Below are 288,358 nucleotides of genomic sequence, written 5' to 3' on the forward strand. Positions count from 1 at the left end.
TTTTTCTCCAGAAGACCAAGAACCAGAGACCAGAGCTGCTGCAGAACTTATGTGGAGTAAGACTGAGACCACAGTGGATGTTCTTGGGGTTCATCTTGAAACCAAGATAAGAAGCAGATTTGCGGTGTGCAGGTGGGGGGGACAGAGGTTATCTCCAGATGTAGGAGATCTGCCAATCCTGATATGTCTTATGATAGAAAAGAAACTTTGTGCAATGTCGACTTTTCAATTTCAAATGGAGATCAAAAAAGCAACTGAAGCTGGATACTCCACAAGTTGTACCTACCAAGTGCATCTGTGGTTTGACTTTATTTACCCTAAAATAAGAAATCTAAGTTTTATAAAACCATTACACTTTTAATTTTAGCTTTGAGAAGAGGAAACTTGAAGATATAGGGATTTTGGGGGGGAAGAAAAGTAAGCTTTATTTTGTGAGACCCCAGGATGTAAGACAAAAACTAAAAATAAGAAATTACGGGGCTTCCCTGGTGGCGCAGTGGTTGAGAATCTGCCTGCCAATGCAGGGGACACGGGTTCGAGCCCTGGTCTGGGAAGATCCCACATGCTGCAGAGCAACTAGGCCCGTGAGCCACAATTGCTGAGCCTGCGCGTCTGGAGCCTGTGCTCCGCAACAAGAGAGGCCGCGATAGTGAGTGGCCCGCGCACCGCGATGAAGAGTGGCCCCCGCTTGCCGCAACTGGAGAAAGCCCTCGTACAGAAACGAAGACCCAACACAGCCAAAAAATAAATAAATAAAAATTTAAAAAAAAAACAAAAGGAGCAGCCATTTGGGGACTCTGAAAAGCAAATAGATGCAGGCAGTTTGGGGAAGAAGACCAGAATTAAGTACTACTCAACTGGTGGCTGGTTTACCCCATTTTGTTCCCTCTCCAGTATTCCTTGGCCTGGACTCAAGGCAGCCTGAAACCCAGAAGTGGGTTTTGACAAGGATAGACAGGGCTCCAAGAGAAACCATCTGGTGCAGACTTGAGGAGTGAGAAGGGAGCTGCTGGTGGTGACAATGGCAGCAGTGGGAACCAAAGGCACCTAAAACTCCGAGGGAGGGTACTTCCTTCTCCAATCAAAGGACCTGTTGTCCTAGAAGGTAGGTGAACCCCTGTCGATTTCTCCTCTCCCATCTTCCTGCTGCTTGGACTCAGACTTGGGTGCTGTCAAGGGAAACTCCCTTCAGCGTAGGGTAAATAAAGCCTCAGCTTTCTGACCAAATAGGAGAAACTTAGGGAACTGGAAAGTACCAGGGAGATTTTGGAGAGGGAGGAACTTAGGAAAATGACCTGATAAGGTTGTTGATGAACTCCTGGGCTCGCCCCTGAGCCACATACTAGTGGAAATGATTCCAAAGAGCATACTAAAGACTTTGAGAACTGAACTAACAGATAAATCGCTTTTCAGGTGCCAGATTGGCCACTGGGTGGAACACATGTGGAGCGTATCTGAATATCACATTTTCGTTTTGAAATATCACTTATTGCTGAAAATGGAACTGACGTTGAAACCACAATGTAGAGGGGTAGTGGTGGAAAGAGAATTTCCCACGCTTTGACTCTAATAACCAGAGAAATTACTGAGACTTGTGGTGATAGTAACCATGCCAACCCTAGTCTCCCGGAAGAGAATGAGGATGGGGAACAGATGGTAAAAATTTGGGGATAGCTGTGAATGTTGATCATGTCCCAGCTGGGCCACTTTCTAGAGCAGTGGATCTTAAACTTTATTATGTATCAGAATCACATGGAAATCTTGTTAAAACTCAGGTTGCTGGACCCCGCCTTCTCCAGTTTCTGATTAAGTAGGTCTGAGGGAGGGCCTGAGAATTTGCATTTGTAACAGGTTCCCAGGTGATGTGGAAGCTCCTGGCCTTGGGAACTGCACTTTGAGGATCGCTGTTGTAAAGTAGCGTTGCAGAGGAACCAGCTTGGTTCCAGGTGCATATTATTAATTGGAATAAGTGAGAAGCCAGAAAGACTCCTCTGTGATTTAACATTTTTTGTCTAGCAATTATGTGTTTGATTATTACACACACGCACACGCACAGTTTGACCCCTAACCCTAACTCTAACCTCCAGGAACAGCTCCTTCTTCTACTTTGCCTTTTTTTCCTTCATCTCCTCCTCCTCCCCGCCCCCCCATCTTCACTCCTCATTCTCTTCCTTCTTCTTCTCTAGCAACTATTGTATTCAGTAGTGAAAGAATATGTATAATTTCCCTGACCTCCAGGAACAACTCCTCTTTATCTCCTTCCCCTCCCTCTTCCTCTTTCCCTTCTCTCTTCTCCTTCCCCTCTCCCGACTCTACTCCCTCCTTATTTTAGATACAGTAACAAAACATAGTTGGAATTTTCATGAGAACAATTAGAATTCTCAGCAGAGTGATGACTCAGAGGAGGTCACAGAGTTTCTCTCCAAAGAATTATTCACAAGTTGTTGCAACATTGGACACTGGGTTCCATTGCCCATAGATACTATAATACCTTTTGGCCCCTTTAGCAGTTAGCCACATATTCCTGAATTTTCCAGGTGAAAAATGGATCTAGGTGGGATTCACTGATTCAGCTCCAGTTTTTGTAAACTGAACTTATGACATATATCCATTAAGATCGATCAATCTCTAGAAAATCAAACTAAAGGGCCCTTTTATTTGCAATGAAGCCCACCCACATCAACATTGGATGCTACTACTACACAATCAGGCCTCTGTACTTTTTTTGTTCTTGGAATTTGGAAAGAAAGAGACAGAACTTGAGAAAGATTACAGATGAGCTAGTTTTAGCAAGTTCCATGAGAAAGAGGAAAGAATCTTTTTGAATGTCAAGAAAGAAAACAAAATTATATTTACAATCTTTCTGACATCAAGAAACAAAGTATGAGTTTGTTCTAATTCTTTTCATAATTGTCCTTTTTAGAAAAATATCCACAAATAAAACTTTCTCAACCTACCCACATAAACAGCATCATAACAGCATATCTGAACTTAATGATCAGAAAAAGTGGAGCAGTTTTATATACAAAAACATGTCCACTATTTGTATTATTAAAAAACTGGAAATACCTAAAATGTTTAGTTTGGGGAGAATGGTTTGACTCTGTGTTAATCAGCTATTGCTACAAAGATGTTGTATAGCAAACCAATCCCAAACCTAGTGACTTATAAGCATGAATTTATTTATCTACTTAAAAAAATTGTGCAGGTGATTGTGTGCCAGCTTGGGCAGCTCTGCTTCAGGATGAAGGTTGGATAGACTTGGCTTCAGGCTTCAGATTGTGTTTAGGTCTTCTGCACATGTCTTGTTTTGGGACCAAACTGAAGGGTCATGCTTCCTGGGGCATGGTTTTCTCATTGTGATACAGGAAGTTAAGGGGATTAGTCAAATCAAGCAAGCATGTCTGAAATCTGTGCTCCATCATGTGTGCTAACATTTCATTGGTCAGAGAGAGTCACAGGACCAAGACCGACGTCAGTGGAGCCCGCCAATTTACTCTGCCTCCTTTAGGGTACAGCCAGGTTACGTGGCAGAGGGAGAGAGTAATGAATTGAGAACAACAATCTAAATCTACAACACACTTTTACAATCACATGCTTGAGACAGAAAGGGGGCAGGGCACAGTCCTTAAAAGGATGACATGGCCATTGAGGACAAAACATAAACTGGTTAGAACCAACTAGGTCCAAGATGGCAGACAAGTCGACTTCCACTAGACCTTGAGCCTCATTATACACTCATTGTAATACATAAGCATATGCTAAATGACACACCCACAGGCGTCATGACAGTTCCGAGGCCGACCATAAAAGGCCAAAAAGTGGGTGGTGACTCAGTTCCTGGAAATCTCCACCCCTTCCCCAAAATAGTTGGAATAATCTCCTTCCACTCATTAGCCTATGAAATTACCTAGCCCATAAAAACTAACTACGCCATATTTCGGGGCCTCTCGCCTTCTGAAATGGCCCACACTCTGTCTGGGGAATGTGTTTCTCCCAGGGCCGCTCTCACATTCTGAGATGGACCACATTCTGTCTATGGAATCTATATCTCTCTAAATAAATGGGCTTTCACTTTACTATGGCTCACTCTTGAATTCTTTCCTGTGCAAAGCCAAGAATCCACACTAGGCGGCCGTCCCAGGACTCGCCTGAGACCTGGGACATTACCATCCTCTGATACCCCCACTTTTCCCTGCAACATGGTGAGATGTTTTCTTTAAAAAAAACTTTTTATTGTGGGTAATGTCAAAATACCCAAGTGGCAAGAGGAGTTCAATGAATCCCTGGGTGCCCATCACTCAGCTTCAGCAGTCATCAACTCCTGGCTTCCCTTCTTTCATCTATATTTCCATTCACTCCCCTAGTTGGGCTATTTTAACTCCTAGATACCACATACTTTAGGATCTACCTCTAAGAGGTAATTTTTTTAAAAAAGCATTAGCCATAATCCCTTGAACAAATAATTTCTTAAGAACATGATAGAATCTTAGTTATCAAAAACTATGTCTACAATAGGTCTGTAATGACATAGGAAATGAATATAACTGTAAGTGAAAGAGGATAATGTATGACTACAGGTACATTAAAAACATGCTAAACAAGAGATCAAATGGAAATTTAACAAAATGTTAATAACAGTTTTTCTTTAGTAGTGGGAATAAATGTGATTTTTAAGAACTTTTAATTTTTATCCCCTTAAACACTTTCTTTAATAATTATGGATTATATTTATAATGAAAATAATGATGCCAAATTCAAATTTAGACAAAACTTAAATTCCTGGGCAAGGCATCTTACCTATTTGGATATGCAATCTTCCCTAAGATTCTTATTACTAGTTTACTGAAAAGGAAGCATAAAAAACTAGAAAGAGCATATACTTGCTATCAGAAGACCTTGGGCAAATCACTCAAACTCACAGAACCTAGGTGTACTCCCCATTTGCCAAATGAGGATAATATAATAGCAAACTAGGAACATTTTGGTCTTGAGGATCAAGTGCACGTGAAAACATTTTGTAAATGGAAACTTGCCATACAATGGTAAGATATTATTATTATTTCTGAGACCAATTTCTGAGCTAGAATCTGAAGGTTGATAATCATCATAGCATGTTTTAGACAGCAGGCTGTGGGAAATTGTCTTGTTCTTTCGTTTCATGTGGTCAGTTGGAAAGAGTACTTGGCTGATGACCGGGATGGCTTGGGTTCTAGGTCTGTTGTTGTCATTAACTAGACTTGTAACATTCTGAGAGTCCTTTCCACTTTTTTTTTTTTTTTTTGTAAAAATTAGGAAGTTGGGTTAGATGATCTTAAAGGGTCCTCTATCTATGACAGACAACTGATGGCAAAATGCCAGCATTTGCTTACAGTAATTAGGTTGATTTTTTTTACTGTCTGCTGGGTTGATATTCATGCAAATCTGTGCAGTTCTGGTGAGAGGAAATGGACCAATTAAAATGTGGAATCCAAGTTTTCATAATGTAGATAACAGAGTAGATCATGGAGTTTCATATTTAGAACCACACAGTATACTGAAACATCATTTTGGGAACTTGTATGCTGCCTTCAATGGGAGCTGGACTTAATCAGAACATTTAAGTTGGTATTCTACTCCTGTCTCTTACTAGCTGGGTGACCTTGGGCTAATCCCTTAAGTGTCTTGAAGCTCCATTTCTCAATTTGACAAATGTGTATTATAATGTCCGTTTCACAGTGATTCTTTTAAGAGGATAAAAATGATAATATTCTTGGAAGAACCTTTCTTATGGAAAAGTACTGTACACATGCAAAGTGTCTACTTTAACGATCAGGGGTGAGTCATCTGAAAGTATAGCATTGCCTGTTTTCACTCATTTTAATGAATGAAGCTGGTAAAGGGAATAACCAAAGGCCATTGGTGTTTAAAAAAAAAAGTAAATAAAAGAAATAATTAGTTTCAAAACTTGGAGAAGAACCAGAAATGGAAGCTGGAGTTTTGAAGGTTGACATTGGAGCAAGAGATTTGTCAGGAGACCAGGGCTTCAGCTCAGTGTTTATCCACTCCCTGGATTCATTACCCTGAGGCTTATTAAATGGAGTTAGAACCTTTAGGGATATATATGTGGGCATGTTATAATAATTCTCTGATGGCACTGTGTCACCTTAAGGCGTAATTATCTGACTCAAGAATAAAGTTGAATTTGTATTAAATTAACAAAGAGAACTCTGATAACAACTGGAAACAAAGATTTAGCACACATCTAAATAAAGTATGCCAGTTCTCAAATACTGGGGGCAATAGTTCAGAGATATTTTCTTGTTTCATGCACTGACACAACTCATTTATAAGACTGCACAGTTTATATTCTTTTCCCTCTTTCTCATGTCTTACAAAGCCCTAGTATCCTGATTATTTCATTCCTTGTAATCTTGATGCCTTGGGAAAATAAATGTACTTTTTCCCCTAATGGTAAATTAAGCAATTCTATTAGTTCCTCGCAGCAGTCCAAATGTCAGTCTCTCTCTCTGGAGTGCGCTTCTCCAAATATTTTCCTAGAAAACTCCAGCTCATCCTTCCTCAGGTGCTCCAATGCCACATCTTCTGTGAAGGCTTGCTTGGTTACCCCAGACTGTAATTCACTCCCCACCATGCCTCTCATAGTACTTCATGCATGTTTCAGTTTAGCCTTTGTTGCATCAAATCATGGTGGTTTGTTATCATGTTTGTTACCCCCTCTGGACTATAAGATCCTTAAAGAGAGGAGCATGTCTTTTTCCACAGTTAGGTCTCAAGATCTCATACTATATCTGATGTTGGATATGGGATGAAATCAGAAGAGAGGGGGAGGAACTCAGTGCCTGAACACTTAGTCTAATTTTTGACCTGCATCTCTTCTCTGAAATTGATGTATGCTCAAAAGACAGAGCCAAGAAGTCTCTTCATTATTATTCATCTCTTTTCTTGCTTCCTACCATTCCCCATTTCTCCCTTCCTTCCTTTCTTTTATCTTCCCCCTATTCTTACCTGTAATAAATAAAAATATTCACAGTGTAAAAATATAAAGCAGTACATGGATTATGACCTAAAGGACAAAATAAGTATTCATGATTAGTTGCTGATACAAATACATAATTGAATAAAATTAAAGGGGGAGAATAGACAAATCTCCCATACAGTAGAGTTCCAAGTAGTAGATACTTCCCTCTCAGTTTGGGGGAGAATAACTCCCTATTCCTTAAGTGTGAACTTAAGTGGTGACTTCCTTCCAAAAAATACAATTTGGAAAGGGAGAAAAAGGGTAAGTTTACACTGGAGAACCTGACAAACACTACCTCTGTCAGGTGATCAAAGTCAACGTCAATAGTGAAGTCATGTTTTCAGTATGTACCCTTGATATGATGTGATGAGAATGATGCTTTACCTCCGTGTCTTTCTACCCAAAACTCATAACCCCTTGTCTAACTGTCAGACAAATTCAATTTGAAGGACATTCTACAAAATACCTGACCAGAACTTCTCAAAACTGTCAAGGTTATTAAAACCAAGGAAAGTCTAAGAAACTCACAGCCAAGAAGAACCTAAAGAGACATGACAGCTGAATGTTATGTGGTATCCTGGATGGGATCCTTGAACGGAAAAAGGATATTAGGTTAAAAATAAAGTAATCTGAATAAAGTAAGAACTTTAGTTCATAAGAATGTGTCAATATTGGTTAATTAGTTATGACAAATGTACTTTAGTCATGTTAACAATAGGGGAAACTGAGTACAGTGTGTACATACTCATTCTTATCTAAAATAGATATTCCTCACTCATTTATTTCCTATTGTGTTACCATGTTGATTGCCTTTATGGCAATTATCACAGTCTATAATTATCTTTTCTGTTGTTTTAACACCAGAATTTAATTTATTAGCAAATTGACACCAAAATGTACAGTAGGCAAAGACTGTTTTCATTGCATCTTTCATTTCCTTACTTCTCTATATACCAGGGGATCCTGGTTAAAATTTAGAGCCACTGCTTCTTCCCAGAACTCACAATGAAGCATCACATATAGGCCTGTTTCTTAATAGCATCTTTTCTTTTTCTTTATTTTTTTGAGCAGAGAAAGGTTTATTGCAGGGCCAAGCAAGGAGAAGAGGTGGCTTGTACTCAAAAACCCAACTCCCTTTAATAGCATCTTATGTAATCCTTCACCTTAATTCAACTGAGCAACCCTTTACAGAGATTCCATCTTGAAATGTAATTACTTTGTTTACTCTATGTCTGTCCCATTAGACTGTAAACTCCATGAGAGCAAAGATCTTCTCTGTTCATTCACGGCTGCATTCCCAGTATGTTCCAGGATGCCACACATAGTAGATACTCAGTAAATACCCATTGAATGAATGAAGGAAGGAATTATTGATTGTTGTAACCAAGACTCAGAGGATCATTGCACCTGGAGCAGAACTAACTCATTACATTACATTATAAATAGAATATACTTTATGCTTTCTCTAAAGAGAGGTAGTAGAGAAAGTGTCTTTGACCTGGGCTCTATTTCATCTTCCCTCCCTCCCTCTCTCCCACCTTTCTTTCTCTCTTTCTTTTCTTCCTCCCTCCCTCCCTTCCTTCATTACTTCCTTCCTTCCTTAGTTCCATTCTTTCAATAATAAAAACAATAATATCCCCAAGCATCCCGTGAAGTGTGAATAACATGATATTGCCTGGAGTTTCACCTTGGAAGATGTGTAAATAGGTTGATAATGTACATTGCTAGGAAGTTACTTCTAGGAGACTCAGACTTTCTCTATCGAAAGGTTGTCACTGAACCACAAGCACCTAGCTACTAAGGATAAAGAAAGTCTCTTTCTGTGCACAGCTGAGGGCTTTCCCCATCCTGGGATCACTGAAAGCAAGGATGACAAAGAGGCTGGGAATCTTGAAAGACAGTCACAAAAGAAGAGTTGGATGTTAGACCCTGAGCATAGTGCATCTTCCTACATGTTTAATAAAGAGCAGTGGTGGATAACTAAGAAAGACAGTATTTTATATAGTCTGTGTGTTAGTCTTTGGAGTATTTCTGTGCTTTGATTGGTGTGTTCAGTTTCTTCCATTAGGTTATTTAACCTGTACTTCTCCAGATGATTTTTTTTTTGAGTGTCACCCATTCATTGTGGCAAATTTATGAGATATTTGAAGATATATTAGGCAGGGTCTCTGGAATCAGTGAGGTCAGCATCTGACTTGGGAGATAAAACACACAGGCCAGGAATGTTTCCCTAATAATGAAGTCCAATGTGAGACTGTCCCTTGAAAGTGATGTTATCATAGTTGAGGACAGAGGGACAATAAGAGTCAGGTAAGGCTTTACGGTGGAGGTGAGCTGGCCCTGAAAGAATGACTGTGAATTAATGATGAATGGATTAATTTGATGTTTTTGAAATCTCTAGACACCAAGCTAACAGAAATAGTTACTTCCTCCAAAGAGGTCAGAGTGTACATGAGCACTACAATGTTACAGATGCTGTGATGGAGTTATACTCAAGGTACAGAGGGAGCATGGGGGAGAGTGTGGTCACTTGTTCTGGCATGGGAAGCGTGGTCAGGAAAGCCTTTTTAGATGACATGTTGCTGGGCTAAATAGCTCAATAAAAAATACATATCCTTACAAGATATCTAATAGGAAAGCGTGGAGGTATATTGTTTAGATTTTAACAGTCCTCTGTATTTTAAACAGAAAAGATTGGATGTAGTGAGATGTGTGCTTACCAAATCATTGAAAGGGATGGAGAAGCAGGCTCTAGGCTGGGACTCTAGGAAAGACTTTATAGCACAGAACTGGACACCCAGAGGAAACATGACATTTATCTGAAAGAGTCTGGGTGATCAAGGAGTCCCCATTGATGGAATTTTTGGCTCCAGAGCCACACCTCATCTACTAGACTCCCAGCAGCAAAAATGGAAGCCTCATGCTCAGGGCACTTCTTTCTCCCGGTTACTCAGTTATAATTCATGTCTTGAGGGATTGCATCTGACTGGTGGAAATTAAATAACATCCTAAGTTGTTAGGGTGTCTGGGAAGTCTAAATCCTTTTAGGTTCTGAAGTTTGTGAACACTCAGCAGATGGTGGTTGGAACAGATTATGTACAGGCCAAGTTGCCTCCACAAGTTGTACATCGACTGCAAAAGTCAAAGACCATCTAGTACCGTACCCCTGGGTAGGTAGGCTGTCTAATTGGACTGGCAAAATACAGATCAGAAAATTGTCCCAAACAAGTCAAACACATGGAGAATATTCAAGTTTGTAATTTATAACTAACACACACACATGCACACACACAGCCTAGCTGGTTATCTGCTGTCCACATTGCTATCATGCACATTTCTTTTATTTTTAATTTTCTTTATTTTTTATAGAGATATAATCGACATATAACATTATACTAGTTTCAGGTATGAGACATAATGATTCAATATTTGTATATATTGCAAAATGATCATCACAACAAGTCTAGTTAATATCTGTCACCACACATAGTTACAAATTTCTTTTTCTCATGATGAGAACTTTTAAGTTCTACTCTCTTAGTAACTTGTAAATGTACAGTTCAGTATTATTAACTATACTCACCATGCTGTACATTACATCCCTAGGACTTATTTATTTTTGTAACTGGAATTTTGTAGCTTTTGACCCCTCCCTTCACCCATTTTGCCTCCTCTCCCCCCGCCCCACCCACCTCTGACAACCACCCATGTGTTCTCTGTATCTATGAGTTGGCTTTTTTGTTTTTAAAAATATAGAACACTTCACAAATTTGCATGGGATCCTTGCACAAGGACCATGCTAATCTTCTCAGTATCATTCCAATTTTAGTATATGTGCTGCAAAAGGAGCGCTCATTTCTCTTTTTTCCTTTAATTAAAAAAAATTGAGATATAGTTGATTTACAATATTATTTAAGTTTCAGGTGTACAACATTGTGAGTCACAATTTTTATAGATTATACTCGTTATTATAAGATATTGGCTATATTCCCTGTGCTGCACAATATATCCTTGTAGCTTATTTATTTTATACATAGTAGTCTGTACCTCCTAATCCCCTACTCCTATCTTGCCCCTCCTTCTTCCCTCTCCCCACTGGTAACCACTAGTTTGTTCTCTATATCTGTGAGTCTGTTTCTTTTCTGATATATTCACTAGTTTGTTTTATTTTTTATATTCCATGTGTAAGTGATAACATATAATATTTGTCTTTCTCTTTCTGACGTATTTTACTAGTGGGTTTCCAAACAATAAAATAGCTATCTCAATGCCAATCTCTAGTAAAATTCTGGAAGTGCATGATTGGGCAGATAACTTGTAAGCATTTGAAAAACCTGGTGACGACTAAGAGCCCATAGGAAGTTACTGAAGACAAATTATGACAAATGCACCTCACTTTAAAAATAAGGCTTCTAAATGGTTAAGTTTATACAAGTGCTGCAGTGTATTTTGATTGTATGAAAGGATTTGATATGCTTCCTATGATGTCCTTCTTGGAGAGATGGTTTATTATAGATTGGATGGCGAATTGGTTATTTTTTGCTGCAAAAGAAACCACTCCAAACTTAAGGGCTTAAAATATCAATCATTTTATTTGCCCAGGTTTCTGTGGGTCAGCATTTTGGCCTAGCTCAACTGGGCAGTTCTTCTGCTGGTCTTACTGGGGTCACTAATGTAGCTGCAGTCATTGGTGGATTGACTGGAATTGGTCTAGGGAGCCTCAACTTGACATCCAATTTGTGTTCTACAAGGTGTCATTCTAGTCCTGGTTTCTTCACATGTCAGTCTCAGGGCAGCAAGAGAGGACAGGCACCAAAGGGTAAGGGTAAAGCCTCTGCCTGCAACAAAGCAAGTCACATATCCGTGGGTGACAGGGGTCACCTAAAAACATGGATACAGGATGATGGGGTCGACAGGGGGTGGGGCTCATAATTGTGACAGTGTACCGCAAATGGTGTTAGCTGAGCAGGTTTCTATCTAGTTGGACAACAGTTCTCAAAAAGGAGGACTACCATAGATGCTGCATTCATCCTGTCCTATTTTAGATATTTGTTAATGACTTAGACAAAGGAAATGAAATATGATCGCAATTTTGACCATGACACAAAATTATGATGAATAAAATAAATCCTGAAGATGACTTGTCAGTTTAGTCACTTGGCCAAAACTAATAAAAACACAATATATCAGTGTTAAATGAAAAGTCCTCCATGTATGTTAGTAAAATAAATTATGGTCAGGCAGCATTGAAAGCCATATGAAAACTATATTTGATACCATATTTATGAGACTAAAATGATCAAGATGAATTAATAGAAATACAGTTCACAGGTAAAAGTAGCAGTTTTCCAGAACAAAATATTCCCAGTGTATTTTGTTTATTTCTGAAAATTTGTAGAAGAATATGGAGCTAGAGAAAATCTAGAAGGTGACTTGTATGATGAGAGAGTTCAAATATAATCTCCTGGAAAATGGTACAGATGAACCGGTTTGCAGGGCAGAAATAGAATCACAGATGTAGAGAACAAATGTATGGACACCAAGGGGGGAAAGTGGTGGGAGTGGTGGGAGTGGGGGGATGAACTGGGAGATTGGGACTGACATGTATACACTAATATGTATAAAATAGATAACTAATAAGAACCTGCTGTATAAAAAAATAGATAAAATAAAATTCAAAAATTCAAAAAAATAATGTAATCTCCTGGAGGAAAAGTTGATGGAGTACTTGCTCTAGAGAAAAGAGGACTGAAAACTTATAGAAGATGCACAATCGGTCCTAATACATGTGAAGAGCTGTCATGTAGAAGAGAGCTCTTAGAGGGGAAAGACAGGATCAGTGGGAGGAAGTTGTTTGTAGATAGACTTTAGGTCAAGATAAGGTACAGTACTTTAATAACTGGAATTGTCCAGCGAGGAATGGAGTGTCTTACAAGTTAATGACCTCTCTCCTTGGAAGCTCAAGCGGAGTCTGGAACACTCTCTGAGATAGAAGAGATCCTCAAGGAATCCAAATTCAATGATGCCCACTTTCTTCCTCTCCTATATTTTCACTTATTAAATTAAATAACATTTCCTCCATTATTACTATGCTTTTTATTACTGGGGTGCTCTTTAAACGTTATGAACAGAATCATGAGTTTTCATTTTGGTTAACAAAACAGGAAATGTAAAAAAAAATTCCTCCTTCCTTTGGCTAACTGCAAAGCCTCTTTTTTTTTTTTTTTTTTTTTCCCATTCAGGGTCTGCTGGGCCAATATTTAGAACATAATGTTATGACCTTGGAAGGAACACATCTCTGCCACTTCAGAAATAAGGAAACTGAAACCTAGAGAGATGGAGAAACTTGCATGAGGTAACGTATATTCCTACTGGCAGAGCGAGCTTAGAACAAGGGGAGCGTCATTGTGTGAAGACAGCTTAGTCTTTAGATTTCCCAATACTTGTGTTCTCATCCTGGATATGTCTTTTGTTAGCTACTTTAGTTTTCTTTTCTAAAAATGAAGACAATGATACTTATTATAGGCTGAGTGAGATAACCCACATAAAGTACCTAGTACGCAGTAGAGGTCCAATAAATAAATGCTGAAGCTCCTTCATCCATGCCCAGGATGTCATGTTGCCCTATGTGATAAAGCTTTATTTCAATTAGTAGCATTCATTTCCTCCAGTGCATTCATTATTCTTCTAGAATACTATGTCTCAGTTTGTTGAGGACAGTCCTGGCTCACGTGTATCATCCCAGCATACTTATTAATCGCATCCCATTTCATTCTCAGAAGTGTCCTGATTTAAATAAGTCATAGAACCATCCTACCTAGAACTTGCTTAGTGCCCTCCTTAGGGCATCTTTCAATTCCTTGTTCCTCATACTATAGATCAAGGGGTTTAAAATGGGAGTGATAAAAGTGTAGACCACAGACACCACCCGGTCCATCTCAGGAGAGTAGCTGGAACTGGGGGACAAGTATATAAAGCTGGTGCAGCCATACTGCAGGAAGACCACTAAGATGTGAGAGGAGCAGGTGGAGAAGGCTCGGTGGTGCCCTTCTGCTGACTGGATCTGTAAAATGGCTACCACGATGAAGACGTAGGAGATGGAGATCACTGAGAGGGGGATGCTTAGGACGATGAAGCTGATGATATACAGAGCAGTTTGGTGAACGTGCGTGTCTGCACAAGCCAGGCGCATGACGGCAGGCATGTCACAGTAGAAGTGGTAGATTTCACTGTTGTTGCAGAATGGGAGATGGAAGATTAAAATAGTCAGTGGTAGTGACAGCAGGAACCCCAGTACCAGGGATCCTACCATCAACTCCACGCACAAGGGCCAGCTCATGATGAGGGTGTATCGTAGAGGGTAGCAGATTGCTATAAACCGGTCATAAGCCATGACTGCAAGCAGGACACAATCAACCCCACCCAAGAAGACAAAGAAAAACATTTGGGTGCCACATCCAGTGATAGAAACAGGAGTTTTGCTCATTGAAAGAAGGTTTGCCAAGGCCAGTGGGGCGATGGAAGATGTATAGAAGATTTCCAGAACTGCCAAGTTGGCCAGGAAAAAGTACATGGGGGTGTGGAGAGAGTGGTTGATCTTGACAATAACTGCAATGATGGCATTTCCACCGAGGCTGGTCAGGTACATCACCAGGAAGGCCACAAAAATCACCACCTGTACCTTTGGGTCAGCTGAAAATGGATGAAAGAAGAATTGTATCTTTGCAGTTTTATTTATTTCTTCCATGGGTACGGCATTGGACCTACGAAAAGGGAAGATGGCACAGTCTCTAGGTACCTCTCATTTAATACGATGCTTTCCCAACGTTTCCATTCACGGAAGTACTTTGGCAATTATGTGCACACTTTCATTTTAAAGCAGATCATGGAACATTATAATTTGTACATTTGCCACCTTTACCCTCAAGTACTGAAGACTGAGAAATCCTCAGTGGTGGGGATTTTGATGATCTTTGCTTTAATTCCAGTGCCTAGCATAGTACCTGATAGAGAAAGTTTTCCAGGAAGTATTTGCTGAATGAATTAATGAATAAAGTCAATTTAAAGTTCAAAGTTACAAAATAGATTAAATAGGGTATCAATTCATTATGGGAAACTTGAAATGTGAAATTTTAGGAATGTATAAATAGCTGTGTGTCATAGTTTAAAGAAAATTGTGCTAGAGGTACATTGTGATATTGCGTCACAAGCTCTGTAATTTAGCTCAAAACCTAGAGACTTTATTGATTCATTTTGCTTCCTCTCCTTTATCCAATAAATACCAGTATTTATTTGTCCCTAAATACTGATAGTTGGTCCTTCAAAGTTTTCTCATATCAAAAAACAAACATTATATGATATTATTTATATGTGGAATCTAAAACAAATAATAATACAAATGAACCTGTTTACAAAACAGAAACAGACTCACAGACTTAGAGAATGAACTTATGGTTACCGGGGGGAAGAGTGGGGAAGAAGAGATAAATTAGGAGTTTGGGATTGACATGTACAGACTGCTATATTTAAAATAGATAACCAACAAGGACCTACTGTATAACACAGGGAACGCTGCTCAATATTCTGTAATAATCTAAATGGGAAAAGAATTTGAAAAAGAATAGATAGATGTATATGTATAACTGAATCACTTTGCTGTACACCTGAAACTAACACAACATTGTTAATCAACTATGCTTCAATATAAAATAAAAAATTTTTAAAGTTCTCATATCTATTACTTTGGTCCCTTCTCACTGCCCTATCAGTTCTATCCATTGTTACCTTACATTTGGATTCTTGTGATCACCTCCCATCTAATCTTCCATTTCCCTTCTTTTTTCTCTATAATACATCCTGCTCTCCATTATCATATTATTCATCTGCTTAAAAATTTTCAATGCCTTCCTGTTTATTAAATGACAGCTTTCTCACTCCTCTGCTGATTATTCCAGTCTCTCCTGGATCAGACTTTTTTTAGGCTAATCCCACTATGGCCCTCATTTATCCCTGTTATATACCATATGGTCTACTCATTGGCTTCTTATCCATCATTCTCCTTTCTGCTTCATATAATTCTATTTTCCTTCTAGCTAGAAGTCTTCTCTCTTTTGTCTGATTCAAATCCTGCCCACTTTTAAAATTCTAGGTTATGTTCTTCTTTTGCAAAGTCTTTCTAGGCCACTCCAGTTTAAATCTCTCTCTCCTTTCTCTGAAATTCTATGTCACTCATAATGTTATGATTTTAGAGCTAACATACTGTCTTTACTGTATCTGTATGTTCTGTCCCAAATTATATTCTAGGTTCCTGGAGGACGAGGGCTCTGTCTTATGACAAATTATCATTTATTCCATGTTAAGTGTTAGGCAAAGTGAAAGTACTTAAATGGGTTAGCTTACTTCATCCATTAAACCACTTTAGTAGGCATGTACTATTATCATCCCCATTCTACAGATGAAGACATACAAGATTAAAAAAAGTTAAAAAGTGCTTTGAAGTCACATAAGTTGGAAATGGGAGAGCTGGGATTTGAAAGTTTGTCTATACAACTTTTGTCCTTAATCTTTGTTTATACTACACTGCCTCCCCCTATACTTTATATCTCCTAAGTGGCTTTGTTATTTGATAGGTTATAGTTCAGCCATAGGTAGAACTCTGGATGGTCTATTGGAAAAAGAGCACCTAAGATCTGAGACCAAAAATGTTTGATTACAGTATTTCCAGACAAGAGAAGCATAATTATAATTTAGACTGTGGTTTATCTAGTAAATACTGCCCTTGCCAGTGCAACAAAAAAAATCTCCCTTCTTTCTCTCATAAGGAGCAGAGGGGAAGTGTTTGGTTAAAAACGATGGGGACTTCCCTGGTGGCGCAGTGGTTAAGAATCCGCCTGCCAATGCAGGGGACACTGGTTCAAGCCTTGGTCCAGGAAGATCCCACATGCTGAGGAGCAACTAAGCCCATGTGCCACAACTACTGAGCCTGCGCTCTAGAGCGCGAGAGCCACAACTACTGTAGCTGGTGCCCTAGAGTCCCATGCTCCGCAACAAGAGAAGCGACCGCAGTGAGAAGCCCGTGCACCGCAACGAAGTGTAGCCCCCGCTCGCTGCAACTAGAGAAAGCCTGTGCACAGCAACGAAGACCCAACACAGCCAAAAATAAATAAATGGATAAATTTACTTAAAAAGAAAGTTTCTCACTCATTGTGGTCTCTTCATTGTGACAAGATAAAGCTGTAAGTTATGTTTTACCTGGAAGCTATCTCAACTTTAGATTATATGAAGTGCTTTTGTTATTGCAAAGAAGAAACCAACTAGACACATGTTTCAAAAGATGGTCTGGAACATATTTGTTTTAAATGATGCCAAAATATTGAACCAAATGTCGGGCATCATGCAAACAAATAACTGAGTGCTTTGCTTACTTCATTCTTTATGTAAATCTGGAGGGATGGTAGGGGTTATTTGAATCCATGTTGTGCTTCCTAGACTAGAATGTATATATTCTAGAATCTAGAAGGTACAGAGCTGTGTCCAGAACAAAGTGAAGTCCTAGGATCAACATAGCACTGCTTTTTTAAAAAGTCAATTTTAATGTGAAAATTTTTGGATATAAAAAAATAAAAACGTGGAAATAGTATGCATAGAAAAAAGATCTGCATGAATTTTGGGAGATGAAAACATAAGATTTCCGAGAGATTTCTTGGTGGCTGATCACCAAGTCCTTAGGAATGTAAATTGTCTCTCGTGCTAATTAGATTACCTAAGTAGAAAAGATCTAAAAGTACAGATTTAGACCCTAGATTGGCTATTACTCAGTGGAAAATATAATTCCCCAAACTTCCCAAATATAAAATCTTGACTTGGAACACTCCCTCCTTTATTATTCCAAAGAACACAACTAAAGTAGTAGTCAACACTTTCTAAGATCAGTATGCCTAGAGAAAACTCCCAGGGGATAACTAGTCTTTGGAAAGATGGTTTATCATCTCTTGAGACTGTTTACAATCATGCGATCAAGAACAAAGCTTCATGAGTTCTTCGTCCTTCACGTAAACCCTGTACAAGTTGACTAGTGGCCATGAAAGATCACACATACCCACAGAATCGGAGCTCTGCCAGGTTATATGATCCATCTCTTCCAAAGAGAGTGCCTGACTTGTTCAAGGTTGCCCCAGTATTTTTTAATTCATCATTTAAATATACACGGTACTGTAGAGGATGCAAAGATGACTGAGATGCCGTCTATTTCATGGAGTCATAGAGACAAGACTGTCAGCCAGATTTTCCCTTATTCTTGTTCTGTTTGCAACACCTTCCACCCTCTCTTGTCAGTTTCTCTCAATTTAAATTGTAGACAACATTTAATAACAAGGGGAAAAAGGTAGTGAAAAGGTGATCTTTTAACTAAGTCAGTAAACTGTCTCTTTGATTATACAACCAGATTTTAGGAGAATGCATTCATTAAAAAAAAGCATACAAATTTGGGGGAGATGATGATTCCAACCAAGATGGTAGAAGGTAGGCTATGTTGGAATTGAATGATGTGTATTAGGATCCCAACTTTGCTACTTATTAATTTTGTGATCTTGCTAGCTCATTTGCTCTAAGACCCCATTTGCTCAGAATAACACCTCACTACTTTACAAGATTGTCATGATGTGCAAATGAAACAATGTCCATAAAAGAACCTACAGGAATGTCTGGCACATATTAACTGTTCAATAGAGTATATTGATTCATTGATTCCTTCATGATCTATCCTGAGACTGAAAAAGATTTACATGGCTGAGTAGACAGAATGCCTGGCCGGTCTATGTAACATTTTCTGGGAGAAATTTTGTATTACATCTGGTTCTACTACTAGTTTCCTGTGTCACCTTATATTTAAGAATCCCTCTTTAAGTAGAGTGAAGGATGAGCACTGTTTCATCTACTTATAAATTAGTTGTTACAGTTAAAAGATAGTTTATATAAAATGTCCTGACTTTAGGTTTATCTACATGGCCTAATTGAAATTTATGTTATACCTGTTAGCACAAATTTGGACTCACCTGAAGAGGAAAATGAAATCTTAATTTGGGAGTTTTGACTGTGGGATAAACAGGGAAGGAAGAATAATGTTCCAACCATCATTCAGGGGACAAAAGCCCTGCTTGGAGCATAGGTATTTGTTTCTCCTGAAGTTACTCATAGCAGCTGGAAGATTCCAACATCAGATGGATATATTTATTTTTACAAGACATCTTTGAATAACATTTTCTATATGTCAATATAAATGAATTTGATATGTGAATTTATGAATTCATAAATATTCATAAAATTAATTCATAAAATAAAATACGGATTTTACGTATGTCGGTAAATCTGAAGAAATTATGTCTGAAGAGCATATTTTTACTTTCTGGAAGAGACTCTAAGAGTATTTTCTGGCAGCAGCATCTGGAAAGAAGAGCCAAAGTCGTGTCCCTTTACAATTTTTTTTTAAAATTTATTTTACTTCATTTTTATTTTTTCCTTTTCTTTTTATTGAAGTATAGTTGATTTACCATGCTGTGCCAATCTCTGCTGTACAGCAAAGTGACTCAGTTATACACACACACACACATATATATATATATATATATATATATATATATATATATATATATATATATATATATATATATATATATATATATATATATACAGTCTTTTAAAATATTCTTTTCCATTATGGTTTATCCCAGGAGATTGGATATAGTTCCCTGTGCTATACAGTAGGACCTTGTTGTTTATCCATTCTATATATAATAGTTTGCATCTGCTAATTCCAGACTCCCAGTTCCTCCCTTCCCCCCATCCCCCTTGGCAACCACAAGTCTGATCGCTATGTCTGTGAGTCTGTTTCTGTTTCATAAATATGTTCATTTGTGCCATATTTTAGATTCCACATATAAGTGATATCATATGGTATTTAAATGGCATTATTTTGTTCTTTTTAATGGCTGAGTAGTGTTCCATTGTATATATGTACCACATCTTTTTTATCCATTCATCTATTGATGGACACCTAGGTTGTTTCCGTGTCTTGGCTATTGTGAATAGTGCTGCTACGAACATGGGGGTGCATGTATCTTTTTGAATTATAGTTTTGTCCAGGTATATGCCCAGGAGTGGGGTTGCTGGATCGTTCCCTTTACTGTTAATAGGTTGAGTCATATAGAATTTGCTTCTGAAAGTCAATAATGGTAGCATATAGGCAATCGCACATAATACTTTCCAACATAATACTTCTACAAGCATAGTTTGAGTATATCAAATGACATATTCAGACGCTCAACAAAAAGTTATTATTCGGGGCTTCCCTGGTGGCGCAGTGGTTGAGAATCTGCCTGCCAATGCAGGGGACACGGGTTCAAGCCCTGGTCTGGGAAGATCCCATATGCCGCGGAGCAACTGGGCCCGTGAGCCACAACTACTGAGCCTGCGTGTCTGGAGCCTGTGCTCCGCAACAAGAGAGGCCGCGACAGTGAGAGGCCCGCACACCGCGATGAAGAGTGGCCCCCACTTGCCACAACTAGAGAAAGCCCACACACAGAAACGAAGACCCAACACAGCCAAAAATAAATAAATAAATAATTTTTTAAAAAAAAAGTTATTATTCTCCTACTGCATAATAATAGGTAACATTTATTGGGTACTGTGCACCATGCTAATCATTTTACAGGCATCCTTTCACTTAAGGGGTCCTTCAGTCCTATGCAACATGTACCTTTATTGTCCATATTTTTTTCAGATGAAGAAACTCAGGCTTAAATGTTTAACCAACTTGCCCAGCTAGTAAATGGCAAAGTAACACAATTCCTAGGTCAGTCAGAAGCAAGTCTAAGCTTCTATCACAAAAATAAATTGTACCTCACTGAACAATGCACTGCGTGTAAGGCTGACTGATAGGTGTCCTAGAAAGACAAATCCTTTCATTCTAATTGTCCTTTATCTACAAACTATTTCACTGTAAAGTGACATGCCACAAGCCTTTCTCAGATCCTTACAAAGTCAGTGCTCAGTGCCCTGATTTGTAATCTCTCTCTCTTTCCTTTTTGCTCCTTCTTTTCATCCTCTCTCACCAACTACTCATTTAATCAATATTTATTTTAATAAATCTTTAAAAAATATTTATTAAGACCCCTCTCTATGTAAGGTATAGCTCTAGAGAAGAGGGAAAAGTGTAGAGAATGAGAGGGGGTGTCAATACACAAAGAGGCCAAAACTGAATGAGAGATATAGTAATAAAAAGAATACAAGTCAAATTCAGCTAAGGGCTGTTGTAAAAGGACAATGTGTTAGGAAAGTGCAGGCGTATCTCTCTTTTCCAAAAATGCTTTTTGAAAAATTGCATGTAATTAGAATTATTTTTTAATGCATACAGCGGATTCTTTTTTTTTTTTTTTAACAGGAGAAAATCAAATTTCATTTTGTATGTACCGGAACATATGGGGGATTCTTAATGAGAAGAAACCTTCTAGCCATTCCTTTTATAACAGAAGTAGATATTTTCTAATTCTTCAGCTTCTATTGACATTTGGGATGACAGATATATTTTTAAACTGGAGAAACCTTGAAAGTACTGACATTATATTTCAAGGCCAGTTAATTTCGGACTCAATCTGATCTAGAGCATGATTCCTTGACTATTTTGGACAGAGCCTCCTTCTTGCCGTTAATCATTTTGAAGAACATGGATTTCACAGTATGCATTCTTGAATTCTCCTTAAACTGTCTAGTAAAGGACGCTGGTTCTGAGTCAAAACTGAACTTTGACTCTTTCTGGGAAAAGCTCCACTCCATATTTAGTTTCTGTTCCTTGGCCAATGTCCACAGCAAGCCTTGTCCTGGTTACAAGCTAGGGATTTTCCTAATCTTCTAAAATCTGGAGTCTGGAAGGAGATTCTTACCTTTTAATGTACTCCTGTGGACTGTAAGCCATTGCAGATTTACATGAATCCTTTGCTAAATGCTGAGGGCCCCAGTGGTCTGTCCTCAGAAGATCTATGGGCTGGCATGCTTACCACTTCTAGATTCATGTATCTCACTGATTCAGGGCACTATGTTAAAGCTCTTCTCAAACTAGATCTGATTCCTATCTGATCAATTCTGGGACTGAGAGTATGGTCCATCCTGCCTCTTCTTTGTATAAGGTAACATCTGTCTATACTTATATCTCTGTAGCCTGGAACTTACCTTTGAAGTTCCCTTGATATTTGGACTTGAAATTATCATCAAATAATGACATTCATAATAACTAAGCTGCCTAAAGTGACGCTCTTGGTCCCCTGAGATGACTTGGGAAGGTCTGCTTGGGAAGCATAAAACAACAAGATTAAATTCAGTGTTCCTAAGAGTTAAAATTGCATCAGGATTATTCCATTGGTACAGCTTCCCTAAGGATTATTTTTTAGTCACTTGTTGATGAACTCAGTGATGAGGTCAGTTGGGGAAAAGAAAAATTACTATTTTCACTTGATTTACCTTGAAATAATATTCAAAAAAGAAAATTTCCACATGTGGCATTATTCATTGTTTTTTTTTCTTTTCCATATTCTGCAATATCCCCTTTTCTCTTTGCTTCTGGGAAATTAATTCCTCTCGACTTTACTCTCATATCTCTGATATTCCTTCTTAGTCTACATTATTCATTGTTTTTTTGTTCTTTTCCATATTCTGCAATATCCCCTTTTCTCTTTGCTTCTGGGAAATTAATTCCTCTTGACTTTACTCTCATATCTCTGATATTCCTTCTTAGTCTACTTTGCTAGCTTCTATACTTGCCCTAACTCCCACTCAGGCTGGATCTTGGCCCCAGGCCCTCTTTTCTATTTACATTTTTTTGGTAGGTAATCCAGTTTAGTTGTTTGTCTTTAAATACAAAAACAGGCTGATAACTCTCAGATATGTTATTTGCAGCCTAACTTTGTCCCTGAACTCCAGACTAGTATATCCACTGTCTAGCTGACATCACTATTTGGATCCTAGTAAGTATCTCACATTTAACATATCAAAACCAGAACTTTTCACCCACCATCTACTTGGGTGTTCTGTATTGAACCATTCAAATCCTGACGGTAGTCTCTCAATTTACTTGACATTTGGGACTTTCTTGGTGGTGCAGTGGTTAAAAATCTGCCTGCCAATGCAGGGACACAGGTTTGATCCCTGCTCGGGGAAGATCCCCCATGCTGCAGAGCAACTAAGCCCGTGTGCCACAACTACTGAAGCCCACGTGCCCTAGAGCTCGTGCTCTGCAACAAGAGAAGCCATTGCAATGAGAAGCCTGTGCACCACAACGAAGAGTAGCCCCTGCTCGCTGCAACAACGAAGACCCAATGCAGCCAAAAAAAAATTTTACTTGACATTGATGAAACTAATGCTTCGTTCAATTTCATGTAAAGCACCTGAAGAGATGGTTTTCTTTCAGTGTCTCTTGGAGAAATGGGGACCATCTAGAGCGTCTTTTTTTATTAAAAAAAAAATTTTTTTTTAAGGTTTTTCATGAAATCATAGAACTAGAAGGGATTTTAGAGGTCATGTAGTGGGTGACCATATCTTGGATCTCCATATCTCAAAGGGCCTTCAAGATTATTAATGGAGTTTTCAAGATAATTTTAATATTTCAAAAGCCCTAGCATATGTCATACATTTTCTTGGGATACATCTATACATGTATTGTTATTATTATCACTACTACTCTTTGTTTTTTGTTTGTTTAAAAGATAGAGTTAGGCAGATAGTAATTTTCAAAACTTGGGGGTTGGAGGCAATACATAAGAACGGTTAAAAGAGTAGGTCTAATTCAGACAGACTTGGATGCAAACCTTGGCTCAGCCACTGACTATATGTGTGCCCTTGGGTACATTAATTACATTTTCTAAGCCTTGGTTACCTTATCTGTAAAGTGGCAATGATAGTACTGTTCCCCTCTCATAGAGAAGTTGTGGAGATTGAATGAGATAATGCACATGCAGTGTTCATTATGTTACATAACACTTCATTAGCTTTAAAAGGATTATTGTGGGGTTTATGGAGAAAACACTGTAAAATTAATATGGTGCAGAGAATGTTAAGAGCTACCGATTATTCAGCCTTCCTTCCAATACAGATACTTATGCTCAATATTTTATTTTTCAGCTTTGTTGAGGCATAATTGACAAATAAAATTTGTACGTATTTAAGGTGTACAATGTGACATTTTGTTATACATTGTGAAATGATTACCATGATCAAGCTAATTAGTATAACTTTCATCTCATATAGTTGTTTTTTTGTGTGTGTTGAGAACACAATATCTACTCGCTTAGAAAATTTCAAGTATACAATGCATTATTGTTAAATTTAGTCACCATGTTGTACATTAGGTCTCTGGAATTTATTCATCTTATAACTGAAAGCTTATACCCTTTGGCCAACATCTCCCTATTCCCCCTACTCCCTGACCCTTGGTAGCCACACTTCTACTCTCTGTTTCTATGAGTTCAACTATTTTTTAGATTCCACGTATAAGTGATACCACCACTTGTTTTTCTGTGTCTAGCTTATTTCACTTAGCATAATCTCCTCCAGGTTCATGCTTGCTGTCACAAATGGCAGGATTTCATTCTTTATTAGGGTGACTAATGTATATATGTTCCATTGGTCAATGTGTCTGTTTTTGTGCCAGTACCATACTATTTTAATTTCTACACCTTTGTATTATAATTAAAAATCAGGAAGATTAACCAAGATGGCGGAGTAGAAGGACATGCTCTCACTCCTTCTTGCGAGAGCACCAGAATCACAACTGGCTGCTGGACAATCATCGACAGGAAGACACTGGACTTCACCAAGGAGGATACCCCACGTCCGAGGACAGAGGAGAAGCCACAGTGAGACAGTAGGAGGGGCACTATCAGAGTAAAATCAAATCCCATAACTGCTGGGTGGGTGACTCACAGACTGGCGAACACTTATACTACAGAAGTCCACCCACTGGAGTGAAGGTTCTGAGCCCCACGTCAGGCTTCCCAACCTGGGGGTCCAGCAACGGGAGGAGGAATTCATAGAGAATCAGACTTTGAAGCCTAGTGGGAATTGATTGCAGGAATTCGACAGGGCTGGGTGAAACAGAGACTCCACTCTTGGAGGGCGCACATGGAATAGTGTGCGCATCAGGACCCGGGGGAAGGGGCAGTGACCCCAGGGGAGACTGAACCAGACCTACCTGCTAGTGTTGGAGGGTCTTCTGCAGAGGCGGGGGCTGGCTCTGTTTCACCATGGGGACAAGGACACTGGCAGCGGAGGTTCTGGGAAGTACTCCTTGGCGTGAGCCCTCCCAGAGTCTGCCATTAGCCCCACCAAAGAGCCCAGGTAGGCTCCAGTGTTGGGTTGCCTCAGGCAAAACAACCAACAGGGAGGGAACCCAGCCCCACCCATCAACAGTCAATTGGATTAAAGTTTTACGGAGCTCTGACCACCACAGCAACAGTCAGCTCCAGAACCTCCCATCAAGCCTCTTAGATAGCCTCAACCACCAGAGGGCAGACAGCAGAAGCAAGAAAAACTACAATCCTTCGGCCTGTGGAACAAAAACCACATTTACAGAAAGATAGACAAGATGAAAAGGCAGAAGGCTATATACCAGATGAAGGAATAAGAAAAAAACCCAGAAAAACAACTAAAGGAAGTGGAGATAGGCAACCTTCCAAAAAAAGAATTCAGAATAGTGATAGTGAAGACGATCCAGGACCTCGGAATAAGAATGGAGGCAAAGATTGAGAAGATGCAAGAAATGATTAACAAAGACCTAGAAGAATTAAAGAACAAACAAACAGAGATGACCAATACAATAAATGAAATGAAAACTACACTAGAAGGAATCAATAGCAGAATAACTGAGGCAGAAGAACGGATAAGTGACCTGGAAGACAGAATGGTGGAATTCACTGCTGCAGAACAGACTAAAGAAAAAAGAATGAAAAGAAATGAAGACAGCCTAAGAGACCTCTGGGACAACATAAAACGCAACAACATTTGCATTATAGGGGTCCCAGAAGGAGAAGAGAGAGAGAAAGGACCAGAGAAGATATTTGAAGAGATTATAGTCGAAAACTTCCCTAACATGGGAAAGGAAATAGCCACCCAAGTCCAGGAAGCGCAGAGAGTCCCATACAGGATAAACCCAAGGAGAAACACGCCGAGACACATAGTAATCAAATTGGCAAAAGTTAAAGACAAAGAAAAATTATTGAAAGCAGCAAGGGAAAAATGACAAATAACATACAAGGGAACTCCCATAAGGTTAACAGCTGACTTCTCAGCAGAAACTCTACAAGCCAGAAGGGAGTGGCATGATATACTTAAAGTGATGAAAGGGAAGAACCTACCCGGCAAGGATCTCATTCACATTCGATGGAGAAATCAAAAGCTTTACAGACAAGCAAAAGCTAAGAGAATTCAGCACCACCAAACCAGCTCTACAACAAATGCTAAAGGAACTCCTCTAAGTGGGAAGCACAAGAGAAGAAAAGGACCTACAAAAACAAAGCCAAAACAATTAAGAAAATGGTCATAGGAACATACATATCGATAATTACCTTAAACATGAATGGATTAAATGCTCCAACCAAAAGACACAGGCTTGCTGAATGGATACAAAAACAAGACCCATATATATGCTATCTACAAGAGACCCACTTCAGACCTAGGGACACATACAGACTGAAAGTCAGGGGATGGAAAAAGATATTCCATGCAAATGGAAATCAAAAGAAAGCTGGAGTAGCTATACTCATATCAGATAAAATAGACTTTAAAATAAAGAATGTTACAAGAGACAAGGAAGGACACTACATAATGATCAAGGGATCAATCCAAGAAGAAGATATAACAATTATAAATATATATGCACCCAACATAGGAGCACCTCAATACATAAGGCAAACGCTAACAGCTCTAAAAGAGGAAATCGACAGTAACACAGTTATAGTGGGGGACTTTAACACCTCACTTTCACCAATGGACAGATCATCCAAAATGAAAATAAATAAGGAAACAGAAGCTTTAAATGACACAATAGACCAGATAGATTTAATTGATATTTATAGGACATTCCATCCAAAAACAGCAGATTACACATTCTTCTCAACTGCGCAGGGAACATTCTCCAGGATAGATCACACCTTGGGTCACAAATCAAGCCTCAGTAAATTTAAGAAAATTGAAATCATATCAAGCATCTTTTCTGACCACAACACTATGAGATTAGAAATGAATTACAGGGAAAAAAACGTAAAAAACACAAACACATGGAGGCTAAACAATACGTTACTAAATAACCAAGAGATCACTGAAGAAATCAAAGAGGAAATCAAAAAATACCTAGAGACAAATGACAATGAAAACACGACGATCCAAAACCTATGGGATGCAGCAAAAGCAGTTCTAAGAGGGAAGTTTATAGCTATACAAGCCTACCTAAAGAAACAAGAAAAATCTCAAGTAAACAATCTAACCTTACACCTAAAGAAACTAGAGAAAGAAGAACAAACAAAACCCAAAGCTAGCAGAAGGAAAGAAATCAAAGATCAGAGCAGAAATAAATGAAATAGAAACAAAGAAAACAATAGCAAAGATCAATAAAACTAAAAGCTGGTTCTTTGAGAAGATAAACAAAATTGATAAGTCATTAGCCAGACTCATCAAGAAAAAGAGGGAGAGGACTCAAATCAATAAAATCAGAAATGAAAAAGGAGAAGTTACAACAGACACCGCAGAAATACAAACCATCCTAAGAGACTACTACAAGCAACTCTATGCCAATAAAATGGACAATCTGGAAGAAATGGACAAATTCTTAGAAAGGTATAACCCTCCAAGACTGAACCAGGAAGAAATAGAAAATATGAACAGACCAATCACAAGTAATGAAATTGAAACTGTGATTAAAAATCTTCCAACAAACAAAAGTCCAGGACCAGATGGCTTCACAGGTGAATTCTATCAAACATTTAGAGAAGAGCTAACACCTATCCTTCTCAAACTCTTCCAAAAAATTGCAGAGGAAGGAACACTCCCAAACTCATTCTATGAGGCCACCATCACCCTGATACCAAAACCAGACAAAGATATTACAAAAAAAGAAAATTACAGACCAATATCACTGATGAATATAGATGCAAAAATCCTCAACAAAATACTAGCAAACAGAATCCAACAACACATTAAAAGGATCATACACCACGATCAAGTGGGATTTATCCCAGGGATGCAAGGATTCTTCAGTATATGCAAATCAATCAGTGTGATACACCATATTAACAAATTGAAGAATAAAAACCATATGATCATCTCAATAGATGCAGAAAAAGCTTTTGACAAAATTCAACACCCATTTATGATAAAAACTCTCCAGAAAGTGGGAATAGAGGGAACCTACCTCAACATAATAAAGGCCATATATGACAAACCCACAGCCAACATCATTCTCAAAGGTGAGAAACTGAAAGCATTTCCTCTAAGATCAGGAACGAGACAAGGATGTCCACTCTCACCATTATTATTCAACATAGTTCTGGAAGTCCTAGCCACGGCAATCAGAGAAGAAAAAGAAATAAAAGGAATACAAACTGAAAAGAAGAAGTAAAACTGTCACTGTTTGCATGACATGATACTATACATAGAGAATCCTAAAACTGCCACCAGAAAACTGCTAAAGCTAATTAATGAATTTGGTAAAGTTGCAGGATACAAAATTAAAGCACAGAAATGTCTTGCATTCCTATACACTAATGATGAAAAATCTGAAAGAGAAATTATGGAAACACTCCCATTTACCATTGCAACAAAAAGAATAAAATACCTAGGAATAAACCTACCTAGGGAGACAAAAGACCTGTATGCAGAAAACTCTAAGACACTGATGAAAGAAATTAAAGATGATACCTACAGATGGAGAGATATACCACGTTCTTGGATTGGAAGAATCAACATTGTGCAAATGACTATACTACCCAAAGCAATCTACAGATTCAATGCAATCCCTATCAAATTACCAATGTCATTTTTTATGGAACTAGAACAAATCATCTTAAAATTTGTATGGAGACACAAAAGACCCCGAATAGCCAAAGCAGTCTTGAGGGAAAAAAACAGAGCTGGAGGAATCAGACTCCCTGACTTCAGACTATACTACAAAGCTACAGTAATCAAGACAATATGGTACTGGCACAAAAACAGAAACATAGATCAATGGAACAAGATAGAAAGCCCAGAGATAAACCCACACACCTATGGTCAACTAATCTATGACAAAGGAGGCAAAGATATACAATGGAGAAAAGACAGTGTCTTCAATAAGTGGTGCTGGGAAAACTGGACAGCTACATGTAAAAGAATGAAATTAGAATACTCCCTAACACCATACACAAAAATAAACTCAAAATGGATTAGACACCTAAATGTAAGACCAGACGCTATAAAACTCTTAGAGGAAAACATAGGAAGAACACTTTTTGACATCAATCACAGTAAGATCTTTTTTGATCCACCTCCTGGAGTAATGGAAATAAAAACAAAAATAAACAAATGGGACCTAATGAAACTTCAAAGCTTTTGCACAGCAAAGGAAACCATAAGACGAAAAGACAACCCTCAGAATGGGAGAAAATATTTGCAAATGAATCAATGGACAAAGGATTAATCTCCAAAATATATAAACAGCTCATTCAGCTCAATATTAAAGAAACAAACACCCCAATCAAAAAATGGGCAGAAGACCTAAATAGACATTTCTCCAAAGAAGACATACAGACGGCCACGAAGCACATGAAAAGCTGCTCAACATCACTAATTATTAGAGAAATGCAAATCAAAACTACAATGTGGTATCACCTCACACCAGTTAGAATGGGCATCATCAGAAAATCTACAAACAACAAATGCTGGAGAGGGTGTGGAGAAAAGGGAACCCTCTTGCACTGTTGGTGGGAATGTAAATTGATACAGCCACTATGGAGAACAATATGGAGGTTCCTTAAAAAACTAAAAATAGAATTACCATATGACCCAGCAATCCCACTACTGGGCATATACCCAGAGAAAATCGTAATTCAAAAAGACACATGCACCCAAATGTTCATTGCAGCACTATTTACAATAGCCAGGTCATGGAAGCAACCTAAATGCCCATGGACAGACGAATGGATAAAGAAGATGTGGTACCTATATAGAATGGAATATTACTCAGCCATAAAAAGGAACGAAATTGAGTTATTTGTTGAGACGTGGATGGATCTAGAGACTGTCATACAGAGTGAAGTAAGTCAGAAAGAGAAAAACAAATATCGTATATTAACGCATGTATGTGGAACCTAGAAAAATGGTACAGATGAACCGGGTTGCAGGGCAGAAGTTGAGACACAGATGTAGAGAACAAACGTATGGACACCAAGGGGGGAAAGCTGCGGTGGGGTGGGGATGGTGGTGTGCTGAATTGGGCGATTGGGATTAACATGTATAAAGTGATGTGTATAAAATTGATGACTGATTAAAAAAAAAATCAGGAAGTGTGATATCTCCAGCTTTGTTCTTATTTTTTTTTTTACAAGATATGACCATTTAAATTTATTAAAGTTAATTTATATGGAAGGGTTGTCCAGACTTTGGAAAGTATATTAATTGAGAATTAAATTAAGATGTTCTTGTTAGTTTATCTTAGTTATCTTTTCTTCAAATCTAGTATTTTTTTTTCACACACACACACTGTATTTTATTTTTACAAGAGATAAATAGACTGACACCAAGCATTGTACGTGGATGACCACAAAAAAAGCAACAATGATTGCAATTACCAAACATGAAACACACTCATACTATGTCATAATATTGACATTCAGTCCAGTAATCCTCCACTGTAACAGCTCCTTTACTTTGCAGTGAAAATTGATTTGTATATTCTTTGCCTCTGAGTCCTTGTGGCATTTTTTTTTTTAATTCAAACAGAAAGTCACAAAAATTATACTCATCCTCATCAGTTCACTCAGTCCCATGTAATTAATTTTTTTTTTCATCTTGATCTTTTGTTAGCACTTTTATGAGTTCATCAGTTTTTCATTAGAGTTCTGAAAATGCTTATTCATTCAGTTCAGCAGTACAGTCAGTTACTAGCTTTGTTCTTATTGTTCAAGATTGCTTTTGCTCTGGGATCTTTTGTGGTTCCTTCTATTTGAGTTCTAGGATTGTTTTTTCTACTTCTGTGAAAAATGCCATTGGAATCTTGATAGGAATTGCATGCATCTGTAGATAATTTTGAGTAGCACAGACATTTTGAAAATATTAATTCTTCCAATTTATGAACATGGGTTATCATTTCATTTATTTGTGTCATAGTTAATTTCTTTCATCAATGTTTTATTGTTTTCAGTGTATGGGTCTTTTACCTCCTCATTAAGGTTTTCATCACTACTTCTGGATTCTTTTCTTAGTGAAGGCCTTTTAATGCACTGAATTCATACACTGTATTATTTAATGACTATAGAACAGTTAGATATTTTTATTCCCTATATGTTGTGTGATCTCCTTCTTTCTTTTAGATACAGAAACAATACTACTAGAAATAGCTTTATATGAATACCTTTTTCATCCCTTTGACTTGCTTCTTTAGAATTAATTCCCTGCAGTAGGAATATTGTGTCTAATTTTTTAAAAAAGATTCCCAACTAGGAGATGATGTACTGTCTCCTATAGATAGAATATAGCAAATCTTTATTCTTCCCCAAGTCCATATACACAAAGCTGAAACCTGCAAAGGAGACAAATATGAGGACATGTTCATGGCAAGCCAACACGGAGTAGTGGTTGTGTACAATATGCAGTATTTGGCCAGGGTTGGAGTCTATGCTTTGGTTTTTCTCATCTGTAAAATAAGGACAATAATGGCTCCTACCTCATAAGTTTATTTTGAGGAACAAATGAGTTAATTGGCATAAAGTGCTTGGAATAGTCCCTGACACCCAATAAATGTCAGTCATTATTATTTGTAATGCAGTGGACATTAAGAGGCACTCAATACCTGTTAGCTGGCATTTTAGTTTTATTTTGTTTTACAGTTTTCCCTGCTGTGACTCAGGATACTTGGCTTTGTCAAGTTGGCTTCATTATTTTAAAAAAATTGAGTGGCATTTACTATATGCAAATTATGTGTGAGTATGTGTGTTAAGGCAAACGAAATATAGAAGCTGCCCTCAAAGATGCTAATAGTGTATTGTGCAGCCAGGGAGACAGGCATATACACAGATAACTCAAGAGTGAACAGGGTAGAGTGAAAGGAATGTGTTGACCATGTACCAAGTGTGAAAGAGCCAGTTTCAAGCTTCCAAATCAGCACTTTCCTTTGAGGTGCTTGGTGCTTCTGGCCATGATGGCTTTGGTTCAGATGTTTCCACAGAATAGCTGATGCACAGGGATTGTTCTGCAGTAAGCATTCCGGGAAAGCAGCCTGGCTAGAAAAACAAACTTCCTCCAATTCCGTTCCAGGGGTGATTGATGATAAGTTACCTGAATGAAGGATGAACTGTGCATTCATGGAATGACACTTTTCTTATCGAAAATATAGTGATCAGTTGTGGTTAGACAAACTCTTTTCTTAATTTCTGTATAAATTGTTTACTTTGCTTTAAAAATTTGCAAAATATTGTACTCCACAGTTTGAGGACAACACTGCTTGTTTCTCCTTTTATCGTGTTATAAGTTTGCAATTAATTAAAATGATAACAGTATTGATGTTTATTAAAGAATATTAGAAAATATAGAACAGGAAAAACACTTTTCAGCCTCATCACTCAGAGTACATTCTTTCTACAGCGTGGAGATCCTAATTTTTTAAATCTCATTTTCTGTTTAGTATTATATCACAGATATCTTCATGTTATTACATTGTCTTCATAAATATAACTTTAAACAATTGCATAGTATTTCATCAACTGAATCTAGCATTCCGTATTAAGTTGTCTTCATTATTCCCTATTAAAATTATGCTATGATTTTTACCTTGTATATAAAGGTTTTTGTTGCTGTCATTGTCATTCTAATTTCAGATTAATTTCTAATTTTAGACTCCCAAAGTGTGATAACTAAACTCAAATGCTAATTTTTTATTTGGCAAATTTCAAATCTACACAAATTAAGAGGATAGTACTATGAATACTTAGGTATGCATTACTCACCTTGGAAAACTGTCAATATTTTGACAAAATATAAGCATTTAAAAATATTATTATTTTCCTAAAGTGTTGAACCTCTCACCTCTCCACCAGTGAGCTTGGTAATGCTCACTTGTCCACAACTTTGCCAGTGCTGGGGATCATTGTTAACAACTAAACCAAAAGAAAACACAATGGTAAAACTTGGTTCACTTGTTACACCAAAAAAACAGTGGTGGTTGAACGTTGTAATTTGCATATGTTTTTGGCCCTACCCCTCTCTTTTAGCAGGAAAGTGTTTTTGGCATGGCCCAGCCTCTCTGAGAATCCCCCTGAGAAGATCAATGCAAAGACCCTTCTGTAGGCTGCTACCTTCGGCTGTTTGAATATCATTGCAAAGGTAATGCATAAACACAATAAAGTATTTTTGCGTATGTGCAAGTCTACCTTGCAGCAAATTAAAACAAAATTTAAGAGTCGTGCATAAGGACTGGGCGATTTAGAGCAAAGGTGTGGTGGGTGAGATGGGACAGTGGATTTTGGTCACTGAGGGATTTCCTGAAGTTATACCCCAGGTAAGTTATGCTAGTTTCACTTATAAAATTATTTTGTGATAATTGTATGTGATATCACAAGAATAAGAGATTCCTGTATTATTTTTTCTTCAGTTTTATCAGGGTATAATTGACTAATACATTTGAGGTTCCTTTGCTTTTTAAGTTTAGGGTCAGAGTAGAGTAATATATTTTAAAAGTGTTTAAGAGAGGTTAATCTAAAAGTATGATAAGTTGAGTTGGTGGGCAGTGAGCTAAACATGAGGGGATGAAAGCCTTATTTAGGGTGGACACCGTAATGATGCAAATGAAGGCAGATATGAGAAAGAAGGTAAAACAAGAGTAGGGTTAGTATTTGGTAAAACAAAACAGAACAAAATTGGATTGTTCAAAGTTTAAGAAAAAACAAAAAAACAAAAAATACGATACCAAAATTGCCAGTTTGGGAATGGGGAGGAGAGCAGTGTATGCTGTCTAACTTATCTGGGCTTCTGGTTTCCACCTTTGTAAAACAGGTAAAGGAAACACCTGTGTTGCCAGCCTTTTAGGTTTGATATGAGAATCATATGCTCTTTGTACAAATATGTACTTTTAAGGTGTCCTGGGGGTGATTGGACAATCATAGTAATGAAGAGGCATGAGAATGTTCAGGAAGGTTTGCTTTAAAAAAAAAAAGAGGGGGGCTTCCCTGGTGGAGCAGTGGTTGAGAATCTGCCTGCCAATGCAGGGGACACGGGTTCGAGCCCTGGTCTGGGAAGATCCCACATGCCGCAGAGCGACTAGGCCCGTGAGCCACAACTACTGAGCCTGCGTGTCTGGAGCCTGTGCTCCGCAACAAGAGAGGCCGCGATAGTGAGAGGCCCGCGTACCGCGATGAAGAGTGGCCCCCACTTGCCACAACTAGAGGAAGCCCTTGCACAGAAACGAAGACCCAACACAGCCATAAATAAATAAATAAATAAATAAAAATTAAAAAAAAAAAAGAGGAATGGAGATCAAGGAAAAAATGCAATTGGAAGGAGACCCTGTTGAGAACCGTTCTATTGCATGGCTGGCATGGGGCATGGCACTCTCAGACACCGCCTCTCCGAGGTGTGTGTCACACCCTTCCCATGTTTAAAAGGAGAACGCTGATGTCCATAACTTCTCCAAGGTCACACAGCTAGTAGATTAAGCAGTGCAGGAGGCAAGATCACCTGAACTGAACTCCAAAGGAAGCAATGAAGGTAAGGAATCAATGATTGCAAGCTGTGTTTCTAACACAGGCAAGCTCAAGGACACAGGAGGAACACTTTGCCCATGATGTCCTTCCTGGTACCAGGGCTAATGGAAGAACACAACCAGATGGGAGCGGTCCGTTTCCACTTCGACCCCTTCTCAACAGACCAGGCAGTGGTGTCCCTCATATTCATGGCCTTCTTGCTGTTGTACCCAGGAAGCCTCATTGGAAATGTCACCACTGGGCTCACAGTCTGGTGAGACCACTCCTTCCATACCCCAGTGTACTTCTTCCTTTTTGCACTGGCCATGCTGGAGATTGGCTACTCCGCCAACCTTGCTCCCTTGACTCTGGCTGGCATCCTTTCCATGGGGAGGATGCTTATCTCTCGCCCTGGCTGTGGAGCCCAGATGTTCTTCTCCATCCTTCTTGGGGAATCTGACTGTGTCTTTCTTGCTGTCATGGCCTATGACAGGTACATGGAAGTCTGTCATCCATTGCATTACAACCTCATCATGAGTTGGCAGCTCTGTGGGCAGATGACTTTAGGTTCTTTAGGTCTGGGATTCCTGTTGGTGCTGCCTTTGACCATTCTGATCTGCCACCTTTCATTCTGTGGCCACAATGAAATCTATCACTTCTTCTGTGACACGCCTGCCGTTATGCACCTGGCCTGTGCAGACATCCACAGGCACGAGGCAGCTCTCTATGCCATCAGTGTGGCCGCTGTGGCCATTCCCTTGCTCCTTATCTGCCTCTCCTATGGCTGCATTGTGGCCACCGTTGTGAGGATGGATTCAGCCCAGGGAAAGCGCAGGGCCTTCTCCACTTGTTCCTCCCACCTCATGGTGGTTCTCCTGCAGTATGGGTGTTGTACCCTTATCTACCTTTTCCCCAACTCCAGCTACTCCCCAGAAGAGGGCCAGGCAGTGTCTGTTGTCTACAACTTTTTCTCACCAGTGCTGAACCCTGTGGTCTATAGCATAAGGAATCAAGAAGTGACTAATGCAGTGAGGAGACTATGGCAAGAATGTACTTGATCAGGGAGCCAGAAATAATCCTTCTTAGAAAAAATATTCCTCAAATCAGAAGTAGGGACATGATCTTAAGGACAGGAAGCTCAAAAGGAAAAAGGAGGGAGTGGAGAGATGACTGTCCCATGGCTGTCTCGCCTGTGAAATGCTAATCAGTACTAATTCATCCACTTTGTATTAGATTCAGATGATGAAACCCTGGATTGCTTACAAAACCAGCCTCCTCTCTCACCATAGTGCTTAGCATAAGGACTAGCACAGGAATGTCAGTGAAGAAGAGAATGATTGAATGGATGGATAAGATGATGACAGCAGTTGATAAAGTAGATGTTTTGAGAATGGGCCATCATGTATATTTCAGGCTATAGGTAACATTCTCTTACAAAGGTGCAGAGCCAGCATGACTAAGCACAGGCAACAGAGCACAAAGTTTAGAGCTAAAGGAATAGATTCAATATGGAGTCAGGTTTGTTCTTCTTTGTAACAGTAGTGTTACTGACCCAGGCCCTTGTACTCTTTAATCAATAGAAATTGATAAGAGGCCAGACGAGAATTTCAGGCAAGTCTGTATTGGGGCTTGTGCTGCAGCATGAGGGAGAGAAAATAACAGGTGCCCTTGCTTGCTCCAGAAAGGAGCTGCTTGGGTCCTTAAATGCGGTAACAAGGGGGGGCAGGTCCGTGGGTTGGGCAGGAGGTGTAGCTTAGGTGGTCTGCCCACCCACTTGGCAGTGCCATGCCCATGGATCATGCATAATACCCTGCTTTTGCTCCCAGCACCTCAGAAGTGGCCTCAGATTTGTGGCCTTTTTGTATCCTATTGTTCATAATTGCCCCAACTGTGCATGCTTGCAGTTATTTTTAGTCCCTTATAGTTTCTTTGTATTCTGTTGCTCAAGGAGATGTTTGTCCAGGTGCAAGCACTCTGGTAAAGGGTCCCAGGTCCCAGCCTACCTCAGTAGAGTCATCTGCTTCTCATGGCAGGAGATTGGCTCCTGTGATCCTTGCAGGAGAATCCCAAAACAGCAGTAGCCAATGAGCAGGGCTGTCGTGGAGATTGGTGGAGAGGACCAGAAGGAGGACTAAGAGCAGGGAAAGATATTTCCAAGATACCATCCTTAAAGAGAAAAAGAAAAGAATCCCATTCTTTTATTGATGTTGCAAATGCAATAGATGATAAAAGCTACTCTATTCCATATCTGATTGTGCTACACACAAGAAAGGGGAAAAAGGGGAAAAACAGTATGAAAACCTGATGACAAGAATTCTTGGGACCCTTGGCCAGGCAGCAACATTAAGAAGTACAGGAGCATGCAGAATTTTGAATAGTGCTAGTGTGGAGAGTCAATAAATATTTTATTGATAACAATGGTATTTGTTGAAATTAATAGGTTATTTCTCTAATTATTTTTAATTTATTCTATTCCCAATATCCTTATACAAAAGATGTGAAGTGGCTTAGAAATACATTGAATACAAAAGTTAAAAACACATTGTCAGGACTTCCCTGGTGGTCCAGTGGTTAAGAATCCGCCTGCCAATGCAGGGGACACAGGTTTGATCCCTGGTCTGGGAAGATCCCACATGCGGCGGAGCAACTAAGCCAGTGCGCCACAACTATTGAGCCGACATGCTGCAACTACTGAAGCCGGAGCACCTAGAGCCCGTGCTCCGCAACAAGAGAAGCCACCGCAATGAGAAGCCCGTGCACCGCAACGAAGAGTAGCTCCCGCTTGTCTCAACTAGAGAAAGCCCACGTGCAGTTACAAAGACCCAGTGCAGCCAAAAATAAAAAAAACAAAACCAAAACAAAACAAAAACCCCCCACATAGTCAAGAAGATCAGGGTGAAGGCAAAATTCAGGAAGAATATAGTAGTAAGATTTCTATGCAGAAATGTAAACCATGGGCTTCCCTGGTGGTGCAGTGGTTGGGAGTCAGCCTGCCAATGCAGGGGACACGGGTTCGAGCCCTGGCCCGGGAGGATCCTGCATACTGCGGAGCAGCTAAGCCCGTGCGCCACAACTACTGAGCCCGTGTGCCACAACTACTGAAGCCTGCGCACCACAACTACTGAAGCCTACGTGCCTAGAAGCCACGACAATGAAAAGTCCGCGCACTGCAACGAAGAGTAGCCCTTGCTAGTCGCAACTAGAGAAAGCCCACACACAGCAACGAAGACCCAACGCAGCCAAAAATAAAAACAAAAAACAAACAAGCAAAAAAAGAAATGTAAACCATGTGCTTCTCTGCAGTTTATAATAGTGGTCACCTACAGGTATCTGAGCTTCCTAGTAGCCAAAGTAAAAAATAAAATACAATCAAATTTGAGAGTTTGAAAGGTCATATAATTTCTAGACATAGGGAGAAATTTAACACTGTTTTGGGGTTAAATCTCAGATGTAAAAGAATCTTTTCTTACTGCTTTTCAAAAGCGAATACAGCACATTTAACAACATACCAACAATTATAATAATAACACTAGCTATCATTTATTGAGCCCTGAAGTATGAGCTAGATATTGTTTTAGGTGCTTAGTACACATTAACTTACTTGAATTCCACAAAGTCTTAGGAGATAGGTACCATTATTATCCCCATTTTACACATAAAAAACTGAAGTTCTGAGAGGTTAAGTCATCTTCCCAAGATCACACAGGCAGTTAAGTGCTGGCACAGTTTCATTCCAGAGCCTGTGACCTTAACCAGTATAACATATAGTAAATTTGAAATTAATTTTCTAGGGCTAATTCTCAATGTAAATGGATGGAGTGACACTGACGTTCAAGTCACTTAACACAGTTCTGGAAGGAATGATCACAGTCAACTAAAGAATACAGCTCTCTGATGTTTTAACTTGATTTTAGTTTAGGGAATAAATCTAAAACTATGAGAACCTGATTGGCAAGCATGTCTTTCCGGAAGCGCTTTCGCAAACACGATTTTACTCAAGCAGTGTCTTGATGAAATGAGTCTGTTGTAACAGACACCAGGCTGTGAGGAAGTAAAACAGGTGAGCAAATTGAATGAGGGAGGGCAGCGTGTTCATACTGCCAAGTCAGCTGGGTCAGGAAGGGTTCACCAGTGAGCTACCATGTCTTACTGACCTCAGGTCCTATTGCTGAATTTGCCTTCTAATGGTAAGTTTGAGAAATTTCTTCTTTAATTTTTGATACGTTACCTTTCATTGGTCCCTTATTCCTTCTTTAAACATTTTCTTTTACATTTTAAAAATAATACGTGTTCATGAAAAGAAATTCAAAGCAGTAGAGAAAAATGCAAAATAAAAAATAAAGCTTCCCCCAGTGGTAACCACCATTCACAGTTTCTTGTTGTGTATATCTTTCCAGAGATTTTCTATTACAGTACAGATATAGGTATAGTCAATTTCCTTCAAAAATCCACAAATGGGATAGTGTTACAAGGCTCTTCTGCCCTTTTCCTCATTTAATGTATCTTGTACATCTTTTTATATCAGCACGTATAGATCTACCTCATTCTTTTTAATAGATGCAGAGTATTGATTTTACTCAATTGGTCCCCCTGTTGATGGGCATTTTTTTTAAAACATCTTTATTGGAGTATAGTTGCTTTGCAATGGTGTGTTGGTTTCTGCTGTATAACAGGGTGAATCAGCTATACATGTACATGTGTTCCCGTTTCTCCTCCCTCTTGCGTCTCCCTCCCACCCTCCCTATCCCACCCCGTGGGCATTTGTTTTACTGTGATAAATAATGCTGCAATGAGTGTCCCTGTCCACAAATCTTTGCATACTTGTAAATCTGTAGAATAAATTCCTGGCAGTGAAATTGCTGAGTCAAAAAAAAAAAAAAAAAAGAAAATGCAGCCAGTTAGACCCATACCCTCTTCACATTACCAAACACAAATCCTTTCAGATATATTTTAAGATTTGATTGTTACCCAGATAAGTTTGACCTGGGAACTAAAAAAACTTCAAGAACAAATAGAAGAAACGATTTTTTTGTAGTGACATTCAGACCTCGCCACTATTGATCTTTCCTCTTAGGAAAAAAAAAAGATCTTTGGGGCCACACAGCCTTTGCTGGAGCATGTCTCCGCTTCCTCTTCCTGGAGAGGTGAGATGTGGGTCAGGATAAAGGTCAAGGCCTCACTGAGAAACAGCAGGATTCACTAGCCCCCTTCAGCCCACAGAGACACTGCACGTACCTGTCAGCTATGCCCACTGTGGTTTTCAATTGCATTTGGGAGAACCAGGTTGAATGTTGGGGTCAGCTGTGTACCTGAGCAGGACCCTAGGGGGCCTTCCCAGGGCAGACCTCTCCCCCATATCCTCTGCTTTAGCTCCTTTCTGAAGTACCTAGATAATAGTATCTGATGCACATTTCCTGAGTTTTTTACAGGTGCTAAACCCACCACCAAATGGAAGAAATTAACTACTTGATGACCATGAGCACGTAGCCTCATGTCTTCGTGGATTGATAATGTTTAACCCCTGTGACACTGCCTTGTTACCTCACCTCAACCAATCAGAGAATTGTGCACGAGCTGATCACATACCCTGGGACTCCCCTCCCTCACCTTGCCTTTAAAATGGCTTTGCTGAAATCCATCGGGGAGTTTGGCTTTTTGAGCATTAGCTGTCCTGGACTCCTTGTATGGCACCTTACAATAAGCGTTGCACTTTCCTTCACCACAACCTGGTGTCAGTAGATTGGCTTTACTGTGTGTGGGCGAGCGGACCCAAATTTTGGTTTGGTAACAGCTGGAAAGACTCAGTGAACCAGTGGGGAATGTGGAGAGAGCATCCTGGGAGAAAATGATGCATTGGTCATAGAAATAGCTTTGTGGCCTCACTGGGTACAGTCATTTTCTCATCTAAACTCCGTGGAGTCCGATTCTAGAAGAAGTATCAGAAGATGACTAAAAGCTAGTGTCACTAAGGAGTTGTTACCGAACCAGGTTGTTTGCTTGACATGCAGCAAGTCAAAACACTGAGATGCCAAGATTTGCAGCAAAGAAAAGGTTTATTCACAAGACAGCCAAGAAAGGAGATGAGACAGGAAAACCAGTCTCAGCTCCATCTCCCTGAAGCCCAGGGGCCTGACATATTTATGGGATAAAGAACCAAGGCAGACTTCCCTGGTAGTGCAGTAGTTAGGAATCTGCCTGCCAATGCAGGGAACATGGGTTCGAGCCCTGATCCGGGAAGATCCCACATGCCGCGGAGCAACTAATCCCGTGTGCCACAACTACTGAGCCTGCGCTCTAGAGCCCGTGTGCCACAACTACTGAAGCCCAAGCACCTAGAGCCCATGCTCCACAACAAGAGAAGCCACCGCAATGAGAAGCCCGCGCACCGCATCGAAGAGTAGCCCCCGCTCGCCGCAACTTGAGAAAGCCCGCGTGCAGCAATGAAGACCCAACACAGCCAAAAAAAAAAAAAGAAAAAAGAAAAGAACCAAGGTGGTCTAAGACATGGGGAAAGGTGATTTGAGGTAGGGAAAAGGTGAAGTAATTGGTGTTCTGCGCAGGCATATCTGAGTTACATGCTTCTTCATGGGATGTGTGTTCAAAATGGTGGTGTTAAGCATGATCTGAGGGTGGAGTTTTTGGCCTTCTGATGTTAAAAGGTCATTAGACACCTGCACAGGCCCAGTTTTAGGGTCAGTGGTCCCAACCAGTCTTAGCCAGCTAGAAGTAGAACTACACACAGCTGACTCCAAGTTCCTAGGGCAAACATCTTACTGTTTAGGCTATGTGAAGCTTGGAGGGTACGCAATTTGCAACAAAATAATTAAGGTGAACTTGCTCAGTGAAGGCAGGCACCAGGCAGAGGGGTTTTTAGAAAGCTTTAAGACAGGTTCAAGAATTTCTGTTAGTCACCAATTTCTGTTAACCCTATGGGGCATGGTTTCAGAGTCAGTAGATTTTTCTCCTTGCAGCCTTTTAAACATGAATAATTACTTAGCACCTGTAAGGTATAGGCACATTAAACTCAGCAAATAGAAAATCAAAGGGACTAGGAAAAAAAGAAGAGAAAGAAAGGCAAAAGAAATGGAGAGAGGGAGAAATGGAACTGGGAGGCAAAAATGGAGAACTTAAAGAAGAAAGGTTAAAAAATTTTGTGTGGCTGGAATTAAAAAGTAGACTGCCAGATATGGCCTGCGGTGTCAGAGATGACTGTGGCTCTGGCTGCAGTGGAAAGGGTCTAGACTCCAAATAAAGTGAGTTCCAGCCCCAGCACGGCAGCCGTTCTGTTATATAGCATTCTGAAGTGTTGAGCAGTGTAACAAAACTGCTGAACACAGAGCGTCTGAAAAGCCATCCACCGCCTATGTGTAGCGTGTGGGTCAGCAGCTGGCAGCCTCTGCTCCAGAGCAACAGAGTGGCTTTGTTTGTTCTTCTCTGAGTGGACCACTGATACTTGCTAAAATACATCCCAGCTCAGTACACATACAATTAGACTTTCAAGTGGCTGGTGATTGTTTCTTCTGGAATTGTTTTGCATTTTTCTTTCAAGATTGCTTTGACAAACTCCTGCCAAGTTCTCTCTCTCTCTCTCTCCTCTCCTCTCTCTCAATCTCTCTCTCTCTCACACACATACACCTGTAGGCCTTCATTTCAACAATATTTCCAGAGTTTTCAGAGCTACTTGTCCTTGAGATGAAAGTTTTTGGTAATACATACATGAGCATTTAAACCTTTTTTTTGTATTTATTTAAAAGTGAGGGATAAAAAATATAGCCAGTACAATGATGCTGTTACATTAAAAAAAAAAAGTGAGTGAAGGACTTCCCTGGTGGCGCAGTGGTTAAGAATCCGCCTGCCAATGCAGGGGACACGGGTTCGAGCCCTGGTCCGGGAAGATCCCACATGCCGCGGAGCAGCTAAGCCCGTGTGCCACAACTACTGAGCCCGTGAGCCACAACTACTGAGCCCTCGTGCCACAACTACTGAAGCCCGCGTGCCTAGAGCCCGTGCTCCACAACAAGAGAAGCCACTGCAGTGATAAGCCTGCGCACCGCAATGAAGACCCAACGCAGCCAAAAATAAATAAATTTTTTAAATTAATTAATTAATTTTATTTATTTATTTATTTATTTTGGCTGTGTTGGGTCTTCGTTTCTGTGCGAGAGCTTTCTCTAGTTGCGGCAAGCAGGAGCCACTCTTCATCACGGTGCGCGGGCCTCTCACTATCGTGGCCTCTCTTGTTGCGGAGCACAGGCTCTAGACGCTCAGGCTCAGTAGTTGTGGCTCACAGGCCCAGTTGCTCCGCGGCATGTGGGATCTTCCCAGACCAGGGCTCGAACCCGTGTCCCCTGCATTAGCAGGCAGATTCTCAACCACTGCACCACCAGGGAAGCCCTAATAAATTTTTTTTAAAAAGTGAGTGAGCTGAATTTAAGTAAAGAAAAACATTAAGTAAATTATACTGATAAGTTAGATAAAACATAAATCATGAAGGTTGTTCATGAATGGCCAAACTTTGAAAAAATTTTGTTTCTACATTTTATAATGGCCTTGACCAAAAGCACTAGTGGCCGCTGGTATAAAACACATAATTTATAGGGAGTGTGATAGGGTCTTGGATGATATTGGTGAATAAATAAAGGAATGCTCAGTGCTATAACATTCTGCAATCAGTGAATACCAGACATCCATTAGGTGCTTAGCTCCATACTAGGTGATGAGATGCAATTGAACTGAGTTGAACTAGTCACTCCCATTGAGGACCTATCCTAGTAGAGGTTGAAAAATGAGTGTATAAACACAATGCAGAGTGATAAATGCCATAATTGGGGTGGGCCCAAAGCCACCATGGAGCATGGAGCAGGGAGTAATTCTTCGTTTTTGGAGGAGTGTGGGGGAAGGTGTGTGTATCACAGTAAAGCTTCATGTAACAGGTGACACTTGGCTGAGTTTTGAAGGATCCGTAGAATTTGTCTAGGTACACAAAATTAACCTCTAATTGAATAAATTAAAACTGTATGTCTTGGACTTCCCTGGTGGCGCAGTGGTTAAGAATTCGCCTGCCAATCAATGCAGAGGATGCGGGTTTGAGCCCTGGTCCGGGAAGATCCCACATGCCATGGAGCAACTAATCCCGTGTGCCACAACTACTGAGCCTGCGCTCTAGAGCACGCAAGCCACAACTACTGAGCCTGCGTGCCACAACTACTGAAGCCCGCGCGCCTAGAGCCCATGCTCCACAACAAGAGAGGCCACCGCAATAAGACCACACACCGCATGAAGATTAGCCCTCACTCGCGGCAACTAGAGAAAGCCCACGTGCAGCAACGAAGACCCAATGCAGCCAAAAATGAATAAATAAAATAAATAAATTAAAAAAAAAAACTGTATGTCTTTCTAAACTACCTCAAACTTGGAGAGTAAAAATTTAGGCAATAATTAAAATATAGCTAAGTCTAGCAGCAATTAGACCAGTTTAGAATATCATGTCCCTAAACAATTCCTGTTTGTGTTCAAATATTGACCTACAGAGGATGGTCAAGTTAAAAGCCAAGATAGCCTCTTGGGGCTTGGTTGAACCAAAGTAGGCAGGGAATTCTCCAGAAATGAGATGAGAAGGGGTGAGAGTTGAGAAAGAACCCAGAATTCCTACTCTGCAAATCCCAAAGTCCCATGTTCTTCCCTTGAGATGTAGCAGCAGGGAAGGATTAACAGTATCTAGATGTGTGCTTTCCTCAGTTCTCTGGGTAGTTTCTCAGAGATTCAGTCTCAATGGTTCCCAAGGTATTAAGAAGAGGATTCCACCTTGGGCTTCACTCAGCCTCAGGGAAGGATGTGGCTGCCAGCCTCTCTAGGCAGAAGGTAAGGAGGGTAAGGGAAGACCAGGCTGATTGAGTTGTTGTGTGGTCTAGACCCTGGGGAATGAACCAATGAACCCTACTGACCTTGGGCTTTCCTGATCCTGTGAGGGGCTTCCTCATGTGGAGATAGATACAAATGAATTGGAACATTAGTTTAACCTCCTGGAGCTAATGATGTGACACTGTTGATGTCAAATATACTAACAACAAGCAGATCTTCAAAAGACACTCCACTGCTGAGGGTGAGAGAAGGAACTCTGTCTCTCCCTAGAGAGACAGAAATGTGTCCCATTTCCTAGGTTGTCTGAGACGGGTATGAGAGAGTTGTTCAAAGAGGACTACATGCTTTGTTGGGACACCCAGAAAACATAGTGTAATCTGCTGAGTTTTCAAGTTACACACCCAATGCCTAGTTGATAGTAGCTGCTAGATAAATTCTTGTCAAATAAGTGAATGCATGAACAGTCCTATTAATTACACTCAGTGAGCGGAGAAAGTAGATGAGTATGCAAAGGTCTTTGCGGAAAAGGAAGGGCTCTCTGTGTGAAGAATGCCATGTCTTTGGAGGCAGTGCTGGTGCCACAAAAGAGACTCATCAAAGAGCATGCAGTGTTACTGAGGGTTTATAGTTCCTGGGTAAGAAGAGGTCTGGCATTTCCTGATTCACGTAGCAAGGAACTGTGCAATAGCAAAGGCAGGATAAAGCAGACAGTGGAAGAGAACGTTTAACCACAACCAAAGCTCACAGTATTGTTATTTTTATCCCATTGAGAAGACCCCAGAGGAGGAGTAAACTTGGGAGTGAAGAGGGGAGAGATTTCTCACTCACTCATCAATGCCTTGGATGAAGACACAAAAGGCAAGAATAATTTTTTATTTGTATAATATATTTATTATTCTTTGCTCCTAAAAATAGAGTGCCTTACAGTAAAACCCTAGCTACAATGAGATCAAGATCAACTTATAAAAGGCTGTATAAAAGACAAAAGTTAAATAGAAATGAAGATATTGGGGCTGAGAAATGCTAAGCAATTAAATATAAAACTTAGTTTTGGGCTTCCTAGCAGCTAAGGCAAAAAGGGAAACGAATTATGTAGCTCTCACAGACAAGTAGGATGACTTATGTGTGTTCATTAAGAGAGAAATGTATGTGTCTGGGTGAGGGTGTGGGGAATGCATTGAGAAGTCAGGTGAGTCTTTATCCCAGGTATGTTGAACATCCATTGTATAAACAATGTGATTGTTTGTTGCAGTGGAATTCACTGTAGTTTTTAAGTGTTCCAGAGATATTCCACACAGAGAGCCTTGTATTTTTAAACTGATTTGAAAACTGACTGATATTCTGAAGAAAATTTTGAGGGATATTAAGGGCAGTATGCTTGAAGGATGTGGCTTCCTTGAGCTATGGTCTAATGCACAGTTATAGCTTTGGGAAGCCTGTTCATTAGATTCGTAGATGACAATGGGGAGAAATTGATTATTTGTTGGAGTAAAGAATTGTCATCCTCCATAAGATCTCAATGGGCTAGAATGATGAGCTAAGTCTGAAAGGTTGACTTTAAAAAGAGATGAAGGTAAAAAAAAGAGAGAGGGAAAGGAAAATAGGAAGAAAGAAAAGGGAAGGGGTGGAAAAGAAAGGGAAGGAAGAAGAAAGGAAGGTAGGAAGGAAGGAAGGTAGGAAAGAAGGAAGGTTAACTACTTAACAACAAACTCAGCCCAAGTCAAGGTTGTGGTATGTCTGGAAATGAACAAGCACATAAATAAATAACTAGATTTAGCACAATCTTGGACAACATTATTGGCAAGTGTGCAGATTTTGTGGCTATATTTAGGTGTTAATCCTCGTTCTGACAATTCCTGGTTGTATAACTAGGGGTATGTTATGTACTTCAGTGTCCTTGCCTTTCAAATGGGCATTTAAAAAAGCAATAACATTTGTAATGTTAAAAATAAACACATATTCTTCACAGAAAGTTTGAAAAATGGAGAAAAGCATGAAGAAAATAGTCATCTCCCATTTTTCTCTAAAACACCATTGAGAGTTTATTGTTTCCTTTTAGACTGGTAGCAGAATTGGTGTCATGTTCCGCATGCAATGTTGCCTTTTCGTTTTCTTCATTTAACATTATATTGTAAGCACTTTCTCACTGTATTAAACCTTATAACAATTTTAATGTCAATACAACAGTTCATCATATTAATACACCTCAAGTGACTAGAATGTCACCTCTTGTTAAGCATTTGTTTTGTTTCCTTATAAAAATTATTATCAAAGCACACTGCACATATCTTTGTGTATTTGGCTCTATATTCCAGATTATTACCTCAGGACAGATCCTTCAGTGTGAGGGTAGTGATTCAATACATATAATTTCTTGAAAATTGCTGATTTTCTTTCTAGAAGGGATATGCTCTTTTAGCATCAGAGTACTAAACTGAAGATTATTACTTCTACTTCAAAAGTACTGGGGAGCAGTCGTTGACATTGATAGAACCTCAGTAACTCTCCAATGTTCATGTCAATACAGAGTTACATGGTACCCAGTATTGTGCTAGGTCCTGGGTATTAGTGAAGAACAGAATCCAGTCAGTCCCTGCCCTCATGGAGATGAGGAGGGGACAGAGATACACAAGTGATCACAGCGGCAAACACATCATTAAAGGAGTGGTGAGATCCCTGGTTATAGATAATAGTTCTCTTTCTTGTGCCCGGCTTGTCCCCTTAATGTCTAATTCACGAAGATTATTTGGGGTAGAGTGTGTGTTGGTCGCCTTTACCCAAAGTAGGAAGAGAGGCAGGCAGGTGTGTGCTCCAATGCTGCTCCTAGAAAAGGAATTAAAATTCTCAAGGAATAATAGTCTTAGAAACTTCCAAGTGAAAAATTTCCCACTATGATTCCACCCATCTTCCAACCCTCTTACCCACACAAGGCTGTGCCCAACAGATGACAGTACAGAGGCAGAAGCATTTAGAAAAGGAAAGAAAAACTTGCAAAACATGCAGGGAGCCAGACTTTAAAAGTACCGGCCTGCCAGAATAAAAAACACAACAAACATTCAAAGGAAAAAATTGCAAATCAGCAAGAATACTAAGGTTGAATTATTCTGTTTGTGGTGGAAAACAACGTCCTTACATGATTATCATATTCATAAAGGTTGTGATATATCTTCAGACATCAGCACAGCAAAAGTAAGCAAAAATACATTCTTTTGGTGGGGGGGACAAAACCAGTCAGGTGATCCTGTTAGTTTTGGTTTAACTCAGGGTGCAAAGTGTCCCCCCCCCCCCACTTACTGTGGCATGTGAAGTATTGACACTTAATCATTGGACACAAGGCCAAGTATCAGTTTTTGTTTCTACAGTAGATATGATGTGTTGGTGTGTGTGTGTAGTCAGGGTATGTTGTTTTGGATACCATGTACGCTTGCCCTGAAATTCTTTCCTACCGATCATGGGCAGCAGAAAGAAAACTGGATAAAGAGATTCTAAACTAAATTAAAATAATAAGATTCTTTTCCTTTATGCATTCAACAATCATCTGTTAAAACGTTCTCTATGCTAGTCATATGGACAGGACTTGGCATTTAATTTGGGGACCATTTATAGAAGTGAGGGCAGAATTAAGGGCACTTACGGTTACCAAGTCCAAGCTTGGACTGTTCACCGCAAGACAGGACAATAAATCGAGAGACGAGTTGTTGGGGCAAGGAACAGTGACTTTATTCAGAAAGCCAGCAGACTGAGAAGATGGTGGACTCGTGTCCCAAAGAACCATCTTGCTAGGGTTTGGATGCTAGTTTCTTCTATAGAACAAAGAGGGGGAGATGAGGAGATAAAGTAAAAAAGGCAATAAATTGTTGCAAATATTTCCTGGTTCCAGCCAGGTTCCCAGGAAGGTGTTAATTTCTTCTTTCCTGCAGTCATTCACGGGTGGGCCTGGTCAGGATGTTTCCTGTGAGCTAAACAAAGGTATTTTAGCTTAAGCTCAGGCATGGGAGGCAGGGTTCCCAGAGATGGGCCATTATGTATACTTTAAGCATATAGGCAACACTTTAGTGATTAACTTGTAGCAAAAACAATAGAAAACAAAGGTTAAACGAAAAGAAAAAGATCCAATATGGACTCAGATTTATTTTTCCTTGTTACACTGTAAGGGATGGTGAGGCACTCAGGGCTAGCAATGGTAGGAAACTGTTTGCATCCTGGGGCCTGAAGTGACAAGGTGAGAGAACACTGTTACTGGAGCCCAGCAAAAACTGGAGCCATGGAAGATGGGCCACCCAACAAGAGCTGTGGTCATAGAACCATCATGGTAGAGGGAGAAGGGGGTAGTGGTGTGTGTATGGGGAGAGGGATAAATACCCTACAGACCTTTGTGCTACTCTTTATTTTCCTTCAAGTACCTTCATTGGCCACATCCAACCAGAAGCCACAGGGTGAGTGAGCTCACATGATTCAGGCCTTAGTGACCAGCCTCCCAGGCGGCAGAGCAGGGTGGAGAGTGGATCTGGGGGGGTAGACCTAGATTAACCAACAAAACGTTCCCTTTGCGTATCACTAAGAGGAAGAGCAGTCTCCAAAAGTGATGGAAACATAGTGTCCAGAGAGGTGGGAAAAAATTTGGCTAGAATAGCATCACAGAGTCCTTGGGTGAGGAATTTCAAGGAAAAGGGAGACTCCAGTGCAACAGAGGTCAAGTCAAAAAGTAGCCATTGGATTCAGCAATTTGGAAGTCATTGGTGACCTTCATTAGAGTGGTCTCTGGGTGTAAGACCAGAACCAGACTGTGCTAAAGAAAGAATAGGAAATGGTTGAAATGCAAAGGAGACAGGGAGCCTTTAGAGGATGATATAAGATTAAGGGAAGTTGCTTTTTGCTATGAGGTGTAGAGGCGGAGCAGAGGCAGATACTGGAGACAGACTGAATGATTGTGAAGCAAGATCACAGAGGAAGCAGGAGGGGCTGAGACCACTAGCTTTGCAGAGGAGAGGGGACACTTCTAGAGAGGCATATGGGGATTTGCTATGGGTATATGGAGGGAGAATGTTGTGGGTCTAGAGCTGGTGAGCATGATGATGAGTTGCCTCCAGGTAGCTTCTGTTATTTTTTTCAGTGAAGTTGGAGGCTGGGTCATTACTGTTGGTGAGAGAGGAGGTAGCAGAAGAGAGGTCTTAAAGACACCAGGGAAATTTGCCCTGGTCTTGGTGGGGACCCAAAGGAGCAGCTGACTCAGAGCCTTGGGGACAGCACTGGGGTTGATAATACCTCTGTATCCCTACCGTGGCACCAGTCAGCAGAAATTTGTGATCTTCTTTAGTCATGTTCAGCCTGGAATGAAGATGCTGGATATTACCGAAGGTAACAGAGTTGGCAGAAGATCAAGGAGCCAAAGACAGTGATAGTATTGGTAAAAGACTGATGGAAGAGATGGACCATAGATCTTGGTTGGATGGGGCAGGGCGGAAAGCCCAAAGGAGGCTTATTTGGGGGAACTGGAGGCATCAAAGGTGGTCTTGAAAAGGTGGAAGAAGAATAGTATTAATGATGATTGCTAACATTTATGGAGAGTTTCCTAGGGGCCAGACACATTTAGTTCTCACAGCAATCCTACCTGCTGTGTCCTACTGTTGTCTTCACAGATGAAGAAATTGAAGCAGAAAGCTTCAGCAAGTTGTTCAAGGTCATACTGTTGGTCAATGATAACCAGACAAGAGATTGAGGGCGTAGAGATTTGTGGTCTAGGAATAGTATACTGTGGGTTAACATTTCATCGCTGACTTGAACAGATATTCATAAACCAATTTTCATAGCAGCGTTATTCACAATAGCCAAAAGGTGGAAACAATCCAAGTGTCCATGAACAGATGAATGGATAGCAAAATGTGGCATACACACATACAATGGGATATTATTCAGCCATGAAAAGGAACATAATTTTGATATAAGCTACCACATGGATGGACCTTGAAAACATCATGCTTAGTGAAATAAGCCAGACACCGAAGGACAAATACTATATGATTCCACTTACATGAGGTATGTAGAATAGGCAAATTCACTGAGACAAAGTAGGATTGAGGTTGCTAGGAGCTGGGAGGAGGAGATCGTGGAGATCATTAGTTTATTGGGTAGAGTTTTTGCTGGGGATGATAAAAAAGTTTCGGGTATAGATAGGGGTGATGGTTATACAACATTGTGAATGTATTTAATGTCACTGAATTGTACACTTACACATGGTTAAAATGATAAATATTATGTAATGTATATTTTACCACAATTAAAAAGAAAAGATTTCAGTGGGGAGCTACTTCTGTGTGATTACAACAACAAAAAAGCTGTTGTAGAAGTAAGTTGCTGAATTTGGAGGTAAAGATGGTTTTCGTTGAGGAAGGAAGGGAGAGGCCAGGAGCTGAACAGGTCATCCAGCAGGAGCCCTGTGTCCTGACATTTATCTATCCTCAGGGGGCAGCGCCTGTGCCATCAGCAGGCCCGATGCATTGAATCCATGCAGGATGCAAACCAGACCGGAATGATTCACCTCCACTTCCACCCCTTCTCCAAATTCCCCGAGGTACAGATGCTGATTTTCGTGACCTTCCTGATTATGTACCTGGTCAGCATCAGCGGCAACCTCTCCATTTCTCTCATCCTCTGGATTGACCGTTCTCTCCACGCCTCCATGTACTTCTTCCTGGCCAAACTTGGCAGCTCTGGAGATCTGCTGCTCTTCCACCATTGCCCCTCTGACTCTGGCAAGCACCCTGTCCATGGAGAAAACCCTCATCTCCCTGCCTGGCTGTGGTGCCCAGATGTTCTTCATATTCCTGGGCAGCGCTGACTGCATTCTGCTGGCCGTCATGGCCTATGACAGGTTCATGGCCATCTGCCACCCTTTGCGTTACACCCTCGCGATGAACTGGTGGTTTTGTGCCCGACAGGCCCTGGGCTCTCTGGTGTTGGGGTTCATCTTGGCCATGCAGCCGACTGTGCTCATCTTCCAACTCCCCTTCTGTAGGAGAAAAGAAATCGGTGTGTTCTATTGTGATGTCCTTCCTGTTATGAGACTGGCCTGTGCAGATACCCGGGTCCACGAGGCCACTCTGTTTGTGGTCGGTGGCACTGTCTTCACCATCCCCTTCCTGCTTATCACCCTGTCCTGTGTGTCCATCATCCTGCCATCCTGAAGATCCGCTCTGTGGAGGGGAAGCACAAGGCCTTCCCCACCTGCTCCTCCCACCTGGCCATGGTTCTCCTCCAGGATGGAGGTGCGAGCCTCATCTACCTGTGCCCCGGCTCCAGCTACTCTCCACGGAGGGGCCAGGTAGTGTCTGTGGTTTACACATTCATCGCCCCTATGCTGAACCCCTTGACCTACAGCATGAGGAACAGAGAGCTTAAGGATGCTTTGAAGAGAGAATTGATGAAGGTCCTGTCATCCTAAACGCAACAAACACCCTGGATGTTCCTGTGTAACATTGCTGAGTAGAGACGAATGGGTATGCTCTCTGAAAGACGGGAGACAGGGGCTAAGAGGTCATTGGTTTTACACTGTTACTTCTTCGTGGTTATATTATTTTTGAAAAGTCATTGTCCTTTTCTCATTCTTAGATTCCTCATCTCTAAAATAGGGATTAAAATGCCCACAAGACCTAAATTCTGGGATAGTTATCATGATCAAAAGATATATTAAGTGGAAATACTTTGTGACTTCCATTTATTATTATTATTATTTTGCTGCAGGGCATGTGGGGTCTTATTTCCCCAACCAAGGATTGAACCTGCGCCCCCTGCAGTGGAAGCATGGAGTCTTAATCGCTGGACCACCAGGGAAGTCCCTACTTTGTGACTTTTAGAGGGAGATGTAGCACTGTACATCATTATCACTAACCTCAGCATCAAGTGAAAAGTCTGTGTTCTGCTTTGGACTTCTCTCCAGATGTAGGTCTCAGGTTCTTAGCATTGCACATATGGGCAGGGGCAGAGCCAAGAATAAGAGGCAGATCAAACCAGGACCATCCCAGTCATGATTCCCATTATGTAAATGCTGAGTTTGTGCCGCTTTGAATTATTTGTCTTTCATCCTAAATTATCTTCCAGGGAAATGTGATAGGGAAAGCACTAGAGTTTTAAAGTTTTGTTAGGTTCTCTTTATTTAACTTTATACCTGGAGCTAATCTGTCTCCATCTCAATCTCTGATTCTATTAGTCTGCTTCCAAATCCCTCTCCCTTTATCCATTTGTTCTCTTCCCCATTCTCTGTCCCTTTCTTCTCGTTCTCGTTCTCTTGCACACACACACACACACACACACACGCATACACATTTATCTCATAGTCTCCCTTTCTGCCTACCCCTAGTTGATATGGTCTGAATATTTGTGTTCCTTCCAAATTCACATGTTGAACTACTAATGCCCAGTGTGATGACATTAAAAGACGGGGCCTTTGGGAGGTGCTTAGGTCATGAGGGTAGGTCATCTCACGAATGGGATTAGTGCTCTTATAAAAGAGACCCCTCAGAGCTCCCTAGCTCCTTCCGCCATGTGAGGATACAATGAGAAGTCTGTGACCTGGAAAAGGGCCTTACCCAACCATGCTGGTACCCTAATCTTAGACTCCTAGCATCCAGAATTGTGAGAAATAAATTTCTGTTGTTTATAAAGCCACCCAGGCTGTGGTATTGTGTTACAGCAGCCCAAATGGACTAAGCCTAGTGTATGTATTATGCTAAGCATGCATAATATGGAAAAATTGCTTTGTTCACTAAGCCCCTTGGTGGAGAAAAGAGGTAGTGTTGGTTCAAATCTGGATTCAGGTAAAACAGAGCTAATTCTGTGAAGACAAACACTGGATACATTGAGGAGGTGAAAGAACTCATTCATACGGTTCCGAGCGGTCTCCGTAGGATGATAATCGTTCTGATGATGATCATTTGTCTCAAGACAACGGCAGCAGAACATAGATGCTTTACTATCTTTCTGTAAGGTAGAGGAAGCTCATTCATTCTTCTACCTGTTGATTACTGAGGGATTTATTTATTCACCAACATTGAGAGAGACAGTAAGCAATGACTTATTGAACTCTACTGTGTACTACGCTCCCACCTGTGGTAGGTGGAACAGGAAATGGAAAGGTAAGTAAGAGGCAGCTCCTGCCTGGAAGGAAGTTAAAAGTCTAGCAGTATATGAGAACATACACCACGATTACACCAAGTGTCAAGTGATACAATGCTATGAGCCACCAAAGGACAGTCAGTGAAGGGAATCCAGGTTAGTTTGCTGGGGAAGGTGGCACATGAGCTGCACCATGCCAGGTCTTCAGGTCTGCGTGTATGCAGAGGGGCAGGAAGGGCATTTCTGGAGGAGGGAACTGTGAGGGCACAAAAACAAGGGAATCAGCTACGTAGGGAAACAACCTCTGTTTCCCTACCTGGAAAAGCATAACACGTGTGCCATGACATTTTTATTTTTTCTGACGTGTGTCACAGGCCTATAGGGTAGAAACAATGACCAGAAGTCATATTACATGAAGCTGAAATGTCACCTTACTCTTTTAAAAGACGAGAACCCAAAAGGATCTTCTTTGGTTCACTTACAGAGGCTTGCTTCTCCTCCTATGTTCTACTGCAGTATTCTACTGGGTCAGTGTTATTACCTGTAGGACACCAATCCTGTTGAATAATAGGTGTTTGGGGGAAATAAACATTATACGGTCAAACAAATGTGAAGAACACTGTGCTGATCAAAATAAAACTAGTGGTTTACTGCAGGTTTATTCAGTGCCTGTACTGTGCAAACGTGCAGTCATGACTCTTCAAGATGAGGGATTCACGTTGCATGTTTTCTAAATTGTCACCACCAAACTCTTTTATTCCTTGGAATCTCTTAGGAAATATTTTATCGTGTTGAATCTACTTTGGAAAATGCTGCCGTGGCTAAGGCTGACTGGATAAAAAGAGGGCGATTTCACTAGTGATTGATTGAAATATTCCAGGCACTTTTCAATTCCCCACGCTCTTTGAGAAAACAGTGTAGTTATGAGTTAGCAGGCTTCTTTTCCAGTGATTGAATAAGGGAATTAATGATTGCCATATACCAACCCATTTATCATCATAGTAACCCATGAAATGCGTGTTAGTATTATCTCTGCTTACATATAAGGAAACTGAGACACAGGGAGGCTAAGTAACTTGTTCAAGGTCACACAGCCAGTAAACATAAAACTGAGATTTGACCTGGGCAGCGTGGTCACCAAAGCCTGGGCAAAAAACCACTCTCCCAACATGCTATGACTGTCCAATTAGAGCTTGGGAAAATCGCTTCATTTTTCTGACAATTCAGTTGCATAATAAAATGGGGACAATACTATCTACTCTGTCTCCCCGAGTTATTGTGAGATCTCCAAGGAAAAAAACCCCAAACTGTAAAAGGATAATAAAAGATGCAGCACGGTTATTCAAACATCGACATGGAGAAATACACTAGATGGCTCATTTTTTTAAATACCAAAAGTTTAAAGACATAAGTGTTCAATTCCTTTCACCTAAGGTTTCCCTATGTTTATCCTGTTACCCTTGATAGGTGTTTCACAGGTGTTGTGAGAAACAAGCATGTCTTCTACAGCTCAGAAGTAACAGCAGGCTTCTCTGCATGAGGCTTCCTAACTGAGTCTTCCCACTTACCTTACCAGGCTCCTTGGAGAACTATATGCTTAAGGGTTCCAGGGATTGAGGAGTTTGTATAAACACAAAAACAAATGAATATGGTGCAAATTATTTATATTGTTAAATCATAGGCATAGGTGTGTGGTATAGGGAGATTCGTGTTAGGAAAAACATCTGAACAACATGATATAAAACATCTTTATAAACAGAGCACATTATTTTTTAAAAATTTATTTTATTGAAGTGTAGTTGATTTACAATGTGGTATTAATTTCTAATGTATAGCAAAGTGATTCAGTTATATATATATATATATATACATCCTTCATATTCTTTTCCATTATGGTTTATTACAGGATATTGAATAGAGTTCCCTGTGCTATACAGTAGGACCTTGTTGTTTATCCATTCTATATACAATATTTTGCATCTGCTAATTCCGAACTCCCACTTCATCCCTTCCCCACCCACACCCCCTCGCCCTTGGCAACCATAAGTCTGTCCTCTATGTCTTTAAAATACATCATTTTAAACACACCGTTCAGTGACACAGGGAGCTGCAATTGCATTTAGTTTTAAGATCCAGGAAGGATCTTCTTTCCTCCTTAGGCAGAGGAGAGGAGAATCCCTAGGGAGTGTGTGTGTGTGTGTGTGTGTGTGTGTGTGTGTGTGTGTGAGTGTGTGTGTGAGTGTGTGTGTATGTGTAGTCACACACTACATAAGAATAGTAGTCAACTATTCTTTGATTTATCCTCCAAATAATTGCAGTGCACCTACCTCACAGTACCCCTGGAAGGTGAATAATATAATACCTGGTCGTTGCTCTCAACAGATATGTAAGCAACGAGGTATAAGACAACCCAGGGTTTGCTTTTAAAATAGATCTGAACAAGTACCGTTTGGGGCGGGAGGGCAGAGGGCCAAGGAGACCACCTGAGTGAATTGGAGAAGGCCTCGGTCTTAAAGGAGGAGTAGGGATTTGTCAGATATGAAAGGGAAAAAGGACGAATCAGGCAGAGCTGGGTGGGAAATCCTGGGCATAGTAGATGCAGAGAAGAGGTGAGTGTTTGAGGAGGCTGAAGGTGGGGCTGTGTGTGTCAGGGAGTGACAGAACCTGGGGCTGTGGCCAGACTGTGCAAGGGCTTGAATGACATCCTAAGAAGAGTCTGGACTCCCTAATCTTGTAATAAGGAGCCACTGATGAATTTTAATCAGAAGAAAGACATAATGGAGCCCTAGGACAAGAAGATTCATTTAATTAATTTGGTAAACCCTAACTGAGTGCCTACAACGACGTTTTGGGGCCGAGGCTGGGGTCTGGGTTCACATTAGTGAAAAGGAGAGACCAGGCTGCTGACCTCGCGGAGCTCACGGAAGGTACAGGAGGTAGACCGGGTTACACAGTGTGGTAGGGCTATAATGAAGTCCAGGCTGTCAGGGAAGCATGTCTGAGGGACACTTAATCCTAGAATGGGTGAGGGTTGTCCAGTTCAGATACGGGGGAGAAGAGAGCTCTAAGTAGGTGAAAGAGCGTAACTCTGGCATGAATTTGGGATTTGAATTGTGTTCTAGGCAGCTGCTGAGATGGCTCTCGGTCTCCATCCCCTTGTGTTATCTCCTGGCCTTGAGTGTGGGCTGAACCTAGCGCTTCTCTTTTAATCGATACAGTACGGCAAAAGTGATGTCACAGGCGAGATTAGGTTACAAAAACACTTTGGCTTTTCTCTCTCTTTCTCTATCCCTCTCACCTGCTTGGGCTGATGGAATTCAGCTGCCATGTTGTGAGCTGCGCTATGAAGAGGCCCACGGGGTGAAGTACAGCCCTTGAAGAACTGAATCCTGCTGGCAACCATGTGAGTGACTTTGGAAGCAGATCCTTTCCCAGTCAAGCCATGAGATGAGATGCAGACTCCAGCCAACACCTTAATTGCAGTCTTGAGGCAGAGGCACCCAGCTAAACTGCACCTGGAGTCCTGAATCACAGAAACCAGAGGGTAATGTTGTTTCAAGCCGTTTTGGGGCAATTTGTTATGTGGCAATAGATAACTAATACAAACTGTAAAGGGGTGAAAACTACAAGTCAGGAAGTGTATTCTCCATCCTCCCTGCAGTGGGGAAGAATTGCTGTGGGGAACAGAAAGGACCTTCCCCTTCCATTTTCTAGCTCCTTTATCTCTTTCTACTGAACACCGCACCCTGGGGACACTGCCTCCAGGTACAATAGCCAGAAAGTGGTCTCACCTGTTCCTCAGCAGGCCCTGAGGGTCAAGGTGGGGTAAGGCTCAGTGCTTTTCTCCAGTGAGAAAGATACAGGCTTAGAGGAAAGAGAGAGAGAGGGAAGCGGAGCCCCAAACCCCAGGATCCTCTTTTTGGTTTGTTTGTAAAGGTGAAATGAAGTGTTGGCTGACTTATCTATAGGCAAAATGCAAACACTTGATTTAATCTTGCTATATTTGTTTAGTGGGGAAACAGCTACACACTAGACATGGTGGGAAACCAAGTACCCTGGTAGAGCAGAAAAATAAAAATACATCAGAGAGGAGGGGATCCTACTACGCCTGGAACCTTAAGTCACTGTCGGTCTACGTGGAGACCCTACAGTCCACTTGGGCACAAGGTCGGAGTCTTCCTCACCAGCCCATGGCCTCTCCTCACCCAGGTCCCTTGTCCCTCAGTAACTTGACTTTCTTCAGTTTATTTTACACAACTAGCTGCTGCCATCCAGACTTCTGCCTGTCATGGAAGAGCAAATATTCATAGAAAATGAACAAAATAGGGTTCATACCTAATAGGAGTTTTTAAAAAAAAGGCTGGAAGTCTGTGACAACTCCCTTCGAATAGAACGTCATAAGAAGAGAGCTCTGCTGATGCTTCCCTTCCTGGCTTCCTGGACTCCACGTGCAGTTAAGAGCGCTCTTTATGCTGTTTTCAATGTGTAAAAAAGTTAAGGAAAATCAAATGGTCACTTCTGTTATGGCCACACAGGCTAACCAAAAGGTCATTTTTTTTTTTTTCCCTTCATGGAAACATCCTCTCATAGGAAACCAAATTTCTTTTTTGTTTCCTAGTTTTATTGAGATATAAATTGATATATAACATTGCATTAGTTTAAGGTGTGCAACATAATGATTTTTTAAAAGATTTTATAGTTGTATAGTTGATTTATAATGTGTTAGTTTCAGGTGTACAGCAAAGTAATTCAGTTATACATATACATATGCCCATTCCTTTTCAGATTCTTTTCCCATATAGGTTACCACTGAATATAGGGTTCCCTGTGCTATACAGTAGGTTCTTGTTGGTTATCTATCGTCTATATAGTAGTGTGTATATGTTAATCCCAAAATGATGACCACAATATATCCATCGCCTCACATAGTTACAACTTTGTTTTTGTTTTGATAAGAACTTCTTTTTTTTTCCAGCATCATGGTTTAATTAAGGGAGCATATTCATTGTAGAGAACTGTAGTGAATATATTGATGATTGTAAATGTGACTCCTCATTACAGCCTTAAAATTTTTGAAAGACCAAAGCACAAAGATGTCAATTATATATCCAAACTACAGGTACAGAACAAGTACATGTATTTTCCATGCTCCAAAATTGAGTACACACTGTACTGTCATAGGGAAGGGGTTTACCAATGAAGACCTGACAATAAAGTACTCAAGATTGATATACCAAAATAAAATATAAAATAGGAGTTTATAAAAACAAGTTTGACAATAGCAGAGAGGACCCTTGATAAGAACTTTTAGGATCTATTCTGTTAGCAACTCCAAATATACAATACAGTATTATTAACTATAGTCACCATGCTGTACATTACATCCCCGGGACTTACTTTTTTTATAATTTGAAGTTTGTACCTTTCGACTCCCTTCACCCATTTTGCTCCCAGCCCCCCATCTCTGGCAATCATCTGTTCTCTGTATCTATGAGTTTGAGGAAACCAAATTCTACCTAGTAAATGTATTTTCTAAGGGATATGGAATCATTCAAAACAAGATATCCACAAATGAAAATAAAGAATGTATGATGTTCTTGACCTTGAAAAGTTCGAGAATCACTAGTTTTGATCAGCCTCCTTACCTCACAGATGAGAAAATAGATTGTGCGATGTCAAGTGACAGCTGTTTTGTGGCAGAAACTGTGTCTAGAACTCAGTCCTCCTGGCTATGTGTCAGCAATTGTTCCGTGGCTCCATAGCTACTGTCCCTTCATGGAGAGCCCGTCTTGTGAAGGACAGATTAAATTTCTTAATTGTTTGGACAAAGGCAAAAAGCAAGAAACAGTGGTGGAAGTTACAGGAAGGAAAATTTTTGTTTCATATAACAAAACACTTTTAAACAACAGTTGGAACTGTTCAACCAGAGAAGATGCTTGAGAGTGTTTGAAAAAAACGGAAAAAATTAAAATGCATTCAGGCAGAGGCTGAATGGCCATCCTTGGTCATTTCCTGTGGTCCTTTTCAGACGTCTAATGTGAAGAGTTGTTCACATATCTGTCTCCTCAGAAGACTGTCTTTTCCTGAAGCGCGGGAACTTAGCTATCCCCAGTAACAAAAGTTTGTTGGGACTTCCCTGGTGACTCAGTGGTTAAGAATGTGCCTACCAATGCAGGGGACACGGGTTCGAGCCCTGGTCTGGGAAGATCCCACATGCCGCGGAGCAACTGAGCCCGTGCGCCACAACTACTGAGCCTGTGCTCTAGAGCCCGTGAGCCACAACTACTGAGCCCACGTGCCACAACTACTGAAGCCCGCCCGCCTAGAGCCCATGCTCCATAACAACAGAAGCCACCGCAATGAGAAGCCCGCGCACCGCAACGAAGAGTAGCCCCCGCTCGCCGCAACTAGAGAAAGCCCACATGCAGCAACGAAGACCCAACACAGCCAAAAATAAATAAATTAATTAATTAAATAAAAAACCCAAAAACAAAAAACCTCACATTGTTGTGCAACCATCCCCATCATCCATCTATAGAACTTTAAAAAAAAAATTTTTTTTTTGTTAAGGAAAGGAGGTGGAATGCGATTTCTGATTAGCTTACCGTTTCCATTTCTGACCACCAGGGGGCGCAGGAGCCTTCCCTTTACCAAAGACTGGAAATTAATTCACCTAGCGAACGCCTGGGGTAGAAGGAAGTGTGCAGGACTACAGCGAGGATTACAGACCATATCTTCATGGGAGGCGATGAAGTCAGCACGGAGCAAGCGCTAAGATTGCAGAACAGGGCAAAGTTCTGTTAGAATTATGAAAATATTTACAGCCCTTTAAAAAATATATTTATTTATTTAATTAATTTTGGCTGTATTGGGTCTTCGTTGCTGCACGCGGGGCTACTTTTCGTTGTGTAGCACGGGCTTCTCATTGCGGTGGCTGCTTCCCTTGCTGCGGGCTTAAGTAGTTGTAGCGCGAGGGCTCTAGAGTGCAGGCTCAGTAGTTGTGGCGCACGGGCTTAGCTGCTCCGTGGCATGTGGGATCTTCCCGCACCAGGGCTCGAACCCGTGTCCCCTGCACTGGCAGGCAGATTCTTAACCACTGCACCACCAGGGAAGTCCTACAGCCCTTTAATCTGGATGCATAGCTCAGATTCTTTCCCTGATTTGAGGATTGAATCTGCTGGATATGTCATTTGTTCCCAAGAAGGAAGATAAATAGGGAAGACGGAAGAGAGGGTGGAGGTGTGGGGCAGGGGAGGGGAGAAAGACGGAGGGGCAGTGCGAAGAAACCGCCCACTTTTCAGAAAGTGGGATCAGGTACTACTCACCTAGGGGATCAGGTCGGAAAGCTAAAGCTTTCCAATACACACATCCTTCTCTTACAGCTCTGCTCCACAGGTGACGAATCAGTCATTCCTCCTCTGTCAACAAGGCCTCACAGCAAACTGGGAAGTGGGTAATATCTCTGATTTACAGATACAGAAACGGAGTCGCCTAGAGAAACAATAACTTTCCAAAGGTATACACTTTGTTAGTGGCAGGTGTTCTGACTTCATCACTGAACTGCTTGCATTTCTCTTAAGGATCCCCATTGCCAACATCATAAAATCCAAATTCTTCGTCCCGGCCTTCCCCACCCCGCCTCACCTCCAGTTATTTCCACGAGGAGCACACTCTTTCAGCTCCAGCACGCAGTCCGCCGGACCGTGCGCATTCCTTTACTTGGAATACGCTTCCTCCAGGCAGAATTAATTGCTCTCTCTCCCCCACCTGTTATAGCACAAATCACTTTGTCTTAGAGTTCCCCCACCTGTTATAGCACAAATCACTTAGAGTTCCTCGTTTACGGGATGTTGGCGCCGCCTAGCAATGAATCAGTCTGTTGAGGGCTGGATCCTAGCACAGAGCCCGGCACAGGTAGTGAATGGCTGTTGAATGGAAAGGCTGGAATTGAGGTCAGACAGACCCACTCGCGGCGAGATCTCCCAGTGCTGGTCCATCGGGGGACCTGGAGCTAGGGGAGGTGGAGTGAGAGGCGCGGAGGGTGGCCGGGCGGCGGCGGGGGCACTGGCCCTTTAAGGAGGAGCGCGAGGCGCGGCCCAGGTAAGGGGCGGGTCCGCCGGGCGGATCAGCGCTGCGCGCCGGCGCCGGCCGGAGAGCCGGATTTGGAGCGCGCGGCGCCGTCTGGGCCGGAGGGGGCGGCGCGGCGGAGCCTCCAGTGGCCTCGGACGCTCCTTCTCGCCCGCGGCCGCCGCCCGCCTCCTGCTCCTTCGTCCTGGCCGGGCCCGGACGCCACTTCCAGCCGCTCACCTGGGACGTGCTCACCTGCCTCCGGGCGCCTGGGCACCAGGATGAAGGACCGGCTGGAGCAGCTGAAGGCCGTGAGTCTCGCCGCACCCGGGAAGCGGGCGGGCTGGGGGCTGCGGGGGTGGAGCTGCGCGGGAGAGGGGCTTCCCTCGCTCCCCCAAATCGAGGCGGGCGGGGGGGAGTGTGGGGCGGGCGCAAGGCCTGTCCTCCCCAAGCTCCAGACGCACCCACCCCTCCTCTCTGGGGTCATGTGCCGGGTGATTCATCGCTAGGCTGCAATTTCCCTGGATGCCTCTAGTCTCCTCCCACCCCCGCCCCCCAAGCTGGACAGCATCAGTCTAGAGATGGGATCCTCGGGAGGTGGTGGGTGCTTGGGCCCAGCGGGGCTCTCTGTGAGGTCAGGGGTCACTCACCACCTGCCCAGTGCTGCCTGGCACTGTGCCCAGGACCCGCCTCCTCCCACGCTCCTCCTAGTTTCTCTCCTGGGGGACGCTGAGACGACTGCCCTCGCCCCCGGAGAGCAGCTCTAGTGGGTGACCTCCCGAGCTGTGAGCTGGTCACGTGCCTGGATGGGTCCAGCTCCTCACTACCCAGCTGTCTGTAATTATTAATTCCCCCCTCCCACGCCCACCCCCATCCTTGGGACAGCTGTGGTCAGGGCCAAGGATCTGAAGGTAGATCGTTTCCAGCTCTGCTGCACAAAAGCTGTAAAACCTTAGGCTACGTACTCTTTTGAGCCTGTTTCCTTATCTGTCAAAGGGAGAGTGATATGCCTTAGAGATTTGTTATGAGATCAAATGATATAATGGGGCTTAGTATAGAGAAATGTTAAAGCATGGGTTAAGTCCAACATTCATTGAACAAATAATTATTGAGTGTATTCTATGGGGCAGGCCCAGTGCTAAGCCCCGGGGATTGGGTGACTCAGGCTCTGTCTTAACGGAATTTAAAATCTAGCCCGAGATACAAGGTAGTCCATCTACTTGGGAGCTTGTCAGAAGCGCAGAAGCTTAGGCCTCAGTCTGGACCTATGGAATCAGAATCTGATTATTCATAAATCTCCCCGGGTGATCATGAGCACATTGAAGGTTGGGGAACAGGGGACTGGATAGAACTGGGTTTGCCTCCTGGCTCCACTACTTACCAGCCATCCCTTACTTAACCTTGGAGCCGAAGTTTTGTCATCTGTCAAATGGGTAGTTGTGAGGACTGAACCCAAGAGAGTATGCAGAGCCCTTGGTATGGTGCCTGGCACATACAGGACTAAGCAACGGTAAATCTTATGCTCGTCCCTGCGAAAGCTCTTCGGAAAAATAAAGCCTTGTGCAAGTGTGAGGGACTTCTGGGCTGATGTCACAGTTATTTTTCTTTCTCCTCCGTTGTCTTGGCTGAGACCTTCTTGACCCTCTCACCTGCTCTAGGTAGTAGGGCTGCGGAGGAGGCGGGGGTGATGGGGAAGTGACGGAGGCCAAGGGGCAGCCGCCGATGGTGGGAGTGAGCCTCCCAGCCTCCTACTTGCTCTTTGTCATTTGAGCCTCATATCATCCCGTTTACTGTCAGGGCAGAATTGATTGCCTCTGTTTTTAAAGATGAGGAAGGTAGAGCTCAGACTGGGAGGGAGGGACGCCCCAGGTCACAGAGCTGGTGAGGGCTCAGCCGGGGGAGGAACCCAGGCCGCTGACCTCTCTTGACCCGGAGCACACTGGCTGGGGCGGCAGAAAGGGAAGAAGAGCGTGGTTTTGAAGATCTTCCTAGAGCGCGCAGCCGGCAGTCCCGAAACAATGCAGAACTGGACAGCAGGCGGAGGTGGCGCCCTTCCTTGCGTTGGAAGTCCATTCCATGTCCGGCTTGCGGGGTCTTAGTTTCCCGACCAGGGATGGAACCTGTGCTCTCGGCAGTGAGAGCGTGGAGTCCTAACCACTGGGCCAACAGGGAAGTCCCTCCCACGGCCCTTTCAACGGCCATTGCCAACAAACAGCACAGAGCCTTCACTGAGCTTTGAGTTCCAAGTATACTTTCACTTTGCCGGGGAACCCAAGCAAGTCCCTTTGCTTCTCCGAGCCTCACTGTTACCTTCTGTAAAATGGAGCTAATGCTGTGTTTCTCCCTTTCCCTCTTGGGGATGTGGTGGAAGTGAGATTGTAGACGGCGCCGTTATGATGGCAGTGCTGTTCTGACATCACAGGTGCTGTTCCAGCCTTGTGGAGCAGGGAGACGGGTGGTAACACGGTGCAAGAGGCCCCGGCTGTGGGTTCAAAGGATTCCAGTTGTGGCTGTGCCCTTTAAGAGCTGTGTTCCTTGGTGTCACTTTACCTCTCTGCTCCTCCAATCCCCCTTTGGAACGCTAGGAGTTTGGTTAATCTCCGAAGCCCCTTCCCGCAATATTAACGTTTTTCTTGAAGACTGTTTGTTGTTAAGGTTTAGATGGCTTTTGGCTTCTGGCCCACCTCCCCTAACCAGCCCCTCCTTCCTCTGGGAGAGAGACACCCCCGCCCCCGCCGCAACAAAATAACCATCTTCTCTCTCTGATTCCTTTTATCAACGTTTGCTAACCTGCATGAAACCAATTTTACCCTGAGCGCTGGTGCAATCTCCGTCTGTGGGGCTCTTTCTAAACTCTGGGGGAGGCGAGGCGCTAACTGCCTCCGGATAGCTGGAGAGCTGTCACGTGCAGGGGATTAGCTCTGCTCCGTGCAGATAGGAGGAGAAGACGTGAAGAAGCGAGGCTGATGGGCAGACGTGAGGTCTCTGTAGAAAGCGTTTTTGGTCGTCAGAGCTGCCCGAGGATGGGCTGGGCTGGGCTGGCAGGACATGGGAGGGAGGCAAGAAGCTTGTTGGGATGTTGAATGTTGTAGGAATCTGAGTGTTCTTGGAGGGAGGGGAAGCACATGAGGAGATTCAAGGCCTCCATCAACTCCGAGGATGTGTGTTTCTAGAAATGCTTCATTGTGAGCCTGTCCCAAGCACTGGGAAGCTCTGAAGTCCATAGGACTGAGGTCTCAGAGTTGCTCCTGTAAAGTGGATCATCGTACCCTCCCTATAGGGTCACTGAGGGTGAAACGAGATAATCCGTGATAATCACCCACCACAGAAAATTCGAGTTCCCCAAACTTGACCTGCTGGAAGCAGCATCCACACTGAAGGGCGCACCTTCCGGAGGCTACAGTCACAAGCCCGGACTCATCTCTTGCATGGCTCCTCCTGGCTGGCCATCCCAGCGGCCTGCCCTTTCAGTGACATCAGACAGGCTTGCCAGGAATGTGCGGTGCCTACACCCAGCCTGTCTCACAAGGCGGTTCCTCCTGATTTCTCACCAGCTGAACTTTGGATCCGCTGAGTCCAGACAATTCCCATCCAGGAACCTCTTGCCTGGCCCTCTTTTCATCCAGCAAATGTTTATGGAGGGACTTCTCTGGTGGCGCAGTGATTAAGAATCCGCCCGCCAGTGCAGGGGACACGGGTTTGAGCCCTGGTCCGGGAAGATCCCACATGTTGCGGAGCAACTGAGCCCCTGCGCCACAACTACTGAGCCTGTGCTCTAGAGCCTGTGAGCCACAACTACTGAGCCCACGTGCCGCAACTACTGAAGCCCGCGTGCCTAGAGCCTGTGCTCCGCAACAAGGAGTGGCCCCTGCTCCCTGCGACTGGAGAAAGCCGGTGCGCAGCAATGAAGACCCAACGCAGCCAAAAAAAAAAAAAAAACCCAAAACAAAAAAACCGAGCGCCTACTATGTCCTAAGCCCTCTGATAGGTGCTGGGGATGGGGATGGTAATGCTGATGAACACATACTCCTGGGCCTTAGGGAGGTCACAGTCAGCTAGGGAGACACACAAGAAACAGACACAGTGTCCCATCCTTGGGACAGAAGCAACCGCAGGAAGATCCTGCTGGCCAGCCCCTGGGGACAGGGCATTAGGGCCTGGGGGCTCTTCCCAGAAGAAGTGATGCTTCTGCTCAAGTCCGTGTTGAGGCTGAAATTCAATTCCTTCAGAGGCATGGGGAGTCTCCTATGAAGAAAGGCAAGGATCCTGGGTTTTCTCAGCCATTCTCCCGTTGGCGAGTGCTTCACACAGACAGCACGATCGGTGCTTTTTGACCTCTACGTGCCTAGCATCCTGCTGGGCATCCTGTTAGGCAGAGTTATTTATTTTTTTTTGGCCACGACGCATGGCTGTGGGATCTTAGCTCCCCGACCAGGGATCGAACCCGGGCCACGGCAGTGAAAGCACCGAGTCCTAACCACTGGACCGCCAGGGAATTCTAGGCAGAGTTCTTATACAGAGTCCTGGTCTGAAAGAATACATGGTCATATAGGGAAAACAAAGGAGTATATTCCATGAAAAGAGAACCCCCAACATCAAAGGTAGATAATGCTCATAGAGAAGCAGTGATGTATGGAATGGAGGGCCAGGACTTTGGATCCCTGTGGAGATTGATTTGTAGAGAACTGGAAACATCTGGGGGTTTACTGGTTCCTCCACAGCCGGCGCCATTAAGGACACGCTAATGAAATCAACCACCTGAGGCCCTAAAGACCAGACGGACGTTTTCACTCTTTCTGTTCTGCCTTGTGTCTTGCTGCATCTTAAATGGCTTGTCCTTGGCCTCCTTCCCCATTTGAAGTTCCCCCATTTGAGTTCCTCAGGAGCACGGTTATAGTATAACCATCAGAAACATGGAGCTGTACGTCCCCTTTAGAGCTTAATTCCTTCCAAGACTATTTAATGAGCCCCTACTGCGTGCCAGGTGCTTTGGATCACGGCCAGGTTGTAACACCCTGCCTGGAGACTCTCTGCATTGGGATTCCATCCTTTGGTGATAAGATTGCTAACTGGTCGGTGGTTCCTTCCTCACCTCCTCCCTCTCTCTGGCAGGATTCATCCCCTGGGAGAGCTGTTCTGCCATGAGCTGGGCTGAGATGAGAGTTATAGGGATTGAGTAGGGATTACAGACCCATCAGCCAGAGGCCAGAGAGAAAATGCTTGGCTGAGAGCAGGGGATTAGTGTTATTTTTATTCCTGGGAGGGGGTGGGGGGAGGCCGGGGGTGGGGGGCTGGCAGGAGCCCGGGGAGAAACGATTGTTCATGTTGTTTTCTCTCCCTTCAGGGCTCCTTTCCCCTTTTGTCAAAATTCCTGCCCATCTTCCAAAACTCACTTTACAGGTAACGCTCCCTAAACGCAGCCTAGAATATGCCCCCTCCATGCCGGCAGCCCTCATGGGCTGCATGTTGCTTTGCAGTGAAATATTGATACTTCTGTTAAGTCAGCGGGGTTTTTTCTTACCATGGAGTGGGCTTGAAACCACCTTCCATCTGTTTTTTATGGGTTGGACTCTTTTGCCTCCTAGGTCCCGTTGTCTTTAAGATCGATGGCTCTATTACTTGTTGGTGTCACCGTATCAACTGCAGTAACAATGATCATTTATTGAGCTGCTACTTACTGTCGGAAAGGACTTGTGTTCGGTGCCTTACACACCTTGTCTCTAATCGTCTGAACCCCCACAAGGCACGATGGTGTTATATATTATTGCCATTTTACAACTAAGGGAATTGAGGCTCAGATTGGATTGAGATTCCCCAGCTGGGAAGTGGTGAGATCAAGAATTGAACAAGTCTGTCTTGCTTATTTATATCACCCTACACTGTATATAATCATCTCCCCAACTACACTGTATGCCCTTGATGCGGTGGCTGATGGGACGTTCTTCTGGGGTCCCAGGGCCAGCACTCTGCATGGTAGTTCCCTAGTAAACACTTGTCCATTGACTGAGCAACGGCACCTTGGCCCTTACACACCCCTGATTCATCACTAGGACTTGCTCTTCTCACTCCGTCCCCTGTGGGTTGGTGAAACTTTACCTGCTTGAAGTGCAGCGTTTACTCAGGGAACCCATGAATTTGCTGACGAAGCCAGAGGTCACTGTTCCGTCCTCCAGGATGAGGATGGATGAGTTCCAAGGCTCCTAGCTGTACCCCAGCCCAACACCTCACGGAGGGCTGCCCCTTTTCAGAAAGACCGTGAAGGAGAAGATGTGGATACCACGGTGAAAATCTAGCAGCCTCGTTCTTCCCCTGGAAAATCTTATATGTCCCTCAAGGCTCAGTCCCAGTGTCATCGCTGCAGGGAAGCTTCCAGATCTGGCATTCACCAGGCCTTCCCTGGGCTTCCACAAATCTTTATTTTTGTCGATATGTAAAAGCAGCCACGTGATGTTATGTTAAATCCTCCTCTCTCAGGGCCCAGACCACACACGCCTCATTCCCCTTGTGTTTTCACTTCCCAGCCCACAGCTCAGAAAGCTGTAAACCTTGCTGTCCAGTGGATGAACGGGGATGTTCTACAAATGAACTTGCTGGGAGATTCTGTAGTCCCGAGGGGCCTTACCTCCAGCCTTTTGTATAGGCCCCTTTGTAGCTTCCTCCCCTCATTACTGTTTCCGCTGTTAGGTCAGCCTGTTTTCTGGCATTGGGCCGTGTCCATGGCAACGTTCTCCTGTCTCCATCTGGAGACGTGAGTAAGGTTCAGCCCCCACCCAAAGAGATTAGTGGCGCGTATACTATCTGGGTATGTTTAGCTGCCTGGGTCAGGGCAACGCGGTACGTCGGCAAGATTGCTTTTTTTAGGAATAAACGTTTTACTCTGGACTAATTTTAGATTTACAGAAAGGTTACAAGGATAGTACAGAGAGTTCCTGTCTACTGGGTTTCCTCCATTGTTAATATCTCAAGTTAAGATGGTACATTTGTCGAAACTGAGAGACTGACCTTGGTACATTGCTATTCACTAAACTCTAGACTTTATTTAGATTCCACTTGTTTTCCCATGGATGTCCCTTTTTCTGATCTAGGATCCCACCCAAGATAATGCATTTCATTGAGCTGTCATGTTGCTTCAGCGTCCTCTGAGCTGTGACAGTTTCTCAGGCTTTCCTTGTTTTTCACGACCTCTTTGGTACAGCATCTGTGTCTTAGTGCTTTGGATGTTTGCGGGGGGGGGGGGGCGGGGGTGGAGGGGGGCGGGCTGCAGGCTACAGCTGGGGGTGGGGTTTGCTGTTACGAGGCATCACTCCATGGTGGTGGAGAACAAGGGCTCTGCAGCAAACTGCCTGGGCTCTCCTCCCGGCTCTGGCACTCACTGTCTGCATGGTCTTGGGGAGGTTGCTTGCATCTTTATGCTTTAGTTTTCTCAGCTGTAAGGCGGGGAGGGTCCCCAGAAGATTCTCGTAGAGATTAAGTGCCTTGGGAAATAACTATAAGGCACATATCTTAGAATCCTCATCCCAGGGTGCTGCTTAGTAACTGTTAGGTATTGTAACTATTAGTGAAGTGCTCTGGGAGGATCCTGAGGGCGAGGGGCTTGTGGGACAGAGGCTGAAAGGAAGTTGAGGAGGAGGCTGAGGACGGACTAGAGAAGACACTCTGAGCTCCTTCCTCCTTTTGGTATCCTTGGCAACTGGATACTGTGGGGTGCTGAGGGGGCAGTGAGGGGTGGGAGGAGGGGGAGGAAGTCAGGGAAAAGTGGAGAAGGCTGTGGTAGGGGAGGAAGAAGAAGAGGGTCATCTTTGAATCTCCTTGAATGCTCCTGGGGTGAGAGGGAAAGCAGGAAAAGGTGTGGTCTTCTCACCCCAAATGGCCTTCCTGTAGGTATCCTTTGGGTAAATTCATGCAACCTTCAAAATTTCCCCGAGGAGTCACCTTTGCATCCATTTTCTAATACCTCCCCCTTCCCTGGGCTCTGCCTTGAATTCAGGTGACGTTGGGTGCCCCATCTTCTCCTGGGTGTACAATTCCTGTGCTAAGTGCTGTCATCACTTACCGTGTGGCATTGCAATGACCTGTGTGCCTGTCTGCCTCCCATTTGAGACCATGAGGTCCCGAAGGGCAGGGGGTGCTGAGTTTGGTCTGTGTTTCTCCAGCATTCTGTACTATTGCTTGGGAAATTATAGATGTTCAATAAATACTGTTGGCTGAGTAAATGGACAGATGGATCTGTTATTGTGGATGGGACCTTGTAGTGAGTGAGAAGGAGAATGTAGTAGGCGAGGTGGCTGGTTATGAGACCCCAAGATCCTTCTTCAAAATAATCCACTGTGAACACTGGGTTGGACCAAGCAGGGTTCCAGCCCTGGCTTTGTTCCTTACTAGCCGTGTGATTCTGGATGAATTAACCTCCCTAACCACAGATTACTCATCAGTATAGATAACACCTGCCCACAGGGCATTTTTGTTTTGTTTTTCCTCCTTCCTCTCTCTAGATGAACTTCCATCCCTTGTCACTGCTCCTTCTCTAGACCTAGCTCAGGTCCTGAGAAACAAAAGCAGAGGAATTAACGTGGCATGTGGGGATGAAACTTTGATGATTTTTGTATGCAACAAATGGAATGCAAGATCTTTTCAAGCACACATAGAAGATTAAAAAATACTGAACATGTATTAAGACATAAATAAAATGTCAAATTCCACAAAATGTTAAGTCATATAGGCCATGCTCCCTGATGTTGATATAATAAAATTAGAAATTAACAATACAATCAGAGTCCTCCCCAGGTTTACCCGCTTTGGAAATTTAAAACCACCTTTTAAAATAACACTTGGGTTCAAAAGAAACCAAAATGGGAATGACAGACTATTTAGAAATGAATGATAATGAGAGTAGTAAAGGTCAAAATTTGTGAGAATGTCGCAGAAGCAAAATTCAGGAGGAGGTTTATTTCTTTAAATCCATATAGTAGAGAAATGACTTCATTCAAATAAATGAACTACAATTTAGCTCATTCTAAGGGTCCTGCTGCCACCTTCTGAGAATTGGCATTAGAGTTGCATCTTTTGCAGAAACACTTTTTAGAGAAAACTGTCTGCATGGCATGGTCTTGGGAGTTTAATATGTACCCAGTATTGCTCTGAACACTTCACATGCATTCACTAATTTAATCCTCACAACAGTTCTATGAGCAGATTATTCATGCTACAAACAAGGAAACCAAGTCTCAGAGAGGTTAAGCCACTTGTTTAAGGTCACACAGCTACTTAAGTGGCAGAGCTGCGTTTTCAACTCAGGCAGTCAGATGTATCTCCACATACCTGCACATTCATGGGATTATATGCACTGCTATCTTTTTCATTCATGCATATAGATTAGATCAATTTAGTTGTACTGACATTGCAGCATCCCCTGAAATAAGTGAGGGCGTGTTTCTGATCCAGCATGGGAAGGACATCTTCGAATAGAGTGTAGAGGGTAAGAACTGGGGCTCTTGGCTCCCACAGACCTGCTTTTGAGTCCTAACTCTGCCACTTATTAACTGAATCACCTGGGACAAGTTATTTAATCTAATTAAGTAGTTGTCTCAGCTGTCAATGGGGAAAGTCCTATTTGTCCCTCATAAGGTTGCCGTGAGAATTAAATAATATGTGTGAAACCACAAGAGTGCCTGCAACAAAATACACATATTATCTGGTGGTATCATTGTTATGGCGGAACGCAAGGAGCAGGGCCATCAGGGACTTTGGCTCTTGTTCAGTTGTCCAGCGACTCACTGGCCTTGGGTTTATTCCTCAGTGTCTTCATTTCCAAATGGGGCCATTTCTTGCCTCAAACTGTTCAGCCAGAACAACATCTTGAAAGTAAAAGTGCGAGGCTTACCCAGGGTACCGTTATCGCTTGATTTCCTCTATCGCAGGTGTTAGGGAAGAGGCAGTCAGTGGAAAGGGGAAGCAAACCTTCCCCTTTCCACTGGGAACCTTCCCTCTGGGAGGGTTTTGCTGGAAGAGACCACAGTGTAGGAGGGAGAAGGGGCATAGGAGAAGGTCCCTCTGACTCTCAAATGGGGAACAGAGAACACTGAGTGCCTATTCAGAGCTGACACTTACTCAGAATTTCTGGCTCTTTTAATTAGAGAAGAGAGACTGGAAAAACCAGATGCTGGGCCGAGGGTGCACGGGCATGAGTGTGTGTTTGGAATCCTTGGACGTGGTGGTATTTGTCTTTGGGAATCCACAGTCCCTCATCCTGGAAGGAGGCTGATGGGCGAAGTAGGCTGCAGGGACAAGAAAAATCACGTGTCCTTGTCTCTTTGAATCGGATTTATTGGGTGAAGATCTGGGTTTATAAAGAAGAGTTTATACCCCCAAGCAAAGAGCTATTTACATGTTCAGAGGAGGAGATGCGGGAATTTGTGCTCACTTGTTCCCACCGGCCACAACCCTTTAATACCCCACAGGGGGAAATCAGGACCAGATGCTCCTTCCTAGTCCAGACTGCTGGTCCCATCCTTTCTGTTATTATTTCCTTCGCCCCAAAACTTTCCCGAGGGCTCCTGGGTCTCCCCTCTTGTCCGGGGACCCTCTCATCTTTCTGGGGTCTGACACCTGAGGCAGGGAGGGCATCAGAGAGCTAGTAAACGTGACCTCTTCATTTGGGATGGCGGTTGTTTTTTTTTTTTTTTGTCTCTTTCTTTGTCCCTTCCATCTTGCCGCTCTGATTTGTAATGATCCTTAAGGAATTGCTGATGATTTAAACGTACGTTGCAGCCGTGTTTTAACTTGTAAAGGAGAGAGAGGATGCCCTCTTCTTTCCCTTTTCTTTAGAAGGCATACATTCATTTACTTTGGTGGCTTTCCAGCTAGCTAAGCTTGCTTCTTTCTTTCTGCCTTCCTGTTTTCCTCCCTCCCTATACTCCTCCCTCCCTATATTCCTCCCTCCCTCCCTCCCTTCCTCCCTTCCTCCCTTCCTTTTTCTCTCTTGGTAAGAGGCCTCGTTCTGAAAATGAAATCATATATTCAACCTCAGTGTAAAAAGCAGATGAAAATGAAGCTATGCAGATTGAAGGGGGGGTGCGGGCCAACCTGCTTGACTTCCCCTGGTGGTTTCTTCTTCTTCTTTTTTTTTTTTTTTAATACATTTATTTATTTATTTTTGGCTGCATTGGGTCTTCTTTGCTGTGCGCGGGCTTTCTCTAGTTGCGGCGAGCAGGGGCTACTCTTCATTGCAGTGTGCGGGCTTCTCATTGCGGTGGCTTCCCTTGTTGCAGAGCACGGGCTCTAGGTGCGCGGGCTTCAGTAGTTGCAGCGTGTGGGCTCCAGTAGTTGTGGCTCGTGGGCTTCAGTAGTTGTGGCTTGCGGGCTAAGAGTGCAGGCTCAGTAGTTGTGTCGCACGGCTTAGTTGCTCCGTGGCATGTGGGATCTTCCCGGACGAGGGCTTGAACCTGTGTCCCCTCCATTGGCAGGCAGATTCTTAACTACTGTGCCACCAGGCAAGTCCCCCCCGGCGTGGTTTCTGAGGCACCCCGGAGGTCTGGGGTTCCACAAAGCCGCATGGGAAAGCTAAGCTCCTCACTTGGTGAGAAAACCAAGGCTTAGTGGAGACAAGTGCTGTCCCCAAGGCCCCCAGCGCCTTTCTCTCGGCTCCGCTTTCTGCAGGGCTGGGCTGCTGTGAGTGGGGTGCAGTGGAATTAACAGGGGCTCAGGACCAACAACGGAAGCGTGAGCCCCAACTCTGCACATCAGTAGCTGGGAGGCCATGAATAAATGAGAACTTCTCTGCCCTGCAGGTTCTCAGTGACAGAATTTAGGAGGGGTTCATTGACACAGCATACGTGAAGCAGCCAGAGTGTGGCGGCCACCTAGCACCTCCTAGGGGCTCTGCAGGTGGCAACTATTTTTATTAAAGGAGCTGATGAGGAGGGACCCACAGTCGAACAGACTAAGGATGACGAGAAGGCAGTTGAGAGAAAGGCAGTGAGGTTGAGTGAGAGGAATTGCAGGTTGAGTTGAGTCCTGGGCCCCTGAACTCTTTCCACTGTGTCCAGAGAGGGAGTCATAGCCCTGGCTGTCCTCACTGAGTGTTGGGGTGCATGTGAGGGGTGGGGGGCGGGGGATGGAGCCCAGATTCGAGCTCAGTGCTGCCTGAGTCATTGGTGGTATCTCCCATCTCTTGGCAGGAGAGGCAGCAGGAGGTCGGGGGAGAGGAAGTGGATGGTGGGGCTTGTGGTTCTTACGTACGTTTTTTACTGCAGCTGATGTTGCAGCTACTGTGACGTTCCTGTTATCACATGCCTTGATGCTTTGATAAAGATGCCAAAGTTCTCTTCTTGGCTGTGCCCACTCATGTGGGCTGAAGATAAAGTGCATCATGTGCTTTCCTTGCCCTTGGGGTTCCTGAGGCCTCTTGGTCTGTAAGAGCACAGATGTGTCAGAGGGGAAGGACCCTTGCCTTGGGATCTGGTAGATCCCCTTCCGGAGAAGCCTGGTTCCAGCGTCACGTGACTCAGATAACCTGGGATGATGGCCTCTTTCTGGAATTTTCTGATCTGGACTAAACTTTGTTGCTTTTGTTGCCATTGTTATTTTATATTTTGGGGGCAGCATGCTACAGTGGGAAAAACTGCATGGGAAGATGGGAATCAAGAAACCTGGGTTCTATTCCTGGCTGCTCCAGTAACTCATTATTTGGTCTTGGGCCTTGGTTTACCCATCTCTTAAATGAGAGAATTTGATGATAGAATCGGTAGGGTTGCATTCAGCTCTAAAAGTTCTGTATCTTTTTTTTTTTTCTTTCCTGTTTAAGGGTACTTAGATCCAGATTAAAGCTATAGAGAAGATGACTTTGCTGGATCTTATGTATGGTTGTTTTTTTGAGATGTTATCATGTGCTATTCGTTGTGTAAGGAGCTTAAAATTATTATCTTATTTAATCCTCACAAAAGCCCTGGTGGACACTTTTGTTCCTGTTTTGTAGATAAGGAAATTGAAGCTCAGAGATGTTGAGCCCAGTATTTAAGGCTCAGTGACTAGCATGAGGTGGAGCCAGTTATAGAACCCTGGTGATCCTGATGCTGCAGAATTGAACTTCTTTGTGTGAGCACTTTCCGCGGAGGAGAACACACACTTTTTTTTTTTTTTAAACAGGCCCTTTATTTTATTTATTTAAATTTATTTATTTATTTATTTATTTTTGGCTGCATTGGGTCTTTGTTGCTGCGCGTGGACTTTCTCTAGTTGCAGCGAGCGGGGGCTACTCTCTGTTACGGTGCGCAGGCTTCTCATTGCGGTGGCTTCTTGTTGCGGAGCACGGGCTCTAGGCACGCAGGCTTAGTAGTTGTGGCTCGCGGGCTCTAGAGTGCAGACTCAGTAGTTGTGGCACACGGGCTTAGTTGCTTCGCGGCATGTGGGATCTTCCTGGACCAGGGCTTGAACCCATGTCCCCTGCATTGGCAGGCGGATTCTTAACCACTGCGCCACAAGGGAAGAAGCCCAGAACACACACTTTTAGACATCACTTCTTTACGACTAGGTGATGGGGAAACTGTCACTTATTAGGCACTACTGTGTGCCCTGTGTTGTGCTAGAAGCTTTCCACGTGTGAACTCTTCCAAGCCTCGTAAAAGTCATAAAAGTATGTGGTGTTATTACCATTTGCAGGTAAACTCAGGTCAGTAAGGGACTTGACAGAGGTCTCACAGCCAGTAATTGGTAATAACAGGTTTTGGACCTCGGTTGTGGGTGACCCAAGGCTTCTTTTTTCCCAGTTCACAGGTCCTCTCACTGGAGGTGGCCCAGGCTGCCCTGTTAGAGCCTGTTCAAAGCCAACATGTGGCCGTCTTGGGTGGGGAATCCCTGTACAAATTCCAGGGGTCTCACAAGTGCATGTTAGGATGGAGGGCTAGGGGCCTGTGCCCATGCTTCAGGACTCACGTGTTCCCAGCTTCCAAAACCTTCCCTTAGTCCATCCCACGATGGCAGCCTCATCCCATTTCCATAGCACGTGTACTGATTTGAAGAAAACTTGAGTTGACACCCTCATGTGTGTCTGTACACACACAGACATGGGATATATCCCCTCAGTGGGGGTCTCTACAAGACCTCCAAAGAGAGGAAACTCAACAAATGCTTGTTAACTCACCTTCCTGGAGGGAGACCAGGTTCCTATTTTCTAGTGAGGATCTCCGAGATCCTTTTTGGGAGATGGAGCTCTCTGGAGGCTGCTGAGAGGCCCAAGTATTGATGATAGTTGATAAAAGGAGCATTTTATCTCACACTTTAGAAACTGCTGGGTGGATCCAGGCTGCTGGTCTCTGGTAAGGGTTATTTATTCAACTAGAATTGATTAAGTTTCCGTTACATATATAGCGTATGGTAAGTGCTCAGTATACATGCGGAATAAGTTAATTAATGACAAGTACAAGTAATTTTCTTTTACTTATTTATTTTTTTTGGCCGCTCGCCATGGCTTGTGGGATCTTAGTTCCCCGACCAGGGATCAAACCCAGGCCCTCAGCAGTGAAAGAACCGAGTCCTAACCACTGGACCGCCAGGGAATTCCCAAGTACAAGTAATTTTAATTACAAGTGACAGAAGCCAGTTCTGGCTAAATGAATAAAAACAGCATTACAAGAATACTGTTGGGCTCATTGAAAGAATACTGGGGAAGATGTGTAGAACTAACTCTAAGCCAAGGGGTGGCTTAGGGAGGATAGAAACAAGGGTAGCCCTGGGAACCAAGCAGGTATCTCTGTTGGGTGCTGCTATAGGTTGACTCGGCTCTGTTCATTTCACATTCAGAATCCTCAGGGAGCTTGGGTGGGGATTGATAACCTTCCCAGAATCATGTGGGGAAGGTCGGGGTTATCTTCACAAAGGGAGGTGTTCTGGGCAGGCACACACTCAAAGTATCTTCTCCAGTGGATACGTAAGGCAACCCTGACCCTCCAGGAGTTTACAGTCAGTGGGGAAGGATAGATAAGTGAAGGGATAATTAATAGAGGGCTGGGATTAATGCTGTGGAAGGTTTGCACAAAATGCATTGGGAACTCAGGGAGGTTTTCGGGTTTGCATGGGGGGTCGGGGAGTGTCAGATCAGGGAGACAGAGAAGTTTGTTCGAGATGGAGTTTTAAAGGCTCAGTAAAATTTTGCCAGCTGGACAAATGCATTTCAGGAAGAAGTCCTTGTGTGACCGCTCAGCAATATGAAAGAATGGTGTGTCCAGGAAGTGCTAGGAGTTTCCAAGCGCCTGGTCCAGAGATGCATCATAGAGGGAGAAACGTGGGCGGGACTGGATCTTAAAGGACCCTATGTGCTCTGTTGGGCTTTGGGACTTTCAATCCTGGGAGATGAACTATCATTGAACGACTTTAAGTGGCAAAAGGACGGGATCAGTCCTAAGTTTTAGGAAGGTGATTGTTGGGGGCTGTAGCAGTGGCCTCGAATTCAGTTCCTTTGAACGTGGCTATTAAGCTTGGGTGGCTGATGGTTGCAGACAAGCCAGAGAATGAGATTACAGAGGAGCCAGTCAAAAGAGGCTCCCTGGATGGCTGGAGAGTCCCAAATTTCAGTGGGAATTCCCGGTAACTCCATCTGCTGTAGCAGGTCAGGGGGATGGTAGCAGGGGAAGGAAAGAGTTCCCTGGTGGCTTTCCTTGCTGGTGGAGTTCCCATGTTGAGAGTGACATGTCTTGGCTTAGGAGGCCATAGGCCACTGAAGGGTGTGGAGAAGCAGGTGTCGAGGGGTTCACCCCCTCCCCACCTCCACTCCCAACAACCAGTTCTTCCTTGCTCAGAGGTGGGCTGTGTGTAATGCCGCAGTCGTCTGGGAGGAGCATCTGGGAAGAATGCAGAAGCCGCTCAGGCCCTTTAGCTGGGTGGGAAGGGAAGCACTTCGTTTAGATAGCCATTTTGTGCTTTTGTAGAGGTAGCTGAATGAGATTATGAAAGCCGGGGTCCCCGGGGGTTGCTGGGGGCTGCCGGGAGAGCTTCCTTTTCCCCATAAACGTGAGCTCTGACAGGGAACAGCACACAGTGCTGTTTCCTTTGCAGTAGGTGGTTTCTGAAAACAGGAAAATGTTTGCTCCTACTGTGATGATTTGAAGCTAGTGCTTTGGAGGAATTGGGACTGTTTTAATACAGATGCCCGGTAGGGTAGGTCATGCATCTGAACGTTGTGGAGAAGACTTTAGGAACATATGGTCCAAATCCAAAGGATGGGCTAGAATCTGCCTGTCTCCAACATCTTAGCTGTGTGACTTCGGCCAAGTTACTTAACCTCTCTGTTTTACATTCTCCAACTGGAATGAGTTATAGTAACATCACCAATACCACCACGACCACCACCAAAACATAATATTTATTGAGTAGTTACAGTATGCTAGGCACTGTGCCAAAGTGTTTTATATTCATTATCTCATTTATTTTGTAAACGAACCTATGACGTAAGTGGTGTTCTTATTAGCACTTTACAGATAAGGAAACCTAGGCACAGCGAGCTTAGTAACTTGCTCCCTTCTTCCCCTCATCCCCCTGTAAAATATCAGTAAGTGTGGAGCTAGGATTTAAACTCAGACAGTGTGACATCAGAGTTTGATACATCACAGAGCTGTTCTGAGTTTTAAAGGAGATTATGTATGTAAAATGTTCACTACAGATATAGCTTCTCGTCTTTAGCGAGCATTCAGTGCTGTTCGTTATTTCCGGTGCTTTTGGTCTCACCCTCCTCCTTTTTGTCTCTCACAGAAGCAGCTGACACAGGATGACGATGCCGATGAGGTCGAGATTGCTGTTGACAACACAGCTTTCATGGACGAGTTCTTTTCTGAGGTAGGTGCCCTTCCGGTATTTTTTTTCTGAATGGACATAAGGAAACACAACTTCCTTAGTAAAGAATAAAAACCCCCAGATCTTTCAAGGGTAGCAGAGGAAAGTCAGTCTTTTGCTGGGGTGGAATGGACACACCAAGAAGTTACAAGGAGAGTTTCTTCAGTACTTGGAAGGATTTTTAATCTTACTGAGAAAGTCAGGAGAAGGTAAATTATATATATTAAAGAGATGCTTTTAAAGTCTTATGCTACATGACAACATTTTAATGATATCCTTTCTTGCCTGAATTACATATTTTAAATACAGAACCAACCCTGGGGGCCCAGCCACAAGTGTGTAAAAAAAAAAAAAAAAATCGCATTTCATTGCATTTTTAGGCCTGTGATTTGGGTAGATCAGAATTGTTGTTTCCAAAAATTCAATCCCTTTGATTTTTCTGGTGATAACTGAGAAACCAAGAAACCACCAGTTTATTTTTTTTTCGAAATTCAGCAGAGGCAAACATGGGTGTCCCGTGTGTACAGATTCACATAGTCTTTGATGTAGAGGGTCCTGTTGGAAGGTGCTGTGGTAGACAGTGAGTGATGGGAAGCTTGGGTGGGGGGTTGGGGGGCGTTGTGTATCATGGACAGAAACACAGCCTTTGAAGCCAGGGAAATTTGGGTTCAAATCTCAGCCCTGCTTCTGACAGCTGTTGATCTTGTGAACGTTTCCTTAACAGGCTTGGTTTCCTTATCTGTACGTTGGGATTGATAATGTAATTCCCCATAGGGCTATTAGGAGGATTAAATGGGTTAGTGTTTCTAAAACATTCCACGTAGCAACTGACGTACATGTGTTTCAATAAAACCAAACCAAACCACAAGAAGTTCCGGCACTGAAGTTTCTGCCACCATGTTATGGTTTCTTTATTTAGGCTTTTTATTGCATATATAAAAAGGCGTCATATTCTTTTTGCAGGGGAGATGTGCGTGCTTCCGGTCGTCTGGATTGTGAGTGTGGAAAAGCCACCCTCTAGTTGTTTTCTAAGGGGAGTGGAGCGGGACTTGATGGCTTATGCCAGTTCATCTGTGAGAGTCACAAGCGGGTTTCAGAGCGAACCTGAGTGTGTGCTGACCTGATTGGGAAGTTGGCTGTGAATACTGCACAGATCCCCACCCTCTCTGTGGGTGGGTCCATCCCTTTGGTGGAGGAGTCATAGTGAGATCAAACAATGCTTGAGTTTTGTGAGTCCAGTATTGTTCTAGGTGTGGACTGTGGAAGGAAAGGGTCTTTCTGTTCAGTGCTGGGGGTGGACTTGAGGAGATGCATGACATCATTGTAGCTCATCCCTCTGAACTTGCCTTAGAGAACCAGTTACATTAACTTCTTTCCTAGGATAAGGATTCTTCTCCATTAACGGTGTCCTACCTCTTTTCTTAACCCGTAAGAGGGGCCCCGAGAGGCAGTGCTCCTTGTGAGGTGGGAAGATGGTGGGCCTTGGCCTCCAAGACCTGGTCTGAGTCTATCCCTCAGGCCTTTAATAGCAGTTGACCTTGGTCAGGTTCCTTAACCCAGCTGGGTTTTGATTCCTGCTCTGGAAACTGGGAATGGTAGTACTTACCTTTCAAGGCTGTTGTGAGGATCACATGAGACCACATGAAGATTGTACATCTGGAAAGCATCATCTGAACAGAACAGCACCAGACGGATGGTAGTTATTTTGGGGGACTTAACAAGGTCTCGAGGGCTGCTGCTTTTCTTATTGCTTTCTCTTAGTTAAATGCTTTTCTATCATTTAGGAAAAAAAAAAAACCTATCATATTTAGGGTGGAGAAGGGGACAGCATGGTGGGGTGGAAACAGCATTATTTTTTTGGACATAATTCCCTACCTGCCACTAACTGTGTGATCTTGGGCACATGCCTTAACTTCTCTAAGTCTCTGTGGGGTTAGCTGTGAAATGGGGAGAAAAATATTCACCAGACAGATTTGTTGGGGATGAAAGGAGCCAGCACTCGGAAAGTGCTTAGAGGGGGCTTAGGTAAATGTTACCTTCCTCTGTACTCATGTAGATAGAGCACAGAGAGGATCAGTATTGGAGTGGGGCAGAGGCAGGAGGGAGCCCATCATGGGAAGAGATTGTGTGCAGGCTCTGGCGCCCCACGGATCCTGGTCTAAGTCTCAGCTCTGCCCATTACAGTGGTATAGCTTTGGAAAAGTTGTTTAACTGCTCTAAACCCCAGTTTCCTCTAAAACAGGCCTAGCGGCATTACCTGCTGGTTGTTATAAACATAAAATGAGAAAGTATACGGATGTACCCGCACAGTGCCTGACCTACAGTAAGTGTGTCTTCAGTAAATTTTAGTTCTCATCACCATTCTGTTCCCCAGTGTATTTGTGAATAAATAGACCGCAAAGTTTACTTTAGAGAATGTGGTCTGGAAATATCCTTGAAGGTGGGTTAAAGTGCATTCCAGATAATAGGGATTTGGGGAAATGAAAAGGTTTCCCTCTCTGTGTGTCTAAGGAATACACCCAGTACATCCTGCAGGATACCTTGATAGCTGTGTAGATTTCTTGGGAATGCACTCTTGTGATAAAAGATACCTTTTGGACTGCTTTCAGCAAGTGGGTCACCCCTGGTTATTTGCTGAGGACTGATGGTGTGAATCACAGCTTGGTCAGAGAGGCATTTGCAAGGTACAGATGAAGTCACAAGATCAGGATGTTTTCAAAATGTGCTTTGCCCTGTACAACTCAAATGGTTTCTCCAGCCTCCCAGTTATTATAGAAAAGAGTTGACCCTTGGGTGTTTAGGCCTCCTTGGCTGTTAAAAAGCCAGGGTCTAGTAAATGATAAACCTTAGATTTTTTTGTCTAATTTGCAGTTGTCTGTATTTTCCTTGGTCTCTTTGTTCAGTCAGCAGAGAGTGCAGAGTTTTAGAGGAGACAGAACCTGCCTGAGAGGGCAGGATTGGGATTGAGAGATGGAGTCTGCCTGCTATGTAACAAATCACCCTACCAGTTAGTGGGGTAAAGCAACCACTTTGTAATACTGATGGATTCTGTGGATTAGGAATTCAGACAGGGCCCAGTGAAGGTGTTTTTTTTTTGGGGGGGGGGGGCGGGGGCTGTGCCCTCGCGACTTGTGGGGTCTCTCAGTTCCCCATCCAGAGATTGAACATGGGCCCCGTTAGTGAAAGTGCCGAATCTCTTAACCACTAGACCACCAGGGAGCTCCTGGAGGTGGGTTATTTTTGCTGCACAGTTTCTGGGGCCTTGAATAGCCAGAGTCTGGAATCTCAGAGACTTCTTTTTTTTTTTTTTTTTTTTTTAAATATTTATCTATCTATTTATTTATTTGGCCGTGCTGGGTCTTAGTTGCAGCACGTGGGATCTTTTAGTTGCAGGTTGCAGACTCTTAGTTGCAGCATGCCAACTCTTAGTTGTGGCATGTGGGATCTAGTTCCCTGACCAGGGATCGCACCCGGGCCCCCTGCACTGGGAGCACAGGGTCTTAGCCACTGGACCACCAGAGAAGTCCCTGGAATCTCAGAGACTTCTTAATTCAAGCATCTGGTGCCTGAACTAGGGTGACTCAAAGGAGCACCTGTACTTGACCTCTTTCTGTGGCATGGGCTCCTCAGCATGACCAACTCAGGGTCATCGGTTTGGTAGAGGAGGCTTAGGGCTCCAAGACAAGCATTGTAGCTGTGGAAGTCATACAGCCCATCACTTGTATCGTACTCTGTTGTCGAAGCAGTCACAAGCCCGCCAGATTCAAGAGAGCAGTACATAGATACCACCTCTCTGAGGAGATTGAAGAATTTGTGCCATGTTTTAAAACCGCCAGAGTCACAGCTCCATATGCCATCACCCTACACCAGCATCACAGGCAGTGAGAGAGCAGGCAGCTAGAAAAGTTCAGAAATCCTTTGATCAGGGAGGAAAACTACTCAAGTCCTCCACACTGACTTCCCCTGTGGCTCTTTGGCCGGCAGTGGATCACATGGTCATGGCCACTCTTTTCTAGAATGGAGACCAGGAAAGTGAGAACTTAGCAAAGGGGCAGGGTTGTCAGGATTGCCATAGAACCGATCATGATGCATCCTCTGGGGCTGGCAACATGGCTGCCCAAACCAAATCAGAGTTCTGTTAACAAGAAAGGGCAGGGGCGGGTGGGGATGGCTATTTGGATGGCAGTATGAGATGCAGAAAGACTTCTGTGATCAAACATGTTTGAGAAACACTTCATACTCTTTTCCTCCCATGGAGATTGAAAATGCACATGAACTTATTAAAGATTCTAAGAAATCCTATAATAAAGAAACCTTGTTAACTTACCTATCTCAACACTTATTTTTTTCATAGAACCCCTTCTGACATGTAACTTCGGTTAGCAAGATGAATGAATAGATTTCAGAAAATGCTATTATAAAGTTTTCTTTCTTGGATGTGCTTAAAAAAGGTATATGAGGCAATTTGGCAGTGGTGTATGAAGCAAGCTTACCCCTGGAGTTCCTTGTATTCATTTGTCTATCCATTGAACAAGCTTCTACTGAGGGACACCATGTGCTTGGCATAGTGATGGGGATCCAGGCGTCTGAGGGGAACAAGGCGGGTGGAGCCGTGGCTGGTTAGCGGAACTGAGAGGTTGAGCAGTCTTGTGATTTTTGTTAAAACGAAGATCCTCAAAGTGGATGTAACTTGGAAATCTAGGCATTAAGTTGAATCTAGCAGGTTAAATACTCTCCAACTCGTTCCTTTTTTTTTTTTTTTAAAGACACAGCCAAGCCAAAGATGGGGAGAAGGAAGGATTTTTTTTTTTTTTTACATTTTATTTATTTATTTATTTATTTATTTTTGGCTGTGTTGGGTCTTCGTTTCTGTGCGAGGGCTTTCTCTAGTTGCGGCGAGCAGGGGCCACTCTTCATAGCGGTGCGCGGGCCTCTCACTATCGCGGCCTCTCTTGTTGCGGAGCACAGGCTCCAGACGCGCAGGCTCAGTAATTGTGGCTCACGGGCCTAGTTGCTCCGCGGCATGTGGGATCTTCCCAGACCAGGGCTCAAACCCGTGTCCCCTGCATTGGCAGGCAGATTCCTAACCACTGCGCCACCAGGGAAGCCCCCAACTCGTTCATGAAGTAGCATCTTTGGATGACTAGGCGAGCTGGTAGGTTCTGCGTTTCTGGGCTCTTTCCATAGGCAGGCAGGAAGCCCTTGCTGGTCATCTGCCTGTTTACTCTCAGGTCCATTCCCCGCCCTCCCTGTACTCTGCTCTGTATTGCAAGGTACTCGTTGCCCAGGTTCCCTTGCCAGCTGGCTTTTGGTGTGTTTGACCCAGGGGAGGCACCGCAGAAGAGTCAAGGTCGGGGGATGAAGCTGTGGTTTTCCTCCCAGACGTGTCTCCTCCACGGCCTTTCACTCCATAGACCCTGCCTCCGTGGTCCTGTTCTGCCGGTTGACTCCACCAGCGTCTGGCTGCCATCAGCGGGGCCCTGGTGACCCTGCCTTCCTTCTTCGCCCCTCCAACCTGCTGTTGCTCATTGCCAGAGTGCCTCACCATCCTCTGTTTGGCTTCTCAGCTCTTGCATCTCTGTGTCAAGAATTCCCTGTATTTTCTAGTGGGCAGCTAGAAAAGCTCAGAAGTCCTTTTATGCGGGAGGAAAGCTACCCAAACTACCCAATTACTTCGGTTAAAATAACTAGATAGGTTTTTATTTTCCTGACCCTATTTTGAGTGATGCAAAGCCCAGATACACTTAACTGATTTGAGGTGATTGTCCAAGACTACTACCTTTCACTGGTCAGTATAACTCTGAGATCATATGTTTCTTTTCATTCGTAAAAGGAGAGTTGAAATACTACTCTCAGTCTTGATAAAACCCCTTGAGGGACTTGACTTCTGTTGCTTGGCTGACTGAGACCTTTCTCTGTCCCTTCTTGTCAATGTTTGTGTTCCAAAACAAAGAAGCAAACAAATCAAAGAGGACTTCACCGAGAACTTCTAATACAAGGACTGTTTTGGATTTTGCTATTTTTGGAGAAAAGTAAAGGTATATGAATTGTGCAAAGCAGGAATCATTTATTTGATCCTTACAACCCCATTACTTTTGTCACCTTAAAAAGGTGACATATAATAAGTTTTCAATAAATAAATACGTAAGATTTAATGCCTAACTTAGAGGTACAAGGCACATGGGAATTTAGGGGAGGCAGAGACATTTTAGGTAGAAGAGACAAAGCCTTATACCTTACCCCATGGCATCTGCCAGTCTCCAAAGTAGTACTTTCTCTGCTTTTAGATTAGATTAGATTACATTACATTACATTGGATTAGATTCCACTGGCTAATTAGGTCCAGAGGGAAGAGGCCATCCATGCCTTGAAAATAACTCCCTCCTTTTAGTTGGATGATGGCGATTAGTACAGTCCTTCCTCGGTATCTGCGGGGGTGGGGGGAGTTGGTTCCAGGACCCCCGTGGATACCAAGTCTGTGGATGCTCAAGTGTCATATAAAATGGCATAGTATTTGCATATCATCTACACACACCTGTATACTTTAAATCATCTCTAGATTACTTATGATACCTAATACAATGTAAGTGCTATGTAAATAGTTATAAATACAATGTAAATGCTATGTTAAATAGTTTCTAGTGTGGTAAATTTGAGTTTTGCTTTTTCGAACTTTCTGGAATTTTTTTTTTTTCCCTGAGTATTTTCGATCCGGGGTTGGTTGAATCCATGGGTGCAGAACTTGAGGATACAGAGGGCAGCCTATGTACTGTGGTAATTATAGTTGGTTCCATGAGGCAGACACCCAATGTGAAGAGTGGTTGACTTGCTGTCCTTACTGGATTTCCTTGGGTGGCTACTGACATCACAGAACATTTTGTTAACATTAGCATTGCTGTGAGGATTAAGTGAGACATTGCTTGTAAAGGCTCAGCGTAGTACCTGGCACACAATAAATGTGTAGTAGTTGCTGGCTATTTTTGTCTTTATCACCATCTGACATTTATTGAGCATGTACTTTGTGTTATGCCTTTGACATATCTTATCTCATTTAATGCCCACACAAACTCTAGGAAGTGGGAAATATGATAATCCTCATTTCACAGATGAGAGAACTGGGGCTCAGAGAGGGTAAGTGGCTTGTTCAAGGTCAAAAAACTGCTAAGGGGTGGAGCCAGAATGTGAACCTGATATGATTCTAACTTATTTTCTTAAACTGTGCTATCTAGATTGCCCCATTACTGACAAATCATTGAAAATTACATTTTAAAAAGTAACAAACAATAAGTGGGCATTGGGGATGTATTAGCTGCAAATTTAGCATGGCGATTAAAAAAAAAAAAACTTGAAGATTGGTTCCCTCAGTCAGCAACGTTGCTTGAGCATTCCTTGTGTAAAAAGCTCTCTACAGGGAGCCTTGGTTGGAGAACAAAGAAATAAGGCACATGATGTGAGTCAAAGGTAACTGAGCCAATCTCACAGAACTGGTGAGTGGATCACACACATTCACCTGACAGGCTGAATACACACGGACCTGGGAGAGAAGATAGAGAGCTTCCAGTAGGTGATTCTTGCACCTTCACCTGGTTCAGGAGACAGGGTTTGGATTTAACAGTTGCCTTGGTTCAAACCTCGGTTTTGCCTCTTTCTGCAGTTATGGCCTTGATTGACTTCCTCAATTTCTTTGAGCCGCAGTGCTCTCGTGCATAAAAAGGAGATAGTGATGGTGACTTCACAGACATCCAGTGAAGGGCCTTGTTTCTGGGACAGGTATATGTTAAATCGGGTTTAGTTCTTAAATACATTATTGTGCAGGGTAATGTCAGTCTATTTAAAACAACCCCAAACAGACACACAGACAAATAGCACTTGAACTTTTAGATTCAGCACTGGCAGATTTCCTGCTAGCCCTGTCCCCCGCTGCCCCGATCTTTGGTTGTCTGGCAAATGCACAAAAGGAAATTAATTGCATGTATACCTGCTACCATGAAATACTCAGAAAGTCACCTTCGAGAAAAACTAACACTTCCAAGAAAAAACAGAGACAAGGTTAAAAAAAAAAAAAAGCTCTGTGATCGGCCAGTTGCCCATCCTGAAGTCCTGAAGGGATTCTGAGGTTATTTGGTGAACTGACTAAATTACTAGATTACTAAATCAGAGTGCCTGCAATACCTCCAAATGGTGAGGGTGTCGAGGACAGAGGGAAGAGAGCAGCCGCCGTGGGTGGAGGATGAGTGCAGGTGGGGGTGGAGGCCCCTGACCTGGAAAGTTCTGTGGGCAGGTTGAGGACGGAGCCCGAGGCCCAGTGCTCCCGTCTGTCGGGCCAGATAAGCCATTGACCATCTGGTCTCCAAGTGCCTGGAGCGACTCGAAGCTTGGGGTCCAGCAGTCTCATCCTAAAAGCTTCCTACCTTGTCTTCCTACCTCGTCTTCCTACCAGTGACCCAGCTTTGGGTCAGGATGCTTTTCACTTGATGAAATAATATTCCAGGAGCTATTTTCTAAGACATCCAATCCGTTGAACATGCAAAACCTTAGGCCTCTGGCTTCTTAAAATAGGGGGATTAGTTCCGTTGTTAAAATTCATTTTAAAATGGCGAGAACATGTTATTCTAGAAAGTCTTTTTTCTCAGTCCTGTTTTATACAATGTAATTGCTCTGGCAAGACAGTCACGTGATGGACGTGGAAACATGGTGTGATGCGCTGACACTTTAGGAGTTGGAAGAGGAGTCAGTGTTTGATGGGAGAGATGAAGAGAGAGGGAAGGGTAAGGTGGCAATTTCTGGGTCCCCCGAGGGCCTGAGTCTGAGGTGGTTACACGCCTAGAGCCACCGGCGTTCACAGGTGATAACATAGGCCTTTTTGATAATTGGGTAGCTTGGGATGCTGCTAAAAGGGAAGCAGTATGAAGAAGCCAAAAACATTGTCGTCTTAGCTCTACTGGAAAAAGCACCCCAGTCGGACTCTGGAGAGCAGTATTTGAGTGCTGTGCCTACCACCAACCCTGTGACCTATGACCTCTTTAACCCTTAGTTTCCTCATTTCAGTAATGGTCTGAATGCAGTGCTATGGATTGTTTTGCCAGCTGTGAAAATACTTCACAAATGTTTGGGTAGCTACTTGTATTTGTATTTACACTCTGATGATATTATTAGACTGAAAATTTATTCTGTATCATTTTTTTTGTTTTTTTTTATTTGTTTGTTTTTTGGTTTGTTTTGTTTATTCTGTATCTTTAAGCAAGTAATTCTATTCTCAAACTATGGTGCATCAAAGCCAGTATATTGGGTTGGCCAAAAAGTTCGTTCGAGTTTTCTATAACATCTTATGGGAAACACCCAAAGGAACTTTTTGGCCAACCCATGTTTGTAGAGGGTCAAATCCTTGCTCCACTGTCAAAAATACTAAGGGGTATTTATTTGAGGGGTAGAGAACTCAAGTTTTATTTCTTTGTAATTTGGAGAGCTGTGATCAGGGTTTTTGTTTTTTTTTTTTTTAAGTGAATTATTCACCGGAAGAAAGGGCTGCCGGAAGCTGCATATTGAGTTGTATTTTCGTTGTATCTCAGGCGTTAAGATCCTACTCTTTGGCATTTTACAAGGTTTCTGTTTGTTGACTGTGGCCGTGTTGACGTGCCCCTCATTGTGGAGGTGAGGCAGGTAGATGTGGCGGGTTTTAAGGTCTCTTTGGCATGTGCTGCTCCCTGCATATGCACTGGCACCGCAGCAGAGGCCGTGGTGCCAGGACAGCCGGTGCCTTTGAAGAGGGAGCCAAGGCTGAACTTAATGCTCAGGCAGCAGCGTGCTGGGACGGTGTTCCATCTGGGAATGAGGCGCGGCTAGAAGTACTTTCTGATACACACCTTGTACGGTTAGGAACCTCAGAAATGGTCCACGGCTTGAACTCCTGGGTCTTGATCATCTAAGGCGATCAGCTAGTAAGAGGCATTTCCCCAGAACACGTGTCCAAGAGAAGCTCAGCATCTCCTGAGATGGTCATTGCTTCGTCTCTCTCTCTTTCTCTCTTCTTCATCTCTGTTTCTGTCTTTCTCTTCCTCTCATTCTTCTCTCTGTGTTTCTCACTCTCCAGGTTTGTTCTCTCCCTTTCACTTTTTTTCTTTCCTTTTTCCCTCTCTCCTGTCCTCACTTTCTGCTGTTGCACTTTTGGAGGAGCCAAGGATCTGCCTGGTAAGGTTTCTTGACCCTTCCCTCTGATTATTCCTCATGGGTTGTCCTGGCTCTTCTCGACTCTGGCTGGGATCTTCCCATCCAAGGTAAGTAAACGTATTCCTCTCAGGGAGCCATGAGGACGGGTCTTCAATGACTGCTCTGTTGACGTTCGTTTCTCTGACTATGGAAAGGGTACTCACTGGGCTCACTGGTCCTCAGAAGACATTTCCTGTCACCATCTTCTTCCACAAACCCAGAAGGTGGGCAGGGAGCTCTGCTTTCATCTCAGTCATGGCTGTATTCTTCCTCTTGATGACAAAGGCTATCATCTTTCTAATTATAGATCGAGGAAACTCGATTCAACATTGACAAGATCTCAGAGCACGTGGAGGAAGCTAAGAAGCTCTACAGTATCATCCTGTCTGCACCCATTCCAGAGCCAAGTGAGTGTTGACTCAGGGCTGAATCACCCAACAGTGACCCTTGGCCATTGGGGCTGGGCCTTGGTTTCCTCCCTCTGTGAGCAGCAGGGGAGGGGGTGTATTACCTTACACTAACATATGTGCCATGTCATCTCCCATCCTCCTCTACCCTCTCCTGGCTCACTGCTCTGCTACTGTTACCTCTTCTCTTCATGGTCCCATTTAGCCCATTTAGCTGAACTTTCCTCTCCTTCCCAGCTAGTCCCTCTCATAACTGGCAGTGGCTCTTACAGCTGCTGACATACCTCATCTCTGTCCCACCCACCACTGCCCCTGTGCTATTTCCTCTGCCTTAAATGCTTCCCCAGTACCCCCCTATTTTTCCATGAGGTGTTTGTATTCTGTAGTTCTGGGGTAGGATGCCAGGAAAAAATGCCTTTTAAAAATAAGCTCTCTGTGATTCTAAGGACAGATGTCTTGAGAGCCCACCAGGATACATACTGCTCTGGGCAGTGGGCACCTGAGAAAGTTCCCCACCTCCTCTGTTGATTGTTGTAGCTGACTAAGCTTTCAGTCTTTTCTAACTGACTCTACCTGCATTTGTTTACCTAGAAACCAAGGATGACCTGGAGCAGCTCACAACTGAGATCAAGAAAAGGGCCAACAATGTCCGGAACAAACTGAAGAGTAAGAAAGGGACAAAGGGAGCAGGCAGCACTCCCACCATCCGTCTCGCATCCGGGGTCCAACTCTTCTGGACCGAAACTCTTCCTGATGGGAGTGACACCACCCTTGCCGTCTTTGCTTGTGGTCTGGGCACTGTCCCTGGAATGACCTATTATAGCCCCAGACAGTTTACCTGCTCTTGAGTCATGACTGTGGTTGAGAGAGTCCAGAATTGAAGTTCGGAGATGGGAATGAAAGTGTGCTTTCAGCTATTGGATATTTGTGTGACTTGGTCCTTTAGCTTAGTCCCTCGACTTTTCTCTTCCTGGTCCCATTTCCTTCCCCAGCACCTACGTACATTTGAACAGTGATGTTAGTGATGTATGGATGCCAGATGCATTACAGAGTCTAGAGACATTTCTTGGGGGCCAGGTATCACCCTCCCATCACCCCCATGCCCACCCCTCAATTTAGGGCATTGTTCAGTGAAGCCACTGTCATAGATTCAGTTCCTCTGGGGGCCCAGAAGGTTCCTTAGTTCCATGGCTATCATCTGCATTCTTGCCCCACTGTATTTGGTGACTAGTGCATGCTGTTGGTCTGAGAGTGAAAGCAGCATTGCTCAGCCTAATTTATCATTTCTTCCCCCCAAACAGACTGTGCTGCCTGTTTTCATGCAGGTGGAGGTGGAAGTCGTTAGTGGCAGCTTCCAGTCATAGCCGTGATCATGTGCCAAGCCCTCTGTGTGCATTCTCATTTAATTTTCACGTTGGTGTTGCTAGGGAGGCACTGCTGTTTATTCCATTTTACAGACGAGAGAACAGGAACACTAAGAGAGGTTAAGTGGCTTTTCCAAAGTTACGTGGCTACTCAGTGACAAGGATTTGAGTCCGAGTCTCTTAGTGACAGAGACTCATGCTGTTAACCACTGTGCTGAGAGGTATCCAAGGAAGAAGACCCGGCAGTAGTAAAGGTCGTGGAACGCATGTCCCGTGGCTCAGGTGTGAGCTGACCTTTTGAGACTGGACCTGTCTGCTGTTACGTCTCCTGGGCCGGGTGTGTGAGAAAGAGAGAGGAGGCCGCACTGCACAGTGTGTTTCTTGGAGGAGAGCAGCAGATGCGTTGCTAGAATAACCTCCTCTCCCATCCAGGCATGGAGAGGCATATTGAAGAAGACGAGGTCCGGTCGTCAGCAGACCTTCGGATTCGGAAATCCCAGGTGAGATTTTCCCTGGTCTAACAACCATCTAGTCCAGTCTTTTAATTTTTTTTTTTTCTTAGCTGTGGAGTCTTTTTAATTTAAAAAAAAAATTTTTTTTAAATAAATGTATTTATTTTTGGCTGCGTTGGGTCTTCGTTGCTGCGTGTGGGCTTTCTCTAGTTGCGGCGAGCGGGGCTACTCTTCGTTGCGGTGCACAGGCTTCTCATTGCAGTGGCTTCTCTTGTTGTGGAGCACGGGCTCTAGGCATGCAGGCTTCAGTAGTTGTGGCACGCAGGCTCAGTAGTTGTGGTTCACGGGCTTAGTTGCTCCACGGCATGTGGGATCTTCCTGGACCAGGGCTTGAACCCGTGTCCCCTGCATTGGCAGGCGGATTCTTAACCACTGTGCCACCAGAGAAGTCCCTTTTTAAAGTTTTTATTGAAGTATAGTTGATTTACAATACTGTGTTGGTTTTAGGTGTACAGCAAAGTGATTTGGTTTTGCATATATATATATATATATATATATATATATGCTTCTTTTTCAGATTCTTTTGCATTATAGGTTATTATAAGATATCGAATATAGTTCCTTGTGCTATACAGTAAATCCTTGTTGTTTATCTATTTTATATATAGTAGTGTGTATCTGTTAATCCCATATTCCTCATTTATTCCCTCCCCCTTCCCCCTTTGGTTACCATAAGTTTGTTTTCTATGTCTGTGAGGCATGTCTGTGCTTCTGTTTTGTAAATAAATTCATTTGTATTATTTTTTAGCTTCCACATATAAGTGATATGTTTGTCTTTCTCTGTCTGACTTACGTCACTTAGTGTGACAATCTCTAAGTCCATCCATGTTGCTGCAAATGGCATTATTTCATTCTTTTTTATGGCTGAGTAGTATTCCATTGTATATATGTACCACATCTTCTTTATCAATTCCTCTGTTGATGGACACTTAGGTTGCTTCCATGTCTTGGGCTATTGTAAATAGTGCTGCTATGAATGTTGGGGTGCGTGTATCTTTTCGAATTAGAGTTTTTGTCTTTTCCAGATATATGATGGGGAGTGGGATTGCTGGATCATATGGTAACCCTATTTTTAGTTTTTTAAGGAACCTTCATACTGTTCTCCATAGTGGCTGCACCAATTTACATTCCCACCAACAGTGTAGGCGGGTTCCCTTTTCTAGCTGTGGAGCCTTTAAAACAAAAAACAACCGACAACCACTATTTGGAACTCAATTTGAAGAACTGGTGGAGGGGAGCTGCCCAGGTTGAAGTGGGGGACAGGGCCGAGTCCAGCTGGTGGCCCCTCTCACACTGTCCTCTAAGGAGGTGCCTGAGGCTCCCAGAGCACTGCTGAGGGTTTAGTGAGCCTCCTTGGTTTACAGGTGAGGAAACTGAAGTCTTCTCTCTGAAGACTGTTGGTCATTAGTTGTCCAGTTTGGAGTCAGGCTGTTTGGTGGTCATCAAAGATATGATCCTTGTCCTTGAACTGGCACGATGGTCAAGTAGCACAAGGAAACTATGACATAAGACCCACGGGAGAACGTGTACGAAGACGGGATCAAATGCATGTGCTCCCAGCATCAGACGATCTCGGGAAAAACTGGGGTGGCCAGAGGAGGCTGGGCCTTGGTGGGCAAGATGCCAACATGGATAGGCTCGGGGAGAGGTTCTCCTTAGAGACATAGGGGCAGGAGTGGTGTGTGTGGGTGCCTGGGCGGGTTGGTAGCAGCGGGGGTAGGGGTGGGTGTGAGGGGCAGACGTGAAGAGAGCAGCCTGTCTAGAGAAAAAAGTTTGTCATGGGACAGTGGACGTTGAGTTTTTGGTAGAGAACACAGCACCATATTCCAGAGGCCTTTGGCTACAGTCCAGGAGTTTGGATCTGACTGAGTAGCCTGTATGCATTTACTTTGGGTTGCAGTTTGTTAGGAGGATAATATGGGAACCATTTGAAAACTGGATCAGAGTGGGAAAGAGGCAAGAGGTAAGAGGCAGGTGGGTCTCTAGTTGGGTTTTGCAATGATTTTGGTCTGAATTTTCCTGGTGGTAGTTGGTTTGAAAAAAGATAGATATTGGTGATTTTGCAAAGGAAAAACCAGTAGGGCTTGATGCTGAGAGGTGGGTAAGGAAAAGAAATGATAAAGATTTGAGTTTAGGCACCAGGGCCATTGACTGAAGGCACTGAGTTAGAAGCAAGAAAAGTTGGGGAGGTCAGTTTGAGTAACAACCCAAGGATCTTTGGATGTAGGAGGGAGTCCGGCAGCTTTAGAAAGCAGGGCCTCTGAGATTCACAGGGTATCTCCTTTGGCCTCACAATTACTATAGGAGTTCAGCAAGACAGGTTAATACATACTGAAAACATGCTTTGGAAAGGTCAGCTGACCTTTCCAATGGTATAAAGTTAGGAAACCAAAAAACTGAGTCTTGTACCTGGTCTTTGTTTTTTGTTTTGTTCTGTTTCCGTTTTCATACAATTTTGAAAGGTTACTTTCCATTTATAGTTATGACCAAATGTTGGCTGTATTCCCCGTGTTGTACAGTAACATGCTTGAGCCTTTCTTACACCCAATAGTTTGTACCTCTCACTCCCTCACCCCTATATTGCCCTCCCCGCCCCCACTGGTAACTACTAGTTCGTTCTCCTTATCTGTGAGTCTGCTTCTTTTCTGTTATATTCACTAGTTTGCTGTATTTTTTAGATTCCGCATATAAGTGATATCATACAGTATTTGTCTTTCTGTCTTATTTCACTTATGCCTCCCAAGTCCATCCATGTTGCTGCAAATGGCAAAATTTCATTCTTTTTTTTTTATGTCTGAGTAGTATTCCATTGTAGATATCTATACCACATCTTCTTTATCCATTCATCTGTTGATGGACACTTAGGTTGCTTGGCAATTGTAAATAATGCTGCTATGAACATTGGGGTGCATGTATCTTTGCAAATTAATGTTTTGGGTTTTTTTTTGATATATACCCAGGAGTGGAATTGTTGGGTCATATGGTAGTTCTGTTTTTACTTTTTTGAGAAACCTCCATACTGTTTTCCAGTGACTGCACCCGTTTGCATTCCCACCACGAGTTGTCCCTGGGCTTCTGGTTCCAGGACCAATGCTGCTGTAGATGAGGCTGCGTCGGGGCTGGGGTTCTGTAAGAGTTGTGGACCTTCCCCTCCCTCCCCTCGCCTCCTGGGGGCTCACAGCATTTGACCTTGCTCCCACAGCACTCCGTCCTCTCCCGGAAGTTTGTGGAGGTGATGACCAAATACAACGAGGCTCAGGTGGACTTCCGTGAACGCAGCAAAGGGCGAATCCAGCGGCAGCTCGAGATCAGTGCGTGTTTGAAGTTTGGCCTGTGCCCCTTCACCCTTCTTGCCACGTGCTTGTCCGTCCCCAGTCGTGAGGCCCGGGGAGAGGGAGCGGCAGCCCCGCCAGTGGCTTCTGCCTTCTCTTTCGTGCCCAAGCTGAGGACAGGCCTCACAGCACTGGTGCATCCTGGATGTTGCGTCTTAGGCTGAAAGATGGCTCGGAGTTACCAGGCCCGAGTCGTCTGATTGCCGTGGGAGCCAGCGTTTCTGCATCCATGGAAGGAAGCACTTGCTACACAGCTGCACTCTTTGGGGCTCATGACATCTTTTGCTGCCTGTCTGACAGCAGAGAATGGTGCTAGTTGCCATGAGGAATAAAGAAGTTACTAGAGCCACGCCCTTTAGGAATCAGAAACCGGACTGCAGGGCCCCACAGGGCGGAAGGTGCTTTGAGTGCAGGAACCGAACGAACAAGGGCGCAGGCAGAACAAAGCACACGAGTTCAGGAGGGAGAGGCCGTCCAGGGCCTGGGAACAGGGCGCATTTGGGTGGAGCAGGGTGAGGTTAAGGCGGATGGAGGGAGGGCTCACCCAGGAACTGGCTCCTTGTCCTGAGGACCTTGGACTCCGTGGTGGAGTGAAGGGGGCCAGGAGACATTCTGAGCTGGAAAGGAATGTAATCAGACATGGGCTTCAGGAAGGTAACTGCTGAGAATGTTGAGGATGGATTGGATTAGGGGAGAAATCCAGAGAAAGGCGAGTCCGGAGGCTTGTAAGGCCATGGTCTTTAGAGTGAACTTGCTGTATTCCCATTTTCAGGGAACTTCTGAAATGGTGAGCTTTGATCTTATATTTGATGCTCTCCTCCTTTCGTTATAAAGCCGGCAGAAAGACAACAGATGAGGAGCTGGAGGAGATGCTGGAGAGTGGGAACCCTGCCATCTTCACCTCGGGGGTGAGTGATGGTGGGGGCGGGCTGGGCTGCAGAGGCAGGGAGGGCGGGGCGGCGGGAGCCCCGCAGGGGTGTGGGTGAGGCTGCGGCGGGCGTGATGGCCGATGGTTGGTCTCTGTGCGGCCGGGCCTAGATCATCGACTCTCAGATTTCCAAGCAAGCCCTCAGTGAGATCGAGGGACGGCACAAGGACATCGTGAGGCTGGAGAGCAGCATCAAGGAGCTTCACGACATGTTCATGGACATCGCCGTGCTGGTGGAGAACCAGGTAGCCCAGTGGGTGCCGCGCGGGCAGGGAGGAGAGGAAGCCCGGGGCTTCCTGAGAAGGGTGAGACGGGACTCCTGGAAAGCCGGGTTGGGTGGGAGAATCATTGGGAACTTGCGAAGTAGATGCTGACGTGTTGGGCAATCGCAGCCTCATCATTCACGCCTGTTACTTTGGCCTGGAAGTCATTTCTGATTAATAGGGGGTTTGATGTGCTCTGTCAAGTACCTGGTTCCCTCCAGCCTCAGGATAGTTGTCTTTTTTAAATTAGAGATATGGGTTCTTCATGGTGATGCCTTAAAACAATCTCCTGATAGGAACTGTTTCACTGGTGACATTGAAAACATGGGGCCTTTTCCCCAGTTTCGGGCAAGAAGTTAGGTTTAACAGAGGTTCTTGTATTTTTCCATTTTTGTTTTTTCTTCTGTATGTGTGTTTTTCCAAAAATGTTGACAGTTTTTGCTAAGGAACAAGAGCAGACAACAAAAGGATTGAAGGGACAGCAAAGTAATATTTACAGAGAAACTTGAAACTCTCACAGTGCTTAGCTTGACAGTCTGTTTTGTCCCGGGTAAGCCTGCTCAGGGATGGATGGCCCTGTCCCCAGCACATGGTCTCAGTGTCACATAGTCACATGTCTCCTGGTTCTTATGATGCAGTTAAATTCGCCACTGTGTCAGGGTTTGGTGCCACTATTACCATGAACTCCCAGTGGCTCTGCCACCCGGAGAGGATTGAAAACTGCTTCCTTTGTGGAAGGACACCTAACTGAAGCCCGAGCACCACTTGGCTGGTTTTGACATCAGTTCCCTGCTCTGGGCTCGGGTGCCTTTCTTCCACCCCCTTGCGGCCTTTGAGACCATTTCTCCTGCCCCTCCATCCCTACTCTTCTTTTTTCTCCCCACACTGCCTTGCCGAGGAACTGGTTTGAGATTCAAGTGATGGTAAGTTCTGTTCTCTGTGTAGAGACTGCCATAACGCCATGGGTTGGGTTGAGGAAGGTCTAGGTGGGTGAAGGGAATTCCCATCCTAAGATGCACAGAAATCAATTGGAGAGACCAAACTTCTGGTCAGGAAGTAATAGCTGGGAGAAGGTTAGGAATCTTATTAAGAGACTGCTGTCTCTTAACCAGATAACTCAGGTAAAACCAATGTCTGTCACTTACGGGACCTGGGAGTACCTTAGAGAAAGCAACTGTTCCCACCTCAGCTACTTATTGAGCACCTGCTGTGTGCTGGGCACTATTCTATAGTAGTGAATGAACTCAGTTCAGGCCGAATGAACTTGGTTCAGGTCTGAATGACCAGGAAGAAGCCGGCATCCTGGCAATGCCCTAAGAACATGAGATAGATGTATTGGGTTGGCCAAAAAGTTCGTTTGGGTTTTTCCATGAGATGTTATAGAAAAACCCGAACGAACTTTTTGGCCAACCCAATATCTTGGCTTCTCTCTTCACATACTTTAAAAAAAAAAAAAAAAAGGTGGCGGGATCCTTCAGAATATTCCAGGCATCTAGACAGTGTGCTCCAGGTGCCCAGTGCAGTGCTTGTCACAGAGAAGTAACTGAGTGAATGTTTCTGGAATGAGTGACAGCCACCAAGGCCTGGGGAACCACAGGTAATCACGGGGAAGTTGTGCAAGTTTGCCCCACAGGAGGCTGCATGTTAAAGTTTCCAGATGCTCCTCTTGGTGCTGAAAAGAAAGAGAACCCCTTTCTCGTGTGAGCTAGGACTGTCCTGGGGTGGGTTTCCTGGGTGTGACTAGTGTCTGTCCTTTGCAGGGTGAGATGTTAGATAACATAGAGTTGAATGTCATGCACACGGTGGACCACGTGGAGAAGGCTCGGGAGGAGACAAAAAGAGCCGTGAAGTACCAGGGTCAGGCCCGGAAGGTGAGCCTCTCCTGCTGCCTTCGGTGAAGAGAGTCCACTGTGCGCGCCGTCTCTCGCTCTTTCTCTCCTCCCTCTCCCCGTCCCTCTTTCTGCTGGACCCACCTCTTGCATCCGCGGAAAGGGAGCCATGATTGACCGTATTGAGAACAACATGGACCAGTCAGTGGGCTTCGTGGAGCGGGCCGTGGCAGATACCAAAAAGGCTGTCAAGTATCAGAGTGAAGCTCGGAGGGTGAGCCCTTAGTCCCAGCTGGACCCACCGGCTTCTCCTCTCTCTGGTCGCCCCCACCCGTGTCCTTGAGCCTGTGCCTTCCCTCCGTCTTGGCCTCGTCCAAAAGCCTACCTCAGCTTTCCCTAGAGCATAGCTGCCTTCCTTCCCAGGTGTGCCTCGCATGGATCTGGCCCACGTGCCCTCTACCCGAGAACCCACATTTGCAGGCAGCTCTGCATCATTGCCCAGGTGCTGCTGCTAAGCCCCTGGCCAGAGCTCATGGTCCCTTCAGCTGTTAACACTTGACTCCTCTGCTGTTCAGAAGCCTTCCCTTCATTGCCTTCCACTCCGGTAGCCCGAGCCCTGCCCCACTTGGTCTCTTTTTCCCTACCGTGAACCCAGTGGTGTGCTGATGGCTATGTGAACATTATCTTGTATCTTGGGAGCACCTATTACTTCTCCTTTATAGATGAAACAGTTGAGAATCAGAGGTTAAGTAATTGGCTTCGGGCCACCTAGGAAGCATAGGAACCAGGATTCAAATTCAGCTTTTCAATCAAGCTGTTTCCATCCTGTCTCCACGGCCCGCCCCCCGCACCTCTAGTTATGGTGGCCCTGTCGCCTGAGGACTTGGAAGCTTCTCTACCTAGTGACGGTGGCGGCTAGCTCTGGTGGGTTTTGCTTTTTAGCCTGCTCTTTTCTATTTCTCTTGGGCTCTTGATATTTTTGTTCTTCAATTCTTTCTTTTTCTTCCAACTTTACCTATTGCTTGGGCAGGTATCTAGGGAGCTGGGAAGTTATTTTACATGATGAATCCAGGCTGGTTTGCAACAGCACCGTAACCATACTTTCTGATCCCCAGTCACTGTACTGGGTTTGACAGGTGGGAATGTACTTTGGGGGAGAGATGGACAGACGTGTGTAATTAGGACTATGTCAAAAATGTCTTGATACTCCTCCTTGAAAAGGAACAAATTAGTCCCTTGTATCTTGGCCTGTTGCTGCTTGGAGACCCCATTATGGTTGCCCTTATATCTGTGCGCACATGAAGGCCGCCGTGTGAGCTGAGAGCTGATGCAAACTCCATATTCCCATCTGCTGGCATTGCTAGTGCAGAAGTAATTTAAGAAACAAAATATCCTAATAGAGTGTCTTTATGTAGAGATGTTGGCTTTTTATTTCATTTATTTGGATTGATAAGATGCTTCCTATGTAGAGGCAGAGGGGTTGGGTTTTGGATGACTTACTATGGCTTTCTGGTTGTTTGTAATAATGACTTGTTTTTATTTCTCTTCTCCCTCTCTCCAGAAATTGATAATTATCATTGTGGTAGTGGTTGTGTTGCTGGGCATTTTAGCGTTGGTTATTGGACTTTCCGTTGGGCTGAAGTAAGGGCGGCCTGGAAGGCTGCTGCCCTGAAATGTAAGTAAACGGAAGGTACTCGGGGACTCTGGATTGGCTCCCTCTTGAGAAATGAGCCTGGGATTTAAAATTCTGCTTCTTCCCCCTGTGGTTGTCCTTGGACACACCGAGCGCTCTGAGACTTCAGTACCTGTGCGTTCTTTCATCCGTGTAACTTCCTGTTCTCGGGTCCTGGCTGCATACAAGGGTTGGGTCTCCTGTTTGTTCCTATTCTGTGGGTTCTGTCCCCGCTCTTTGTCCTGTTTCAACACCGCCCCTCATTTTCACTCCCCTTCCCTAGCAAGCCTGCTCCTCCTCAGCTGGGTGCAGTCTATGTCTGGGATCTGGGGTTTGTCTTGTGAGTTCTTACTGGCTTTCAGGTTATCTTGGGCTTTGCCTTCCGTATCCTTTTCAGTGTAAATGAAGCTTTGAATCGGGATTTGGGTCTGTAGGGTTTTGTTTGTGGTTGACTGGTTGGATCTCGAATGATAAGAGTAGCTAACTTTTTTGAGGGCTGGGTTGTATCAGACAGTGTACTAAACACCTTACACATGCATCACTGAGTCCTCACTTCACCCGCGTGAGACAGGTGCTATTATCGTCCCTACTTTACAGATGAAGATGCTCAGGCTTAGAGAAGTTAGGTAACGGGCACGTTGGAACACACAGCTAATAGCGGACCTAGCTTCTCTTTGTAAAACAAGGTGGCCATTTATCATCATCTACAAAGTCTAGAGAACCTTAGAGGACAGCAACTTTTTAAAAAAATATTTATTTATTTGGCTGTGTCAGGTCTTAGTTGTGGCACGTGGGATCTTCGTTGTGGCATGTGGGAACTTCCGTTGTGGCGTACGGGCTTCTCTCTCTAGTTGTGCACGGGCTCTCTAACTGTGGCGCGTGGGTTCAGTAGTTGCAGCGTGCAGGCTCTCTAGTTGTGGTGCGCGGGCTCAGTAGTTGCGGCGCGTAGGCTCTAGAGTGTGCGGGCTTAGTTGCCCCGTGGCGTGTGGGATCTTAGTTCCCTGACCAGGGATTGAACCCACGTCCCCTGCATTGGAAGGCGGATTCTTAACCACTGGATCACCAGGGAAGTCCCAATAGCAACTTTAAAATTCAGGATATTAATTTCTTTAAAATCTGGTAAAAAGAATAGAGCTGACCACTGAATCAGGGTTTCATGTGTACAGCAGCAGCATGACAAGAATGATCTAGTTACTGGCACCGTGAAGACTTCTGTGACTTCTTAAGTATTATTTTTCTGAATATGTTTATGCTCCCCAGTTGTGCTCTAGGATAACATCATCACCTCATCTTCATTGGGGAAGCTCTGTGAAGCTCAGTGAAATTAGGAACTTGCCCAAAGCCTACACCGCTCGCAAGGCAGAGCAGGTGTGACGCCTGAACTTTTCTGCATCTTTTTCACGGTGCCTTTCTGCCTTTTAAGATGAGTGGGGGATAGGGGGACTAAGGAGAAGATGATTCTAGTGCCAGCAAGCTTCTGAAACTTGTATTCGAAAGGTGCTGATGGGAGCCCCACAGACAGAACAGGTGTTTTCCACCAGCGGTGGTGCCTCTCTTCCCATAAGTCCTTCCACGGTAACGCGACAGCCCCTGGGAAGGGCTGTAAAAGGCCCAGGGATTTTCCTATTTTTTTGCCTCTTGTAACAGGGCTTTTTGTTTCTGGTGCGGTGGGGTATTTAATTCCAGGCCCTGTCGTGGGTGTGCTTGTTGGATTTCTTGGGTTTGTGTTGAGTCTTCCATTGTTCTCTTTTTGCAGCTGGTTCTGACCTTTCCTCTCCACCTTCTAGGTGTGTGGCTTGTGGCTGAGTCTTACTGTTGCTCTTCACCGTCACCCTGGCCGCTGACCGGCTCCTCCTCCCCCTGCCTCTTGTAGAGCCCACTTCACCCCAGCCTGGTGTGGCCACCCTTGTCTTCAGATGGGAACAGAGTGTGAATGGCCTTCCTGAGAGAGAGTGGGACCTGTTCCTTTGTTTTCTTGTAACCAACCTTGGACCTGACCCAGCAAACAGTCTAGCCCAGGAGGAATCTAAACTACTGATGCAGCCCTCAGAACCTTCTCCTGCCCCACCGACTCTGAAGCACCTTCTCCTGGACTGTAGGAACTGCCCCAGCTTCTCCTTCTCCCCCCTGGTGTGTCAAATTATGCCCCGCACCTTGGAGAGCCTACCTGAGACCTCCCCAAGGTGCTGTATTTTCTACCTCATGGAGTGTTCTTCTCCCCAGAATCGCAGTGTATTTTTTTTTTTTTTTTTTTTTTTGCCAGGGGGCGGATATCTTTAACAAAGCAAGGGGATTCTTCCAAGTTCGGCAACAGTAAGGCTTGGACCTGAGTCTTCTACCTGGCAGGACCCCAGTGCTCATGGGCTGGTTGTCCCTGTCCTGAAAGCAGGAGGGACTGGCAGAGGTCGTTCTGGTCTTGGAAGCTGACTTCTTGTTTGAAATTCAGCCTCAAATTAAGCTCTCAGTGTGTTCAGCTCAATGGCCAACTCGATCTCTGTCTATGTTGTACTCCCTCACGTTGACTCAAGGAGGCGCTGCCATGAGACAGTTGTCTGAGGTTACCGTCTGTAAAGGCTGGGCGTATGGAGTAACTGTTTCCGTGTCTCAGTCTTGGGAACTGGCTGTTTACTGTTAGAGTGATGCTTTGTGAAGCCATTGCCTTGAGGCCCAGAATAACCAGGCACTAAAATTAGGCCAGGGATGAGGTGCTTGAGTCTCAGGCTCTGGGAATGTTTCAGGCCGGGGCGAGTATGAGTATTCAGTCATTTCATGTGTTCCAAGTGTATTTTTATAATCGTGTGTGTGAGATGTATGTACATACATGTATGTGTCTCTCAGGAAGTAGGAAACTGGAAATGAGGATATTATAACCTCAAAAAAATAACTTGAGCTAGGCTAAAAATTAGGTAAGAGACATTTGCTTACCTGCAAATGAATCATAGTAGAAATGTGACCTTCCCACATCATCGGGAAACCTGCTGTTTTCTGCACAAGCGCTCGGAGAATCACAGATGGTTAGGGTGAGGACTAACTTGACCCCCATTAGGTTTTCAGCAGACAGAAGGTGTGACAAGCTCGACACCTCTCCCCACTTGCTACCTGGGCTAGGCTTGTCCTGAGAACATCCCACAGCAATCTGCTATCATTCATGGGACCTTCGGGATGTCCCGTCTCCAGGACGGAGTCAGCTCGGGGAGGCCAGGGTCTACTCAGCAGATCCTCCTGCTCCCAGATTCACGAGCTTGATAGATTCTTTGTCACCCCCGCTTGTCATGGAGCAAACAAAAGCCAGGAAGTTTCTAAGTGTAGTGACCGTGCTGAGCCAGTGTGAGCCCCTTAGATTCCCTGCTGGTCTCTGCCAGCCTCCCGGATTGATGTTTCAGCTTTGACTTTAATGCCTTCTAGGATAGGGCGAGCACCCTGACCCAGGCCTGGTCCATTGGCTTCCTCTGCAAAGGAATGATTACTCCTCATCATTGCCCAGCACTTGGACGGAGCCCAGGGGACGCCCTCTTGCCTGTGGCTATGATGTCCAACAGGCCTGGCTCCGCATCGAGGGCAGACAAGCTTCAATCACAGACAGATCTTTGCTCTCCTGAGATTGAGGCCTGGGGCTTATAGTTTGGAATACAAGTGAAGGGATTTTTGTTCTTTCTTTGTACTTTTTTTAAAAATGTAAACTTGATTATTTTATTGCTAATTTAAAAATAAATGACTTTATATTGATTGTGAAACAGTTCTGGCTCGATGTCCTTGTAAAACACTTGGTGACTGGCTGCCACCATGTGGTGACTTTTGTTTAGGTTTCGGAAAGGGGTTAGATTTTTTTTTAACCATGTGCTAGATCAGATGGATCAAAAGTTCTAATTTTTGAAAATGGTTTAACTCTCAAAGAGTGCAGTGTAACTGTATTTGAGTCTTAAGATTTCAAGGGATCCCCCCCTCCCCAAAGACTTCAGCTGACTCACTGAGAGAATCTCGCTCTGGGGGGAAGTGGGGTAAATCTGATAGGATGGCAGCTGGAAGGCAGAACATGTTACATACGAAACATCCTCTGAGCTTGCCGTTGATCTGATTTTTGCATCTCTCACCGAGAAGTAACGTTTCTCTTAGTACCCTGGGTTCTAGAAGCCAGATCCATCTCCCTTTACCTTCACATCTGCTTCCATGCCCAGACCCACCCTTGTCTCCCTTCCTTTGGAACCCTCTCTGCAGTGACATTGTTTCTCACGTGCTTTTTCTTTCCTTGTCTGGATGAGCAGAAGAAGATCATGATCATGATCTGCTGTGTTATCCTTGCGATCATCTTAGCTTCTACTATTGGGGGCATATTTGCCTGAAAAAAGCCAAAACAAAACAGGTGAGCCGTCTGTGGGGAGGGTCAGGCCTGTTTTCGCTCGAGACGCTTGTGTCCTGAGGGCTTTGGTTGTCACCAGGTGCCTTAATCTGTGTGGGATTGGGTGCTGGAATAAAGGTTGGAGAAAACCAAGAAAAATGAGTGAAGAGGGAGTTGGTAGATGGGGAGACAGAAGGTGGCAGTCTGTCCCATAAGCAGGTCTGGTAGCAGACTGTTTTGTTCAGAATGCTTTGCCTAAGGGTGTTGATTTCCTGTAGTGACATCTGGGCACTGGCATGTGGGAACAGCAGAGGAGAATGAATTCATTATTGCATTAGAAGCACCCTGAACTCTTTGGAAGAGGGCCACACAGGGAGCCCAAAGTAAATATCAATAAAATTTTCCCCTTATGAGGTTAGGCCAGGTTTTTGCAGCCTTGTGAGTAGTCCCTTACCCCTGTAGACAGGCTTGGTGATCCTAGCCCCACACGTTTTGCTGTATAATCTATGATTTTTTTCCCTCCGTTTTTGTTATCCCCTTCAGTCCTCACAGGTGGATCCTCACCTGGCATTTTCAATTCTTCTTCCACCTCTGTGGTGCCATCCCTTCTCCGCTGCAGATTCCTCAAAAGCTCTTCTTTCCATTATGAAACCTCTTAGGACACAGGACCTCAACCACCTACCAGTTAAAAGTTACGCAAAGGGAGATTTACAAAAATACGGACTTGGGTGGCAGGCAGGGGTGAAGGAACAGGGAGTACGGCACTGTGTAGCAGGTTAGGAGGATGGTTAAAGGAGGAGACTGCAGGGTAGAGGAGAAAGCATAGGTACCTGTTTAGGAAATAAACTCGGAGCCAGAGCCCAGGCTGCCGTTATGGCTGAAGCACACCCGGCTCACCAGGATCTGATTTTACCTGCTGGGAGTCAATCAGGATCAGGGCACTTGTCACTTCTGCTCTGCCAGTTCTGGGTCTCACCTTTGACCAACGCTCTGTCTCCTTCCTTCTTCAGGGTCCAACGTTCTCCAAGGTGATTGTCTAACGATAGGCCCCAGGCACGTCTCCCTCGCTGCTGTGTCCCCAGTACTTAGCGCAGTGCCTGCCGCTTATAGCTGCTCAAGAATCTGTTGACTTTATCTGAAATTAAGCTCTCATTTCTGCTATGGCCGAGTCCTTGGACTTGCCTCTTAAACGCTTTAAGGCATCAGTGGGAAATGGTCTGTGTCACAGGCTGTGTAGAAATGCCTGGGAATGGTCCATCCACCCACGCAGAAGCACAGCAGGCCCCCCTTTCACAACATACACTTTTAAAGTCCTTTTTTTACGGGAGGTGGTGATAGAGTTCTGTCAACGGCCTCTTACTTTGCAGAGATGGCTGGCCCCAGGATTGTGGTTCAGTAATTAAACGTGGACCCCATAAGAAACACGTTATGCTGTGATTGAACGCCCAACAGTCACGAATACCATGCTCTGTGAACCCTAACAAAGAGGTGACAAAGTTAGGTCAGAAAAACGAGGCTGTCACTCACACCCCTTCTCACTGATTCACGCTGCCAGCTGAAACTGGCTTTGCTGGCCAGTAACTTGTGTACAAGAAACTGTTCCAAACACTGTCCCCAATTCAAGGTTCAGGTGTGTTCTAATGCAATTTAGTGATTAGTTATAGTACAAGAGGTTCACTAAAAATATATTAAAAAATCACGGTATACAATTCTCGAGGACCACACCACTGCTTAAGTTTGTACTTTTGAAAGTAAATTATTTTCTTTGCCGGAGGTCTTACTTTTTAAGAAAGTGGGCTTTAAAAAATTGACATTTTAGTCAGTGTGCTGTTTTCTGCCCACTTTCAAAGCAAATGGTTTAATATTTTTCCTATCTATCTGTATTTCCTTTGGTTTGAATACAGGATAGAAACCATTGCTGGCTAGCTCTGAAAAATAGATGAATGTTGTTAAAGGCAAACAGGGAGCTGGAACCATGGGGCTTTGAGTCACCCAGGGCCCTTGTTCATTCAACAGTCATGATTTGAGTGCTGTGTGGCACCCTGCACTGTGCTAGGACCTGTAGGGACACAGATATAGAGCCAAATACCCCCCATCCCCAGAGGGTTTCAGGCCTAGGAAGGACCACACAATTCAGGTTTTGTTTCTATCAGTTCCTTTTGCTGAAAGGCAAGGGTATGTCTGTTGCCGTACTGTCCAACATCCCCCCTTCTAAGATTGAGAGAAGATGGGTAGCTGGGCGTAAATAAATATGTTGAATCAATTAACCTATGTACTGTTGTTTTCTTTGCTTTTCCAAAAACATTAAAAGTCTGTAACTAGTAAAATGTCATAGAAACTAGCTCCTGAAGTGTGTATATATAAAAGGCAGTACAGATATTAAGTCTGACTTGAATCAGAGGTGGGAGATGCAAACATTTGCTTCAGCCTTGAAGACATTTATCTTATAGCCGGGGAGAATCAGAGCTCCTAACAAACGGTCAATCAGGCCTGGTTCTTAATCATTTAAGGGAATTAGTGACCAACGAGAAGTTACATCATCTTGAGGTGATGCTCAAACTTTATTTAATATAAATATAATGCACTTAAAAAAACCTGACAGATAATGTACAGCTTTTCAGAAAGCAGCTACTCATATGCTGCTCCTTGGTTATGACATCAGAGCTACCCAAAGACTTGAAGGACTGGCTGAGGGGAATAAACAGCCTGTGTCCGTTTCCTGCTCACATCCTCACTACACACGCTCAGGCATGTAGAACTTGCCCCAGTATCGCCCCTTATGGGTCAGGTCGTAGGGGCTCAGCACTTTCCGTATCCCCAGCATGTTGGCAGTGACAATGCGCTCAAAGGTCCAGGGGTTTTGGTTGTTCCGTTCTCGTTCTTCTTGATCTTTCCGCATCTTCTCTAGAGTCTCACGGCTCACAGCCTTCGCGGGGAAGGGCAACTTGTGGGCAACCTGGTCGAGGAAACCCTGTACCTCTTGGAATTCGCAACGCCCGCCCATCTCTACTATGAGGCGGCCAGCCTTCACAGGGGTCACGTAGTGATCGATGGCACCTTTGCCGCCCCCCATGCGCTGTCCCATACCCTTGCGGGTGATGGGCTTGAAAGGGGCTGGTACTCGCCATAAGGCAAACATGTTCTTGGGGTCCATAGACCGGTTGATCGTCAGGCGCATCATTTCAAAATGCCCCCAATGGAGGTAACCGCCACCCAGTGCCTAAAAGTAAATGGAAGAATTAGAAACATATGGGGATTTAGATATCCTTCATCGGATCTATTATGTCTCTTTTATGGTAACTGTGGCTTCAATGATACACATGAAAGTAAAAATATAAGTTCTAGTAAGTACCATGGAGGAAAAGCCTAGGGTACAGTAATAAATGGGAACAAGGGTGGACCCGCTTCAATGGATAGCCAGGGAAGACCTCTTTGAGGAGGTGACCTTTATAGCTGAGGCCAGAATGGAACGAACCAGCCAAGGGAAAACAGATGAGTGTTCCAGGCAGAGGAATGGCATATGCGAAGGCTTTGGCGCAGCAAATGGCTTGGTGAGTCTGAGCAGAAGCCAGTGTGGCCGGAGTAGAGAGAGGAATGGGGAACAGACTGAGATCTGAGAGGCTGGCAGGGGCTGATCATGCAGGCTGTGGGAGTCGGACGTTAAAACATCACTCTGGCTGCCTGATGGGAACTAAATCCTTGTCCACAGCCATTTGTGTAGGTACTGACGTCACGTCCTCACGGAAGCTAACTGATGAGTAAGGAAACGTCTGTCCCATGTACTAAAACATGGATAGTTTTATTTTGACCAGAGGCTTGAGAAAATCTCATGGTCTGATTATGGGGTAAATTAGGTAGCCTCTTCCTTCTGCTTTCACATTATTTTCACTCTACGTAAAACAAAAAACATTTATGACTTAATGCTTACTGGGTCCTGCTCATCAGTTTAAAGGGCAACTAGTGGCAGTTCTAGTAAAACCTGTGGAGGAAGAGACGAGAATGAACTCAAGGAGTCTAGTTTAATCCCTGGCTTCCATCCTATAGCCGCTTGACGCTGGACTCACCAAGATCGCAAAACTGCCTTCAGTGAACTCAGTGGCTTCAGTGGAAGGTCCCCTTATGTCACTCAGGTTTTTAGGCTCTCTTCTCACTTTTGGCACAAGTGGTACCCTTTCAACAAATCTGAGCTTGGGCTTTTCAGGAATGGAAACATCTAAAAGGAGCACAGACAACCAAGAATAAGTCAAACCACACATCTCAAAGGATTCATTTTCTTCCTAGAAAGATTTATAACAATCAGGTCAAAGTCTTAAAGTTACCACTCAACAACAATTCCAAAAGTGTGTTAGGTTTATCTTGTGGGTGCTTTCACTGACACTGGAATCTTCTGATTACGACAGTGGTTGATGCAAATGTTTTTGAACCTTTTAAGAGAGCAGAGTTTTCACCTTCAAACCAAAATGCTTTTTTAAAATGCCTACTCTGTACCTAACACTGAAAAAGGGACTGTTAGAGAAGGTATAGAGATATGAGAGTGTCACAAAATAACACTAGGTAACATTTTTGTGTGTGTGTGAATGTTTACTAAGTGCTGGAATTGAGCCGAATGCTTTACATGCATTATCTCATTTAATCTTTAAAACAACTTGATAGCCTTGGTATCTTTTAGGGCTTCCTTTTTAATATTTTTAAACCTTTAAAAGTTTAACACACATGTATCAAAGGGCCCCATAAAAAAATGTGAATTATCACAAAGTGAACACACAAACATACCCACGTAACTATCATCCACATCAAGAAAGAGAACACTAGGCAGGTAGTATTTTTAATCTCCATTTTATAGAAGAGGAACTTCAGGCCTAGAGACATTTTATAATTTGGTTCGGGTCATCCAGTCAAAACAGCAAAGCTAGACAGTATGTCACTTAAGAAGAAATACCACACTGCCTCTCTGATAACAGAGGTAGTGGAAAGGATACTATATTGCACATCAAAATACCTAAGTTCTCCTGCTCTGCCACATTCTTGTTGGGAAACTTACAACCTAGTACTCCTTTGATCAGTGCTCTTTATATATACAGGGGCTTTTCATGCTGAGACCTGTACTACAATGTGCTTGCTGGGTGAGGGCCAGACATGCTACGTCTTTATCATGTCTGACGTTTTGACAATATGGAAAAAAAAAATTAACTTGTAAGTCATCTAAAGTATTGCTATAGTAAAACAAGCATGGCTCTGTGATGGAGTCCAATATCAAACAGGAGACTTTAAGGGCTACAGAAACTGCCCCCTGCCATTTCTGTATGTAGCTAAAGAGAAACTTCGTAATGCTTTCTCTTGCCTCCATGGCCGTATGTACTCCAGTGCATGTAGTAGTTTCACAATTATGTGTAGAAGATAAGGCCCTCAGAGGTCAAGGCCCCTTTCATTTTTTTTGAGATTTCCGATATATTAAAAAAAAAAAAAAAAAGGTAAGTTAGATATACCAAATTGTGGCTTACCTTAATTGTTTATATTAACAAATTAATGCTTTTCACATAATACTGTTACTGACTGCACATGTGTAACCTCATTTGGAGCAAACATCAAAAGTCTAAATTGAGGCCAATTAGGTTTAGATGAGTGGGCAGCTGTGGGCCACGCACCAGTGGCAGGCCATAGGGGAGATAATCCATGACAGGTTGGCTCCCTAAAAGCAGGAGCCTTTGTGAGTCTCGTTCTTCGATTTTTCTCTAGCGCTTAGAACACTGCCTGGCGTACAGTATGCCTTCAATACGTAATTACTGAATGGGTGAATGGGGATAGGGGGCACAAGAATACTCCCTACTCTTTACCTATCCTCTGCTGGGTTCCATCACAGAAAAGGCTTACAAACAGGAAAACAGATAAGCTCTCACCGTCAAAAGTTGGCACCGGGAGCAGCGTCTTTAAGCCAGCGCTGGCGGGCGGCGCTGCCCAAGAATCTACAAAGACAGATCAAGTTAAACGACGAAGGCGAGAAGGCCAGGGCTTGGTACACTCTGGGCCAAATATGCTCCTGACAGAGGTGTCCTGTGGGTTTGGGACGTGGGTTCCACTAAAGGGGCTCACTGCCCCCCGCCCCCACAGGACAAGCCGGGGACTCTGGGCGCCGATCCCCAGGTTGCACGAACGCTGTTGACCCTTTTGCACGAACCTTATGGCGGGAGGGGCGGCAGCAAAGAGCAGCCCCTTCCCCGTGCTTCCGCAACCGTGCGCAGAGTCTTGGGACTGTGCGAGATACCCGATGCGGGGGAGGGACGTGGAGAGAGGCAAGGCCTGGAGGGAACAACAGGGAACTTCTGACCTAACAAAGGCGCCCGCAGGAGGGGCGCGCGGGCGCGAGCCAGCAGCCGCCACATGGTCACGCGCGTGCGGTCGCGTCGGGCTCCCCACGGCGACCGCAGCGGACACTTCGACGCGGGCAGGGAACGCGGCACTCTCGAGCCACGCCGGAACCGGCTCCGGCCCCAACCTGGTCGGGCCGGAAGTTGCGTTCGCGCCGGTCCCCCCTGCAGTGAGGGCGGGTGGAAGCGGTAGAAACCGGAGCCTCGGTACCTGGGTTCCGGCCTCGTGTCTGCGGGTCACGCCCCGGTGCCCCTTTGGCCGTTGGGGGCTCTGCGTTCTTTCTGGGGTCTTTCTGGGTTCTTTCTGGGGTCTCTCCGGAGATGAGGGCGGCAGGGCGGGCAGTTTTCTCCGCGAAGTACCATGCTGAGAAAGCCTGGGTTCATATGGCAAGTTGGTTCCTTACAATTCACTACATTACGCCGCGTCTCTAGCCCCTTTCTCTCCCGCAAGACGTTAGAAAAAAGCGAAGGACTCATCGCTGTCTTAACATTTACTGGGCTCTTGCAATGTGTCGGGCGATGAGTACCTCATCCTTGCGTCTAGTCCTCCCAACGAATCCATGCGATAAGTAAGTCATTACACCCACTTTGCAGATTCCATCTCGAAGGTCAAAGGATTTAACTTTCCTAGGGTCACAAAGCAGGAAAACAGTACAATCAGTATTTGAGCACAGTCGGTGTGACTCCACAGACCCCAGTGAACGGACAATATGACTCGATATCAAGTTAAAATGAAAAAAAGGTATAATTATTCTGGGAGAATGTTGGGCAAATCATTTTTATGGGCCTGAAGCTTTTTAATATTTAGAAAGAGGGAGTATCTTTTTCCAAGCTTCTAGGACACCGATGGGATTACCAATTGAGGCTGATGTCTGTTGTATTTAAATCATGCTAAATCTGTGCGTGGTCTTTCTCCAAGGATTAATATCGTAAATGGCAACAAATAAAACATGTAATCTCGCAAAGCTACTGGAAGAACGCTCCCTGTCCACAGTTTTATGTACTTCTTGATTATTTGCACACTGAATCTGTATCAAAAGAGTTAGTGAATTTTATTACAGCCAATCATTTCTGTCCCAAGAGCAGTTTTAAAAGGGTTAAACTGCCCTCGCCCCCTCAGCCCGTGTCGGATTCTGGGCAGCTCTTCTGTGCTCCCCTCTCCCTTCCACCGAAAGTGGGAGATTCAAATGTACTCAGGTATTTAAAAATCTCAAGCTGAATATTGTATAAGATTGTTTGGATGGAGAATAAAGCTGCAGTACAGTCACTCTTTGATTGGTCTCTAAGTCTTTTGGTGCCCTAAAACTTCTACCTCACTGCTTATTTTAAAAGAACTAAAAATTAACTCAAAAGTCTACATTTAAGGAGTAACTGTAATGTCTATTTTTCTCTGTAAGAGTTGTGTTAAGTACAATGGAGGATACAAATATGAAAAATCAGTGATCCTTTATGAATTTATATTTATGTAGGGATGATATGATGAGAATACAAATAGCTAACGTTGAGAGATGATAAGTTTAAATAAAGAGGTATGAAAAATCGAAGAATGGACCTGAGGTCTTCCCTGATCACAGAAAATCATTTTTCCCTTCGATTTTTCACAGCTCTTTTATTTACTCTTCTCTTCTGATAGTTCAGTGGCAGTTATTTGTAGGAAACTGAGGTTCAGGGATTAAACGATTTGCTACACAGGTAGTATGATGCAACGTAGGATTAAGAACCTTGATGAACTTACTTTTATTGGAATGCATTTGCTAACATCTCTCAAAAGTTGGGCTTTGGACTTTCCTGAGGCCTCTTAAAAATGTGAATATCTGGTCCCCACTTACTAAGAAACTCTAAAGGTGGGGTTCAGGAAGTCCTATTGTGAACTAGCCCCACAGGTGATTCTAATGCCCAATCAAGTTTGGGAATCAGTGCTCTATGAGCACTTTGAAAATTTAAGAAGTAGAGTATAGGTACAAGGCATTGTTTCTGGACTATCCAGGCCAGTATTCACTGGGATGTATATTTTTCCCACCTGTATAAAAATTATCTAACACCTCAGTTTTTAATCTTCTTATTTAAACATCCAGAGATAACAGAACCTTGTAGCCCAGTCCCAGGTCCGGTTGTTGACTTAAATGGCACACACAAACACACACACACACATACACATACACACCTTACTGCCATGAGAAAAATGAATGTGTCTACACATATTCCAGAGCTTTCCAGCTAAATTAGAGTCAGTCCCAACTTGGGGAGTTAATAGAGTTTTACAAGAGAGCTATTTCCAGCATTTCTCAGGGAGTAAGTCAACAGGCACGAAGAATGGATCTAGTCCTAATTGTTTGGCCAAGAAGAGGGAACAATGCCAACTACTGTTCATGCTTTTGTCTTGGCGTTTACAGACTAGATCCATGGTATTCCTATGAATTTTTTCACCATAATAAATGATTCCCTATTGTGGCTTAGTCAAGTTATTTACAAGTCTGTTATTATAGATCATGCTGTAATAAACATCCTTATACATACCATTTTCGTACTGTTTTGGTATTTCTTTTGAGCAAATTCCAAAGAAAAATCACTGGATCAAAGGGATGTTCATTGAAAATCATTTTACCTCATAAAATTGCTTGAAACTGGCCTTCACCAACAATGTATCAGCGTGACTGTTTATGTACACCCTTTCTGAGGAAGGATATGAAAGTTCTTTTAGAGCGTTGCCAATATGAAAGGTGAAAAACCACATCCAATGTTATATGTTTATAACAGGGTTTTAAAGCAGAATTGCTTCTGACTTAGTTTTGCCTGAGGGCCCAAGGTATGTGGTAATCCCCGTATTCCAAAGTGAGGAGCTGGGCCTCCTAGGCTGGATTTATAAAGGAGCTGGCTGGAAGTGGCTTTGCTTTCCTTAGCCACCCACTCTCCTCCAGCCTGTAAAAAGCACTGGAAAAATCAAGAAAGGAAGTGGAAACTGGCAATGACAATAAAGATTTCTTTGGACAGAGTTGATATACTGTGAGTTTCACTTCCCTTCTCCAATGGTTAGGGGTGAGGTGATCCATCAAGCTTAGTGAGAGACACTTCAAGATCACACAGAGAGCTTGATATGAGGCCTCTGCAGTTTGAAGGGGGTTGGTGTTGACACAGGCTTGGGAAAGTCTATGTTTGGAGGCTGATCAAAGCAGCCTGTGACATCAGAGTAGAGAGAAGTAGCCACATTACTATTGATGGCAGGTCAAAGGTGTGAACATCCTGTTGACCAGATGCGGACCCCAGTGCAGTGTGTGGGTTTACGGTTTTCTTATATCCTGTCCAACGGAACCCCATGGACAGACAAGGAGAAAGAAGGTGGAAGAGGTGTAATGATGGATGTCCAGGGCCTGTGAGAAGAATTATATGCAAACAGCCAAACGTTTAGCAGAGGTGAATTTGCCTGCATCAAGGGAACTCAGATGTCCTCAGCAGTTAGGGTTAGGGTGTGTGTGTGTGTGTGTGTGTGTCCTCTGAAGACTCCATAAAGCACCATAAGAGAAAGAGTATACTTTAAACTCTACCCGGACCCGAGTCGGTACCGTTGGATGCTGTAACAAAGTACCCCAGACTGGGTGGCTTAAACAATAGAATTTTATTGCCTCACAGTTCTGGAGGCTTGAAGTGTGAAATCAAGGTGTCAGCAAGGTTGGTTTCTTTGAGGGCTGTGGGGAAGGATCTCTGCTTGGCTGGCAGACGGCCGTCTTCTCCCTGTGTCTCTTCATATCATTTTCCCTCTATGTTTGTCTGTCATGTGTCCAAATTCCCCCTTTTTATAAGAATGCTAGTCTTATTGGATTAGGGCCCACCTTAATTACCTCACTATAACTTGATTTCCTCAGTAAAGATCCTTTCTCCAAATAAGGCCACATTTTGAGGTGCTAGGGGTTAGGACTCCAACTTATGCTTTTTTTCAGGGGAGAGGAGGATACAAGTCAACTCATAACAGGTGCCATGATGGTAAGCCATCCCAAAGGGGTCAGAGGTGAGGGGTCAGGGGCAGAAAAGATCTTAAGTGATTGGTAAATGTGCAGAAGTGAGGAAATAGAGACCTCTTCCCTTGCCTCCATTTTTGTTTTCCCCACTTTCTATCTGGAGTTGGGCTGAGCTGGGAGCAGGGAGCAGCTTTACCTTCAAATGCAATTCAGAGTTTTGATTTTTACACAGTTTTGGACATTTTAGTTACTGAAATCAATATGTTTTCTGTGGTTAGAAGTGACAACACAACTTTTTTTTTTTTAATATCAGAGAGTAATGAGAAAATGCAAAAAAAAACCCCAGCCTTACAGAGTTGGTTTGGATAAATAGTAGCAAGGTAAACTAAAGTTGATTTCTGATAGCCTTCTCTGAGTTCTACTTAGTGATCTAACTTACATCTGGTTATACTTAGTTTGCTTTTTTGTCTTTATTTTTTATTTTTTTGGCCAAACAACATGTGGGATCTTAACTCCCAGACCAGGGATCGAACCCGCAGTCCCTGCATTGGAAGCATGGAGTCTTAACCACTGGACCACCAGGGAAGTCCCTTAGTTTGCAATAACTAGCAATAAAAATTTAAAAAAATTAACTAGCAATGTTGAACTTTTTCTCATCTCTTTGGTTTCATATGTTTTTGTCTGTTTGTTTTACTGTATGTGTGATTTGCTTGCTTGTGTACTTTTCGATCATACTGTTCATTTTTTTATCGATTCAAAACTGCTTGTTATGTATAAGTATATTAACTCCACTTCAGTTGTATATGTTTTGATTTTTTTTTCATTTTTCAGTATGTCTTTTAATTTTTTTTTGAGGCATGACCATTATGATTTTTTTTTTTTTTTTCGGCTATGTCACACAGCTTGTGGGATCTTAGTTCCCTGACCAGGGATCGAACTTGGGCCCTTGGCAGTGAAAGCGAGGAGTCTGACCACTGGACCGCCAGCGAATTCCCCATTATGTTTTTCTTTAAGCAGAAAAATCTGACAGTAATTTTCTTAAGAGTTTTTGCCTCTGATCATATGCTTATAAGGGCCAGAGGTAGGGATCTAACATAATTCTTTTCCAAGTTGAAAATTCTCATTTAATATGTGACTTTATAATGTACTAAATTCCCACATAATTTTTTTTATTCCTTTTGACACTTTATTCCGTTCTCATGTTCTCTCTGTTCTGAAACCAGTGATACACTGTTTTAATCATTGTTACTTTATTACGCATTTTTATATACGTCTTGTCAAGGTCTCCATTTTTGCACTTTACTTTGCAAAAAACATTATGGCACGTTTTGCATGTTTGGTCTTCAAGATAAAATTTAAGACTTTTTGTTAAGTTCCATCTTCTCTCCCTTTCCATTTTTATTTCCTTGGCCAGAATTGTTGTTCTTCATATTTTTTTGTGTGTGTGTTCATTTTAATCTCAGAATCATTTGCACTTCTGAGCAAGACTCAAGGCTTTTGCTATTTCAAAGAACTACAGGCTCTCAGTTGGGAGGGGCTAGAGGAGTCAAGTATTTAGTTCTACCTCCTCATCAGCATGTTATCTTCAATCATGAACTTGCTACAAGTCATTCAGATAGCTGGTTAAAGGCAAGTACTGTTGCATATTGTTTTTATTTTATTTTTTATTAAAAATTTATTTATTTATTTATTTATGTATTTAATGGTATTTCAGGAAATTGATTTATTAGCATAGGTTTCAGAGCTTAAAGCTGGCATCGCTGAGACAACTCTAAAGAGTGTACCTGCAAACAAAGTCAAGGACTTGGTTCCAGAAGCAGGCAACTGTATGAACGCTGATTGGCAAACCCAGACCCAAAGGAACAAGAATCATTTACTTGTGAAATTTAATTGTAGTCAGTTGTTTTGGAATATTTTTGGTTTTTTAAAACATTTTTATTGGAGTATAGGTGATTTGCAGTGTTGTGTTAGTTTCAGGTGTACAGTAAAGTGAATCACTTATACATATACATGTATCCACTCTTTTTTAGGTTCTTTTCCCATATAGGCCATTACAGAGTATTGAGTAGAGTTCCCTGTGCTGTACAGTAAGTCCATATTAGTTATCTATTTTATATATAGTAGTGTGTATATGTCAATCCCAATCTTTCAATTTATCCCTTCCCGCCCTTACTCCCTGGTAACCATAAGTTTGTTTTCTACATCTGTGACTCTGTTTCTGTTTTGTAGATAAGTTCATTTGTACCTTTTAAAACTTGTTTTAATTGAAATATAGTTGACATACAATATTATGTTAGTTTCAGATGTACTACATAATGACTTGACACTTGCATACGTTATGAAATGTTCCCCACGATAAGTCTTGTAACCATCTGGACCCATAAATAGTTATTACGATATTATTGACCACATTCCTTATGCTATATGTTCCCTTGACTTATTTATTATATAACTGAGGTTTGTACCTCTTAACCCCCTTCACCTATTTCACTGCTCCCCTTCTGGCAATCACCTGTTTGTTCTCTGTATCTGTGAATCTGTTTTCATTTTGTTTTGTTTGTTTGTTTGTTTTTCGATTCCACACATAAGTGAGATCATGCAATATTTGTCTTTCTTTGTCTGACTTATTTCACTTAGCACAATACCCTCTAGATCCATCTAGACTGTCACAAATGGTAAGATTTCTATTGATAGACACTTAGGTTGCTTCCATATCTTGGCTATTGTAAATAGTGCTGCAATAAACATTGCAGTGTTTATATCTTTTTGAATTATATTTTTTTAATATCTTCATCAGGTCAATACTCAGAAGTGAAATTGCTGGATCATATGGCAGTTCTATTTAAATTTTTAAAGGAGGCTCCATACGGTTTTTCATAGTGGCTGCATCGTTTTACAATCCTACCAACAGTGCACGAGGGTTCTAATTGCTCCACATCCTTGCCAACACTTGTGATTTGTTGTCTTTTTGATGATAGCCATTCTGACAGGTGTGAGGTTGTATCTCATTGTGGTTTTGATTTGCTGATTAACAATATTGAGCATCTTTTCATGTACCTGTTGGTTTCTGTATGTTTTCTTTGAAAAAAAAAATGTCTATTCAGGTCCTCTGCCCATTTTAAAATCAGGGTATTTTTTTTCATGTTGAGTTGTATGAGTTCTTTGTGTATTTTGGATATTAATCTCTCATCAGATACATCATTTGTAAGTATCTTCTTACACTTAGTAGGCTGCCTTTTCACTTGATTGATAGTATCCTTTGCTGTACAAAAGATTTCTAGTTTGATGTAGTCCCATTTTTAAAATTTTTGCTTTTGTTTCTCTTGCTTAAGGAGACATATCCAAAAAAATACTGCTAAGGCTGATGTCAAAGAGCTTACTGCCTCTGTTTCCTTCTAGGAGTTTTATGGTTTCAGGTCTTACATTTACAACTTTAATCCATTTTGAGTTTATTTTTGTATATGGTGTGAGGAAGTAGTCTCGTTTGATTCTTTTGCACATAGCTGTTCAGTTTTCCCAAAACCATTTATTAAAGGAGCTGTCTTTTCCCCGTCATATATTCTTGTCTCCTTCATTGTAGCTTAATTGACCATATAAGTGTGGTTTATTTCTGGATCCACTATTCTGTTCCTTTGATCTACTTTTTGTGCCAGTACCATACTGTTTAGATTACTGTAGCTTTGAAGTGTAGTTTGAAATCAGGGAGCATGATACCTCCAACTTTGTTCTTCTTTCTCAAATTGCTTTGGCTATTCAGGGTCTTTTGTGTTTCCATACAAATTTTAGAATTTGTTCTAGTTCTGTGATCAGTGTCTTATAGTTTTCTGAGTACAAGTATTTTCCCTCTTTGGTTAGATTTATTCTTATTTTATCCTTTTTGATGCAATTATAAGTGGGATTGTTTTCTTAATTGTTCTGATAGTTTGTTGTTAGTATATAGAAACATGACATTTCTTTATATTAATTTGTATCCTGCAACTTTATTGAATTCATTTATTAGCTCTAGTTATTTGGTAATGTCTCGAATTTCTATATGTAGTATCATGTCATCTGCAAACAGTGATAGTTTTATTTATTCCTTTCCAATTTGGATTCCTTTTATTTCTTTTTTCTTTGTCTGACTGCTGTGACTAGGACTTCCAATACTATGTTGAATAAAAGTGGCAAGAATAGGCATCCTTGTCTTGTTCCTGATCTTGGAGGAAATGCTTTCAGCTTTTCATGCTTGAGTAAGATATTGACTGTAGGCTTGCCTTTATCATGTAGAGGTATGTTCCCTCTATATCCACTTTGTTAATTCCTTACTATTTTTAAATAGGGGAAAAGTATTTGGTAGCAATCTTCCTTCCTCTTTCTCCTGCATCTTCGCAAAAGTGGTTATGCATAACTGACCACTCCCTAAAGGAGGCTTAGCCTTTACCAGCCATGACCACTAGAGGTCACAAAAGCACTTATTGTAGTCACTGAAACAACGAAATGCAGTCTGGGGCATTACAGATTACGCAAAAATGAACCCACACAGACTACATTTAATTAAGGTGCTTCCTCAAAGGGGAATTGCAACTTCTCATAGCAGACCCATTGTCAACCTCAATCCCCTGTCCCCCACCCCTGCCAATACAGATGAACACAGTTAATTACTAGGTAGGTAGTTAAAACGAGGTTTTCATACATGAAACCAGCCTGAGATTCCCCCTAGTCTTTCATGCCCCTCTTTTTCCTTCAATTTCTATCATTAGAGCAAACGCTGGGTGCGGAATACACACACACACACACACACACACACACACACACACACCTTCCTTTGGTTGCCCAATTTTTTGTTAAAGGAGAAAAAGTCATCTTTGTTTAAAATAATTTCCCCCCATTTCCATTGCTCAATTATTATGTGTTGAATGGAGAAAACTTAGAAACCAGAGAAACAAATAAACAAAAAAACATCTATCACTAATCATTCTATCATGCAGAGATAACCACTGTCACACCCTGGGACGGATGATATTGTGATGTTGTGTAGTCTGATTGCTTCACTTGGCTATGCATGGATGTCTTTTCATGTCATCAAGTGTTTATCTTCAACATGAATTTTAGTGACTTATAAGAATCCCATCATACAGACCCACCAGGGTTTACCTATGCATTGCTCTGTTTTTGGACATACACATTGTTTCCATGTTTTCCATATTACAAACATTATGATATGTTATGAGAGAGCACTTATTCACCACTCCCTGAGGGTTTCTACCATTGTAACAGTCCTGGTCTTTTTCGGGGATACAGTGACTTACCTAATAGTTGTGATGGGTGTGAGGATCTGGGCCTGTGTGGTTCACGCCTCTTTCTCCTGGGAGCCAGATTGTTACCAGAGAGCAGGTTCTTACTCTGAGATGCCAGGAGCGGAGGCCTGTGATGGGGCCGTGAAGTCTGTCCACTTCTGGGCTTCAGTTTTAGGAACTGTATTGAGGCTGCATATCTAAGTTTTTTTCTCTAATCATCCCAGCTGACATTTAGATTCTTATATATATATCTGTGTCCTCTTATGATTTCCCCCTTTCTATAAATTTCAGAATTAGGACTTTTGGGGATCAAAGTGTATATCTTATGTCTTTTGATACAAATGTTCATATTCTTCTCTAGAAAGTTTGTTCCAGTGTTGACTCCAACAAGCAGAATTTACCAGTTGATTGTCTTAAATTTTTCTCCCACAGATCTGTAACTTCCGTATTTATATACATATGTAGGACAGGGTGAGATTATAGATCTATATTTTATATCTAAAATATTATATGTATTATTTATGGGACACAGTTATATATCTACATTTAATATATAAAACATATTATATGTTAAATTTATATTAATATTAAATACACATTATGTTCATATTAATATATTAAATACATATATAAATTATATAAAATATATTTGAAATGTGATTTACGCAGAACAAATATTGGAAATGGAAGGGGAGAGTTGTGATATATCGATAACATGATTTACCTAGTTCTGAACCATCTGGGAGCTTCATATGAAATAATTTTGGTCACTTTATGTATGGATGAATGAGTGTGTACATATATATGTTTACACTAGGTGATTTGAAAAGGAGTAGTTGGTATAAGAAATAAAAATAGAAGTTTTAAAGATACATCATTTCCTTTATAGAATAAAAGAGTGTGTTGGTTAATTAATCAAAAAGATCAGAATGACCTTCCAAAATATCAGCGAGACGCCCCCTTTTCCCCCTCACCCTAGGTTTAAATGATGACTGGCCGTCATTGTCTTGAGAAGCCGGACTTTTTCTTTCATGGGTCACAGATGTTGAAACTCCAGTGAAGTTTGCATCATTTATTTTACATTGTGGTTTCCATGTTTTAACCAGGAATATGGTAGCATTGTAAATACCTACTTTTTTGCACAGATTTGAAATGAGGTGAAAAAAAAATTCCAGCCGTCCTCTGGGGACGTTTGATAGAAGCTCAATCCTTCTCCTCCTTAGTACTGTGTGAAGTTGGCTGTGATGTGCTCGTGGTTGAAGGGTTTGTAGTCAGCAACTCCTGGAAACAAGCAGAGAACAACGCGAGGTGCCCACGGTGCCCATAACCATGCCACCCTCCCACGGGACCAGCCCATTAAACTGGTTAGAGAGACAAAATCGCCAAAGAGTTGATTAGTATGAAGGGAGCATGGAACTGAGATTCAGGGGTCCTTGTTTCCAGGTTCTCAGTTGCCATGTGGAGCACATCTTTGGCCAAGCCCCTTATATTGTGCCAGCCTCCTTCCCTCATACACACTACTGTACTACTAGTATTTATGCTGAAGAATTATTTTCAGGATTAGAAATAATGACTGCCAAATGCCTCATACAGTATCTGACACATAATAAGTATGCAAGAAAGTAGTTACTATTAAAATGGCTTATGTAAGCCAAATTTAGAGCATTCAAGGCGGGAACTCATGTTCATTTTGGAAGATTTTGTAAGAAGTGAGGAAGGGCAGTGGGTTGAGAATTCTTGTCTTTCTGGGCAGGAAACACAGATGATGACATAATCGATGATTAACTCTGAAGTAGCCAGGCATCAGAAAGCATGACAATTTCAGGCCCAAATCTTTTTGGATCTCAGAGGACTTTCTTTTCCCCAGAGAAGAAAAGTAACTGGCAGACATGAGAATTAGCCTGATTTAAGTTCCCAGGGCAATTCTTGAGATGAAGGTGGTAAGAGAATTAATAACAATAGTGATTAGCATTTTTGAACAAATGCCATGCAAAAGGTACTGAATTTACTCATTTCAAACACATTATTTCTAATCCTCACAATAACCTAAGAAATGGTTATTGCTCTTTCCATATTATGGCTGTGGGCACTGTGCCTCAGAGAAGATTCATTATTGCCTAGTATAGCTAGAAAATAAGAGAAGGGGCTTCGGGAATTCCCTGGTTAGGACTCAGCGCTTTTACTGCTGGGCCCAGGTTTGATCCCTGGTCAGGGAACTAAGATCCTGCAAGCTGTATGGTGTGGCAAAAAAAAAGAGAGAGAGAGAGAAAGAGAGAGAAGGGTATCCTAACCAAGGCTTATGTGACTCTAAGATCTTTCTTAAATGCTGTGCTTCAATTCCACAAATTCTGAACAGATTTTTTTTGTCAAATCCATGGTAGGCTCTAGGAAAAACGTCTCTCTCATTGTAGTCTTGGATAATGAAGCATCTTGACAAAGCACGGTGACAATGAACATCAGGTTAACTAGGTAACATCATCCTTCGACAAAACCATAGACCAGTACTCTTTAAGTTGCAGGATATTTTAGTATTTGCACAAACATTTTAAAGATTGTTAAGGTTTTGCTGAAGTCTGAGTTTTATTCTTCCCACTTTCCCCACCCAAACATTCTTCTTTCTGGTGATTTTTAACAACACTACAACAAAAGAAGGCGAAGAATGGATTTTGAGTGAAGCTGTGGTCTTGATTATCTGCTCTATCACATACTACGTGTATGCCTTGGGCAAGTCCCTTTTTTGTTTGTGAGACTTAGTTTTTTTTGTTGTAAAAAGGGTCACTAATGCCTACAGAGTTGATGTGAGTATGAAATAAGATAACGTTACTACATTAATAGATGTTATCTTATCCCTCTCATTTATTTCCCACTGGCTATGAATTCACTGTTCTTTTGCTTTACACATACGTGTTTAATTTTTTAACCCCAAATTGGCCATCTTCTTAGATCACACACTTAAAAAAAAAAATCTTTCTCACATCTGCTTTTTCCTTCTTTAGCTCTTACTACTTTAGGTCAATCCACTTTTCTTGTTCACTGGATATTTTCCCACTGGCTCGGAATGGAGTTACGATTCTTGATTTTTTCAAAAGCTATTTTAGAGAGCTACCCATCTGTTCTATCTTTCTATCTATCTATCAACACTGTATATATATTCATAATATATCTGTGTATGTACATATGTATGTAACAGCTATATGTACAATTATTGTATATACATACAGTCTCACAATTATTTATCGATTAAATAAATGAATAAATTAAATATGGCAATGAAAGAATTAGCCTTCAAACGATGGAGAAAATGCCCACACTCCTTTTCTTCTCTCACCTTCATTTAAAGGTGTTTTGCCGCTCAGGAACTGCCAATACGTCTTGTGATTAACATTTTCAGCGATACTGTTAATAGAAGAGACCATAGGTCCCCAGGATGTCATTGTGGTTTCAAATCTGTAAGAATAAAATCATATACGATTAATACCTCACTTTAAGTCAGGCAATAAGAAGTTAAGATGAAGGCTCAGAGACCTTCTAAATGCTTTAAAGATCAGAAAAAATCATGTTTCAAAGAGAAAATGCAAATGACTAATGAACATAAAATTACTTCACTTGGAATTAAATAAAAATAAAATGAACAGATTTTTTAAAAAACTATCAATAAGCAAATTTTTAAAATGTAAATGTCCAACAATGGGCAAAAAAATTAGGTGAGTGATGGAATGAATATCCAAGATTGACTCTTTTGCAGTTATGAAAATCACAATTTTCAATATTTTTCAGTGAAATGGGAAAATGCTTATGAAATAATATTAAGTGAAAATGTGGGATACACGTTGTATCAGAAATATCTATCTTGTATATTATGGATCACAACTATTTGTAATATGCATGGAGAAAATACCTATAAAATTATAAAAAATATCAACAGTGATTATATTGTGGATAGACTATAGATGCTTTGTTTTCTTCTTTATGCTTCCCCCCCTCAAAATTTCTTCTATGTGTGTTTATTACATTTATAGTTAGGAAAAGTTAAATCAGGCAAAATTAAAGCTAAGCTTAGAGAAGAAGTAAAGTATATTCAGCAGGTTGTTGGAAAATTAAGTATTCTCGAAATGCGATCTTTATCTTGACCTGTTCTACAGAAGTTAGGGAAGTTATGGAGCTGGTCTGTGGGCGGCAGACACGTGTACTTATCCTAACCCTAGATCCCATGTCACTCGTCTATTCCTTGGCCTTTGTCAGTCTTTCTCCTGGACATCCCTCTGCAGAATTTGGATTAGGCCATCTTTCCTTTGAAAGTATCTCCTCTTTTCCTTTCCATGACCTGGCATCTTCCCCCTCCTCCTCCTATAGCTTAGGCTTCTCCATATTTCTCTACTGTTCCCTCTTTTGGCAAACTATAAACATTCCCCAAAGTTTAATGTTCTCCTTTGTGATTTATTTCTATATTTTTCCCTTTCCCAACTGGGTAGTAGAAAGAACATAAGAGTCAGTCAGATCTGGGTTCAGATCTCAATTCCACTAGTTGCATGTTATGTGATCTTCAGGATATTACTTAACCATTTTGGGCCTAAGTGGTTCTATCTGTAAAATGGGAATAATTATATCTGTCTCGTGGTTTATTGGAAGCATTGTATCTGCCACCTACTACACTGTCCCTAACTTCAGTGGTCAACTCTATCAGGTGACTACCCAATCTCTTTTGCTTGTCCTGACCTCTTTTTCTAGGACTTCCTTTATACCTCCAAAAGCTTCCTAATGTTTCTGTTTTGAATGCCAACAATTAATCATCTAAAGGAATTGGGTTATTCTCTGAAGGACATTCTTTCTTCCTGACACTCCTACCAATAGTTTTGAAGCTTCTTGCTCTTGACCCCCACATCCAGTCACTCATGAGCCCTGGGGGCATCTTCCTTGGTATGAGTACGTTTCTCCTAGATGAAGTCCTCATCAGTTTACAGCTTCATTTCTGTAGTCACGCCCTAGCTTTCCTCCTTGTCACTCATTCCCCAAACCAATTAACATTTTACAACATGACTTTTCTTAGTCAAAAACTTTCAATGCTTCTCTGCAACATGAAGTCCGAATTCCTTAGCCTGGTATTTCAGGCTTTCTACAATATCACCCAATCTATCCTTCCAGACATCATTCATTTAATTCAGTCCTGTATTCTCTTGTCTAGTCAAGCTGGTCTACTCATTGACCCTAAATTCCTTGCTCAGTCCTGTCTCGAATGCTTTGTCCTCACCATCCCCCTCTTCCTTGAATACCATCCTTCCATATCTTCCTGTATGGTACCTATTCTTTGAGTGTGGTCCAAAGCCACCAGCCTTCCTTGACTCTTCTAATCCACACTGTGCTCTCTCTCCTTTGAATTCCTGTTTTAAAAACTCCATCTTATATTGACTTGAATGATTTAATTTTTATGAGAGCCTTGCCTAGTTACTAGATTGCAGGCTCCTCAAAGGGCTATTAAATAAAGATCTGTTACATTATCAGAAGGGAAAAAAGCAAGAAAATGAAGGAAGGAGAGAGAGAATGGGAATTCAGGTTGGGCTTGGGAGGAGTGGTGCATGTCACTTGTAACACTCACTTGAATGTGGGGTTTTCGCGCTGTGCTTCCTCTAGGACAACAAGTAGCACTGATCCTCTTTTTACACTAACATTGATGGTCTCATTGAAGAGACGCTCCACACCCCTCAGCTGGTTATTTATGGTGTATTTGACGGTGATATTGGATGCTGAGGTGGGAACAGGGCTAGGAGGGTTGGGTAGAGTTGGTTGCACCTCATGACCTGGGAAGAGCAAAGAGGCCAAGTTTGTTAAAGATTATGGGGTTTGTAGTATAGGTACAAAATCTCTGTTATTGGCAGCTTATCCCAGAACACATTTCAAGAGATGACAGTGGTTTTGTGTCCTTTGTGGATTGTTCTGAAGAACTGGTGTGACCTATGAAGCTCTCATTTCCATCCTAGAGAATTGATCGTAGCTGAAGAACTGACAGCTAGCTTAATAATGAACGTTTATTTTGTTAAAAGGATTTGTAAACTGAAGGGAGGATTGTGAGCCCTAAGTCATGTATTTTACATGGTGCTCTCTGTTCACTTGGGGTTTTTTGTTAACCCAAAGAATCTGGAAGCAAAGGTAGTAAGTTTCAGACCATTTAACAAAATACCTGGGCACCTAGTGTAGAATCCTAGGAAGGACTCCATGGCCACCTTGTTCAAGTTGGGAAATCTTTGGGAAGCAGCCTAAGGAGTTAGTGAATGTGGCTATGTTTGGTATGATTGTGGTCAGATTGCTTAATTGTGGTCTCTATAGATTCTGTACTGAGATAGACAAGGAGCTTACTAATCTCTGCTTATCTCAGGCAGTCCATGCAACATAAGATGAATCATACTTTATGTTAGTATTTGATTAGAAAGAAGAGTTGGAGGACTCTATACCAAAGACTCTGGGGTGATAAATTTTTTTGCAGGACTCTAATTTCTAGATGTATATTTCTGCCATGTCTGAATTTTAAGTATCTCTGTATTATATTTGTAAATGGATAAAATAAAGATATTTCAAATAACAAGGTGATGTGCCAGATTTCCACCCCATCCCTTTGGTGTGCTGTGAGCACATTTTTATATCTCCAAGTCTTGGCTGAAATGTCAACTCTGTTCTTCTCCTAAGGTTCCCAAACTCAATGATCGGTCACACTTTCTTTGCTTTTGCACTGTATATGGTTTCTATTTCTGTTTAATACTTACTTCATTCTTCCAAATATTGTAGTTTTTGTCTACATACCATCTCCTGACTTTGTAAATAGCAGCTATGATAAGATATTGCCTAATGTTTGGTGCATTTGTCAAATGAATGAATGAAGTCATATGTTATTTGACTGTTAGGACCATGGGTCTTCTCTCTCCACAAGCATCCAACAAAATGATTTACCTGTAGTAGGTGCTCAGTAAATGTGTGTTGAATGAAGTGGACATGGGAGCAGAATTCTGAGGGCAGGACAGCACGGCTGCGTGCTAACACACAACTCTTAGGAACTGGCCCTGCCTACATGGCAGTCATGGATTTAACAAGCCCTTATGCCCCTTAAAATTGGTCCACGTATCATTCCTGGCATAAGTTGCCACTTTATAGGGAGAGACAGATGTTAAGAGTTCTTACCAGGGCTGCAAGACACATGGGGCACATCTAGGTATGTCTTGCCTTTCAGGGAAGGGAGGATTTGGGCAATGGACATGGGGTTGTGGAATTTCCCCTCCTTAATCTCATCCAGTACAGAATCCATGGTCTTCTGGCAGTTCCACTCCTTGTTAGGTCGTTCAGGTGTCACGGAGAGAGCCTGGGGCCGGGGTGGGGGTGGGAGGGTGGGGAGAGAGAGAGAGACAGATTAGGTATAGCTGAGAGTTGGCCTTTATTAGCTTTATAAGGGACAGACTTGATCACTAATCTTTGTGATCAACCAGAGTCCAAAACCGAAGCTGCACGAGGTTCAGGACAACATCTGTCTTATTCACGGCTGTGTCCCCACTGCTTAGTTCAGTGTCTGTCACATAGCAGTCACACAATAAATATCTGAGCTACACTCAGATTCAGGGAGTGCTATTAGGGCTGCTGTATTTACTAACAGTTCTTGCATGTAGAAGGAGGATGAGAGCTGGCAAAGCAAGCTCCTGGGGAAGATTTAGTGTAGGACAACCTGGCCATCTAACAGTAGTAGACTTCTTTTGTTTTTTGTTGTTCTACACACCCTTTGGTGGACTCTTCCCACATTCTTTGATCATGTCATTACTGTCAGCTAGAGGCTCCACGATCCTGGCCACAAGGGTGGACGTGTGGGCTGGGCTAATCGTAGAGCGCCATCCTGTTGGTGACAGTGATTGATGGACACATGCACTAATCAGAGTCCTTCCACGATACACAGACATTGGGAGAGAGAAACATTTCTTCCGCCTTGCTGGGGTTAGTAATCATTGAGGGGTTAGTAATCATTGAGGTGCTAGTGACCATCTTTCTCAGCCACTCTGAAGAAGCCGTACAGCAGGAGAGAATGAGAAAAACTATGGCTGAGAGATGATGAAAGAGTGATCCCTGATATGATTTGAGCCCTCTATTCTGACTAATCCTGAAATCACCTAATCGAGCCCTGGATCCCCCAGTTTATGTGAAATAGTAAATCTCCATTTTTTTTTCTTAAGCAAACATTATTTGGGTTTCTGTTATTTGCAAAATGAGTCTTGATGAATACACCAAGCAAGTCACTCTACTTTGCTGAGTTTTCTGTCTCATGGGTAAAATAGAAATCATAGTTCCTGCCTACCTTTGGGGCGGTCATTGGAGGTTCAGATGGGATGCTGTGCAAAAGCATTTTGTAATGGTGTGTTGCGGAAGCTGTCCTTAGCACCTCCCTGCCTTTAGGGTTGTGCTGACTCATCCACCAGAGCATGTTAATGGGCTGGGGTTCCTGATGACCCATTCACCTGAAGCTTTGAATGGGAAATGGGAGGAGGGAGGGGAGCCAGAAATGACTGTGAGCTAGAGGCAGTACTGTGAGCAGCTAGGCAGTTTTGACAGGCTCTGTTAACCTCCCTAACCATGACAATGGCTCTTCCCAGAGGCCCCTTTACAGGGCAGTTTGATTAAAGCGCATCAGTTAGGCTTTCCCAGCAACCGTATCTGTATCTCGTCCACCTGCCATATTCATATCCCAAATCCCACTAAGTGAGATGTATCCCCTTGGGATAAAACATCACAACACCAACTCTTTAGAAAGGAGTAATGCATTAGCCAGTTAGAAGTCAATAATAACTTTGCATGAAGAAGTTTACGTCCCCAAGTTAGGTTCTTGTCAGAGGAACCTTGAAAGCGTTGGAATATTTATGGAAGAAAGAGGAGGAAATGCCTCTGGGAAACAATGTGGGTGGCCTAGGTCACTTGAAGGGCACTGACAGCTGGCAGAGGGTGAGTGAAGGTTGCAAAGGAAGCTAAGTATCACCTCTCTTCCACTGGGAGAGATCACAAACAATTATTAAATGCCACATTGTGCCTGTGACTTTTTTATACCTTTGCTATTATGGGGAAAATGAAATTCCAGGAAATTCAATATTTGCCTAAGGTGGTGGCCAATCTGGGATGCAAACCCAAGTTGTTACAGCCTTAGAAACCCTTTGTTTTTGACACCAGAACATTTTAGATTAGAAAAAGTTTATATAGTAGATATCTGGTGATTTCAGACTTCAGACTGCCTGGGTAAACTCTGGCATAACTCAGGTAGGGAGAGGTTATGTATCCTAACTGATAAATAATCCACGTGGCCTTTGATATCTGGATATGGATGATATCTGGATATGGAGGTCCTGCCTTTTTCCAAGGAAAAACTTTAATTCCCAGGTACAGCTTTTCACGGTGTACTCTGCAGGTGCTAAAATCCCAAATAGAATTCACAAACCAAATTAGCAAAAGCAAACACTTCTCTCTCTGGCTCTAAGGTGAGCAAGGTTATTTTAAGTGAGTCATGAATGAAACTTGCCTTAGATTTCTTCAAGACTTCCTTTGTTCCCCGACAAAGCTTTCTAGACCTGAGCCCTGGCAGTGTTTTGTTCTCTGACAAAATTTTATTGACCACGACATGATGTAGAAACTGACTTTATTTTCATTAGTTGGTCCTATGGCACATTGGAGTGGGGACTTTGTATTTACGCTTATGTTTAACATGAACTAATTTCTAGTCTATTTATGCCCTTTGCTCATTTTTTAATCTTAATTTTAAAAAATATTTTAAAAATTGAGATGTAATTGACATATAACATTATATTTGTTTCAGGTGTAGTAACAAATGATTTGATATTTGTATACATTGTCAAATGGTCACAGTTTAAGTCTAGTTAACATTCATCACCACACATAGTTTCATATTTTTTATATTGTGATGAGAACTTTTAAGATTTACTCTCTTAGTAACTTTCAAATATATAATACAGTATTATTAACAATAGTCACCATACTGTACATTACATCACTAATTTTTAATGTATAGAATATCAGACCAGTCTCCAACCCCCTGCACTAGTCCAGAGCTAAATTAGATTTAGGGTTGGCATTGTAACTCCATGGTTCTGTTTCTTTATTTTTGATTGATGTATAGTTGATTTACAATATTATTTTAGTTTCAGGCATATGGTATAGTGATTCAGTATTTTTGCAGATTATACTCCATTATAGATTATTACAAGATAATGGGTATAATTCCCTGTGCTATACAGTATATCCTTGTTGCTTATCTATTTTATACGTAGTACTTTGTACCTGTTAGTCCCACGTCCCTCATTTGTCCCTCCCCCCTTCCCTCTCCCCTTTGGTAACCACAAGTTTGTTTTCTATATCTATGAGTCTGTTTCTGTTTTGCATATACATTCATTTGTATTATTTTTTAGATGCCACATATAGGTGATATCATGCAGCATTTATCTTTCTTTGCTTGATTTAATTCACTAAGCATAATATTATGATTCTCTGTTTCTTGGGACTTCCAAGTTGGGAAGGTCATGATGTAGTTTTTCTATTAATCCCATGGGGCATTTTGAGACTCTGGAGCATAAATTTCTTAGTTTGGACTACAGGATGTGACCACAGATGACCCTTTAATTTTTGATTCTAGTTGGTTCTCTCTCCCCGTTATTATTGGTGTGTCTTCCACGGGGAGATGTTGCCCTAATCAACGGAAGGGGAGGGGTGTGTGTGTGTGTGTGTGTGTGTGTGTGTGTGTGTGTGTGGTTGTATTTGGAGCTATATCAAGCAGCATCTTATAGAATCCAAGCCTGAGACTCTATACTAGGGAAGCATAGGACTGAGCATAGACTTGATGACCAGACACATCTGGCGCTGTCATATATTAGGGATCTTTGTGAGGTTGAACTGAGACTGAGATAGTAAAAGACCTTGACAAAGACTAGATGTCCAGGCAGTTTTAGATTATTTTCATTAATCATTTTGAATACAATCCCACCTTTTTTTGGATCAAGGTAAAGATCTGATAAAAGAACACTTGATTGGCAGCATGGAATCAGAAGATTCAATATTTTTTGAGGACCTCCTTGAATATCCTTATTTTTTAATACACCAAACTTTCAATTGTCTATAATTATTATGAACAAACTGATTGTTATTCATAATAAACCAATATATTTCTTGGATTTATTTATTTATTTATTTTTTCATGGAAGGGAAAAGAGTTCATGCATATTTGGTTTTATACTTTACCTGTGAGGTAGGGATGAATTAACACTTACCTGCATTTCACCAGTAGAGAAACTGAGGCACAGGTGCCGTAAGGAATCTACCTCTAGTCACAGTAGCTGGTCCTCCCCAGAGATACTACCAGAAGCCTGGTCTCTTGGTCCTACAATCCAGGCTTAGGGACATGGACCCAGCGAAGGGCATCAATGACGCATTTACCTGCATGGCAAGGCCAGTGCTGTAGATGTCTCCGATGATGCCATTGTCTTGGATCCTCATGCTGATATTCTCCACGGTATTCTTTAGTACCTGACCGAACAGGACTCTGTAACCTTCCTCTGAACCTACGGGGATCTTGTGGTACATACAGGTCAGAGCCAAGGTCACCATTGCTCCTGTGTCTGAGAATCACAGCACGGGATAAGACAACCACCACCACCACAGTATGAACAACTAACATTTGTGTGCTTATTGTGTTCAGGTTCATTACCTCCTTTACCCTTCAGGACAGTCTGTGAAATAGGACCTATAATTATCTCCATTTAGGGGATGAGGAAATGGAGGCTCAGAGAGGTTAGGTAACTGCCCAAGGCCACACACCTGAAGGCAGATCTGTATGACTCCACAGCTCATGCTTTGAATGAAAGTCAACTAGCAGCATTTTCAATCCCACTTCTCTTGTCCCAATGTTTATCTTTCAAAATGTCAGCAGCGGTGAAGGTCCAGCCATCACCACCTCTCACTGAAGTCCTCTCTGTCACCCCACACAACAAGTGTAGCCTCTTTTCTGGATTCCTTTAGCATTTGTTGTTCGTACCTGTTTTGCAATCTCGGCACGCTCTGCTGTTACTGTGCCCTGTGAGTTCTCGGATGGGGGGAGGGCAGGGATTTTCATCTCCCATAGTACCCAGCACAAGGGCTTTTTTCATTATTTCATTCTTATTATGTGTGAACTGAATGGGCAAACTCTGGCATGACGAGACCAGAACAAATCAAAGACTTGCCAGATGGCACTTTTTTCATCAATCTTTTCCTCCCCACCCTAATCTCCACCCAAAATTTCATCACCTCATTAAGGACGACAATGTTGGCAAAGAAGTCCCAATTTCCTGAACTGGCAGAGAGGTCCCAGCAATGCATGAGGTCCCAGATGGGAAATAGAGGCCAGTCTGTGTTTGACGCATGGGGAGGGTACTTGAGTAAATATCTACCTGTGTGCTGGTCTGATAAAGCCTGAAAGGAGAGAGGTTGCTCATGTGGCATGTATAAGGGGTGAAAACCTGAGATAGTACTGTTGCTTAGATAGTGGTAGAGGAGAAAAGATGACCACCAATGAGGGGCATAACAGTGGCCCCCACAGAGGGCATCATACAGAGAAGGGATCGTTATGTGCAGAAGAAGGACAAGGTGTGGTAGAGGATAGAGCTTCCATTCACAAGCAGCCACGTGCTTGCAGGATGAAGGAATAAGATGGTTCCAGAGCATCCTTGAAGGGGAGCATTATGGGTTTAATGTTCAGAGAGTACCTGTTTAGTATAAAGAGAATATTTGGGGACTTCCCTGGTGGCACAGTGGTTAAGAATCCGCCTGCCAACGCAGGGGACATGGATTCGAGCCCTGGTCCGGGAAGATCCCAAATGCCGCGGAGCAACGAAGCCCGTGTGCCACAACTACTGAGCCTGCACTCTAGAGCCCGCAAGCCACAACTACTGAAGCCTGCGTGCTGCAACTACTGAAGCCCACGCACCTAGAGCCCATGCTCCAACCCTGCTCGCCACAACTAGAGAAAGCCCACAAACAGCAACAAAGACCCAACACAGCCAAAAAAAAAAAAAAAAAGAGAATATTTGGATGTAGTAAGGAGAAGCATCGAGAAGAATAGAGTGTGGAAGCAACAGCAGCGATTTAAGAGGAGGTTCAGGGTGGGACTGAGTCCAGACACTGATTTAATAATTTAATCACTCGTCTGGGAACAACTCCTGACTTGGATGACATATTTATTGTTCTCAATGGAGATTCTGATTTGTCTGTAACTGTCAGACATGTCAAGTATTGTCCTGGTTTCTGCTTTATTTTCTCTCTTTCATTTATACCTTAATTCACATGTCCAACAAATATTTGCCAAGTATCTCTCATCTACCGACATTTTCATGGTCCTGAGCTCCTCTTCCATGGAAAGCTCCCCCCCTCCCACTTTCCCTCCAGCTCTACCCTTCAGTGACCTTGATGTTCCCAGCTCAGGGCACTGTGTGGAAGTGGTGACCTACTTACCCACGTTGAAGGGAGAGGAATTGGCCAGCAGGCTCTTGGCAAAGCGGGTCGCTATGGGTAAGGTCTTCTCCGGGTTGTTCTGGCACAGCGCCAAGATCGCCAGACTGGGCCCATAGAAGGATGAAGCATGGGTATTGAGGCCTTGGAAAGGGATAGAGGGCCTTCATAAGACTAACATTCACCATAAAGAAGATATTTGTGGAAAAGGAAAAGCCAAACCTTTTAAAGAGACATTGCTAGAAAACCTGTCCAAAAAGAAAGATACCATATGGCAAGAGGTAACGTCCATGTGTCTCAGAGTAAGACTGTCATCTGGCATGAGAACAGAATAAAAGGGATGCTGTTCTCTTCAGTGATGGCATAGAACTCTTTCCCTGGGATGGTGGTCTTTTCTAGTTCATTGGATTGGAAGTGGAGATCTCACTTGTGGGATCATCAGAGGTACTTTGTGTCTCTTGCCTAAACTTCCACTCTCCCTTCCTTTTTCTTTATAGATTTAAAATTCTCAGGAAGGGCCATTTGCCTCACTTCCCCCTCCCTTCTGATGAGGTCTTACTGGCAGGTGCCCAGTTCTCCATTTGTCTCTGTAGAATCGATACTCGGTTCCCAGGGTCTCGGCAGGAGGAGGTGAGGGCCATAATGGTGAGGGCAAGCTGGCCAATGGTAAGGTCTGTAGAAGAGAGAACAATATAGTTAAACAAAGGCGTTCTCACGGGAGAGAGCACCAGGGGCCAGGCTGAGGTCTCTGCTTCTTTCCAGATCATTTCGATTTTTTAAATAATGTGATTAGTTTTTTGATCTTTCTTAAGGAAAGAAGTATGGAAAAACATTGAAGAAGTATGGAAAAATATTAAGTAGGCCATTAATCTAGTGGCCTCTATGTGACTTGACAACCCCATAAGGAATTCCTGGTATCTGTTTAGAAAAACAGCAAGAATACCCATACAAATTCCTATATAAAAAATGTATAGTTACAAGATAATTTTAACTTTACTCAAGTTTATCTAATTTGAACCTCAAGGCAACTCCTGTGAGGTAGGCAGAACAGAGATTTTATTATTATTGTTATTGTTGTTGTTATTGCTATTAGTGTTATTGTTATTAGAATTATTTGCATTTCGCAAATGACGAACTTGTGGTTGATGGGGATCTGTGACTAGTTCAAGGTCACAGAATTAGTAAGTGGCAGAGCCAGACCTGGAAATCCACTCTTTTACATTTAATCTAGAGCTCTTTCTGCTTTACTGCCCTCCTGTGTGAATGCCCTGACTTCACACATGAGTCCTTCCAGGTATGCAGGGAAAAGTGTTTGGGTGATTCAGGTACCATCACAGGTAGCATTGGGGTGGGGCGACATGGAGGTGGGCCCTGGGGGTGGAGATTCAGGGAGCGGGCAGAGGGGCCCTGGCTTCTCACCGGCTGTGTCACTGGCCATGAGCTTGTAAGTCAGGAGCTTCTGGGCCTCCAAGTTGTAGGCTCTGGCCAGGTTCATGGCAATCAAGATGCTGGGGTTTGGGAAGCCAGAGTTGACCACGGAGCTCTCCATGAGTACTTGGATGCCATTAACCAAGGGCTGCTCTGCTAAGGGAACAGCTGCAAGGGACAAAGCCGTTTACCAAACCCGTCATCCTCACTCCCTCTTCTCAGAAACATGTTTCCTGTGTCTCTTAGGAGAAGACAGGATTAGCCTTGGTATCCTCAGGGATGCTCCCTTTGGGGTGATTTTTAAAGAGCAATGGGGAAAACATTGGGCTTTTTCTTTTGAGGCCAATTAGTCCCTACATCTTCCCAAATAACCCTTATCTTTAAGAAAGTGATTTTTCACTTTGTGACATCGAGCACTATGGCTCACAGACATTTCATGCTATTTCTAGCATGTTCCTAGAAGTCACTGGTTTCCTTGCATCCATTTTTTTCTCCCCCTTACATGAAAAATATGAAAGATTTGGGATATGACCTATCCTCAGCAGGTACCCAACATTCTCACTAGTAGTGGTACCTGGTCAGAACGGCCACTGAGGGTCTTTCTCTGTATCATCAACCATCATTCCTGCAATGGTATTTCAATTTCTCTTAAAGTAAAATGCATAGACTTGCCTCTCAAAGAACTTATGCTATTAAGTCAGGAAAGATGAACCACACACACTCACACCCTGACTCACCCGTTTTGGAACTCCTAGAGTGATCGCTATTTTCAGGCACTACCACATGAGCAGACGTCAGTGTCTGAGGTTTCTGCCTATCCCCAGGGTAACTGCTTCCCTGACCTTGGAAAAAATGCTCTACTCACAGCATGAGCTTCGGGTCTGGGTGCTGGTCCCAGTCATAGCCCAGAGAAGGGTCAGGAGTTGGAGGGTGACCCGGGTCATCCCACTCTCCCCTGTCCTGTCCATGTCTCCCGTTCACAAGTCCCAGTGTTTGCAAGGAGAGTATTTCTCTACTTTTTCTTATATACGCGTCTCTTTGTAAAACAGTCTGCCCTCCTCCCCCATCCTCCAGCCACTCCTAACCACTTATGCTGACCGCTCTCTCCCTGATAAAACTAATTTCCATTTGCTTATCTAAGTTTACCTACTATAGAGCCTCCAAGGTGCCTGAAGGTCACATCTAGGCCGCACAGTCATAGGAGACACTCAGGGCTTAATATGCGGTGACCAAGTGTCCTTTACTAAAATCCTGGGAGGCCGGCTAATGTGTGCGTATAACAGAGACTTTCTCCTAAGCCTTTGCACACCCAGACAGCCTCTTGGCTGTTTATCGGCAACCACTTCATTGAGGTTTGGGGGATTCCTAAGGCACCACCTCACTTACAGTCTGAGGCACTTGCTTTACAATAAGCCCTCTTAGGCTCTCAGGTGAGCATCGGCCAGGTGAGGTCTGGCTTTATGCAATGAATTAAATTGACATGACCTGGGTTCCGGCCTAGGCTCTTTGAAGTTGTTTGATGTTGGGAAAGCAGTGGGCCATAAATTGTTTTGTTTGATTTCTCTTTCCTTATCTGGGGATGAAAGCAATTTCAAACACCCAGGGCTTATCAGATATTATCTTTTTTTTTTTTTTTTTTTTTAGTTTTATTTATTTTTGGCTGTGTTGGGTCTTCGTTTCTGCGCGAGGGCTTTCTCTAGTTGCGGAGAGCGGGGGGCCACTCTTCATCGCGGTGCGCGGGCCTCTCACTATCGCGGCCTCTCTTGTTGCGGAGCGCAGGCTCCAGACGCGCAGGCTCAGTAGTTGTGGCTCACGGGCCCAGTTGCTCCGCGGCATATGGGATCTTCCCAGACCAGGGCTCGAACCCGTGTCCCCTGCATCGGCAGGCAGACTCTCAACCACTGCGCCACCAGGGATGGGAAGCCCCCAGATATTATCTTTTAAAGTAAGTAATTGCAAAGCGTGAGATCAATGAACTATATTTAGTAATATGTATATATTTTAAAATTTTTTTGGAATTGTAGCTGTATAATAAAGCAAAGTATATCTCCCCCTCACACAGAGAACTGGAAATAATGAGATTATGAAGGAGGGGGCTACTTTTTTTCTAACTACCGCATTTTAAGTAGCTCCTTTTAGGAGGCCATTCTCACAGTGACTCCCAGCTTAGACTAACACAACATTGTAAATCAACTATACTCCGATAAAAATTGAAAAAATATACCATATGATGAAAAAGCAAAAAAAAAAAAAAAAAAAATTCAAATTCCTTTTAACGACCTCCAGGCCCTGTAAGATCTGGCATCTGGTTTCCTTCTGGACCTCACCTCCACCCACTTTCTCCTTTGTTCACTCTGTTCCAGCAGCACTTCTTGTTCCTTGAACCCATCAGCCACCTTTGCTCTTGCTGTCCTCTCTGCCTGGGAAATCCTTACTCCAAATACTCTCATGGTGGCTCCCTCACTTCTTTCATGTCTCTGCTCAAAGGTCAGTTTTTAGAGAAGCCTTCCAGACCATTCCATATGAGACAGCCTCACCCCCCTGACACCCACCGTGCCCCTTACCTGCTCTAGCTCCTCTCCCTCTGTCATACTCTATGTGTAGTTCACTTACTGTCTGTCTCCTTCCCCACTAGAATGTCTGCTCCAAAGGAGCAGGAGCTTAATCTATTTCGTTCACTGCTTTGTCCCAGGTACTTGAGACACTACCCAGCTCACAGTAGGAATCAAATGAATACTTTTTAAACATTTTATTTATTTTTAAATTTTATTTCATTTTATTTATTTAATTTTATTTTATTTTTTAGTTTCTGGTGTACAGCAGAGTGATTCAGTTATATATTCTTTTTCATATTCTTTTCCATTTTGTTTACTACAGGATATTGAATATAGTTCCCTGTGCTATACCGTAGGACCTTGTTGTTTATCTATTTTATATATAGTAGTTTGTATCTGCTAATCCCCAAATCCTAATTTATCCCTCCCCCACCCCCTTTCCCCTTTGGTAACCATAGTTTGTTTTCTAAGTCTGTGAGTCTGTTTCTGTGCTGTAGATAAGTTCATTTGTATCATATTTTAGATTCCACATGTAAGTATCTTATGATATTTGTCTTTCTCTGTCTGACTTACTTCACTTAGTATGATAATCTCTAGGTCCATCCATGTTGCTGCCAAGTGGCATTATCAAATGAATACTTTTTGAATGAGTGAATTAATGAACAAATATATAGCATGGGTGATAAAAAAAAAGCATTTTTTTTTCTTTTTTGGATTAATTTGGTGGTCTCGTAGGTGAGAACACAGGATACGTATTGGGGTGTGCTAGACAGCTTCTAACATCGACCCGTGTTCCCACCTCCTGGCATTCATGCTCTTATGTAATCAATCCCCTTCTCTAGCGTGCGGGCTGGTCTTGCCTCTAATAAATATAATACAGCAAAAGTGATGGGATGAGGTTGCAGTAGACCGGCTCCGTCTTGCTTGCAGTCTCTCTGGCTCTTCTTGCTTTTTGCTCTGATGAAGCAGCTGCCGCGCTGTAAGCTGCCTTATGGAGGGGCCGGCACAGCAAAGAACTGAGAGCAGCTTCTAGCCCACAGCCAGGGAGGAAAGAATCCCGCCAAGGGTCACGAGAATGAGCTTGAAAGCAGATCCTTCCTCACTTGAGCTTTGAGATGTAGGCAGCCCCAGCCGATATCTTGATTGCAGCCTCATGAAAGACCATGAGCTAGAGGACCCAGGTAACCTGTCCCTGGATTCCTCACCCATAGAGACTGTGAGATAATAAGCGTTGTTGTTTTAAGCCATTAAGTTTTAGGGTGACTTGTTATACAGCGATATATCACTAATACACAGCATTTGGTGGGAGATGAAGCCAGAAAGACAGTTTTGGTCTGCATGGTAGAGAGCCTTGTATGCCATATGAAGGAGTAGAATAATTCCCCCACCTCCAAGAGGTCCATATCCTAATCTCTGGAATCTGTGAATATGCTAAGTTACATGGTAAAGGTGAGTCAGGCTGGGACCTGGGACCCTTTGTGCAGTGTTGCAACGCTTGAACCTGGACAAACGTCTCCTTGAGCAACAAAATACAAAGAAACTATAAGGGTCTAAAAATAACTTCATGAATGTGCAATTGGGGCAAATTCTGGACAAAAAATACAAAAAGACCAAACAAGCTCAACTGGCACTTCTGAAAAGCTGGGAGCAAAAGCAGGGTACTGTGCATGCCTCCTGTGCACAGTACCACCAAAGGGGTGGGCAGACCACCTAGCCCCGCCCCCCCCCCCCCGGCCCGATCCCCGGACACATCCCTACCTTCACCCCCATGTAAGGAACCAGCTTGCTCCTGCTCGGGGAGTGAGCTAGCAAGGGAACATGTTACTTGTTCTCTCTCCCCGCTGCTGTAGCAGGGGTCCCAATAAAGCCTTGCCTGAATTTCTTGTCTGGCCTCTGATCAATTTCTACTGACTAAGGAGGCCAAAAACCCTGGTCGATAACAAAGGGAATTAAGGTCGTTATTAAACTGACTTTAAAATAGGAAGATTATTGTAGATTATCTCGATGGACCCAATATCGTCACAGGGGTCCATAAGTGGAAGAGGGAGGCAGGAGACTTAGAGTCAGAGAAGGAGAGGTGATGAAGGAAGCAGAGGTCAGCATGATACAATTGCTGGCCTTGAAGGCGGCGGGGCCGTGAGCTTAGGAGCGCAGGATTCCTCCAGAAGCTGGAACACACAAGGAAATGGATTCTCCCCTAGAAACTCTTGAAGAACACAGCCCTTTCAACACTTTGATTTTAGCCCAGTGAGTCCCAGTTCAAACTTCTGACATCCAGAAGTGTAGGAGAATATATCTATCTTTGTTTTAAGCCAGTACATTTGTGGTAATTTGTTAGAGCAGCAGTAAGGATCTAATACAGGATTAGGAACCAGCATGGCGCTGACCTTGGCTTCCAGACCTGCTCATAACCGTCCTGAGATAACCCGTGCACACTTGGTGTGCCTGCTCTCTGAACATACACTTTCTTAACAGCCATGGTTGCTTCAAGACTAATGTTGACACAGTTGTTTCCATTAGCAAATAACTTTCAGAACAGAAACCACAGAGGCTATAGTTTCTTTTATTTTTAAATTTAATTTAATTTATTTTTTTATACAGCAGGTTCTTATTAGTCATCCATTTTATGCACATCAGTGTATACATGTCAATCCTAATCTCCCAATTCATCCCACCACCACCCCCCACCCCCACCGCATTCCCCCCTTGGTATCCATATGTTTTTTCTCTACTTCTGTGTCTCAATTTCTGCTCTGCAAACCGGTTCAGCTATACCATTTTCTTTTCTTTTTTTTTTTTTTTTTCCACACACACTGTATTTTATTTTTACAAGAGATAAATAGACTGACACCAAGCATTGTAAATGGATGACCACAACAAAAGCAACAATGATTGCAATTACCAAACACGAAACACACTCATACTATGTCATAATATTGACATTCAGTCCAGTAATCCTCCACTGTAACAACTCCTTTACTTTGCAGTGAAAATTGATTTGTATATTCTCTGCCTCTGAGTCCTTGTGGGATTTTTTTTTTTTAATTCAAACAGAAAGTCACAAAAATTATAATCATCCTCATCAGTTCACTCAGTCCCATGTAATTAATTTTTTTTTCATCTTGATCTTTTGTTAGCACTTTTATGAGTTCATCAGTTTTTCATTAGAGTTCTGAAAATGCTTATTCATTCAGTTCAGCAGTACAGTCAGTTACCAGAAACCTGTACTTGTCAGAGTCTTTTCCACGAATTCCTTGAAGATGAAACCCTTTTATAGGAACATATTTGTAAAAGCATCAGAGTACACCCAGAACTGTCTGTAAATGACAAAAGACTTAAAAATGACCACGGTTAAAGATTTGATGAAAGTTCGTAATAATGCACTTGACAAGGAAATTTAGTTATTTCTGAGATATACAATTTAAAGTAATAACTAGAATTATGACTTATAACATTAAACCAGAACATATAAGATTTTTAGAAATTTCATGTAATGTCTGAAACATTTATATTAACATATTTCCATACAAATGACCCAATGAAAGATTAGTATTAGTTGTTTTGTTTGTTTGTTTTTTTATACTGCAGGTTCTTATTAGTCATCAATTTTATACACATCAGTGTATACATGTCAATCCCAATCGCCCAATTCAGCACACCACCATCCCCACCCCACCGAAGTTTTCCCCCCTTGGTGTCCATATGTCTGTTCTCTACATCTGTGTCTCAACTTCTGCCCTGCAAACCAGCTCATCTGTACCATTTTTCTAGGTTCCACATACATGCGTTAATATACGATATTTGTTTTTCTCTTTCTGACTTACTTCACTCTGTATGACAGTCTCTGGATCCATCCACGTCTCAACAAATGACTCAATTTTGTTGCTTTTTATGGCTGAGCAATATTCCATTGTATATATGTACCACATCTTCTTTATCCATTCGTCTGTCAATGGGCATTTAGGTTGCTTCCATGACCTGGCTATTGTAAATAGTGCTGCAATGAACATTGGGGTGCATGTGTCTTTTTGAATTACAGTTTTCTCTGGGTATATGCCCAGTAGTGGGATTGCTGGATCAGATGGTAATTCTATTTTTAGTTTTTTAAGGAACCTCCATATTGTTCTCCATAGTGGCTGTATCAATTTACATTCCCACGAACAGTGCAAGAGGGTTCTCTTTTCTCCACACCCTCTCCAGCATTTGTTGTTTGTAGATTTTCTGATGATGCCCATTCTAACTGGTGTGAGGTGATACCTCATTGTAGTTTTGATTTGCATTTCTCTAATAATTAGTGATGTTGAGCAGCTTTTCATGTGCTTCTTGGCCATCTGTATGTCTTCTTTGGAGAAATGTCTATTTAGGTCTTCTGCCCATTTTTGGATTGGGTTGTTCGTTTCTTTAATATTGAGCTGAATGAGCTGTTTATATATTTTGGAGATTAACCCTTTGTCCGTTGATTCATTTGCAAATATTTTCTCCCATTCTGAGGGCTGTCTTTTCATCTTGTTTATGGTTTCCTTTGCTGTGCAAAAGCTTTGAAGTTTCATTAGGTCCCATTTGCTTATTTTTGTTTTTATTTCCATTACTCTAGGAGGTGGATCAAAAAAGATCTTGCTGTGATTTATGTCAAAGAGTGTTCTTCCTATGTTTGCCTCTAAGAGTTTTATAGTGTCCAGTCTTACATTTAGGTGTCTAATCCATTTTGAGTTTATTTTTGTGCATGGTGTTAGGGAGTGTTCTAATTTCATTCTTTTACATGTAGCTGTCCAGTTTTCCCAGCACCACTTATTGCAGAGACTGTCTTTTCTTCATTGTATATCCTTACCTCCTTTGTCATAGATTAGTTGACCATAGGTACGTGGGTTTATCTCTGGGCTTTCTATCCTGTTCCATTGATCTATATTTCTGTTTTTGTGCCAGTACCATATTGTCTTGATTACTGTAGCTTTGTAGTATAGTCTGAAGTCAGGGAGTCTGATTCCTCCAGCTCCATTTTTTTTCCCTCAAGACTGCTTTGGCTATTTGGGGTCTTTTGTGTCTCCATACAAATTTTAAGATTTTCTGTTCTAGTTCTGTAAAAAATGCCATTGGTAATTTCATAGGGATTGCATTGAATCTGTAGATTGCTTTGGGTAGTATACTCATTTTCACAATATCGATTCTTCCAATCCAAGAACATGGTATATCTCTCCATCTGTTGTTATCATCTTTAATTTCTTTCATCAGTGTCTTATAGTTTTCTGCATACAGGTCTTTTGTCTCCCTAGGTAGGTTTATTCCTAGGCATTTTATTCTTTTTGTTGCAATGGTAAATGGGGGTGTTTCCTTAATTTCTTTTTCAGATTTTTCATCGTTAATGTATAGGGATGCAAGAGATTTCTGTGCATTAATTTTGTATCCTGCTACTTTACCAAATTCATAGATTAGCTCTAGTAGTTTTCTGGTGACAACTTTAGGATTCTTTATGTATGGTATCATGTCATCTGCAAACAGTGACAGTTTTGCTTCTTCTTTTCTGATTTGGATTCCTTTTCTTTCTTTTTCTTCCCTGATTGCTGTTGCTAGGACTTCCAAAACTATGTTGAATAATGGTGGTGAGAGTGGACATCCTTGTCTTGTTCCTGATGTTAGAGGAAATGCTTTCAGTTTTTCACCATTGAGAATGATGTTTGCTGTGTGTTTGTCGTATATGGCCTGTATTATGTTGAGGTAGGTTCCCTCTATGCCCACTTTCTGGAGAGTTTTTATCATAAATGGGTGTTGAATTTTGTCAGAGGCTTTTTCTGCATCTGTTGAGATGATCATATGGTTTTTCTTCTTCAGTTTGTTAATACGGTGTATCACACTGATTCATTTGCGTATATTGAAGAATCCTTGCATCCCTGGGATAAATCCCACTTGATCATGGTGTATCATCCTTTTAATGTGTTGTTGGATTCTGTTTGCTGGTATTTTGTTGAGGATTTTTGCATCTATATTCATCAGTGATATTGGTGTGGAATTTTCTTTTTTTGTAGTATCTTTGTCTGGTTTTGGTATCAGGGTGATTGTCGCCTCATAGAATGAGTTTGGGAGTGTTCCTTCCTCTGCAATTTTTTGGAAGAGTTTGAGAAGGATAGGTGTTAGCTCTTCTCTAAATGTTTGATAGAATTCACCTGTGAAGCCATCTGGTCCTGGACTTTTGTTTGTTGGAAGATTTTTAATCACAGTTTCAATTTCATTCCTTGTGATTGGTCTGTTCATATTTTCTATTTCTTCCTGGTTCAGTCTTGGAGGGTTATACCTTTCTAAGAATTTGTCCATTTCTTCCAGGTTGTCCATTTTATTGGCAGAGTGTTGCTTGTAGTAGTCTCTTAGGATGCTTTGTATTTCTGAGGTGTCTGTTGTAACTTCTCCTTTTTCATTTCTAATTTTATTGATTTGAGTCCTCTCCCTCTTTTTCTTGATGAGTGTGGCTATTGGTTTATCAATTTTGTTCATCTTCTCAAAGAACCAGCTTTTAGTTTTATTGATCTTTGTTATTGTTTTCTTTATTTCTATTTCATTTATTTGTGGTCTGATCTTTATGATTTCTTTTCTTCTGCTAACTTTGGGTTTTGTTTATTCTTCTTTCTCTAGTTCCTTTAGGTGTAAGGTTACATTGTTTATTTGACATTTTTCTTGTTTCTTGAAGTAGGCTTGTATAGCTATAAACTTCCCTCTTAGAACTGCTTTTGCTGCATCCCATAGGTTTTGGACTGTCGTGTTTTCATTGTCATTTGTCTCTAGGTATTTTTTGATTTCCTCTTTGATTTCTTCAGTGATCTCTTGGTTATTTAGTAATGTATTGTTTAGCCTCCATGTGTTTGTGTTTTTTACGTTTTTTTCCCTGTAATTGATTTCTAATCTCATAGCATTGTGGTCAGAAAAGATGCTTGATATGATTTAAATTTTCTTAAATTTACTGAGGCTTGATTTGTGACCCAAGATATGATCTATCCTGGAGATTGTTCCATGCATACTTGAGGAGAAAGTATAATCTGCTGTTTTTGGATGGAATGTCCTATAAATATCAATTAAATCTGTCTGGTCTATTGTGTCATTTAAAGCTTGTGTTTCCTTATTAATTTTCTGTTTGGATGAGCTGTCCATTGGTGTAAGTGAGGTGTTAAAGTCCCCCACTATTATTGTATTGCTGTCAATTTCCTCTTTTAGAGCTGTTAGCAGTTGCCTTATGTATTGAGGTGCTCCTATGTTGGGTGCATATATATTTATAATTGTTATATCTTCTTCTTGGATTGATCCCTTGATCATTATGTAGTGTCCTTCCTTGTCTCTTGTAACATTCTTTATTTTAAAGTCTATTTTATCTGATATGAGTATTGCTACTTCAGCTTTCTTTTGATTTCCATTTGCATGGAATATCTTTTTCCATCCCCTCACTTTCAGTCTGAATGTGTCCCTAGGTGTGAAGTGGGTCTTTTGTAGACAGCATATAAATGCGTCTTGTTTTTGTATCCATTCAGCAAGTCTGTGTCTTTTGGTTGGAGCATTTAACCCATTCACTTTTAAGGTAATTATCGATATGTATATTCCTATGACAATTTTCTTAATTGTTTTGGGTTTGTTTTTGTATGTTCTTTTCTTCTCTTGTGTTTCCCACTTAGAGAAGTTCCTTTAGCATTTGTTGTAGAGCTGGTTTGGAGGTGCTGAATTCTCTTAGCTTTTACTTGTCTGTAAAACTTTTGATTTCTTCATCGAATCTGAGTGAGATCCTTGCTGGGTAGAGTAATCTTGGTTGTAGGTTCTTCCCTTTCATCACTTTATGTATATCATGCCACTCCCTTCTGGCTTGTAGATTTTCTGCTGAGAAGTCTGCTGTTAACCTTCTGGGAGTTCCCTTGTATGTTATTTGTCGTTTTTCCCTTGTTGCTTTCAATACTTTTTCTTTGACTTTAATTTTTGCCAATTTGATTACTATGTGTCTCGGCGTGTTTCTCCTTGGGTTTATCCTGTATGGGACTCTCTGCGCTTCCTGGACTTGATGGGCTATTTCCTTTCCCATGTTAAGGAAGTTTTCGACTATTTTCAAACATTTTCTTGGGTCCTTTCTCTCTCTCTTCTCCTTCTGGGACCCCTATAATGCGAATGTTGTTGCGTTTAATGTTGTCCCAGAGGTCTCTTAGGCTGTCTTCATTTCTTTTCATTCTTTTTTTTTTTTTTTAAAGGGAGGCTGCAGTTTTTTTTTTTAATTAATTTATTTATGGCTGTGTTGGGTCTTCGTTTCTGTGTGAGGGCTTTCTCTAGTTGTGGCAAGTGGGGGCCACTCTTCATCGCGGTGCGTGGGCCTCTCACTATCGCGGCCTCTCTTGTTGCGGAGCACAGGATCCAGACGCGTAGGCTCAGTAATTGTGGCTCACGGGCCCAGTTGCTCCATGGCATGTGGGATCTTCCCAGACCAGGGCTCGAACCCGTGTCCCCTCATCGGCAGGCAGATTCTCAACCACTGCACCACCAGGGAAGCCCCATTGTTTTTTCTTTGTTCTGTTCCACAGCAGTGAATTCCACCATTCTGTCTTCCAGGTCACTTATCTGTTCTTCTGCCTCAGTTATTCTGCTATTGATTCCTTCTAGTGTAGTTTTCATTTCAGTTATTGTATTGTTCATCTCTGTTTGTTCTTTAATTCTTCTAGGTCTTTATTAAACATTTCTTGCATCTTCTCGATCTTTGCCGCCATTCTTTTTCCGAGGTCCTCGATCACCTTCACTATCATTATTCTGAATTATTTTTCTGGAAGGTTGCCTATCTCCACTTCATTTAATTGTTTTTCTGGGGTTTTATCTTGTTCCTTCATCTGGTACATAGCCCTCTGCCTTTTCACCTTGTCTGTCTTTCTGTGAATGTGGTTTTTGTTCCACAGGCTGCAGGATTGTAGTTCTTCTTGCTTCTGCTGTCTGTCCTCTGGTGGATGAGACTATCTAAGAGGCTTGTGGAAGTTTCCTGATGGGAGGGACTGGTGGTGGGTAGAGGTGGCTGTTGCTGTGGTGGGCAGAGCTCAGTAAAACTTTAATCCGCTTGTCTGCTGATGGGTGGGCCTGGGTTCCCTCCCCCGTTTGTTGTTTGGCCTGAGGCGACCCAACACTGGAGTCTAGCCAGGCTCTTTGGTGGAACTAATGGTGGACTATGGGAGGGCTCACACCAAGGAGTACTTCCCAGAACTTCTGCTGCCAGTGTCCTTCCTTACGGTGAGGCACAGCCACCCCCTGCCTCTGCAGGAGACCCTCCAACACTAGCAGGTAGGTCTGGTTCAGTCTCCTATGGGGTCACTGCTCCTTCCCCTGGGTCCCAATGAACACACTACTTTGTGTGTGCCCTCCAAGAGTGGAGTCTCTGTTTCCCCCAGTCCTGTTGAAGCCCTGCAGTCAAATCCCGCTAGCCTTCAAAGTCTGATTCTCTAGGAATTCCTCTTCCCGTTGCTGGACCCCCAGGTTTGGAAGCCTGATGTGGGGCTCAGAACCTTCAGTCCAGTGGGTGGACTTCTGTGGTATAAATGTTCTCTAGTTTGTGAGTCACCCACCCAACAGTTATGGGATTTGATTTTATTGTGATTGCGCCCCTCCTACCGTCTCATTGCAGCTTCTCCTTTGTCTTTGGATGTGGGGTATCTTTTTTGGTGAGTTCCAGTATCTTCCTGTCGATGATTGTTCAGCAGTTAGTTGTGATTCCGGTATTCTCAAAAGAGGGAGTGAGAGCATGTCCTTCTACTCCGCCATCTTGAACCAATCTCCTCTATAGTTTCTTAAAGAATATGTTTTGACAGTCTTTGGTTAACTCTTGACTGGACTTATTTATTTATTTCCTTGTTTGTTTTTTCCTGTGCCTAATTTTCTGGTATCAAAGCACTGCGATTTTCTCTGGGCATCTGAAATGTTTATTTGTGTTGATTACTTCTTTGCAGGTGTAAGTTTCTCCCCTCAGACTCAGTCTAGGTTCTGACATAATCTCAAGCCATAGGATCTTCTCAGAATGCAAGTGTGGCCAGAGCTAGGTTTCACTGGCCAATGTTAGTGGAATGCTAAAGAAATGTTATTCCATTGACCTTCATGTCTGTTTCAGAGATTGAAGGCATTTCTATCAGACAACAGTGTTACTACCTTCTACTTAAAGACCACGGGCTGGGAGAAACTCATCTTTCTCCGTCAGAAACGGAGGTTAGCAGTGCTAGAGGGGAGTGTTGGAAAACATAGTGGCATAAAGTGAGGTTTGATATTTAATCCAATCAGAGTTAAATGAGAATTGAAAAGAAAATGACTTTAATGTTGTGATGGCATGTTATTTGACTCCATGTTGGTATACCAATGAGATTAATTTCTTGTACCACATTTGGGAAAATAGGTCTAATACAAATTGGGTGCTTTACTGGTATTGACTGAATATTACAGAAAATGAGCTAGAATCATTGAGAGAGAGTTAGGGATGTTGGAGAGACCTATTCCAACCTTGTTATATTGAGATTCAGTTTCATTGGTTATTTCAGGGGCAATATTTTCTGCGATTTTGACATATTTGTATTTATATTTTTTGCTTGAGCTCCCTTTATGGACAACATTGACCATATGTTCTGGTTTTCCCAGGATAGTCCCAGTTTTTAATCTGTTTTTTTTTCTGAGTATATTTATCAGTAATGTTCACTTTCACTCTTAACAGAGTTATGGTTGGGTGATTAACTGTATGGTCACACTGTGATGGACAGCAATGCCAGTCCTAATATTTTGCATATTTGTGACCTAAACCATTACCCTTCAATTTCACATAGATTGTATAGTCTACAAATAGATCTGACAGCTGGTACTGCACACTCACAGCACCATGGAGATCCCCCTGTCTCTAACGTAGCTTTCAAGATGTGACACAGACCCAAGAGGATGGAATCCCTTGCTGTGTAGTTGTGAAGGCATCTGTCACACCTGGTTAATGAAGGCCTGGGCAGAGCTGAACCTGAGAGTTGAAGATCAGTGCCAGAAAACAGTGTGTAGGAAGAGGGTTCAAACCCTGACTATGAATGAATCAGGGTTGCTGGTGGAGGGGGAGAAGAGAAGAGTATCATGAAAACACAAGGAGCAATGAGGAAGACATTTTTGAAATAAGTTAACTAATTCTACCTCAAGGCCTCTTCCTTTTGGAGGTTATTTTAAGTGGGTTACTTTATGCTTTATCTGAAGCACCTTTTGTCCTTCAGCTTCTTAAAGGCACTTCTGGTTCCCGACTGAATGTGCACATAGCTCAGGTACTCAGTAAAAGGTGTAACCCAGCTCATGCTAAGATATGATTCAACTTTTTTTTTAAGTGAATTCTGCTGAAATGAACATTGGAGTCATTTTTTTTTACATGTGTATTTTGATGATATGACTATAAGGGTGATTTTTATGGTGAAATGAAAGGAAAATAAATGTGGGAGAACAAGTGGGACCCAGGGGAAGCAGCTGGAGGAGGGGATGAAAGTGTTCCTCAAACTTTGTGGACTGACTTTTATGTGTAAGCCTCACATTTTACCCTTTCTCCAGGGCAATATTTTTCTCTCTACCCACTGCCTGTATGAGGCCAATACATCCACTCAGTTCCTCCCTTGCATCTGGGTCTCAGAGAGCTCAGTCTCCCTACGAACTTTCTCCTTGATCTCATTGGTTGCTGCTGCACCATTAGACCTAGAACTTTATCTCCATTTTCCCCAGTTGCCCAAGGTCACCCAGATAGTTAGCAGGGGAACCTTGAGTATAACTCAGTTTATTAGACAAGTGGGTCTAATCTCTTTCACTTTGTTTCCTCCTGAGGTAGTCTTCTCTCTAATAGTAATTCCTTTTTGCTATGAAATTATTAGAACATGCTCTTTTTGTATAGTTGTTGATCTTTTATTGAACATGCAAAGAGAGGATTAGAGGTTATTGACTATGCTATTGGGATCGAGATAAGTGAAAAGGAAGGTGTAAGATCAATTTCCACATGGAATCTCACAACAAAAGGGTTAGACCCAGCTGAGGATGGTTTGGGTTTATTAGTATTTGCTCCAACGAACCTCCAAATATTCTCCATTTTTGACAACATAACTCCCAGCTCCTGAAAAGGAAGAAGAAGGAGAAGCGGGTCAAATGATTTGACCACCAAATCATCAGATAATGGATATGGCTCTCCCAACTCCTTGGCACGTTCCCTGCCAAAGCTTACACCCTCACACCTGAATGCTTTGGGCGTCTCACTCTGCAGCGTTGTTTGTCGTACTCTCCCTTACCTTGGCTCAGCGGTTGGCCATTGCTCAGAAGTTCCCAGTAGGTTCTGTCATTATTGTTGGCCCTTATGTCCTGAACAGAGATGATGTAGGGCCCCCATGGGCTGTCCTCCATTTTGAAACTGTGGGGGACAGTGAATGGGTTACAGGAACTTAGACTGGTCGAAGGCAACTCTCCATGGGCATTTCTCAAACTTTAACATACCTAAGAATCACTTGAAGATGCTTCAAAATACACAGATCTCCTGGCCTTATCCCCAGATACCTTGATTCTGTCGGTCTGGGCTGGGACCAGGAATCTGCACATTTTATAAACATTCCAGGTCATTCTGATGCAGGCCCTCTACAATCCATGCAAAATTAGCGAAATGATTCCCCTGGTTTCTCCCCCTCCTTCCTGCCATAGTAGACACTTTGCCATCAAAAATTTCGAATCTTCTACCCAAGACAGTAACTGATGAAGACACTAAAGCAGTACAAGAAAGTGTTAATTGGTTGTCCTAGAGGCACTTAGGAAAGAGGAACAGGAAAGGATAACTTAGTAATTCATATCTGTTTATTAAAAAGTGACATAGTCAATGTCTTTTTCACATTCTTTACTCACATTTCTCTACCTTCCTGGGAACACTTGAAAGCAGGCTTTATAGTTATATATATACACATAGACATATATTTTCATATATATACGATTTTCTCTGCTGCATCTTACAGCATGTTATTAAACACAATAAGCTATTGTCAGTTAGGTTTAAGGAGCCAAATAAGCCATATTTTTCAGAGGCAAAGTCAATATCTTAATTTTAATATGTGAACTCTCTAGGCCAGAGAACCTTAATCTAGGAGTCCATGAACCTCCTGAAAGGTGGGGGAGGCATGGAGAAGCTTCTGGGCATTTGTAAAACCTCTGATTTAAATAAGAAGTTTTGGGGACTTCCCTGCTTGTGCAGTGGTTAAGAATCTGCCTGCCAGTGCAGGGGACCCAGGTTCGATCCCTGGTCTGGGAAGATCCCACATGCCGCGGAGCAACTAAGCCCATGCGCCACAACTACTGAGCCTGTGCTCTAGAGCCCATGAGCCACAACTACTGAGCCCGCGTGCCACAACTACTGAAGCCCAAGCACCTAGAGCCCGTGCTCCACAACAAGAGAAGCCACTGCAATGAGAAGCCAGCGCACCGCAGCGAAGAGTAGCCCCCACTTGACGCAACTAGAGAAAGCCCGCGTGCAGCAACGAAGACCCAACGCAGCCAAAAAAAAATTAATTAATTAATTTAAAAAAACCCGCACATGTAAAAAAACCATAAATGACAAGTTTTGCACTTACAGACTTAGAGAATGAACTTACGGTTACCGGGGTAAAGGGTAAAGGGTAGCGGGGGTGGGGGATAGACTGGGAGTTTGGGATTGACATGTACACACTACTATATTTAAAATAGATAACCAACAAAGACCTACTGTATAGCACAGGAAACTCAGCTCAATATTCTATAATAACCTAAATGGGAAAACAATTTGAAAAAGAATGGACACTTTTATGGGTATAACTGAATCACTTTGCTGCACACCTGTAACTAACACATCATTGTTAATCAACTATACTCCAATATAAACTAAAAATTAAAAAAACAAATGACACATTTTGTGTGTATATTCCTTTTTCTGGGATGATAATCCCACTCATCTGACTTTCAAAGGGGTCAGTGATTCAAAAATAGTTAAGAACCACTGTTCCAGACACAAAATGTCTGACTTAAGAGGTTCTATTTATTGAAGGAGTTTTACTGACAGAAGAGAGATCCCTGGTACTTATTTATCTATTCAGTGAGCAGTAATTTAATACTTGCTACATGCTAGAAGAGGAAGAAGTTTCACCTCCCTTTTTTTAACCCCTGCCGTGCGATGTTGGTGAACAGCAAAAGTACTGACTGAGAGGTGTTTTAAATGTACATTGTATTCAGGTGCAGATGTATTCTTGCTGAGTCATAATCACATTAAATTCCTTAACCTTAGGTTATGTACAGACATACCGAAATGCAGCCTCATTTTGTTTCTGAGCTGCCTTCATCACATCGAGGAAGACAGAACCCTTTCTCACGGTGACTTTGGTGGAATTGAAAGTTTCATTGATTTGCACAGAGTAATTGACTGAAATATACGAGGGTGAGATGATAGGTGTCACAGTTACAGGCTTGTCAGTGGAGATGTTGAATTTAACTGGCAGAGACAGAAAAGCAGAGAAGAATGGTTATAAGGAATAATAAAAATGATGTTAGAGTCTGCACACCTATACAACCCCTATGCAACGACTCTTTCCCTTGATGCAGAGGAAGGTTTGTACAAGGAACAAGGGTCAGCAATCGAGGGGCAGATCTCTCATATGACTAAAGCACAAATTAAAACTACATACTCACCGGCTTGTGCAGGCTTGTGCCTGCGTCAACTTCCAGCTATTTCAGCAATTCAATTGCCCCATCTCCCATTTCCCACACAGGCTCCTGATTTTTGTTTTTTGCTTTGGTGCAGCATACAATAATGCTCCCCCCCCCCTTTTTTTTTTGCCTTTTAATTTTGTTATTGAAGTATAGTTGACATACAATATTATGTTAGTTTCAGGTGTAAAACAATGATTCGACATTTATATTCATTACGAATTGATCACCATGGAAAGTCTAGTAACCATCTGTCACCATACAAAGTTATTACAATATTATTGACTATACTCTCTATGCTGTACTTTATATTCCCATGAATTATTTATTTTACAACAGGAAGTTTGTATCTCTTAGTGCCCTTCCCCTATTTTTTCTCAATCCCCGGCCTTTTTATTTCTTAACATTTATTGAAAACATTATGTGCCAGGCACTGTACTAATCATTTTACATGGATTTTCTCCTTTAGTCCTTACAAATACCTATGTTACATACTATTATCATTTGCATTTCTTATAGTAGAAAACTGAAGCTTAGAAGCTAAACATTTTGTCTAAGATCCCTAAACCTACATGTGCCTGAACCAGAAATGAACAAGACAGAAGGAAAAGTCTTCTTTCTTTGTACCTTGTTGCAAAATCAGTTGTTTGGTTAATGATTCATGCTGCAATTTTCTTATAATACTGCCATATTCTTTCCACATTAATGTCTTATGTCTCTGAGGGACCACTCATTGAGCATAATGAAAAGTTAGAGACACCATACTTTTTAGGATGGGAATGATGCTCAGAAAATCTCTGTATCCAGCAGTCAGAAAACATCCCTTTGGAGGTAGACGTCCTTTAATAAAGTCTACCTTGTTCATCAGTGTTTGAACCAAGAACAGCATCTACTACTCTGTTAAGGACAAATCCTCAGGTGCTTATGATCACATATGGAGGACTGAGTTCTATCTGGGAACTGTTATGCTTTAGAGGTTTAACTGGTCACTTTTGGTCCCTGAGGAAACCTAAGTCACACACACTTTGGGTGTTATGCTGAAAGGCAAAACAGTTTGCTCATTAGTGCTATACCTGGACTGCAGACAGAAGAACAGTCTTTGTTGACATCTAAGTAGGTCTTTCCCATCAGGGCAGGTAAGATCTGGGCTGCAGCAATTGGCAGATGGAATGCTCCCTGAGAAATGTTGTAAAGTACTGTGTGCAGAGTTTCTTGGCAATTCCCTTCATTTTTGTAATAGTTTGATGAGACAAACAGAGCCTAACGTGAGAGAGAGAGAGAGACAGAGACAGAGAGAGAATGAGAATAAATGAGAGAAACTTCACATAATGGGAAAGCCTGCATCTAACTAATTTAGTAAACCTTTATTGGACATTGACTACATAGGAACCACCTTAGACCACTAAAATACCTTTCCCACCATCAAGAAGCTTATAAGCTAGTTTGGGTGGGGAGGTGGGAATTGTTAAATCACGCAATCTCTCATAGTGTCAATGAGAACAGACTTTCTATACCGTATTTACTCTTGTACCACTGATGCTGAAACAGTACTTGTCATATAGGAGGCAATCCATAAATAGTGTGAACAGATTCTTTTAAAGGAGTCCCTAAGATGAATGCCCTAGGAGAAGCATCTAGCAGCATGGCCTTTCCAAAGAGGAAGAGCTCATAAACATTTAGTGAGACTGAGGAAAGACTTGGTGGAGAAGGCAGTACTTGAATAGGCTTGGTGGTATGATGGCATTTCAGTAGGTGACATGAGGAGGCAACAACCTGACCAAAGGGGATAAAGTAGGAATGGCCAGAGCCTGGCCTGGCCATGATGAGAGTATCTGCGTTTTAGTAAAATCCCCAGAGGATTCCTCCTGGCTTAGGAGAACTGGTGTAGAGGGAACACTCAGGGCAATTGTGGAAGGACAGCCTGGAGAAGGAGGTTGGGACCAGAATGGTAGACTCTTGAATTTCACGGTGCGGTGTCTGCCATCATTTGCTTGACAGTGGGAAGTCTAACAGGTTCTTAAACAGAAACTATCCAGGCAGCAGATATAAACTGGACTGAAGGGGCAGAATTACAGGGTAGGAAAAATTAAGAGGGTATTAGAGTGAGTAAGACAAGGACTAAAATGGACTAAACTTGAAGATGTTGCTCTGTGGTTTCTCAAGGAAGGACAGTTCTCCTTTTCATTTTTTCTTGAAGACTCTTAAAGATAACCAAGTAGTCAACCAGCATTTGTGGGATATTAAAAAAAAAAACTCATCATATTATATCTTCTGTTATAAACTGTCTGGTAGGTAAGCAGCTCTTGGTCCTGCTGTGAATGAACACCACCTGTAGGGTTTTTAAACAAGACCAAGGCCCATGTCCCACCCCTCAATTTCTGTATTAACTGGTTGGTGTGCGGTGTAAACATTAGTATTTTATAAAAGCTCCTCCAGGTGATTCAAATGTGCAGCCAGAATGGGAAACCATGGTTTTATATTAATTTCAAACTTATCAAGTGTGAACAGTAACAATAATATGAACACTTTTTATGATTGGACCCTTGCTTACGTCATCAGCCTCATCTTGTAATTTTTCCCAAGCACCTTGTGCTGAACATTTTGATCTTCCTAAAATACGGAATGTTCTTTTGTGCCTTTGTCCTTTGTCCTTGCTTCTTCTCTCCCTTTGAAAGTCCTCTCACCCTGAGTCAGCCTAGCAGACCCAAATTCATACCAAAGACTCGGTGAAGTCTTTTTTTTTTCTATAAACCTTTCTTCATCTCCTCTTGCATCTACCCCTTAGAGTTGAGTAGATCAGTGAGTAAATGCAGGAATAAATTCTCAGTCTTCAAGAAACATATACAGGATAGTGTTGGCATTGAGTATGAGTTTTGAAACCAATTATTTCAGTCCTATCCCCATCTGCATCACTCTTTGGCTTTGTGCTATTAAGCAAGTTACTGGTACTCCATGATTCACACTCATTATTATTACTTCCTAGGAAATAGAGATAATAATTCTTTCTTCACTGGGTGGCTGTGCATTAATGACTTAATGTCAATAAATACCAGCTGCTGTTACTGCCACTACCACTTATTATTTCCATACCAGTAACCTAATTTGGGAGGTAAGGTGAAACGCCGAACAATGGTATATGGTAAAGTGTGAAACTGCATGTGATAAAACAACAAGATAGATTGTAGCAGGCTCTAGAATTTCTTAAATGTAGTCAGGAAGAGCTTCATAGAAGCATCGGATATAGAAAGGTAAAGGAGAGGAGAATACATTTCAGGCAGGGGAGGGGAATCACATGAGTAAAATCAAAATCAGTATAGGAAACAGAATGGATAATAAGTCTTTAGGAGGCCAGTAAGGGAGGACGAAGATGTTGCTTTCCTCCATAAATCCCTTCTCTGTCTCCTGGTTTACCCTCTGACTTACCTGCATAGATTCTCCAGTGCTAAATATGTTTCCAAAGAGACCATCATGTTTTGCAGACAGAATCTTATTTACCAGTGATGTTATATAAACATTGGTTTTGTTTAAATCCTTTTTATCTGCTTCAATCTTCTCCTTTTCTATACTCCTCTTCACACAGGTTAGAGCAAGAACAGCCATTGCTCCAGTATCTGTCAGGAAGCAAAACACCGGTGATAAGGTGACTAACCATCCTGGTTCACCCTGGATTGAGTAGTTTCCTGGTATGTGGGACTTCCAGTCCTAACAACAGGACAAATCTGGGCAAACTGGGATGGTGGGTCATGCTCGCTAATGATGGAAGAGAAGAATTTCAAGGTACAGCAGTCATCCCTCTGGCACTAACCTCTCAAATATTGCAAGATTCCTTCCTTATGTTGAATAGCCATGTACCTTGTACTCAGAAACTCACATCTTGGTCATAGAAACACATATGGATTTGTAGGTGCAAACACATGAATGGTCTGCTTTTACATACTGGTTGCTCTCATCTTTTTTATCTTTTAGCCATATTGGCAAAGAAATTGAGAAAACCCAGGATAATACTCCAAACAAATATGTCTTTGTAAAGTTCCAAGGTTTCCATTAGACTGATTAAGAAGTAGCGCTTAAGAGCAGTTTATTCAATAAACCTTCTTAATGGGGAGGAGGAGGCAAGAGATGGGAAGAATGGAGGATAAGGTCTTTTTTTTTCTGGCTCATTACTTGGTTTCCTCTATGTTCTTTAGGCACGGTGCCTTCCCTCTCTCATAGAAGAAGGAGTATAAAAACTCACTTTCTCCTTACTATCCTGAGACACTGAATGGTGGTTTTCTTTGAACTTCTTGGAGAAAAATGAGCTTGTGGCTCTGGGCCCCTAGGGACTGAGCAACAACACTACTTGTCTAAAGGGGACTTCTTTTTGGATGTGTAAGCTGATCCAGTGGGAAATTTCTGGTCCTTCTCCATGGTGGATATACATTTTATTGATCAAAATATTGGGCCTGACCACTGGAGAGGTTGTATTATTCAAGTAATCCCACACATCCAAATGGTCCCAATAGATTAGAGAAAGATGCAGGGTTGAGATAAATGAATTCCACTGCATTCCCTTTCTCTAATATTTATACTTCCTAAGATGTCTTATCTGAAGAGTCTCATGATCTATCCTCATTTTAAAGATGGGAAAATTAAAGTCAAGAGTTAACATCCGTTGGTTACTCAAAGAAAAGTGTGAGTAGGAACCACGTCTTTCTACTATACTGCACATCTATAAAGAGGCTTAAATACTACTCAGTATCCATTCTTCTAAGCAAAAATTCTCTTCTGAGGAGACTAGGGTAAAGAGGATAGAAAAAATTCAAGTACTTACTGGTAGAAAAATTCAAAGGGCAAGGCCTATTGGTGCCTATGTCCTCGAAACCAAGGGAATTGGGTTTAAATGACTCACCTACTGAGAACTGGCCACCAAAATAATAGTTTTTATTTTCAGGAGTGAAGTAAGGAATAACGTTGGTGATTGAGTAGCTCCCATCGGACAGACACAAGGTCAAGAGGGCCAGGCTGAGCTGGTAATAGTTAGTCAGCGGATTGCCACTGTGTGTTTCTGGCAGAGAGAAAAGAAATACCTTATTCACGGAAGTGGTACCGGAATAGTACATTTTTAACTTATTTCTACTTACTTTATCTCCATTTCTTTACATTTAAAGAGAGGTGAATAACAGAGGGGAGATATTGCTCATAGAATCGGCAAACTTGAGAAATTTAAAGGTTCTTAAGGGCCACCAAATTCAACTCAACTCGTTTCATTTTATAACTGAGGAGATTCAGCATTAAAGATATAAAAAATACTCCTGGCAATCCCACTTCTAGACATATACCCAGAAAAAAACATAATTTGAAAAGATACATGCACCCCAATGTTCACTGCAGCACTATTTACAATAGCCAGGACATGGAAGCAACATAAATGTCCATCAATGGAGGAATGGATAAAGATGTGGTACATATATACAATGGAATATTACTCAGCCATAAAAAAGAACAAAATAATGCCATTTGCAGCAACATGGATGGACCTAGAGATTGTCATACTGAGTGAAGTAAGTCAGACACAGAAAGACAAATGTCATATGATATCGCTTATATGTAGAATCTAATAAAAGGGTACAAATGAACTTATTTACAAAACAGAAGTAGAGTCACAGATGTAGAAAACAAACTTATGGCTACCAAGGAATAAGGGGGGGAAGGATAAATTGGGAGATAGGGACTGACATATACACCACTATATATAAAATAGATAACTAATAAGAACCTACTGTATAGCACAGGGCAATACCCTGTAATGACCTATGTGGGAAAAAATCTAAAAAAGAGTGGATATATGTATATGTATAACTGATTCACTTTGCTGTACACCTGAAACTAACACAACAATGTAAATCAGCTATACTCCAATAAAAATTTAAAAAAATACTATCCTGATGTTCAGGTGGCTACATAGTTAGGACTAGAACGCACAAATGTACCTCACTAGCAGCTGTGATGGTCAACCTATTTTTCCCAGTGATAAAGTGCTTTTTGCCATCTTTAGCTCTTGTAATATTATAGAATCATATGTATATGCTTTGATACTTATGACACAGTGTCTCGTATTGCTCAGCTATTTCTGGTGTAATTTGTCTAAATGCCAAGCTTCTGGAGGACTAGAGAACTGTGACCTGTATGTTTGTGTGTTGGTGTGTACATTCATCATCCTACGTAAGGTCAATGCTCAGTTGAACATATTGGAAAAGAAAACTCAAGATGCATGTTGAAAGAAGGAAGAAGGGCAAGTGATCTTCAAAGGTATAGTGGGGGCTTCCCTGGTGGCGCAGTGGTTGAGAATCTGCCTGCCAATACAGGGGACACGGGTTCAAGCCCTGGTCTGGGAAGATCCCACATGCCGCGGAGCAACTGGGCCCGTGAGCCACAACTACTGAGCCTGCGCGTCTGGAGCCTGTGCTCCGCAACAGGAGAGGCCGTGATAGTGAGAGGCCCGTGCACCACGATGAAGAGTGGCCCCCACTCGCTGCAACTAGAGAAAGCCCTCGCACAGAAACGAAGATCCAACACAGCCAAAAATAAATAAATAAATAAATTTAAAATTACCTTTCAAAAAAAAAAAAAAGGTATAGTGGGATGAATGAAGTGAAGAGGAGATGGAAAAAGTAGGGGGAAACTTCATACAGTTCTGAATCAGTGGAGGAGAAGACAAGGATGTCCAGGGTTTCTGAACATTTGATTCTCACCCATATTCTCAATTTCTGCTTTGAATTTCTCTCCTAGTTTGCTAACCAGATGAGCATCACGTATAAACTCTTCATCAAGGTTTTTACATGCTCCCAAAGCCAGGATAACCAAGGCAAGCTCTCCTGAGGTTATCTCTGACTCTGAAAAGAAAAGTATTCAAGTTAAACAAGGTACATGCTTATAATATTTTTGGCCTCCTGTCTTCCTTGTGACTTATATTGTTGTCACTCCTTTCTCCTGTTCTACTCTTTACTAATATTTTATTGTTCTCTTCTTTATCCCCAAAACAGAGCCTTTTCTAGCAGTACTGTATAAATGCAAGCGGGATCTTAATCTTTCCCATGAAATTATGGGTTCTTTTTGGAATCATGCAATCCTTATAAAAACGAACAAAGAATAAAAATAGATAAATAATAAAGCCTTGGAATTTTCTCTCCTTGTGGGTGCCATCTTTCCTGGATAGGAATAATTGACTTGTATGTTCTGCCTTATAGAGTGTCCAAACTCTCAGGCTGCTCCTAATTCTCACAATAATATTGTTAGGTAGGTAGGGGTGGTATATTTCCCCCTTATACTCATTAGAAAGCTAAAGCTCGATATTGAAATGAAAGGCTCAAAGTGGAATCTGGTCTCAAACTCAGTCCATATGTCCGTTGCTCTATGGTTGCCTCTCTACTGTCAGCTTTCTTTGTTGTGGTCCACACCCTCTCTGGTCATGAACTCAACTATTTCATATAACAGTCTTAATGGATGAGAGTCTATAATTTCTTTTGCTTTTCCTTGTAACTTCCTGAAGGAATATGATTTTCAGGGCTCAAAGAAGGAAGGCCTAGCTCTAGAGTAAGTGGCAGGGGATTGATGTTTTGAGGTACCATTGTGTCATCTCAATTTTTTTTTGAATTTCATGTGAACTTTATCAAAAAAAAACCCCACTGCATACTTGTGTTAGATTTTTTAAAAATTTAGGTAACATTTAGGTACATTTAGGTAACATAACATTAAATAAGTTTCATGTGTACTACATTTTATATCTACCCCTGTTCACCTCAAGTTTTCTACAGCTAAGATTGATGTATCAAGGATGTTTTGGACACACAATTTTTAGAACTCACTGGAGATCATCTTTATAGATAGGTAAGTCTTTTCCTAACTCTTCCAGGGAATATAGGCACTCACCTCTCCTGTTCGTATCTTCTTGAATTTGTTGAGTCAGCTGTTGTTCTAGCCTTTGGTTCTGAATCCCAACAAGTCTGAGGGTCAACAGGATGTTGGCACTTTGGATTCCTTTGGTATAGTTTGAATTTACCATTGTGTTTACTAGAGGATTTAGATAGGAGCAGTTTTCTTTGCTTACCTCTGTGGCAAGGGAGGGAGGAAATAAGAAACACACACTCAAAAAATATTAGGGCTAGGAACAAGGATGATACTAAAAGATTTAGTAACAGATATGGCACAGACATAGACCCTTCCAGTAGCCGCTGGCAGTGTTGCTGTAACAATACAAAAGTGGGTCTGGAGCCCCGCTCTGCCAGGTATTACTTTTTGGCCAACCAGCATGGAAGTGTTAACTATTTTAACAACTATTCAGCCTTACCATTGTGTCCTGGCAGAATATAAGTCCTGCCTGGTAGATCTAGTACTGTTACCTAATTTGAGGCCTAGAGAGGGTATCCTTAAAGAGACCTTGGTAATTGGAGCCTAGCCCAATCTACTTTCTGGATTCAGTTATTTCCTTCTCCATCTTGTTCTAATCCACTTGGGTTAATGCTGAAGAGAAGAAGAGAGAAGAGAAAGAAGGCAAAAATTCTACATGTCATTGGTGATTGAGCCCAAAGCTGCATTGTCTGATTGCCCAACTGGCCAGGCATCAAGATCATTATTCAGCATTATGGACCCTTTGGAAAACCTTCTGGTTTTAGCCTACGACGTGTCCAAATCCCAGGGGCAAGGATGGAGGGAGTCCCATTACATTGTGGAAGTAAAAGGAGAATCTGGACCTCCCAGGAACTGGAGAATAAGAAGAGTTAACTATCACTGAAAACATTTCTAAATATTCTTCGACCATAATCTTAAGAAAATCCTACCCATCTCCAGATTATCTCATGGGTTTGTGGAATAGTGAGAAGAATCTGAACCCTGAGTTCAGGCAGACCTTGGCTGGATTCTTTGCTCCTTAACTTATAACTGGGGGTAAGTTACGTAACTTTCTTTTTTTTTTTAAATTAATTTATTTTTGGTTGCGTTGGGTCTTCGTTTCTGCACGCGGGCTTTCTCTAGTTGCGGTGAGTGGGGGCTACTCTTCGTTGCGGTGCGCGGGCTTCTCACTGCGGTGGCTTCTCTTGTTGTGGAGCATGGGCTCTAGGCGCGCGGGCTTCAGTAGTTGTGGCGCACAGGCTTCGTTGCTCCGCGGCATGTGGGGTCTTCCCAGACCAGGGCTCGAACCTGTGCCACCTGCATTGGCAGGATTCTTAACCACTGCGCCATCAGGGAAGTCCCAAGTTATGTAACTTTCTTGACTTCAGTTGAAATGGTGCATATTAACACCTACTCCATGGATATTGGACAAAAAAACCCCACTAAGTAAACTATAAAATACTGTACATATTATTACCTCTAGCTCAACTCGAGTTTCTAAGGATCACTATACTTAGAGAGTCCAGGAAATGTTATTTTCCTTGCCCACCTTTCTTCACTTTAAAAGAGAGAGTCAGGAAGATCTGAATGGAGTGATTGTAGAAGGGTCATGGTTTGTTACAGGTACAATTGGACAATTGTGAGTCACCTCTGAGATTTGGTGGAAGCATCCAGTTCAGCAGATTTTCTGGCACTGAAGTAGACTCTTTAGTTCCTGGTCAACAACTCAAATCAGCTTCCTTAACCACTAAAAACAAAGTTAATTATTTTGTACAATGAATGAAACTCCAAAGCCTCCATGGAGACCCCCTGTTCTTAGGATACAACAGAAGAAATGACAGGCCAGGAAGAACAATTAGAGCTGGCAGATTCGGAACTTTAGTGTTTCTGCTGTGGGATGGATCGCTTCTTGTGGGCTGTAGAGACCAGGAACATGTAGCCGCAGCTGACACCACATTGTGGCACCATCTTTGGACTGGTTTGAAGCTCAATTCCAGGGTAAAGACTTATAATAGAGAAATCATGCACCTGTGAGCTATACCGGACTTTAAGAAATCACCTGCTTCAACACCCTTCCCTGATTATCCTCCATTTATGGATGAAGCTAAAAAAGTTCAGAAACATTGGATCATTTGGCTATTAAGGGGTCAGACTATACCTGACCCCAGTTTTTCTTTCTCTTAGTATTTTTGAAATAGGATCACATACTCTCTGGAGCCTACACCCAGAGGAGAGATGATGGGTTTCTACCCACGTCCTGTGGGAAAGAGTTGAAAAGAAGAAGATGTGTAGCTTGGAATATCTGAACTCAATAATGACAAGAGAGCAGTCTTCATTATTTGAAAGAGATTATTAACATTATTTTTTTCTTCGTAGTTAAACAAGGAGTTAACCTAAAACCCATAGGTTGAACTTCAGAAAAATAGATTGCATCTCAAAATCAAAAGATACCTTTCCATGATCTTGAATAATTTCTGGGTCATGAATTTTCTATCAGTGAAAATGAATAAGAATAGACAGTTACTGGGGAGGCCCATTGTGGTAGAAGGGATCTTAGCATAGGAAGAAGAGTTAGGCAAGTTAATGTTGAATCTATGATCCCTCTTAAAACAACATACATTGTGGAACTTTCCTCACCATCTCCTGCCACCCTTTACGTTACTCATAGAGTCCAACAGCATACGGAATTAGAATAGGGTCTTTTCTCAGGTAACTCTACACAAAGCTCCCTGTCAGTAGCCTTCAGACTATCATGCTAGAGCAATTTTAGGTCAAAGCATACTCACCACAGATCTGGCATAGTTGACTTGGAATAAGAGAAAACAATAGCAACCCCAGTAGGGGCAGCTTGTGTGATGGTCTCATCTCTCCAACGGTGTACAGGAATGGTGAGGACATGGCTGGCTATTTACTGGGTGATGGACAGAGGGTAATGAGAGCTGCTCCTTCAGTTTGCCTCAGTCTCTTTCACTCAGGCAAATATTGAGTAATGTCAGGAGGTGTGGTCGAGTGTGTTTGTCCAAATAACGTAATAAACCAGGAAGAAGACTTGAAAGGTATGGTCAGGGAGGATGAGGAAATAATTTTTCTTTGTTTCCTATCCCAAACCTTTAGGATTCATATTCCCTACTTGCCTTCAGCCCAATGAGAATAAATTATGTGAATGACTGTTTTCAGTAATGTTCTCTCTTTCCCATTCCACTTTGGTTGTGTTTTATTGATGTCTCCTGAGAGATTAGATTTGATGGGGACAAGGGCTTACAACATATAAAAATGGAAGTAGAAGTTGTAAGTCTGAAGTTGGAACAGGCAGGATGGGGGAGCCTGGCACATGGGAAGGTCTTTGGCATAGTGTTTTTTTAAAATTTATTATTATTTTTTAATTTTAAGCATAGTGGTTTTTGACCTATGATTTTTTCCTAAGATAGATGCCCTGAGAGTTTTCTAGCCCAGGAGGAAAACCGTAGAGATATACATCAAATGTGGATTTTGGGTGTGCCAGGAAGGGTGCTACATGCTCCATGCTCCATGTAGGAAATGTTGTCTATCATAGTTCTTCCAAAAGCTGTTAGAGAATACTCTGTTTGGCTTTACAATGTTTGCTCTGGGTCAGCAAGATGGTGGAATAGGAGGTCTCTCATATATAACCCCACAGCAATAGTAATCTTAGCAGCCATCCATGGACAAAAGTTCCTATGTGGAAACTATGGGTTCCAGGTAGGAGGTTGTAAAACGCCAGTGGAGCCATCAAGGAGGACTGTATTGAGAAAGCAAACCAAAGGAAACAGACTTGTGTTCACAAAGAAGCAGGCAAACATGACACCACCAAATGAAACTAATAAATAGACCTAACAGATATGTACAAAAAACATAGGGAAGAAGATCCTTGCCATTTGTCTTGGCAATGATTTTTTTTAGATATGAAACTGAGAGCATAAACAGCAAAAGCAAAAATAACAAACGGGGGACTTACTTGGTGGCTCAGTGGTTAAGAATCCGCCTGCCAATGCAGGGGGCACGGGTTCGAGCCCTGGTCCGGGAAGATCCCACATGCCGCGGAGCAACTAAGCCCATGCGCCACACCTACTGAGCCTGCGCTCTAGAGCCCGTGAGCCACAGCTACTGAGCCCACGTGCCTAGAGCCTGTGCTCCCTAACAAGAGAAGCCACCGCAATGAGAAGCCCGCGCACCGCAACAAAGACCCAACGCAGCCAAAAATAAAAATAAATAAATAAATTTATAAAAAAAAAAATAACAAACGGGACTATATCAAACTGAAAAGCTTCTGCATAGCAAAGGAAACCATCAGCAAAATAAAGAGGCAGCCTAGGGAATGGGAAAAAAATATTTATTAGATACCATATACCTGATAAGGTATTAACATCCAAAATATATAAGGAACTCCTACAGATCAATAGTGAAAAACCCAAATAATCCCACTGGAATATAGGCAAAGGACCTGAACAGATATTTTTCAAAGAAGATACACAAATGGCCAGTAAGTACATGAAAAGGTGCTCAAAATCACTATCATCAGGGAAATGCAAATCAAAACCACAGTGAGATATCACCTCACGCCTGTTAGGATGGCTATAATCAAAAAGAAAAGAAGTAACAAGTGTTGGTGAGGATTTGAAGAAAAGGGAACCCCTGTGCCATGTTGGTGGGAATGTAAATTGGTACAGTCATCATGAAAAACAGTATGGCGTTTTCTTAAGAAGTTAAAAATAGATCTATTTTTTGATTCAGCAATCTCAATTCTGGGTATATATCCAAAGGAAATGAAATCAGTATTGTTATGGAACTCAGTTTCTGTTGCTTGTTGCTCAAGAAACCAACACTGAGAAACAAGTGTTGGGTAAAGGAGAAGTAACTTTATTTTAAGGAAGCCGACAACCTGGGGAGAAAGTGGACTACTGCCTGAAAGAACCAACTCCCAACTCTTTAAGTGTTAGCCAGGATTTATATAAGAAGGGAAGCAGGAAACGGCTGCAGGCTACTTGCTGGGGGTAGGCTGCTCTTCTATTTTCGGAGATGTGTACCCTAATCACGGGGTGCTTTGGTGATATTAGAACCTGAGTGTGGTCATTACATTGTCCAGATCAGCATATCTGTTCTATGGGTCAGTGGTCATATATTTCTGTAAAAATAAGAACAAAGGCAGAAACAGAGCAAAAAACTCAAAGTGAAACAGGAACCAGTCCATCAAACCCCTGAGCTTTAACTATTAACCATTCTTTGATGGAAAAACAAGCACAGTTACAGTATCTCAGAGATATCTGTACTCCTACATTCTTGGCAGCGTTTTTGCCAACAGCCAGGATTATGGCATCAACCTAAGTGTCCGTCAACTGATGAATGGATAAAGAAAACGTGGTATATATATACAATGCGATATTATTCAGCCATGAGAAAGAAGGAAATCCTACTATTTGTGACTAAATGGATGGACCTTGAAGGCATTATGCTAAATGAAATAAATTAGAGAAAGACAAATACCGTATGATATCACTTATATGTGGCATCTAAAAAAAGTCAAAGTCATAGAAGCAGATGGTAGAATGGTGGTTGCCAGGGGTTGCGGATTGGGGGAAAAAGGGAAATGTTGGACAAAGGGTACAAACTTCCAGCTATAAGATGAATATATTCTGGGGATCTAATGTACAGCATAGTGCCTATAGTTAATAATACTGTATTGTATGCTTGAAATTTGCTAAGAGTAAATCTTACGTGTTCTCCCCCCACATACAAAAAAATGGTATTGTGTGAGATGATGGAAATGTTAATTAGCTTGATTATGGTGATCATTTCATAATATATATGTATATCAAATCATCTTGTTGTTCACCTTAATATATATACAATTTTTGTTTGTCAATTATATCTCAGTGAAGTTGGGAAAAAAGAGAATATATCACCTTAGCTATGGGCTTAATTATGACATCTTTTCCTCCGCTAATGCTAATATGTTGATCACTGATGGCTTTGCCTCTGTTGTCCATTACAGTGGACAGATCCATTTATTGGTCACATTCTACTACCTCTAATTCATTCAGTCTGCATTACTTCCACAGTTTTCCAATCTAAGGGGGGGAGGGATAAATTGGGAGATTGGGATTGACATATACTCACTACTATATATAAAATAGATAACGAATAAAGATCTACTGTATAGCACAGGGAACTCTATTCAATACTCTGTAATGACCTATATGGGAAAAGAACCTAAAAAAAGACTGGATATAGGTATATGTATAGCTGATTCACTTTGCTGTACACCTGAAACTAACACAACATTGTAAATCAACTATACTCCAATAAAAATTAGAAAAATAAAAAATGTGTCATTTTTTCCTAGTTATTATATCAGAAACAATGTCCTGCAGCTAAAAACTGTTTTCTCATTTCTGGCTTAAAACTATTCTATTTAGACTTGAATACCCTCACCCTTTCGCTGAAACTGGTCTTATCAAGATCACAAGTCACTTCCATACTGCTGCTTTCATTGTGAATTTAAAATTCTCATTTACCTCACCTGATGACTGATTGCTCTTTTCTCCTCAAATACTTACTTTACTTGGCTGGAACACCATCCTTTTATGGAGTTTTTTTCCTACCTTTCTGAGTGATCCTTTTTTCATTTTCTCTTGCTGGTTCCTCCTAACGTGCCTGATTTTCTAAAAGTTGTAATATTCTAGGGTTCAGTTCCTGGAACACTTCTTTCTCCTTTAGCGATCTCGTTAAATCTCAAGGCTTTATGCGACACCCGTATACTAACGTTTGTAAAATTTATATTTCCATACAGGAGATCTCCTTAATCCTAGACTTGACTTTGGGCTTGGTCATGTGACTTACTTGGGTCCATAGGAAGTTAGCAAATAGGATGTAAGTGGAAGGTTGAAAGTTGCTTTTGCACTGAGTTCTGTTGTGTGAATCTGGAGACCCACCATGTGTATGAACATGAGCTAGCCTGCTGGAAGGGCCATATTGTGGAGAACTGAGACAGTCTAGCCATCAGCCTGCCAACCCCCAGCAAGGAGTGAGGTGATCCTAGATCATTTTGCGTTAGTTTAGCCACCAGATGAATAAAATAACATGAATAACCCCAGGCAAAATTAATAGAATAACCATCCAGCTAAATCCAGCCCAAATGGATGACCCATAGATTTGTGAGAAAATGATTGTTAATCCACTAGATTTTGGAGTGATTTGTTACACAGCAGTCGATAACTGACATGTGATACTTAGAATTTTTTCCAGTTATAGAGTTCAAGCAATACTTTTGTAAGCTGACCATCTATTTCATTTCTAGCTACCTCATTATTCATTAGCTGATGTCTACCAGTCAAAACACTTCTATTGTCACTCTGGTTCTGTTACCAGTTATAGTAATTGCTCCAACCTTGTCTTGGATGGTTAAGTAGTGTCATCTAATCTTGGCTAATTTAGGATCACATTAGACTGACTGAGATAATTTCAATGATCAAGTCTCTCACTATCATTCTCAACCGTTTCCCATCACTAGTTCATTTCCTAATGTCATAGTTAGGAGAGTATTCTCTGGACTTTCCCAAGGAAGAGAGAGGCTAGGTTAGTGGGTTGCACATGATATAAATTCTCTTCAACATTCCCATCTCCTTAAGCATTTGACAGTGCATTTCTGACCTCTCATTCTTCCTAATGTAGGTCACTATTAAGTCCTGCTTTCAACCAAGCAAAATGTTGGGGTCACTTCCTATAGCTAAATTTAGCACAATTCATAGTCTCTGGTAACTGCATCTACATTAATATTTGGCATGATCCAACATTATATTCTGTTTTCTTTGATCTAATATGCCACGAATCCAATTCCAAGTATCTTTCCTAGGTTTCTGCAAATGTAAATTAGAAAGATCTCATAATTATTTTTGTATTTAAGCTGTCTCCTGTTGGATCAAACTTTGCACTTGTCTTCCTGGGGCATAGTGGGATCTAACCCTAGTGATGGTTCCAGAGACAATGAGTGGTCATAGGTCTAGGCTTTCAGGAGAACAGCCGTATCCTTGCAAGAAAACTGCCTCAAATTAGATTTTTACAGGGTCTTTAAGCAAAGGAAGCCTAGGCTGTTCAGCCAGGATAGGAGAAGCTAATTCCTTTAACAAGAAAGTTTCAAATTGATTAGATGATTAAGATTCTCAGGTCCTTTCAAGTATATGCAAAATACCTATCTTGATTCTTAGGATCCCACTCCTTCCTAGTCAACGATCAAATCCTTACAACAGAGACTTTGGTGGGCTGTAAGCTATACTTGCATTGTAATTCTGCAAGCTGTACAGTTAGATCTTGGCATTAATTCTCAGCCTCCTCTGGCCTGTGGGTATAAGAAATAATGACATCTTGTCAGGCTTGTATAGAAGTTCTCTGGTTTTCTGAACATAAGTCAAACAGAGAACTTAAGATCTTGAACTTAACATTGTATTCCTGTAAGCTGATCCATAATGTCAGAAGTAGCCGTCTCACCCCATGTTCTCCTAAATCATTATTGTTGCTATCACAGCCAACTGCAGAAGCTAACTGATCTTCAGAAATCTTGCCTTCAGCTGGCTCATCATCGTAAGAAGCAATGGGTGACAAATTAAGTAGTGTAATGCCACCACATGCCACAGATTATTAATATCTCATTTTCTGCTAATAATGAGGGGTTTTAGAAGAGCTGAAAGAGTAAATAGGAGAAGATGAGGCACCCCAGAGTTTAGCAACTGCAGACTGTCACTACCCTAGACTTGGAGGGGCCAATGGAAGCCATGGAACTGTGGAAGGTAGGGCTGCCTGGCAGGGGTACCCTCACTGGAGATGTCTCATGAGGAGAGATTAAGGGGGAGAACTACCCTAGATCCTCCTTTTCTCCCACCCTCCAATCTCCTGCCAGCGATGTCTACTCTGCTCTACCAACACCAGTGAGGTTGGATACAGATTCATGATCAAACTCATGAGGCACAGTAGGCTTCACCCAGGATCAAGTCTACCTAGCCATAAGAAAGGATACAGGACATGAAAGTACCAGCAAGCACAATATCAACATAGAGGAGACTTTACAAGTCCCAGGCACAGCTTCTGATGTTCCGGTCACTCTGTGCTTGATATGAGCATGGCCATGAGTGGCTTGAGTAAGATGGACAACCTTGGCTCAAGGAAACCAGCAGTGCTGGGGTCTCTTCACCTTTTATACCTACCTAGTTATACACCTCCTCAAGTATACGTGACTAGCTCTCACTTTCTGGGGGCAGCAACAACAAAGCAATACGTAGTCTTTATCTAGATTGTCATTTATTTTGTACCTGGTATAGGTGAATTTATAACAATTTCTTGAGTTAATGTTAGGAGAGTTAACTGAGGGTCAGATTCCCAGGCATCCATGAAAGCGAGATGACAGGCCATAGACCCAGCTGTAAATCCTTACCATCCGGCTTCCCACTGATGACTCCTAACTGGAAGCCAGTTAGGAGAGGGGTGTGGTGGCGTGTGGGGCAGATGTTTGCAGGGATCAGCCCTCTGATTCAGAGCTGAGCAGAGGAAGGGCAGGGAATGGCTCTTAGAGTAGTCAAGTGACTGGCAGACTCTCTTAACTTCTACAATTGTCTTCGGCTTCTACCATCACATCAAACTCCTCAGCTGACGTTACGTACAAATTGTTTCCACATGCAATGGACAAATTTCAGTTTTCACTTAACTTGGCCCCCTTTTGAAAAAACAGCTTTTTTTTTTTTTTGAGATATAATTCGCGTCCTATACATTTCAGCCATGTCAGGTGGTTTCAGTGGTCTTTCACGTATTCACAGATATGAGCATTCACAGAGAGGTGCGACCATCACCACAGTCAATTGTAGAACATTTTCATCACTCCAAAAAGATCCTTTGCCTATTTTTAAATTGGAACATTTGTTTTTTTATTATTGAGTTGCAGAGTTCCTTATATATTCTAGATACAAGGCCCTTATCAGATATACGATTTGCAAATAACTTCTCCCATTCTGTGGGTTGTCTTTTCCACCTGAACTCTTAAAAGCTTTGAATATAGTTGATTCTCCAGTTTGAGACGCATTTCCCACATCACTTTTGTGGCAATAGCATCAACCTCCACCCCTGTTGTCCTCCCAGTTTTTTTGACTACTCCTTCTTTGTACTCACTACCAATATATATACTTTTAAACTTTAAATGTTGTATGTTCTCAGGGCTTTGTATTAAGCTATTATTTTTTCTCATGCTACGTACTCTAGATGTTCTCACATCCAGGTTGAAGCCTTCAAATATTCTAATATTTTCCACATTTTTATTCCTGTCTTAGATTCCTCTCTCAGTCCCAACTTATGGCCAAATGTTTTCTCCACATTTCTACTTGGATGTCTCATAGGAATCTCAAAATCAGCATATCCAAAACTGAAATCTTTTTCTTCTGCTGCTAACTTGCTTCTTCATTAGTACTGCCGTCCTTGCTACTAAATAATAGCTGTGTGACCTTAGGAAAGTGCCTTAACCTCTCTGAGTCTCAGTTTCCTTGTCTGTAAATTGTAGATAATAATAGTTCTTCTCCCCTAAGTTTTTGTGGGAATTTGATGAGTTACTGTAAGGGTGATTAGAATAGTTCCCTGTATATAATAGGCAGTACATAATTGTTAACTCTTATTATCTCACTAATAACTATCAACTCAGTTGTATATACCTGAAGTCTGGTTGTCAAGCCTGATAACCTCTATCTCCCTCAATCACTGATCTTATCAAACACTCTACTTTCTGGAACCTGCTTCTTTCTGCCGTTACTGCCACGACTCTGATTTAAATTACCATAATTTCTGCACCCTCACAGTAACTTCCAAATTTTTGTCTTAGCCACTTGTACCCCCTTCCAATTCATTCTCCATTCAACTCCTAGAGCAGCAATTCTCAAACTTGATTAATACATAGACCCCATTTAAAGGAAAGGAATTCTCAAGGAACACAGTTTGACATCCACTCTCCTAAGACTTTTAATCTATGAAAATGTCAGTTTTGAATTTTCCTTGCTGTAGAGATTCTTTATCATTGTGCTGGTAATGTTTTCAACAAGTTACTTAAACACCCACAGAATTGAAAATATATCTGTGATTCTTTGGGCTCGGAGTATTCGATTTCACACCTAAAGCCAGAATTCTGATTATTTGCTTCCCAGTTAAAACCTTGCAGGCTTCCATTGCTCTTTGAATAAAACTCCGTATTTTAAATGTGATCTCTAAGGACCTGTACCTTCTGACCTTGGCCTGTCTCTCCAGCGTTACCTCACTGTCTGGTATATTAGGTTCCAGCCTCACTCTTTCCAGTTCTTCTATTGTGCCATGTTCCTTCCTGCCTCAAGGAGTATTTGCATGTGTGGTTTTCCTCATTTGAGTGCTTGCCTTCAGGTGGCAATGCTTCCTGTTCCCTCAAATGGCCTGCTCATCCTTCAGCTTAAATACCACAGTAGTCCCCCCTTATCCATGGTTATTCTGTTACCTGTGGTTTCAGTTACCTGTGGTCAACCGTGGTCCAAAAATATTAAATGGAAAATTCCAGAAATAAACAATTCATAAGTTTTAAATTACATGTCATTCTTAGTAGCATGATGAAATCTCATGTCTATGGCTCCATCCCTCCTGGGACCTGAATCATCCCTTTGTCAGGTGTATCCTGCCCATTAGTCACTTAGCAACTGTCAGGGTTATCAGATCCACTATTGTGGTATCACAGTGCTCGTGTTCACGTGACCCTTATTTACTTAATGGTGGCCCCAAAGTGCCAGAGTAGCAACGCGCCATGCTAACAATTCGCATACGCCAAAGAGAAGCTATACATGCTTCCTTTAAGTGAAAAGATGAAAGTTCTCCACTTAATAAGGAAAGAAAAAAAAATTGTATGCTTAAGTTGCTAAGGTCTACAGTAAGAACGAATCTTCTACCCATGAAATTATCAAGAGGGAAAAAGAAATTCGTGCTGGTTTGGCTGTCACACCTCAAACTGCAAAAGGGAAGGCCACAGTGCATGAAAAGTGCTTAGTTAAAATGGAAAAGGCATTACATTCGTACAATAAGGTATTCTGGGAGAGAGAGGCCACATTCACCTACCGTTTATTATAGTATATTGTTATAATTGTTCCATTTTATTACTAGTTATTGTTCTTAATCTCTTATTGTGCCTAATTTATAAATTAAACTTTATTATAGCTATGTACGTATAGGGAAAACAGTATAAATAGGGTTTGGTACTATCCTCTGTTTCAGGCATCCCTTGTGGTTAAGGGGGACTATACTTCCTCAGGGACACTCTCTTGGCACCTCCAGACTTGGTTGTGTTCCTCTGTTATCTACACCCTTGGCACTCTGTACTTTCCTTTGTAGCACATAGGAGAACTGCAATTAGTGATTTGCAGAAGAATTATCAATATTTCTTAACTGTGTTTGTTTAATGTTTGTTTCCCTGCCAGGCAGTGAGCTCCTCAAAGGCAAGGGTAAATCTTCCTTGTTCACCATTGTATCTCCTACTGTACCATGTAAAATGCCTGCTACGGGAGAGGTGGTCAAATATTTGCTGAAAGGAACCGCCCCAGATGCTTAAACCAAATAATAAATTAATAATATGTATTGACCTATAATCACACTGGAATAAATGTTAGAAGTTTACATAGGAACAAACTAGAAAATAAAAGTAAAAGATTGAGGTGGTTTCCAGCAAGATTGAGAGAGAATTCAGGATTTAAGCATCTGGGGTCTGAAGTCAAGGTCACCCAAGTATTAAGTACGTTAGAGTCATCTATTATTCAGTATTTCTTTATCTAATCAAGTAAATGCACTATGAGATAATCTGTACTCCTTTTGTTTCGCCTCTGTACATGCTGTTAAACACGACTTATGTAATTCCGTTCATTTGCTTGATTCACTAGAGGTGAACATTGAGGGGTGAACCAGGATGTCTAGTAAAATCCAGGTCCTTCAAGGTCATTGGCTGAGCTAGACAAGGTCCTAAGAGCTTCCAAGGAGATCAGTAGATATGGCCCAGGACCAGCTACTCTGAGCTGAGCCCAAATGGCCCAGGTCTGTTCCTATCCAGCATGTACGGGGACAGGAGCAAGGGTACAAATGGAAGCACATGTTCCAGATAACTTATAAAAGTTATAAATCAATCAAAGAAACTGTTAAACAAGATATGTTCTGACCTCCTATTTTGACGAACCAACTTTCATAATGAGATAGAAAGGCAGGTTTTAATTTGGAATTTTCAGAGTCCTCAGAGTTCTGTGTTGGAACATTGCAATGTGGTGAGAACCACCATTTATCTCCACTCCACTTCACTCTCCTACCCATAGCCTGTGGCCCAACTTCTCCTCTCTTCCCAATCCCACTCCGATCTGTGTTGTGAGGGGCCCCCCACACACGGAGAGCATGGGTGTGGACCCTACAGATGACGTGTCCAAGCTCTGGTCATATTTCTAGTAGGCAACTACCTTTTGGTCACCCACTGGGCCAAGGGGTACCCACACCGGGGAGGACAGACTCAGGGGAGAGACTCATTGTGGGCCTTGGGTGTGAAATGAGGGCCATTTGGGTAGAAAATTCTGGAGGTTTGGGCTCTTGGTGGCTTGTCCTCTTGATCCAACACATCTTCTCCCCCAGGCGAAGGGCACAGTGGAGAAGGCCAGAGTGAAGCCCTCTACAGCCTGAGTCGTGAGCAGAGGTCCTTCCTTCCCAGATCTGGAGGTGATACAAAATGGCCTGGTGGCATGCTGATTTATCCCACCCCTTTTTTCCTATTATAATATGTGGATGTCTAGAAGAAGCTACAATTGGGAGGAGGGAAGTGCTGCCTTGGGTGAAGGTTTTTTTTTTTTCCTCTTATGGAAAGGCTTTGTTCAGATTGCTGATTCTGGAGTTAGGCCCAGTATCATGCTGGTTGGACTGGTCTCTCTGTTTTCTTTTAGATCATTCCAGATCCTCAAAAGGGCGCAACTACTAGCACAAATAACATAAATGTTTTACAGCGTTTATATTATATAGGTGTTGGAAATACCAGGAGAATATATGAAGGGAAGTAGGATTTGGAATCATTTTTCTAATCCTCGTTGATGTATCAGAGATGACATTTCTGGAGCAATCTCTAGTCACATCTAGTGTTTAATTTAATATTAAGATCTTACACTTCAAAGGACAGAGAGGATTTATAACGTTGGTGGTTAAAAAAAAGGCTCTAACGTAAAACAGATGAAAATGAAATGGAAGTCACTGAAGGAGAATTGGAGGCCTCCCTCCCTCCCTCCCTCCCTCATCAGTAGTCCTGAGGACCTCTGCTCCAGGTTTCTCAAAGTATGAGAAACCTCCACGAATCACCTGGGGGCAATTGTTAAAAATGCAGATTCCTGGGCCTTGTCCCTCTGGTTTAGACTCTGGAAATGTACATTTTTTTCAGAAGAACCTGCAGTGACTCAGATGTCCTCTAAAGCTTTCAGCTACAATTAGATCCCATTGGACTGGAGTGGAACTAAGACATCTATATTTTTAAATAACCCTCCTGATAATTTTGATAATTAACCTAAAGTTTGTGAGCCACTGAACTATGTGGTCCTCTAAAGTAATATTATCTGAGTCAGTGGTTCTCAAAGTGTGGTCCTGGGACCAGCACATCAGCATCACCTGGAACTTTCAGAAACACACATTCTTAGGCCCCATGGCAGCCCCGAATTAGAATCTGGGGCACAGCCTAGCAATCTGTGTTTTAACAAGCCCTGCAGGTGATTCTGATTCTGCTAAGGTTTGAAAACCACTGGCTTAAAAGATCTCCCTAAATGTCTTTCCCCAACGATTCAATAAACACGCATTGACACTCTGAACATCTTCTCCCAGGAACTTCAGAGGGCCTGGAGAAGTCACAGTTCTCAAAGATTTGCTGGTGGCACTTTCTTTGCATCCTTGATTTCGGTAATGGAGTGATCAGGAGAATGTCAAGTTTCAGGTGGTAGAAAGAAGTCTTTCTCTGAATATAAAAAATGCTGGCTTTTATAAAGAGTTTAATTTCGTTCTTTGTGCTTTCCATATTTTCCAGATAGTAAGCGATTTGGATCAGCAAAAACAAAGCATATTCCTGGAAAATAAAATCAATCAGCACAAAGTGACTTGTAAATGCAGTCAGCTGGGTGTGGCATTGGCTGTAAAATTATTCAAAACAGGCCAGGTGCTACCAATTTCCTGTGTTTTTCCAGGGTCTTTGGTTGGGAGCTGACATCGTGAAGGCTTCTGTGGGGTTACGATCATCTTTACTTTTCTGCATAATTTTGGCTTTTTCTGAGCAAGAGTCAGGTACAAGAACAACCCTCATGTTTTGCTGAAGGTGTAGAGGTTACTGGGTCTTTTGTTCTGTGCTATTTTGAGTAGAAGTGACTTGCCATTTTATTTTCCTGACCTCTGTAGTGGTGTTGCTTCCTCTCTTTTGCCCTCTACCTCCCCACCCTCCCAAAGAAAGTGATTTCTCTAGTTTATCCTCATGCTTGGGAAAGAGCTTTTTTTTTTTAATTTTTAAATTTTATTTTATTTATTTTTATACAGCAGGTTCTTATTAGTCATCAATTTTATACACATCAGTGTATACATGTCAATCCCAATCGCCCAACTCACCCCACCACCACCACCACACCCCCGCATCTTTTCCCCCTTGGTGTCCATACATTTGTTCTCTATATGTGTGTCTCAATTTCTGCCCTGCAGATCGGTTCATCTGTACCATTTTTCTAGGTTCCACATATATGTGTTAATATACGATATTTGTTTTTCTCTTTCTGACTTACTTCACTCTGTATGACAGTCTCTAGATCCATCCACGTCTCAACAAATGACTCAATTTCGTTCCTTTCTATGGCTGAGTCATATTCCATTGTATATATGTACCACATTTTCTTTATCCATTCATCTGTTGATGGGCATTTAGGTTGCTTCCGTGACCTGGCTATTGTAAACAGTGCTGCAATGAACATTCGGGTGCATATGTCTTTTTGAATTATGGTTTTCTCTGGGTATATGCCCAGTAGTGGGATTGCTGGGTCATATGGTAATTTTATTTTTAGTTTTTTAAGGAACCTCCATATTGTTCTCCATAGTGGTTGTATCAATTGACATTCCCACCAACAGTGCAAGAGGGTTCCCTTTTCTCCACACCCTCTCCAGCATTTGTTGTTTGTAGATTTTCTGATGATGCCCATTCTAACTGGTGTGAGGTGGTACCTCATTGTAGTTTTGATTTGCATTTCTCTAATAATTAGTGATGTTGAGCAGCTTTTCATGTGCTTCTTGGCCATCTGTATGTCTTCTTTGGAGAAATGTCTATTTAGGTCTTCTGCCCATTTTTGGATTGGGTTGTTTGTTTCTTTACTATTGAGCTGCATGAGCTGTTTATATATTTTGGAGATTAATCCTTTGTCCGTTGATTCGTTTGCAAATATTTTCTCCCATTCTGAGGGTTGTCTTTTCGTCTTGTTTACGGTTTCCTTTGTTGTGCAAAAGCTTTGAAGTTTCATTAGGTCCCACTTGTTTATTTTTGTTTTTATTTCCATTCCTCTAGGAGGTGGATCAAAAAAGATCTTGCTGTGATTGATGTCAAAGAGTGTTCTTCCTATGTTTTCCTCTAAGAGTTTTATAGTGTCAGGTCTTACATTTAGGTGTCTAATCCATTTTGAGTTTATTTTTGTGTATGGTGTTAGGGAGTGTTCTAATTTCATTCTTTGACATGTAGCTGTCCAGTTTCCCAGCAGCACTTATTGAAGAGACTGTCTTTTCTCCATTGTATATCCTTACCTCCTTTGTCATAGATTAGTTGACCATAGGTGTGTGGGTTTATCTCTGGGCTTTCTATCTTGTTCCATTGATCTATGTTTCCGTTTTTGTGCCAGTACCAAATTGTCTTGATTACTGTAGCTTTGTAGTATAGTCTGAAGTCAGGGAGTCTGATTCCTCCAGCTCCGTTTTTTTCCCTCAAGACTGCTTTGGCTCTTCGGGGTCTTTTGTGTCTCCATACAAATTTTAAGATTTTTTGTTCTAGTTCCGTAAAAAATGCCATTGGTAATTTGATAGGGATGGCATTGAATCTGTAGATTGCTTTGGGTAGTATACTCATTTTCACAATATTGATTCGTCCAATCCAAAAACATGGTATATCTCTCCATCTGTGGTTATCATCTTTAATTTCTTTCATCAGTGTCTTATAGTTTTCTGCATACAGGTCTTTTGTCTCCCTAGGTAGGTTTATTCCTAGGCATTTTATTCTTTGTGTTGCAATGGTAAATGGGAGTGTTTCCTTAATTTCTCTTTCAGATTTTTCATCATGAGTGTATAGGAATGCAAGAGATTTCTGTGCATTAATTTTGTATCCTGCAACTTGACCAAATTCATTGGTTAGCTCTAGTAGTTTTCTGGTGACAACTTTAGGATTCTTTATGTATGGTATCATGTCATCTGCAAACAGTGACAGTTTTACTCCTTCTTTTCTGATTTGGATTCCTTTTCTTTCTTTTTCTTCCCTGATTGCTGTTGCTAGGACTTCCAAAACTATGTTGAATAATGGTGGTGAGAGTGGACATCCTTGTCTTGTTCCTGATGTTAGAGGAAATGCTTTCAGTTTTTCCCCATTGAGAATGATGTTTGCTGTGTGTTTGTCGTATATGGCCTGTATTATGTTGAGGTAGGTTCCCTCTATGCCCACTTTCTGGAGAGTTTTTATCATAAATGGGTGTTGAATTTTGTCAAAGGCTTTTTCTGCATCTATTGAGATGATCATATGGTTTTTCTTCTTCAATTTGTTAATATGGTGTATCACCTTGATTGATTTGCATATACTGAAGAATCCTTGCATCCCTGGGATAAATCCCACTTGATTGTGGTGTATGATCCTTTTAATCTCCTGTTGGATTCTGTTTGCTGGATTTTGTTGAGGATTTTTGCATCTATATTCATCAGTGATATTGGTCTGTAATTTTCTTTTTTTGTAGTATCTTTGTCTGGTTTTGGTATCAGGGTGATGGTGGCCTCATAGGATGAGTTTGGGAGTGTTCCTTCCTCCACAATTTTTTGGAAGAGTTTGAGAAGGATGGATGTTAGCTTTTCTCTAAATGTTTGATAGAATTCACCTGTGAAGCCATCTGGTCCTGGACTTTTGTTTGTTGGAAGATTTTTAATCACAGTTTCAATTTCATTACTTGTGATTGTCTGTTCATATTTTCTACTTCTTCCTGGTTCAGTCTTGGAAGGTTATACCTTTCTAAGAATTTGTGCATTTCTTCCAGGTTGTCCATTTTATTGGCATAGAGTTGTTTGTAGTAGTCTCTTAGGATGCTTTGTATTTCTGTGTTGTCTGTTGTAACTTCTCCTTTTTCATTTCTAATTTTATTGATTTGAGTCCTCTCCCTCTTTTTCTTGATGAGTCTGGCTAATGGTTTATCAATTTTGTTTATCTTCTCAAAGAACCAGCTTTTAGTTTTATTGATCTTTATTATTGTTTTCTTTGTTTCTATTTCATTTATTTCTTCTCTGATCTTTATGATTTCTTTCCTTCTGCTAACTTTGGGTTTTGTTTGTTCTTCTTTCTCTAGTTCCTTCAGGTGTAAGGTTAGATTGTTTATTTGAGAGTTTTCATGTTTCTTGAAGTAGGCTTGTATAGCTATAAACTTCCCTCTTAGAACTGCTTTTGCTGCATCCCATAGGTTTTGGATCGTCGTGTTTTCATTGTCATTTGTCTCTAGGTATTTTTTGATTTCCTCTTTGACTTCTTCAGTGATATCTTGATTATTTAGTAACGTATTGTTTAGCCTCCACGTATTTGTGTGTTTTATGGTTTTTTTTTCCCTGTAATTCATTTCTAATCTCATAGTGCTGTGGTCAGAAAAGATGCTTGATATGATTTCAATTTTCTTAAATTTACTGAGGCTTGATTTGTGACCCAAGATATGATCTGTCCTGGAGAATGTTCTGTGCACACTTGAGAAGAAAGTGTAATCTGCTGTTTTTGAATAGAATGTCCTGTAAATATCAATTAAATCTATCTGGTCTATTGTGTCATTTAAAGCTCCTGTTTCCTTATTTATTTTCATTTTGGGTGATCTGTCCATTGGTGTAAGTGAGGTGTTAAAGTTCCCCACTATTATTGTGTTACTGTCGATTTCCTCTTTTAGAGCTGTTAGCAGGTGCCTTATGTATTGAGGTGCTCCTATGTTGGGTGCATATATATTTATAATTGTTATATCTTCTTCTTGGATTGATCCCTGGATCATTATGTACTGTCCTCCTTGTCTCCTGTAAGATTCTTTATTTTAAAGTCTATTTTATCTGATATGAGTATTGCTACTCCAGCTTTCTTTTGATTTCCATTTTCATGGAATATCGTTTTCCATCCCCTCACTTTCAGTCTGAATGTGTCCCTAGGTCTGAAGTGGGTCTCTTGTAGACAGCATATATATGGGTCTTGTTTTTGTATCCATTCAGCAAGCCTGTGTCTTTTGGTTGGAGCATTTAACCCATTCACGTTCAAGGTAATTATCAATATGAATGTTCCTATGACTATTTTCTTAATTGTTTTGGGTTTGTTTTTGTAGGTCCTTTTCTTCTCTTGTATTTCCCACTTGGAGAAGTTCCTTTAGCATTTGTTGTAGAGCTGGTTTGGAGGTGCTGAATTCTCTTAGCTTTTACTTGTCTGTAATGCTTTTGATTTCTCCATCAAATCTGAATGAGATCCTTGCCGGGTAGAGTAATCTTGGTTGTAGGTTCTTCCCTTTCAGCACTTTACGTATATCATGCCACTCCCTTCTGGCTTGTAGAGTTTCTGCCGAGAAATCAGCTGTTAACCTTATGGGAGTTCCCTTGTATGTTATTTGTCATTTTTCCCTTGCTGCTTTCAATAATTTTTCTTTGACTTTAATTTTTGCCAATTTGATTACTATGTGTCTCGGCATGTTTCTTCTTGGGTGTATCCTGTATGGTACTCGCTGTACTTCCTGGACTTGAGTGGCTATTTCCTTTCCCATGTTAGGGAAGTTTTCGACTATAGTCTCTTCAAATATTTTCTCCGGTCCTTTCTCTCTCTCTTCTTCTGGGACCCCTATAATGAGAATGTTGTTGCGTTTAATGTTGTCCCAGAGGTCTCTTAGGCTGTTTTCATTGCTTTTCCTTCTTTTTTCTTTATTCTGTTCCACAGCAGTGAATTCCACCATTCCGTCTTCCAGGTCACTTATCCGCTGTTCTGCCTCAGTTTTTCTGCTATTGATTCCTTCTCGTGTAGTTTTCATTTCAGTTATTGTATTGTTCATCTCCGTTTGTTTGTTCTTTAATTCTTCTAGGTCTTTGTTCAACATTTCTTGCATCTTCTCGATCTTTGCCTCCATTCTTTTTCTGAGGTCCTGGACCATCTTCACTATCATTATTCTGAATTCTTTTTCTGGAAGGTTGCCTATCTCCACTTCATTTAGTTGTTTTTCTGGGGTTTTATCTTGTTCCTTCATCTGGTACATAGCCCTCTGCCTTTTCATCTTGTCTATCTTTCTGTGAATGTGGTTTTTGTTCCACAGGCTGCAGGATTGTAGTTCTTCTTTCTTCTGCTGTCTGCCCTCTGGTGGATGTCAAGAGCTATTTTTTATTTTTCCTTTTAGATGTAGGTATTTTCCACTGTGCAGCTCTCCACCCCATTCACCCTGCCTGGGGGAAAAGATTTCCATGCTTGGAGTTTCAGCTTTCTTTTCCATGTCCCATCCTGATCTACTCATTATCCAGCCCCCTATCTCTGGTCATCCCCTGTCCCCTTCTTTTTATTTATTTATTTAGTTAAAAAATTTTTTTTGGAGTATAGTTGATTTACAATGTTGTGTTAGTTTCAGGTGTACAGCAAAGTGAATCAGTTATACATATATATGTATCCACTCTTTTTTAGATTCTTTTCCCATATAGGTACACTGGCTTTGTCATGTAGACCCAAGGCCATCACACCAGCTTGAGGCTCCCCCAGTCTAGGGGCAGTCCCACACAGCAAGTGAAGCAGAGACAGCATCCCATGTTTAGCTTAAGTCTGTAGTTTTTAAGGAAATGGCACTGGGTGAAGGAGATGGAGGTTGTCTCCAGATAAGCCTGCAAATCTGACCTGTGGTTAATTTTCACTCACAACTGTTATGGCTTTATCTGAACAATCACACTGCATCTGTCAAGGGTGCTCTAAGGGGTATATATACATATACATAGATAAATCTATATATGTATCTATCTATATATATTTTAATAAGAAGCTCAGATTTTCAGTGTCCTCTAGGACAAAAATTTCTATCTGAATCTTTCTTTTTTGGATTCTTTCAACAGTGTCCATAGGGTGTACTTCTTCTACATTCTGGGCTGTTGTTCCATTGACTCTACTTGGTCAAGGCCACCTCTTGCATTCTGATGAAGTGTCTCTGGGAACTGGCTCTCCTGTCACCAGCATAACTGAGAAGGGGTATGAGTTTAATTATCTTGTCATTGAGTGTGGGATTTGGAAAAAGGTAAGAGCTGTGACCATTTCAAAATAACAAACTACCCCCCCATCTTACCTTGCAGTGGCTGCTGTGCTTAGCTGGTGCAAGATGGGTGGAGTCAGGTCAAAGCCAAAGGTGAAGAACCTGCTCATTTTTATGACACTTGAGTTTGATACTTTTAGAATAGAAAGACCAATGGGACCCAGGAATTGGCCTTGAAGAGCTCATGGCCCATTGGGGAGAATACATTGCAGTATATTTTATTATGACTTTTCAACCACTCGTACATCTTTGGTCCTTAGATCTCCTAAAGTCTAGAAACACTGAGAAGAAGGTATCATTCCCAGTTTTCATATTAAGTAACTGAGGCTAAAAAAGGCTAACAATTTACCCAAAGTCATGCAGCTGTCCAAAAGAGGAAGGACTGAAGCTTAGATATTGGTAAATTGAGATTTACATACTTCTTTGGAAGAAGGAGGCAATGGAAAATTGTGGATCACAATGTATGTCAGAGATACAAAGCACTGGGGGATTCAGAAGGAAAGATCTGAGAATGTTTGATGAGAGGTGAATTTGCTAGTACTTTGACAATTTTTACATCTCTGTCCGTGAATGAGTTTGGTCTATAATTGCCCTTTCAAATATACTCCTTGGAGTTATTGGCTAAGATTGTAATTTTTTGATCCTTGGTGGTAAAACCTCCTCTTTTTCATTTTTCTTTGTGGTTATACAGCTAGAGTGAAGTCAAGTCTAGGTGACTTGTCTAAGGTAATAGAACTAGGGAATGGGAGAGTGGGAATGAACCTGGATTTTCTGACAGGAACTTTCAGGCAATTCAACATTGACCTTTGGTGGAGGAAGAAAAAGTGGACTTTGCACTTAACATGCAGTGGTTTTACAACATGAGCTAAAAAAATATGTATGTAGAGAAACATTATGTGGAGAATAACTCAACTATCTATTGAGAGGTGTGTGGTTTGTGAGTGATATAAACAATTGCAGTTTCCTTCAATTTACTACTTTGCATCCACAAAACTTGCTAATTCAACTTCTTTTTTTTTTTTTAAGTTTTAATTTTTATTTATTTATTTATTTATTTATGGCTGTGTTGGGTCTTCGTTTCTGTGCGAGGGCTTTCTCTAGTTGTGGCAAGTGGGGGCCACTCTTCATTGCGGTGCGCGGGCCTCTCATCATCGCTGCCTCTCTTGTTGCGGAGCACAGGCTCCAGACGCGCAGGCTTAGTAGTTGTGGCTCACGGGCCTAGTTGCTCCGCGGCATGTGGGATCTTCCCAGACCAGGGCTCGAACCCGTGTCCCCTGCATTGGCAGGCAGATTCTCAACCACTGTGTCACCAGGGAAGCCCTCAACTTCTTTTTTTGAAGTACGCATATTTCTAATTTCTTTTGCCTTCATGTACCTTTCTCATATTTCAAAGCATGACTTATTATGGGCATAAGGGAAAAAACAACAAAGGCTAAAAGATTGATAGCATGGCTTTACAAAGTTTATACAATTAAATAAGAGATACTAAGAGCGATGCAGAGATCAACTACAATGTTTTTATAGGGACAAAAAACTATGAAATGAAACAATCCATCAGAGCTACAGATTTCTTTAAAGGTTATTTTCTCAGGGCATGAAAACCATTTTTAAAGTTTTCAGTATTACAAGACCCTTTTGAAATTATACTTTCAAGGATAGATTTGTATGTGTGGAACAATTTGGTTTACGGTTTTGAAAATTCTCAAGTTCCAGGAGTGGGTGGAGGGGTGGGGGAGGGGGATTTTGGTTTAACACCTTACCAAGTCAGATTCTTCGAACAAGTTTTATGGTACAAAGGATCTCTTCCTTGGTGGCTTCATTTCTTTCTCAGGTTTACTTTTATTTATTATGAAGATTTTCCATCAAAGGGTAGCATCTAGAATTCCATTAGTTAGTATTAAAAAAAAAGCAGGGCTTTATCACTCGGTTTAACTACCTGTCATGGAGTAGGGAAGAAGAGTTTATTTAAAAAATTAAAAAGTGTACAATATAGTGGTTTTAGTCTATTTACAAAGATGTGCAATCATCATCACTATGTAATTCCAGAATATTTTAATCACCCCCAAAAGGCATCTTATATCCATTAGCAGGCACTCTACAGTCTCCTTTCCCCCAGCTCCTGGAAACCACTAATCTAATTTCTCTTTCTATAAATTAGCATATTCTCGACATTGCATATAAATGGAATCATGTAATATGTAGCCTTCTGTGACTGAATTCTTTCAGTTAGCATGTTTTCAAAGTTTATCCATATTGTAGTATATATCAATACTCAATTCCTTTTCATTGCTGAATGATAGTTCATTGTATGGATATACCACACTTGGGTTGTTTCCACTTTTTGGCTATTATGAATAGCGCTGCTATGCACATTTGTGCACAAGTTTTGAATTATCTTGGGTAAATATGTAGAAGTTAAATTGCGGGGTCACATGGTAACGCTAAATTTTTGAGGAACTGCCAGACTTTCGCAAAGTGTCGCATTTTACATGCAGTGTATGAGGGTCCAGTTTTTCCACATCCTTGCCAATACTTGCTATTTTCTGTCTTTTGGATCCTGGTAACCTTAGGGGGTGTGAAATGGTATTACTGTAGTTTTGATTTGCATTTCCCTGGTGACTAATGATATTGTGTATCTTTTAATGTACTTATAGGATGAATTTCTTTCTTTTTAAAAATTTTTATTGAGGTATAATTGACATATAACATTACATTAGTTTCAGGTGTACAACATAATGATTCAATATTTATATATATATTACAAAATGATCACCATGATAAGTCTAGTTAATGTGCATCACCACATATAGCTTCAAAATTTCATTTTCTTGTGATGAGAACTTTCAAGATATACTTAAAAGTACACTGAAAATATGAAATTCAGTATTATTAACTAGAGTCACTATATTGTACATTACATCTCCATCACTTATTGATTTTGTAACTGGAAGTGTGTACCTTTTGACCCTCTTTGCCCATTTTGCCCACCCCCAATCCCTGCCTCTGATAATCACCAATCTGACAAGTCTGTTCTCTGTATGAGCTTGGGTTTTTTTGTTTGTTTGTTTGTTTTTGCTTTTTAAGTATATTATATATACTTTCCATATATAAGTGAGATCATGCAGTATTTGTCTTTCTCTGTCTGACTTATCTCACTTAGCATAATGCCCTCAAGTTCCATCCATGTTGTCGTGAATGGTGAGATTTTATTTTTTATGCTGGAATAATATTCCATTTGTGTGTGTGTGTGTGTGTGTGTATGTGTGTGTATATATTTTCTTTATCCATTCATTCATCAGTAGACACTTAGGTTGTTTCCATGTCTTGGCTATTGTAAACAATGCTGCAGTGAACATGGTGGGGTGCAGAAATTTTTTTGAATTGGTGTTTTCATTTTCTTCATATAAGTACCCAGAAGTGGAATTTCTGGATCATATGGTAATTCTATTTTTAATTTTTTTTGAGGAACTTCCACACTGATTTCCATAGTGGTTGCACCAATTTACATTCTCACCAACAGTGCACAATTGTTCCCTTTTCTTCACGTCCTCACTGACACTTGTTATTTCTTGCCTTTTTGATAATAGCCATTTTAACAGGTGTGAGATGATATCTCATTGTGGTTTTGATTTGCATTTCCCTGATGATTAAGCATTTTTTCATGTACTTGGTGGCCATCTGCATGTTGTCTTTGGAAAAATGTCTATTCAGATCTTCTGCCTGTTTTTAAAAATTGGATTTTTTTTATTGAATTATATGAGTTCTTTACATATTTTGGATATTAACCCCTAACCAGATATATGATTTACAAATACTTTCTCCCATTCAGTAAGTTGCCTTTTAATTTTATTGATGACTTCCTTTGCTGTGCAGAAGTTTTTTAGTTTGATGTAGTTCACTTGTTTATTCTTACTTTTATTTTTGTTGCCTTTGCTTTGGGAGTCAGATCCAAAACAAAACAAAACAAAACAAAAAAAACATTGCCAAGACCAGTGTCAAGAAACATATTGCCTATGTTTTCTTCTAGAAGTTTTATGGTTTCAGATCTTACATTCAAGTCTTTGATCCATTTTGGGTTAATTTTTATATATGGTGTAAGATAGTGGTCCAGGTTCATTTTTTGCATATGGCTTTCCAGTTTTCCCAACACTATTTATTGAAGAGACTGTACTTTCCCTAATGTGTATTCTTGGCTTGTCATAAATTAATTGACTATATATGTAATGGTTTACTTCTGGGCTCTCCCTATTGTTTTCCATTTGTCTATGTGTCACTTTTCTAGTATCTTATTAAGGAATTTCATATCTACATTCATACGGTATATTGCTCTGTAGTTCTTTTTGTGATGTCTGGTTTTGGTATCAGGGTAATACTGGCTTCATAGAATGAGTTGAGCAGTTTTGTCCTCTTCTATTTCTTGGGAGAGTTTGTGAAGCATTGGTATTAATTCTTTAAATGTTTGGTAGAATTCACCAGTGAAGCCATGTAGGCTTGGATTTTTCTTTGTGGGTAGTGTTTAATTATTAATTCAATCTGCTTACTTGATCTAGGTCTATTCAAATTGAGCATATTTTGAGTTAAGTCAAATTAAGACCAGGATTTCAGGAAACCTTCCAGAGAGCTCAAATAATGACAATTCTCTGGGGATGGGATTTTAGGGAGCCCCAGACTGTTCTGTGTTCTTTGGGTTCTGCTAGGCTGTTGGGTTTTTTTTTTTCTTTAATTTTTATTTATTTATTTATTTATGGCTGTGTTGGGTCTTCGTTTCTGTGAGGGCTTTCTCTAGTTGTGGCAAGCGGGGGCCACTCTTCATCGCGGTGCGTGGGCCTCTCAGTATTGTGGCCTCTCTTGTTGCGGAGCACAGGCTCCAGACGCGCAGGCTCAGCAATTGTGGCTCACGGGCCCAGTTGCTCCGCGGCATGTGGGATCTTCCCAGACCAGGGCTCGAAGCCATGTTCCCTGCATTGGCAGGCAGATTCTCAACTACTGCACCACCAGGGAAGCCCTAGGCTGTTGGTTTTCATGGCTACTATGGAGCTGGGGAGATAGGAATTGGCATAGAACAAGTTAGAATGTCACAAAGCTCATTGTTCTTACTGAGATTCCACCGTTAGTCTTGAATACATGCTCCTTGGATGGTTGCAAGCCTTAGGTTAATTTCTAGAATTGTGAGAAAGTTAAATTTGACAGTTTCTGCCAGTTTTTTTTTGTCTTTTATTTTTTAGAAAAGTGAATTTTTGTTTTTGTTTTTTGATTTTAATTGAAATATAGTTGATTTACAATGTTGTTAGTTTCTGATGTACAGCAAAGTGATTCTGTTTTATATATATATATATATATATATTCTTTTCAGATTCTTTTCTATTGTAGTTATTACAAGATATTGAATCTAGTTCCCTGTACTATACAGCTGGACCTTGTTGTTTATCCATTTTGCATATAGTAGTTTGGGTCTGCTAATCCCAAACTCCTAATTTATCCATTACCCCACCTTTTCCCCCTCTGGCAACCATAAGTTTGTTTTGTATGTCTGTGGGTCTATTTATGTTTTGTAAATAAGTTCATCTGTATCATTTTGTAAACTCCACATGTTAAGTGATATCGTATGATATTTGTCTTTCTCTGTCTGACTTACTTCACTTAGTATGATAATCCCTAGGTCTATCCATGTTGCTGTAAATGGCAATGTTTCATTCTTTTTTATGGCTGAGTAATATTCTATTGTGTGTATATACCCCATCTTCTTTATCCATTCATCTGTTGATGGACATTTAGGTTGCTTCCACGTCTTGGTTACTGTAAACAGTACTGCTATGAACATTGGGGTGCATGTATCTTTTTGAATTAGAGTTTTCTCTGGACATAAGCCTAGGAGTGGGAATCCTGGATGATATGGTAACTCTATTTTTAGTTTTTAAAGGACCCTCCATACTGTTCTCCATAGTGGCTGCACCAATTTACATTCCCACCAACAGTGTAGGGAGGGTTCCCTTTTGGAGAAGTGAATTTTTGGTGATCTTTATTCTGCTATACTGGAACTTACTATTGAATACATTTTTAATTAATAAGAGAAATAAGGAGCACATGGTATCCATTTTCCATACTTTATATACAATTGATAGAATTTTGACTGAAATAACACATTTAATAGCAACACATGTTACTGAATGTTATATGTCTATTAAATGTCCTTGGAAATATTTTATTTACATGAGAATATTTATTGTATAAATTAACAGGTTGAAAAATGGTAATCCAGTATGACAATTTAAAAATGAGTAATAGCAAAAGTATACACCTAAATGTGTTTACAGAGGTTGTCCCTGTGTTAGGATTATGGAAATTTTTATTTTGCCATAACACAGTGTTTTTGAATGTCTCCCCAATAAGCACGTAGTCAGAAGACACAAAACTCCAATTATGGCTTTAAATAAAAGTGCTTCTCTGTAATCTTTCTAGCACTGTGGTAATGTTTGAAAGCCAAATCTCCAGAGTAAAATTATTAAGTAGAAGCTGTAGCCTTTGTTTCTAGCCTGGCCATTCATCATTTCAATTTCACAATTTCAGTCTCCAGAAACGCTAACTGGTGGCACCGATGGTCCAGAGCCTGAGCTGGCATTTTCTTAGTGGTCTTGTGGAAACAGTCTCTTCAGAATCCATGGGAAGAGACTTTAGTGTAAAGATCTTACATCTTGAATTGATCTGTTTCTTGTTCAAATTTCATTAAAACTCCTGTGTGAGATGGTATACTTCAATTAAAAAAGTCTTTTTTGTCCCATTAGGTTTTCTCCAGGAGAGTGATTTTTTATTCAGTTCTCTATTGTAACATAATGCACAAAGGAGTCACTGGAAAAATTCCTTTAAGGTGTATTGTTTTCAGGGGAGTGTCACGGGCCAGCTGGTTCTCATTTTACTTTCTATGAACTACTTGTTAAAAGTAAAATGTTTATAGCACAGGGAGATCAGCTCAGTGCTTTGTGACCACCTAGAGGGGTGGCGTAGGGAGGGTGGGAGGGAGATGCAAGAGGGAGGAGATATGGGGATATATGTGTATGTATAGCTGATTCACTTTGTTATGAAGCAGAAACTAACACACCACTGTAAAGCAATTATACTCCAATAAAGATGTTAAAAAATAATAATAATCCAGATTTAGAGGTCAAAAAAAAAATGTTTAGGGAGTGAAGCTCAGTGCAGTTTAAGTCCTGGAATGATTGGTGGGCACAGTTCCTCAGTCCAGGGAAATACTTATCCATGTCATTTACTCATTGGAGATGCTCTGCCCAGAGCCCCTTGGATTGTCGTCACCATTTCTGTGTGCCCCACCCCTTGATTCTGTGCAGTTTGGCCTTTACTGACCCCAACTGGGCCTGGGAGTTTACAAAATTTCCTCTGCCCCTATGATCGAAAGCCTGGCTCTGTTGCCTGATTCAAGGACAAACTGTGAGGCAGGATTTGACTTGAAAGCTTTCTTGCAGGTTCTGCTGAGGCTAGGACTTTGACTGAAATAGCACACTTTTGTTATCTTTATCTTCCTTGTCTGTTTCCCTCTTTGCTTTATTGGGAGCACTTCTATGATAAATCTCCTGTATATAAATCTCTTTGTCAGATTCTGCTTTGGGGGAACACTACAAAGACAGTAAAATGGGTTAATACAGCTCAAAGGTTGACACGCTCAAGATCATGTAGTTAGGAGATGGCAAGTCAGGACCTAAACACACCGTCTCATATAGCTGCCTCTAAAGATCTGGAGATGCTTGGAAAAATAGAAATGGTAGACAAAGCACTCATTGTCCACTCTTTAAGGCCAAACATTTAGAAGAAATTAAATCCTGACTTCAGTTTATAATTCTTTATTCTATACAAGACCTAATGTTTTCCAGTTTTGGTAACTTAGGTAAATCCTGTACACCCAAATGCACATAATTGGATTGAAAAAGGTTTTTTTCTAAATGGGAATTCGGGTGCTTGTTTAATATAGATACCATGACCCTATGGCTTTTGGAAAAACGTCCTAAACTTTTTTTTTTATATTTTAAGGATCAATGAAATAACCCTTTTACTGTTCTAGTATTTTATGAGTGGAAAATTTAAAAGATCTGGGACTCTTACTTTATGCTAGTGAGAGCTGTCTTTGGATAACTTCTTCATAAGGCTATCAGAGCTAACATTCTCTATATTGGGGAATAGATTCTTCAATAGTGGGTCATTGGGAGGCGGAGGGGGAATTCTTAATGTTATTAAGAATTAGTGTTATTCCCACTCCCCCTCCCCCAAAATCAACATTGTCACAAATGTCAAAATTTCATTCTTTTTTATGGCTTATATTCCATTGTATATATATACCACATCTTCTTTGTCCATTCATCTGCTGATGGGTGGACTCTGCAAAATAAGACAAACATAAAACAGACTCACGAAGACAGAGAAAAAACTAGTGGTTACCAAAGGGGAGGGAGTGGGAGGAGGGGCAACATAGGTGAAGGGGATTAAGAGGTACAAACTACAAGGTATAATATAATTTACGAGGATGTAATGTGCAGCAGAGGGAAATAGTCAATATTTTATAACAACTTTTTATGGAGTATAATCTAGAAAAATATGCAGTTTTTAATAGATTGTACACCTGAAACTAATATAATATTGTAAGTCAACTACACGTCACTAAAATTTAAAAAAAATCAAGTAGGGGCAGCGTGGTGGTGGCCTTGAACGGATGACTGTTAAAGTAGGGTGGACAGCAATGAGTCCAGCCAAAATGAGACTCAATGGTTTATTTATTTATTTATTTATTTATTTAAATTAATTTATTTATTTTTGGCTGTGTTTTGGGTCTTCGTTTCTGTGCGAGGGCTTTCTCTAGTTGCAGCAAGCGGGGGCCACTCTTCATTGCAGTGCGCGGGCCTCTCACTATCGCGGCCTCTCCTGTTGCGGAGCACAGGCTCCAGACGCGCAGGCTCAGTAGTTGTGGCTCACGGGCCCAGTTGCTCCGCGGCATGTGGGATCCTCCCAGACCAGGGCTTGAACCCTTGTTCCCTGCATTGGCAGGCAGATTCTCAACCACTGCGCCACCAGGGAAGCCCCACCAATGGTTTATTTTTAAATTTAACCTGACATGCAGATTTTCTCTTCTTTAAAACTTGTAGCTGATCATTTTTGGATACCACTCCAAGCACTATCAACAACAATCTTACAAAGTTCAAAAATGATATTCCCTCTGCCAGTTCTTGCTCTTCCTGGAACTTAACCAACCCTTGCCCGTTTGCATTGCCTTGGATTCCATACTTCCAACATTCCTCGGTGAGGATCCTTAGAATAGGCAGCAGGTGCTGGGCTTGATATAAGGAGAGAAAAAGCCCAAAGCTCTGCTAATTAGTGTTTTTGTTTTTGTTTTCTGGTTTTTGTTTTAAATGGTGTCTACGTGATGTCTTACATTAATTACAATCATGTTTGGAAAAAAATGCTATTTACTTGTGTTTATATATGTTCTGGTCTTATTGATAAATCTTCCCTCACCCCAGTTATCACATCAGATTCATTAAATCTCCAGTCTGGTTTAAACATAATCTGATAAGCAAACCATTTACTTTAAATAGCTTTTACTGGGATAAAAATTGTCAAGGGTCTCAATCTCCTCAACCATTCCCTCTGATGACTGGCACAGAGTAGATGCTCAATATTCAGTGGTCAGAGTGTTAGTCAATGTATCTTCTGTACCGAGTGTGTCAGCAACTACACTGCAGCTGTTTATTAACTCCCTGTCTTTTTATTCCGCTGGTAAAGCCATCCCATCCGTCACTTCCACTTAAAATGCCTCATTCTTTAGTTCATGAGAGTGCAAATGTGGCTCTGTTCTAGATTATTCTGTGGCAATCTTGATAACTGTTACGATAGCATTCTTTAATTTTAAAACCAATCACTGTAGATTTTGGAACTTTTCTCTACCACGTCCTGAGAGGTCATCTAGAAGTTAGGGTTCAGGTAGTGCCTAATGCTTTATATGTTTTTAAAAAGTGTTTCTTATAAACAAGTGGCAATATAGCCGTTGCATATTCTCTTATGATAAGATATATATAAATATATAATCTTTATGGAGAGATGATTTTACAAATAAAACATGCTGTGTCTTTGTGGCTATACTTCTTGATGTCTGAATAATAACCTCAAAATAGGGCCTAAGCTGGGAGGTTGGTGTGGAAGGGTCATTGTCACCCACACAGCTGTTAGTAGCATTCAATAAACCACTCACAGAGGTACTGGTCGTTTGTCTGGTAACACATTCAAATTCTTTTAGTTTGACTTCTTATGGTGAGTGAAGATGAAGTTGGAAAAGATAGAGTTGATAAAGGACTTTCAGAAAGGTGAGTGAGTGGTTCCACCTGTCACTTAATTAAGCACAACTTCCCACCAGGAACCCTCCTCAATATTAGCTATTGTATTACTGTGCTCCTCTTGAACCAATCTTGAGCTTTGAACCCTTATCTCAGAGTCTGATCCTATGCAGATTACATGCCACTTACTAGCTGTGTGGCTCAGGGCAGGTTATTTAATTCCTCCATGTATCACTTGATCATCTGTATAATTGGAGGAAAATAATATCTACCTCCTAGGACTGTTTTAATGACTAAATGAATGAATTTATGGAAAACTTTGAGAACAACCTATGTTCAAACTTTAAGTCCTATGGAGCAGATACAATGAATAAGCCATAGGTCTGTCAGTTTAATACTATTAGAGATGAGTTGCAGAATATTTTTAGCATGACCTCACTTGTAAAGCTTTAAAAAATATGCAAATGCGCTATATTTGTAAAACGAACGCTATCTATATATACGCATTTAGTAAAAGTGTAAAACCATGCATGGGAATGATGGTTACTATCTCAGGAGAGGGAAGGAGAATTACGTTAAGTAGGGGCACATGGTGGGGGGGATCTCCATTGTAATGTTTTATTTCTAAAATATATCTGAAACAAACACAAAAATGTTAAAATCTGTTACAGCTGAGTGGTGGGCATATAAATGTTATATCCTTTAATTTTCCAGTTGTTTGGAAAGTTCTTTTCTTTTTCTTATAAATTACACCTTGAATATAGAGCCCGAATAACATTGGCTTGTATGTCTGCACTTTTACAAGGTGTTCTTTATCAAGTTCACTTTCCAAATCAGAGAACAAAGCCTAAGAGGTGGAATCACCATGTTCACTTTGCTAGCAAGAAGCAAAGCCAGATCTGAATGGTGTCTTTTATACTCTAATCTTCCACAGATGTTATTAATATTGGCAGATGCAGACAGTAGTGTTCTACTGTTTAGCAGTTTTCTGAATTGTGGACACGTCATATTTTCAATTCAGTAGAAACATAATAATCCTTTACTGTTGGTAGCTTGAGTCCTTTAAGAAAGGTTTAGTAGCCATGGTGGAAATGAACACCATTGGGTCAACAAGGAGACAGAATACAAAGCTTGACTACACTGCAGGCCTATTGGGAACAGCTGTAGTAAGAATATTTCTTTACCTTTCTCCAAGATCAATAGGATGAGGTTAATTTTCATTCTTGGATTCTAGGAACAAGGTAAATTGATAATATTTTTTTCTAATGAGTTTTGGATTTCTTATTTGACAGTACTTTCAGTTGATCTGAAGCTAATTAAGAATTCACTTTGGAGGGTGGGATTCCACCAAGCTTATTTCCATAGCAGGCTAGGATGGTCCTCTAGGTTTGAATCCCCTTCAACTTGCCTGTCTAGGTGGATAAAAGCCTTCAAGTCTGTTGTAGCTGCCCCCCTCAGTGCCCCAGAGGGAGATAATTGCATTTTAACAAAATATTTTTGGAGGATTCACCTTAAATCTGAAATAATGACTTCGAGTACGTAATCAAAGAACCCCATCAGTTAAGACAAAGCTTTGTGGCATCCCTAAATTGATCCCACAAAGCCCCCTATAAGTCACTTGACCTATGTAGGACAAACTCTCAGGAATTTCAGAGATCCCCCAGGTCCACGAACATGGAAAAGAGCTGTTTAATTGTATGAGACCTACATACACTTTTGAGTACCAGAGTGGTCATAAAAATGTTCCTTTCAGGAGGCTGAGTGATCGTGCTGTAAAAGTTTTCCTTTGGTGGATAACTCTTTGCACCTGAGCACAGGCACAGGCCTAAAATCTTGCGAGGCTTCCTAAACCTTCACCTTCTGTTTCCTGAACAGTCCTTGCTGGCAGTCTTCATTATCAAGATGAAGGCCTCTATGTGATTAAGAGAGCTGCTTTTCCTTAGTCCCTTGATTTTTACTAGGTCTGGGCTGTTGCCAAATAGGTGAGAAATATTGGGTTGATGGTGATTTAATTGAATGATTGCCAGTGATGGGCCTTCAGCGTGGTGGCTTTGACAGGAGTATTTGCTCCCAATAACAAAGGCCAATGGGAAACTTTATGCCCTTTGACCAACATCTCTTTGTTAGATGACGAAGGCATCTCCTTTCTGCCTTAGTCCCTGGTAACCACCATTATACTTTCTCCTATGAGTTTAATTACTTAGGTTATTTAGATTCTTCATATAAGTGGGGTCATGTATTTTTTGTTCTTCTGTGTCTGGCTTCTTCCACTTAGCATAATGTACTCCAGGTTCATCCATGTAGTTGCAAATGACAGGATTTCCTTATTTTTAAAAGATGAATAATATCACATTATATGTAAATATCATATTTTCTTTATCCATTCATCCACTGATGGACATTTAGGTTGCTTCCATATCTTGGCTATTGTGGATAGTGCCTCAGTGAACATGAGAGGACAGATATCTCTTTGAGATCCTGTTTTCATTTCCTTTAGATATATACCCAGAATGGGATTGCTGGATCCTATGTCAGTTCTATTTTAATTTTTTGAAGACTCTTCCTACTGTTTTCCATAGTGACTGCACCAATTTACATTCCCCCCAACAGTGCACAAGGGTTCCTTTTTCTCCACATTCTTGCCATCACTTGTTATATTTCATTTATGATAATAGCCACTCTAACGGATGTGAGGTGATATCTTACTGTGGTTTTGCATTTCCCTGATTAGTGATATTGAGCACTTTTCCATATATGTGTTGGTTATTTGTATGTCTTCTTTTGAGAAATATCTATTCAAGTCCTTTGGCCATTTTAAAATCAGGTTATTTATTTATTTATGCTATTTTGGACATTAACCCTTTATCAGATATGTGGTTTGCAAATATTTTCTCCCATTCCATAGGTTGCCTTTTCACTTTGTTGATGGTTTCCTTTGCTGTGCAGAAGCTTTTTAGTGTGATGTGATCCCATTTGTCTATTTTTGCTTTTGTTACTTGTGCTTTCAGTGTCATATCCAAGAAATCATTGCCAAGGCCAATGTCAAGAAGATTTTTCTCTATGTTTTCTTCTAGGAGTTTTCCAGTTTCAGGTCTTATATTTAAGTCTTTAATCCATTTTGAGTTGATTTTTGTGAATGGTGTACCATAGGGGTCCAATTTTATTCTCTTGCATGTGGATATCCAGTTATCCCAATGCTATATAAGTCCTAGAGATCTACTGTACCCATAGTGCCTGTGGTTACAATACTGTACGTTTAAAATTTTGCCAAGAGGATAGATCTTAGGTTAAGTGTTCTTATCACATGCACAAAAATAAGAGAATGGGAGGAAAAAATATGTGTAAAGGTGTTTTTTTAAATACTACTAATAGAGAGGGATAATATGTATTCTTATATTTTAAAAAATATTTAATTTTTTAAAAGCAGTTTTAGGTTCACAGCAAAATTGAGAGGAAGGGACAGGAATTTCCCATATACCCCTGCCCCCCCCACCCCCGCCCAGGCACAGCCTCCCATTATCAACATCCCGCACCAGAGTAGCACCTCTGTTGCAGTTGATGCATCAACGTAGATTCATCATACGCACCCGAAGTCTGTAGTTTACTTTAATGTTCACTCTTGTACATTTATGGGTTTGGACATGCGTCCACCATTAAAGTATTACACAGAATAATTTCATTGCCCTAAAAAACCTCTGTGCTCTGCCTATTCATCCATTCTGACTCACCGTAAAAGCTCCAGTCTTAATTATGGCCCAGGAAGCACTCTGCAGTCTGGTTTTATTATATTCCAGGGAAGAGGGCTAGGGAGTGCCAGCACTCAGCTCCTATTAGGCTACCCCATCCTCCTCACTCTACTTTATTTTTTTAAAATTTATTTTATTGAAGTATTTACAATGTTGTGTTAGTTTCTGCTGCACAGCAAAGTGATTCAGTTATACATATGTATACTTTTTCATATTCTTTTCCATTATGGCTTATTCCAGTATATTGAATATAGTTCCCTATGCTATGCAATAGGACCTTGTTGTTTATCCATCCTGTATTTAATGGTTTGCATCTGCTAATCCCAAACTCCCAGTCCAACCCTCCCCTGCTCCCCTCTCCCTTGGCAACCACACATCTGTTCTCTATGTCTGCCCTCACTCTGTTTTAGCTGTTTGACCTCCTTATCATTCGTTGAATAGGCCAGGCATGCTCCTGCCTTAGGACCTTGGCACCTTGATGATCTGCCTGGAATTCTCACTGCCCCCTATTCTTCTATGGCTGGCTCACCTGACAACTTCAGGTCTCTGCTTAAATGTTACTTTCTCAGTGAGGCCTTTTGTTTTTGTGCTGTGAAGTTTTATTTATTTATAAATTTTTGTTGACATATAGTTGATTTACAATGTTGTGTTAGTTTCTGGTGTACAGTAAAGTGATTCAGTTATACAGTGAGGCCTTCCTTGACTGAGAAAATTATTTTAAATTTTATCCCATGTACAGCTCTAAACCTTTTGTAGTGTTTATCACCATCTAATATGATACATATTTTACTTATTTATTTCATATTCTCTGTATCCTTTCATTATAGTATCAGCTCCAGGAGATTCCTTTTCCCACTTCTGTGTCTCCAGTGCCTAGAACAGAACCTGGCATATAACATATTTCACTCATTCTAACAAGAACATTTTTTTTTCATATAATAAGACATCCGAATTTTAGAGGCTTTATAATCAATGACATTCCAGTTGGCTGGCGGACAGGTGTGCTGTAGCTGCGATCACTTGCACATGAAGAATTTGATCTGAAATTTTCTGTTGACACCTCCTGGTAAGATCAGAGAGGGTCAGCATGAAAACTTGAGAAATTGGGGTCACTCATGGACAGGCAATTCTGGAGATAAGAGTGGAGCATTCTTTTAAGAGATATTGCATTATCCATGCTTGTGATGGCTCAAAGCGTGATAATTATGTGAGAAAACAGGGACTGATGATTCTGAGCCAGGAAGCGATTTGGAAGACGCAGACTCATGATGAAAATATTTTAGGATTTACTTTCACCAGCTACTTTGTTTACATTTGTTTTTGTATGTAGCATGTGAGTGATATGATTAAAAATGTCCACAGAGCTCTTTTAATTTGCATAGAATGATTCCAAGATTAAGTACCGAAATGTGTCAGATTAATTGGTAGCTTCTTTAATTTTAGTGGTCCATAAAATAATGGTGTATCTAAAGTTGGAAGAATCTTAGATTCAAGGAAACAGCTGGAACAGATGCTCAAAGATTTGTTAAATGAGCGAATGGAAGTTCACCCTGACTTTTTTCTTCTCCAAAAGGCCCTCATGGCTCCTTCTAAACCTATGAAACAGTGCCATCTGCAGGGAAGGCAGCTCATGATGTCTGGTTTTGTTGTGAAGTCCCCAGAGAAGTCAGTATTTGTTTTTCTTCCCTGTGAGGTAGGAGATAGATGGGCCCCTGGGCTGGACAGCGGGTGTTTGTCAAGTGGAGCAAAATTGAAGCTTTGTTCTCACGCAGACACTCCAAGGACAAAGGTAGTGGCAGAAGCTGAGCTCTGCTGGAATAAAGAGATAAGATGACCACTCCTGAGGTCAAGGAAAACTTCCCTGTCTGCACACACACAGGAAGGCTCCTTGGGGAACAAAAGGGGAGGGGGTGCCACCCCATAATAAGTGTGGACATGCACCCATAGGCCTCTGCAGTGGGATCCATCTTAGCAAAAAGTTGCACATGTATGTTGGGGAGAGTCCTAGGACAGGTCAGGTGTGAAAAAGAAACAAGATAATTGGCCAAATGTAAACAAAGACCTGGAAGGACTGCACTCCTCATTAGAGAGGACGCCCATATCCTTTCTGCCTTGCTTCTGACTTAAACAGTTTCTCTGTGTGCTCTCCCAGATGTTATGCTGTGTCTCTAATAATAAACTTTGTACCTGTTTTTACAGTTTTTGCCTCCTTGAAACACTCTTGCTTTCAATGGGTGTAAGAGCCAGGGGAACTTGGCTTCTAGCCTCTAGCCCCTGGTGGTCTAGTGGCTAGGATTCCTGGTTTTCATCCAGGCTACACAGGTTGAATTCCTGGGCAGGAAACTGAGATCTCTCTTTGGGACTGCTCACTGCTGTCTCTCCAGGATCACCTGTGTGTGTGCCTGTGTATTCGTGGAGTGGGCAGGGGAGGGTCCTAGTCTATGCTGCAGGGGAGCGGGGCAGAGAATGAAGATCTAGAGTATAAAGAAAAGGTCTGAGCCTTGAGGTATTTTCAGTCTAGCTTGAGAGGCTGTCTTTTCTTCCAGCAGAGATTTTCATCTTCAAGAACCAACTCACTAACCAAGAAAATCTTTTTTTTTTTTCCTTTTCTTCAAAGTGATATTGTACGCCTTTTATTTCTCTTCTCTGAACACGGGGAAGCACAAGGGTGATTTTTCCTTTCTTGTCAAACTCTTCTCTTTCCCACATATTAATGAACAATGTTTGAGCACCTGTTCAATGCCAGACCCTGCTTTAGGTCCCAGGAGATATGCAGTTGGCAGGAAACACAAGGCCACTGAACTCATGGAGCTGACTTTCTGGCATAGAAGATAGACAATAAACACATAAACAAATCATTGATAATTTCATATTGCAGCAAGTGGTTTAAAGTGATAGTGGTGGGTAAAAATGGAAACTGAGTAGGGAAGGGCAGGGCTTAGAAGCAGCATGCCCTGGGATGGCCTACTAAGGGGGTGATGTCCAAGCTGAGAAAGGATGAGAGCATGCCAGCCACCAGTGCTTCAGTGAAAGGGCATTCCAGGCTAAGGGAACACAAAATGCAAAAGCCCTGATATGAAAAAAAAAAAAAAAAAAAAGCCCTGATATGGAAGAGAGCATGGCACCATCCAAGGACAAAGAGGAAGTCAATGTGGCCACACAGGTGGACAGACTTGGGATCTTTTTGAAAAGCACAGTGACCAGGAGTTGTTGGTGGACTAGGTATGGAGGGTGAAGGAGTAAAGGAAATGGATCAAAGATAATGTCTAGGATTTGGGACCTGGGTAGTCAGGTGGATTATGATGCCGCTTAATGATGAACAGTTTGCAGAGAAAGATGAATTCTGGACAAGTGGCCATGTCAAGTAGGCAAATAGATACACAATCCTGGACAAGTCAGAGAGGGAGCCAAACAAGGGCTCAGGTTGAACCAAGCCAACAACCCCGGTGTTAATCTCAGTTCTGATGTTAGGCTAGGCTATCTTGGGTACCGCTTCATCACTTCAACAAACATGTACTGAGCATCCACTGTACGGAATTTTCAGCCATGGATACAGAAAAGGGGGAAGGACTCTTTTTTCCAGGGTACAATTTTTTGGTGGAAGGGGGAGGGTTTAATGGATGAAAAGAAGTAAGAGTGTGAAGAATGAGAATTGTGTGCCGATGGGTGCGGATCACTCATCTTTACTGGAATAGTTCTTAATTCTTGTCACCTGGCTGTGCTGAGTTTCCCTGAGTACTTTTGGGGAAGGGGATCAGAATGGCAACATGATATTTTTCTATTTCAACAGGGATAGAATGTGACTTCTTTTACTTTTTCTTAGTTATGGAAGAGGAGATTGAATCTCAAAAAAATGTGTATAAAGCAATGAATTATATTTCGGTCCAGTGACCCATGAGTTGGCAGACTGATTTGAGGTGGGTTGTTTTGTTTTTTGTTTTGTTTTGTTTTTACCCTGTCATGGCTTGTGAGATTGAGATTCAGGTAAGAGTAGGATGCATTTCTCACACTTTTGTCTTTTTGCTTTTATAGAGTCCAAATACTTGTTCCGAATTTGTCTTTGTGATAAGGTGCTATGCTACTAATTTTGCTTTCAAACAATGCAGAATGAGGGAAAAGTAGGTTTTCTACTAAGAATGAGGGCATTTACTAAAGTAGGAGATGAAGAGTGAGTTTTCCCTTTTCATTTATGTACTTGGGGTATCCTCTATACAGGACACTCTAGCTGGGTTGGCAAACATTTCCTGGAAAGGGGCAGATAGCAAATATTTTAGGTTTTGTGAGCCATGCCTTGTAAACCATGATATCTATTGCAACTATTCTGTCATTGTAGCTCAAAAGTAGCAATAGACAATATGCAAATGAATGAGCATGTCTGTGTTTCAATAACACTTTTTTTTTATGGACACTGAAATTTGAATTTCACATAGTTTTCATGTGTCATGAAATACTCGTTTTTTTAAAAATTTTTATTATTTATTTATTTATTTATTTTTGGCTGTGTTGGGTCTTCGTTTCTGTGCAAGGGCTTTCTCTAGTTGCGGCAAGCGGGGGCCACTGTTCATCGCCGTGCGCGGGCCTCTCACTATCGCGGCCTCTCTTGTTGCGGAGCACAGGATCCAGACGTGCAGGCTCAGTAGTTGTGGCTCACGGGCCTAGTTGCTCCGCGGCATGTGGGATCTTCCCAGACCAGGGCTCGAACCCGTGTCCCCTGCATTGGCAGGCAGATTCTCAATCACTGCGCCACCAGGGAAGCCCCTCTTCTTTTGGTTTTGTTTCACCCACTTAGCTTACATAGGCTAGCTCTACATTATATAAGGTATATCTTTGTAGTATAAACTCCTGACAGTTTTTTGGATTATAATGCAAGTGCCTGACTTAAGCTTTTGATTGCCGATGCATCCACTTCAAAGATGGCTATCTCAAAAAAACACATCACCAGATGAGTCAGGCCCCATCTCTCATTGACTTAGATAACTGACCATTTGGCCTCTAATTCCTACTCTTAATGTTATAAACTCATTAATAAAGGGTGTGTCTGCAAAAACCTAGGTCCCCAACCCTGGACCCCAATAAAAGCAGAACCCCAGGCCCAGGCTCCCTTTCTACCTGTGACCTCATCACGTGGCCCTAGATATGTTGTGTACCCTCCAGGACCTGTGAGTAAGAACCCTTGTCTTTCAAACTTTCCTGATGGTTATTGCTGAGGGCATCTTGCAATCCTAAGAAAAACCACAATAGTGGGCCAGCCACGACCTTGGTTCTGAAAGGGGAGATGTCTGTGGGAAGCTCTCAGTGGCCCCAGGTGGTGCCCCAGGCATTTCTAGGCCATAGCCTCACTGTAGGTGGGATGAGGGCAGGAAACAATCTTGCTGCAGATCTCATATTTCAAAACTAATTAAAGGCTTATTTTTATCCCCACAAAATAAGACAAGATGGATGTGTTGGTGAACAGAAATGGAGAAATGTCAAAAATTTAAAGCACAATAAATACTTGTAGTAAGACTTTTGGTATTACTATTGCCTTTTTCCAGGTCACCCCAAAATGCTAAATTCAAACGATAGTTTGACTTAGGACCAACTGTATTGTAGCAGTGTTCATCTTGCATCTCTGAGCTTAACCTTTTTGGGGGTCCTTTTTCACAGCATTTTATAATATCTAATTTCCATTCTAAACTTATTCTTGGGAAGTGTTTTTCTACAACTGTACTATCATTACCACTTAGTGTTTGCAGAGGAGTGTTTTGGACTTGATACATTTTCATCATAATAATGAGATGTTTACATTACTAGACAGTGTCCCAAATCATTCATATAAGTTATAAGTAGCTACAATAATACCCTTAATCATGCAATAATGTCCCCAGATGGTGAGGACATCTATTACCAGCTAAATTGTTTGAAAAACGTGGTAACATTAGTGTTCTAAAGTAATCCTTTTTGGTTAACTAACATTGTTTTCTTGCTCTATTTAAAACTCTGTATAACTTACATATGTATCTTCTGAATCCAATAACTTCTGCTTCATTGAGTGAATAGAACTTCCTAGACCCTTTAATATGAAGATAGTTTTCTCCCCAGTGGGTTGAAAGGTAAATGAGAGTCAACAGACATGAAGGTCATTTCAAAGAGCACTCATATGTTATCAAATTCTTAGTTTAAATATGCAAGCCTTCTCATGACGTATGAAATAACTTCCATTCACATTTCTGTGTTCAATCAGGTTTCTGCAGATAGACACTTTTTAACTGTCCTGCAGTACATTCCAAGGAACCAAACACGGACTTTTGAGTTTTATTGGATATGTAAGACTTCCTAGTGAGTCCCACATTGTATAGCTCTTTAGTTTTGTTTTTCTAATTGAAGTATAGTTGATTTACAATGTTGTGTTAGTTTTAGGTGTAGAGCAAAGTGATTCAGTTATACACACACACACATAGATATGTATATATATAATTTTTATTAGATTCTTTTCCTTTATAGGTTATTATAAAATATTGAGTACAGTTCCCTGTGCTATACAGTAGGTCCTTGTTGGTGATCTATTTTATATACAGTAGTGTGTGTATGTTAATCCCAAACTCCTAATTTATTGCTATTCCCACCCCCTTTCACCTTTGGTAAACATTACTTTGTTTTCTATGTCTGTGGGTCTATTTCTGTTTTGTATATAAGTTCATTTGTATCTTAGATTCCACATATAAGTGATATCATATGATATTTGTCTTTCTCTGTCTGGCTTATCTCACTTAATATGACACTCTCTAGGTCCATTCCTGTTGTTGCAAATGGCATTATTTCATTCTGTTTTATGGCTGAGTAATATTCCATTGTATATATGTACCACATCTTTATCCATTCATCTGTCGATGGATATTTAGGTTACTTCCATGTCTTGGCTAGGACTTCCAAGACAAGTGGTGAGAGTGGACATCCTTGTCTTGTTCCTGATCTTAGAGGAAAGGCTTTCAGCTTTTTACCATTGAGTGGGGTGTTAACTGTTGGTTTGTCATATATGGCCTTTATTATGTTGAGGTATGTTTCCTCTATGCCCACTTTCTGGAGAGTTTTTATCATAAATGGATGTTGAATTTTATCAAAAGCTTTTTCTGCATCTATTTAGGTAATCGTATGGTTTTTATTCTTCAATTTGTTAATGTGGTGTATCACACTGATTAATTGGTGGATATTAAAAAATCCTTGCATCCCTGGGATAAATCCCCCTTGTTCATGGTGTATGACCCTTTTAATGTATTGTTGGATTCAGTTTGCTAGTACTTTGTTGAGGATTTTTGCATCTGTGTCCATCAGTGATATTGGCCTATAATTTGGTTTTTTTGTTGTATCTTTGTCTGGTTTTGGTATCAGGGTGATGGTGGCCTCATAGAATGAGTTCAGAAGTATTCCTTCCTCTGCAATTTTTGGAATAGTTTTAGAAGGATAGATGTTAACTCTTCTCTAAATATTTGATGGAATTCGCCTATGAAGCCATCTGGTCCTGGACTTTTGTTTGTTGGGAGTTTTTAAATCACAGATTCAATTTCAGTACTTGTAATTGGTCTGTTCATATTTTCTATTTCTTCCTAGTTCAGTCTTGGGAGATTGTACCTTTCATTTATTTCTGTTCTGATCTTTGTGATTTCTTTCCTTCTACTAACTTCGGGTTTTGTTTGTTCTTCTTTCTCTAGTTGCTTTAGGTCTAATGTTAGGTTGTTTATTTGAGATTTTTCTTGTGTCCTGAGGTAAGATTGTATCACTATAAACTTACCTCATAGAACTGCTTTGCTGCATCCTCCCATGGATTTTGGATTGTCATGTTTTCATTTTCATTTGTCTCTAGGTTTCTTTCTTTTTGGCTGTGCCATGTGGCTTGCAGGATCTTAGTTCCCCAACCAGGGATTGAACCCGTGCCCCTGCAGTGGAAGCATGGAGTCTTAACCACTAGACCGCCAGGGAAGTCCCTGTCTCTAGATATTTTTAATTTCCTCTTTGACTAGAAGTAAGTTATTTTTTAAAGTGAGGGATGGCTTATAGCATAATGAATCACAGCTTTCTGAATACTACTAATTTTTGATGCACAGTTCTTAAGCAGCTATAGGAATAGAGTTCCTGAGTATGCACAGGAACTTGCATAGAGTGTGCAAGTGGATGGCCAGATTTCTCTCTCATGGAAGGGAGGGCCCATCATTTGATGCACAGGGGAATGATCCAATGGTACATACATAGTCAGATTCCTGAAAAGACAAAAACACAGAGCGCAGATCCTGTGTTCATTGTTTCTAAGAAAAGCAGAGTAAATGTTTGTCTATAGATCTTGAGACAGAATGTTCTATCTTTCAAACTCTGTCTTTCAGACAGCAATGATTCATTTATAGGATTATATGCATGGTGTTATGGATGGTTAGGGATACTTGACAGTTTCAATCGTCAAAATACATATTGATATGCAGGCATTTAATTCTTTTAGGAAGACTTTGAATCCTAACTTTAGGAGTCTTCTGAGTTACCCTTTACTGTGGGTTATCTGCACACTCAAAACCACCATTTTGTACTCTTAATAATATTATTTTTAGGATCCAGATATCTACTGATGTTGGAATCGAAAGATATTTTACCTTAGTTTCGTTTATAAAATTCTAAACAAAGTTTTAGGGGTTAAACTCTTATTTAAAATGACCCCAGTTAGTGTCCCAATACAAACAATTAAAAAATATAATTTCTGTTCTCAAAATGCTTTAGAAACAGGGTACTTCAATAAAGCTTCATGACCATTGAACAATATTAAGAAATGCTACTTGTAAGTTTCCTTACCTCAGCCATCTTGCAGAATCAATCTCTTTACCCTCCCTTTTGGCTTAGCCTGTTAAATTTTTCTTTGAGTACCAAATCAAAGGCAATTTTTAGAAACTCCTTTTTGGATAAAATGGGAGAAAAAGGAAATACATGCCTTTAGATCTATTTAGATATCTTTGTTTATGGACTGTACTTAGGGTTGAACCAATTTGTTATTTGTGGCATTCACAGATGTGCTGCTCATATTTCCTTTCAGGGAAAGAGGCATTGCCCATCCCAGAACAGCCTCCAGCTGTTAACTCCATTGCTCCTTTAGCCTTTGAGCAGAGATCATACTCTTCTCTTGGGCGTTCCAGTCCATGCCTGAGCAAGACTGGAACAAAGGTCTAGCCATTGCTGCCCAACCTGGGACTCCTCTAAAGGGCAACTTTTAGAATCCCTTGTTGGACTGGCACAGATACAGTCACGTCTCAGTCTTTGTCTGATGACTTCCCCTGATCGATTCTTTCTCCCTTTCCTTTCAGAGGAGTTGTTACTCTTCAATGAAAATTTACACTCCTGAGGAGCTGAGTCAGGATGGCACGGTAGGAAGACCCTGAGTTCACCTCCTCTCATGGGCACACCAAAAATGACAACTATTTACAGAGCAACTATTGATGAGAAAGACTGGAATCTACCAGAAAAGATCCTCTACAACTAGAAATATAAAGAAGGAACCACAACAAAACAGGTAGGAGGGGGGTAGGAAACAAAACAGGTAGAAGGCGGGGAGGAGGTGGTATAGTCAAGACCCATATCCCTGAATGGGCAACCCACAAACAAAAGGATAATTACAATTTCAGAGTTCTCCCCAAGGAGCAAGGGGTCTAAGCCCCCACATCAGGCTCCCCAGCCTGGGGGTCCTGCACTGGGAGGACAAGCCCCCCAGAACACTTGGGTTTGAAGACCAGTGGGGCTTGATTTTAGGAGACCCAGAGGCTGTGGGAAATAAAGACTCCACTTTTAAAGGGCTTTCACAAGATCTCACACATTCTGGGACCCAGGGTAAGCAGTAATTTGAAAGGAGCCTGGGTCAGACTCACCTGCTGATCTTGAAGAGGCTCCTAGAGAGGCAGGAGGCAACTGGAGCTCACCCTGGGGACATCGACACTGGTGGCAGCCATTTTTGGAAGCTTGTTCTATCACATGGACACGGGTGCTGGCAAGGACCATTTTGTAATCTTCCCTCTAGCTTATTAGCCTCACGACTGCCCCGCCCTGCCCACCAGCCTGTAGGCACCAATACTGGAATGCCTCAGGCTAAGCAACTAGCTGGGTGGGGACACAGCCCCATCCACTAGTAGGCAGGCTGCCATAAGACCCCTGAACCCACAGCTATCCCTGGACATGGCTCTGTCCACCACAGAGCCCAGGACCTGGCCCAGTACGCAGGCACTAGACTGGATATCCCAGGGCCCTACAGCCAGCGAGTCTGGGACACAGCTCTGCCCACCAGTAGGCAGCACCAGTCTGGGGACCTGCTGGATCTCAGCCCTACTCACCAGTGGGCTGACACAAGCTTCAGGACACCTTGGACCCTGCAGCCAGCTGTGTCAGGAACTGGCCTCATCCACCAGGAGATCACCAGGCTGAGACTAGATCTGGGAATCCTGGCCCCATAACCACCCAACCCAGAACCTGGCTCTGCCCACCAGTGAGCCAGAGCTACCCCAGAGACCCCCAGGTTTTCATAGCCAGACTTCTCATGACCTAGCTCAGCCAACCAGCAACTGGCAGCCTCCAGGCAGGCCCTGGCAACCACTCAGACCTGGGACCAGCCATGCCTACAAGACCACTCATAGCCTACCACAACAGAAGGACCCACACAGCCTGCATGGTGGGGGGGAATCCCTAGAGGATATAGCTCTGATGACTAGGGGGGAGTGCACTGCTGGGACACATAGGACATCGCCGAAAAAGGGCCACTTCTTCAAGGCTGGGAAATGTAATCAACCTACCATATACATAAAAATGAAAACAGCAAATTAGGCAAAATGAGGAGATAGATGAACACGTTCCAAATGAAGGAGCAAGATAAAACCCCCAAAGAAGAACTAAGTGAAATGGAGATAGATAGGCAATCTAACAGATAAAGAGTTCAAGGTAATGATCATAAAGATGCTCAGAGAACTCCGGAGAAGACTGGGTGAACAGAGTGAGAATGAGAAGTTTTTAATGAAGAGTTATAAAATATAAAGAAGACACAAACAGATGAAGAATACAATAACTGAAATGAAAAATACACTAGAAGGAATCAACAGTAGATTAAATGATACAGAGGAACAGATCAGCAAGCTGGAAGACAGTAGTGGAAATCACTGATGCTGAACAGAAAAAAGAATGAAAAGAAGTGAGGACAGTTTAAGAGAACTCTGGGCCAACATCAAATGTACTAACATTCACATTATAGGGGTTCCAGAAGGAGGAGAAAGAGAAAAAGGTCTGAGAACATATTTGAAGACATAATAGCTGAAAACTTCCCTAACCTGGCAAAGCAAACAGTCACCCAAGTCCAGAAAGCACAGAGAGTCCCAAACAGGATTAATCCAAAGAGGTCCACACCAAGACACATTGTAATTAAATGGCAAAAATTAAAGACAAGAGAATATTAAAACCAGCAAGGGAAAAACAACGAGTTACATACAAGGGAACTCCCACTAAGCTGTCAGCTGAATTTTCAGCAGAAACTCTGCAAGCCAGAAAGGAGTGGCATGATATAGTTAAAGCGATGAAAGGGAAACGCGTACAACCAAGAATACTCTACCCAGCAAGGCTCTCATTCAGATTTACAGACAAGCAAAAGCTAAAAGAGTTCAGCATCACCAAACCAGCTTTATAAGAAATATTAAAGGGACTTCTCTAAGCAAAAAAGAAAAGGCCATGACTAGAAACATGAAAATTATGAAAGGAAAAAGCTCATCAGGAAAGGTAAATATACAATACAGGTAGTAAATCAACCATGTACAAAGCTAATAGGAAGGTTAAAAGACAAAAGTAGTAAAATGATATCTGCAATAAGCAGTTAAGGGACACACAAAACAAAAAATGTAAGGTATGATGTCAAAAACAGTAATCATGAGGAGAGGGTAGTAAAAATGAAGGATTGTTAAAATGCATTTAAAATTAAGAGATGAGCAACTTAAAATAATCACATATATGTATATAGGTTGCTTTATATAAACCTCATGGTAACCAGAAACCAAAAATATATAATAGATACACAAAAAAGAGAAAGAGTTATATTTGTTTAACTAAAAGATTCAAACTCATAGAAGCAGACAGTTAAATGGTGGTTGCCAGGACTGGGGGAGGGGAAATGAGGAGTTTTTATTTAACAGGTAAAAAGTTTCAGTTAGGCAAGATGAGTAAGTTCTAGAGCTCTGTTGTACAACATTGTGCCTATAGCTAACAGTATTGTATGGCACACTTTTTAAGAGGGTAGATCTCATGTTAAATATTTTTATCACAATAAAAAATAATTAAACATTTCTGTCCCCAAAGTTGCCATAAACACTGTTAAGAAATAACATAATACTTTGCAAATCCCCAAGGATTAGTATCCTGAATATATAAAGAATGTCATGCAAATCAATTGAAAAACAAATTCTGCTCAATATGCTGTAATAATATAAATGGGAAAAGAATTTGAAAAAGGATAGATGTATGTATATGTATAACGGAATCCCTTTGGTGTACACCTGAAACTATCACAACATTGTTAATCAACTATACTCCAATATAAAATGAAAAATAAAACAAATTCTGATATAAAATGGACAAAAGCCATCAACAGGCAGTATGCAAAAGAGGAAATGTGATAAAAAGCAATCTCATTAGTAATCATGACACAGTTCATTAAAATCCAGAAGCACCCTTTTCCCCTTCCAGACTGGCAAATATTGTTTCCTGAAACCAAGTGTTGGTGAGGGTGTGGAGAAACTCTAGAGGGAGGATAAACAAGTACAATAACTTTATTGAGGAACTGCTAACTATCTAGGAAACAGTAGAAATGTATACTCTGTGTGTGTGCACATATACATGCTCATGCACCCCAGCATTTCTGCTCCCTTGGAACTGCACCCTAGAAGACCCAGGAACACTCATACATACGCAGGAGGAGCTGTGTACAAGGATGTAAATAGCAGCATTATGAAAACTAGCAAATGGTGGCAAGTTAAATGTCCTTCAGCAAAGACTGGATACATAATTTGTGGCGTGATCATACAATAAAATATCAAAAGCAATAATGAACAAAGATGTACAAAACAATAGTATATAATATTCATGGCTGCATGATACTTACAGATCCAGAAATTATATTGTCATACCTTTCTGGCCTATAGAACTAGTCCACATCTCAGAAACAAGGAGAAGCAGCCACCCTAGTAGGAGGAAGCCCTTCATTTGGTCAAACCCTGAGCCAAAGCCCACTCAGGAAACAGGAAGTTGTGAGGGGCCAGCTGCTTCCTGTGTTATAGCAGCCGAAGCCATGCTCAGATGTTGGTAGTTAACCACATTTTGGACAGCATTAGAGAATGTCCTATTAGCTCAACCTCCTAAAGTTCAGTATTGTATGCTCAAAATTGCAGATTAGTGGGACATGTAAGCAAAATGTACTATGTGAAGGTTTCTAGAACTTTGTCATCTTTAGGCCTATGAAAGTACCGTTACATTGTCATATAGCTCTTGATTCAGGTTTAGGGAGTTGTGGAGGCTTGTAATGGCCCACTCTCTTGTGTAACTCCTTCTCTGTTAGTGTGGTAGAAGCTGTGAATATGCTGAAATGTTATTCCTGTAATTATGTTACTTTATAGGGCAAAGGGGATTTTTTTTTTCAGTTGATTTTGAGTTAATCAAAATAGAGATTATCTGGGTGGGACTAATCTAATCACACAGGCCCTTTAAAGGCAGAGAGTTTTCTCTAGCTGGTGGCAGAAGTCATTAGAGAGATTTGGAAATGTGAGAAGGATCAGCCCTCTTGCTGGTTTGAAGATGGAGGGGCCAGGTGAGAGGACACATAGGCAGCTTTCAGGAGCTGAGAAACCCCTGGTTGAGAGCCAGCAAGGAAACAGGGACCTCAGGTAACCCCAAGGAACTGAATTCAGTCAACATCCTGAATGAGGCTGGAAGCAGATGTAAACCCAGATCCTGCAAATAAAAACCCAGCCTGGCCGACATCTTGATTTTGGCCTCATGGGACCCTAAACAGAGAATGCAGTTGAGCCTGCTTGGACTTATGACCTATAGAACTGTGAGGTAATGAGTGGTATTGCTTTATGTTGCCAAATTTATGGTGATATGTTATTTAGCCATAGGAAACTAATACAGAGGGTGTTTTGGGTGCTTGAGAAAATGGAAAGATCACAGTTGCTGGACCCCAGTGAGGTGGGAAAGAATAGTAGGGAATGGGGCTTCCCTGGTGGCACAGTGGTTGGGAATCTGCCTGCCAATGCAGGGGACACGGGTTCGAGCCCTGGTCTGGGAAGATCCCACATGCCGCGGAGCAACTAGGCCCGTGAGCCACAATTACTGAGCCTGCGCGTCTGGAGCCTGTGCTCCGCAACAAGAGAGGCCGCGATAATGAGAGGCCCGCACACCGCGATGAAGAGTGGCCCCCACTTGCCGCAACTAGAGAAAGCCCTCGCACAGAAACAAAGACCCAACACAGCCATAAATAAATAAATAAATAAATAAATAAACCCAAAGTTTAAAAAAAAAAAAGAGTAAAAAAATAAAAAAAATAAAAAAATAAAAAGAATAGTAGGGAATACCATGCAACAGTAAAGAGGAATACATTTGATTTGATTTAAAAACATGCATTTAGCTCAAACACAGAAAGGTAAATGAAAAATGCAAGAGAAAACTGTAAGATATAGTGCACCAAACTATTTAGAAATGTACATTAAAATATATTTTTCACATTTGTACATATATGTTAAAAATTTTGGAAAGTAGTATGGAAGGACATATAGTAAATATTTTTAAGTGTGACCATTATATAGTAGGATATGGAATTGGAGATGCTGAATTAAGGAAAAAAATAATAAGAGGGTCTCTACATAGATGAATGATGCTAGTTGGCCATGCTAAAGGGTATGATCAACAGAGTTCTGTCTCCTGAGATTCACAATTACAACACATAGTAGAACAAAACAGTAGACAAGAGAAAAAAACAAAAATTCAATTATAATTATAACTAATATTAAGCATTTACTATGTGCCAGATACTTTTCTAATTATGTATTTGTATTAACATTTAGTGCTTCCAATAAGCCTATGAGAGAGGTACTCTTATAGTCCCATTTTGCATTGATTTGTACACAGTTTAGGTAGCTTACATAATGTCACACAGATAGTAAGAGTCCATAGAAATGAAAATCCAGTAATCTGTTTCCAGAATCTATTTTCTTAACCACTGTGCTAAGGTAGGTCACGGAGTCTCATTTCCATCAGTGGACTTCATCTCCATCAGCAGTCTTCATATTGGAATATTTCTATGTGTGAGAGTACACAAAGACTTTCCAGGGGGAGTTCATGCAGCAATAATTTCAGTGCATTTAATTTCCAGAGTCTCAACTGCCATGTATACTCTTTCCAAACACTGATCTTCCAGAGAATAAACATGAGTTCTCAGTGTCCTTTTATTTTACAAATATAGGCATATCTCTTGCCCAACCCAAGTGATATTCTTTGATGGCATGGGTAATAAAAACTGGAGTGCCAAACAAAATAAAACATTGAAACACTGGCTTAGTAGCACTTCCTTCATCAAGACAAGGGGTCAGCAAACTTTTTCTGGAAAGAGCCAAGTAATAAGAATTTTAGGCTTTGTGGTTTCTTTCACAGCAACTCAACTCTGATGTTATAGTGAAAAGCAGTTTAAGTAAATGAATGAACGTGGCTGTATTTCAGGAAAATTTTACTCGTGGGCTGTAGTTTGCCAACCCCCAGTTTCTGTATTTCCTTACCTTATGCATATTTATATTAAGGGTGAAGCTGGGCATCACGAATGGAGAAATTTGACCAGGATAGAATGCTCTGAATTCAAACGGTCAAAAAACTATCGGTTTCTGATGCTGATTATTTTTATTTAATGTTTTAATTGAAAAATATTTAAAAAATTTAAGACACATTATATCAAACCCATGGGTAAAATTGGATGTGATCTTTTTTTTTAATGAAGTATAGCTGATTTATGTTGTGTTAGTTTTAGGTGTACAGCACAGTGATTCAGATATATATATATATATGTGTGTATATATATATATATATATACAGCACAGTGATTCAGATATATATATATATGTGTGTATATATATATATATATATATATATATATATATATATATATATATATATATATTCTTTTTCAGATTCTTTTCCCTTATAGGTTATTACAAAATATTGAGTATAGTTCCCTGTGCTATACAGTAGGTCCTTGTTGGTTATCTGTTTTATATATAGTGGTGTATATATGTTAATCCCGAACTCCTAATTTATCCCTCCTCCCTCCTTTTCCTCTTTGGTAACCATAAGTTTGTTTTCCATGTCTATGGGTCTATTCTGTTTTGTAAATAAGTTCATGTTATCTTTTTAAAAAAATTCCACATATAAGTGATATCATATGATATTTGTCCTTCTCTATCTGGCTTATTTAGTATGATAATCTCTAGGTCCATCCATGTTGCTGCAAATAGCACTATTTCATTCTTTTTTATGGCTGAGTAATATTCCATTGTGTGTGTGTGTGTGTGTGTGTGTGTGTGTGTGTGTATACCCATGTGATTGTCTTTTCAAATTGGTGTGCTAATAGATAGTTAAAACCTACTTTGTCGAATCATATTAGGGATAATTCAAAAGATAGTCAATGCTTATCTTGTTTTGTCTTATAAAATATTTAACATTTTATCTCTCCTACTTTGATAGAGACTAGTCATATACTTATTAATCTCATTTGTTCTCGTTGGGCATACAGGAAAGCTGCATTTCCTAGTCTTTCCTGCAGTTGTCTTGGAGTTATGTGACAAACCTAAGTATGTGTTATGGGCTGAATTCTGCCACCCCCCAAATTCATGTATTGAAGTCCTAACCCCTAGTATCTCAAAGTGTGATTTTATGGAGATAGGGTCTTTAAAGAGATAATTAATATAAAATGAGGTCATGTGAATTGGCCTTAATCCAGTATGACTGGCATCTGTAAAGAAAAGGAGATTAGGGTGTAGACATGCACAGAGAGAAGACCACGTATGGAGACACAGAGATGATCATCTACAAGCCAAGGGAAGAGGCTTCCAGGAAAAATCAATCTTTCTGACACTTTGATGTCAGAATTCTGGGATTCTACAGGATAGGGCAATAGAGCTATAAGCTCTGAACATGCATTATCCTTCAAGGAAAGGGAAAGAATAACTCTGAAGGTGGTTTGGAGTTTGGCAGGGCTGACACTGCCACAACAGGCCCACAGGGCCCAGGGCCAATGGGCTGGGGCTGCTGCCCCTGTGGGCCTGGAGTGCAGAGCATGAAGCCAAAGAGGATTATTCTTGAGCCTTAAAATCTAATGGAATTTGCCCTGCTGGGTTTTGGACTTGCTTTCCAATTTCTCTTTTCCAATTTCTCCCTTTTGGGATGGGAATGTCTATCCTATGCTTGTTCTACCTTGTATTTTGGAAGCAGATAACCTGTCTGGTTTCACAGGATCACATCTGGAGAGGAATTTTGCCCCAGGATGAATCATACCTCAAGTCTCACCTATACTTGATTTAGATGATGTTTAGTTAATATTTTGGCCTTAAGAATTGATGTTGGAATGGGTTAAGATTTGGGAGGATGTTGGGATGGGGTGACTGTATTTTGCATGTGAGAAGGACATGGTTCTGGGGGGCCAGAGGGTGAACTGTTATGGCCTGAATGGTGTCCCTCCAAAATTGCATATTGAAGTCCTAACCCCCAGTAGATCAGAATGTGACTGTATTTGGAAATAGAGTCTTTAAAGAGCTGATTAAGGTTATCTGAGGTTGTTAGGATGGGCCCTAATCCTTTATGTCTGGTGTCCTTATAAGAAGAGAAGATTAGGACAGGGACACATACGCACAGAGGTCCACGTGTGAAGACACAGAAGATGGCCATCTACAAGCCAAGGAGAGAGGCCTCAGGAGAAACCAACCCTGCCCACACCTTGATCTCAGGCTTCTAGCTTCTTAGAATTGTGAGAAAATAAATTTCTGTTTTTAAGCCACCCAGTCTATGGTGCTTTGTCATGAAAGCCCTAGCTAACCAATGTAGTATGAGACTAATATTTGTTCTGCTCTGGGATATTTGACTCTGTTATTATGTTCACTGCCTAAAAAAATCTTTTTTTTCTTCTATGCTGGTCTATAGTATTTAGATATGTTGACCCAAAACAAATAGACTGCTAGCTATTCCTCCAGCAAAGCTGGGTTTATTTGGGACTAGCAGAGAGTTGTAATCTGGGGTCTGGAACCATGGAGAGCCACGTGCAAGTCCTGGCACAGCAAGGGCAGGAGAACACTTTAATAGGGAGGAAAAAGGCTCCATGGCTTTTCACTGGCTGAGTCCCTGCCAGGAAGGAAGAGGATTGTTTCTTCTTCCTGTTGTGCTTTTATCATCCCAGGGCGTGAGAGCTCCCCCTTCTGGGTCTCCCAACTCTATTTAATTGAGGTTTCTGTTTAATACATTTTTACAGATCGTAGGTAGTGAAAATATTTGGTGGCACCTGGAGAATGGGTGTGATGAAATGTATATGGTATCATTAACAGGTCACTTCTAGAAATAGTTACAAATATTACCTAAGAAGAGGCATACCCCTGATTCAGGACAAGTTCTGTTCAGAGAACACTGAAAAGGTTTTAATTTAATTTTGGACTTGGTGGTGGTGTTGGACTAGTAATCAAAGCACCCTCATTTTTGACCTAACAAACAATTACCACCTGCTTTGCTAATCTAGGACTAAGCCCTTCTCCATATTGCCTATCAGAAGCCCTGTCAGTAAAATGAGAATATTTCTAGGTGTCTTCCATTTCCTTTATCATTTTGGAAATAAATAGTGTGGGCTGAAAGAGGACATTTTTACCCACAGCACTAACTTCATTTATTTCCAGCAGTTCTTTAATTTATTCTAACCAGTCCTAAATAAATTAGCTGGATTTCTAGGCTATGTTATTCAGCATAACTAGGATTAACCTTTAACTACAAGTACTAAACAACCAATGAAAACATAAGCCTGCATATAACAAGTTTTACATATGATGAGGCACCCTAGCACAGTTCGTAAAGAAATAATAGATAACCTATTAGGAGAAAATGCATTTTATTATAATTCCTTATGAGGTTAAAGAGAGAGGCAGACCCTATTTAATAAGGGATCATAAAACAACAAAGGGGCATTCCATTTAAAATCAAATCAACTAAAACATTTAAAAATGTAAGATAACAAACGGGATCCTTAGAAATTCAGCTTCTAATGTGCAGTGGTGCTACAGAGGGTTGAGTCAGCTTCAAAAGTCTCAGGTGGAGAAAGATGAGCTGTGTGATTTTTTCAAGGGGTGAAACTGCACATTAAGGTAGTTGTTCTGCAAACAGAAGAAAGGAATCAGCATCTGCTAGTGTAGTTCTCTACCTTCTGTCTCAGAGGACCTAGTGTCCCTCCCTAAGTCACAGGGAGGGATGGAGAGGGCAGGTAAGAAAGAGGTAGTGTTTGGGATCATGTCCTAAGAAAATTAATATAGGAGTTATTTATATCTAGGGATACAAATATTTTTGCTTCTCTTAACTATGAAATATATCAGAGATATGTAACATGTTTAATATAGCATCTATAACACATCTCCAATTTTTAAAAGTGCTTACCATCTCTCTAGTATATAAACATCCAAAGTTTATAATAAATATATCTGTATGTATTCAGAATTTTCCTTCTCAGCTGTGTAGGAAGGAAAATCCATACAATTTAGGAAATATACTCCTTGGCAGATGATAGGCGTTTAATCCTTTCAGGACAGAGTCTGAGTTTATGATATTTCTGAGTGCACATTCTCATGGATTATCTACCTTACCCAAGTCCATGTTCTATGGTTTTGGTATTTTAAAATGTTTCTCTTTAATATTCTATTGATACTGATTTTGGTAAAAATGTTTCACTCATTGCCTCACCCTCCATGGTGCCTGAGGGATAATCTGAGTCATGTGGTTAATACCAGTTAATATGCCAATTAATGCCAGACAGACAAGGGGTTGCCCATAAGATCTACACCTCTAGTAATCTAGGGGTGCCCTAACCAGCCTTTCCCAAACTGGAAGCACAGGTGTTTACACAGTTTCCTTGTAAAAAGCTTGTTTTCTGTTATAAAATATCCTTGAACAGCATTAATCTATGTACTTTAACTAACCTCACCTTAACTTGGCAGTTGATTGTATTTCCAAAGTATAAATTTGCTATTCCTGATCTTTTTGAGGGGCCACCTTGTTTATTTGCATCATTTCCTATAATTATTCTTATAGGAGCTGGATGGCTACAGAAAGAGAAAAGAAGACAAAGAAAGAGGAATGGGATTAAGATCTTGGCAAGTCCTGGTGACTGAGGTTCAGAACCTGAAGCCAAGCCCTTACTTCTCATTTTCCCTGCTTTCGCACCATTACGATATGTTGTCATCCTGTCTTTATTCTAGAAACTGAGTTATTGGTTTAACAACTGAACCTAGTAAGCTTTATATAAAAGAATTCCTTCCCAAATATACCACCAGATTTACAATTAGCTGATTGAAGTCATTAGCTAAAAATTCGATGATCTTAGACCATCTGTAAAAGGTAATGTCTAAATGAGCCAATAAGAGCCCCATTCCATGGATAATGAAGTTAAAATATTTCACATTTAACTAGTTAAATCTAGTATTCTAGTAAACTCTACTTTGCCTATAAATTCATAGTAATCAGTCTACCCTCAGCCCCTTGTTGATTTAATCAGAACATCTAATATGGCTAAGAGATAAGAAGTATAATTTGTAATATGGACACTGCATATAATTGGAACAAAGTGATTTCTTAGTCTAAGAGCTACTAGATATATGGTGAAGTTAGACCTGCTAGTATTACACACAGCTTTCTACCACATTGAAGAGAATTAACTGATGGAATGATACACCAGCTACTATGTCCTGCACGTGTTTTATGAGCCAAGCACTGTTCTAATCTCTTTATGTGCATTCTCTCATTTAATCCTCACGACAACTCTGTGAAATAGATAGTATTATTTCCACTTTAAAGATGGGGAGACTGAGGCCTAGAGTTATTAAGTGACTTCCTCAAAGTCACGCTGGTCATAAGTAGCAGACTGGGAGATGAAGAACACAGAAGAATTTGGCATCAAGAGAGAAAGGGTCTCAGGAAGCTTTGGTTAACCCTGTCATAGTAACTTAATCTCTCAGCTCTCCTCTCCTCCAAGAGCCTAAGGCAATTGAGAGGATATGGCATCAGTTTGGCATCCCAGACTCACCGAGGGACAGCACAGGCCACAGGGATTGAAGCTTCAAGATCTGAGAACTTGGACTTAAAGATGATTTTAGATACAAAAAGGAGATGATCTTCTGGGAGGACCTGATGAGACAAAGGGAATGTGTAAGTTGACTTCAAGAATCTGTTAGGAATTAGTGGTTCAGTCAACATCTCTTAAAAGTGGGCACACCTGCACTGAAAGTTATCTTCCCAGTGGGACAGAGGACCGTTGTCTAAGTGGTCAGAAGAATTAACATCTGGTTTGGGTATGGTTCATATGAGGCGAGAGTACTTGCTGGTTGAGTTTGAATAATATTGCTTCAAAGTCGTTATTTATTATTATCAGGAAAAAGTTTATAACTTCTCTTGACAAACTTTTTAGATTCTAGGAGTCCTTAAAATACTGAACATAACATTTGAATATTAGATGAGTGAGAGATATGTCTAATTATAAAGAATACTTTAAATAGGTTTATCTGGTCTTCCGAAATAACGTATTTTAAGGAAATGTGAAAAATGTAGTACACACCATATGAAGATTTCATCTCATCATCTGGAGACTGCCACAGTGAATATTTGGGCATCTTTTCTTTGTTTATTCTCAATATTATTTAACATAATTGAAACTCTCTTATTAGCTTATCTGGCCCTGCCATTCATTCTCATCAACATCCTAATATACATATTTTTTACAGGAACTTGAAGATAATATTAAAATTTGTTTGAAAAAGACACTAAATCTTTGTTTCTTAGTTTTTGAGGGGAGAAAAGTGAAAGGAAATGACTCTTCCCTCAGGGTTTCTCACGGGAGGTTGGGTGGTATAAGATTGATGACATGTGAACACAAGGCATCAGAGTTACCTATGAGGCTTTCAAACTATCCATATCCCTCCTCAGACTGATGCCCTTGATCTACCCAGCCTGACTCCCAAACCAGGGAGGGGCACCAGAAGCTCTGGTGGGAGCCAAGGTGTCAGGAAGTGGTCAGGCAGTCATTTGAGGCATCAGATGTGTCAACCACTCCCACTCTTCCTCCATTTGCCTACAGCCAGGAGGGACTGGCTTCTTCTTAAGACTATAAAAATTTAGAGGGATGTGAAGCTACTTGGTTAGCTTTTACACTACAGAGCAGGGATGGGCAACGTTTTGGAAAGGGCTAGATAGTACACCCTTTTGGCTTGTGGGCCGTGAGTCCTCTGTTCCAGCTACTCAGCTCTGCCCTTATAATGTCAAAGTAGCCACAGACAATTAGTAAATGCATGAATGAATGAACATGGCTGTGTTCCAATACAACAAAATTTAGGCACCCTGAAATTTGAATTTTAAATACTTTTTACCTATCACAAAACATTATTCTTCTTTTGTTATTTTTTTAATCATTTAAACATTAAAAAATCTTTTCTTAGCTCATGGACCACATAAACGTAGATGGTGGGCCAGATCAGGCCTGCAGCCTGTAATTTGCTGACCCCTGGTATAGAGAAGAAAAAAATAAGCCTGTTCTTTTCTAAAATTAGGACAAGTTCCATGTCTTATTTAGGTTTGCATTCTCTAGAGGGAGGTACAACTGATTGACAAGTGGATACTGTTCATTCCTATCTTCCTTCACTGCCCATGGCCTTGATATGACATTTGGCAAAATCAGTTTAGCTTGTTATTAGGGAAAAAAACTAATAAAACCCCCATGGCATGCAATTGGTGACCCTGAACGTCTCTGAGATTTTTTAGTTAATTAGGAGGATACCTAATTACCTCAATCCTGATGTTGCAATCAGTGGGATGGTATTGAAACTCATAAAATCTTTGCTACACTGAGGTTACAGGGCATCAATCTCCCAGAAACACTTCATCAGGAGCCATAGGTAGACCATTATCAAATGCAGTTGACTTAACCCTGGCCAAGAACAAGAGGGGCTGCAACGTACATATACTATTGGGAGGAAGAAAAGAGAAAGTGTCAGGTAATACAGTGGTCCCACTTCGGGGAAGCTCAGGGCCAGTTAACAATAAAAGACACCCCCATTGGTAGAGAAAAACAAATTTTCGAGGTGATATTCCTAGTCCTACCTTTAGAATACTCACATGCCCTCCCATCTCCAAGAAGAATCCGAGTGATCCTGTGTGTGGATGAGAATTAACCCAAACAAGATCTTAGATGCCTTATTTTTCAGTTCTAAGTGGAAGACCATCTCCCTTAGGACATTTATATTAGTAATTATGGACAATTACTAATATAATTACTACCTTTATTCCTGATTTAAATTCCTGGAAAGCAAAACCTTTGCTCTAATCTTGGTATCCCTGTTTAGTCTTGGTATTTTCTCAAGCAATACAGTCATTTGACCAAAATTAACAAAGCTAGGATAGAAATCTAGTGATCATAGCTTAACCCAGTGCAATTTTTCAATACTTCATTTTCTCTTACTATTAATTGTGACCTAGTAATTATTTTCTTTAAAATTTTGTCCTCTTTGCATGAGAATATAAGCTCCATGAGAATGGAGACTTGGTCTGTTTTGTTCATTGTTGTAATGCTTAGAGCCAAGAATAAGCCAATACAATAACTACTCAATACGCATTTGTTGAATGAATATATGAACGATACTGCCTGCTGCTGAGAAAGTGAGAAGCAGGCACAGAGCCCCCCTGGGCTCTGTGTTTTAGGAGAACTAAACAGAAGTAAAACTTGGACTTGTGATGAAGAGGAGGGCCCAAAGATGAAGTCTTCTAGATGACGCTTCTAAAGGATCAAAGAGAACCAGTGGTTTCAAGATATATTATACCCTGCCAGTCAAAAGACAATCAAAGAGGGCTTCCCTGGTGGCGCAGTGGTTGAGAGTCTGCCTGCCAATGCAGGGGACACGGCTTCGAGCCCCGGTCCGGGAAGATCCCACATGCCGCGGAGCAACTGGGCCCGTGAGCAACAATTACTGAGCCTGCGCGTCTGGAGCCCGTGCTCCGCAACAAGAGAGGCCGCGATAGTGAGAGGCCCGCGCACCACGATGAAGAGTGGCCCCCGCTCGCCGCAACTAGAGAAAGCCCTCGCACAGAAACGAAGATCTAACACAGCCATAAATAAATAAACAAATAAATAAATAAATAAAATAAAAAAAAAGACAATCAAAGAGATAATATTTATAATTGAAACATTAAAGTTTGCTAAAGGCCAAGAAACAAGGTGGTGAAATATAGGATCTGGCAGTTAAATCCCAGAGTAATTTGGGACTGCTGGTAAATTAGAGGATAAATTGGAAAATCTGAGAAGGAATTATCTGCTCTTTTAAATAGGCAGTCAGGGACTTCCCTGGCAGTCCAGTGGTTAAGACTCTGAGCTTCCACCACAGGGGGCACAGGTTCCATCCCTGGTGGGGGAACTAAGATCCCTCATGCCACGTAGTGCAGTCAAAATGTAAAAAAATATAAAATTAAAAATTAAAAAAAATAGTCAGGCATAGAACTACTGGAAGGTTACCTATGGTGGGACTGACTAGCTTTTAGGGGTAAACTGTTAACAGTCCCAAAGCCATCTTTAGCTGCTAGCAATTTCCAATCACTAGAGATCTTCTCAGTCCTACAGTTGTGAAAGTGACTCCACATAAAACAACTGGCCTATAAAAATAAACGAAATTGAGTTATTTGTAGTGAGGTGGATGGACCTAGAGTCTGTCATACAGAGTGAAGTAAGTCACAAAGAGAAAAACAAATACCGTATGCTAACACACACATATGGAATCTTAAAAAAAAAAAATGGTTCTGAAGAACCTAGGGGCAGGACAGGAATAAAGATGCAAACGTAGAGAATGGACTTGAGGACACGGGGAGGGGGAAGGGTAAGCTGGGACAAAGTGAGAGAGTGGCATGGACATATATACACTACCAAATGTAAAACAGAAAGCTAGTGGGAAGCAGCTGCAGAGCACAGGGAGATCAGTCGGTGCTTTGTGACCACCTAGAGGGGTGGGATAGGGAGGGTGGGAGGGAGAAACAAGAGGGAGGAGACATGGGGATGTATGTATATGTATAGCTGACTCACTTTGTTATAAAGCACACCAACACACCATTGTAAAGCAATTATACTCCAATAAAGATGTTAAAAAAAAACAAAAAAACACAACTGACCTGTCCATTCTCTCTTTTCGGCTCGTGTATGGTGGGTAGACTAGGTATTCTCCCTTTACACAGAGAGGAAGAGGGTGACTTGAACATTAAGTCCCTTGTTATCCTGGGCAGTGAGATTTAGTGCAAAGGCCCTGATTGGCGACTTGCCGAAACAGAAAGGACAGTGTTGTCAGAACGTAACAAACCGAGAGTGAAATAATGCCATTTTCAGCAACATAGATGGACCCGGAGATAATCATACAAAGTGAAGTCAGTCAGACAGAGAAAGGCAAATATTTGATACATACACATACACTGTGAACGCGTTTCTCCAAGGTTTATCCCAAGCATCACTGTCCACAGCTGAAGCCAGTATAACCTGTCCATCTCAGGTATCTGGAAACTTTGAAGAAGTTCAAAGTTAATTGACCAACCCAATTTTCCTAACAGTATGATGAGTATGATGAGCTATCCTTAAAGGAGAAAGGGATATTATGGGAAAGGGGAAAGGGATATTATGGGAAAGGGGAAAGGGATATTATGGGAAAGGGGAAAGGGATATTATGGGAAAGGGGAAAGGGATATTATGGGAAAGGGGAAAGGGATATCATGGGAAAGGGGAAAGGGATATTATGGGAAAGGGGAAAGGGATATTATGGGAAAAAGGAAGGTGCCAGGGGTGAAGGCAGGTGGGGAAAGAGGGCATTCCCACCTCAACCATCCAAAGCAGATCATTTAGTGTAGGCCCTTAGCTATTAGCAATGTAGCGGCTAACTGAAATGTTCAGATCGGGAAAGTCAAAGACGCAGCCTCATTATTGATCATCAATTGCCCACCAAATCTCCTATTACTCTGTAAATACCTGGCTGTTCTCCAGAGCAAGCCCAAATCAGAGAAGAAAGGAGACGCAGTACCAGAAAAACCTTCATCTGGCCAGACCCCAAGGCAACATCCGTTCAGGGAACAGGAAGTTGTGAGAGGTCCAGTTGCCTTGTGTTAATATAACTGAAGCCCGTCAGGTGTCTACAATAATCCATCACTTTGGGCAGCCTGGGGAGAGCCTTTACTCTCTATAAGCAAAACCTCCTAAAATTTAGTATTTTATTATTATAGGTACTAACGATTAATAAGGTGAGTAATTTGTATCATTTGAATATTAGCACTGAGCAAAGTTTATAAAGCTCTGAGTTTCTCCAGAAAAACAGAACCAACAGGATGTATGTATGTATTTTTTGTAAGGAATTGGCTCAAATTCATAACATGTGATTATGGAGGCTGAAAAGCCCCAAGATCTTTAGCTGGCAAGCTGGAGACACAGGAGAACTGATAATGTAGTTCTAGTCCGAAGGCCTGCAGGCTCAAGATCCAGAAAGAACCAATGTTTCAGCCTGAGTCTAAAGGCAGGAAAAACCAATATCCCAGCTCAGAGGCAATCAGGCAGAAGGCATGCCCTCTCATTCAGCCTTTTCTATTCAGGCCTTCAGCTGACGGGATGAGGTCCACCCACCTTAGGCCGACAATCTCCTTTACTCAGTTTACAGATTCAAATGTTACTCTCATCCAGAAACACCCTCATGAACACACCCAGAATAATATTAAACCAAATATCTTTTTTTTAACTTTTTATTTTATATTGGAGTATAGCTGATTAACAATGTTGTGATAGTTTCAGGTGCACAGCAGAGGGACTCAGCCATACATATGCATGTATCCCTTCTCCCCCAAACTCCCCTCCCATCCAGGCTGCCACATACCATTGAGCAGAGTTCCCTGTGCTATACAGTAGGTCCTTGTTGGTTATCCATTTTAAATATAGCAGTGTGTACATGTTGATCCTAAACTCCCTATTACTTTCCCCCATCCTTCCCCCCTGGTAACCGTAAGTTCGTTCTCTAAGTCTGTGATAGACCAAATATCTTGAAACCCTGTGGCCCACTTAAGATATGTTTAACCATCACAAACTGCATGATTATAACAATAACATTGTTCTCTTCTCTAAGGTCAAGATACCTTATCTCTAGAACCTGTATGGTCTGCATGAGGTATTGGAGACAGGTTATTTAAACTGCAGAAGAAAAATTATGAATGTCCTTCCTGAAGTTCTTAGATGAGCAGCCATCAGATATGTGGTCTCTGGGTAGGTTTATATGGGAGGCGGAACACCAGTTTGAGTCTGTGTTTCACCAAGATGGCTGTAGGGGGGAACATGAAAAGATGCTCACATCGCTAATTATTAGAGAAATGCAAATCAAAACTATAATGAGGTATCACATCACACCAGTCTGAATGGCCATCATCAAAAAGTCTGAGAATGATAAATACTGGAGAGGGTGTGGGGAAAAAGGAACCCTCCTACACTGTTGGTGGGAACGTAAATTGGTGAAGCCACTATGGAGAACAGTATGGAGGTTCCTTAAAAAACTAAAAATAGAATTACCATATGATCCAGCAATCCCACTCCTGGGCACATATCTGAAAAAAACAAACACTAATTCGAAAAGATGCATGCATCCCAATGTTCATAGCAGCACTGTTCACAATAGCTAAGACAGGGAAGCAACCTAAGTGTCCATCAACAGAGGAATGGATAAAGAAGATGTGGTATATATACACAATGGGATATTTCTCAGCCATAAAAAAGAATGAAATATTGCCATTTGCAGCAATGTGGATGGACCTAGAGATCATCATACTAAGTGAAGTAAGTCAGACAAAGACAAATATTATATGATATCACTTATATGTGGAATCTAAAAAAAATAATACAAATGAACTTATTTACAAAACAGAAACAGACTCACAGACATAGAAAACAAACTAATGGTTACCAAAGAGGAAGGGGAGGTGGAAGGATAAGTTAGAAGTATGGGATTAGTAGATACACATTACTATATGTAAAATAGATAAACAAGGTCCTACTGTAAAGCACAGGGAACTAGATTCGATATCTTGTAATAACCGATAACAGAAAAGAATCTGAAGCTGTGCACCTGAAACTAACATAATATTGTAAACCAACTGTAGTTTTAAAAAAAGATGGATACAGCCATCTTTCTTTAAATCCAGAGCTTCCTACAGGGAAGCTCTGGATTTAAAGGAAGGATTGGACTAAGGAGGAGCTAAGAAAACTTACATAGTATTGTTCTAGATGGGAGAAGAGGCAGTTAGATAAGGGAGAGTAGTTGATAACGTGAACTAATGTAATTTCGTGAGAAGTGGTGAATGGATGAACCATGAGCAGGAAGGGAGGACAGACAGGACAAGGATGACTTAATGAGAGCAAATGGGAGGTAAGAGGAGAGACCAGTTAAATGTGAGGAGCCTCAGACTATATTTTTGAGAGAGGAGATAAGTGTGAGCTCATCAGTTATTCAACAATGTTGACTGGAACCAAGGAGAAGATAATATCTAGGGCTAATTGGAACCACCCATTCTCAGCTTTTAGGAAAGAACAATCAAACTTAGCCTGGACGCCCAATGTCTCATGGTCATCAAGACACCACCCTTTCAAACTACCATCAGCCAAAGTCCACTCATTCCTGGCACTTTCCCAGAACATGTCTACGTCAGAGAAACGAGTAGAAGGTAACTCCACAAGGGCCTGCATTATGCTAGGTCACAGGTTACGAACACCTTGGGTGATCAGAAGTTGAGAGGAGCTGGGAAGCCTGAAGTGGGTTTATACCTAATAACACACTTAGATGCATATGATGACCCATTACTCTGGAGAACAAAGAGAAAGCCCTTGACACACTTATAACTCCACCCTCCTGAGGTATGAAGTGCAGGATGTTATTGTGTCAAATCAAATGGAAGCATTTTGTGAGTCATCTTTAGGACTTCTGAAGTGCCAGGGAGGGAGGGTGTTGTCCACAGGCTAACCTTCAGTACTATTACAGGGTGGTTCCCAAAGTGGGGTCCCCGGGGTAGCAGGATCAGCACCACCTGGGAACTTGTTAGAAATGCAAATTCTTAGTCCCACCCTGGGAGTGGAAGCCCAATAATCCGTGTTTTTAACAGGCTCCCCAGGTGATCCTGATGCATGGTAAAGTTCAAGAGCCACTTTACTTTGTCGGGGGCTACCCATGTGGGATGATTTTAGGAATGCCAAGCCTTCTGGTCAAAATGCTGAGATACTAATTATTCGCTGTTAGAGTTAATTTTTCAGGTTTGAAGTCTGCTATCCATCTGGGAAAGACGAGAGGAATAGCTTCATCTACTTCCCACTTTAGACAAAATCAAACTAGGTAGAGTTACACTTCCAAAAGAGATTTCAAGCGTCAAGTTAAGCACACATTGTTATCACTGGCCAATGCAAGACCTCTCTTGATTTAACTGATTTAATCCATCAATCCCTCCTCCACCATAGGCGACTCTTCTAATGTATTTAATGACTACCTTTTGAGTCCAATGTGAAATGTGTGCTTTTCTCCCCACCCCATCTAAAATTTCACATACATTAATATTTCAGGGGCTTTCCTGGTGGCGCAGTGGTTGGGGGTCTGCCTGCCGATGCAGGGGACACGGGTTCGAGCCCTGGTTTGGGAGGATCCCACATGCCGCGGAGCAACTGGGCCCGTGAGCCACAATTACTGAGCCTGCGCGTCTGGAGCCTGTGCTCCGCAACAAGAGAGGCCGCGATAGTGAGTGGCCCCCGCTTGCTGCAACTAGAGAAAGCCCTCGCACAGAAACGAAGACCCAACACAGCCATAAATAAATAAAAATTTAAAAAATTAAAAAAATATATTTCATATCCCTCTTCCTTTTTTATTTTTCCTTCTTAGCACTAAACACATACGCTGCATTTTACCTCTCTATTTTGTTTGTTTCTTCTTATTAGGGTATAAGGTCAAAAAGGGAAGAGATTTTTGTTTTTAAAATTCATGTATTCTTTAGGCATGAAAACAATATTTTGCTCATAGTAACCTCTCAGTATATACTGGTTAACTGAATGAATGGTATTGTGGCAGTGTAACTAAAGTACCAAATCACTGATGATTCTATTTCAAGTATAATATTGTATAGAATTGACTTCTAGGCTGAAGTCAATTGACAGTGTGGGATAGTCTTGCAGTGCACCTCTTGCAGTGGGCCTCTTCAAATGTGCATGTTCTAGAAAATATGTATTTTTGTATCTGTCTATTCATTCATCCCTACACATTTTTTGGTGGGAGGAGGTTTATTTTGGAATCTTGGCTTGTATGCATGATTTCTGCAGCTTTCGGGGGGGTTGGATTGCTCCCTGAATGGCTTTGTTTACTAAAACATTGGTAAGAGCAGTAAAAATAAAAGATCATTAGAAGAAAAGGTGGTAAGGTGGTAAGGGGGAGGAGATGGTAGGTTAATTCTATGAGTGGGAAAATTATAATAATGGAAAGGGGAGTTGCACAGTTGGCTGGTCAAGTATCAGGAACTCTGGCACTGGGAACACAGGCAGGGTTAGGTGGGGGTCTCTTTAGGTGTGTTGCCAATGTTACAGAGTTCAGGAAAGCATGTGAGCCTGAGACTGTGGGTCCCATTCCTATAAATGCACAGCCTGAGAGAGGCAATCAGACTGATGGGTCAGAGGAAGTAAAGCAAACAAAACAAGGCAAAACTTTTGAATTGGAAGCAGCTTTCCTTACAGGGCAAAAAGATGGTCACAAAAAGTAATAAGGGGATGCAGGCTTAGCCGGCCAGTTTCTTAATACCTGAGCCCTATGTAGGGAAGTTTTCATAGTCTTGGTCTTGCCCTAGGCAGACTGAGATCAAGGTGCCCTGTACCCTCACCGAGAAACTAAGCTGCTTCTTGTAGAAATGACAGTGGAAAGGACCTGGGCTTGGACCACTATAGCTTCAGAGAGTGGGTTTTCTTGGCTTGAAGTCAGGCCAATTAGACATGCAAATTGAAAATATCTATTATTAGTAATGTCTGCACAGAAAATATGTGGGGCTTACAAGGGGAGGGTTGACTAAGCAGTTAAGAGCTCATCCAGGTCCATGACCAGAAGCTCAATGGGCAGTTTGGACTTCGGAAAAACTCTGTCCTGTATCTGGGGATATTTTCCCTTCTCCACCATGTTATACCAAAGAAAGTGACTGTGTTTGGATCATTACCACAGAGCATACGATTGAGATTCTTCTGATGGTAACATGGCTTTGAAATTTTAAAAGGTGATACATCTTGACAAAAGCAAACTTTGAAAAGGTATCGGTAGACATGGTCATAATTTTCAGAATTTTCTGTGCAAGTAGCCACTTGACACGGAATCTTTGGGACCACGAATGGGAGGGTTGTTGATATTGCTTGTATTGGGGGATGTGTCATAGTATGACCAAGTGACTGTTGGAGGAACACATGGACAGAGACAAAATCCAACCCTCTGAGCTTGTATTATAGAATAATTTGGTGGGGGGATCTAAGCAGACATCCGGTTCACTCATGCTTCTGAGCTCTCTCTGCTTCTAGTGGATTTCAATTTCTATTCACTCTCTTCCAAGCAAGCTTAGTGGCCATATTCCTGCATGCAACTAGAACCAGTTTTCAACACCTGGGTGCTAAATAGCTATTGAGAACAATGTTGGTAATAACCTTTCCCCCAGCTGCCACCTTTCTGGTAACTCAGCCCAGCAGCTTAGAATGCTACATGAGAAATCCAATAAATACAGATATACCATAAAGTATGTCAAGTTTTATTCATGGACTTGTGGCCACTTTGAAAGTTAAAAACACAAATGGCCTTTCTCAAAGGCATCATGGTTATAATCGATTAAAACCAATTAAAAATATGTAAATATATAAAAATAAAATGCCACATGACATTGTTAAACTGGGTTACTTCTGTGGTGCTGCTGGATGTCCAAGAGCACAGCTTCTACAGTTCATAGAGGAACGGAGGAGTCACGTTCCTCAGAAGGGAGTAATTGTGTGGTCCATAAAAAGGTGTTGACTGTAGAAAGACAAAGCTGAATACCAAACATCAGCTACTTATTATGAGACTTAAGTTTCAAAACTACTTCAAATGAGCAGGAGGGTTCTCTGAGCTCATACCAATGGGAATGGAACCAGTAAGACTACATAAGGTAAGCTGTAGGGTATGACTTTCTTATGACTCCCAGATATGAACTGTATCCCAGATGGTCTGGGATAGTTCAGATTTTAAGAACAGGAGCAACACAGATCCTGTCTCTTAAAGATTATAGAAAAAAGGGAAACGAAATTCAAGGGAGTCTTGTACATGTTTGAAATTTTGTCTGAACTGGACCCAGTGGGAAAACCCAAATGACTCAGCTCATATGTTTCCTTCAAAGACAGTTTCATATGTTTTCCTTCAACCTTAAGTCAGTCAGTCTCTTCATGAAAGATAAGAAAAATGTTCAAAACTGGCAACCTCTGAACTTATCAACTCTTCCCTTCTATTGCAGTCACTGGTTTCAGACTCCAATATTCAGTTCTGAACATAGTAAAGTGAAATCTTTACTGTCAAGGAAAAAAAACCATAGGGTGAGTAGAGATTTATAAGACTGGCAAGTATAGGGTCTTCCTCATATGAATACCAAGTAAGGTGTGATACAAGTACAAGAGAGAGAATTCAATATAACCCTTCTTTTCTATAACTCTACCACTGAATTGTATGCCATTCAGACCCCAGTGGGGATTTGACCTTACCTGTTCTTCCTTGCCCCGAATACGTTTTTTGATCATAAAATCCCTGACTGGGCACATTAAATGTTGGCCTTTGTAGGCATCCTTACCCAGTGTTCTCTCAAGTGGGCATGGCCACACCTCACGCAGTATCTGTACTGTATCAAGAACCACTGTTAAGCAGGTGGGGATGTGGTTAAGCTACTAATCCTTTCAGTCTTGCTAGAGGGCCCATCACATGAGACACAGGAGCTTTGAAAGGAAAAACGAAGAGAATTAAAAAGTAATACAGAGGCTTAAGATATCATTCCTGAGATTGAACTTTGGGCCCAGGTGTAAATGGGCCTTGCTTTCACAGCTATTACTTTTTGTTTTAAGAATAACACATTAGGGCTTCCCTCATGGCGCAGTGGTTAAGAATCCACCTGCCAATGCAGGGGACACGGGTTCGAGCCCTGGTCTGGGAAGATCCCACATGCTGTGGAGCAACTAAGCCCGTGCGCCACAACAACTGAGCCTGCGCTCTGGAGCCTGCGAGCCACAACTACTGAGCCCATGTGCTGCAACTACTGAAGCCCGCGCTCCTGGAGCCTGTGCTCTGCCACAAGAGAAGCCACCGCAATGAGAAGCCTGCACACCGCAACGCTCACTGCAACTAGAGAAAGCCCGCGCACAGCAATGAAGACACAAGGCAGCCAAAAATAAAATAAAATAATAAAAAATAAATTTAAAAAAGAATAACACATTATCCTGTTCTGTTCAACACCCTCTGCCCCTCACCAAATCCTCGCTGTGGGCTAATAAATTATGGACCCAGAGACTGTTCTCTGTTAAATTAAGAAAAACCATTTCAAGAAGATCTGAACAGGAATTTTTTCTTGAAAACAGTAATAGGTCTAAGGCAAGATTTTCCTAGCATCTCTCAAAATTTATTAATAGGTTTCCAAAGAGCTAATAAAGTCCTATTCCTTTTACTCAAAAGACTACATCAGTCAGGTGGGAAGCTGAGAGACAAGAGCTTACTAACAAACAAAGAATGGCAGAGGATAGTGATGTAAAACAGTGGTTTTCGAGTCATTCTACCTACAATTAAATCTAGGGCTTTCCAGCTGTGTGACATTAGCAACTCATTTAACGTGCCTGTGACCAATTTTCTCAAAGATTAAATAGGGGCGATATTAGTGACTCATGCCTAGGGTTGATAATGATGATTAAAATGCTTGAACTTCATATAAACTTGTGGTTGGCACATAGTAAATGTTCAGTAAATGAGATTATTGTCATTAGCAAGGGCCAAACAGCATTTTTTGTTCAAAAGCTGTTGCCTGAAAGAATCTGTGCTTAGCAAACTTTTACTTCTGTGTAATTCCAATTGGCTTATAAGAAATTATATACTTACTGCTCAAACTATAGCATTTTCTTTTTCTTTTTAAAAATCGGCTGTTGGGTGCTATTTTTCTTTCAATTTTTTAAGTTTCCAGAGAAGAAAGGCATCTGAGGGTAAATTTGGGAGAAAGAACTGATCATTCTTAGTTCAGGCCCAACTACCAATAGGTAGCTTTCTTCGTGGAGCTAGACTGTCTTCAGAGGGTCACATTCTGGTCTGCTCTGCAGCCTGGAGTCCAGCTTACCGGAAAGAATCTTTGCAGGCAAGGGGGAGACCTACAATTTTCCAGTTCTTTTTTCCCCTGGGTCGGCAAACATTTCAGGGTAGGACTTGTAGGAGGTTTTCTAGTTGCAGATCTAAAGCTTCATTTGCCAACTGGCTTTATTAGAAATAAAACTACATTCTGATCTACATCTTCTATATCCTATGACTTATTACTTAACTGATTTCAAATTCAGAGGGGAAATTAGATTATTATTTATTTGACTTCCCAAATTCCAACTCCTCTGCACAGCTCAGAGCCTCTTGAATTACAGAAGAGTGAAAGCCTGTCGATCTGTACGCCTAAGAAACCTTCCTTTTTCTTTTGTGTGTCAGGTGTTGGTGTTCTGAATTAGGCTGAGCAGCATGTCCTCATCATCTACAGGAGAGAAGGTAGAAAGAATCAAAGATCTAGAATTAAGAAGCAAGATTCATTTCTAGCTTTGTAATATGTGTAACTCACTTGTCCCGAGTCTTGACCTCTGAACAGTGAGCTGCTGCCGAGATTAAATAACATTGGTAGACACACTGTTGAGCTAAGAAGCTATATAAAAACAATCATGATTGTCAAAGTCTCTGAATAAATGGTGATAAATTTCAGCAGAAAGCTATTAGTATTTAAAGAAGGAGCCAAACGATGTTTTGGACTAACCTGGGAACCATACACTCCAAATGAAGTTCAGCAGAAATTAATTGATTCTTTGGTTTATAGGTAAGCCAGGAATGAATGACAGCTCCATCACAGAAAACCTGGTGGGAAAAAAAGACCTTTGAAATTTGTGTTCATTGGTCACAACATATTTTATTATATTCAAATTTAAAACTGGCTGTTCCAGTGCCTCTAGAGATCATGATATTTACCCCAATTAAGGTAATTAAAGTGATCTTTGGCAAAGCAGTGGCATTTAACCTCAGGAGAAAACAGAACAAAAACACATGGCATAAGATTTTGAATAGAATTGGCAATTGAGGGACATGACTGAAAGTCTTACTTTCGACTCCTCAAATCAAAGTTTGAAGGAAAGACAAAAATTTCACAGCCTCTTAGGAGAAATAGTGTTCCACAAGGAAAGGATTTTAAAAAAGACAATTATCATGGGGTTTTGAAATAATTTATATAATTTCTAAATTAAAATATATTTTCTCTTTGATCTGCTCACCAAATCCTTGAAAACATTAGCCCAAAAGGAAGACAGCGAGTTAGAAATTCTGCATGTGTGCTACCCAGCTGAGTTTTCTGAACATAAAATGGGTACTCCTCACAGGGAACATGTGAAATACGTTTGGTGATCAGTAAATGAGGTATAATACCCATAATCATATCATCCTGAGTTTAATTCTATAACTTTGTATTTCCACCCAAATTTATTAGCCCTCCATTGTTTATACTATTGAGATTATACTATATATTTTATGTCTATCTTCTTTTTTACCACTTTTTTTCCCACTTCTTCCCTCCCACATGAGGTTCTCAAGTCCTTAAATTATTGTATAAATTTATTAACTGCATAGTATCCTATAACATGAATGAATCATGTTTCCTGGGGTCTAAATGATTTATCTGGTTCAGTGATTCAAATCACTGGGTAAGATGGAAAAAAGGCAATTTAAAAAATATGAAAAGGCCTCATTTGGATTGTACAGCAATGAAGCCAGAGCTTAGGCTGTTTCAGCTGTCATGTTCGTAAGTGCCTCAGTGAAAGGCTGCTTAGAACACCAAGGTGGGAGAGAAGAAAGTGTGATGATTTTGTCTACTGTGGCGATTTTCTCAACCTTGACCCTACTGGCATTTTAGGCTGAGTAATCCTCGTTGTGGAGGCACCTTAGGGTGTTCAGTGGCATCTCTGGCCCCTACTCACTAGATGTCAGCAGCAATTTCTATATCCTGCCTAATCTGACAACTAAAATTGTCTCCATACATTGCCAAATGGCCACCGGGAGGCAAAGTCATCCTGGCTTGATAACTGCTGGTTTAGGCTGTTGCCAAGGACTCTAGGAGTGACAGCAGCTTTTAACCACTAAAAGTGGCTCAACTGCCTTTGGCTCTCTCCATGGCAGGTGTGGCAGAGCATATCTGAGTTACGAGATCTCACAGTAGGGATTAAGGGCTGCTGCAATGGTGTCTGCCGAACAAGCATAAACGGAGTTCTTAGACCACGAAAGAACTTCACACCAACCTGTCCAAATGATCCCTTCCATTGACCTGCAGGCCAGGTTCCTGGCAGAAAATATTTAGCCTCATGGTTAAAGCAGTGCAAATCGAGATAAACTGGATATGCTATTATACTTACATTTGGTGTGATAGAAACCTCCTATATCAAAATCTTCCTAGAACTTTCCTTACGCTGATGTTGATACAACATGGGTACATTTTCAATAATCTTTTGTGAGATAAAGGCCAAGTAAAGTCTATTTCTAGTTCAAGACCCTCTCAGATCTTTCCTCCAAACTCCTCTGATAATTTTTTTTTAAAAACATTGTTATAGGGACTTCCCTCATGGCACAGTGGTTAAGAATCCGCCTGCCAATGCAGGCGACTTGAGTTCGAGCCCTGGGCCGTGAAGATCCCACATGCCACGGAGCAACTGAGCCCGTGCGTCACAAGTACTGAGCCCGTGATCTAGAGCCCGTGCTCTGCAACAAGAGAAGCCACCGCAATGAGAAGCCCCCATGCAGCAACGAAGACCCAACGCAACCAAAAATAAAAAAAAAATAAATCAAATAAATTTACAAAAGAAACAAAAAAACAAAAAAACATTGTTATATATTCTATAATTAGAGTTGCTAATCCCAGAATCATAGTGGAAAGCAAAACAAGACAAAGGGCTCATTAGAGTAGGCATAAGCAAACCTAGCTCTGCTATGTATTAACCTTCTGAGTTTGGTTACATCGCTGGCATTTGTGTCTCAATTCCTTAATCTGCATATATGGGGATGACATTACTTCATAGGATTATGAGGATTAGAAAACGTGTGAAAATGCTGGATAATATGCTGTACACATTGTGGGTGCTCTACCCTAATAGACTGTAAGCTTCAGAAGAGAAAGGTCTTTGGGTGTCCTATTCACTCTCCATGTCCTACACATAGTAGGTGAATGAAAACAGAGAAAAGGTTTTTCATGTTCTTTCTGGGCTGCTGCTCAGGCTATCATAACAATGAGCAATACCAGTGGCATATTATAATAAGAATAAACAGGGGCTTCCCTGGTGGTGCAGTGGTTGAGAATCCACCTGCCAATGCAGGGGACATGGGTTCGAGCCCTGGTCTGGGAAGATCCCACATGCCGTGGAGCAATTAGGCCCGTGAGCCACAATTACTGAGCCTGCACGTCTGGAGCCTGTGCTCTGCAACAAGAGAGGCCGCGATAGTGAGAGACCCGCACACTACGATGAAGAGTGGCCCCCGCTTGCCACAACTAGAGAAAGCCCTCGCACAGAAACGAAGACCCAACACAGCCATAAATAAATAAATAAATAAAAATTTTTTAAAAAAAGAAAAGATAAACATTAAATAGAAATATTGGAAAATTATGTATATAGACAGTTCACATAGATGAGTGATACCCGTTTAAAAAACTTACTTATTAGAAATCAGAGCAGTGGAATTATTTTAAAATGTAGCATCATATGGTAGTTCTATTTTTAGTTTTTTGAGGAACATCCATACTGTTTTCCACAGTGGCTGCACCAATTTACATTCCCACCAACAGTGTACTAGGGTTTCATTTTCTCCACATCCTTGCTAACATTTGTTATTTGTGGTCTTTTCGATAATAGCCATTCTGGTGAGTGTGAGGTGATATCTCATTGTAGTTTTGGGTTGCATTTTCCCTGAGATACAGCAATTCCACTCCTGGGTGTATTTCCAAAGAAAATGAAAACACTAACTCAAAAAGATATATACGCCACAGTGTTCTCAGCAGTATTATTTACAATAGCCAAGATATGGAAGCAACCTAAGTGTCTATCAACAGATGAATGGATAAGGAAGATGTGGCATATTTCCACAGGAAACTTCCTAGAAACAATGATACCACCTCATTATTAGTGACGCATCTAGTGCCCAGCTTTTGTTTTCTAAATATTATTTCACTTTTAGCCAAAGTTTATTAGAGAAATGTCTGATTATGAAGAAATGTCTCTGCCAAATTTGGGAGAAAGAATAATAATGGTAATGGATGATAATGCATTGAATTAAAAAAAAAATCTGTAAGTCCATAATGGTACATGTGAAACAAAATGATATGATGGCTATAGCTAAGGGAAAACTCTTCCTTACAAAGGAACATTGATATATGTTGATGATTTTCATTTACATGTGAAAACTCAGTTTTCCAGCCACCATTGTGATAATTGATTCTGGGAAAGATCATCAATGGATTCTAAAAATATTGGGTGCAAGTTTGGGGGAAATAGGTATACACACAACTTCAGAGTCACCTCCTAATTATTTATTAATTACAAAATGTAAAACACATTTTTACAATGCAGAGATTGGGTAGAAACTGGTACCTTAAGCAAAGGCTCAAACTTAACATCCATTAGTATAATGGGACAAACTTACATCATGGACCTTCTGTTACATAAGCTGCATTAAGAAGGAGAACCAATATAGTTTTCTTGCAATAAAGTGTTTAACCTGTATGTAATCATAAGGAAGCAATCAGCCAGATCCAAACTGAATACATTATGCAAAATAGCCCTTAGGGAAACAGATTAAAGGAGACTAAAGAGAAATGGCAACTAACTGCACTGTTTGATGCTTGATTGGATCTTGGCTAGAAAAAAACTATAAAGGACAGTGGAAAGTTGGGGAAATGTGAGTGTGGAATGCATATTAGACAGTAGTATCAATATTTAATTTCTTGACTGTAATAATTATGTTGTGTTATGTAGCTGAGTATCCTTGTCCTTAGGAGATTCAGGCTCAAGTATTTAAGAATGAATGTCATGGTATCTGCACCATACTTGCAAATGTTCAGAAGAATTATATATGTAAATATACAAAATCATACACACAGGATATGAGAGTAAATACAGCAAAATATTAACAATTGATGAATCTAAGTAAATGGTATATTTGTATTCATTGTAAATGCTTTCAACTTTTCTGCAGGTTTGAAACTTGAAAAAAAAATGGTGGGGGAAGTGTTAACAGCACAGAGGCCCTCATCTCCTCAGAAAAGCAGGTTAATCACCACCCTAACAAATAAAATCTGAATTCACTGCCAAATAAGCACCCTGTGAGTTCATTCAAGGAGTTACCAGAAAGGTTACAAGGCATAGTCACATTTGTCAGTCTTCATTTACATAACAAAACCAAGATAGGCTTCTTAGAAAACAATCTCATTTGGAACAAATCAAACAGAAACTTGGCACCTGTGCAGACATAAAAGTGACTGGTAGCAGTGAATGACATCACAAAAGTTTAGGAAAATGGGTACATACAACTGATACTTTGAAACAAATGGGAAAGTAATTATTCTATAAATTGTTTAATATAAATAAAAGTGGATATACAGACACCTGTGTTATCGAATATGCCCACAGATGCCTCCATAGATGCAGAGAAGACTTGGTTCTTTGGACATTGTTTACCTGCACTTTTCATTTAATCAGAACCTGCGATCTCCAGTAATACAACGATTAGGAGAAAATACAGCACTCTCGAGGAAAGAACCATTCAAGCTGCATTGAGTGATGTGTCAGCTGCGTGTGGCAAGTCTATTGCATTTTCCTGTTTACTTAATGGGCCTTACTCTGCATCAGAGGAGATGAGGGCCTCTGTGCTGTTAGCAAACGTTCCTCCTTATTTCTTTGATTTGGTCTGCATGGGGTCTATTACCAGGTATGAATAAGAGAGAATACAGAAGAGCAGTTGTGATTTAAGTGGTATGATGGCCTTTTAAAAAATGGTGTAAGTAGTTCCCTTTATGGCTTTCCGAAATGGGCTTTACCCTGATCGTAAACTGGTAGCTAGTTCTACGTGTTTCCGATCAGATTGATGGTTTTATCATTGTGTGGATGCCATCTTGACCTTCCCTTCTGACCAGCTAACATGCTGATCCCAATATATTATTTTCATATTTTATGAACAAGTCAGAGGCATCCTAAATTTTGGTAGATTCTCTTTTGTCATCGTCTTTCTCCTAATACTCAGTCCCATGCTTGTCATACGATGTATGTTACTGAATTTAACCAAACTAGGAATTAGTTGCTTAGGTGGGAGAGATTTCTGGGCTTCAGGACTGAGAAGACATTGGCTTTCTTAACTCTGGTTATGGTGATTGAAGGTTGGAAAAAATAGTAAAGGGAATGAACAGCTGCGTTTGATTGGATTCTGATGACTTTGCCTCCACACACACTCAGGCTCTGTACAGATTGCGATTTCTCTGCCATTTATTTGCCGAATTTCTTTGAGTGAGACACTTGAGGTTTCTGTGCCTAAGCTGAACCAACTGCTAACATCCCTCTCTCACAGGGATACAGTGAGGCTGGAATAAGATAATTCATTTAAAGCATTTGAACAGTGCCAGTCTACTGAACACCCTCCAAAGGAAGTTGTTTTCACAATTATTTTTACCTATTTAAGAAGAAACCTTAGTTTGCTCCAGTATGCCAACCTTCTACTATTGGAGTTAATATTGATTAATATCACCATTGGTGCATTTTCTCCACCTGGGTTGGCCAAAAATTTGTTCGGGTTTTTCCGTAAGCCTAACGAACCTTTTGGCCAACTCGATAGAATGTTTTAATTCTGCAAAGAAGAACATCAGTGAATGTGTTTTCCCCCTAGGAATCTATAGAGAGACTGCACCTTTGACATCGTTAAAAACCAGTGCTATAGCATCATTCCCCAGGCTTTCACATCATCTTGACTGATTACAACTGAAAGCTAAGGACTTCCTCCTCCTGATAATCCTCAGAGCTGCATAACTGTGGATACACTTGAACAAATCTTAAATCATGTGTGCTCATTTTCCATAAGCAAATTTAGCTGCTCCAGAGGGTGAGTCAATATATCAATAATATGCTCCCAACCCTATCTGTCATATTTGTGTTTATTTGATATTTTTCTCCTATTCAGGTTTTAACTGCTCTATTATATGCCTCCTCCCCCTGGCCCCTAATACATAGACCAGCTTCTTTACTATTACTCTATGAGACCTAAAACCAAGTCCTAGGTGATTCCTTTCTCTTCTCTTTCCTTCCTCACAATTAGTCCAAATGCCAATAGATAGGTTTGAGCAAGGTAGGCCTCTGTGCCAGGGGTTTGAAGTAACTTTTGTGACCCCACATTGGGGGTTGAAGCTCCACTGGTATTAGGATAGTGTTCACACAAGGGTATAGGTGAAGGGGCTTGGTTCAGGGTTTTAAAACTCAAGCCACTTCCTAGTTGAGTGAGAAGGACATTTGCTTGGAGGAGCAACATAACCTTGGGTTTCAGAGCACTGGTGGGGTGTGAAGAGATTATCCACGTGGGGAGGGATGGTCACAGCATGGGGACAGTGTTGGGGCCCGAGTGAGGGGAGTATGGTTTATACATGGTGGGGATGGGGGGTGAGAGTAGATTGTTTCATAAAGAGATTTTGATCTGAAAATTTCATTTATTTTTTTGGGGGGGGGGGGTTTGTTAAAACTATCTTTATTGCCTAAAATGTTTTTGTCTTTTTTTGAAATAAAAATATCTTTTCACAAATATTACATGACCACATCCTTATTGTAAAACATGCAAACAATGAAGAAATATACAGAACAAAATATAAAAATCACTCTTTTTTTTTATGGAAGTATAGTTGATTTATAGTGTTGTGTTAGTTTCTGGTGTACAGCAAAGTGATTCAGTTATACATGTATGTACATATTCGTTTTCATATTCTCTCCCCTTATGAATTATTATAAGATATTGAATCTAGTTTCCTATACTCTACAGTAGGACGTTGTTGTTTATCTATATAATATATAGTAGTTTGTATCTGCTAACCCCAAACTCCTAATTTATCCCTCCCCCAAACCCCCTTTCCCCTTTGGTACCCATAAATTTGTTTTCTTTTTTTTTATAGGTCATTTTTTCCTTCATTATAATCCATTCAAGACAGCCCACACATTTTCGATTAATAATACCAGAATCACAAGACAGGAGGTTAACATTGTTTATATAGCAACTGGGCTGGGAATAAGCTAACACAACATTGAAAATCAACTATACTTCAATTAAAAAAAGTTTTTAATTAAAAAAAAATAAAAGGAATGACAAAATGCAATGCAAACTTCAAGGTGAGCTTTGGAATTACATGATGTTGCCATGAATTGATGTGCCAAGCTTTTAGTATTCCCAGCCCACTTGCTATGTGACTTTGTTTTCTGTGTCTGCAAGTCCATTTCTGTTTCGTAAAGGAGTTCATTTGTGTCATGTTTTAGGTTCCACATGTAAGTGATAACATATGGTAAAAAATTACTCTTTACCTTCAAATCCCTCTTTTTTTCTCCCCTAGATAAAACTCTCTCAACAGTTTGGTGTGAATTCTACAAATGCATCTATCTATCTATCATCTATCTATCTATCTATCTATCTATCTATCTATCTATCTATCTATCTATCTACACATATTCAAACATTCTGAAAAGCTCATTTATTAAAGATAATGGAAGCCAAACTTCTCACTATTAGAGAAGGAAATTAAAAATATAGAAAAAAATATAGAAAAAACCCTGAAATGAACCATATAGGTTTGAATTCAAATTGGACATTTGAATTTGAACTCACGGTTTTCAAGTTATAGAAACAGATATAGAAATTATGTAAATCTAAGCATGCACATACCTTGCTCCTTCATCTGCTGCATATTTCTCTGTCTTCTTATTTTGTTTAACTTACTGTGTTTGGGGTCTCCTTTTCGCAGGCTGCAGGTTCGTAGTTCCTGTTGTTTTTGGTGTCTGCCCCCAGTGGGTGAGGTTGGTTCAGTGGGCTGTGTAGGCTTCCTGGTGGAGGGGACTAGTGCCTGTGTTCTGGTGGATGAGGCTGGATCTTGTCTTTCTGGTGGGCAGGGCTGCGTCCGGTGGCGTGTTTTGGGGTGTCTGAATTTAGTATGATTTTAGGCAGCCTCTCTGCTAATGGGTGGGGCTGTGTTCCTATCTTGCTAGTTGTTTGGCATGGGGCACCCAGCGCTGGAGTCTGCTGGCCGTTGGGTGGAGCTGGGTCTTAGCGTTGAGATGGAGATCTCTGGGAGAACTCTCGCCGATTGATATTACGTGGAGCCGGGAAGTCTCTGGTGGTCCAATGTCCTGAACTCGCCTCTCCCACCCCAGAGGCTCAGGCCTGACACCCGGCCGGAGCACCAAGACCCTGTCAGCCACACGGCATAAGAAGTTCTTCATAAGATCCCCAAAGATGATTTCCCCTAGTCCTGTGATAACTTCATAGCCACCTCCTGTTGCTACTGCGTGGAGCTCGAGTGTTGTGAGCGTTGGCTTCAAACGCCAGAGACGCCAATCATCCCCACCTGAGCAGGTGTCTCCCTAAGCATGCATATAAACATACGTCTGTTTTTGTAGTTTTATCCACAGACAGGCCATGGGAATAGTGACCCTCCATAACAATGATCACATCTAGCACCCACATCTCAGTTCCTAAATACCATGTTCTACTTAAACCAGGGCTCCATGGAGTAACAGCCAACACCAGGGCTGGGGCAGGAGAAGTACAAGTTAAACCGGGAACCACTTTTGGTGCCAAAAATTGGGAAAGTGCTCAAAGAATGCTGCAGAAATGTCAAAATTATATAGGCACTATTTCAAGGGGCTCCTCCTGGTCAAATCTGAAATAATTTGAGCATAAATATAAATAATGATAGTAATGAGTTATAATCTACATAATAAGATAGGAAATCACAAGTGTATACTAATATAAGCAAGTAAGTTGAAAGATTAATGAGGAACAGGATACTTACAGTTTCAGAGTATCTCCCCATAAAATATAAATCAATTACAAAGTGAGAAAGAGGCACTTTACAGTGAAGAAGCCTGGAAGACAGTACCTTAATCAAGCGACCAAATCTGCATCATCAGTGATGGGAAAAATTGAAGTTGAGCACCACTTGACAGGATGCCATAAGAACCGGACACCACTGCTGTGATAATCCTGCAAACCTAATGTTGAAGAAATATCAAACACAAATTGAGTGCACTGTACAACATACAAATGACGAGGTCATGAAAAATCAAGGAAAGATTGAAGAAATGTTGGAGAATAAAGAGATATGACAGCTACATGCACCACAACATGTGAGTCTGAACTGGATTTTATTTTATTATTATTTTTTGCTATAAAGGCCATTAATGAGACAATTGGGGAAATTTGAAAGAGGTGTGAGGATTAGGGCCAGTAATATGTTAATATTAAGTTTTTGATTTTGATGATACTCAAACTTTTGGTGTCAGGACCTCTGACACCAAATAGTCTTTAAGATATTGAGAATTCCAAAGAAATTTGTTTATGTGGGTTTACTCTATGCAAATTACCATATTAAAAATAAAAGTAAAATTTAAAAATCTTTATTAAATAATTTAAATAGCTGCAATAAACCTGTCATGTGTTCACATAATAAGCATTTTATAAAAAATAATTATTTTCCAAAATAATGGAAGAGTAACATTGTTTTACATGTTTGCAAGTCTCCAGTCCAGCTTAATAGAAGACCACTAGATTCTCATATGTCCTTCTACATTAAGACTTTGTGATATGTTACTTTGGTTAAAGTATGTGAAAAAAACTTTGCCTCACACAAATATGTATTTGGAAAAGGGAGGAGTATTTTAATACTCTTCAGATAATTGTGGCTATTGTTTGATACCACTAATTCTCTACAAAAGGTAGTTCTTCAAGGTTAGTTGCAGTGTGGAAACAGAAAATATATCAATGAACATTTCATACTCAGTTATATTAAAATCCATTGATCTCGCTTGTATTTTTTTTTAAAATTAATTAATTAATTAATTTATTTATGGCTGCATTGGGTCTTCGTTACTGTGTGAGTGCTTTCTCTAGTTGTGGCGAGTGGGGGCCACTCTTCATCGCAGCGCGCGGGCCTCTCACTGTCGCGGCCTCTCTTGTTGCGGAGCACAGGCTCCAGATGCGCAGGCTCAGTAGTTGTGGCTCACGGGCCTAGTTGCTCCGCGGCATGTGGGATCTTCCCAGACCAGGGCTCAAACCCGTGTCACCTGCATTGGCAGGCAGATTCTCAACCACTGCGCCACCAGGGAAGCCCTTCTCTTGTATTTTGAATGAAACGTTTACACATGCATGCTTGTATCACAGTACGCATTGGTTATTTGGAAAATATTGGTTCACTCAGTTATGCAGAACTTCCAAATGTTAACATGTTTCATTATGCAATACAAAAAAAAAAAATCACAGTTGCACTCTGAATGTGGGGAATGCAAGTTTTCTAAAATTCTAAATTTTGCTTGTAAACTTGAATTTTATTATTGGATACAAAAACTGTCAGTTGTTTTCTTTGAAGTGCCAGCCAATATTTCATTCTGTTTCTAAAAATATCTGTCAAAAACCCAAGTGCAAATAGTCAATGTTTGTCTGACAGTCGTTCTTGCAGGTAAATATGATGTTCTATGAAAAAAGGTTGTGTTCAGCTCACAAATCAAACAATAAATTGCATAATCTCCACGCTTTGATACACAGCAGAAGCGCTTCATTCATACTTTCCACTGTATCATGCAGAATATTAAAAAGACATGCACTCAAGAGTCAATCAACATTTAATAAAATGAATAATTTTTACTGCTTTGATTCTTAAGTGAAACTGGCTTCTACTGTGAGTGTGTGGTGAAGAATACAATGATGACTAACACAGCTTGGTGGCACTGCCTTTCTTGCTTAGGCAGTGGTGTTGACCCCCATTGTTTTTATACATCTGTGCAAAGGTCAACATGGTGAAAAGGGCATATTATGTCTTAGCATTATTATGAAAATAGTTTTGATCCTGTGGGCCCACAGCATCCAAGGACAACATACTGAGAATCATTGCAGTGGGAGAATGTCCTTATTTGCAGGAAATATACTCAAAAATATTTAGGAATGAGGGAGTATCATATTAGCAAATTATTCCCAAAAGTGTTCAGGAAAAAATAAGTTATGTATATTTGCAACATTTCTCTAAGTTAGAAATTGCTTAAAAATAAGATTTATATATTATCTCTGCCTTATCTCTATCCATTTTACATTAAAGTTATATTGAAATTCCATTATCCTTTCACAACAAAATTTGGAATTAAAATTGGAATTTCAGAAAAATGGACTTTGTTCATTCTGTGGCTTTGAGTAGTCGCAGGAACATTGCATAAAACCCTGGAATTAACTGTGCTCAAGTTTGAGGAAAACAGTCATGTGTTATATGTTTTTTTTGTACACTATTAATTTTGGCTAGACTGTTTACCTTTATTTCTTTTAATATTCAAAACAAACTTATAAGGTAGGTAGTATCATTATCTCCTTTTTACAGAGTATGAACGTGAGCCTTAACTTGTTTAACTTTCCCAAATTTACATAAACTGAGAGTGGAGAAATTAGTCTATGATTCTAATTAAGCTCTTAACTAGTAGACACAGGTGCCTTTTGGAAAAAAATATTCGATGCCTATATTGGAATGATTTGAAAGATAAATGTAAAGTTTATGAATTTTAGATGAAAGAAATGTTAATAGCATCAGGAGAAAGTTTTTTAAAAAAAGAAAATGAAAGACAAAATAATAATGTGGACTTATCTTTGTCTTTCTTCAGCTCTCTTTTGTCTTTGTAATTGGTGACTGGGTTCTCCAGGCCTTCCAGATGCAGGAACTGTGTGAGTCCCCGCTCTGGGGTTTCACGCTCCGTTAGAGGACGTGATGTTGGAAATGAAAGTCCTTTTTGTGACATGTAGGGAAGCCCTGTGCACGTGCTTATTTGAAAGCAGATTGTAACATTGAAACTATAATTCAGATGTCACTAAAAACAATGATAGGTCTTCAACTCAGATTCCTTGAAGTTTATTTACTGTGAGCCTCGATTTCCAAGTTCACTTTAAAACTAAAAATGTCACGATTGACATTTTAGAAAATACAAGAAAAACCTTTAGCTGGAACTATTATTCCAACTATTAAAATGAATTTATGTTTATTATATATAAAATTATATATACATATGTATATAAAACACGAGGACAAATATATATATATATTTACCCTTATGATATTGTGTGTGTGTATATCTTGTGTTATAAGCAAATAATTTTAAGGCTTGACCCGACTAGAGCAACTAGAACAATTTATGGAAGAATTAACAGAGATGAATTTGTGGATTTTCTTGAGGTCAAGAAAGACGGTTTTTCTTTAGGTCTCTGTCTCAGGGATTAAAGTCACTTTATCATCTCTGCTGCTCATTCTTCCACAGCCAAACCCATAGAAATTAAGAAATAATAGTCTTTTGATTTCAAATATGTATGATTTAGGTTATTCAGCATATTAGATGACACCTGAAAATTACCTAGTGAAAACAGTTTTCTATGCTTTAGCTTTTTTTGGAAGTGTGTGCCTTGCCAGCTTCTCAGATGATTTTAACAGGCCTCAGGCACCCACAGTTATCAATTAGCACCTTTCACCTGATGGGCCTCTTTGAGCATCAGGGTTTGGGTAATCAGGAGAGTCTCAGCTTTTAGTTGGTTGACACTGTGGAAACCACCCCATGGGTGATCTAAATAAGTAGCAAAATGAAGGCAGCTGAGCATGGGATGCCATATAAAATCACTTAAGCTGTTACCACTTCCTATTTCCCAAGAAGTCCTGTACTGGGGGTCTGCTCACATGGAGGTCTCTATGGCTTTAGAAATCTTGATTCTCCTTGCTGCCTTGATTTGGCCTTGTGCTGAGAACATCAATGGTAAATGAATTAGAGAATGCTTCCTTGGAGGGTTACTCAGAATGACTGCTTTCCATCTTTCTAGGCAGGCGCTCTACTCCCTATAGAGATCTGATCTTACCATTTGCTAGAAGAGAAATACTTTCAGGCCAACTGGACTTGAGTCTTTATATTGAGGACACATTTTAACTTTCTGCCTAAATGTCTGAGATGTTTCTTTCTTCTATGTTATGATCTTCTATCTGAATCCTCATTTGCAGAGATTCTTCAGAAACAGTCCTCGGCTCTATGTTTTAGGCTGCCCTTTTGAACTCACTGCCAATTACCAGTTCTTGGTGGTACTGTAAGATATTTGATTGTATCTTTACTGACCTTCCTGTTTCCAGACCCTTCGTATTTCCCCTTGATGATACTGCTCTTTTGTTCTTTTTAAAATTCTATCTGACCTTCACTCATGTTAAATTCAGTTTTGCAAAGCTAATAGGATAAAGCTAAATCAGTGTCTGGTCTGTCTATAAATTGATTCAAATATCTTTTCTATTATACCTGGAGTATTCTCCATTTTTTTGTGTTATCCAGATGCTTCCCAGCTTCAAGGCCAGACTAAATCTCAACTACTCTAAGGCAGCATTTCAATATTACTTTTTGTGTTCTCTAAGTTTTTTTAAAAGTCACTTGGATGTTCCTGTTTCCTTCTGCTTGAAGTGGGGTCTTTTTTGGGGAAATGATATGTGAATTTCTTACCCATTTGGCCTATAAGCCCTTTCTGAACAAGGACCACATTTAGTTTCTGATCTTTCCATTTTACCTAAGATGACTCTTTCAGAATGCCTAGGTTACTGCAGCTCACCCTGTGGCAGTAAATTATTGGAATTTCAGTAATTTCAATCATTTAGTTCCACACATGTGGAGAAAGGGCAGTGACCTATGAGTCGGAGAAGAATTCCAGTTATCTGGGAGGGGTGAGTAGGGTGTTCAGGCCTGGCTATGGTACATGATGCTTGGGTGCAAGGACGATTCTACTTCAGCTAGTGTATGCACAGCTATGCATGTTCCTCAGGCTTTTTCTCAAACAATTTCTCAGCTACTTGAGACACAAGCTCAGAATGTCAAACTGAAACTTGACCCTAAAACTAGTATGAAAAATAAGTAGTGAAGCCAGAAGCATGGACTTCCTGTATGTCCATATCCACTTACCCTTTTGAATCTATCTTAATCCAATTGTTGCAACCTTTTTTCATTTAGGAAGGATTTCCCTGGTAATCTTATCTAGCTGATGTTAGAACAATATTTCGAACACGTGGAGAGAGGTGATTTGGAGGTTACAATCACTGATGTAGAACACCTGCCTTCTCCAAAGCCTACTTTTTTCTTAAACATCTCCCTATATTTTCTTACTTTCTTGATGATTTATCCTTAAAAACCAAGAACTTCCAGGCTCAAATGGTGCTGGAGGTATCTCGCTCATTAATCGTAGAAATATTTCTTCATGCTGGGAAGATTCAGATTTTCCAAAGCGTTTAAGAGAATCCTGGATGTCCTCCAAGGCCTACTAGGTCTCTATGACTGTTTTGGGAACTTTCCTCGTCAAGATTTGGATGACTAGCTATTTTCGTTGTGTGATCTTATTTTATTACTTTGCAATGGCTATGTAAATGAGCACTGCCACATAGAAAAGAAGATAGTAAATGACAATTAGCCCCTCTGACACATGACTAGCTTACTCAGAGTCATGTTAGGCTTATTTGTGAGAAGTATGAGATACTAAAATATTGATGGCAGATGGTCATTTTTTTTAAGTTTTTTAAAAAATAATTTTAAAAGGTTACACTCCATTTATAGTTATTACAAAATGTTGGCTATATTCCCCATATTGTACAATACATCCTTGTAGCCTATCTTACACCCAATAGTTTGTACCTTCCACTTGCTCACCCCTATATGCCCCCTCCCCACCAGTAACCACTAACTTGTTCTCTATATCTGTGGGTCTGCTTCTTTTTTGTTATACTCACTAGTTCATTGTATTTTTTAGCTTCCACATAAGTGATATCATACAGTATTTGTCTTTCTCTGTCTGACTTGTCTCACTTAGCATAGTGCCCTCCAAGTCCATCCATGTTGCTGCAAATGGCAAGATTTCATTCTTTTTTCTGGCTGAGTGGTGTTCTATTGTATATATATCTATACCACATCTTCTATATCCATTCATCTGCTGATGGATGCTTAGGTTGCTTCCATATCTTGGCAATTGTAAATAATGCTACCGTGAACATTGAGGTGCATGTAGCTTTTCATATTCGTGTCTTTGTTTTTTTCAGCTACATATATCAGATGGTCATTTTTAAAGACACTTGTTTATTTCTTCCAATGACTACCTGTTGTCAATTCCTAAACTAAGATTCATCTACAGGGAAAGAATTTAATGAGTTCTTGCTGTGGAAAAATTATCTGATTCTTAGCATTTCTATAGTTACCATAGAGGAAGAGTTTACTAAGTAAATCTGTGAAGAGTATGCAGTCGAGGTCAATTATGATTATGATTTGTGTCTTACAGCACATGTACCAATAATTAATTTTTAGATGATATATAAACTCCAATTATAATGTTTGGCACATAATGTATTATCAAGATTGGCATCAGTGACAAGTCATCTAAATTGCATTAGGAAGAAAATCTTGCCTCCTAATAATTTTTCTGACCACATACTCATTCACCAGATATCCTCTAAATGCAGCTGTTAAGTAAGGCTTTAGACTTGGAACCCCTTACCAATTTACTCATCACCTTATATTCTTCCTGTAGGAGATAATAGCTAGTTATCATACCTGAGTCAAACTCCTATTGCTGCTTTGCTGTTTCATTTTTTCCTTCTGCCTTTAAAGACATGCTGGTGGGGGACTGGAGGCATTGATCAGACTTCGGCAGTGACTGAATTACTTATTTGTGGAACAAGAGGATACTACCTTTGTTTACTTCCTGGGTTTTGTTAGGTTCCAAAGAGAATTGATGTGCAAATGCTTTGGTTGTGGCTATATTCAGAACATATGTAGTAACTAAGGAGACCAACGAGAGTCTAGGAAATTTGTCTTAAACATCACCCCAACCCATTGTAGCTTAAGTTCCAGTTACCCGGTAGAATTGCCCCCTGGAGTGAACTTAACCATTTCAGCCCGGTTTACATCTTGGTCTGAGGCTCCAAGTACAATCAGTCTAATTGGCAGAACTTATATTCAAGCTGACTGTAAATCTTCGCTTTGGGTGGCCTTCACTGACTCATGAATATATTGTATTGCAGTCTACCAGCTTCTGTTAAGCTAATAAAGGTGTGTCTGCAGAATTCAAACCCCTCCGGCCAGCAGCAAGAACTCTGTCTTCCTAAAGGTGGGCTTACCAGTCAGGCTTTCACTCTCCTGCCCTTCCTTTCTTAAAATAGAAATTCTGCAATTTCTGTTCATCTAGAAGTCCTGCGTGCAGGTACTACTATTGGCAAGGGCTGTGATTCAAATATATATATGTATCTGTGTTCTGTTTCACTGGGAATATAAAGAAAACTAAGAAATAAAATCCATGTTCGAAGTATTTATTCTAGCTTTGATGACAGGTTGTATTACAGTTGCTTATATTAATGTCAAAGTAAGAAGATAAGATTTAAACCCTGTTACTCTAGCTGTTGTAAAACACGAGGAGGCTGTATCAGATGAGGTCAAGAGTCATGTTTTGGGTTATGATTCTAATACCTTAATAAATATAGGATATATACTGGATATCTAAGAATAGTCTGTTTGCTTGGAAAAAAAGCTTTTTAAAAGTGTTCATTTCTCATTTGTGTCAATAGATATATAAGGTGTGCATTGTGACTTGCATCTTTCTCACAATTGTTTTTAAATTTATATGTTTATAGGTGTAACTATAATTTATTTTCCATGTTGTATGGAATTTGATTATATAAATGCATTACAATTTATTTCATCATTCTTCTGTTGGTGATTTGGCCTGGAGTATTTTGTTCATTCATTTTTTTTTAACAATATGTTTCATTTACATTTGAACATTTGTTCATTTACATTATTGTTGCTAGTATACTTGTAATTTATTTATTTAAATTTTATTTATTTTTGGCTGTGTTGGGTCTTCATTGCTGTGCGCGGGCCCTCTCTAGCTGCGGGGAGCGGGGGCTACTTTTCATTGCGGTGCACGGGCTTCTCATTGCTGTGGCGTCTCTTGTTGCGGAGCACGGGCTCTAGGCACGCGGGCTTCAGTAGTTGTGGCTCGCAGGCTCTAGAGCGCTGGCTCGGTAGCTGTGGTGCACGGGCTTAGTTGCTCTGCCTCACGTGGGATCCTCCCGGACTAGGACTCGAACCCGTGTCCCCTGCATTGGCAGCAGATTCTTAACCACTGCGCCACCAGGGAAGTCCTTTACTTTGTAATTTATTGCAACCATCTTATTGCTTTTGTCTTTTTTGGTTTGTTTTTTGTTGTTTTGTCTTTTTATCTTTTCCTTTTTTGCCTCCTTCTATGTTGTTTGAAATTTGCTTATTTTTGTCCTTCATTCTATTTTGTTCTTCTCCGATTTGGAAGTTTTACCATCTAGTTTATTAGGTTCTACCCCCCCACCGGCCCCCGACTACTTATCATGCATCTTTAAATACTAAAGCTAATAAATCTTTACTTTCCTTCTGAACAATAGAAGGACCTATGAAATTTAACTCTGGTCATCCCCTGAGAACCTCTGGTTAATGATTGTCTAGCACACTAAGTCAGAATCCAGTACACTTTTACTTCATTTCCAAAGGGAAAATGACTCAATTAGAAATAGTGATTATTATGACTTACTGAAGATCTCAACGTAGAGGATAGAATGGGTTTCACATTAAAATTTTCATAAAACTTCCATCCCAGACAGTAGATTTTCTCTCTTCAGACTATTTCCTCTTGTGGCTATGATTGTTTCTGGTTCTGGTTGCTCTAGATATGGATTCTACCATACCAACCTTCCTCCTTTTCCCTCTTTGAAAAGTATTACAGAGAATACATCACTCCTCTTCTAATGTACTGCAGTTTACTTCTGTCCCTTATGTGTAGTCCTAACTGTATCATCCTCTTTGGAATCTAATTTCTTTAAGAGGAGGCAGGGGGCTAAAAGATAATGCTGTTCTTGTGTATTGAATTTTTTCCCTGTGAAATAACTGAAATTTACTTATTTGAGGCTATAATTATGCAGATATTTTGGAAAGTAGTGGTAATATGAAAACCCTCTACATGCTGTTCTTTAAGCTATGATAACCTTTGCCAGAGAAAGGAACATCTTTTATTTATCACAAAGGGCATAGCTGGATGTTCTTTGAGCTCCCCCTTAAGATAAATACACATCTGACATTTTCTCATATGATTCTTTCTGCAGTGAAAATAAGTTGTTCTATGGACTGGTTGATGGTCTCTGTAAGCCCATGTGCATACAGCAGCAATTTGTATATATTTGCTGATGAATTATATCTGGGATCGGGTTGCCCTGTGACTCGGATACAAACATATGCCTATGATTTTATATACCCTGTGCATGACTGTGGGATCAGGACAAAGGTAAGAATAATGATTATCTGTTTAAAAAAAACAAAAACAAAAAACAAACCTAGATATTTTTTTCACAATTTTATGCCTGGTGCTAAAATTATTGTCCTGTTTTTTTTTTGTTGTTTAAGAACAAATTTTGCTTCTAGTTAGAGTAATTTATGGATAGATGGCAATACAGTTCCGTACTTGGTCACTGAATATTGAGTCCTCTTTGTGCATAAGACTTAAAGCACGGATTTCCAGACTGGTTAGTGAACTGATTTGAAGTTGTCTTTAGGCTTCTATTGTATTTCACTAAATCTCAGGAGATAGTTTTAAATTCCATTCAACGTTCCTAATGTGAGAGGTCACCAATTCTGGGAAAGTATTTCATATTCAACAATAGATCATTTGAATTTACCCATGCTCTTTGAGGATGTGTGTCTCTATGGGGACTAGATTTTTACTGGAATAAAGTCTCTGTCAGTTATTTTGCCAGGCACAAATCTTAAGCCTGTGTTGTTATCTTGGGGTGTTATCTTTTCATAGATTCCCAAATTTAAACAATTTATAGTCATACTATAAAAGTATTTGGGGTCAATGCCTATTTAAAACTGTCACCTATGAATTAGATGTTGTCTTTAGTTTAGAAATGAGGGAGCTAGAACTTCAGAAGGTGCTTTAATAATTTGCCCAGGGACGCACAGCCAGTTGGTGGTAGTTTAGATGCCAAAACAGGAGGATTCCCCTCCAAAGCTTATGTTTTAAACCACTCTGTTATTTGATCTCCAAATCATCTTTCTCAGAAGAACTATTGAAAACCTTTTGTTAATGCATGATAAAGATAGCTCTGAGTAACAGTTTCAGTTTGCTCCTATGTACTGTTAAGATTTTTTTCCGGGTACTTTAAGTTCACTCTTACAGGTAATACTCCTCTTGTGTCCCAGTGGGTTGTCAGACCTTCGTATGTACCTGAAAGTGACAGTAGCCATTTCTGAGACCTTGAACGTTTTCTACTTCCTATTCAAATGTGTACATGGGCCCCTTTGTTACTAGAAATATCTTATACTTAACCTTTTTGCTCTCCTAGGTTGTTTCGGAGGATACTCTCCTTTTTCAAACAGAGGTGTACTTTAACCCTAGGAATATACATTGTGACCATCAGAAAATCCCTTTGGAATGTTCTGCCCCTAGGTGAGTCCAATAGACCATACTCCTTTTGAATATGTTAGTTTCACCTTTACTTACCATGTGCTTCTGCAGAAGCGTAGATTTTAGAGACTATAACATGACTCGCTCATAAGCATATGTCCAAATGAACACCAAATTAGCATTTAAAAATATTTTGAGTACTTTTTTATTTTCAATTTTCAATTTTAAAATATTCATTTTAGAATAAAAACATTATATAATCTTGTGTAACTAGGTTATTTTACAGTAACTGAACTTTAAAGCAAATCCTCAGTCACCTTAGTAAGTGGAAGAATCAAACATGATATTATCTTTCAGTGTTTTCTCCTTCGTTAATACTCTTCTTCTAACATATTTTATGGTTCAATTCCATGTTAGGAGAGTAAATGACTAAAAAGTTAAGAGACACCCAATTTTCATTTTAATACTAACTCATGGACATACATGAAAGGAAAGGCTTATCAGCCTATCATTAAATGCAGTTTGTTTGCAGTTCTGTGGAACCGAGAGGCTGAATCCCAAAAGGACTCCACATGAACTTTGAGACCAAGTGGAATAGTATATCCCAATACACTTTTACCATGCCACTGAAATATTTACCCTGAGTGTTATAAATCTGAGTGAAAAATCTGAGAAACCACCTGAAAACCACAAGGAAAAATTTTATCCTTGTTTAATATATGGAAATAGCTGACATGAAAAAAGAATTTTGAGCTCAGAGCAAATGTGCAATATCTTTTAACATCATCAGAGTCCCTTTTTGGGGGGTGAGGGAGAATTGGTATTTTTAATTGTTGTAAAATATACATAAGATAAAATTTACCATTTTTAAGGGAATAATTCAGTGGCATTAAGTACAACCACATTGTTGAATACTCTTGATCTTCCCTTTAACTTATTTTAAGGAAAGACCAAGGCTGAGAGATTCAGTGATATTCTGGGGAGTAGCTGACCCCTAAATAGAAATTAACAGTTGATTCTGTGTACACACACACACACACACACATACAGACATACACACTCACACACACACTCATACACACACACAAACACATACACATACAGAGATACACACACAGACACACACACATACACACACATACTCACTCACTCACTCACACGTACACTTTCATTCCTGTATATTGGCCAGTGCTTAGAGTAATGTAAAAAGTTCTAACCTAATCCCCTCGGGCTATTGCTTCTCCATAGGCTACCAGATTAATAGTGATGACTAAGGCATTTCTATTTTGATTGTAAAATTATTATATTGTTTGCAGTTATCTTTCTTAAAAATGAAGACTAGGCCAACAAAGGTATATGATTAGGTTTTTGGTGCATGAGCTTTACTGCTGTACACACACACACACAACACACACACAACACACCTCTGTCACCAGTATACTGGGTCACATTAAGCTTTTGACAACTTTTACTGTTCTTAGGATCCATTTGTCTAAGTCTGTTTTACTGGGTGCTTTGGTACTCTACTAAGACAAGTATTACAAATCATCTATTATCCAGAGGGTGCAGGTACCGCTAAATAACCATATTGAAAATGATCATGATGTTAAACAGTGGTAAAAAAAAAAAAATAGCTTGGCCCCAAATTTAGATTCAGAAAGACCTGGTACCAAGTATGCCAACCCTATCTGCTTTTTGTTTCTCTTCTCTTTAGGAAATCAGTGTGGCTTACACCAGTTTCTACAGATAATGAAATAAAATTGGATCCCAGTCCCTTTATTGCTGATTTTGAGACAACACCAGAAGAGTTAGGATTATTAAATTCTAGTCAAACTGACTCCATACTTAAGGAGAAATTGAAACTTGGAAATTGGGCTCATGAATTTTGTTGGAAAAACAATGCTTTTATACAAAAATAATTGCTATAAACCTTTCCTTAGGTATCTGATCCCTAAAACCCCTAATTCAGTGAAGTTCCTGATTCAGTGAAGGTGAATTTTTAGATACTTTTATTTATTAGGGATATGTCTTATTAATTTAATGTTGACTATCAGATAATCCTATTACCCATTAAATTTTATTTTTAGTTCTGTAGAGTAGATTCAGAAATAGGTCTTCAATGACAACAGGATTTAATTGATATAAACCTCCAATAAATATTTTCTAAATACATTTTTTTGAAGAATAAAAAAATAGAGATAGGTATGAAAATGTGCCAGAGACTAAAATTTAACATACTAACTCCCAGGGAAGCCAAAGTCCTTTTTTTATTTGTTTGTTTTGTTTTGTTTTTTGGTTTGTATCTTAAACACAACAACTTACAGCTGCTATCTGTTGTAAACTAAAATTTCCTATTTGGTATTATTATTATTATTTTTTAAATTAATTTATTTATTTATCTAAGGCTGTGTTGGGTCTTCGTTCCTGCGCGAGGGCCCTCTCCAGCTGCGGCAAGCGGTGGCCACTCTTCATCGCGGTGCGCGGGGCCTCTCGCTATCGCGGCCTCTCTTGCTGCGGAGCACAGGCTCCAGACGCGCAGGCTCAGCAATCGCGGCTCACGGGCCCAGCTGCTCCGCGGCACGTGGGATCCTCCCAGACCAGGGCTCGAACCCGTGTCCCCCGCATTGGCAGGCAGACCTTCAACCACTGCGCCACCAGGGAAGCCCCAAAGTCCTTTTATATGAAGATAGTTTAACTTGTGTGGGCTTTCCTAATTAATTAGTAAAGTTCAGTCTTAAAAGTAATTGAATATACTTCATATTTGCTTATTAAAGAAGGAAATTAGATTTATAGTCTAGAATCTAAGTAACCACTTCCTTAACTGGAATTAGAGGTCAGGTTTTCCTTTATCTCTGATATTATTCTTCCACACTTGAAATAATTGACTGAAGAGGTCGACATGGAATCATCCTGCCACTTTGGAGCAATTTACTGGATGGTCATTTATCACCAGCTATTATGCTATACTCTTTCCCCTAAACAGGGAGTCTACCCATGTAATATACCAAAGAGCACCCTGATTTGGGGGAGAGTTCTTATATCAATTATGAAAATTGAAGTGTGCCATCTGTTATTCAATAAAAACTTTTAAATTTTTTAATTTTTTTTATTTTTAAATTTTTATTTACTTTTTATTGGAGTAGAGTTGATTTACAATGTTTTGTTACTTTCTGCTGTACAGCAAAGTGAATCAGTTATACATATACATATATCCACTCTTTTCTAGATTCTTTTCCCATATAGGTCATTACAGAGTATTGAGTAAAGTTCCCTGTGTGTCAATTGCTTATCGAATGTACATTTTGGATGCTATATCCTTTTGGAAATAAATTTTGCCAACGTAGTTTTTGTTTTTTTTTTTTTAATGTGTAGTGATAGCAAGTTTTTAAAATTTATTTTACTTATTTATTTATTTATTTATTTGGCTGTGTTGGGTCTTCATTTCTGTGCGAGGGCTTTCTCTAGTTGCAGCGAGTGGGGGCCACTCTTCATCACGGTGTGCGGGCCTCTCACTGTCGTGGCCTCTCTTGTTGGGGAGCACAGGCTCCAGATGCGCAGGCTCAGTAGTTGTGGCTCACGGGCCCAGTTGCTCCGCAGCATGTGGTATCCTCCCAGACCAGGGCTCGAACCCGTGTGCCCTGCATTGGCAGGCAGATTCTCAACCACTGAGCCACCAGGGAAGCCCTGTTTAGTTTTTTTTAAATTTAAAGTGCTGCTATCTTATTGCCAATAAAATGCTGCTTACAGTTGTCTACATGAATTTAAATTGTCATAACGGGTATCTATCTTTGGTATATATGTATATACAACTAAGAGGTAATCGTTTTGTAAGGCCTAATGTGTGTCAGGCAATGTTTCAAGCATGTTGCAACAATTTATTTAATCCTAATAACCCAAAGACTTATGTATTACTATTCCAATTTCACAGATAAGAAAACAAACATAGATTAAATAATTTGCCTGTATTGCACAACTGGCCTCTATTGGTGATCAGTTCCTAATCTTAGAGAGAAAGCTTTCAGCTTTTCAACCGTTGTGTATGATGTTCACTGTGGGCTTGTCGCTTGTGTTAAGGTGCATTCCTTCTATACCTAATTGTTGAGTTTTTATCTTGAAAGAATGTTGAATTTTGTCAGATCTAACCACTTCTATCCAATATAATACTGAGAGTCCTAGCCAGAGCAATTAGGCAAGAAAAACAAAAGGCATCCATCAGAAAGGAAGAAGTAAAATTGTCTCTGTTTGCAGATGACATGACGTAACATACGTAAAACCCTAAAGATTCCATCAAAGAACTGTTAGAACTAATAAACAAATTCAGTAGAGTTGCAGAATACAAAATCAACACACAAAAACTAGTTGTTTCTGTACACTAAAAATGAACTATCTGAAAAAGAAATTAAGAAAATCGCATTTACAATAGCAGCAAAATAAATAAAATACTTAGGAATAAATTTAACCAAGGAGGGAAAAGATCTGTATACTGAAAAGTATAGGACATTGCTGAAAGAAATTGAAGAAGATACAAATAAATGAAGCAATATCTCATGTTCATGTATTGGAATTGTCAAAATGTCCCTACCCCTAAAGTGATCTATAGATTCAATGCAATCCCTATCAAAATTCCAATGGTATTTTTCACAGAAAGAAGAAAAAACAACCCTAAAAAAAATCCAAAATTTGTATGGAACAACAAAAGACTGCAGAGCCTAAGCTAATCTTGAGAAAGAAAAACAAAGCTGGAGGCATCACACGTCCTGATTTCAAATTTTATTACAAAGCTAGAGTAATCAACACATTATGGTACTAGAATAAAAATGGATACATAGAACAATGGAACAGAATAGAGAATCCAGGTATAAACCCACATATATACCTTTAACTAATATTCAATAAAGATGCCAAAAATAGGGGCTTCCCTGGTGGCGCAGTGGTTGAGAATCTGCCTGCCAATGCAGGGGACACGGGTTCGAGCCCTGGTCTGGGAAGATCCCACATGCCGCGGAGCGGCTGGGCCCGTGAGGCACGACTACTGAGCCTGCGCGTCTGGAGCCTGTGCTCCGCAACAAGAGAGGCCGCGATAGTGAGAGGCCCGCGCACCGCGATGAAGAGTGGCCCCCACTCGCCGCAACTGGAGAAAGCCCTCGCACAGAAACGAAGACCCAACACAGCCATAAATAAATAAATAAGTAAATAAACCCAAAGTTTAAAAAAAAAAAAAAAAGATGCCAAAAATATACAATGGGGAAAGAATTGTCTCTTCAGTAAATGATGCTGGGAAAACTGGATTCCCACATACAAAAAAAAAAAAAGAAAGAAATTGGATTCTTACCTTACACTATATACAAAAATCAACTCCAAATGGATTAAAGACTTAAACAGAAGACCTGAAACTTTAAAACTCTAGAAGAAAACAGGCAGAAAGCGCCATGACATTGGTTTTGGCAATGATTTTTTGCTTATAGCACTGTATGTACAAGCAACAAAAGTAAAAATAAACAAGTGAGACTATATCAAACTAAAAAGCTTCTGCACAGTAAAGGAAACAACAAAATGAAAAGGCAAACTACAGAATGCGAGACTGTATTTGCAAAAACCATACATCTGATAAGGGATTAACATCCAAAAGATCTAAGGAACTCCTGCAACTCAATGGCAAAAAAAACCCAAATAACCAGATATAAAAATGGGCAAAGAATCTGAACAGACTTTTCTCAAAAGAAGACATACAAATGGCCAACAGGTTCATGAAAAGGTGTTCAACATCACTAATCATCAGGGAAATGCAAATCAAAATCATAATGAGATATCACCTTACACCTGTTAGAATGGCTATCCTCAAGAAGACAAGTGTTGAGTAGGCTGTGGAGAAAAGGGAACCCTAGTACAATAATGGAAGGAATGTAAATTGCTTCAGCCACTATGGAAAACAGTATGAATGTTCCTCAAATAATTAAAAATAGAATTACCATATGAGCCAACAATCCCACTTCCAGATATATATCCAAAGGAAATGAAAACAGGATATCAAAGACATATCTGCACTTCCAAGTTTATTGCAGCATTATTCACAAGAGTCAAGATATGGAAACAACCTAACTGTCCATCAGTGGATGAATGGATAAAGATGTGATAGATCTATATATCTACAACTTTAGAAAGTGGAATATTATTCAGCCATAAAAAGAAGGAAATCCTGCCATTTGTGACGACATGGGTGAACCTGAAGCACAATATGCTAAGTGAAAAAAGTCAGAGTCAGAAAAGTGCGGCATGAGCTCACTTAGATATGGACTCTAAAATAGTTGAACTCATGGAAACAGAGTAGAAGGGTGGTGGTCAGGGTTGGGGGGGGGGAGTGGAAGAAATGGAGAGATGTTGGTCAAAGTGTGATTTTCAGTTATAAGTAAAGCCTGGAGACCTAATGTACAGCATGGTGACTATAATAAATAATAATGTACACTTGAAATTTGCTAAGAGAGTAGATCTTATATATTCTCAACACATACACACACAAAATGTTAACTATGTGAGATGATAGATATAATTAGCTTGATAATGGTAATCATTTCCCAATGGATAAGTATATCAAAACATCACATTGTACACCTTAAATATATATAATTTGTATTTGTCAATTATACCTCTAAAAAAGCTGGAAAAAAATAAAGACAAAACTGGGTGATCTGGATCCAGATCTGTCTGCCATTAACCACTACACTCTACTGCTTCCATCACTTTAAGTTGCTGAACTTTAGTTTCTAGAAAACAATTGCCATTAAAGCAGTTCCACAGCCCTCAATAAAACTTAAGAAGTTTAGCTATGGACAGAGAGTGCTTTTTTCTGAATCTGGAACTAAAATTACTTTATGCCAACAGATTTGGGAGGGTATAGAGTAGGATGAGTGATTGCTCAAGGCAAAGGAAATTATTGGGCGTGAGGTAACAAGTTTCTTCAATATTCTTGTGCTAAAATATGAAGAGTGTGCAGGGTGGCCCTTAGCCCTCTCATCCTGCCACTTCATTATATAGGCAATGTCAGGTAGGCTTAGAAATGGGAAGCAGTTTGTCTTAAATTCATATGAACATTTAATAATAGAAGCTAGAACAAGTCCAGTCCCAGGAGTTCATTTCACAAACTCTCCCATCTTCCTTAAATATCATGAATTCAGTTATTTATCTTTTCTCTGTATTATTTGTATTTATTACTTTAAAACATTTGGAAGTGCTTATTTTGATGGATAAAAATGTCAATTTCATGGGGGGGTTCAATCAGAGTTCAGTTTAGTTTCCCTTTCTTCCTCAGAGAGTACAACAGGGAATATTATATATTTAAGAGGAAAACACATCAGTGGTTAAACATATAAATTAATTACTCTTAAATTTTGTTAACTTTTAATTATACAACTTCTAACTTTACCTTCACAAAAACTAAAAGAAAGTATCCATTAATTGTGACTGGGCTTTATGCATTATCTTTTAACGAATTTATTACTCAATCATTTACCAAAAGAAGAACGAGAATGTCCATGTCCACAAAAACTTATATCATTACGGGGAACCTCTTAAGGCCACCAGTAGGAACATATAGTTTTTATCTCAGTGAAATGAGAAGCTATTGCAGGCGTTGTAAGCAGGGAGTGACATGATTTGATTTATATTTAAAAATCACTCATTACCCTATGAACATGGATGAGAGCAGTAATTAGGAGGCATTGTAAGAACTTAATTCGACATTAAGGCAAGTGATGATGTTATCATGGCCTGAGCTTGTGGTAGAGAAGACAGAAAATATGTAGACCAATTTTCTATATGCTTTGGAGATGGAAGAAAGAATTTCCAAATGGATTTAAAGTAGGGTAAGAAATAAATCACGATCAAGCATGACAACTTGGTGTCTGGCTCAGGCAATTGTGTGGATAATAACAATTTTACTAAAATTGAGAAGATTGAGGCTAGGACATTGCCCATGATAAGCTGAGATGTCAAGGTAACTAGATAATTAATCAAAGACCACCTTAAATAGCATTTGAGAAAATGAAAGCAAGGGGTGGAATATGACTAAGGGATCTACTTTTTGACTGAATTCAATTTAATGTTTTTCACTCTCTTATTCAAATGTATGGAAAATATATAAGAATTTAAATTAAGTCTTCAGTTTTATAATTAATTCAAAAATATATGAGTATGCCCTTTGTTCCTCTCCCTTCCACACACTGCTGTTTTCTTTTCCTATTTGCTCATGGAAACTTGTTTGCTTTTTTTTTTAAGTTGAGGAAATGATGGTCTTTGGCGGGTTCTTGAATAATAGTTTAGGGTAACTTGACTGTGTTGGAACAGCTGGAATCTAGGAGTAAATGAGCTCAGATTTGAGTCTCATTGTGCCTGTTGTATAAAGCAGCATAAACTTGTTTCTTCACCTGCATCAAACAGTGTTGATTAGGTTCTGCTACAATAATACTGCCTCAAATATCAGTGGCTTAAAAGGACAAAAGTTTATTTCTCACTCAGGTAAAGTCAGCCATGAACCTTAACAACCTCTCAGGCAGTAGGAGCTCAATATTTCAATCTACAGATATTTTATGAAACCTTCATATAAAATGTATTGTTGGCTCCTGTGAGTTGGGCAATAAATGATTAGAGCTGGTAAGGTTAAAAATCAAATATGCAAAGATTTCAGAACTTCAACATAATTATTTTGGTTAAGGTGTCACTTAAATCATTTCCAGTCCTTATTGGAAATAAACAATGAATAAAATTGCAAGAATGTCTCTGTTGTTAAATATTCTGTGTTTGTAAGTTTGTAGCTGGTAGCTTGGCCAGACTCTCCATAGAAGTATCAGTTTTTGTTTATATGTTCATTGTCTGTTTCATTATATATAAGTGATTGAGGAATAAACACCAAGAACACTTACAAAACCCAATATAATCACACAAGTAATCAACACATTGTTTGCAGTTTTGCTAGAGGCAAAGCCTGTCTTGGTATAATTAAAACTCATCAAAGAGTTAGTATTAAGTCACATGCTTAAATGCTGATTTATTTTCTTCTCAAAAACACATTTCTGTTTTCCTTGAGAAGTGGAGAGCAGGGCAGGTGAGAGTAGGAATTCTTTTTCTTCAGAAGGAAGTAAGTTTTAGTGACATCATGGAGTTAGAGTTCAATTATAAAGCAAAAAAAAAAAAAAAAGAAAAGAAAAGTTCAACATTCCAAGAATTGGTAGTGGCTCTTAGCTTGATTATGGTTCTGTTTACATTTCTTTATACATTAGTCAAAACTCACAGGACTGTACACTTGAAAAAGGAGAAAATCTATTGCATGTAAATTATATTTCTATGAACCTGACATAAAAAATATGCTAGCCTGGCTACAAGGCACAATGATCTACAGCCCATAGGAATCTAACTGCATGGAGATACATTTAATAGTACATCAGTTAGACTTTTAGGCTGAGATGTATTGTTCTATCAGAAAATTAGAATTGTTCTATGAAGCATATGCTCTTAAATGTATTGAGAGGCCAATAGGGATTTTTGTGGAAAGATGGAAAGAAGATGGAAAAATGAGGAGGGGAAAAAGTATCAAGGATCTAAGAACATTTGGATTGAGGCACCTAGGCAACTTCCATGTGAGGGGCTCAATCACACTCCAGGGACAGACCCAGGTAGGATCTTGAGCGTAGCCCACCAAAGGGCTCAGAAAACTCCCTAGTGGAAATCTGCAGGCTGACTCTGAGAAGGAGACAAAAAAAAAGCGACCCATTTAGTCTCAGAGAATGAGTTACCAAGAAGCAACTGGAAGATGCTCAGAAGGTCCACCTGGTCCATAAATTGGGGCAGACTGATCAGGGTGGGATCGCTATAGAGTGTATCACCTACGGCTCCCTGCAAACTAAATGCTGTTTTTCCTGAGGAATCTACGGCTACTTGCAAACTGGAAGTCTAATACCATGGTGGGCTGAGAACACCACCCGAGTCCCTCTTGGGAGATATCCTTCGTTGATCCTGGGACTGTACAGGTGGTAGAAGCGCACATTATATGGTTTTGCATATGCAGGAAAAGGAACTCAAGTTCCTTTAAAATATGGAACTGTTTTAATTCTAGTTTCTCCCGCATTGGAAAGGACGACAGGAAACTGCATACAGTAAGTCCCCTACATACGAACCCTCAAGTTACGAACTTTCAAAGATGCAAATGTGCGTTCGCATGTTCAATCACGTGAGTTAGTTCACATGTCTGGCGTACATTGTCACATGCGTGCATCCTCTACAAGTAGCTGTGCTTTTGTGTACTTTACTGTACAATACTGTATAGAGTACAGTAGTACAGTATCTTTATTTCAAGCCCAGGATGTCCGGAAGCAAGTGTAAAAGCAGCGGTGATGTAGCTGGTACTGCTAAGAAGCGCCAAGCAGTAACGATGGAACTTGCTGTGCAACACGAGGAGCTTACGAATGAAGACCTGATGGAATTGGAGGCCCAGAGAAAGGATGAGGAGAAACAAGAGGAAGAAAAAATAACTGAAGAAGGGAAGAGATTCACGATGCAGGAAATGGCAAGGGGACCTTCTTTATCTGAGGAGGCACTGTTAGTTTTTGAGGCACAGGACCAGAACATAGAATGGTACGCGAAGGCTGCAGCAGCGGTTCAGAATGCAATCCAGTGCTACCGTGTCATCTAAGACGAGAAAAAAAGAGCTACTACCCAGACATCGCTGGATGGTTTTTTCAAGAGGGTAGATAGAACTGAATCCACCAAGGAACCAGAACCTGTGCCCTCAACATCAGGCGTGAGTGAAATTGCAGCTTGCCCTCCGTCTGTTTTCTCTATTTTTTGTGTTTGTTTTTTATGTATTATTTGTGTGAAAAGTATTATAAACCTATTACAGTACACTATATAGCTGATTGTGTTAGTTGGGTGCCTAGGCTAACTTTGTTGGACTTAACGAGCAAATTGGACTTAACGAATGCGCTCTCGGAACAGAACTCGTTCTTATGTAGGGGACTTACTGTGTACATTGTATGTGCAGGCATTCTAGAGCATACAAGGTAACAGTCATCAACAGAATTAATTATGTGCATATCCTATGGTGTAGCAACCATAGTTTTAATTGTATATCTCAAAAATTTTTTCACACAGGTTTAGGGAAGATGGATATGAGAAGAATCTTTAAATCATTACAGTGGTGAGAGTTGGGATTCATTTAGGTGTTCATCTCTAGATTGCTGGTCGGGTGAAAAGTGGTCAATGTGCACTAAGCAGGATGATGCAGCAGCTGAAGGCAGCACAGTAAACACGTAGAATAAATATGACTGGGGAGTCATGGCAGAGCTCAGTAGAAAAAGGAGATAAATGAAATCTATAACACAGTGGCATTTATGTACATTAAAAATGTATGATTCACTTTGTTATAAAGCAGAAACTAACACACCATTGTAGAGCAATTATACTTCAATAAAGATGTCAAAAGAAAAAAAAAAAAGAAAAGAACTACCATATGACCCAGCAATCCCACTACTGGGCATATACCCAGAAAAAAAAAATGTATGTATGTATGTAAAACAAAAATATGCGTTTCATAAGGACACAAATAAAATAATATACATTAAGCTTATTATAATTGCTGCCTTTGATGCGGAGGAGAATGCAGACCAAAAGCAATAGATAAGAGAGAGAGAGAATAAACTGTAATTCTTCACTTAATGTCCATCTTGCATCACAGAGAACACACTTATCAGTATGAAGTTCTACAAAAATAGCTGTCAATGAGTGAAATCTACTTAACTCCAAGCTAAGATTCATTTTTTTCCCCTAAAATAAAGTATGTGAGCCACCTTGGTAGAAGGGACAATCTTTTTTGGAGAAATTAATTTTTTCTTTCCTATCTCATCCTCTAACCATCTGATTTTAATGATCTTTCAAATTTACCCGGTGGTACCCCAATCTGGCTTCACATTAGAATAAACTTGGGACCATTTTAAAAAGTGTCCATGTGGGATGGTCTACTCCAGTGATACTGATGTAATGCCTTATAAACTCCCCAGAAAATTTCACTGGGCAGTTGAAAGTTGAGAACCACTGCACTAACATTTTCTTATCTAGGCTATTTCTCTTTCTTCTAACAAATATCATGATAAATTCTCCTAGTTTCCTGAGGCACTCTAAAAATGCAATGTCTTTCTTCAAATTCTAAGACTATACCTCTACCAAGTGTATTTTCCCCTTTATCCAAAAACAACATGAGGTCAAAACAGGAAACAATCAAGGCTAATTTCTGATCGTTGGTTTCTTTTTATTTGATGGCTCACTGTTTCCTGCCTCTAATTACAACAGTCCTTATCTATCATAACTTTTTATTGTCTTACAATTATACTGAATAGTGTCGTTTCCAGCAGGGCATGGTTTCAAAGCAGTGACTGAGAAACTTGCAAAGTTATAAGCTAATAAGCAATGAATCAAACACATTTAACATATTCCAAAGTCAGAGACTTTATATGGTTAACTGATGGTTTTTCTCAACTAGAGTTTATATACTTATTAAGACATGTAAAGGTATTACCTCCAGAAGAGCAGAATTTTAGTAAGTATGTGCATACATCAGCGTGCGTGGGTACAGGGATAAAACCAACAATGCAAGCGTTGCTATTTAGTAACTGGATTAAGACAAGTAAGTCTTGAGAAACACATCAGTTTTCAAATAGTCTGATGGGTCCCTTGTGAATGAACAGCTAGAACGTTGACTCCACTCACATAAAGATTTATTTTTTCCTTTTGGAAATCAGCAACTTGAATTTTGAACTTGATTATTTATTATGATATTTCAGCGCCAAAAGCTAGCCCGCCTCCTTGAAAACATTTCCTCTTGTAATTGGGGGATATTGCACACAAGTGGAAGAAATCCCTATGAATCATGTTTTGGAAGCACCTTCTCATAATCATTCTCTCTCTAAAGGATTGAAGAAGCTTCTCATTTTCGTTTATTTATTTTGAGTTCACGTGAAGACCTTAGTTGCTAAGACCTCAACGTGCATTCTGTCTTTAATCTTGATACTGTTCCCTGAGGTGGGTACTAGGATCTGAAATTTACAAATGAGATAACTGAAGTCTTATTTAAGCAACTTCCTTTCTAAGCTCTTTCTTTCTACAGCTCTAAATTTAAACAAGTATGTTGAAAGGAACTGCTTTTGGGGGGTTTACTTCCTCATATTTCTTCCTTTCCTTCCCTTTCAGCACTTTTTGCCCTTCCTTTCTTCTTCAATATTCTATTTGTAATGGCTCTGGCTAACATGAGGCAGGGAGGGTCATAGCTTTCCTGCCATCGTTTTAGCTATTTCTTTATGATTTCCATTTGGTCTTCTCTGTATTCAGTCCCTTCCTTCACTCCCAGATAGTTCCTTCAGAGCCCCTGCTTCCAGGCTCCGTTCCCAGCCCTGTTCACAGAGCTCCTGTACGTTATGTTTTCCTGGTTGCTGGGCCCCTGCTCACTTTATATTCGGTGCCCCAGAGTTCACAATCCCCCTTCCCAAGCTGTCTCTTTATGGCATCTGGCCCTCTTTCTCTTTCCTGTGACCAAGTCCCCATTTATGCTCCAGTTTCCAGAACTAGGACTTTGCCTAGTTTGCTGTGAACATTCTTCTTTTTCTCGTAGACTTTCCCAACCTGACATGCGGATCAGGGACTGCGCCCCAGTTCTAGGCCTCCCCCTCAGGTCCTGCCTGGGACCTCTCTAAGGATTGCGGTTTGAATCTTCACCTGTTATCTCTCTCCTTACTCCCTGCCTCTTTCCTCTGATTTTTCCGTCACCTATTTCAGGACCTTATTTATTTAGGATGACTGTACCATTTATCTTCTAAACAGCGACACTTCTGAAAGCGAAACGAGGCGTAATTAAAGTCCCACTGGGGGAACAGGCCTGACTCTGACTTTACCTGACCCAGAACCTCAGTTTTGCATACAGCTTGACTGGTTACCGTGTGATGTCGGGAAAGCTGGTTAACATTTCTATGCCATACTTTTCTATATAAAATTGGGTGAATGGTTATACCTAGAAGAGCTAGGTATTATGAGAAGAAAGGAGTGAATACATGGGAAGCATTTAGAATGGTGACTGGTACATAGTAATCATTAAATGCATTTAAACTACAATTTGCATCATCTTTATGTTGTTGGCGAATTAATTAGCCTTTCTAAGACTGTGTGAATTGAATGTGATAATGAACGTATACACCCTCCCTCCTCCAGACACTACTCTTATAATCCAACTTTGTCTCTTCTTACCGTGCAAATAACTACCTCCATTCCTCAACCCTTTCCCACCCATCTCCCCATATTTCTGCTTGTATTTCTTGTCCTAACAATGTATTAAGCAACATCTCAAAGCCAGAAGACAGTTAGTCCTGACACCAGTTTCCTAATCAACACTCACCCTTCGGGAGCACACAGTGAAATTGAGAGGCCGCAGACCCAGATGTGGTTAGCACATTCTGCAGGCCACCAAGAAAACATTTTCACTGACTCCTCTAAGGCGAAGATACATCAAGCCTGAGCCAAAAGAGGCTGCTGTCTTCCAGAAAAGACACCATAAGTGATCCTTACTGAGTGGCTCCTGCTTGCAACGAAATGGGTTTGAGAGGAAAGAATTTGGCCAATGCCTGAAGCCTCCAAGATAAATCCTAGAGATTCCCTCTCCACAGAAAGCCCCCTTTCCTTATTGTCTGTCAAAGGTGTCACCCAGTGGGCCACTGAGAATGTCTGCAGACTTTTGTGTTTGGTTGCCGACTAGAGATTTGGAACATTTAGCTATGAGGATGGCTTCCCCTTAGAATTTGATTGTTACTCTGATGCCATGGTAAAAAAAATGCTAGACATAATTATGTAGTTATTGCTTTGGAGAATGTGGGCATGGATACACATACACACAGACACACACCCCTTAGATATATTAAATCCAAATGGCTGCACCCAAATTTGGCCGCCAGCTCTAGTAATGAGGGATGGTCTTCATATACTTGAGGTGTGGGATTTGGTGAGTGAATTTCTGCACAAGCTCAGAGGGACAGAAATGATACTCAAGCCAGATTACAGTTTCTGATCCCTAGCTCCTCAAATTTCTGGCTGTGTGGCCTTGGGCAAGGTACTTAACTCCTCTGATGTTCAGCTTCCTTGTCTGTAAAATGGAAAGGATCATAACAGTAGTCCCTTTCATATGGATATTGTGAGAGGTAAATTGGTGAACATGAGTAACACACTTAGAACAATGTCTGAAACACACTAAAAGCTAGATGGGTGAACTTGGCTGAGGGGTTCTTAGGAAACCCACACTTCTCTCATTTAAAAAAAAAAAAAAAAGAAAGCTAAATTGACCAAATTATAGAACACAGTTGATTTTACCTGGAGGCTGAAAATTCTCCCTGATATTTACGGTTATTTTAGAAAGTCAGACTATATAATGTGGTTAGAATAAATAGATAACCAACAAGGACCTATTGTATAGCGCAGGGAACTCTACTGAATATTTTGTAATAACCTATAAGGGAAAAGAATCTGAAAAAAATAGTTATATATGTGTATATAACTGACTCACTTTGCTATTCACATGAAACTAACAGAACATTGTAAATCAACTATACTTCAATTAAAAAAAAACCAGTGCTTAGAATAGATTTTCTCCCTCCAGAACTGCTCTGGAGTTTCTGTGTATAAGGGGTTCCAATCCTTGCAAACATATTTTGTATTATCATCCATAAGACGTGACTACATCAGGCTGGACCAAAAGTTTATTTATTTATTTGACGTGTACTAACTGAGTGCCCACCACATGACAGACTGGTATTTCAACGCTGAGAAGACAGAGAGATACAGTTAAGTATCCAGTCAATTGAGGCTCAGACTGATAAGTGTATGACAAGGGAAAATTCTGAGAGTATCTAAAAGGGGTGCTTCATCCAGGCTTGGCCAGGATCAAAAAAGTCCTCCTTTATCAAAGTATGACATGTGGGCTGAGATTCAGGCTGGAAGAAGAGCAGAAATTATTCAGGTGGAGCTTGAGGGGAAATGTGTTTCAGGGAGATGGGAATAGTACTGATGAAGGTTCAAGACTTTTGAGAGTTTGGGAGGATTGAAAGAAAGAAAAGGCTGGACTGAGCTTTGAGCTAGGGAGTGGTGAGGAAAGAAGCTGGAGATAGAACCAAGTAATTCTCTGATGATGAAAGAGCAATGTTCCCCACATTACATACATTTTAGCATATTAGATATTTTATCTAAAATATATACCTATTTCCCAAGGGATAATTTTTGAGCCTGGACTTTGCAATGTTAATATGAAATTAAAATTATTTCCATTTTACAGATGTGAAAACTGAGATCCCCACTACTAGGTCATACAACTAGTAACTGGTCAGATTTGGATTTGCAACTGGCTCCTCCACGGTTCTTAAACTTTTTCCATTGTGCTGTATTGCTATCCAGAAAGGTATCTTCCATATAGTACTATATAATATAATGACTTAAAAAATTTTGGACCTTAAAGAAGATGTCTCAAGTAGAATCTGAACTCACGAGCTGTGTAAGTTTGGGAAAGTTGCTGAAGCTGTCCATGCCTCAATTTTCTCATTTTTAAAATGGGAATAATAATATTGTGACATAAAGTTGTTGGAGAGATTAAATATGTTAATACAGTCACAGAAACTAGACAGTGCTTGGCACATAGCAGTGAGTAAGTATTCAATGAATGATACCTATTATTATTACTAGAATGTGACTAAAGCTATCTTCATCACATAAGAGATCACTGCTCAGTGAAACCATATATGTGGACGTCCAGGATTGAAGAGAGGCAGGGACTACATAATATATCCATGCATGTAAGAATGAAAAAGGAATGGCTTTTTACTGTTCCAAAGTTAAGCGCCATGCCCTGGCCTATTATAATGATCTGATGATGCCTGCTACTCCAAGATAAAATGGAATTGAACAATGTAAAAACTCTGCACCTCTGCCCCATTGGTGGAGAGTCATTTTGATGTATAGACAAAATGGAACCCTTTTGTTGCACTCAAAAAACATTATTAGTTAGTAGTAAAAGGGAAAACATCAAAATCTTGGATTTCTTTTCTATGACAGCCATCAACAACCCCACATGGCCTCCCAAGAAGTTGATAGTGCAGAGCTGGGGGCAGCCTTGTCAGGTGGTGTCCCAGGAAGCCAGGTGGAACCAGAGGTGGTGAATAATTCTGCCTACTGGCCCATTAATTGATCATAAAACTACCAAGAGGAACTACAAGCCCTTGGGGTAAGTCAGCCTCAGTTAAAAAATTGGCTTAAGATGGAAGAAAATAAATATCATGTGGAAAACCTTGTTTATGCCCATAAGGGGGAATTTCTGAGTTACTCATCACTGAATCAATAATGTTGTTCCTTTAAGAAAAGACTGGGGCGAGGGAGGAGAGAAGATGGCGGAAGAGTAAGCCGCGGAGATCACCTTCCTTCCCACAGATACAGTAGAAATACATCTACACGTGGAACTGCTCCTACAGAACACCCACTGAGCGCTGACAGAAAACGTCCGACCTCTAAACAGGCAAGAAACTCCCCCCGTACTTGGGTAGGGCAAAAGAAAAAAGAAATAACAGAGACAAAAGAATAGGGACGGCACCTGCACCAGTGGGAGGGAGCTGTGAAGGAGGAAAGATTTCCACGCACTAGGAAGCCCCTTCGCGGGCAGAGACTGCGGGTGGCAGAGGGGGGAAGCTTCGGAGCCACGGAGGAGAGCGCAGCCACAGGGGTGCGGAGGGCAAAGCGGAGAGGCTCCCGCACGGAGGAGCGGTGCCGACCAGCACTCACCAGCCCGAGAGGCTTGTCTGCTCCCCCGCCAGGGCGGGCGGGGGCTGGGAGCTGAGGCTCGGGCTTCGGTCGGATCGCAGGGAGAGGACTGGGATTGGCGGCGTGAACACAGCCTGAAGGGGTTAGCGCACCACAGCTAGCCGGGAGGGAGTCCGAGAAAAAGTCTGCAGCTGCCGAAGAGGCAAGAGACTTTTTCTCCCCTCTTTATTTCCTGGTGCGCGAGGAGAGGGGATTCAGAGCGCCGCCTAAACGAACTTCAGAGAAGGGCGCGAGCCGCGGCTAACAGCGCGGATCCCACAGCAACAGGGGCGCAGAGGAAAAAGCGGAGAGACTCCCGCACAGAGGCTCGCCGCCGAGCAGCGCTCACCAGCCCGAGAGGCTTGTCTGCTCCCCCGCCGGGGCAGGCGGGGCTGGGAGCTGAGGCTCGGGCTTCGGTCGGATCGCAGGGAGAGGACTGGGGCTGGCGGCGTGAACACAGCCTGAAGGGGTTAGCGCACCACAGCTGGCTGGGAGGGAGACCGGGAAAAAGTCTGCAGCTGCCGAAGAGGCAAGAGACTTTTTCTTGCCTCTTTGTTTCGCTGCGCGCAAGGAGAGGGGATTCAGAGCGCTGCCTAAACGAACTCCAGAGAAGGGCGCGAGCCGCGGCGATCAGCGCGGACCCCAGAGACGGGCGTGAGATGCTGGGGCTGCTGCTGCCGCCTCCAAAAAGCCTGTGTGTGAGCACAGGTCACTCTCCACACCGCCCCTCCCGGGAGCTGGTGCAGCCCGCCACTGCCAGGGTCCCGTGATCCCCGGACAAATTCCCCGGGAGAACGCACTGCGCACCTCAGGCTGGTGCAACGTCACGCCGGCCTCTGCTGCCGCAGGCTCGCCCCGCCTCCTCCGTACCCCTCCCTCCCCGCGGCCTGAGTGAGCCAGCGCCCCCGAAGCAGCTGCTCCTTTAACCCCGTTCTGTCTGGGCGGGGAATAGATGCCCTCAGGCGACCTACACGCAGAGGCGGGTCCAAATCCAAAGCTGAACCCCAGGAGCTGTGTGAACAGGGAAGAGAAGGGGAAATCTCTCCCAGCAGCCTCAGAAGCAGCGGATTAAAACTCCACAAACAACTTGATGTGCCTGCATCTGTTGAATACCTGAATAGACAACGAATCATCCCAAATTCAGGAGGTGGACTTTGGGAGCAGGATATATTAATTTTTCCCCTGTTCCTTTTTTTTTGTGAGTGTATATGTATATGCTTCTGGGTGAGATTTTGTCTGTATAGCTTTGCTTTACAACAGCTTTATTTTACTTCACTATATTATAGCCTCTTTCTTTCTTTCTATTTTTTCTCCCTTTTACTCTGAGCCGGGTGGACGAAAGGCTCTTGGTGCTCCAGCCAGGCATCAGGGCCGTGCCTCTGAGGTGGGAGAGCCAACTTCAGGACACTGGTCCACAAGAGACCTCCCAGCTCCACGTAATACCAAACGGTAAAAATCTCTCAGAGATCTCCATCTCAACATCAAGACCCAGCATCACTCAATGACCAGCAAGCTACAGTGCTGAACACCCTATGCCAAACAACCAGCAAGACAGGAACACAGCCCCATCCATTAGCAGAGAGGCTGCCTAAAATCATAATAAGGCCACAGACACCCCAAAATACACCACCAGACGTGGATGTGCCCACCAGAAAGACAAGATCCAGCCTCATCCACCAGAGCTCAGGCACTAGTTCCCTACACCAGGAAGCCTACACAACCCACTGAACCAACCTTAGCCACTGGGGACAGATACCAAAAACAACGGGAACTACAAACCTGCAGTCTGTGAAAAGGAGACCCCAAACACAGTAAGATAAGCAAAATGAGACGACAGAAAAGCACACAGCAGATGAAGGAGCAGGGTCAAAACACACCAGACTTAACAAATGAAGAGGAAATAGGTAGTCTACCTGAAAAAGAATTCAGAATAATGATAGTAAGGATGATCCAAAATCTTGGAAATAGAATAGACAAAATGCAAGAAACATTTAACAAGGACGTAGAAGAACTAAAGAGGAACCAAGCAATGATGAAAAACACAATAAATGAAATTAAAAATACTCTAGATGGGATCAATAGCAGAATAACTGAGGCAGAAGAAAGGATAAGTGACCTGGAAGATAAAATGGTGGAAATAACTACTGCAGAGCAGGATAAAGAAAAAAGAATGAAAAGAACTAAGGACAGTCTCAGAGACCTCTGGGACAACATTAAACGCACCAACATTCGAATTATAGGGGTCTCAGAAGAAGAAGAGAAAAAGAAAGGGACTGAGAAAATATTTGAAGAGATTATAGTTGAAAACTTCCCTAATATGGGAAAGGAAATAGTTAATCAAGTCCTGGAAGCACAGAGAGTCCCATATAGGATAAACCCAAGGAGAAACACGCCAAGACACATATTAATCAAACTGTCAAAAATTAAATATAAGGAAAACATATTAAAGGCAGCAAGGGAAAAACAGCAAATAACACACAAGGGAATCCCCATAAGGTTAACATCTGATCTTTCAGCAGAAACTCTGCAAGCCAGAAGGGAGTGGCAGGATATACTTAAAGTGATGAAGGAGAAAAACCTACAACCAAGATTACTCTACCCAGCAAGGATCTCATTCAGATTCGATGGAGAAATTAAAACCTTTACAGACAAGCAAAAGCTGAGAGAGTTCAGCACCACCAAACCAGCTTTACAACAAATGCTAAAGGAACTTCTCTAGGCAAGAAACACAAGAGAAGGAAAACACCTACAATAACAAACCCAAAACATTTAAGAAAATGGGAATAGGAACATACATATCGATAATTACCTTGAATGTAAATGGATTAAATGCTCCCACCAAAAGACACAGGCTGGCTGAATGGATACAAAAACAAGACCCATATATATGCGGTCTACAAGAGACCCACTTCAGACCTAGAGACACATACAGACTGAAAGTGAGGGGATGGAAAAAGATATTCCATGCAAATGGAAATCAAAAGAAAGCTGGAGTAGCAATTCTCATATCAGACAAAATAGACTTTAAAATAAAGACTATTACAAGAGACAAAGAAGGACACTATATAATGATCAAGGAATCGATCCAAGAGGAAGCTATAACAATTGTAAATATTTACGCACCCAACATAGGAGCACCTCAATACATAAGGCAAATACTAACAGCCATAAAAGGGGAAATCGACAGCAACACAATCATAGTAGGGGACTTTAACACCCCACTTTCACCAATGGACAGATCATCCAAAATGAAAATAAATAAGGAAACACAAGCTTTAAATGATACATTAAACAAGATGGACTTAATTGATATTTATAGGACATTCTACCCAAAAACAACAGAATACACATTTTTCTCAAGTGCTCATGGAACATTCTCCAGGATAGATCATATCTTGGGTCATAAATCAAGCCTTGGTAAATTTAAGAAAATTGAAATCGTATCAAGTATCTTTTCCGACCACAACGCTATGAGACTAGATATCAATTACAGGAAAAGATCTGTAAAAAATACAAACACATGGAGGCTACACAATACACTACTTAATAACGAAGTGATTACTGAAGAAATCAAAGGGGAAATCAAAAAATACCTAGAAACAAATGACAATGGAGATACGACGACCCAAAACCTATGGGACACAGCAAAAGCAGTGCTAAGAGGGAAGGTTATAGCAATACAAGCCTACCTCAAGAAACAGGAAACATCTCGAATAAACAACCTAACCTTGCACCTGAAGCAATTAGAGAAAGAAGAACAAAAAAACCCCAAAGCCAGCAGAAGGAAAGAAATTATAAAGATCAGGTCAGAAATAAATGAAAAAGAAATGAAGGAAACAATAGCAAAAATCAATGAAACTAAAAGCTGGTTCTTTGAGAAGATAAACAAAATTGATAAACCATTAGCCAGACTCATCAAGAGAAAAAGGGAGAAGACTCAGATCAATAGAATTAGAAATGAAAAAGGAGAAGTAACCACTGACACTGCAGAAATACAAAAGATCATGAGAGATTACTACAAGCAACTCTATGCCAATAAAATGGACAACCTGGAAGAAATGGACAGATTCTTAGAAATGCACAAACTGCCGAGACTGAACCAGGAAGAAATAGAAAATATGAACAGACCAATCACAAGCACTGAAATTGAAACTGTGATTAAAAACCTTCCAACAAACAAAAGCCCAGGACCAGATGGCTTCACAGGTGAATTCTATCAAACATTTAGAGACGAGCTAACACCTATCCTTCTCAAACTCTTCCAAAATACTGCAGAGGGAGGAACACTCCCAAACTCATTCTACGAGGCCACCATCACCCTGATACCAAAACCAGACAAAGATGTCACAAAGAAAGAAAACTACAGGCCAATATCACTGATGAACATAGATGCAAAAATCCTCAACAAAATACTAGCAAACAGAATCCAACAGCACATTAAAAGGATCATACACCATGATCAAGTGGGGTTTATCCCAGGAATGCAAGGATTCTTCAATATACGCAAATCAATCAACATGATACACCATATTAACAAATTGAAGGAGAAAAACCATATGATCATCTCAATAGATGCAGAGAAAGCTTTCGACAAAATTCAACACCCATTTATGATAAAAGCCCTGCAGAAAGTAGGCATAGAGGGAACTTTCCTCAACATAATAAAGGCCATATATGACAAACCCACAGCCAACATTGTCCTCAATGGTAAAAAACTGAAACCATTTTCACTAAGATCAGGAACAAGACAAGGTTGCCCACTCTCACCACTATTATTCAACATAGTTTTGGAAGTGTTAGCCACAGCAATCAGAGAAGACAAAGAAATAAAAGGAATCCAAATCGGAAAAGAAGAAGTAAAGCTGTCACTATTTGCAGATGACATGATACTATACATAGAGAATCCTAAAGATGCTACCAGAAAACTCCTAGAGCTAATCAATGAATTTGGTAAAGTAGCAGGATACAAAATTAATGCACAGAAATCTCTTGCATTTCTATACACTAATGACGAAAAATCTGAAAGTGAAATTAAGAAAACACTCCCGTTTACCATTGCAACAAAAAGAATAAAATATCTAGGAATAAACCTACCTAAGGAGACAAAAGACCTGTATGCAGAAAATTATAAGACACTGATGAAAGAAATTAAAGATGATACAAATAGATGGAGAGATATACCATGTTCCTGGATTGGAAGAATCAACATTGTGAAAATGACTCTACTACCCAAAGCAATCTACAGATTCAATGCAATCCTTATCAAACTACCACTGGCATTTTTCACAGAACTAGAACAAAAAATTTCACAATCTGTATGGAAACACAAAAGACCCCGAATAGCCAAAGCAATCTTGAGAACGAAAAATGGAGCTGGGGGAATCAGGCTTCCTGACTTCAGACTATATTACAAAGCTTCAGTAATCAAGACAGTTTGGTACTGGCACAAAAACAGAAATATAGATCAATGGAACAGGATAGAAAGCCCAGAGATAAACCCACGCACATATGGTCACCTTATCTTTGATAAAGGAGGCAAGAATATACAGTGGAGAAAAGACAGCCTCTTCAATAAGTGGTGCTGGGAAAATTGGACAGGTACATGTAAAAGTATGAAATTAGAACACTCCCTGACACCATGCACAAAAATAAACTCAAAATGGATTAAAGACCTAAGTGTAAGGCCAGACACTGTCAAACTCTTAGAGGAAAACATAGGCAGAACACTCTATGACATACAGCACAGCAAGATTCTTTTTGACCCAGCTCCCAGAGAAATGGAAATAAGAACACAAATAAACAAATGGGACCTAATGAAACTTAAAAGCTTTTGCACAGCAAAGGAAACCATAAACAAGACCAAAAGACAACCATCAGAATGGGAGAAAATATTTGCAAATGAAGCAACTGACAAAGGATTAATCTCCAAGATTTACAAGCAGCTCATGCAGCTCAATAACAAAAAAACCAACAACCCAATCCAAAAATGGGCAGAAGACCTAAATAGACATTTCTCCAAAGAAGATATACAGATGGGCTACAGACACATGAAAGAATGCTCAACATCATTAATCATTAGAGAAATGCAAATCAAAACTACAATGAGATATCATCTCACACCGGTCAGAATGGCCATCATCAAAAAATCTAGAAACAATAAATGCTGGAGAGGGTGTGGAGAAAAGGGAACCCTCTTGCACTGTTGGTGGGAATGTAAATTGATACAGCCACTATGGAGAACAGTATGGAGGTGCCTTAAAAAACTACAAATAGAACTACCATACGACCCAGCAATCCCACTACTGGGCATATACCCTGAGAAAACCATAGGTCAAAAAGAGTCATGTACCAAAATGTTCATTGCAGCTCTATTTACAATAGCCAGGACATGGAAGCAACCTAAATGTCCATCGACAGATGAATGGATAAAGAAGATGTGGCACATATATACAATGGAATATTACTCAGCCATAGAAAGAAATGAAATGGAGGTATTTGTAATGAGGTGGATGGAGTTAGAGTCTGTCATACAGAGTGAAGTAAGTCAGAAAGAGAAAAACAAATACAGTATGCTAACACATATATACGGAATCTAAGGAAAAAAAAAAAAAAGGCCATGAAGAACCTAGTGGCAAGACGGGAATAAAGACACAGACCTACTAGAGAATGGACTTGAGGATATGGGGGGGGGTGAGATGTGACAGGGTAAGAGAGTGCCATGGACATATATACACTACCAAATGTAAAATAGATAACTAGTGGGAAGAAGCCGCATAGCACAGGGAGATCAGCTCGGTGCTTTGTGACCACCTAGAGGGGTGGGATGGGGAGGGTGGGAGGGAGGGAGATGCAAGAGGGAAGAGAAAAGGGAACATATTGTATATGTATAACTGATTCACTTTGTTATAAAGCAGAAGCTAACACACCATTGTAAGGCAATTATACTTCAATAAAGATGTTTAAAAAAAAAAAAAAAAAAGACTGGGGCATATTTTAGACCTGAGGAGTAGAAATGCAGAGGCACAATCTCATGGTGGGAGACATCCTATCAACACTGGAGAATGGTCTTCATCATATTATGGCCCTAAAGGATGCTGGGAAGACAGTTCCACCCAGTCTACGTTATCAGCCGTATCTCCTTCACTCTTCTGCCACTTTCTGAAAGGAGTTTGTGAGAATGAGCAGAAGTAGGGGGGAAAGGGGAGGATGAAATGTTGCCACTGGAATCGGTGGGAATTGCAGGGAACAGAAACCTCCCAGAGTAGGCTTTTGCCCAGTTAATTTAGGCTTCATTTTTCTGACCATTTCAAGCACTGATATCTCCTTTCTGAGGAAAATTAAAATGATCTCTTCTCCAAATATCATATGATATCGCTTATATGTAGAATCTAAAACATGACACAAATGAACTTATTTACGAAAGAGGAACAGACTCACAGACAGAGAGAACAGATTTGTGGTTGCCAAAGGGGACGGGAGTAGGGGAGGGTTGGGTTGGGAGTTTGGGATTAGCAGATGCAAACTATTATATATAGAATGGATAAACAACAAGGTCCCACTGTATAACACAGGGAACTATATTCAATATCCTGTAATAAAACCATAAAGGCAAAGAAAAATAAATGAATAAATAAAATGGTCTCTTCTCAATGTACACTAGTATCTGACCATTTATGCTTCCTCTTTTTTCGCTTCTTACAGGCTATCCAGATCCTGAATGGAGCAATAATTCTGTCTCTGGGTGTTTTTATGGGTTCCTTACAAAACTTGCCCCATCCATCCAATTACATATTTTTCTTGATCGTTTATACAGGCTACCAGATATGGAGCGCTATATCTGTGAGTATTCAAATTTCACTGACCGTAGATAATTTCTTATATACCACTGTTAGAAATGTATTTTGGCAACTTTTCCCTCAAATTTTAGGAGTGGCTTAGTAAACGATTACGAGACTTATGAATTAAAAAATAGAATGAAGTTTTGAGAGAGCCATGAACATGTAGAGAATTCCATTTATCAAAACTGAGTCATGGAACTAATAGCAGGTCAAAATAATAATTTAAAAATTAGTGGATATGGATACTGAACCAAGATGGCGGACAAGAAGGACGTGCTCCCACTCCCTCTTGCGAGAACACCAGAATCACAACTAGCTGCTGGACAATCATCGACAGGAGGACACTGGAACTCACCAAAAAAGATACCCCACATCCAAAGAGAAAGGAGAAGCCACAATGAGACAGTAGGAGGGGCGCAATCACAGTAAAATCAAATCCCATAACTGCTGGGTGGGTGACTCACAGACTGGAGAACACTTATACAACAGAAGTCCACCCACTGGAGTGAAGGTTCTGAGCCCCACGTCAGGCTTCCCAACCTGGGGGTCCAGCAACGGGAGGAGGAATTCCTAGAGAATCAGACTTTGAAGGCTAGCGGGATTTGATTGCAGGACTTTGACAGGACAGGGGGAAAGAGAGACTCCACTCTTGGAGGGCACACACAAAGTAGTGTGTGCACTGGAACCCAGGGGAAGGAGCAGTGACCCCAGGGGAGACTGAACCAGACCTACCTGCTAGTGTTGGAGGGTCTCCTGCAGAGGCAGGGGGTGGCTGTGGCTCACCGTGGGACAAGGACACTGGCAGCAGAAGTTCCGGGAAGTACTCCTTGGCGTGAGCCCTCCCAGAGTCTGCCATTAGCCCCACCAAAGAGCCCAGGTAGGGCTCCAGTGTTGGGTTGCCTCGGGCCAAACAACCAACAGGGAGGGAACCCAGCCCCACCCATGAGCAGTCAAGTGGATTAAAGTTTTACTGAGCTCTGCCCACCAGAGCAACAGTCAACTCTACCCACCACCAGTCCCTCCCATCAGGAAACTTGCACAAACCTCTTAGATAGCTGCATCCACCAGAGGGCAGACAGCAGAAGCAAGAAGAACTACAATCCTGCAGCCTGTGGAACAAAATCCACATTCACAGAAAGATAGACAAGATGAAAAGACAGAGGGCTATGTAGCAGATGAAGGAAGAAGATAAAACCCCAGAAAAACAACTAAATGAAGTGGAGATAGGCAACCTTCCAGAAAAAGAATTCAGAATAATGAAAGTGAAGGTGATCCAGGACCTCGGAAAACGAATGGAGGCAAAGATTGAGAAGATGCAAGAAATGTTGAACAAAGACCTAGAAGAATTAAAGAACAAACAAACAGAGATGAACAATACAATAACTGAAATGAAAACTACACTAGAAGGAATCAATAGCAGAATAACTGAGGCAGAAGAATGGATAAGTGACCTGGAAGACAGAATGGTGGAATCCACGGCTGCAGAACAGAATAAAGGGAAAGAACGAAAAGAATGAAGACAGCCTAAGAGATCTATGGGACAACATAAAACGCAACAACATTCGCATTATAGGGGTCCCAGAAGGAGAAGAGAGAGAGAAAGGACCTGAGAAAATATTTGAAGAGATTATAGTCGAAAATTTCCTTAACATGGGAAAGGAAATAGCCACCCAAGTCCAGGAAGCGCAGTGAGTCCCATACAGGATAAACCCAAGGAGAAACACGCCGAGACACATAGTAATCAAATTGGCAAAAATTAAAGACAAAGAAAAATTATTGAAAGCAGCAAGGGAAAAACGACAAATAACATATAAGGGAACTCCCATAAGGTTAACAGCTGACTTCTCAGCAGAAACTCTACAAGCCAGAAGGGAGTGGCATGATATACTTAAAGTGATGAAAGGGAAGAACCTACAACCAAGATTACTCTAACCCAGCAAGGATCTCATTCAGATTCGATGGAGACATCAAAAGCTTTACAGACAAGCAAAAGCTAAGAGAATTCAGCACCACCAAACCAGCTCTACAACAAATGCTAAAGGAACTTCTCTAAGTGGGAAACACAAGAAAAGAAAGGGACCTACAAAAACAAACCCAAAACAATTAAGAAAATGGTCATAGGAACATACATATCGATAATTACCTTAAATGTCAATGGATTAAATGCCCCAGACAAAAGACACAGGCTCACTGAATGGATACAAAAACAAGACCCATGTATATGCTGTCCACAAGAGACCCACTTCAGACCTAGGGACACACACAGACTGAAAGCGAGGGGATGGAAAAAGATATTCCATGCAAATGGAAATCAAAAGAAAGCTGGAGTAGCTATATTCCTAACAGATAAAATAGACTTTAAAATAAAGAATGTTACAAGAGACAAGGAGGACACTACATAATGATCAAGGGATCAATCCAAGAAGAAGATATAACAATTATAAATATATATGCACCTAACATAGGAGCACCTCAATACATAAGGCAACTGCTAACAGCTATAAAAGAGGAATCGACAGTAACACAATAATAGTGGGGGACTTTAACACCTCACTTACACCAATGGACAGATCATCCAAACTGAAAATAAATAAGGAAACAGAAGCTTTAAATGACACAATAGACCAGACAGATTTAATTGATATTTATAGGACATTCCATCCAAAAACAGCAGATTACACTTTCTTCTCAAGTGTGCACGGAACATTCTCCAGGATAGATCACATCTTGGGTCACAAATCAAGCCTCAATAAATTTAAGAAAATTGAAATCATATCAAGCATCTTTTCTGACCACAACGCTATGAGATTAGAAATGAATTACAGGGAAAAAGACGTAAAAAACACAAACACATGGAGGCTAAACAATACGTTACTAAATAACCAAGAGATCACTGAAGAAATCAAAGAGGAAATCAAAAAATACCTAGAGACAAATGACAATGAAAACACGATGATCCAAAACCTATGGGATGCAGCAAAAGCAGTTCTAACAGGGAAGCTTATAGCTATACAAGCCTACCTCAAGAAACAATAAAAATCTCAAATGAACAACCTAACCTTACACCTAAAGGAACTAGAGAAAGAAGAACAAACAAAACCCAAAGTTAGCAGAAGGAAAGGAATCATAAACATCAGGGCAGAAATAAATGAAATAGAAACAAAGAAAACAATAGCAAAGATCAATAAAACTAAAAGCTGGTTCTTTGAGAAGATAAACAAAATTGAAAAACCATTAGCCAGACTCATCAAGAAAAAGAGGGAGAGGACTCAAATCGATAAAATTAGAAATGAAAAAGTAGAAGTTACAACAGACACCGTAGAAATACAAAGCGTCCTAAGAGACTACTATAAGCAACTCTATGCCAATTAAATGGACAACCTAGAAGAAATGGACAAATTCTTAGAAAGGTATAACCTTCCAAGACTGAACCAGGAAGAAACAGAAAATATGAACAGACCAATCACAAGTAATGAAATTGAAACTGTGATTAAAAATCTTCCAACAAACAAAAGTCCAGGACCAGATGGCTTCACAGGTGAATTCTATCAAACAGTTAGAGAAGAGCTAACACCCATCCTTCTCAAACTCTTCCAAAAAATTGCAGAGGAAGGAACACTCCCAAACTCATTCTATGAGGCCACAATCACCCTGATACCAAAACCAGACAAAGACACTACAAAAAAAGAAAATTACAGACCAATATCACTGATGAATATAGATACAAAAATCCTCAACAAAATACTAGCAAGCAGAATCCAACAGCACATTAAAAGGATCATACACTATGATGAAGTGGGATTTATCCTGGGGATGCAAGGATTCTTCAATATATGCAAATCAATCAATGTGATACACCATATTAACAAATTGAAGAAGAAAAACCATATGATCATCTCAGTAGATGCAGAAAAAGCTATTGACAAAATTCAACACCCATTTATGATAAAAACTCTCCAGAAAGTGGGCATAGAGGGAACCTACCTCAACATAATAAAGGCCATATATGACAAACCCACAGCAAACATCATTCTCAATGGGGAAAAACTGAAAGCATTTCCTCTAAGATCAGGAACAAGACAAATCGGATGTCCACTCTCACCACTATTATTCAACATAGTTTTGGAAGTCCTAGCCACGGCAATCAGAGAAGAAAAAGAAATAAAAGGAATCCAAATCAGAAAAGAAGAAGTATAACTGTCACTGTTTGCAGATGATATGATACTATACATAGAAAATCCTAAAGATGTCACCAGAAAACTAGTAGAGCTAATCAATGAATTTGGTAAAGTTGTAGGATACAAAATTAATGCACAGAAATCTCTTGCATTCCTATACACTAATGATGAAAAATCTGAAAGAGAAATTATGGAAACACTCCCATTTACCATTGCAACAAAAAGAATAAAATACCTAGGAATAAACCTACCTAGGGAGACAAAAGACCTGTATGCAGAAAACTGTAAGACACTGCTGAAAGAAATTAAAGATGATAACAACAGATGGAGAGATATACCATGTTCTTGGATTGGAAGAATCAATATTGTGAACATGACTATACTACCTAAAGCAAACTACAGATTCAATGCAATCCACAGATTCAATGCAATCCCTATCAAATTACCAATAGCATTTTTTATGGAACTAGAACAAAAAATCTTAAAATTTGTATGGAGACACAAAAAACCCTGAATAGCCAAAGCAGTCTTGAGGGAAAAAAATGGAGTTGGAGGAATCAGACTCCCTTACTTCAGACTATACTACAAAGCTACAGTAATCAAGACAATATGGTACTGGCACAAAAACAGAAACAAAGATCAATTGAACAAGATAGAAAGCCCAGAGATAAACCCATGCACATATGGTCAACTAATCTATGACAAAGGAGGCAAGGATATACAATGGAGAAAAGACAGTCTCTTCAGTAAGTGGTGCTGGGAAAACTGGACAGCTACATGTAAAAGAATGAAATTAGAACACTCCCTAACACCATACACAAAAATAAACTCAAAATGCATTAGAGACCTAAATGTAAGACCGGACACTATAAAACTCTTAGAGGAAAACATAGGAAGAACACCCCTTGACATAAATCACAGCAAGATCTTTTTTGACCCACCTCCTAGAGTAATGGAAATAAAAACAAAAATAAACAAATGGGACCTAATGAAACTTCAAAGCTTTTGCACAGCAAAGGAAACCATAAACAAGACGAAAAGACAGCACTCAGAATGGGAGAAAATATTTGCAAACGAATCAACGGACAAAGGATTAATCTCCAAAATATATAAACAGCTCATTCAGCTCAATATTAAAGAAACAAACAACCCAATCCAAAAATGGGCAGAAGACCTAAATAGACATTTCTCCAAAGAAGATATACAGATGGCCAAGAAGCACATGAAAAGCTGCTCAACATCACTAATTATTAGAGAAATGCAAATCAAAACTACAATGAGGTACCACCTTACAGCAGTTAGAATGGGTGTCATCAGAAAATCTACAAACAACAAATGCTGGAGAGGGTGTGGAGAAAAGGGAACCCTCTTGCACTGTTGGTGGGAATGTCAATTGATACAGCCACTATGGAGAACAGTATGGAGGTTCCTTAAAAAACTGAAAGTAAAATTACCATCTGATCCAGCAATCCCACTACTGGGCATATACCCAGAGAAAACCATAATTCAAAAAGACACATGCACCCCAATGTTCATTGCAGCACTATTTACAATAGCCAGGTCATGGAAGCACCCTACATGCCCATCGACAGACGAATGGATAAAGAAGATGTGGTACATATATACAATGGAATATTACTCAGCCATAAAAAGGAACGAAATTGGGTCATTTGTTGAGACGTGGATGGATCTAGAGACTGTCATACAGAGTGAAGTAAGTCAGAAAGAGAAAAACAAATATCGTATATTAACGCATATATGTGGAGCCTAGAAAAATGGTACAGATGAACCGGTTTGCAGGGCAGAAAGTGAGACACAGATGTAGAGAACTAATGTATGGACACCAAGGGGGAAAAGTGGCGGGGGGGAGTGGGGTGGTGGTGGTGTGATGAATTGGGTGATTGGGATTGACATGTATACACCGATGTGTATAAAATTGATGACTAATAAGAACCTGCTGTTTAAAAAATAAATAAAATAAAATTTAAAAATTTTTTAAAAAAAGAAAAGAAGTTTTAAATAATTTGCAAAAAAAAATTAGTGGATATGTCCCTAGAGATACTTAGATGTATAAAAGGTCTTTTAGAACACCTAGTCCAATAAATCAAACCCATATCTGGAGCTTGGGTGAGAATATGAGAATGATATTAAATATGCATATGTATGTAAATAAATATTATTTACATTTAATATAAACATAAGCATAAAGATAATTATATTACATTGAATATGTGTATTTATTATATGATAAAGTATGCACACCCGTATAAACCTGTAAAAGGCCAGGAAGAAAAGAAAATGAAAATCTTATACATTTATTCAAAATTTAAACTCATTTAAAATTTTATTTGTATAAAACGATGAGCAAAATCAAGTATAATTTTGTGTTCTAGAATGTGAATTTGAAAAGGAACTTTTGTACAAGTACCGCTAGATATCTGCTAACCAAGGAAAGATCAAGAAAAGATGGTTGAGACTTAATATTCCTTTATCTGCTTCACTTCCTATTTTCAAGCAGTTTATTGTTTCAGGAATCTTATCTGTCGTAGTTGGGAAAAAAACCCATAAAAACACTGGTAAGTGGAAGTTCTTCTTCTTTTTTCATGGTCATAGGAGTAGAAATAAATCACCCATTAACAGTAATAGAGTTGAGCTTGGTGAATCCAGCCAAGACCCTGAGTGTCATTTAATGCGCAAGAAAATTAATTTTCTTTTCTTAAGGCATTCAGGTGGTAGATCGTCAGAAAATCATATAGATTGTGAATATGATTACTGGGATGATTACTTCGACTATTTGATGAATCTGAAGCTTAGAAAAAGCCTTTTTGATATTTGTGTGTTCTTAAATTTAACTAATTTGATAACACCTCATCTAATCTCCACCATCTCTCTTAATTGGGCTCCTCGCTTCTACCCTCGGCCCTCTCTAACTAGACTCGCTTGAGATATCAGTGTTCCCTTTAAAATAGAAATCAAATTGTGTTGCCACTTTGCTCAAAATCCTCTAGTGGCGCTATGTTTTCCTTGGAGTAAGAACAAAAGTCCGTTGTGTGACCTGTGGGCCTTATGTGATCTGGCCCTCTGTTCACCTTCCACCTTCATTTTCTAATGTTGTTTGCTTTGGTCACTCCCCTCCAACACCCTACCCCCTTGCTTCCCTGGACCATACCTGGAACACTCTGGCCTCAGGCCTTTGAACTGACTGCAAGGACATGCCCCCCAGATATCCTGGGGGTGACTAACTCCCTTAGTTCCTTAACACCTCTCCCCAGGGGTCATTCCTATTTAACATCACAAACTCCACTCCTCTCTCTCGATTTCCAGGTCCTCCTTACTTCCCTCTATTATCCCATAGCACTTAATCACTTTTAAAAAATGCTATATAATTTATCTGTTAGTATGCATAATTGTTTTCTTTGTCTTTGCTACTAGAACGTAAGCTCCATGAGGGTGGGGAACCTTTGTTTACTGATGTTTTTCCAGGACCTACCTAGGTTATAGCTGGGTGTGTAAACCACTTTCAATGGCTATTTATTTAAATGACTGCAGCCAAAGGAATGAAGTATGTGCTGCCTATATTAATTGAAATTTCTGTTTCTTTTTTAGATGGAAAGCAATTTTGGGATGAACATTGCCAGTGCTACTATTGCACTAGTTGGGCTTGTTTTTCTCTCAATGAATTTATTCGCTAATGACCCATTACTCAAGGATTGGCAGTCTTCTCAGCCACAGGACTTATGCATTTACAAAGACGCCTCCTCAAGTGTATGCCTTTAAAACTTAGAGAAAGCCCGCGCACAGCAACGAAGACCCAATGCAGCCAAAAATAAATAAATAAAATAAATAAATTTTAAAAAAATTATGTGTAATTATAAAATATTTTGACAATCTAAAATGTAAAGAAAATATACATCAGGTACCATGCTGCCTTGACTTGAATCTTGGCTCTGCCACTTAGTAGCCCTGTAATGAAGGGACAAATTAGATAACCTCGTTGTGTTTCAATTTTCTCATCACTGAAATGAGGATAGTGGTAGTATCAGTCTTACAGGGTTGGTGTAAGGATTACATAAATTAATATTTGATAAGCAATTAAAGCAGTGCATATTATGTTATTATTATGTACCACTACTGTTAAATTCCCCAGAGAGATTACATTTTAAAAAAATTTTATTCACAGCTTGCATAATGAAACTAACGAGAGATTTACAATTTTCTGTGTGGTCTGGGATTTTCAAATAGTAACTCATTGAAGTTTTGAATGGCTTCACTTTTGAATTTATTTGAGTATAGTATTTTAAAAGGGAAGTTCTTGGGCTTCCCTGGTGGTGCAGTGGTTGAGAATCTGCCTGCCAATGCAGGGGACACGGGTTCGAGCCCTGGTCTGGGAAGATCCCACATGCCGCGGAGCAACTAGGCCCGTGAGCCACAACTACTGAGCCTGTGCGTCTGGAGCTTGTGGTCCGCAACAAGAGAGGCCGCGACAGTGAGAGGCCCGTGCATCGCGATGAAGAGTGGCCCCCGCTCGCCGCAACTAGAGAAAGCCCTCGCACAGAAACGAAGACCCAACACAGCCATAAATAAAAAATAAATAAATAATAAATAAAACAAACAAAAAAACAGTACAAATAATTTGTTTAAAAAAAATTAAAAAATAAAAGGGAAGTTCTTTAATAACCTTTTCAAAGTATTTTTTGTTCATGTTTAGGTGTTCTCCCTCTTCTGTGGTCAACTGAGAAATTAATATTTTCCTCCAAATTTGTCCATTTTCTCCATGATGACTTATGAACTGTTATTTACTGACTTACTCCTAATCCTCCTGTTTGCTGAGACTACTCATGCAAGTTTGCGTCCTCACTTTGTTCATTATATTTTTAATAATCTAAGTTTGTATTTATACGGTGCGACTTTTTTGTGGATTTTGGGGTATTTTCCCTCCAGAGCAATTTTGTATTTCCTTCTTCTAGGCGCCTCAGTGACAACAGAACGATCACTAGTCCAATAATTTTCTGTTTAACTTTTCAGGTTAGTGTTTTAGTTTGTAGGAATGGTGTAAATGCCTAAACCTCCAGGAAGTACTTATTAATGAAATGATGGAGGGGTCATTTTTGTCCCATTTCCTAAACTGCCTACACATCTCCTTAGTTTACTCCTGTTCCAATTGGTAGATGTTAGTGGTAGTGTCAGCATTTTTTTTCTCTACAGCTACTTCACATGGGTTGATATACAATGTGTCTCTCTTTCCAGGAAAAATGTTTCCATGCTTTTAGATGGACATTGTGTCCCATATAGAGTGTCGGTGTGTGGCTGTGTATTAAATCTAATTTGTGATTCCCTTTGACCTGTTTTATGGGAGGGAGCTGTTATAGTTTGGTTTCCTGCTGACATTTTTTTTTTTCCTCTGAATGTTTCTACTGGGTTTAATAGGAGGCATCATATCTCCTAGGGTCTTGTTTCTCTCATGCTGATCCTTTCTTTGCTGGAATTGTGCACAGCCAGCTCTATCTCAATCCTGTGATTCAGAGCAAATTACTGTTGTTCAAGAAAGGTGGGTTTGTTTAAATGGTTGACAATTCGCATGCTCTGCAACCTCCCCCTAGGGTTTGAGGTTGTCACTGACTTTTGGGATTGGAGAGAAACTTTTATGCAATGATGATTTGTGGGGTTCCTGGAGTTAGAGCTGATCTAAATGTTAGACTTGGAATGAAGGCTGGAAAAGAATTCTGGTGTAAAAATACAAGAGGAAACAGTGTATTTCATGTTTAAGAGCGTATGTTTTTTAAAAATTAAATTTATTTTTTATTTTTTATATATTTTTTAACGGTTACATTCCATTTACAGTTATTACAAAATATTGGCTATATTCTCTGAGTTGTACAATACATCCTTGAGCCCATCTTACACCCAATAGTTTGTACCTCCCACTCTCCACCTCTGTATCATCTGTTCTCCCCTCCCCACTGGTAACCACTAGTTTGTTCTTTATATCTGTGAGTCTGCTTCTTTTCTGTTGTATTCACTAGCTTGTTGTATGTTTTAGATTCCACATATAAATGATATCATACAGTATTTCTCTTTGTCTGATTTATTTCACTTAACATAATGCCCTCCAAGTCCATCCATGTTGCTGCAAATGGCAAAATTTTGTTCTTTTTTATGGCTGAGTAGTATTGAGTATATCTATACCACATCTTCTTTATCCATTCATCTATTGATGGCTGGACACTTAGGTTGCTTCCATATCCTGGTAATTGTAAATAACACTGGTATGAACATTGAGGTGCATGTATCTTTTCAAATTAGTTTTTCTGTTTTTTGGGGGGGATATATACCCAGGAGTAGAATTGCGGGGTCATATGGTAGTTCTATTTTTAGTTTTTCGAGAAACCTCCATACTGTTTTCCACAGTGGCTGCACCAATTTACATTCCCACCAACAGTGTACGAGTGTTCCCTTTTATCCACATCCTCGCCAACATTTGTAATTTGTGTTCTTTTTGATCATGGCCATTCTGACAGGTGTGAGGTGACATCTCATTGTGGTTTTGATTTGCATTTCCCTGATTATTAGTGATGTTGAGCTTCTCTTCATGTGTCTGTTGGCCATTTGCATTTCCTCTTTGGAAAAATGTCTACTCAGTTCTTCTGCCCATTTTTAAATCAGGTTTGTTTTTTTGATGCTGAGTTGTATGAGCTATTTATATATGCTGGATATTAATTCCTTATCAGTCATATTATTTGCAAATAGGAGCATACATTGTTTTACATGGATAGAATTAAGTTATTATTTTTAAACTTGTCACTTTCTAGCTGTATTCCCTGGAAAAATCATAAATTCTTTCTAGATTTTATGTATCTTAACTGTAAAATGAAAATGTTTTCATTCGTTTCTGATGTTTGTTGTAAGGATTATGTATATAATACTTGAGCACAGTAATAATCAGTGAATGAATATTATTGGCATTGATCATGATGATAATAGGCAGGTTTGGAAAGAGAGGGAGGTGATGATCGTATTCTTGGAGATTGATGTTGTTTTATTTTCCAGGCAATTCCCTCACCTCCCAATCCTATGGAATCAAGAATGCCTCCTATTGAAAGTCCATGAGAGGAAGGAAATTCAATCTTAAATCTCTAATGAGTCAATGCTCCATCCAAGAACTCCATAGAACGTGAGCCTTTGAACCACACCCCTACTATCACGGTGCCCATTGTGAGAAACTTGGACATTTGACTCAATTCTTTCTGTCCTAACTATAAATTCCATGATAAGTCCTGGGTATGGAAGGACAGACATGCTTCTTTAGGCATTCTTTGTTTTGTAATTCCTATGATCACCACTCCAAAATTGTTCCCAGAATTCGGTTCTTTTTCTTCTTACCCACCTGCTTCATTGCCTTATAAGGTTTAAAAAAGGCAGGGAGAATAATCCCCATTTCATGTATTCTTTCTAAAATCCAACTTCCAACCACCCAATGAGAAGGAAAAATGAGTAAGATGTTTTTCCATTACAGAACAATGCTTCTTAACTTTAGTTGACATCAGCATTGAAAAAACTGTCAAAAAATCACCATAATCACGTTAAGATAAATTTTTACTATATTTGCAGTAGGAGGGTCAAGTCTTGGAGATTTTTTCCAGTGAGCTGCTGAGATTCACACATGCCCAGATACAAAGATGATGGCTTAGATGGGGGTCTTTGAGAGCAAAATCAGTATTTGTTCTTTAAAGGACAGTTAGAATCTGTAATACAGAGAAGTAAAGAATAAAGGCTTTATACTCTTACAGATCTGGGTGCAAATTCTGATACGGTCTGTGTGAACTTGAGCAAGTTACTTAACCTCTTTGACATATTTTTCCTCATCTGTAAAATAGGTGTTACAGTACAAATTATCTTATCAGTTGTTATGAAGATTAAGTAAAAATAAAGCAAATGTGAAATAGCACCACAACTACTTGATAATGATGTTGCTGTTATTGGTAGTCTTTTTGTGTTGTTAAGGCTGAGGTGGGATTGTGGTCAGATGTGCACAAAAGATGGCAGAAACCCTCACACTTCCATTGTGGCTCCTCCCATTCCCTCCAGTGACATCAGCGACTAACTTTTCAGGTAGCAATTTGATGTTCTTCCTGATATCTCTGGCTCCCGATTTATATATCTACTGCTGAAGGACTTCTATTTCTGATTTA

At 41.0% G+C, this 288,358-nt stretch overlaps 9 protein-coding genes, 1 long non-coding RNA gene, 1 other non-coding gene and 1 pseudogene across 15 annotated transcripts; 6 read left to right on the forward strand and 6 right to left on the reverse strand.

The window, feature by feature from the left end:
- Positions 1-10,767: 10,767 nt before the first annotated feature.
- Positions 10,768-10,873, reverse strand: LOC137772768 (U6 spliceosomal RNA). The gene has a single exon (XR_011075571.1). It is a non-coding gene; the product is annotated as a U6 spliceosomal RNA (small nuclear RNA).
- Positions 10,874-13,838: 2,965 nt separating this feature from the next.
- On the reverse strand, positions 13,839-14,768 carry LOC137772605 (olfactory receptor 10V1). The gene has a single exon (XM_068556609.1). The coding sequence runs from the start codon at positions 14,766-14,768 to the stop codon at positions 13,839-13,841; it is 930 nt and encodes a 309-aa protein (XP_068412710.1).
- A 20,343-nt stretch (positions 14,769-35,111) lies between these two features.
- Positions 35,112-36,044, forward strand: LOC137772286 (olfactory receptor 10V1-like). The gene is given in 1 exon segment (XM_068556142.1): positions 35,112-36,044. A coding segment is annotated over 1 exon segment (933 nt).
- Positions 36,045-51,352: 15,308 nt separating this feature from the next.
- On the forward strand, positions 51,353-52,288 carry LOC137772287 (olfactory receptor 10V1-like; annotated as a pseudogene).
- Positions 52,289-55,837: 3,549 nt separating this feature from the next.
- Positions 55,838-62,493, reverse strand: LOC137771483 (uncharacterized). 3 transcript variants are annotated; one of them, XR_011075370.1, is made up of 5 exons: positions 62,281-62,493; positions 60,564-61,883; positions 59,604-59,769; positions 58,294-58,430; positions 55,838-57,481 (listed from the first exon to the last, which is right to left on the reverse strand). It is a non-coding gene; the product is annotated as an uncharacterized lncRNA (long non-coding RNA). The 3 variants fall into 3 exon arrangements; XR_011075369.1 differs by having other exon boundaries at positions 60,564-60,729; positions 61,284-62,493; XR_011075368.1 differs by having other exon boundaries at positions 60,564-62,493.
- Positions 62,138-204,323, forward strand: STX3 (syntaxin 3). Of its 3 annotated transcripts, none has more exons than XM_068554868.1 (11): positions 62,138-62,336; positions 78,766-78,849; positions 89,360-89,459; positions 90,051-90,125; positions 91,256-91,323; positions 94,538-94,646; positions 95,502-95,575; positions 95,706-95,840; positions 97,619-97,729; positions 99,249-99,362; positions 204,287-204,323. In XM_068554868.1, the coding sequence occupies exons 1-10, from the start codon at positions 62,307-62,309 to the stop codon at positions 99,330-99,332; spliced, it is 870 nt and encodes a 289-aa protein (XP_068410969.1). In that variant the 5' UTR covers positions 62,138-62,306; the 3' UTR covers positions 99,333-99,362; positions 204,287-204,323. The 3 variants fall into 3 exon arrangements, with proteins under 3 accessions (XP_068410969.1, XP_068410968.1, XP_068410970.1); XM_068554867.1 differs by lacking the exon at positions 204,287-204,323 and adding an exon at positions 101,147-103,085; XM_068554869.1 differs by lacking the exons at positions 99,249-99,362; positions 204,287-204,323 and adding an exon at positions 101,147-103,085.
- On the reverse strand, positions 106,238-110,188 carry MRPL16 (mitochondrial ribosomal protein L16). The gene is made up of 4 exons (XM_068555153.1): positions 110,021-110,188; positions 109,593-109,658; positions 107,760-107,908; positions 106,238-106,915 (listed from the first exon to the last, which is right to left on the reverse strand). The coding sequence occupies exons 1-4, from the start codon at positions 110,073-110,075 to the stop codon at positions 106,430-106,432; spliced, it is 756 nt and encodes a 251-aa protein (XP_068411254.1). The 5' UTR covers positions 110,076-110,188; the 3' UTR covers positions 106,238-106,429.
- Positions 120,509-135,167, reverse strand: CBLIF (cobalamin binding intrinsic factor). Its single transcript, XM_068555967.1, has 9 exons — positions 135,089-135,167; positions 134,215-134,391; positions 133,355-133,468; positions 132,799-132,939; positions 130,747-130,928; positions 126,457-126,634; positions 124,883-125,084; positions 122,618-122,736; positions 120,509-120,570 (listed from the first exon to the last, which is right to left on the reverse strand). Exons 1-9 carry the CDS (start codon positions 135,165-135,167, stop codon positions 120,509-120,511), a joined length of 1,254 nt encoding a protein of 417 aa, XP_068412068.1.
- TCN1 (transcobalamin 1) lies at positions 148,814-162,236 on the reverse strand. Its single transcript, XM_068556307.1, has 9 exons — positions 162,125-162,236; positions 159,381-159,560; positions 158,204-158,344; positions 156,361-156,516; positions 154,896-155,083; positions 152,546-152,732; positions 151,071-151,257; positions 149,048-149,166; positions 148,814-148,875 (listed from the first exon to the last, which is right to left on the reverse strand). The coding sequence occupies exons 1-9, from the start codon at positions 162,234-162,236 to the stop codon at positions 148,814-148,816; spliced, it is 1,332 nt and encodes a 443-aa protein (XP_068412408.1).
- On the forward strand, positions 168,113-205,423 carry OOSP3 (oocyte secreted protein family member 3). Its single transcript, XM_068556144.1, is given in 6 exon segments — positions 168,113-168,136; positions 174,578-174,674; positions 180,699-180,877; positions 187,675-187,778; positions 190,039-190,218; positions 205,168-205,423. Coding segments are annotated over 6 exon segments (840 nt in total).
- Positions 205,424-243,545: 38,122 nt separating this feature from the next.
- OOSP2 (oocyte secreted protein 2) lies at positions 243,546-252,213 on the forward strand. Its single transcript, XM_068556145.1, has 4 exons — positions 243,546-243,609; positions 248,994-249,172; positions 250,233-250,336; positions 252,009-252,213. Exons 1-4 carry the CDS (start codon positions 243,546-243,548, stop codon positions 252,211-252,213), a joined length of 552 nt encoding a protein of 183 aa, XP_068412246.1.
- A 15,218-nt stretch (positions 252,214-267,431) lies between these two features.
- Positions 267,432-285,687, forward strand: MS4A3 (membrane spanning 4-domains A3). Its single transcript, XM_068556146.1, is given in 4 exon segments — positions 267,432-267,584; positions 275,855-275,992; positions 283,776-283,934; positions 285,616-285,687. Coding segments are annotated over 4 exon segments (522 nt in total).
- Positions 285,688-288,358: the final 2,671 nt, after the last annotated feature.

This window comes from Eschrichtius robustus, chromosome 11, assembly GCF_028021215.1.
Source record: "Eschrichtius robustus isolate mEscRob2 chromosome 11, mEscRob2.pri, whole genome shotgun sequence".
NCBI lineage: Eukaryota > Metazoa > Chordata > Mammalia > Artiodactyla > Eschrichtiidae > Eschrichtius > Eschrichtius robustus.

Excerpts from the sequence above, each read along its gene's own strand:
- MRPL16 (XM_068555153.1), bottom strand. The coding sequence starts at position 110,075 with ATGTGGCGGCTGCTGGCTCGCGCCCGCGCGCCCCTCCTGCGGGCGCCT. Across the intron at positions 109,659-110,020 it reads CCTGCGGGCGCCTTTGTTAG|ATTCTTGGGCAGCGCCGCCC; the intron begins GTCAGAAGTTCC and ends CTGTCTTTGTAG. Across the intron at positions 106,916-107,759 it reads AAGGCAGTTTTGCGATCTTG|GCACTGGGTGGCGGTTACCT; the intron begins GTGAGTCCAGCG and ends ATTTACTTTTAG.
- OOSP2 (XM_068556145.1), top strand. The coding sequence starts at position 243,546 with ATGGCTTTAGAAATCTTGATTCTCCTTGCTGCCTTGATTTGGCCTTGT. Across the intron at positions 243,610-248,993 it reads TTGTGCTGAGAACATCAATG|TGAAAATAAGTTGTTCTATG; the intron begins GTAAATGAATTA and ends TTCTTTCTGCAG. Across the intron at positions 250,337-252,008 it reads TTGGAATGTTCTGCCCCTAG|GAAATCAGTGTGGCTTACAC; the intron begins GTGAGTCCAATA and ends TCTTCTCTTTAG.
- CBLIF (XM_068555967.1), bottom strand. The coding sequence starts at position 135,167 with ATGACCCGGGTCACCCTCCAACTCCTGACCCTTCTCTGGGCTATGACT. Across the intron at positions 132,940-133,354 it reads GGAGAACTGGGCACCTGCCA|GCCTCAATACCCATGCTTCA; the intron begins GTAAGACCTCAT and ends TCCCTTTCCAAG. Across the intron at positions 130,929-132,798 it reads TTCCTCTCCCTTCAACGTGG|ACACAGGAGCAATGGTGACC; the intron begins GTAAGTAGGTCA and ends TGTGATTCTCAG.
- STX3 (XM_068554868.1), top strand. The coding sequence starts at position 62,307 with ATGAAGGACCGGCTGGAGCAGCTGAAGGCC. Across the intron at positions 89,460-90,050 it reads TGCACCCATTCCAGAGCCAA|AAACCAAGGATGACCTGGAG; the intron begins GTGAGTGTTGAC and ends TTGTTTACCTAG. Across the intron at positions 97,730-99,248 it reads ACCAGGGTCAGGCCCGGAAG|AAATTGATAATTATCATTGT; the intron begins GTGAGCCTCTCC and ends CCCTCTCTCCAG.
- TCN1 (XM_068556307.1), bottom strand. The coding sequence starts at position 162,236 with ATGTCCTCACCATTCCTGTACACCGTTGGAGAGATGAGACCATCACAC. Across the intron at positions 156,517-158,203 it reads AGCAGAAATTGAGAATATGG|AAACACACAGTGGCAATCCG; the intron begins GTGAGAATCAAA and ends TCTCTCTGCCAG. Across the intron at positions 155,084-156,360 it reads TGGTGGCCAGTTCTCAGTAG|ATACTGGAGCAATGGCTGTT; the intron begins GTGAGTCATTTA and ends GCTTCCTGACAG.
- LOC137772605 (XM_068556609.1), bottom strand. The coding sequence starts at position 14,768 with ATGGAAGAAATAAATAAAACTGCAAAGATACAATTCTTCTTTCATCCA.